The 288,358-nt window shown below is 37.9% G+C and overlaps 7 protein-coding genes, 1 long non-coding RNA gene and 1 other non-coding gene across 10 annotated transcripts; 5 read left to right on the top strand and 4 right to left on the bottom strand.

Moving 5' to 3' along the window:
- Positions 1-8,097: 8,097 nt before the first annotated feature.
- LOC105442296 (transmembrane protease serine 3-like) lies at positions 8,098-23,042 on the bottom strand. Its single transcript, XM_030996864.1, has 12 exons — positions 22,913-23,042; positions 21,635-21,742; positions 21,163-21,281; positions 20,106-20,340; positions 19,464-19,662; positions 17,540-17,811; positions 16,908-17,047; positions 15,623-15,776; positions 12,480-12,839; positions 11,915-12,286; positions 11,424-11,522; positions 8,098-10,648 (listed from the first exon to the last, which is right to left on the bottom strand). The coding sequence occupies exons 1-12, from the start codon at positions 22,989-22,991 to the stop codon at positions 10,644-10,646; spliced, it is 2,142 nt and encodes a 713-aa protein (XP_030852724.1). The 5' UTR covers positions 22,992-23,042; the 3' UTR covers positions 8,098-10,643.
- Positions 23,043-69,247: 46,205 nt separating this feature from the next.
- On the bottom strand, positions 69,248-113,028 carry LOC100890522. Its single transcript, XM_030996351.1, has 19 exons — positions 112,901-113,028; positions 111,825-111,984; positions 99,697-100,056; positions 99,145-99,528; positions 98,684-98,797; positions 95,984-96,103; positions 95,769-95,888; positions 94,531-94,890; positions 93,460-93,567; positions 92,988-93,106; positions 92,213-92,447; positions 91,561-91,765; positions 89,219-89,487; positions 82,526-82,665; positions 80,897-81,056; positions 75,944-76,303; positions 75,365-75,748; positions 74,899-75,012; positions 69,248-71,022 (listed from the first exon to the last, which is right to left on the bottom strand). The coding sequence occupies exons 1-19, from the start codon at positions 113,024-113,026 to the stop codon at positions 70,982-70,984; spliced, it is 3,879 nt and encodes a 1,292-aa protein (XP_030852211.1). The 5' UTR covers positions 113,027-113,028; the 3' UTR covers positions 69,248-70,981.
- LOC115928670 lies at positions 103,600-106,214 on the top strand. Its single transcript, XR_004066155.1, has 4 exons — positions 103,600-103,911; positions 105,073-105,169; positions 105,453-105,700; positions 106,038-106,214. It is a non-coding gene; the product is annotated as an uncharacterized LOC115928670 (long non-coding RNA).
- A 1,218-nt stretch (positions 113,029-114,246) lies between the features above and the next one.
- Positions 114,247-130,284, bottom strand: LOC115928530 (suppressor of tumorigenicity 14 protein homolog). Its single transcript, XM_030995825.1, has 8 exons — positions 130,141-130,284; positions 127,082-127,177; positions 118,875-119,234; positions 118,372-118,479; positions 117,884-118,002; positions 117,106-117,340; positions 116,505-116,703; positions 114,247-114,541 (listed from the first exon to the last, which is right to left on the bottom strand). The coding sequence occupies exons 1-8, from the start codon at positions 130,232-130,234 to the stop codon at positions 114,247-114,249; spliced, it is 1,506 nt and encodes a 501-aa protein (XP_030851685.1). The 5' UTR covers positions 130,235-130,284.
- Positions 130,285-138,908: 8,624 nt separating this feature from the next.
- Positions 138,909-183,141, top strand: LOC105438481 (KICSTOR complex protein SZT2; the record flags this gene model as incomplete). Its single annotated transcript, XM_030995824.1, has 32 exons — positions 138,909-139,156; positions 143,769-143,894; positions 145,057-145,236; positions 146,486-146,563; positions 147,203-147,295; positions 147,857-147,956; positions 149,021-149,269; positions 150,966-151,186; positions 153,803-153,902; positions 155,522-155,567; positions 156,063-156,220; positions 156,913-157,009; positions 157,889-158,023; positions 160,129-160,284; positions 160,760-160,825; positions 161,097-161,147; positions 161,762-161,914; positions 163,494-163,605; positions 164,264-164,460; positions 165,483-165,701; positions 166,533-166,611; positions 168,533-168,729; positions 169,808-169,973; positions 170,824-171,055; positions 172,558-172,995; positions 173,462-173,815; positions 174,298-174,548; positions 176,339-176,445; positions 177,141-177,450; positions 178,053-178,170; positions 180,440-180,499; positions 182,822-183,141. Coding segments are annotated over exons 1-32 (5,229 nt in total), but the record flags the coding sequence as incomplete, so codon positions are not given.
- On the top strand, positions 173,849-173,972 carry LOC115928919. The gene has a single exon (XR_004066290.1). It is a non-coding gene; the product is annotated as a U6atac minor spliceosomal RNA (small nuclear RNA).
- A 20-nt stretch (positions 183,142-183,161) lies between the features above and the next one.
- LOC575585 (KICSTOR complex protein SZT2) lies at positions 183,162-227,479 on the top strand. Its single transcript, XM_030995823.1, has 37 exons — positions 183,162-183,242; positions 184,388-184,634; positions 186,425-186,500; positions 187,719-187,904; positions 188,455-188,656; positions 189,221-189,363; positions 189,641-190,006; positions 190,377-190,677; positions 190,955-191,233; positions 192,076-192,211; positions 192,745-192,838; positions 193,913-194,042; positions 194,843-194,998; positions 196,148-196,247; positions 197,322-197,434; positions 198,267-198,373; positions 199,954-200,074; positions 200,577-200,701; positions 201,964-202,255; positions 202,786-202,944; positions 204,147-204,356; positions 205,531-205,604; positions 213,575-213,743; positions 214,592-214,761; positions 215,223-215,379; positions 215,859-216,013; positions 216,311-216,472; positions 217,079-217,352; positions 218,187-218,281; positions 219,449-219,708; positions 220,520-220,667; positions 221,313-221,387; positions 222,408-222,621; positions 223,445-223,884; positions 224,277-224,519; positions 225,275-225,538; positions 226,319-227,479. Exons 2-37 carry the CDS (start codon positions 184,465-184,467, stop codon positions 226,463-226,465), a joined length of 6,513 nt encoding a protein of 2,170 aa, XP_030851683.1. The 5' UTR covers positions 183,162-183,242; positions 184,388-184,464; the 3' UTR covers positions 226,466-227,479.
- Positions 227,480-235,574: 8,095 nt separating this feature from the next.
- On the bottom strand, positions 235,575-274,945 carry LOC115918958 (serine-rich adhesin for platelets-like). 2 transcript variants are annotated; one of them, XR_004066062.1, is made up of 6 exons: positions 274,725-274,944; positions 242,919-245,816; positions 240,970-241,135; positions 239,468-239,706; positions 238,158-238,216; positions 235,719-235,775 (listed from the first exon to the last, which is right to left on the bottom strand). XR_004066062.1 is itself a non-coding variant. In XM_030995644.1 (5 exons), exons 2-5 carry the CDS (start codon positions 245,733-245,735, stop codon positions 235,701-235,703), a joined length of 3,297 nt encoding a protein of 1,098 aa, XP_030851504.1. In that variant the 5' UTR covers positions 245,736-245,816; positions 274,725-274,945; the 3' UTR covers positions 235,575-235,700. The 2 variants fall into 2 exon arrangements, 1 of the variants encoding a protein (XP_030851504.1); XM_030995644.1 differs by lacking the exon at positions 238,158-238,216 and having other exon boundaries at positions 235,575-235,775; positions 274,725-274,945.
- A 4,326-nt stretch (positions 274,946-279,271) lies between these two features.
- LOC105438480 (activated RNA polymerase II transcriptional coactivator p15-like) lies at positions 279,272-279,730 on the top strand. Its single transcript, XM_030995822.1, has one exon. The coding sequence runs from the start codon at positions 279,272-279,274 to the stop codon at positions 279,728-279,730; it is 459 nt and encodes a 152-aa protein (XP_030851682.1).
- Positions 279,731-288,358: the final 8,628 nt, after the last annotated feature.

The following is a 288,358-nucleotide window of genomic DNA, read 5'->3' as shown; positions in this document are numbered from 1 at the left end:
CAAACTCCCAACGGGCGTTTTCGAAAGAACACCAAACGTCAGCCCGACATAATGATAGGCAAGCATACATACCGGATCCCAACACGTTCCTCCCTCTCAAAATATCACACCACCACCTGGCTTTAAAAAAAAATTGCTGGGTGAGCAGATCGGACCATTATCTAGATACTCGAATTGTTTTCACTTTACAGAAGAACAAAATTAAACATGTATCAGTAATTTACTAAGATATGTGAATTTTAGATTGCCTTATCGATAGCAACACATGAAAGTAGAGGGCCTTTTCAATTCTGACATGGCTTTGCATGAAAATTCGTGTAAGTTTACTCATAAACAAGTATTAATGTACTGACACTATAATGACACACTAAATGAGTAAAATTTACTTATCCAATTTTTTTTTTTTTTCTCTTGGTACTCACCATGTTAGTTCCCGTTGTAATGCAGATAAGTGAATTTTTACAATTGACACTATAATGACACACAAGTGAGTATTCTTCTACTATATTATATATTTTTGATTTTAGCAACGGTACCTTATGTTGATCACACAAAAATACTCGAGTGGAACAAAACAAAAATTGGAAGAAAAAACAAACAAATGAGACTTCATTAACTTATAGTAAACGAAGCAGTGTTAGAATAAGTGCTCACTTAACAATTAGAAGTACGTCTTTTTCCCCCTAAAAACGCAAACATCAAACAAACTTACGGGTATTCAAATAAAAAAGAAACAAACTCTTACTTACGTCTTCGCTCTTCCCACGTCAGCCATAGATTATAATCATGGAGTCTATTCTTCTGCATTGCAGTATATTGCATGTATATTGCATTGCTTGGCGCTAGCATGCGCGAGCTCACGCACGTGGCCGTCGTACTCAGATTCGTGGATAATTTTCTCCGACTCTAGGTCCTATACACACGAAATGAGTGAGATCACTCACTTGATAGTATTGGAATTTTTTGAAGAACGAGTCAATGAGTAAATATCCCACAGTTTAACGGAAACTGTAATGCGATAATGACTTGGTTTACTGACTAGGCAGTGAATTTACCAATTTAACATAATTTTCATCGAGAACTGAGAATGTTTATTCACTTTTTTTCTACACCAGTTGAGAATACTTGTTCAAGTGATTTTTGTTTATATATCATCGAGTAAAATGAAACTCACCAAGGCGGTAACAAATGTAATGCTTGGTCATGTACTCCAGTTTAGCAATTCACCCGACTATATGGCCCAAATTCACAAAGGAGGTTTGTCGACAAACCGAGGTTTATGTGCGTCATACGACGCGTTTCGACGCGTTTTTACAAACCTTGGTTTGTAAAAAAACAAAAGGAGGTTTGTCGAAACAAAAGGAGGTTTGTCGACGCTCCACGATTTGTCTGATTGTTCGGGAACGCATATGGATGGCGCCCCGCCGCTCGCTGACTTTATTCTTTCGAGTCTTGCGCAACTTTTAAAATATTTGTTTTAAAAATCGGACCTACGATTACAAGGTCACATGACCTTTTGTCTTTGTATGTCAGCCCGAAAATCGCTCATTTTCGTGATTTGTGTACAAAACATATGGAAAAGTCATTTGTCCTAAAAACAGATCAAACATGGGTTATTGGGTCTTGTTTAAAGTTTAAGTGGTTGTTTTGGGGAGTCAAAATAGTTGAATTTTGGTAAGAAATGAAATAAAACAACAAAAACAATAAAATACATAAGGTAAAAAAAACAATGAAATACATAAGAAATTATTAAAACAAGGGATAACATAAGGAATAAGCTGGCTCTTTCAATTTTTGTTGTCGTATTCTTATTCAGAATAGTCTAATGAATATATGTAGAGAAAAGGAATGCTTAAATATGAATAATATATGATTTATGGGTAAAAATGTAATTTGTATGACCTTATTTGCATAAATTACCATAAATATGCAAATGAGTGAATTTTTTCAATGAATTGAAATTATCATAGTATTCTATACATTTCACTTGACATGCGTGCAAATTTTCGCGGAGATCGGCCGCTTCACGGCCGAGATCTTATGGGGGGGGGGGGGGTAATGCCCCCCCGGCCATACTAAAACCTCAAATAGCCCGGCCTTTTTAGGGTTAAGGGTTTTACTCGAAACAGGGAGTTCTTGTTTGTTTGTGTATGGTGTGAAATATAATTTTTACTCTCGTGTTTTATTTGCACTTCTATGCCTCTGTAATATGTTTGTATTATTTATTGACTTTAATTTCAACAGTGAACCCGTGTAATATCTCTGGTCAACCATTCGGCCTTGAAAGTGGTGCTCTTCCCGATTCGGCTTTCTCCGAATCATCCTGCTACTCGGCGGCCTTCTGCAGCCGTTTTGGCCGCCTGAACGATGACACAGCCTGGATCGCATACTCGTCCGACCAATACCCCATGGATGCAGGTCCAATCTGAGTGCAGTTATATTGAAACGGTCGTATACTACTCAGGGTAGAAATAACGTTGGTGAGGGGTGACGTCATACACTTTTTCAGATAGATAAATAGATAAATGGTATTTATTGATTCATTTCCATGTATCGCAGTTACAAGCAACTGAATTGTGCATGAATAAAACATTGATGGTGAAGACAATTATACATTTCAAGTGATATCACAGTAAAAAGTAACTAAATTGTACATGAGTAAATTGCTGGAAAAAAAGGAAGTATACATTTCAAGATGTCACACTACAATCTACATAATTATTAAGAGCGTGTATATACTATATACAATTAATCTTATACATTATTTCAATTTAGAAATTTGAGTTAAAAAGAAAGAGAGATGGGAAAGCAGGAGAGAGAGAAAGAGAGATGGGAAAGCAGGAGAGAGAGAAAAAAGAGAGAAAGAGAGAGAGAAAGAGAAAGAGAGAAAGAGAGAGAGAGAGAGAGAGGGGGAGAAAGGGGACAGATGAACAGAGAGGGAAAACAATTATGTACATGTTGATAAAATACAAAGATACATTGCAAGACAAATATGAATATTATAAGGTGAACATTAGAGATATTAAAATATAGAACTCACCATGGATTACTCCAGAACTTAAAAAACTCATCATTATAAAACACAGGTTGTTCAAAAAGGCTAAAAGGTCAACATTGGACCTGGACTGGTGTCAGTATAAAGTTGTCCGTAATGATGTCAAGAAGCAGACCAGAAAGTTGTATTGGGAATATGTCAATAACATGTTTTCCTCTAATGATAACAGACGAAGATTTTGGTCATTTGTATCTAAAAAGAAGCAGAATGCTCCACCTCCCAAATTTCTTGTGAATAACAGTTCCCTCTCTCAACCGTCTTAAATATCAAATGCATTTAATGATATGTTCTCTCTTGTGTTTAACCCCTCTGAGTCAGTCAGTGATGAACCACCATCTGGTTCATAACCAATTCCACAGCTTTCCTCAATACAGGTACAGGTTCACCAGGTAGGCAACCGCCTCCTTCAGCTCTCAGCATCTAAAGCCCCAGGACCTGACGGGGTTCTTCCCGTTATACTGAAGAACTGTGCCCTAGAAATATCATATCCTCTCGTCCATCTCTTTAACATATCCCTTAATACAGGCAAATTACCAGATTCTTGGCGTCGGTCAAACATTACTCCTGTCTTTAAGAAGGGTGACAGATCAATCATGTCAAACTACAGACCAGTTGCCCTCACTTCTGTTATATGTAAGGTTCTTGAGCAAATTGTTTCTTCTTCCATTCTCAAACATGTACAAAACATTTGGTCTCCTCAATCCAAACCAACACGGTTTTACACAGAAACGCAGTTGCGTCACCCAGCTTATCAATGTCCTACAAGCTTGGTGTACAATTCTTGATAAAAATCGTCCTCCTCGTGTAGATGCAGCTTTCCTAGATATGTCCAAAGCATTTGATAAAATGCCTCATCACATCCTACTGTCTAAACTATCTGCACAGTTTAATGTCACAGGTACTCTCTGGAAATGGATTAAGTCCTTCCTCGTTGGACGATTACAGCGTGTAATTTTTCAGGGTTCCTCTTCTCCCTGGGTTGATGTGACTTCCGGAGTGCCCCAGGGTAGTTGTTTAGGCCCTCTCCTTTTCAACCTTTTCATCAATGATATTTCCCTCCCCCTTTCTTCTAAATCTGTTATGTTTGCTGACGACATTCTGATGTTTCGTACGGTGCAGTCACCCAATGATGAAGAGAGGTTTCAAACTGATTTGCAACTCCTACATGAATGGGCCGAGCAGAACCAAATGGCTTTCAATCCCTCCAAATGTAAAATACTCCATGTAACTAGGAGCAGGAATCTGCAACCCCCAATATACAAACTCAACACGTCTGACCTCTCACGTGCCCCTTCATATGTTTATCTAGGGGTCACAATTTGTGCTAATCTACAATGGAACACACATATTGATAATATCGTCAAAAGGGCCAACCGTCTCCTCGGGTTCATTAGAGTAGTGGCAGGTCAAGCTTCAACACAAGCCATTTTCTCTCTTTACAAAGCTCTCATTCTTCCAATATTAGAATACGGATGTCCAGCCTGGCATCCTCACACCCTCAAACAAGAGCAGCAATTAGAACGCGTTCAGCGCACAGCCACACGTATTGCCCTTAAACAACGGAGAGGCGACATGTCTTATGAAGATAGACTCACTACTCTTCACCGGTCAAGCTTATCTTCCTTCTTTCATTCACTTTCAAATGCCTCAGTGGTCTCACCCTTTGTGAGGCTCTTACTGAATCCACCCAGATCAATTCCAGGCGGCAAGAGGTACTTACATTCCGCCACCTTCCTTCTCGGAGACAGGCACTTTTTCTTTCTCCATCTCACCGCTTTCCAAGACTGTGGAACAACCTTCCCACAGAAATAAAAGATACTGCTGTACTTAATTCTATTCCATCCTTCCTTTCAACACTGAAACAATCTCTTCTCAGTGTTAATTGAACTCATTAAATTCAATGTAAAACAATGTATTGATAATTATTAATGGTAATATTTTTCATACTCGTGTCTGATTTCAAATTCTGTCCATTTCTCTCAAGCTGATCGTCACTTAAAAGCAACTGTTTTATTATTGTACTGTGCCTTTTTGGAAACCCTAAGATTAATTATACATCTTACCTAGATCATAACTGACTAATTTATTTATTTTGTCACTTTGAAATAATATCAATATTGCAAGCTCATTTCTTCGTTCCGTTCAGTACATATTAGGCTTCAGATTACAATGTTATTCATTTCATTTTGTAAGTTAGAAATTATTGTTAAGCATTTTATACTATTATGTAACTTTCCTCCCCAATAATAATCATATCAAATGTTTCTAATGTAAGCACCAAGTTATTGATTTGAAAATTTATATATTTATGTGATGAACGTAAAGACATAATGATGTAATGAAAGTAATCAAGGATATAATAGTAATTGCTCCAACTATTGTTATCCTGATATATATATATATATATATATTTATTTATTTTCTCATATTGTGAATTTTTATTCTGTTCTTTACTCTTAATTTTCCAGGATGCAGACTGTGGGGGGTGACATGCTTTCGAGTAATAGCAATTTAAATTGCTTTTGTCACCCCTGACCAGCAGATTGTATCCTTCTCTCTATCTCCTCTCCACTTTCATAAAGCTGTTTGAATGTATTATGAAATGTCTATGTATTATCTGATTGTTATACTCATTGTATGTTTTCCGATTGGTCAAATAAATAATAATAATAAAAAGATATAGATATGCATCGCATTCTTCATGTCATAACAAATACATTGACTAACTTGGTAAAAAAAGAACAAACCTCAAATTTATGAATTAATTATATACTAAGGAATATGAAATTATAATTTGTTTCAGAGTATATTAAATACAATCATAAAAAACTTTTGTGATACAAAACCCATGACAACATGGCTTGGACTGATTATTTGAACGTTTACTATGGATCAGTTGAAGTGAATGCAAAACTGCGGTTTCCTTATTTACATTTAAAACAAATTTAATCAGTGGTTTTTATGTTCAGAAATATACAGTGTAACTTCAAAAGAACTCCATGGGACTATGGAAAATTGATCGCTTTAATTGAACTTATTTGTGCCAGGGCTGACAAAAAAAAAAAAAAAAAAAAAAAAAACCCGGTATATATTATTAAGAAATAAAATCATTTGGAGTGTCTTGCCGAAGTAAAAGTTAATAAAACAATGTTTTGAAATAACGAGGTCCCACTGTTGTTTATATTACTGTTATTAATTTATTTTCTTTTTTTATATACAAAAAAAGATAATACAACCAAATAAAGATAGAGTTTTCCAGTGTGTGTAACAAAGAGGGAACTATATGGGTATGGACCTCTAACTGATGTCATAGGTAAGTGCAGAGTAGGACTGTTAATAAATGAGAAATTTTACCACTGGTAAAAAATGGCAAAAGTGACCTCTAATTGATGCCATATAAGTAGGTGGAGAGTAGGACTATTAGTCTAAATCAAAATACACGATAATTGTTATTTCGTTCAGAGGTCTAGGTACCATTTTCAAGAGACAGGAATTGTTTAAAATGATTTCTAACCCTGTTCAATTATCTGACCCCGCCCACTGTTCTCCAATCCATCCTTTCCTATATTTTGACCGTCTTTAATTCTACGATTCCGTTTTTTGGGTCTCTGACACTTCTTTCTCTCCCAATGTCGGTGCTTTACCGTCATGTCTGCAAATTATCACCCACCACCGCCCGTCCTCTGACTCTTTCTATCCCTTCCCATCCCTTTCTACCTCTCCGCCTTTCTCTCTCTCATGCTCTCTCATTTCAACGCCCCCTCTCTCTAACTCTCTGTCCCTCTTCCTCTATTTTAATTACTCTCTCTCTGTCTCCGTCCCTCTCTTCCATCTCAATCTCTCTCCATCCCTTTCCTCTATTTCAATTTCTCTATCTCTCTTTCTCTCCATCTCTCACCTCTCACCTATATCATCCATTTCTATCTTTCCGCCTTTCTCTCCCTCATGCTCTCTCAATTCAACGCCCCCCTCTCTCTCTAACGCTCTGTCCCTCTCCCGAGGTCAAGGTCTGGACATGCGATCGATAGACCATCCATCTTTTTCTGAATAATAATTGCATATCAATGCCACTCATTGTTTACTGTACAAAATCACAGTACTGATTAAAGGTGCAGCAAGTTAATTTGGGCTAAGTCATAATTATAATAAAGATATCAACTGCCTGTTGCTACGATAAGTATATGAGCTACATTTTATCTGTAATGCTGTGTTACAAAATAGATAAACTTATGCATCAAATGAAAAAGTGGGAATCGGACCCATCTTAACATCATCAGTCCAAGACGTATCATCTATTCACAGATCTCACATTCATGTAGATCTCTATGTTTATATCAGATGTCTTAATTTTAAAAAAGAGAATTGGATGTAATAAATTTATTATTTGAAAGAAAAGACAAGACACTTTTGGAGCAGAAGTGAGATTTTCAGAAGAAAATAATGAAGAAAAGAAGAAGAAGAGGACGAAAAAAAAAAGATGAGGAAGTAGACGAATAATAAGAAGAAGAGATAGAAGTAAAAGAAGAAGAAGAAGAAGAAAGAAAAAGAAGTAGGAGGAAAAGGAGAAGAAGAAGAAGAAGCAAGAACAACAATAAAAGCAAGTAGCAGCAACAGCAGCCGCATGTATTAGCAGTATAGTTTTAGTAATAACGCTGATGCAGATAATGCTGATAATGAATAAAATGATAATGATAATAATAATAGTAATAACAATGATACTAATAATAATGATGGTGATGATAATGATAATGATGATGATGATTGGCTTTAGTTTTATTGTAAGTCTTGAGGCTTACCTTAAGGATTTAGGTAAAACTGAGACCTATCGCCTGTAATGTAAACTGTACTTTTGAACGATTTGCATTTTCCCTATCCAACTAATATTATTATAGTTGAGCACACAAAGAATTATACATGAACATATCATATCGCCACTTCTTTTAAGTTGCCTCATTCAATATTATTTAAACTGTACAATATATCAAATCATTTCATACCAAAAATTTTGATATTGTAATCATGAAACAATGGACAAAACGCAATCAGCTGTTTATAATTGCTTTATTTTTTCCCAGAAAAGAAAAACAAGTAGTATTCAACAAGTACAATTGAAAAGGCATAATTATGTGGAATATCAATACAAAGACAAGACATTATTACGGAGTAATCACAACAATGATACCATTTCGTTTTATATGGCGAATATCACATTACAATATTCCGTTTATATGCGCTTCCAAGTGCTAAGAAAATTACCTTATAAAGTATCCCGGCATAAGCTACGCGACCGGTATAGGCTCACACTTATGTGTTCGAATAAAAGAATTTTACAAGTCAATACCCATTTATCATTTGACAAAATATAATAGAGTATAATCATAACAGTTAAATGTAAAATAAAGAAAGACGAGGAGACCTTGGTTGAAGCACAGCTTGTTATAAAGTTAAGGACCCCTCATATGATGTGACAAAGATTACTGATTCATGAATACAACAACATATATGGAATATATAATACTATTTACAAAATACTCTTAGAGAACAACTACCCATTTGCCATGGGTGTAGAGTGGCAAATGTAGATGTTATGTCCTGCCAAAGAGGACACAATGGAATATACTCAAGTTCAACCACTTACAAGAATCATGGTTTACTAGGGGGAGAGATGGCGCTCGATTTTCCGACGGCTCATTTTTCTGAAGGTTCGTAATTCCTAAGCTTCATAATTGGGAAATTAAACAAGGTTAATAATTCTGAAAATGAAATATATAGGGTTCATGATTCCAAATATTACATGTGGTTCTATACTTCTACCGCCTTTCCGGAATTATGAACCAGTCCTCCGGAATTGTGTGCCCCCTTCCATTTTTCGGAATTACGAAACTTTGGAGCAACGAACCTTGGGAATAACGAACCTTCAGAATTACAAACCTTCGGAATGAATTTTGAGGAATAACGAGCATTCTAAAATATGAAACTTCGTTAAAAAAAAAAAATCAAAAAACGACATATAATCGTTTTCCTTATACATATACCATGTTCATAGTATCAAGTATCAATTATCAAGTTTATTTGTCTTCCAGAAAAACACATGTGAAAAAATATAATAGAGTATAATCATAACAGTACAATGTAGAATAAAGATGGACGAGGAGACCTTGGTTGAAGCACAGCTTGTTATAAGTTAAGGCCCCCTCATGTGATGTGACATCGAGAGTAGAGTTAAATATGCTACAGTACACAACAAAAAAAGCTTGATAATACATTTATGTGTCATCGAAATACTTGTGATCGTTTTCCTTATACATGTACCATGTACATAGTAACGTCGAGAGAGGCAAGTATTGATCAAATGCCTAGTCCGAGGGTACATTGTACGCATCCGGCAAAGATTCGAACCCTCAACCCCCCCCCCCCCCCGATTCAAAGTCAAGGACTTGAACCATGAACCATACACATTAAAATTGTTAAAGGAGAGAGTGTACATTCGCCAAACTCTAATTTCAGATTACTCACCATAAATATGTTATAAAAATCAAATTTTCCCAATATTCATGAACATCACCTGACTTTAACATAAAAACAAAACAACGAGTGCAGCACGAATGTATTAGGCTACATAAAGTAATATTATTTTATAATGTTATAATTATTTCTCTATCACCACAAATATGAAAAATTTAAAGTATAATTTCTATATAAGAGAATACAAACAAACCAAAAGGAAGAGGAAATTTGACGTGTTTGGAAACCAGCAGAACTAAACAAAAAACAGTACACGGGCTTTTAGTAGGCCCCGGAATACATCATTATTTCATCTGATTTATTTCATCTATAAAAATGCACAGGTCAAGGTCATAAAAATGCACATATACCTTGTAAGGGATATGTAAAAAAAAAACATTTGGACTCTGATAGAAAATGTTGGTATTATCTTGTATATTTTCTATTAAATTCCAGATGTTTTGACATATTTACGTATTGTTGAGAGGACCAAACCCCATTACCGTAATAGAAAAAGCAATATGTTTTAATAATGTCAGTATTGAAGGGGAAAACAAACCTGACCAAGTTTCATCATTGTAGCTCATGTGAATTGGGTAAACTAGTTTGATATGTTCTATTCAATGTCTATTATAACAAACAGCGTGAAAAAAAAATATCATTCAAGTAATGGTTCAGTATTATGAGCCAATTAGAGATCTGCCACATTGTCACGTGGTAAATAAAGAGGTTTAATATACACATGTATCCCGTTTCCCGTATTCAATATCTTGTTCATGACTTTGAAGAACAAATCTCTCGAATAAAGTAAATGCAAGGGGCACGATATATACAACAAAAAAACGAAAGGGAGAAAGGGAAGGGAAAAGTGAAAAGTGAAAAGAAGTAAATAAAGTCTCCTGCCTCGTTCCCCCTCGTAGGTAGCCTCAACAATTTATACTTCATACATCTAATAAAATAACTGCCAATCCCAGTAATGCCAGAGGCCCCCGCTACACCACTGCCTTACTGAATTATTATATTCTTGTCTAGCTATCTCTTCGTGGTGCTATGTCTTGAGGGTATCGAGTCCATTTGTCTTGTCCTAACCTGAACGTTGGAGAAGAGAACAAGGTCACAATAAAGATATGTACAAAATATAAAACGGTGCTTTCCACGACTTGAAAATGAGTTAAGTGATTTAGTCATCCTTGCACAGTCAACGCTAGAAAAAATGGGACTTTGTGTGACATTTCTGTACAAAACGAAGAGAGTGTAACTCGGAAAACAGCACTTTGTTCAAAATCAAGAATGAAACATTTTTGCGCAGACCAATTTTCACGAGCTTTTCGAAATTAGCCAGTGCTCACTCAAGCATAAAATGTTGTCAATATTTTTAGTGCTGTCCGTTTGAAAAGACCCTCACCCATAATTAAGCATACACATCGCACACAAAATCGTAAAGTGCTCTTGCCAAAAAATGTTGGTCTTAATTTTGAAATAGGTACTTCTGCAAATTATTTATATATATATAAATATATATTTATATTCAGGGAAAAATTATGAGAGCTCGGTTAGCAAAGGTGTTGTGTTGTACTTGGTGTTTCCGGACTGTGAACCATAACGTACGGGCTTCGAATGCCTATTGCGGGGTAAATGTACTTAAGCAAGACATTTATCTACATTTGACCAAGGTGTAGAAAGGGAATACCTGGCAGGATTTATTCCTTGAATGCACCGAGTGCCTATGTTTGCCGGAGCTAAAGAGAGATAATAGCACCCAAAGAGTACCCCTTGAGGGCGCATAGAGAGATTATATCATTATGTGATACGCGATTTACAAGTAAGGAAAACTAATATTGTAAGTATGAGGGGGGAGACATACCTTTTTGACAGTAATCCCATTTGAAGCCTTCGGGACAGAAGCACTGTAAACTTCCATGGATGTCTGAAAATGTTCCTCCATTCTGGCAAGGGTTACTTTCTGGAAAGTAGCATTGTTCATTTAGCAAAAGTAATGAAAGTATTGATATTCTTTCACCTCAAAATGGCTAAAGTGTCTTAAGTTTTTTTGTAATTGGGTTGAGAAAAGCAAAAGAATAGCAAAATACATTGTCCATTTTACAACTTTAATAAGGTAATAAAGATCAATATATATTTCAAAATTTTGCAAACTGGTCGCGCAGAGGTATTATGTTTTAGTTGTTTTAGTCTCTTATGGTTAATATATCAACTGTCGTGCTTTTTTCTTCATAAAGGTTCCCTTTTAAAACTATTTCAAGTATTTTGAGGTTAAAAGAGTTTTCCATGTTTGTTTTTATAGATTAATGAATAAGTTTATTAATGTTTTGATGTTAGAAGAAATACACATCTCACCTTCAGTCCTTTCTGCTGTTAGATTCACCAAGAATCCACTTCCCTTAAGCGGACCGACCGCTCTACTGGAGTCCCCAGTATTCGACACAAATCTAAACCACATTTTTTGAGTGGGGGAGGTAATATCTTCAGGCAATTCACTTCCAGTCAACTCCACTAGGATTGTGAATTTTATAGGACTCGAGCCGTAGCCCACGGTAAGCGAAGAACCGTTGGTGAGGTTAAAGAAGTCGAAACGCGCCCTCACGCTGTGATCCTGAGGAGCCATTATCCGCCAAATCTCGTGCACGCTGTCGCTTGCAACAAGAGGAAAGTCTGGTGAGCGTAGCTGTTGGACCGTAGACTCGTTCACCAAGATTAGAGAATTGTCACCTGTTACAACAACAAAAAAGGATAACACTAAATGTGGCAGAAATACAGGCATGTTTTTTCCTATAAAAAAAGAAAAACGAGAATAAATTGAGAAATTGTATGTTTGATGTGAAATAATTTTATGATCATCTGATCATTCTGAAGATTATAAAATCCCTAGAATTTTACCATGACACGAAGACGATCTTATTACCTCTCGGATCCACAGCGTTCAGTGTTGCCATGAATCCAACGTCAGTACGTTTGTAATTACTGAAGAATTTGAGCCACATATGGCGGCCATGTGACGTCACAATCGACCTTAACCCATAGCCCGTGAGCCTCGCAAGCTCTGTGTAGGTCAGTGGCGTCAGTCCATCGCCCACAAACAAGGTGTCGAAGTCAAATTCGGTAGCGAAGTCGACGATGTCCAGCCTGACGCTGTGGTTAACAGGGGCCGATACCTGCCAGACGATGTTATCGCCGATGTTGTAGTCGGAAGGGTAGTTTGGAGAAGTGATGTTCACTGGGACGGCACGCTCAAGGGTGATTTCAGTAATACCCGGTGTTATTGCTGAAAGAAATATAAATGTAACCAGAATATTTATGATTTTTTTTGTTTAATCCAATGAATAACGCCAAAACATATTTTTGAGACCATAATTTCAAGACGGAATATTGAACCTTGAAGTATAATAATAATAAAAAATAATATAAATATATAACGCGCACGTATCCGAAACTTCCGATCAAGGCGCGACAACATATATAAGCAGATTACTCAAAACAGTTCAACAGATATTATTTCTACACGTAATTAAACTTAAATCTTAGATAAACAGGAATTCAAAAATTATATAAACATAAATTCAAGTATTGGATAAACATATATATATATATATATATATATCCATACAGTTCAACATAATATAGTTCTTTAGGTCATGAAACTTAAACATCAGATAAATAAATACGCTTTCAACTGTGATTTAAATTGTTCTGTGAATTCTAATTGTCTAAGATGAGAAGGAAGAGAGTTCCAGAGGTGCGGCTTTTGCGAAGGTCCTGTCTCCATACGTCACCGTTCTTGTCATTGGCACGACTAGTCTCGTAGCCTCTGAAGACCTAAGTGACCTCACTGACTGCGTTACTGATACCATCTCAGAGAGGTACTGGGGAGCCTGACCATGCAGAATTTTGAAGGTAGTCAAGCAAATCTTGAACACGATACTCCTCTTTACCGGTAGCCAGTGCAATTGACGAAGGATATGACTTATTCGAGCATACTTCCCTGTCTTAGTAAGAACACGGGCTGCGTTGTGGTGTACTCGCTGCAAACGAGAAAAGGCTGAGGAAGGGACACCGACCAGGAGGGCGTTACAGCAGTCCAATCTGGAAGTTACCAAGGCATGGATGATCTGTTCTTTAGTCTGCTTCGACATGTATTTACGGATTCTCCTGACATTCCGAAGGTGGAAATTTGAACTTCTGCAAATGACAGAAACATGCTTTTCCATATTGAACAGATGGTCAAAGACGACTCCCAAATTCCTAGCTGAACTTGATGGAGAGATAGTATGACCACCATTGTTCAGATTTCGAGGTTAAACAATTGAGTGATTGTGACGAGATCCAAGCACCAGCATTTGAGTCTTTTCTGGATTCAGTTTAAGGAAATTAGAACTCAACCATGCTTGTATGTCACTCATACATGATTCCATCTGATCGAAGTTAGCCGAAGCATCCCCTGGACGAAATGTGAGATAGAGTTGGGTGTCATCAGCGTAGAAATGAAACTAAACCTGATGGTAACAAGTGATGTATCCAAGTTGTAATATGTAGATAGTAAAGAGTAGCGGGCCTAAGACCGACCTCTGAGGTACCCCACACTTGAGAGGACAAGGTTCAGATATATTGTCACCAAAACGCACCACCTGAGATCGGCCAGAAAGGTATGATTCAATCCAACGCAAAGCTGAACCTTTTACACCAAGCCTTTCGGAAAGTCTTTTAAGTAAGACTTGATGATCGATGGTGTCGAACGCAGCGGATAAGTCCAACATTACAAGCAGCACCATTTGGTGCTTGTCGATAGCAGTGAGAATGTCGTTTGAAACTTTCAAAAGAGCACTTTCAACACTATGCCCGATCTTATACGCCGACTGCATGACTTCCATGAGGTGGTAGAATTCCATGTAGTCCACCAGCTGATGAAAACAACTCTCTCAAGAACTTTTGAAGCGAATGGCAGATTTGAAACAGGACTGTAGTTAGAAAGCTGTTCAGGATCTGAGCCAACCTTTTTCAGCAGGGGAATGACCACGGCATGCTTGAAGTCATCAGGTACTTCTGAGGCCTGAAGAGATGAATTCACTATGTTCATGATACCACAAACAAAAGTTGCTGATAGTTGTTTAATGATCCATGTTAGAACAGGATCCAACTGACAAGATTTGTTTGGAGTAGTACGTATTATCCTTATAATGTCTTCAATCTCAGCAGGCTCAAATGTTGATAGTTCAGAATCACAAGCCGATGCATTTCTCAGCCCGCGGTTTTCGGGCCGCTCTTGTCTACTCTCAATTGTCTCTCTTATTGACCGAATCTTATCCAAGAAGAATGCACTAAACTGATTAGCTAACTCCTCATCATCATCGTGAGAAGGAAGAGCAACAGACTTGGATGGACTCAACAGGTCATTAATCATCTGGAAGAGACGCTTGGGATCTTTTCCACACGCCGATAATTTGCTAGCTATGTATAACTACTGTGAACTTATAATCGGAAGAATTCGGACTCCTATCGAAGGGCAGGTTGATGTGCTGGCAAGAGGGCCACTTCACTTCACAGATGCTGCTCCCAAACTGTGGAATAACCTACCGATCACTTCGTAGCCACCAAACTGTCAATACCTTCAAAAATTATCTCAAAACTTTACTTTTCTGTTAACAATATAACTGTAAAGCGCATTTGAACACGTTTATGGAAAATGCTCTATATAGATTATTATTAATATTATCATTATTCACGGTCAAAGGGGCCAGTTGATCAAATACAATAATGGGAACCAAAAGGCTTCAGAAAGCTATAATTGGCCAGTCGCACATACATTCATTGGTTTAACCTTTAGCCGAAGTCCTCTCCATACAATCCCTAAATATTTCGAAGAATCAACTCCTCATCAATTTCAATGGCATGTAGAAAATCATTGGATTTTGTAATACGCCATTGTAATGCAAGCACATTTCAGTAGGTGGTGGACAAAGGCTTTTAAAATTGCCGTGTATTGTTGTTTATGTTGTTGTTGTTGTTGTTGAAAGTCTTCCGATCATGATTCTCCTGCACAGGTGTACTCACCTCCTGAAACCACAGCTGTAATAAATGACTGGAACTGTGAGATTCGGGTGTAGATGCTGTCCGAGAGTGATCCTGCGCATCCAAAGCTTGTTGATCCGACCAGATGCCATCGACCATCATCACCCTCACAGGTCAAAGGCCCACCTTTGTCTCCCTGATTTTTGTAGTAATAAACACGAGATAATACAATTGAATTGGATGACTTGCAAACTAAACAAATATCCTACATAGGCAGGCACGTAGCCACGGAGGGGGGGGGGGGCACGTGACCCCCCCCCCCCAAAAAAAAAAAAAAATCCAAGATCGGTTGAACTTTTTAGATCCCTTTTTTTACCTCGATCGATTACACGTATGTGCCCCCCCCCCCCAAAAAAAAAAAAAAAAAAAAAAATCAAACTCTGGCTACGGGCCTGTACATAGGACCACACACATTAGTGTAGCTTTCGAAAAAAAGTACATGTATTCGGAACCTGGCAGTTTGATATATATTAAAGGGGTATGTTAGTCAGTGTGTCCAAATTCTGAAACAAAGACAAAAAGGATATAAAATTGAAAATAACTAAGTAAAAAAAAAATACCACTGCAGTCAGTGTCACAGTTATGAGGGAAACGGGAGTACAGCCCAAATAATCGGTCTAATGAAAATAACAAATGATGGGAGAGCAGAAAAGCAACTTGGGTAAAAGGTAATGACTCAATCCTATGCCCTTATCTCCTTCCATGCTGTCGTAGTAGAGAGGTTTGATGGCTATACTGGAAATTCGAAGGTCATGGGTTTGACTCCTGGCACGGCACTGATGTCCTTTGACAAGGCATTAATCTACATCTGCCACTCCATACCCAGGATCAAATGTGGACACTGTAGGAGCACGAAGCCTGTGTGATAGTTATTTCGTTATGCCCTCACGGTGACCCTGTGGTAGGAATACTCCCCAAAGAGTGGAGATGCTGCATATTTTGCGTATGAATGAATTCATTGTCCGGGATGATAATATTTTTAAAGCGCTTAGACACGGTATTTTGTTTTAAGCACTATCCATGTATAAATCTAGATTTTTCATTATATTCATTTTTAGTAATACTAGTAGAAGTGTAAGTAGTAGCGGTATTAGTAGTAGTAGTAGTAGTAGTAGTAGTAGTAGTAGTAGAAGTAGTAGTAGCATTCTCTTTAATTCAAACCTCATAACAGTTGCCTATTGTGTCCGATACCCGCTCCCATGACACCTGTCCCCCCCCCCCCCCGCACACATGACTAAACTCAGGCTGCGCCATAGATAGCAGTTACCTGACAAGCATCAATTCCACCTGGCGCATATCTAGCACATATCTCTTCTTCTGCCAGAGACCCGTTGTAGAAAAGTTCAGAATTGCACCGGTCTTGGTCAAGAAGGGTCACCACTGCTTTTTTCAAGCTCTCTGCCAACGCTGCGAAATATTAAAGTAAATCATCGTTTACATCTTCTGTAAGCAAACGAATTTCAAATCTAATTATCATTAAACGTTTGAAACCATTTAAAGAGTTATAGAAAGGTAGAGTGGATTCAGCACTGCTATTTAGCATGATTTTTCATTTTTATTCCATCCAATAAATACATTAATTAATAATAATTAGGTGAATAAGGGTATCAAGTTAGGTGGATGAAATCATATTGGATATAAGTTTTCAGATCTACGTAAAGAAGAACTACTAAAGGGCATGTTCAAAGCTTCCCTGTTTGAAAGAGGCCTTTTGGATATAACATTTCTTTCAATCAGATAACCTAGAGAATTGATTGGCTAAAGGTTTATTCATTATTGTTTGTCTGTTTAGTAGCACTGTTAGGATTTTGTTTCATTACAGAGCAGTAGAGTAGCTGCGCTATATACATTAATGTAATTATTATAATCATTATCAAATATAAGTAAAGCAGTACATACGTCGGCTATACAATTTCAATGTTTCCCATCCAGCGACGAGGCAGCGACGATAGTCCTTGAGTTCATCCGAGGATTCCGAGAGACACGCGGGTCTAACGTAGTCACTGAATGTCACCGGTTCAGCAAGTCGTATCAGAGCGATGTCGTTGAAGAACCAATTGTTGTCGTACTCGGGATGGACGAAAATATCAGCCACCTCAACCGCTACCTCGTTGTCGGAGTCATCCGTCAAATGTGCGTTCCCAAAAACCACACGATCGACGTAGTATTCACTATAAATGATAGTGGATGTAAAATCACTGATTTTTACAAGGGCGAAATATAATCATGTATATCAAAAGGACATTTTAATGGAGCTGCATTTATTTGAGCATGATATATATTATATATTTACTGTAGTTTCATACATGTACATCATAATTTCATTATATATTACAAACATTGTATCTGCTATGTCTCACAGGGGAATTAACTAGCTCCTAATACATCGGACGTTATACCGTCATGTCAATGTAAGTCTCTAAATTAAACATAATTTTGTAACAGCACTGAAGTGCAATCCCGTCATCTGATAGTTATACTCGGAGGGGGTATAGTAACGCTGCCGTTCGTTCTTCCGTAACAAATCTGGTTCCCGATCGATAAGTTTAGTAATGTTTGACGGATTTTAATAAAATTTAATATGAAGGTACATGGTATCAAAACACAGCCTAAGTTCGAGTTCGGAGTATGTAGGTCAAAGGTCATAACTCATTAAATATGCGAATCTGATTTCCATTCGATAAGTTTAGTAATGTCTGACAGATTTTAAAGAAATTTGATATGAAGGTACATGGTTTCAAAACACAGCGTAAGTTATATTTCGGAGTATGTAAGTCAAATGTCATATAGCTCATTAAAAATGCGAATCTGGTTTCCGTTCGATAGCTTTAGTTATGTTTGACGGATTTTAATGAAATTTGATATGAAGGTACATGCATGAAAATACAGCCTAAGTTCGATTTCGGAGTATGTAGGTCAATGTTGAATGGTCATAACTCATTAAATATGCGAAAATACCTAATTATTATGCGAAAATGTGGTTAACTTCCTTTCCTAGTAATATAATATTATATTCTAATTAAAGGTAAAGACCAGTATTGGCAACGCCCCAATTTCAAAAAATGAAATGGAAGCTCTCATTACCAATCATGTGAAAGAATATGTTTTGACTAATACATGATGATAAAAAATTTGCCGGGAAACCGCCTACTAATTCATATATTTGGTAAACTTATTTCTCTCATGGTCTGGTGAGAGAGATAGGGTAGTCCCATATACATCTTTCTGTGTATAGTGCTTGTAACTTTACGAAGAATGGGCCAAATTTCTTATCATTTTGATGATTCCAGAACCTTGCAGATGCTAGATGCTAGATGATCAACCTTTTCTGATCGATTCCACAACGTTTCTTTCACAATGCAATCGCATGACCATTACTGGTCTTTACCTTTAAGGTAACTTGTTCTGACGTATTAGGCCATTATACCCTGCGAGTGAATGCTACGCTTTGGGTTTACTGGTTCTATTTATTTCATACATACATACAATTACTTTTCATATAGCGCAACGTTCAATAAAATGTTGCTTAATGCCTTTTACATGATATTGTAATTGGGTTGATCTGTTCTGAAGAACAGATATATAATTGGGTGTACAGTTATTGACTACTAGTGATAGACTACTTTATATATATATTTTCATGACTATGATTATTTAGACGAAAACTCAGTGCATACTTTGTTTAGTTATAGTACATGCACTCTTAAGGTAAACACGTTCGTTTCTATATAAATTAAACGAATTAAATATCCCTGTGAAGGTAAGGTGTCAATTTGCTTTCATTTCCACAGAGCAAACGATTTCATAGTGGCATCATACTTACACGCAGTGAGCGGCGGTAAGAACCCATTGAGAGTTAATCAGGGTAGACCCACACCAATGTCCTCCAAAATCCAATCCTTCGATGCGGAGTGAACCAATCCAAGGGAATTCCCCTTGGCGTGCGTTGGTACCACCAAGAACCCTGTTTTGGTCTGGTGCGTATGCAGGGCGTGTCCCGCATATGTTGGTATCGAAAATATCTGGGGGAGGGATAAAGTTGCAAGTCAGTGGCACAACGACGGGAATGGAAGGGACATCCACTCAATTTGAATAGCACCCCTTTGCCTCCCCCCAAAGCAAATGAAACTAAACAAAGCATACATCGAAAATAAAATGAAAAGAGGAGGGGAAAGGATGCCCACAGAAGATGATAGACCATCTTTGAATACCCTCCAATCCACGTATCATTTGGTTGCTGATTTTCATGTTTCTCTAAAAACCCACTTGGCAGTAAGATCAGTGCCGCAATCCCCATCTCATTAGCTGTACGCCACTGCCACATGTGATGAATTCAATAGAAAATGCTGATATCTTTTCTTCGGTTTTATGAACTATCATTTATAAACACTTAGTGCATCTTGTTAAGTTCAAGCATATTCTGAACTCGATATCATCTACATGAATATGTGTGCACCGTCTTTACCTCCCGCAGGGCCAAAACAGCTCCCATCTTCCTCCTGTTCATCGGTAAACAACGAGCAGTTGACGGGCCAAGGACGGTCGAGGAGTTGCTCAAAGGATGCCTTGCAGGCATCAGTGACTGCCAAACAGTCGGAGTAGCACACCCGATGGGTGGGGCCGTTATGGGTGCATTCCGGATAGTAAACGGAGCACATGAAAGGGAACAGGTGATCATGGCACGATGATATAGTAGTTCCCTAGGGTAGGTCATTAGAAAGTATAAACTTTGAGAATTTCACGTCATTGCAACGTAGTTTGTGTATGGTAATTCAACATCGTCAGTGTAGCCAGCAGCTCTTGCAAGTGGTAGGGGAGACCACGCAGGCGCAGATCCAGGGGAAGGGGGGGCCGAGCGGGCTTTACCCCCCCCCCGCCAAAATTAGTATCAAAGTATGCTCATCTGACCGTAATGAAATACCTAACACCCCTAAGCTTCCGGGGGCTCTGCCCCCTAGATCCACCTAGGGGCCTGAGGCGGGTCCCTATAAATAGATGATCATCTGACGATAATTTATTGCCTAAAACCCCTGAGCTTACTGGGGGTCCGCCCCCTGGACCCCAGGCCAATTAGTGACCTGCCAGTGTCACAAATAGGGTATGAAAGTATGCTCATCTGACCGTAATTATATGCCTAAAACCCACAAATATAACATAAATTATGTATTTTCAGACAAACAATAAATATTACATCAAAAAAAAAATCTCCAACATATTTTCAGTCGTTACGTCTCTAAAATATACATCCTTCTGTGTGATTGTCCTTGCTACCATGCATATCCCCTTGAATAGAATCACTTATACAAAATTATTGAATGCGTATTAACAAATACCAAATTCATTGGTTGATATGCAGGTCAATAATCGTAGTAAGGCAATGTTTTACTGAAGTTAAAACCAATTAATTAATCGTTCCTGGCATTATCTCTGAAAACCACCGACATTCTCGACAAACCCATCAATAATAAAGAATTAACTCAACATTTCTTTATAAAACAATTAAAATACGTTCCGCTGCTTACCATGTCTGTAAAGTTTCCCGCTGCAGCGTCTGCTGTCTCTGCGTTCCGATTCGGGAAAAAAGTCAAATTATAGGCCAGGCTCTGTCTACATATATCAAATTGAACTTGTTCGCAGTACGCTGGGTAGGAGAAAAATCAATCAATGAAGGGTAAACCAACAGCGATAACATGTCAGAGAAATCAGGAAAGCAGACAACATATAGACACATTAACAGCAAAAAAAGGGCAATCAAAATAGTTCCACCGCTGAAGGTCATTAAAGGCTTAATGTGTTTGGGGAACTGGTAAACAAAAACACAGGGGAAAAAAAACCTCTCTCTAAAGTAAAAATCCAGAAGTATAGAAACTCCCTCAATATAATTATAAAGATAGATAGGTGTGTAATACAATTGAAGGAAATGTAAATTTTATGTAACATTTATAACGATAGAAATTAATTGAGAAGCGAATGTAAACGTCAATAAAAACTTACGACAGTATTCCTCATCTGAGAAATCGAGACAGTCATTATATCCGTCACACCTTGCCGATTCGCTGATACACAGTCCACTCGAACATTGCATTTGACCGCTGCTGCATTCTGTCATGAAATATTTAAAGCAGCGAATTATAGATAGTCTCAACTCTAGTAAACAATTTGTTATCGTGTACTGTAACTGATAGATTTTGAATAGCAATATAATGTCTGGGCCCCGTCTTATAAAGAGTTGATATTAATCGCAACTTAGATGCGATTGATATCAATCGCAAGAATGTACATAAGAGATAGGAGACTCTAAACTTGCGATTGATGCGGATCAATCCCAACTCTTTATAAGACGGAGCCCTAATGGAATATTTTGAGTATAATTGAAATAATCACTCTGGACAGTAAATCAAATATTATAAGGCACGACCTCACTTTGATACAACATGCGGTTTTCGTTAGATGTCTTAAGAATATACGTTTAAGCATAACTGGCAAACCAATTATCGTAGGCCTACCTATCTTTAACAACCTCTGTCAGCGCAGTGTCTATTTGAATGGTTCTTAACTTATTTATCAGACGGGAAAGGAATATTTCTGAAATTACGTTTTATTACAGGCCTCTGTGTATTACACTTCACCAAAAACTATCTAGTGTTAGTGGAATATTTCCCCTCTTGCTTCATATGAAATTGAAGGATACTCTATATTTTTACTTTCATTTTTGATAATTTATTTCATCAAAGCATTCTAGGTAAAATATCATATAATTGACTTTTTGTGAGTGAGGGAAGTAACATTTTGATGCGTTAATAATCAGTGAAATGGTATTATGCATCCACTTACAGGAGTGGAGAATTTTCTTTCTTTTTGACTATTTAACATTATGATCAGCCAAATTAAATCGTCTTGCGTGCCCCGAGTGTCCCATGGGGTGCTAATAAGAAACATAACTAAGAAATAATAAGAAGAATAATAGCTACATTTATATTGAACACACATTCATCCCAGAGGAAGCTCAAGGAGCCTACAAAGTAAAATTATAACTCTTGTTTTAGCCCTGTTGCCCTAAGGGGTTAAAAGGATTCAAGGAATAAATTCCTACTGGGTTGCCATTTACTATGTCTGGAAGGATATTAACAAAGATAGATTAATGTCTTGCCAAAGGTCATTAGTGCCTCGGCGGGACTCGAAACGCAAACCATATCATCCACAGTCCGGTGACGTATCCACTAGGCCACGACACCTATTAAGGAGCAGAACCTATGTCTAATATGAACTTACCAGGGTTTAGTATAGCTGTGACACGAAGACTGAAGCCAATATCTCCCCTTGAGACATCCGTGGTAAACCTGACCCACATAGAGTGACTGGGTGTAGCGGGTTCACTGGAATAGTTATACCCAGTCAGTTTCCGAAGCTCCAAAGAACCAGGTTTATTGGGACCAGGCCCATAACCAATGTACAAGTAGTCGTAGTCCGTCTCTAGGGCCAGGTCTAGGATATGTATCTGGAGGATATGACCCACTGGAGCAGTGAGTACCCAAGTAAGGTCTAGGTTCGACTTGTAGTAGGATGGATAGCCGGGTGAAGATATGACGGTGGTTTCGTTCCATTCTAGTTCTATTACAGTGACGCTGGTATCTGTGCAATGAATTCATAATAATAATAATAATAATAATAATAATAATAATAATAATAATAATAATGATAATAATAATAATAATAATAATAATAATAATTATAATAATAATAATAATTGTAATAAAAATAATAACGATGAAAATAATAAAATAATAATGAAATGGTAATAAGAGTGATTTCAAAAGAGGTAATAATATCTTTAAACCAAAGAAGCCAAGGCATAAACGATGTTCTTCCTTAGAGCCCTGCAATTATTCTTATCCCAGCAATTGCCAGAATCGTGAAAGATTTTTCGAAGGAAAAGTAGAAGGTACCAGACTAAGGAAAACAGTAAGTAACTAGAAGGGGAATATCGCGACATGGTGTGCAATGACAATGCGAGAGTATACCAAGATAGCAGAAAAAATAAAAGCATATCTAAAGGAAATGAAACGGAGAGAGACATCTCTAAAAAAAACGTATTTAAAGAGGGTGGACCTAATTCGCAGATTCAAGAAGCATGAAAAGTCCTCCCAGTTCCATGTTTACCTAAAGATACGAAAAAGGTTTCTGTAGCTCTGTAACTTAAGTGAAACGCCTAATATTCTGTTTGCAATCCCGCTAATTAGGCAGAATTATCTCATGCATAAAGAACAGGAATATAAGAATTTACTAGATTCAATCGAATTCCTGCCCCCCCCCCCCCCATGACAAAAAACTGTAATAATATTTGTATTAAAGCCCCACTGCACTACTTGTAGCTACTTACTCCCTCTATATAGAAAACAATGCCTAAGCGGTGCCCGTTGGTCCCCCATGATCCCCTTTTCAAATGTTAATTGAGAGCTTAGTTGATGAGATAACAACCTGTCAGTGACCAAGTGGGAGCTCTAATCCCCCTGTCCAAACTAGTGCAGGTGGGATTTAAATGCCGTTTCATATCCTCATCCATGTACAAAATAATCAGAAATTAAAAAGTCTACCGAAATAGAGAACGGGGTATAAATAATATTTTCTTCCTGAATAACTTCCAATTGTTTTGTTTTACCTGAATGCTAAGAAAGTGTGTTTATGCTCGTAAGTAGGGAACCAGTGAAACGCCGAATTTAAGTCCTCTCCGAGCGACTTGCTAATGAGGATTAATACCTTACCGAAGAGCACTAGCGTCGACTTAGTTTCGAACCCGTGACCGCCAGGTGACGAGACCACTGCTCTACAACCGAACCATTATTAAGTACTACTCTTTTTTTAGCCGACAGACCAAATGTGTAGCACTCAAGTATATCAGATACCCAGTGTAATTTGTTCATCATTGTGTCTGTAAAATGTCGCCTGGCCCGAATGATCCCCAAGGGAGTTAAGTTTTTTTTTAAATGCAACGTTTGTGTGCAATTTTTATGTTGTAAAATATAATCATGTTCACATTTATATGAATTATGCTGGGTTTTTTTATCATAAACAATGAAAAGATACAAAGAAATTACTAGACTTTAATTCGTCACTTTGACGAATTAGGTGATACGTGTGTAACATAATGAAGAACGCATTTTCACGATTTCATCTTTCTTTATTAAATACTACTTCCATTATGGTATATCCATTAGTCAAGTTTCAACTGTGTAGAACAGAGGGAGACAGAGCAATATAATAAGAAGAAGGCAAGGCAAGAGAAAGAGAGAGAGAGAGAGAGGGAGAGGATAAAAGTGTAGAGAGGGAAAGAGAGATAGAGAGTGAGAGAGAGATGCAGAGACAGACCAAGTAAAGGAGAGGGGCAGAACATGAGGGGAGAAGGGAAACACAGCAAGAGAGAGGAGAGAGAGAGAGATGCAATTGAGAACAATGCCTTCCATATTTCTAACATAAATAAGCTCTTTTGAATACTGGTCATGAAAGTGTTGCCGATAATCAAAAAACGATTATGTTCATGAATACGATGATGACGATATTAAAATGATGACCATGATTGAAAGTGGCACAGCGCCCCCTTCATGTTTTCGATTGAGGATCGTTATATATGATAACTGTTAACTATTACCAGGGAGAGTGCCCTGCTATTACTAAACATTGCAGAGATATACTTATACCAATCATTGAAGTGATATTTCGACGCACTAAATACGCAACAATGACGTCAATAGAGCTGATTATGACTAATAAGGACTATATCTTAATTAAGTTTCATGCTGCTTATTGACCGTTCCGTATTGGAAAGAAAGATCTACCGTTTGAATAACGTTTTAACGCACTAAGGATGTGAATGCTTCCGTGTGCCATCTGTCAAGTCTTGAGATAACATGCAAATAAAGTTTTTAAGCCCCTTTTTTATCAATTAAACATGAACACAGTGATTTATTTAGTCCTGATTCAATATAAAATATGAGTAAGATATTTATATTTTACCCATCCATAAACCAACATCTATAAGATGTTAATTCTAGAAATGATTGTTAGTATGCATGGCAGTGAATGGCTAAACGATTGAAATTGCCTCAAATTTCCTTTGATTTGATTTGTATACATGTAATACACTAATAAATGAGACACTGGGATGATGCAGAGAGAAAGGGGGAGACTATACAGAAATAGAGAGGCAGATCGAGACAAAACAAGAGATAAAGAGGAAGGCAGCAAGGCATCTCACCCATCTCCTTTTTTCTCAATTCTCTTTTCCCTCTTTCTTCTTCTACTTTTACTTCTTCTAATAATTCCCCTTTTTTTACAGTTTGGATAAAACATAACCTTTTTCTTGTAGTAGCTATTACCTAGAGGAAAATATAAATGTGTACAATTTGTCATATAAGTATTCGCATAATAACTTCGCCTCTATCATTTGTAATTTGTATAATGTGTAATGCTTGAATATTGATATCGATACCTTAGGATAGTGTTACTATACCCTCTGTCTATCCTCTTACCATCTTACCATCAACTTTTCTTTTCTTTCTTTGCTTTACATCATCATGTTCTTCTTCACTTTGTGTATCTCCTTTTTATATCAAATGATTTCGGAAGATCAAAAATGAAATACAAATTTCGAAGTTGAATATTGTTTTTAACAATTTACTCATTCAGGTTCAATTCTTTAATTTCGATTTTATTTAATAAGAATGTTTGAATATATTGTATTTTAAATTTGTAAAACATTTCCTAATTCATCCGTTTATGCCGCAATGCATTGTTGTTCTTTTATTTTTATTCTCAATCAAACCATCATCAATTAAACTCAATACTAGGACACTGCTAACGTTAAAATTTCACAAATAGGACATACGTGACATCATAATTACTGCAAAGTTCTACGGAATTTGCAAATTCGACTTTCAATTGAAAATTGTGACATGATACCATCATCTGATCAAAAAACTAAAAGCACCGTTTTTATAGCCCATGGTCTCAGCTATAACATATCCCAACTTGGGAGAAAACAGAGCACACATAAGGTAGATAGTGCTCATAGATGAATGCCATGTAGATTCATGATGTGAACGAAATTCACCTTCCATAGACATAACACGCAAATGACGAAAATTCTGACATGTGGCCTTTAATTGAATTTTGTACTATGATGACCTCATTAAAATGAAACTTAGTGAAAAGTGATCTTGTAGAGAATTGCCTTATCTACAACATATCGACATTTCAAAGAGAATCGATGAATATTGAGAGAAATACACTACATTTTCCATAAATACAATGACGTCATAATATGCAATTTTGTATTTTTGACTTCCAAGGCCATTATGATGACGTTAAGATGTACTTAATGGCCAAATGAGATATGAAATCATACCTCCGACTCATACTCTATCTAAATATGAAAAAAAAATTGGCAATCCCTATTCATCCCAATGGACTTTTTATAGGCATGTTTCTGCCCATATATGCAATGTATTACAAAAATCGCGCGTACGGACGGTTATCTTGAACGGACGCTCATTCCGTTTTTAATAGTGATAAAGAGCTAAACATGGTATCAAATTTTCCGAAAAAATATGAGGAATATTCTGTCAAAAGTTTTTGCTGGGGGATTATTTTTCGTTCGGCCGTGACGAACGAAAACGTGCAAAAATGCGTGTTTTGCGTGATTTTTTATGAAATGCTTATAATGGCCTGAAACGTATGCAAAACAAATTTAAGACGATTTTGAGCAATTTAAAATTTTACGCGCGCATTAACGCGCGCGCCTACGCGTACGCGCATTTTTGCGCGCATTTATTGACCTCAAATTGACCCGACGGATATTGATCTTATTCATGATAAATATGAATGAAAAATAACTTTCCGTTATGAAGATATGATCATTAGTTGATTTTCACAAAATGGCGCCTGGATGACGTCACGATGACTTTGAGTCCTTGAAAAATCACGCAGTTCTAAGTTAGACTAAGATCTATCATCATTGAAAGTTTCATGACAATGGTTTTATTCAGTCTTGAGATATCCTGCGAACAAAATCGAGGAAGAATAATAGGAAGAAGAATAATAATAAAAATCTTGACGAAATCAATAGGTGATACGTAGACTTCGTTACGTATCACCTAACTAGACTTTAATTCGTCACTTAGACGAATTAGGTGATACGTATGATAATGGTTTACATAACGAATAATGCATTACACGATATATTATTTTGCTTCTCCCATTCATATGCTTCTCCCATTATGATCTATTCATATGTCAAGATTAAATTGTGTCTCCTTGATCATCATGGATCTAGGGAAGATAGATTGAAACAATATATGACCTTTGACCCTGTGCAGTAACCAGTTACACAATTGACTCTAATTTACATCATGAAGAACACCTTTTGACGATTTTATCTTATTCAAAGAAATGAAAATGTAATTGATAAATGATTAGCATCATTATGATAATGATGATCGTGATGATCATGATCATGATCATGAGCGCGATCATGACATCTTATTGAAAAAATGAGGGTTGATTTAGATAGCATATAGTCTCAGCTACAACATACTCAAAAATCAACAAAATCCAAGCCGAAATAACGGCGATATTGCTCGCAAAAGACAGGAATGTAGACTCCAGATTTGAGAAAAAGTCATTTCCCATAGGGATTACACGCAAAAAGTAATGGATTAAGTGAAAATAGGGTAATAATAAAGTAAAAAGGGTTATTTATGACATTATTTGCGAATCTACGTGTTTAAATAATCAAAGGAGATGGTACAGTGAAGGTCAAAAGGAAAAAAAAGTGAAAAAAAAAGTGTTGGAGACACCCGGACTCGAACCAGGGATCTCGAGGTTGGAAGTCAAGTGCGTTACCGATATACCAAAACATCTCCCATAGCGATTACACGTAAACAGGAAATGGAATTCAGAAATCCTACTTTGCAAGTGAAATATGAGCATGATCCCGGCATCTAATCGAAAAATAAAGGGCACACTTGTGATAGCTCATTGTCTCAGCTACAACATATCCGAAGCTCAGCGAAAACGAAGCTAAAACAACGGAGATTTTGCTCGCGAAAGACATGAGTGTAGAATCCAGTTTTGAGAAAAAGTCATGTCCCATAGAGAATACACGCAAAATGCGAAAAATTGACATGCCTCCTTTAATCGCAAAAATACACCATGATACTTTTGTCAAAAATAAAAATTGTGAATATTACATTTGTAGAAAATTGTCTCAGCTAGAACATATCAAAATTAAAAAGAAAATTGATCCATATTTACAGAGATACAATCAATTTTCCAAAAATATGCTGACGTCATAATATGCAAATTAAAATTTTGAGTTTGGAGGCCATTATGATGACGTCATGAGTTAATTGAGGATCAAATGAGACATGAAATCATATTTCCGACTCATAATCTATCCAAATATGACAAAATATTAGGAGTTTCTATCTATTCTAAAGAGTTACAATAAATTTTATATAGGCATGTTTTTGCCCATGTATTGTGGATAAAGATAACGCAAATCCGCGCGTGCTGTCAACTTTGACGGACGCTCATTGCGTTAATAAAAGATGAACAAAATATCAAAATGCTTGGAAAAATATACCAAATATGATGACAGAAAAAAATCGGCGATTCTATGTTGCAAAATGCCAGTATGCGTGAAAACGCGCGCGCATGCGCGTGTGCGTAATTTTTTTATCAAATGCTCCATATGGCCTGAAACGTATGCAAAAAAAATTTGGGATGATTTAGAGCATTTTTAATTTTTGCGCGCGCGTAAACGCGCGGACGAGCGCGCACGCGCGCGTTTACGCACGTTTATTGACCTCAACTTGACCGGACGGATATTGATCTTAATCATGATAAATATGAATGAAAAATTACTATTCGTTATAAAGATATGATCATTAGTTGATTTTCACAAAATGGCGCCTGGATGACGTCACGATGACTTTGAGTCTTTGAAAATTCACGCAGTTCTAAGTTAGACTAAGATCTATCATCATTGAAAGATTCATAACAATGGCTTCATTCAGTCTTGAGATATCCTGCGAACAAATTCGAGGAAGAATAATAATAAATAAATAAATAAATAATAATAAAAATCTTGACGAAATCAAAAGGTGATACGTCTACGTACGTATCACCTAATTAAGTTCAATCTATACCAAATCCACAATAGCGAAGAGCACGTCTCAATGTGCATGATATTAATCATTTCTACGAAGTACGCATTAATAACTTCAAATTAGCAATATTTATACATTTTTATGAAAGATTATCATCTATTTTAAATTCCTTGTTGCAATTTGTACTCTATCTAGTTTCAACTACATGACATTTTGTAAGTAAAATATGAATGAGTCCAATTAAGAAACATTTTGACGACGAAATACTTATTCATTCAGCTATTTAGCAAATCGTTTTCATTGGTCAGTTGAATTTAACTAATACTAGTATAAGAATTATCTTACATGCTTTTTCTGCAGATGTATACGGCAGAACAGAGACAGCCAATAACCCAAACACGATGAAAATTATCCCCATTTCTCTTCGTGAAACTTCTCCACCTATGAAAATAAAAGAATGTTTGATTATCGTGTAAATTTTCTATTGATTCATAGTACAGCGCGTCTCAGAAAAAACAAAACCGAGCATTATCGATGATTTATCATAACTTAGTCACATTTATAATTGATAAATGACACTTAGCTTAGATACTCCTCTTCTATTTGATGCAACTCATATGATGCATATTTCACGCATGAGTGATTAAAATCAATTCGAAGAGAGGAAAACAAAAAGTCATTTGGCGGACGGTATCTGAATTTCAAAGAGAAAATGACATTTCTAGAAAGTTTCTGCCCATTCATATGACACCTCAATCAGGAAAAATGAGCAAATAATGACAAATTATGTTTGTTTAGAGTAGTGCGAAGTAGTGTAGTGTATCAAACGAATTCGTTTTCACTGGCTGCCTGCCGTAGCAACAAGCAAAACGTACAAAAGACTTAACTACGTTTCGTTGACAATCAGCCATGCGTGCATTATTTCGTCTACGGCTGATCCGTTTGTTAATACGGCAGGCAGCCAGTGGAAACGAATTCGTTTAATAAACAATATGGAAATGCAAGCACTACTTTAAACAAACAGAACTTTGTTATTACTAGCTTATTTTTCCTGATTGAGGTGTCATATGAAAGGGCAGAAACCCAACTCTCTGGAAATGTGATTTTCTCTTCGAAATTCAGATACCGTCCACAAAATGGCTCTTTTTTTATATCACTCATGCGTGAAATGTGCATTATATGAGCTGCATCAAATGAAAGAGGAGGTTCTCAGATTTAAAAATATATGTCATTTATCAATTATTATTGTGATTAAGTTATGATAAATCATCGATAAAGCAAGGGCAGGCTGTAAAATGTTTATCGTATCATTGGAGAAGGTACTAATAATGTTATTAAATAAGTTGCCATAGAGGATAGTTCAGGAAAATCCAACTTTCGATTCATGTTCTCCACGCTTGGAAAAGTGCCCTTCTTGGAGTTGCACCCCAAATGGAGACCAACAAAAACTGACAACAACGAACAAAATATATAAAAAATAACGCTGCTTACCGCTAAATTACATACTAACTTTATTATATAAGAAAGGGGATACACAGAGTTTGAACAACTGGAGAATAATATTATTACTGAACACTGAATAAAAGATCTTAGCGAAGGTGTTATGTAAAAGACGCTTTCTGCGTTACTATTCATCCTTGTTGTTGAAGTAATGACCTTAAAAATTATGCAAAATAATGAAATACATGGTATCACGGTCGTCTCTGCAAGGTTTGGACAATTTGCCGGGCCAAGCTTAAAGATAAAGACCAGTATTGGAAACGCCCCAATTTAAAAAAAAATGAAATGGAAGCTCTTATTACCAATCATGTGAAAGAATATGTTTTTAATAATACATGATGATAAAAATGTTGACGGGAAACCGCCAACTAATTGATATATTTGGTAAATGTGTGTATCTCTCGCCTGTTGAGAGATACAAATGCACGTGTCGCGCACATGTGTGTAGTCCCATATACATCTTTCTGTGTACAGTAATTCTAACTTCATGAAGACTTGGCCAAATTTCTCATCATTTTGATGATTCCAGAACCTTGCAGTACATCCAAGCTAGATGATCAACCTTTTCTGATCGATTTCACAATGTTTCTTTCACAATGCAATCGCAAGACCATAACTGGTCTTTAGCTTTAAATGTTATGAAAACAAATTGAAATTCAGATACCGTCCGCCAAATGACTTTTTGGTTTCCTTTCTTTAAATTCATTTTAATCACTCACGCGTGAAATATGCATTATATGAGTTGCATCAAATGGAAGAGGGGGATCTAAGATTTACAAATACGTGTCATTTATCAATTATATTTGTGATTAAGTTATGATAAATCATCGATGATTCTCGGTTTCGTTTTTTTGGGACGCACTGTCTCCAATTGTCCAGGTTCAATAACAACGACACCTCAAATAGAATTTATAAAATAATTAAGAAGGAATTATAATCCACTCAGGTATTTAGGTACATACCTAACTGAAAATTTAAAAAAGAATGTGATCGATTGAACTGGTCAGTGAAACTTCAAAAAAGTTAAATCGATCCTAAATATCTGGAAGATAAGAAATGTAACCATTTATGGTAAAGTTGTTATAATTAAATCACTTATAATTTCACAATTTGTGTATGTTGCTTCATTATTACCCATTTTCTCAAAAAAATATTGTTGACTTGAACAAATTAATTCATAATTTCCTTTGGAATTCAAAAAGAGACAAGATAAAGAGATCAGTCTTCATAAATACAACTGAAAATGCAGGCGTAGGTATGAAAGACTTGGGTTCAAAGTTCCAATCCCTGCATTTACCATGGTTATCAATGTTCTTTGAAAATAACCAAAATACACCGTGGGAAATTATGTTTAAATTCTGGATTGAAAAATATGTCCGTTGTCATTGATTTTAAAATCAAACTGTTCTCGCAAAGATATTTTGATTTTATGTTCAAAACACAATCTACCTGAGTTTTATGTTAATTGCCTCGTATGCTGGAGTGAACTTAAATATATTGACATTTTGTATGTCTAGGATGTTAGAAATGAAAAGGAAATAATAATAATAAACGAAAAATGCCTGATTGATGGTGCAGATTCTTATTGTTCAAACACTAAAGATATAAACGTAATTATTACATATGCACAATATAAAATGTACTACTTTCAGAAAAAAACTTACAACAGTCTTGCAATATGGCATGTTTTTTTAAATAAACTGTGTTTGGATAACATTTCAGATGTTATATCAAATTCCCTTCAATTTTATACTCCTTGATTTTATCTGATTGTAAAGATTTCAAGATTTGAGGTGTAAAGTAAATGTATATCTTTGTTTGAATTATTTGTTGTTAAATATATTTTATACCCGAATAAATGCCTCTGAAGAGGATTTTTTTTCTTTTTAAAGTATTAGAAGAAAGGTTTTTTAGATAAATTAACTGATTTGTTTATATTCACTTGTAAGTCAAAGACCAAGTTAAGTTAAGGAACCCACAAGAAAAAGCAAAGCTTGTTGGTTCACATGGCTTGAGGCTCCAAGGGCCCTATCCATATTTCAAATGTACATTAAACAGGTTTATTACTCATAATAAAAAAATTAAAAAAGTGGTAAAAAATTAAAAATCATTTTTTTTTCTATTTTTTTTTTTTTACATCCTTTCAAATTTTTAGCACAAATAAGCCGAAGTTATGGATTTTAGAAAAAAGTGCAATTTTCCAACTTTACAGCCAAACTATACAAGCTTTAGCTTAAAGAAACCCAACTGTATGTCCAAACATGGCTTATTCACTTACCCATGACCAGAAAGGGGTCAGTACAGTCGAGCAAGAGCCTGCGAATACACGGATCTCGATGGGTGCACCAGCAACCGAGGTGGACATCCAACATGCAGAAGGAGAAACCGATCGAGTAAATCAGTTCTGCATAGCCACGACTGACTTCACACGGCTTGACAAACACGATTGGAAAGGACACACGCGCGCTCACACACGCACACACGCACACCACTCTAGTCTGCAAGCACAAACCCTGGTCAGTCGTAAAAGAGAGTCTGCACTATAAGACTACTATAGGCAATGTACTATAGCTGCTCCTAACACAACCAGTAGGTAGCGGGGCTAGGCTTCTCTCAAGGCACAATGATTTTTGATAAAGTGTCAAATTAGGGTCTGTGCTTGCAGACTAACACCACTCCCCCGGCCCCCTCACACAAACGCACACACACACACACACACACACACGCTCTCTCTCTCTCTCTCTCTCTCACTAAGATTTGTTTCCCTCAATGGAATGAACTACATCAGAGGCAGACCTAGCTGTAATAGAGTCTATATATATATATATATATATATATTTACGGGATTTTCCACGAAGCACGCTGACCAAGGAGCTGAGGTGTGCACTGGTTCCAGTGCTGCATGTCAATGCTTCAAGGCGAGGGGGTGGCGGTGGCGGGGGGGGGGGGGGTAATTAGGAGCGCGAGCATGCATTTTGAGGGGGTAGGAAATATGAATTATACTCACTAGAAGAAGAAGAAGAAGAAGAAGAAGAAGAAGAAAATAATAATAACGATAATAGTAATAACAGTAACAATATTAATAGTAATGATAATAATAATAATTATAATATTAACAATAATGATGATAATAACAATGATTATAATAATAAGAATACGAATTAGGTATTCCATAAGGAGGAGAAGAAGAAGAAAATATAGGTATGCCATTTCGACGGGGGGGGGGGGGCTAATTTCCCCTAGCTGTGCATTGCCCTGAACTGTTTGAGGTTGCGGGGGGGGGGGGGGGCAATCGCCTATAGTTGGTAGGCCTTTATTGCATGGCGCCGTATACGTTATATCCATAACAAGGGTGGCTTAATTTCTGTCTCAAACATTTTTTCTGGCCCGCATATATTATGTTTTATTTTGTTAGGTGCATTATAATTAGGGTCAATGTCGCAATTCATAAGGACCGCTATTCATAAGGTCCGCTATTCACGAGGTCTGTCATTCATAATTTGTGAAAAGGCTCATTTTTCATAAGGACCGCTATTTATCATCAGACCAGAGGGTCTTTGCCGCTACTATGTGAGCTATTCATAATACTAAATCGGGGTCGTTATTCATAAGGGTTGATATTCATAATAGAGAAGAGGGTCGTTATTCATAAAACGAGATGAGGGTCGCTATTCATATTAGGAGTAGAGGGTCGCTATTCATGACACGAAATGAGGGTCCCTATTCATAATACGAAATGAGGGTCGCTATTCGTCATAGGAGTAGGAGTAGAGAGTCGCTATTCATGATACGAAATGAAGGTCGCTATTCATAATACGAGATGAGGGTCGCTATTCATATTAGCAGTAGAGGGTCGCTATTTATGACACGAAATGAGGGTCGCTATTCATAATGTAGAATCATGAGGGTCGCTATTCATAAGGGTCTTTATTCATAATACGAAATGAGGGTCGCTATTCATAATACGAAATGAGGGTCAAGTTCATATTGTTTTATTTCCATATCTCGTATAAAAATACATTTAACAATACATTATACATATAAGCAAATATATAAATATAAATAATACACATAAAATGGAGGAGCAAGCAGAGGCCATTGGTCTTTCAAAGGCTGGGCTCCAGTGTCCTCAGATAATAATACAAAGTACAGAGAAAAGAAACAATGGGTAGTAAATAAATAAACAAATGAGTACAGGCTAATTAAATTAAACTTACGATAGGAATTCCTTCATTAAATAGTTCTTGTATTTACGTCGCGATTCATATTAGAAGTAGAGGGTCGCTATTCATGACACGTAATGAGGGTCGCTGTTCATAATGTGGAATCGTAAGGGTCGCTATTCATAAGGGTCATTATTCATAATACGAAATGAGGGTCCCTATTCATAATACGAAATGAGGGTCGCTATTATAATACAAAATGAGGGTCGCTATTCAAAATAGGAGTAGGAGTAGGTGGTCGCTTTTCATAATACGAAATGAGGGTCGCTATTCATAATACGAGGTGAGGGTCGCTATTCATATAAGGAGTAGAGGGTCACTATTCATGAAACGAAATGAGGGTCGCTATTCATAATGTGGAATCTTGAGGGTCGCTATTCATGAGGGTCATTATTCATAATACGAAATGAGGGTCCCTATTCATAATACGAAATGAGGGTCGCTATTAATAATACGAAATAAGGGTCGCTATTCATGATAGGAGTAGGGGGTCGCTATTCATAATACGAAATGAGGGTCGCTATTCATAATATGAGTAGAGGGTCGCTATTCATAATAGGAGTAGAGGGTCGTTATTCATAATACGATATGAGGGTCGCTATTCATAATAGGAGTAGAAGGTCGCTATTTATAACACGAATTGAGGGTCGCTATTCGTAATACGAAATGAGGGTCGATATTCATAATACAGAGTAAAGGTCTCAGTTCATAATACGGAGTGAGGGTCGCTATTCATAATACGAAATGAGGGCCGCTATTCATAATACCAGATAAGGGTCGTTATTCATAATGTGGAATCGTGAGGGTCGCTATTCATAAGGGTCATTATTCATAATATGAAATGAGGGTCCCTATTCATAATAGGGAATGAGGGTCGATATTAGTAATAGGAGTAGGAGTAGAGGGTCGCTATTCATGACACAAAATGAGGGTTGCCTTTCCTAATGTGGAATCGTAAGGGTCGCTATTCATGAGGGTCATTATTCATAATACGAAATGAGGGTCCCTATTCATAATACGAAATGAGGGTCGCTATTATAATAAGAAATGAGGGTCGCTTTTCAAAAAAGGAGTAGGAGTAGGTGGTCGCTTTTTATAATACGAAATGAGGGTCGCTATTCATAATACGAGATGAGGGTCGCTATTCATATTAGGAGTAGAGGGTCGCTATTCATGACACAAATTAAGGGTCGCTTTTCATAATGTGGAATCATGAGGGTCGTTATTCATAAGGATGATTATTCATAATATGAAATGAGGGTCCCAATTCATGACACGAAATGAGGGTCGCTATTCGTAATAGGAGTAGGAGTAGAGGGTCGCTATTCATGATACAAAATGAGGGTCGCTATTCATAATACGAGATGAGGGTTGCTATTCATATTAGGAGTAGAGGGTCGCTATTCATTACACGAAAGATGGTTTTTATTCATAATGTAGAATCATGCGATTCGATATTCATATTAGGAGTAGGGTCGCTATTCATGACACGAAATGAGGGTTGCCTTTCATAATGTGGAATCGTAAGGGTCGCTATTCATAAGGGTGATTATTCATAATATGAAATGAGGGTCCCAATTCATAATACGAAATGAGGGTCGCTATCATAATACGAAATGAGGGTCGCTATTCAAAAAAGGAGTAGGAGTAGGTGGTCGCTTTTCATAATACGAAATGAGGGTCGCTATTCATAAAACGAAATGAGGGTCGCCATTCATATTAGGAGTTGAGTGTCGCTATTCATGACACGAAATGAGGGTCGCTGTCCATAATTTGGAATCGTAAGGGTCGCTATTCACAAGGGTCATTATTCATAATACGGAATGAGGGTCCCTATTCATAATACGATATGAAGGTCGCTACTCATAATAAGAAATGAGGGTCGCTATTCATAATAGAAGTAGGGGTCGCTATTCATAATACGAAATGAGGGTCGCTATTAATAATGAAATGAGGGTCGCTATTCATAATAGGAGTAGAGGGTCGCTATTCATAACACGAATTGAGGGTTGTATTCGTAATACGAAATGAGGGTCGATATTCATATTATAGAGTTAGGGTCGCTATTCATTACACGGGATGAGGTTCGCTATTCATAATACGGGATTAGGGTTGCTATTTATAAAAAATGAACATGAAATAAGCAATAAACAAAATGTTAATAACAAAGCGAAAAATGGACAGGGGACACCCATGGCTGTGGCGTAGGCGTGAGGGGGGGGGGGAGGGGAAACATTGCCATGAATATTTGTAGATTACATTTATTGAAAAAATATTGAAAACATTTCTGAACCAGAAAAGAGACAGGCGTGTCCATCCCCATCAGTCCGACCATTCGGCCTACCCTCCCGGCACTATTCCCGTGGTGCATGTACATATTTCCGACAATTCACGTCCAAGTAGTTCATAGATGGCGTATCCTGTGTGTGTTTATATGAGGGTGCGGTTGGGGTGTAGCAGTGCCATCAAGGTGTTGATATAATTATCATGTCCCTTACCTTCAGCAAAGGAAGGAAGCGACAAAAGGGGGGGGGGCTGTAGGGACTAATATACAATATTCAAGCTTTTGATAAATATACAATATTGCACGATATTATTTTCTCCATATAAGTAAAGGAAGTAAGATTTTCAAGATTTTAAATCAAATAAGATACGATTTTGCGACCATACGGCATTATGCAAACGGTGGCGTTTTTAAAAGTAGGCCTATATTTTCTTTTTAGCTTTGATAATTATACAAATACATCCCCATGATCTTGTTATTTTTTTAGTCCATCATCTGCATTTTTACAGAGCTCGCTAAATGTTTGTTCTCAGTTTGGTATAGAAAATTGTGTTAAATGTAATGCGAAAAAGAATCAAGTTATGATTGTGAATTGTAAACAACATTGTAAGTTGGTATTTCCAGATTTTTATTTGTGCGGTGCTAAACTTGATGTTTCTAAAAAGGCTATTAAGTACCTAGGTCATTATTTAACGGAGGATCTGAGTGATGATAGAGATATATTTATTGACAGTTTCGTAAATTTTAAGCACAGGGTAACACATCGTGCAGAAAGTTTCATATGTGATATCTTAAAGTTAAGGTTGAATTAGTTTGAGCTAATTGTACACCGTTATATACTACACATCTTTTAAGTAGGTATAAAGCTGGTATAAAAAGAGCAGTAGGCCTATAAAGAAGCTCACGGTAGCCTATAATGATGCTATGAGGATGCTCTTACGAATACCTATATGTGAATATACCTGTATGTCAAGCTGTTGTAAGAAATATAATTTTCAAGTTTATTCAGATAATTGACTGACACTTCAGAAAATATGATTGTTAAAATGTTGGTCAACCCATTGCAAAGCTGTATAAGTTCACCTCAGATTTGTGGAAGTTCAGGGCCCTGTTTCATGAACTTGATATCAATAACAAGTTACAAGCTACTGTTATAAGCTACTGAAATTATGGCCGCATCTGAATGGCTGAGACCAAATTTGTCATAGAAATTTAGCATTTGTTATAGATAACGAGTTGTATGAAACGGGCCCCTGCTGTGGTTCAGTAGCTTGTTGCCCAGGGGTCTCGGTCAAATATAAATACTGTAAGCATGCGTGACCAAGAAAACGCGAATAAAGGGGTGTTTTTATGAGATTGTTAATTGGTTAAAAAACGTCAATTTTCAAGAAAACGGGTAGTTTTCAAAATACTGCTGTACGCGATTAGCGGTATTTTTCTAGATCCCGACTCCGAATTTAAAGCTGGCCTGGAAGCTGGTTATATATAACCTTCGGTAAAGTAAGCTTGCCAATGTCAAGAAACCACTACAATTTCCGTACCCGCATGTGAATAATTGCTTGTTTACGACGACCCCGAATTAATCATTTTTTTTCGAAGCCAAGGATATATGGTGGCTGTGCATTAAAATCCAATGCCATTTGGAAGTGGAAAGGTAGATGATATTGCTTCTATACTGGAATAGATGTTTACGCTGTGAATTCTACATCTGAAGCGCAATTGAATTTTGTATATTTTGTACATTGTCTACAACTTAAATGGTAATCCCTATCGCGCACTTCAAAATGCTCAAGGCCGGGGTTACACTTTTACAATACTTGTTTAGGAGTACACTTTTGTAAAATACCCGTTTAGGGTGTAAGTTCGGGGGGGGGGGGGACACGCGAAATCCTCATTTAGGGTGTATTTTGGCTTCAGACGAAATCCTCGTATAGAGGGTGTCTGTAAAACATATTTCTATATGACTCAGACCCCCGCACAGTTAAAAATTTTGTGAACAAGTTGTTTAAAAGTTTAAACAACCTCAGATTAACGGGTGGCCTGAACTGAGAGTTGTTGAAACTGTTAAGTATCTCGAGTTGTTTAAAGTTTAAACACTTAGTTGATCAACATTTTGAACATCTTGTTTAAAATCACAATTTAAACAACATGTTGTTTAAAGACGGTTGTTTAAAAAGGAGCTGTTGTTCAGTGGAGGTTGTTTACACCAACTGGGTTGTTTAAAAAGGAGCTGTTATTCATTGGGGATTGTTTACAACAAAAGGGTTGCATAATGGGGTATACTTTTGGGTTTGATACTCTAAATAAGTGCACCACTACTTCTGGGTCTCTATATAGGTATATGAAGATTATCAATATGGTAGGGTAATTCTGCAATTCATGAATTAGCGCCAAAACAGTGCCCATTTTGCATGAGCGCGCGTGCACGCACGTATAAACTGCATATATAGGGATGCATCCAATCTCTATGGCAAGGAATTAAGCACACGTTATAACCGAGTGCGCAATCAGTGCCGCACTGCATGACGCGACGATTTTATGTCTACCTATATTCTGACATTGTCGTACAATTACTGAAAATTTTAACTGTGAACTTACGCTATAAGTTAAAAACTTCAAATTGGTTATTAGAAAAGAGATTTCAATTAAGCCATTGAATCCCCAGAAACGCGCCGGTAGCTTGGTCGGCCATGATGTGAAATAAAGCTTTTAGCCAACGTGCACCTTACTGGCACGTGACACATGACGTAATATGTAAACAACACTGTCTAAGAGCTCTCGTATAGTAAATATAGCAGTTCTTTAAATTTTAAACAGCGAATGTTTAAAGAATTACTTTCGTTTCGAGCAACATTGTTTACAATTTGTTCAACTGTAGATTAAGATAGTGTATAACTGTAAGTGAATATCACTTTTTTTTAAGCAGCGTTTTCACTGTGTGTGGCTTGTTGTCACAGTCGGCAGAGGTTGTTTAAAGTAGTTTAGTTTTGTTTCTCTTGTATCTGTATGCATGTGTTTCCCTCTTATTTGTGTTCATTGTTTATATCCACAAATTTCATTTCATTTCATTTCGTTTTTTCCGTTTCCAACAACATAAATAAAACACAATGGATTCCATTGTACATAGTAAAACAATAAACTTTACTATATATTTGTAATTGGTCCACATTGTACAACAGACATATAAAACAGGTTGGTCATGAAGGGGACTGCTGAAAAGCTGGGCTTGTAGATTGCAGCCCCCTATAACTTATAGTTGCAAAAATAGTATATAAATATTAAAGGAACGCACAAATACATAAACCAAATAAACATAGCAAAGAAGGAGTGAAAGGGACAGAGAAAGAAGAGAGGCAAGGAACGAGAGAGGGCAGTATTCTTACCTATAACACACACAACACAACACGATCCGACTGGAATACGGATGTCAAGTACAAAATGAATAAAAAAATTAAAAAAATTATTGAGTGAAATAAATTTAATAAGGGAGAGCTAACGCTTGATAATCACGCAAAAAGATTTTTTTAATTTGAATTTAAAAGAATTTAAGCTGGGGGCATTCTTGATGCTAACATCAAGAATGGTCCAAAGCTCCGGGCCTGCTTAAGTAAATATGGATTTAGCAAGTAAAGTTCTAGTTAATGGAAGATGGAATTCCTCAGATTGGCGCGTAGGGTATTTGTGTAAAGTTATAATATTGATGAATATTAAATTGAAGACTGAGGGTAGCGTATTATTACTGGTACATAAACTGACCGAGGCTATAACGACATAAATCTTTTTTTTTTCAACACATTATTTTCAACAAATAAAACATTAGTGTGGGATCTCCAGGAAGTGTTACAAATAACGCTCGTAGCTTTTTTTTTTGTAGAAGTAGTATTCTATTAAGATAAGAATCGTTTGTATTACCCCCAAACAATAATACCATAATTTAAGTAGGGCAAAGTCAATGTCGAGTAAAGCATTAGCAGGGAGAAGGTTGGCAAAAAACTTAACCCTATTTACTATCACTTAACCTTATTTACAATCAAATAGCTGCATTACTATCCTGGCTGTGTATTAATTAATGTGCTATTGATTCTCAACATTTCGAACACCACTGTACAAAACTCAACTGATTTCAATTAAAATCGGTATTTTAGTGACAATTGATGACACTTAAATAGCAGTAAAATACAATTTTTTTTCAACTTACCGATGTTCAAAAGAATAATTAAAACATTTATATTGTTAGTCTACTGTCAAACTTGCCGATCAGCCACATCGGCATAATTGTGTGCATTTGTGTATTATAAGTGTATTGACTATTCATGTGTGCAAATGCTGAATATACAATGTGAGTCAAAAAAAAGTTTACACCTAGAAAATTGCGAATTATTTTAAAAATCATCTATGAACAGTAAATTATTATATATCTCATGAAAGAGTGTTCTATCCCAAATCATTAGATATCATTTTTGTGTAGTATGTGTTCACGCTTGGATGAACACATACTACACAAAAATGATATTGGCATTATTTGCGAGAGTGCAAAAATCGACTTGCGCCAAAGTTGCTTATGTGATGTTTAAATAAAACAGTTGGGGTTTGGGTTTCAAGTCGGTTTTTGCTGATCCAAATAAAATCACTTCCAAATGTAATCATGCCACACATATCAAATATCGAATATCAAATATCAACGAACCTGTGTGCGCGCTTGTGTGTGCGTGTGTGACTTTGCTTCTTCAAAAGCATTGGCAATGCATTTCATTTGATACATTCAATTCATTCTGTCACTCCGTTAATCCACACACAACACATGTTGTAGGCATCACTTTCATTGAACAATCCCTCTTGCAAACAAGTATCTATCATATATAGTCTTTCCATTTTTACGTATATTCCGATTATTAAAAATAATTGGATTAATATAACCCTTCAAATATCTTAAATTACTTATCTCTTGCCATGCTTGCAACATTTCCAAATAGTATGGTGGAATATCTCATTTAACATTTATTCATTATATTCATTTAACTTTGAAATATCATTAAAAAAGAAAGGGTCGTTTTGATTTATATCAGCCCTTAATGAATATTGTAATTTCTTTTTAAGATTTCCTCCTTATCTCTAGTAGTTTCCACATTTTCTTTATTTTCTTTATTTTCTTAATACACCTTCCTAATTACGCTTTTCCTTTCATTCGATATTTACAGCTGTTCAAAATATTGCGTATTATTTTCTCCATCTTCAAACCAAACTGCTCTTGATCTTATTTTGATGCCCTGTCGAGAAAATCGTGCAATTTCTTTAATTCATCCCTTTTATCCACAGTACAATTTACAATATATTTAGTGGGTCCCACTAACAGTTCGCCTTCTAAATCCTTAATTTGTTTCTCTAACACTTCTATTTCAACCCTCCTTACTTTTGCCTTTTTTCCGCGAGTATGTTAAAATGAATTCTCTCATTTTTCATCTTTAAAAAATCTCAAAATACTAATTTATTCAAAATCTGTAATGACCATTCATTTTTTAATTCCTGTATTTCCTTATTCATCCCTTCAACAAAGTCTTTATCCATACATAAACTACCATTACATTTTCAATATGGTTTCCCAAAAACAAACTTATCAACCAAATAATTATATTCTAGCCTAACACCAGAATGATCTGGCGTAATATATATGTCACAATCTCACACGTACCCACCAATTTTTCAACACTACAAGGTATAAACCAATAATCTAAACGACTTTGCATAAACGGCCACTTTTGTCGAAAAGTAAATGCTTTACATTCGGATTTATTTTTCTCCATATATCTTCTTAATCATATTTATTTAAAAATTCCTTAATTAAATCAATAACCCGAGATTTAACATGTGTTTTTGACCCCCCATAATCTAATTTCCATCCAATATACCATTGAAACCACCTCCTAATAAAACTAAATAGTCCCGATCACACTGATCAAAAATACTTTCATCTAACTTCTTCAAAAATTCAATTCGTAGAGTTTCTTTATCCCTAGTTGGAAAATAAACTTTACCCATTATCGTTTTAACCCTTTGTATTTCACCTTTAGAAATAATGTATCTCCCCTCTTCATCTACTTCAATTTTTTCTTCTTCAAAATATTAATGATTAGAAATTAAAATAAGAACCCCTTTACTATGGTCTGACCCATGACTAAAAAACATTGGCCCTCCCCAATTTTGTTTCCACCGCTCTTTTATCTCTACTGTAATATATGTTTCTTGTAAGAAAATTATACTATTCTTTTTACTTTTGCACCATTCAAAAATATTCAACATTTTTAACCTATATCTTGTTCCTCTAACATTTAATGTCATGAAAGATAATTTCACTGCCATGTTATTGTATGTGTCATTCAGGGGCGTAAATCCGTACCGAGGAGTGGGGGGGGGGGGGGTGATCGGCGATAGCCATCACATACTAGCTATACTCGCTATTCATATTAGGAGTAGAGGGTCGCTATTCATGACACGAAATGAGGGTCGCTATTCATAATGTAGAATCATGAGGGTCGCTATTCATAAGGGTCTTTATTCATAATACGAAATGAGGGTCAAGTTCATATTGTTTTATTTCCATATCTCGTATAAAAATACATTTAACAATACATTATACATATAAGCAAATATATAAATATAAATAATACACATAAAATGGAGGAGCCAGCAGAGGCCATTGGCCTTTCAAAGGCTGGGCTCCAGTGTCCTCAGATAATAATACAAAGTACAGAGAAAAGAAACAATGGGTAGTAAATAAATAAACAAATGAGTACAGGCTAATTAAATCAAATTTACGATAAGAATTCCTTCATTAAATAGTTCTTGTATTTACGTCGCGATTCATATTAGAAGTAGAGGGTCGCTATTCATGACACGTAATGAGGGTCGCTGTTCATAATGTGGAATCGTAAGGGTCGCTATTCATAAGGGTCATTATTCATAATACGAAATGAGGGTCCCTATTCATAATACGAAATGAGGGTCGCTATTATAATACAAAATGAGGGTCGCTATTCAAAATAGGAGTAGGAGTAGGTGGTCACTTTTCATAATACGAAATGAGGGTCGCTATTCATAATACGAGGTGAGGGTCGCTATTCATATAAGGAGTAGAGGGTCACTATTCATGAAACGAAATGAGGGTCGCTATTCATAATGTGGAATCTTGAGGGTCGCTATTCATGAGGGTCATTATTCATAATACGAAATGAGGGTCCCTATTCATAATACGAAATGAGGGTCGCTATTAATAATACGAAATAAGGGTCGCTATTCATGATAGGAGTAGGAGTAGGGGGTCGCTATTCATAATACGAAATGAGGGTCGCTATTCATAATATGAGTAGAGGGTCGCTATTCATAATAGGAGTAGAGGGTCGTTATTAATAATACGATATGAGGGTCGCTATTCATAATAGGAGTAGAAGGTCGCTATTCATAACACGAATTGAGGGTCGCTATTCGTATTACGAAATGAGGGTCGATATTCATAATACAGAGTAAAGGTCTCAGTTCATAATACGGAATGAGGGTCGCTATTCATAATACGAAATGAGTGCCGCTATTCATAATACCAGATAAGGGTCGTTATTCATAATGTGGAATCGTGAGGGTCGCTATTCATAGGGGTCATTATTCATAATATGAAATGAGGGTCCCTATTCATAATAGGGAATGAGGGTCGCTATTCGTAATAGGAGTAGGAGTAGAGGGTCGCTATTCATGACACAAAATGAGGGTTGCCTTTCCTAATGTGGAATCGTAAGGGTCGCTATTCATGAGGGTCATTATTCATAATACGAAATGAGGGTCCCTATTCATAACACGAAATGAGGGTCGCTATTATAATACGAAATGAGGGTCGCGATTCAAAAAAGGAGTAGGAGTAGGTGGTCGCTTTTCATAATACGAAATGAGGGTCGCTATTCATAATACGAGATGAGGGTCGCTATTCATATTAGGAGTAGAGGGTCGCTATTCATGACACAACTTAAGGGTCGCTTTTCATAATGTGGAATCATGAGGGTCGTTATTCATAAGGGTGATTATTCATAATATGAAATGAGGGTCCCAATTCATAACACGAAATGAGGGTCGCTATTCAAAAAAGGAGTAGGAGTAGGTGGTCGCTATTCATTACACGAATGATAGTTTTTATTCATAATGTAGAATCATGAGATTCGATATTCATATTAGGAGTAGGGTCGCTATTCATGACACGAAATGAGGGTTGCCTTTCCTAATGTGGAATCGTAAGGGTCGCTATTCATAAGGGTGATTATTCATAATATGAAATGAGGGTCCCAATTCATAACACGAAATGAGGGTCGCTTTTCGTAATAGGAGTAGGAGTAGAGGGTCGCTATTCATGATACAAAATGAGGGTCGCTATTCATAATACGAGATGAGGGTTGCTATTCATAGTAGGAGTAGAGGGTCGCTATTCATTACACGAATAATGTTTTTTATTCATAATGTAGAATCATGAGATTCGATATTCATATTAGGAGTAGGGTCGCTATTCATGACACGAAATGAGGGTTGCCTTTCATTAAGTGGAATCGTAAGGGTCGCTATTCATGAGGGTCATTATTCATAATACGAAATGAGGGTCCCTATTCATAATACGAAATGAGGGTCGCTATCATAATACGAAATGAGGGTCGCTATTCAAAAAAGGAGTAGGAGTAGGTGGTCGCTTTTCATAATACGAAATGAGGGTCGCTATTCATAAAACGAAATGAGGGTAGCCATTCATATTAGGAGTTGAGTGTCGCTATTCATGACACGAAATAAGGGTCGCTGTCCATAATTTGGAATCGTAAGGGTGGCTATTCATAAGGGTCATTATTCATAATACGGAATGAGGGTCCCTATTCATAATACGATATGAAGGTTGCTACTCATAATAAGAAATGAGGGTCGCTATTCATAATAGAAGTAGGGGTCGCTATTCATAATACGAAATGAGGGTCGCTATTCATAATGAAATGAGGGTCGCTATTCATAATAGGAGTAGAGGGTCGCTATTCATAACACGAATTGAGGGTTGTATTCGTAATACGAAATGAGGGTCGATATTCATATTATAGAGTTAGGGTCGCTATTCATAACACGGAATGAGGTTCGCTATTCATAATACGGGATTAGGGTTGCTATTTATAAAAAATGAACATGAAATAAGCAATAAACAAAATGTTAATAACAAAGCGAAAAATGGACAGGGCACACCATGGCTGTGGCGTAGGCGTGAGGGGGGGGGGGAGGGGAAACATTGCCATGAATATTTGTAGATTACATTTATTGAAAAAATATTGAAAACATTTCTGAACCAGAAAAGAGACAGGCGTGCCCACACCCATCAGTCCGACCATTCGGCCTACCCTCCCGGCACTATTCCCGTGGTGCATGTCCATATTTCCGACAATTCACGTCCAAGTAGTTCATAGATGGCGTATCCTGTGTGTGTTTATATGAGGGTGCGGTTGGGGTGTAGCAGTGCCATCAAGGTGTTGATATAATTATCATGTCCCTTACCTTCAGCAAAGGAAGGAAGCGACAAAGGGGGGGGGGGGGGGCTGTAGGGACTTATATACAATATTCAAGCTTTTGATAAATATACAATATTGCACGATATTATTTTCTCCATATAAGTAAAGGAAGTAAGATTTTCAAGATTTTAAATCAAATAAGATACGATTTTGCGACCATACGGCATTATGCAAACGGTGGCGTTTTTAAAAGTAGGCCTATATTTTCTTTTTAGCTTTGATAATTATACAAATACATCCCCATGATCTTGTTATTTTTTTAGTCCATCATCTGCATGTTTACAGAGCTCGCTAAATGATTGTTCTCAGTTTGGTATAGAAAATTGTGTTAAATGTAATGCGAAAAAGAATCAAGTTATGATTGTGAATTGTAAACAACATTGTAAGTTGGTATTTCCAGATTTTTATTTGTGCGGTGCTAAACTTGATGTTTCTAAAAAGGCTATTAAGTACCTAGGTCATTATTTAACGGAGGATCTGAGTGATGATAGAGATATATTTATTGACAGTTTCGTAAATTTTAAGCACAGGGTAACACATCGTGCAGAAAGTTTCATATGTGATATCTTAAAGTTAAGGTTGAATTAGTTTGAGCTAATTGTACACCGTTATATACTACACATCTTTTAAGTAGGTATAAAGCTGGTATAAAAAGAGCAGTAGGCCTATAAAGAAGCTCACGGTAACCTATAATGATGCTATGAGGATGCTCTTACGAATACCTATATGTGAATATACCTGTATGTCAAGCTGTTGTAAGAAATATAATTTTCAAGTTTATTCAGATAATTGACTGACACTTCAGAAAATATGATTGTTAAAATGTTGGTCAACCCATTGCAAAGCTGTACAAGGTTCACCTCAGATTTGTGGAAGTTCAGGGCCCTGTTTTATGAACTTGATATCAATAATAAGTTACAAGCTACTGTTATAAGCTACTGAAATCATGGCCGCATCTGAATGGCTGAGACCAAATTTGTCATAGAAATTTAGCATTTGTTATAGATAACAAGTTGTATGAAACGGGCCCCTGCTGTGGTTCAGTAGCTTGTTGCCCAGGGGTCTCGGTCAAATATAAATACTGTAAGCATGCGTGACCAAGAAAACGCGAATAAAGGGGTATTTTTATGAGATTGTTAATTGGTTAAAAAACGTCAATTTTCAAGAAAACGGGTAGTTTTCAAAATACTGCTGTACGCGATTAGCGGTATTTTTCTTAATCCCGACTCCGAATTTAAAACTGGCCTGGAAGCTGGTTATATATAACCTTCGGTAAAGTAAGCTTGCCAATGTCAAGAAACCACTACAATTTCCGTACCCGCATGTGAATAATTGCTTGTTTACGACGACCCCGAATTAATCTTTTTTTTTCGAAGCCAAGGATATATTGTGGCTGTGCATTAAAATCCAATGCCATTTGGAAGTGGAAAGGTAGATGATATTGCTTCTATACTGGAATAGATGTTTACGCTGTGAATTCTACATCTGAAGCGCAATTGAATTTTGTATATTTTGTACATTGTCTACAACTTAAATGGTAATCCCTATCGCGCACTTCAAAATGCTCAAGGCCGGGGTTACACTTTTACAATACTTGTTTAGGAGTACACTTTTGTAAAATACCCGTTTAGGGTGTAAGTTCGGGGGGGGGGGGGGACACGCGAAATCCTCATTTAGGGTGTATTTTGGCTTCAGACGAAATCCTCGTATAGAGGGTGTCTGTAAAACATATTTCTATATGACTCAGACCCCTGCACAGTTAAAAATTTTGTGAACAAGTTGTTTAAAAGTTTAAACAACCTCAGATTAACGGGTGGCCTGAACTGAGAGTTGTTGAAACTGTTAAGCATCTCGAGTTGTTTAAAGTTTAAACACTTAGTTGATCAACATTTTGAACATCTTGTTTAAAATCACAATTTAAACAACATGTTGTTTAAAGACGGTTGTTTAAAAAGGAGCTGTTGTTCAGTGGAGGTTGTTTACAACAACTGGGTTGTTTAAAAAGGAGCTGTTGTTCAGTGGGGATTGTTTACAACAAAAGGGTTGCATAATGTGGTATACTTTTGGGTTTGATACTCTAAATAAGTGCACCACTACTTCTGGGTCTCTATATAGGTATATGAAGACTATCAATATGGTAGGGTAATTCTGCAATTCATGAATTAGCGCCAAAACAGTGCCCATTTTGCATGAGCGCGCGTGCACGCACGTATAAACTGCATATATAGGGATGCATCCAATCTCTATGGCAAGGAATTAAGCACACGTTATAACCTAGTGCGCAATCAGTGCCGCACCGCATGACGCGACGATTTTATGTCTACCTATATTCTGACATTGGCGTACAATTACTGAAAATTTTAACTGTGAACTTACGCTATAAGTTAAAAACTTCAAATTGGTTATTAGAAAAGAGATTTCAATTAAGCCATTGAATCCCCAGAAACGCGCCGGTAGCTTGGTCGGCCATGATGTGAAATAAAGCTTTTAGCCAACGTGCACCTTACTGGCACGTGACACATGACGTAATATGTAAACAATACTGTCTAAAAGCTCTCGTATAGTAAATATAGCAGTTCTTTAAATTTTAAACAGCGAATGTTTAAAAAATTACTTTCGTTTTGAGCAACATTGTTTACAATTTGTTCAACTGTTGATTAAGATAGTGTACAACTGTAAGTGAGTATCACTTTTTTTTAAGCAGCGTTTTTACTGTGTGGGGCTTGTTGTCACAGTCGGCAGAGGTTATTTAAAGTAGTTTAGTTTTGTTTCTCTTGTATCTGTATGCATGTGTTTCCCTCTTATTTGTGTTCATTGTTTATATCCACAAATTTCATTTCATTTCATTTCGTTTTTTCCTTTTCCAACAACATAAATAAAGCACAATGGATTCCATTGTACATAGTAAAACAATGAAACTTTACTATATATTTGTAATTGGTCCACATTGTACAACAGACATATAAAACAGGTTGGTCATGAAGGGGACTGCTGAAAAGCTGGGCTTGTAGATTGCAGCCCCCTATAACTTATAGTTGCAAAAATAGTATCTCAATAATAAAGGAACGCACAAATACATAAACCAAATAAACATAACAAAGAAGGAGTGAAAGGGACATGGAAAGAAGAGAGACAAGGAACGAGAGAGGGCAGTATTCTTACCTATAACACACACAACACAACACGGGCCGACTGGAATACGGATGTCAAGTACAAAATGAATAAAAATAAAAAAATAAATATTTTATTGAGTGAAATAAATTTAATAAGGGAGAGCTAACGCTTGATAATCACGCAAAAAGATTTTTTAAATTTGAATTTAAAAGAATTTAAGCTGGGGGCATTCTTGATGCTAACATCAAGAATGGTCCAAAGCTCCGGGCCTGCTTAAGTAAATATGGATTTAGCAAGTAAAGTTCTAGTTAATGGAAGATGGAATTCCTCAGATTGGCGCGTAGGGTATTTGTGTAAAGTTATAATATTGATGAATATTAAATTGAAGACTGAGGGTAGCGTATTATTACTGGTACATAAACTGACCGAGGCTATAACGACATAAATCTTTTTTTTTCAACACATTATTTTCAACAAATAAAACATCAGTGTGGGATCTCCAGGAAGTGTTACAAATAACACTCATAGCTTTTTTTTTTGTAGAAGTAGTATTCTATTAAGATAAGAATCGTTTGTATTACCCCCAAACAATAATACCATAATTTAAGTAGGGCAAAGTCAATGTCGAGTAAAGCATTAGCAGGGAGAAGGTTGGCAAAAAACTTAACCCTATTTACTATCACTTAACCTTATTTACAATCAAATAGCTGCATTACTATCCTGGCTGTGTATTAATTAATGTGCTATTGATTCTCAACATTTCGAACACCACTGTACAAAACTCAACTGATTTCAATTAAAATCGGTATTTTAGTGACAATTGATGACACTTAAATAGCAGTAAAATACAATTTTTTTTCAACTTACCGATGTTCAAAAGAATAATTAAAACATTTATATTGTTAGTCTACTGTCAAACTTGCCGATCAGCCACATCGGCATAATTGTGTGCATTTGTGTATTATAAGTGTATTGACTATTCATGTGTGCAAATGCTGAATATACAATGTGAGTCAAAAAAAAGTTTACACCTAGAAAATTGCGAATTATTTTAAAAATCATCTATGAACAGTAAATTATTATATATCTCATGAAAGAGTGTTCTATCCCAAATCATTAGATATCATTTTTGTGTAGTATGTGTTCACGCTTGGATGAACACATACTACACAAAAATGATATTGGCATTATTTGCGAGAGTGCAAAAATCGACTTGCGCCAAAGTTGCTTATGTGATGTTTAAATAAAACAGTTGGGGTTTAGGTTTCAAGTCGGTTTTTGCTGATCCAAATAAAATCACTTCCAAATGTAATCATGCCAACACATATCAAATATCGAATATCAAATATCAACGAACCTGTGTGCGCGCTTGTGTGTGCGTGTGTGACTTTGCTTCTTCAAAAGCATTGGCAATGCATTTCATTTGATACATTCAATTCATTCTGTCACCCCGTTAATCCACACACAACACATGTTGTAGGCATCACTTTCATTGAACAATCCCTCTTGCAAACAAGTATCTATCATATATAGTCTTTCCATTTTTACATATATTCCGATTATTAAAAATAATTGGATTAATATAACCCTTCAAATATCTTAAATTACTTATCTCTTGCCATGCTTGCAACATTTCCAAATAGTATGGTGGAATATCTCATTTGACATTTATTCATTATATTCATTTAACTTTGAAATATCATTAAAAAAGAAAGGGTCGTTTTGATTTATATCAGCCCTTAATGAATATTGTAATTTCTTTTTAAGATTTCCTCCTTATCTCTAGTAGTTTCCACATTTTCTTTATTTTCTTTATTTTCTTAATACACCTTCCTAATTACGCTTTTCCTTTCATTCGATATTTAGAGCTGTTCAAAATATTGCGTATTATTTTCTCCATCTTCAAACCAAACTGCTCTTGATTTTATTTTGATGCCCTGTCGAGAAAATCGTGCAATTTCTTTAATTCATCCCTTTTATCCACAGTACAATTTACAATATATTTAGTGGGTCCCACTAACAGTTCGCCTTCTAAATCCTTAATTTGTTTCTCTAACAATCCAAAGACAAAGAAGAACATGAGAGAGGATGTGTGTGCTGAAAGCTGGATCAAAATCCATGTAATCCACCACTAGAACTTGGCTTTTTGGATACAAATTTGCTTTATTCTTCATTATTGACACCAGATGCAACTATATGGGCAATTATTTTGTTCATTCTATGTATTTTGGAGAGTTTTCTTGGAGAATACATTTTGATATGCAGGCATGCCACTGGAGTGAATACCATTTCAGTCCCACTTGTGCATTTCTATGCGAGCAGCAACTTCACTACTTTTTTAGTTTGGTGTTCTCAACAAACAAGATTGTGGACTGGACCTTACTACAAGATAACATCAATATCATCAGGAGTGATAAGTGTTGCTACTATCTTTGTTTCAATCAAAATCATGATTCATGCTGTTGGATGTTTTTGAGATTTTGAGTGCTCTTTCAGCCCTTGCTTTGACCTTGAAATTGAGTGAATAGGCCAGGTCTTGTATCTGTACAACATTACTTAACTGGACTGAGTGAACTTTGAATTTTGTCTGTACATAACTGTATTCAACGTGAGATGGCTACCCGCAAAGGAAACAAACCACCTTCTACTACTACTAGAATCAGACAAACTAGAGGAAGTGTGAACTTAGATGAAAAGCAGTCGACAAGCGCATCCAAATCAAAAGATGATAAATGCTGTGGCTCATGTAGACTGATCGTTTTGTCTGATGATTATGCCATTGAATGTGAGTTGTGTAATTTCTGGTTCCACTGCACATGTCAAAATGTCTCAAGCAAATTATATGATATAGTCAATGAGGAACCAGAATCTGTCCACTGGTATTGTCACATCTGCAACGGAACAGCACGGAGTATGCTAAATGCAATGGCACAGCTCCAGACCCAGCAAGCAAATTTACAGAAGGAGGTAGAAGACATGAAAAGGGTGATGCAGGATTACAGAGAAGAAAGTGTAGACACCTTCCATCAAATGACAACAAAGTTGGAGGAGGTGAAGAATGGTATGATCAATGCAGAAGGTGCAGCCAATTCTTTTCAGCCTGAAGCTGTTCACATTGAGCTAAACAAACTGGTGAAAGAGAAATTTGATGAAATGGAAGAAAAGGAAAAGAGAAAGGGCAACCTTATACTCTTTGGAATTCCGGAGTCTACCAGTATCGAATCTGGCACACGAAAGGCAGATGATGAGAAAAGGTTTCGAGATATGATCGGAAGTAAGCTTACCAATGATAAGATAGAGATCAAGGCATTGTATCGACTTGGGAAGAAAGACGGCGAAAGGCCAAGACCATTGAAAGCAGTTTTGAACAACCAGTCCATCAGAGATGAGGTATTAAAGACGTTTAGAGATGGAGGCTTGAATCTTATAGAATATCAGGAGAGATCGGTACAGATATCTAGAGATCGTACTAAGGCAGAAAGGGAAGAGTACAGGAAACTACGTGAAGAGTTGAAGTATCGATTGGAGAATGGAGAGAAAGACTTGGTCATTCGAAATGGAGTGATCAAGACGAAACAGTCTTTTCGCCACCCAGGCGAAGAGTCTGGATAGAAAACAGAATTCATCAAGTCACAAGGGCACCTACACAAGCACCACTAGCATCACCAGCACTGGCCACAACACCTTCTGCAGCAACATCACAGTCACAGGAGAAAGGTGCAAAAAACTTAAAGATAGTGAGGGGGGTTATCACAAAGGTGAAGCCTCCCACAGACCAAGGACCGTAACGAAGCAAACCATCACATGCACAAATGTACATAGAGCACCCTTAAAGCACTACACACATTTGGAAGAACCAAGAACTTTGATGGAAAGCCACCACGAAGAGGATCATCCAAATTATTCTGATATAACAGCACAAGAGACACATGGTAGCAAAGAAGCAGGTATAAATGTGTATAAACTGAGTACTAAGAGATCAGAATTAAGATGTAGTCTAGAGGAACCAACCACTTTGGAGGAAAGCCACCACAAAGAGGTCTCATCAAATGTTTTCAATACTAAACAAAAAGAACAATTAAGACGAAATGCAGGCCTGAAGAAATGCAACTCAAACAAAAGAAAAGGGAAAGTGAAAAACTACATAGATGAACAAGGACCTCTAACAGAAAGAAATGATGGAGGCACAACAAGTACCCACGATGACCTTAAGGATCAAGTGAAACAAGGAAAATTAAAGGATACTCACGCCAAATCCACAAATGCCAGGAAAAAGTTGATGTGCATCTTTACCAATGCACATCTTTACCAATGCACAAAGCATCACGAACAAAGTAAATGAACTGTCTGCCGTAATTGAAGCAGAAAAACCAGATCTGGTCAGTATAGTAGAAACCTGGTTGAATGACAAGACCACAAATGCAGAAATTCAAATGCCAGGATACCAAATCACAAGACTAGATAGACAAAGAGGAGCCCATGGAGGAATAATTTTATATGCAAGAGATGGCATTGAAGTACAACCGAGAGAGAGCCAAACACTAGCTGAATATGACGAAGCACTATGGTGCGATATCTCAAGTAAGGATGCAGCCCTTGACTTACTTTTGGGCATAGTGTATAAGAGCCCAAACAATTCAAACGACCAAAATGACTGTCTGAATCGAGTTTTGATGCAATTAAATGATGAACATAAAGATATAATGATTGTCGGCGACTTCAACTACAGAGACATTGATTGGGAAAACATGCAAGCTGCTTCAAGCAAATCAGGTGCATTTCTAGAAGTTATACAGGACAATCTATGGTGTCAGCATGTGACTCAACCTACAAGGCTTGATTCAATTCTGGATCTTGTCATCACATCAAATCCTGACATGATCGATGAAGTGGAGGTCCTCGCACATCTTGGAACCAGTGATCATAACATGTTAAGATGGGAAACCAACTACTATGTCCAACCATGTGTACCTCAACCTAAGAGAGACTACAAAAATGCTGACTTTGATCAAATCAGAACAGAACTAAAAGAAATAGATTGGATAAAGGAACTTGAAAACCAGACGACTGATCAAATATGGAACACAATTGAAAGAAAGTTGAAGCAGTTAATGCATGATCATGTACCATTAAAAAGGCAATCTAGAAAGAAGAAAGCTATCTGGCTCACAAAAGAACACAGAAAAGCATCCGTCGAAAGCATCGAGCTTGGAAAAGGTACAAATCAGATAAGACAACCAAGAACTTAGAGTACTACAAGAAATGCCAGAGGGACGCCAAACATGAAATAAAGACGGCAAAACGTGACTTCGAGAAGAAACTTGCTCAAAACATTAAAGAAGATTCGAAGAGCTTCTATGCATATGTTCGATCAAAACAAAAGGTCAGAGACACTGTAGGACCTCTTAAAAGAGAAAATGGAGAGTCAGTCCCATCAGGCCAACAAACGGCAAATATCTTAAATGAATACTTTGCAGCAGTCTTCACTGAAGAGGACCTAAATGTTCCAAATCCCCAGAATGTCTTCATAGGAACTAATGAAGAGATCCTTGCTGAGATAGAAATCACTGAAGATTGTGTGAAAAAGAAGCTTGAACACCTCGACCCATCCAAAGCAGCGGGTCCAGACGATATACCACCGGCTTTTCTAAGACCCCTGGCTGAAGAACTGAGTGTTCCATACACCATTTTGTTTGGAAAATCATTAAAGGAAGGACATGTACCAGAGGAATGGAGATCAGCCCATATAACTCCAATATTCAAGAAAGGGGCAAGATCTAAACCGGAGAACTACCGACCGATCAGCTTAACATCAGTCAGCTGTAAAGTACTAGAGAGCATTATCAAAGACAAAATAACTAACCACCTGAATAAATATGGTCTGATACAGGATACCCAGCATGGTTTTAGGAAAGGGAAATCTACAACTACCAACTTGCTAGAATACCTAGAAATCATCACCAAATCAGTAGACAATGGTACACCAGTAGATGTAGTATACCTTGACCTAGCAAAGGCCTTCGATACCGTCCCACACAAGAGACTAGTAACAAAGATCAAGGCCCATGGAATAGATGGTAACATATTACAGTGGATAACAGCCTGGCTCAACAGTCGCAAGCAGAAAGTCGTTACCCAGGGAGCCAAATCTAGCTGGAGACCTGTTACCAGCTCTGTAGTACAAGGATCAGTCCTGGGACCACTGTGCTTCTTGATATACATGAATGACCTCGAAATTGGGCTAACCGACAAATCAACAGTTAGCAAATTTGCTGATGACACCAAGCTAATCCATCCAGTGCAAATAGACAATGATAGAACAGACATGCAAAACTCCATCAACCACCTTCACAGATGGGCAAATACATGGCAGATGAGGTACAATGCAGACAAATGTGGAGTGATGCATTTTGGAACCCACAACCCACACTACACATACACGATGGGCAACTCCCAGCTGAAAGAAAGTACAGAAGAAAAAGATCTAGGGGTTCTAGTACACAAGTCCCTGAAAGTTGCCTCCCAGTGTGCTGCAGCAGCAAATAAAGGAAACAGGACACTAGGAATGATAAAACGCAACTTTACATTCAGGAGTAAGGAAGTGATCTTGAAACTATACAAGTCACTCGTCAGACCCCACCTAGATTACGCCATTCAGGCCTGGTGTCCTTACCTGGAAAAAGACAAAAAGAAGTTGGAAAAAGTTCAAGCAAGAGCCACAAAACTCATCCCAAGTATTCAACATCTACCATATGAAGAGAGACTAGCAAAACTGAAACTAACTACTTTGGAGAAAAGAAGAGAGAGAGGAGACCTACTGCAAACCTACAGGATAATGACGCAAATCGACAAATCCAACCCCGAGAATTATTTTCAGTTTGCTAACTATGAAAGAACAAGAGGCCATTCCATGAAGCTAGCCAAAACAAGAAGCCGCCTTGACATCAGGAAAAATTTCTATAGCCAGAGAGTTGTAAGCAATTGGAACAAGCTGCCACAAACTGCCATTGATGCTCCCACACTCCTAAGCTTCAAACAACAACTATCCAACCTGGGTTTTTAAATGGGTCCCATGGGACCCCCTTAACCCTGCCACACCACACTATCTACGGGATCTTTATCACCACGATGGCGAGGTGTGGACTTCAAGGTATAGTCAAGGTATATAACACTTCTATTTCAACCCTCCTTACTTTTGCCTTTTTTCCGCGAGTATGTTAAAATGAATTCTCTCATTTTTCATCTTTAAAAAATCTCAAAATACTAATTTATTCAAAATCTGTAATGACCATTCATTTTTTAATTCCTGTATTTCCTTATTCATCCCTTCAACAAAGTCTTTATCCATACATAAACTACCATTACATTTTCAATATGATTTCCCAAAAAAAAACGTATCAACCAAATAATTAAATTCTAGCCTAACACCAGAATGATCTGGCGTAATATATATGTCACAATCTCACACGTACCCACCAATTTTTCAACACTACAAGGTATAAACCAATAATCTAAACGACTTTGCATAAACGGCCACTTATGTCGAAAAGTAAATGCTTTACATTCGGATTTATTTTCTCCATATATCTTCTTAATCGTATTTATTTAAAAATTCCTTAATTAAATCAATAACCCGAGATTTAACATGTGTTTTTGACCCCACATAATCTAATTTCCATCCAATATACCATTGAAACCACCTCCGAATAAAACTAAATAGTCCCGATCACACTGATCAAAAATACTTTCATCTAACTTCTTCAAAAATTCAATTTGTAGAGTTTCTTTATCCCTAGTTGGAAAATAAACTTTAGCCATTATCGTTTTAACCCTTTGTATTTCACCTTTAGAAATAATGTATCTCCCCTCTTCATCTACTTCAATTTTTTCTTCTTCAAAATATTAATGATTAGAAATTAAAATAAGAACCCCTCTACTATGGTCTGACCCATGACTAAAAAACATTGGCCCTCCCCAATTTTGTTTCCACCGCTCTTTTATCTCTACTGTAATATATGTTTCTTGTAAGAAAATTATACTATTCTTTTTACTTTTGCACCATTCAAAATTATTCAACATTTTTAACCTATCTCTTGTTCCTCTAACATTTAATGTCATGAAAGATAATTTCACTGCCATGTTATTGTATGTGTCATTCAGGGGCGTAAATCCGTACCGAGGAGTGGGGGGGGGGTTGATCGGCGATAGCCATCACATACTAGCAGGAGCACACGCCCACACTAATTTACGCAAGCGCGCGCGATCGCGCACGCACAAACACACAACACACACACACACACACACACAACGCTCGCTCATTAGGGGTGTGTGGGTGATAGGCCTACCGCGCGAAGCTTAGACGTTTCCTTAAATTATTAGTAAAAGAAGACGATTTATTGTACCGTTCTCTACTGTTAACCCTTATCTGAATGAATCCACCCCCCTCCCGCGCGAAGCGCGAAAGCTTTGGCGTTTCATTAAATTATTATAAAAAGGAGACGATTTGCTGTACCGTTCTCGACTGTAAATCCTTGTCTGAATTCAGTTCCCCCCTCCCCCTTCCCGCGCGGAAGTTTTGGCGTTTCATTAAATTATTAGAGAAAGCAGACGATTGGGTGTACTGTTCTCGACTCTTAATTCCCGTCTGAATTCTGTTTCCCTTTCCCGCGCGAAGCTTGAAACGCTTAGACGTTTGATTTAATTATTATAGGAAGAAGACGATTCGTTGCACCGTTTTCGACTCTTAATAAGCCCCATTTATCTGAATTCAGTTTCCCCCTCTCGCGCGAAGCACGGAAACCTTGACGTTTCCTTAAACTATTAGAGAAAGCAGACGATTGAGTGTACTGTTTTCGACTGTAAATCCTTGTCTGAATTCAGATCCCCCCTCCCCCCCCCCCCCCCCCCCCCCCCCCCGCGCGGAAGTTTTGGCGTTTCATTAAATTATAAGAGAAAGTAGACGATTTGTTAAACCGTGCTCGACTCTTAATCTTTGTCTGAATTCGGTTTACCCCTCCCAGGCAAAGCGCGGAAGTTTTGACGTTTTATTAAATTATTAGAGAAAGCAGACGATCCGTTGTACCGTTTTCGACTCTTAATAAGCCCTATTTATCTGAATTCAGTTTCCCCCTCTCGCGCGAAACGCGGAAGCCTTGGCGTTTCCTTAAATAATTAGAGAAAGCAGACGATTGGGTGTACTGTTCTCGACTCTTAATTCTCGTCTGAATTCAGTTTCCCCTTCCCGCGCGAAGCGCGAAAAGCTTAGAGGTTTGATTTAATTATTATAGAAAGAAGACAATTCGTTGCACCGTTTCGACTCTTAATAAGCCCTATATATCTGAATTCAGTTTCCCCCTCTCGCGCGAAGCGCGGAAGCCTTGGCGTTTCCTTAAATTATTAGAGAAAGCAGACGATTGGGTGTACTGTTCTCGACTCTTAATTCTCGTCTGAATTCAGTTTCCCCTTCCCGCGCGAAGCGCGAAAAGCTTAGAGGTTTGATTTAATTATTATAGAAAGAAGACAATTCGTTGCACCGTTTTCGACTCTTAATAAGCCCTATTTATCTGAATTCAGTTTCCTCCTCTCGCGCGAAGCGCGGAAGCCTTGACGTTTCCTTAGATTATTAGAGAAAGCAGACGATTGGGTGTACTGTTCTCGACTCTTAATTCTCGTCTGAATTCAGTTTCCCCTTCCCGCGCGAACCGCGAAAAGCTTAGACGTTTGATTTAATTATTATAGAAAGAAGACGATTCGTTGCACCGTTTTCGACTCTTAATAAGCCATATTTATCTGAATTCAGTTTTCCCCTCTCGCGCGTAGCGCGGAAGCCTTGACGTTTCCTTATCGTGACATACTGTATACGTGTAGGCTATACATAAACAAAATAACTCATTTCTCATGCATTATGCTGCAATTGAAACAATCACATTTTTTTCTTCTTTTTCTTCTTCCTTTTTTTTCCTCTTTTTTTTTTGGTAATATCAGGGGGGGGATGATTGTACAGGTCATCCCCCCCTACTTCAAACCAGGGGGATGCAGCCCCCCATCCCCCCGGGATTTACGCCCCTGGTGTCATTGTATCCATAACCTTACATCCATAAACTCTAAAGAAACTTCCACATAATATATTTCCCTCGTGAGATAATGTATAGAGAAAACTATCTGCAGCCAAATATACATGTATAATTATCGTCGAACGAAATTTTTAAAAATGTAAGCAGACTCCACCCCGTACCACACAACCCACCGCATTCATACACCCAAGCATATTCACTACACACACAACATCCCCACACAGAACAACCCAAATCTGCTCTTCGGTATGTAAAACCGAGAGTAAGAGCCTCCCCCTTTCCCTGCCAGTTAACTAGACCAATGATAGAACTCCTTATCTTAATTCTAAACATTTCTTCTCGCACAAGTCGATGCGAAATAATTTGTATTGTTAAATAACCGTAATATACTTAAAGAAATATAATTACTTTATGCATCTGGCGAAAAGAAAAAAATAATAAGAAAAAAAGACAAACAAAGTTACTTTTTATCCCTTTAGAAATGCCTTAAATTGTGATACGGAACTCTCTGTTGTAACTAAGTTAAATGATTTGCTTAAAATGCATTGCAGTGAATTGACCGGCCCGCGCACCTGATCACAATAATATGCACCTTCTAATTAAAATAAACACACGATCCCAATAAACCAAATTCCCCTAAACACGACACCAGCTCGGCATCGCAATAAACTGTTCGTTCAAACCGAACCTCAAGCACTGTCAACCCCTCACTAAATAATACCCCGCCACCAGGCCTCAAAGACAAGTGTTTTGTTTGGGTGAGCAAAACGGTCAATACTCGAAAGATATTGATCTCATGAGAGAAAAGGCTGTCTCCACTTCATAAATAAATGTACAAATGTATGACAGAGCATGATGTACTTTACTAAGATAGAGTTTGTATAACAATGTTAACTATATGCATATACCTTTGAAAAGAGCTTTTTCGCTCCATATCTGATCTGATTTGAATTTGCATTTGATTCTGCAAAATCTAATTGACCTAAAATATATGGATTTACAACGGTCAAAGAAAAGACTACGTGAAAGAAAAGTCTCTTCTCTCTTCAAGGCGTGCCTTGACATTGTAATAACAATTTGCTATCATTTGCCAAGTTATAACATCTGCATAATATGCCTCAACAATGAATAAATAGACCGGCTCACGCACCTGATCATAATTTGTATGCACTCCCTACAAACTCCCAAGGGCGTTTCCGACAACTCGAAAGAACACCAAACATCAGTCTGACATAGAGATAGGCAAGCATGCATACTGGATCCCAACACGTTCCTCCCTCTCAAAATATCACACCACCACCTGGCTTTAAAAAAAGTTTTTGCTGGGTGAGCAGTTCGGACCATTATTTAGATACTTGAATTGTTTTCACTTTACAGAAAAAAAAAATTAAACATGTATCAGTAATTTACTAAGATATGTGAATTTTAGATTGCCTTATCGATAGCAATACATGAAAGTAGAGGGCCTTTTCAATTCTGACATGGCTTTGCATTTGCATTTGAATTTGTAATGCAATGTTTACCATGGTATTTCAATAGTACTTTGAAATAAAGCTCATTGTACTATAAATAGCCATCGTTACCCAAATACTATGACATTGTATAAAGGCGTTACAGTAGACATCGTAAAAGAAAGCGGACGTTCAAAATAGCATTCAAACATCTACCAACCTATTTGAATTTACATAGACTGTGTTTAAAAATAATGAAGTAGTCGATATACTGTATAAGCACCTCGTGAAGGAAATGTCTCTTCTCATTTAAGGCGTGCCTAGGATTGTAATACAATCCTGCTACCATATTCTACCATTATACCAAGTTATATAATTTGCATACCATGAGTTACGAGTGATGAACGAACAGGCCCTCTAACCAATCTTAATTGCATACCCTAAAAGAAAGGGCGTTTCCGACACCCGAATTAAAACCATTAACGCCAGTCCGAGAACCCTTTCAATTCAGACGTGGCCTTGCATTTAATTTTGTAATGCTATGTTAACAATGATTTATGAAAAGTACATTGCAATAAAGCTCATTGTAATACCAAGAGCCGTCGTCACCCAGATATTATGTTTTGCATAAATACGCGTTTAATACAACAAAGTACTTAAATATCGTGAAAGAGAACAGATCCCCAACAGACCATTCATACATTTACCCCTCTATCTGAATTTACATAGACTTGCGTTGCAAAATAATGAAATAGTCAATATACTGTATAAGCATGTTTTGAAGGAAATGTTTCTTCTCACTTCAGGCATGCATGCCTAGGGTTGTAACACACGCACGCACACGCACACAAACACAGACACACACGCACACACAAAAAAACACTGTTTTAATTTTTTTTTTTTTATAGTAATTTGTTTTATTCCTCCAAATGTGTAAACGAAAACATACAATTGAATGAAATAAACGTTTTAATTTTGTTTGTTTATACATAAACATAAATTTTAAAAAATAATAATTTGCAGTATACTTTATATAATTTAGCGCCAGAGTAAACATAATTCATATGTCAATTGTAAATGTTATTCACTTATAATTTTTAAAAAATCTGGAGGTTATTTAAAGCCTACCTGTACTAGTCTCGACTTTGTTTATATAGACAGTGTGTATTTTTATACTGTACATTGTAAACCCAAGCCCGCCCCCGCCCCTCTCCACCTGTCACTTTCACAAATATTAGGGTTAGCGTTAGGGTGAAGAGTATGTCAGAGTACTCTTGATCGTTCTTTGCGTCTAAAACGATGGTATCATCGTTTTACGGGCAATGGCGTCAAGGTGATACTTATGATGTATTTCATCAAGGAGACCGCACAAAAAAAATGGTGTACGTTTACACATAAACAAGTGTTAATGTACTGACAGTATAATGACACACTAAATGAGTAAAATTTACTCATCCAATTTAGTTTTTGTTTTCCCTTGGTACTCACTAAATGAGACTTCATTAACTTATAGTAAACGGAGCAGTGTTAGAATAAGTGCTCACTTAACAATTAGAAGTACGTCTTTTTTCCCCTAAAAAAGCAAATATCAAACAAACTTACGGGTATTCAAATAAAAACGAAACAAACTCTTACTTACGTCTTCGCTCTTCCCACGTCAGCCATAGATTATATAGAGTCTATTCTTCTGTATTGCAGCATATTGCATGTATATTGCATTGCTTGGCGCTAGCATGCGCGAGCTCACGCACGTGGCCGGCGTACTCAGATTCGTGGATAATTTTCTCCGACTCTAGATCCTATACACATTAAATGAGTGAGATCACTCACTTGATAGTATTGGAATTTATCGAAGAACGAGTCAATGAGTAAATATCCCACAGTTTAACCCTATATAGCCCGGGCTATTTTGAAACTGCATAGCCCGGGGGGGGGGGCTTCTAAGCCCCCCCCCCCCATGATCTCAGCCGTGAAACGACCGATCGCCGCGAAAATTTGCATACATGTCAAGTGAAGTGTATAGAATACTATGGTAATTTCAAGTTTTTGACAAATTTACTCATTTGCATATTTATGGCAATTTATGCAAATAAGGTCATCAAATTCACATGTTTGCTCATAAATCAGACACTATTCATACATGTATTTAAGCATTCTTTCTCACTACATATATTTGTTAGACCATTTGGAATAATAATACAACACAAAAAAATGAAAAATCAGGGTTAATCCTTATGTTATCTATTGTTTTGATAATTTCTTTGTTTTTTCAACTCATGTATTTTATTGTTTTTGGTGTTTTATTTAATTTCCAACTTTATTTCAACTATTTTGACCCCAAAATAAACACCTAAACTATAAACAAGACCAAATAACCAATGTTTTATCTCTTTATTTTGAAAAATGAGATTTCCATATGTTTTGTACACAAATCACAAAAATGAGCGATTTTCGGGCTGACATGCCAAGACAAAAGGACACGCGACTTTGTAATGATAGGTCTGATTTTCGAAAAATTTATTTCAAAAGATGCGCAAGACTCGAAAGAAAAAAGTCACAACATTTCAGTGCAAGATTTGCTTGCGTTAAAAAAAATTATCGCGAAAAAAATGTCGAGGGGGGTTCAAAAGCCCCCCCCCCCCCCGGGTTAAATAGGGTTAATGAAAACTCAGTGATGCGTTAATGACTTGGTTTACTGACTAGGCAGTAGATCTACTAATTTAACACAATTTTCATCGACAACTGAGAATGTTTACTCGTTTTTTTCTACACCAGTTGAGAATACTCGTTCAAGTGATTTTTGTTTATATATCATCGAGTAAAATTAAACATACCAAGGCGGCAAAAAATGTGATGCTTGGTCATGTAATCCAGTTCAGGTGTAAAAATCATATTTTCGAACTGCAATTCACCCGACTATATGAGTTTGTTAAGGGTTTTACTCGAAACAGGGAGTTCTTGTTTTTTGTGTGTATGGTGTGAAATATAATTTTTACTCTCGTGTTTTATTTGCACTTCTATGCCTCTGTAATATGTTTGTATTATTTCTTGACTTTAATTCCAACAGTGAACCCGTGTAATATATCTGGTCAACCACGCGGCCTTAAAAGTGATGCTCTTCCCGATTCGGCTTTCTCCGAATCATCCTGCTACTCGGCGGCCTTCTGCAGCCGTTTTGGCCGCCTGAACGATGACACAGCCTGGATCGCATACTCGTCCGACCAAAACCCATTGATGCAGGTCCAATTTGAGTGCAGTTATATTGTAACAGCCGTAACTACTCAGGGTAGAAATAACGTTGGTCAGTGGGTGAAGTCATACACTTTTTCGTCTAGTTTTGACAACATGGCTTGGACTGATTATTTGAACGTTTACTCTGAATCAGTTGAGGTGAATGCAAAACTGCGGTTCCTCATTTAAATGTTTAAAAAAACTTAATCAAATGATAGCCATGTGACTCACACGCTTGCAAGGCCGATAGTTGGACGCTCTTTCCGGGTCCATCCAAAGACCAATCACGGTCTCCTTTCTTGAGGATGGTACTATATGGGTATGGACCTCTAACTGATGTCATATGTAATGCTATGGTCACATTACCCAAAAGTAGACTGCTCGGCGGCCGAGCGGCGAGTTTTTAACCAATTCTGCCCGGCGGCTGCCCAGCCACCGAGCGGCTGCCGTCTAGGCACCGCTCGTTTTTAGGGCATCGCTCGGTCGCCGCTGAAGTTTTAGCGCGGAGTTAAAATTTGGGCGGCGCCTGCTCACTTTTCACTCGCCGCCCAAAATACGCTCGGTGCCTGGGCGGTCGCCGCCCGGGCACCGACCTAATCGCTGGGCGATGCCTAATTCCAGCAGCGACCGAGCAGGCTACTGATCGGTCGGTCGCTGCTCTGATTTGTGACCATAGCTTTAGTGCAGAGTAGGACTGTTAATAAATGAGAAAGTTTACCACTGGTAAAAATAGCAAAAGTGACCTCTAATTGATGCCATAAAGTAGGTGGAACGTAGGACTACTAGTCAAAATCAAAATATACGATAATTGTTATTTCGTTCAGAGGTCTAGGTACCATTTTCAAAAGACAGGAATTAAGGTAAATACACATTTTTAGAGATTGTTTAAAATAATTTCTAACCCTGTTCAAATATCTGACCCCGCCCACTGTTCTCTAACCCACCCCTTCCTATATTCTGACCCTCTTTAATTCTACGATTCTGTTTTTTGGTCTCCGACACTTCTTTCTCTCTCCATGTCTGTGCTTTCCCGTCATGTCTGCAAATTAACACCCACCGCCGCCCTTCCTCTCACTCTTTCTTTCCCCCTCCCATCCCTTTCTATCTTTCAGCCTTTCTCTCTCTCATGCTCTCTCCATTTAACGCCCCCCCCCCTCTCTCTCTCTCTCTCTCTCTAACTCTCTGTCCCTCTTCCTCTATTTCAATTTCTCTCTCTCTCTGTCTCCGTCCCTTCTTCCATCTCAATCTCTCTCCATCCCTTTTCTCTCCCCCTATGTCATCCATTTCTACCTTTCCGCCTTTCTCTCCCTCATGCTCTCTCCAGTCAACGCCCCCTCTCTCTCTAACTCTCTGCCCCTCTTCTTCTATTTCAATTTCTCTCTCTCTCTCTGTGTCCGTCCCTAACTTCCATCTCAATGTGTCACTCTCCGTGCCTTTCCTCTATTTCAATATCTCTCTCTATCTCTCTCTTTCTATCCATCCTTCACCTCTCCCTCTCCCTATCTTCATTTCTCTCTGTGAAGCATACTTTCTCCTTGATTTTAAACGTATAATAAATCACCCATGTACAAATCAAATCTTGTTAAAGCCTCTCTAAAGTGTTGGGAGCCCCCAAAAATTGATGGCAAAAATTATCTTCAATCGTATAATGAAGAAAGTGAAAGAGGATGTCATTTAACACTGACTTCTGCAAGAATTTTCAGGAAATTATCAAAATAGTTCATTACGAGTGATACCCCACCCCTTAAAGCAAAACAAGGCCCTAAAACAGGTGGATTCTTGAAAGTATAAACTTGTGAAATATTGTTTCTCCCGAGGTCAAGGTCTGGACATGCGATCGATAGACAATCCATCTTTTTCTGAATAGTAATTGAATATAAATGCCACTCATTGTTTACTGTACAAAATCACAGTACTGAATAAAGGTGCAGCAACTTAATTTGGGCTAAGTCATAATTATAATAAAGATATCAACTGCCTGTTGCTACGATAAATATATGAGCTACATTTTATTTGTAATGCTGTGTTACAAAATAGATAAACTTATGCATCAAATGAAAAAGTGGGAATCGGACCCATCTTTACATCATCAGTCCAAGACGTATCATCTATTCACAGATCTCACATACATGTAGATCTCTATGTTTATATCAGGTGTCTCAATTTTAAAACAGAGAATTTGATGTAATAAATTTATTATTTGAAAGAAAAGACAAGACACTTTTAGAGCAGAAGTGAGATTTTCAGAAGAAAATAATGAAGAAAAGAAGAAGAAGAGGACGAAAAAAAAAGAAGAAGATGAGGAAGTAGACGAATAAGAAGAAGAAAAGATAGAAGTAAAAGAACAAGAAGAAGAAGAAAGAAAAAAAGTAGGAGGAAAAGAACAAAAACAAGAACAAGCAAGATCAACAATAAAAGCAAGTACCAGCAACAGCAGCCGCATGTATTAGCAGTATAGTTTTAGTAATAACGCTGATGCAGATAATGCTGATAATGATTAAATGATAATTGCAATAATAATAGTAATAACAATGATACTAATAATAATGATGGTGATGATAATGATAATGATGATGATGATTGGCTTTAGTTTTACTTTAAGTCTTGAGGCTTACCTTAAGGATTTAGGTAGAACTGAGACTTATCGCCTGTAATGTAAACTGTACTTTTGAACGATTTGCATTTCCCCTATCCAACTAATATATTATAATTAAGCACACAAAGAATTATACATGAACATATCATATCGCCACTTCTTTACCCATTAAGTTGCCTCATTCAATATTATTTAAACTGTACAATATATCAAATCATTTCATACCAAAAATTGTGATATTGTAATCATAAAACAATGGACAAAACGCAATCAGCTGTTTATAATTGCTTTATTTTTTTCCCAGAAAAGAAAAACAAGTAGTATTCAACAAGTACAATTGAAAAGGCATAACTATGTGGAATATCAATACAAAGACAATACATTGTTACGTAGTAATAACAACAATGATACCATTCCGTTTTATATGGCGCATATCACATTACAATATTCCGTTTCTATGCGATTCCAAGTGCTAAGAAACTTACCTTGTAAAAGTATCCCGGCATTACCTACGCAACCGTTATAGGCTCACACTTATGTGTTCGAATAAAAGAATTTTACAAGTCAATACCCATTTATCATTTGACAAAATATAATAGAGTATAATCATAACAGTTAAATGTAAAATAACGAAAGACGAGGAGACCTTGGTTGAAGCACAGCTTGTTAATATGTTAAGGCCTCCTCATGTGATGTGACAAAGATAACTGATTCATGAATACAACAACAAATATGGAATATATAAAACTATTTACAAAACACTCTCAGAGAACAACTACCAACTTGCCATGGGTGTAGAGTGGCAAATGTAGACTTTATGTCCTGCCAAAGAGGACACAATGGAAGATACTCAAGTTCAACCACTTAAAAGAATCATGGTTTTCTATGGGGAGAGATGGCGCTCGATTTTCCGACGGCTCATTTTTCTGAAAGTTCGTAATTCCTAAGCTTCATAATTGGGAAATTAAACAAGGTTAATAATTCTGGAAATGAAAAATAAAGCGTTCATGATTCCAAATATTACATGTGGTTCTAAACTTCTATCGCCTTTCAGGAATTATGAACCAGTCCTCCGGAATTGTGTGCCCCCTTTCATTTTTCGGAATTACGAAACTTTGGAGCAACGAACCTTGGGAAAAACGAACCTTCGGAATGAATTTAAGGAATTATGAGAATTCTGAAATATGAACCTTCGTTACAAATATTTAAAAAACGACATGAAATCGTTTTTCTCATACATATACCATGTTCATAGTATCAAGTATCAAGTATCAAATTTATTTGTCTTCCAGAAAAACACATGTGAAAAAATATGATAGAGTATAATCATAACAGTACAATGTAGAATAAAGAAAGACGAGGAGGCCTTGGTTGAAGCACAGCTTGTTAATATGTTAAGGCCCCCTCATGTGATGTGACAAAGATAACTGATTCATGAATACAACAACAAATATGGTATATATAAAACCATTTACAAAATACTCTCAGAGAACAACTACCCAACGATGCATCGACCACAGCATGGATGACTACAACAAGCATACCCGAAGTTGCGCACATCCCCATCACACCGGGTGAGCTAACAAACTCAACGTATGTGCGAAAATATGTATCACTTGAGCAAAAATCAACCCGCCCATGAGAGGGTGATCTAATATGGACTAACCCAAGCTGACAACAAATCGAGACATCAATGAGTTATTGCTCTCTGAGTGCGGAGGTCAAGTAGGAATATATGGTATATGTACAGATTGGAAAGAAAAAGAAAAAAGGAAAAGGGATCAAGGGTATTATGTCAAAGTCAATAAACAACGAAAAATAGATCGAGAGTAGAGTTAAATATGCTACAGTACACACAAAATGAAGCTTGATAACACAATCATGTGTCATCGACATACTTGTGAATATGAGCCTTCGTTAAAAATAAAATAAAAAACGACATAATCGTTTTCCTTATACATGTACTATGTTCATAGTAACGTCGAGAGAGGCAAGTATTGATCAAATGCCTAGTCAAATGCCAGTGTACGCATCCGGCAAAGATTCGAACCCTCAACCTCCCGATTCAAAGTCAAGGACATGAACCATGAACCATACACATTAAAATTGTTAAAGGAGAAAGTGTACATTCACCACACTCTAATTTCAGATTACTCTCTATAAATAAGTTATACAAATCTAATTTTCCCAGTATTGATAAACATCACCTGACTTTAACATAAAAACAAAGCAACGAGTGCAGCACGAATGTATTAGACTACATATAGTAATTTTTTTTATTTTTTTATATATGTTATAATTATTTTTCTATCACCACAAATATGAAACATTTAAGATATAATTTCTATATTAGAGAATACAAACAAACAAAAAGGAAAGGGGGATTTGACGTGTTTGGAAACCAGCAGACCTACACACAAAAAAACAGTACAGGGGCGTTTAGTAGGCCCCGGAATACATCATTATTTCATCTGATTTATTTCATCTATAAAAATGCACATATACCTTGTAAGGGATATGTAAAAAAAAAAAAAAAAAAAACATTTGGACTTTGATAGAAAAAAAATCTGTATTATCTCGTATATTTCGGATTAAATTCCAGATGTTTTGACATATTTACGTACTGTTGAGAGGACCAAACCCCATTACCGTAATAGAAAAAGCAATACGTTGTAATAATGTCAGTATTGAAGGGAAAAACAAACCTGACCAAGTTTCATCATTGTAGCTCATGTGAATTGGATAAACTAGTTTGATATGTTCTATTCAATGTCTATCGAACAGCGTGAAAAAAAATTATCATTCAAGTTATGGTTCGGTATTTTGAGCCAATTAGAGATCTGCCACATTTTCACGTGGTAAATAGAGAGGTTTAATATACACATGTATCCCGTTTCCCGTATTCAATATCTTTTTCATGACTTTGAAGAACAAATCTCTCCAATGAAGTAGATGCAAGGGGCACGATGTATACAACGAACAAAACGTGCCTCGTTCCCCCTCGTTGGTAGCCTCGACAATTTATACTTCATCCATCTAATAAAATTACTGACAATCCCAGTAATGCCAGAGGCCCCCGCTACACCACTGCCTTACTGAATGATTATATTCTTGTCTAGCTATCTCTTCGTGGTGCTATGTCTTGAGGGTATCGAGTCCATTTGTATTGTCCTGACCTGAACGTTGGAGAAGAGAACAAGATTACATAAATATATGTACAAAGTATAAAACGGTGCTTTCCACGCCTTGGAAATGAGTTGAGTGAATTAGTCATGCTTGCACAGTCGATTTGAGAAAAAATGGAACTTTGTGTAACATTTCTGTACAAAACAATGAGAGTGTAACTCGGAAAACAGCAAATCAAGACGGAAACATTTTTGCGCAGACCAATTTTCACGAGCTTTTCGAAATTAGGCAGTGCTCACTCAGGCATAAAATTGTAGCAATACTTTTAGTGCTATCCGTTTGAAAAGACCCTCACCCATAATTAAGCATACACATCGCACACAAAATCGTATAGTGCTCTTGCAAAAAAAAAGTTGGTCTTAATTTTGAAATAGGTACTTCTGCAAATGATTTATATATATATATATATATATATATATATATATACATATATATGGGAGTGAATAAAATGGTCTAGGAACGTGAGACGTAGCTGTATTTTACGATTTTATTACGAGTTTTCGGCTTGTGAGGCCTTCTTCAGTACAGCTACGTCTCACGTTCCTAGACCATTTTCTTCACGCCTACATATTCCGGACCACCCGTTGTCATGTCAGAGTTGAGAATGGGAAGGCGTGTCTGTTTTTTTGTTATAAAGGTGAGAAACTCATGAGCCACTGAACACTGGCGTTCTGATGGGGGGGGGGTGTATTTTTTATTCGATACAAGTGATTTACAAATGTTGCTGAAATGACATGATTTTCCGGTACGTTTTTTTTCTCTATTTTTTTGTAAGTCATACCTTTTTATGCGTTTGTAGGAAAATTAGAATTCCCAAATTAACAGTCGGGCGAAAAATATGCTTATTTAGAAACCTTTATGTCAGGGTCTGCAAAACGGCCAGGCTCGGGGGCTCGAGCCCCTCTCACTTTTTGAAAAAGTTTGTTACAGAGAAAAAAAAAGAAAGAGAGAGAGAAAAAAATAAGTGACCTGCCAATGTTACAAATGAGGTATCGAAATATGCTCATCTGACCGTAATTAAATGCCTAAAACCCCAGAGCTTACGGGGGCTCCGCCCCGGACCCCACCAAGGGCCCTAAGGCAGTCCCCTGTATGCTCATCTGACCGTTATTAAATACTTATAAACCCCGAGCTTCCGGGGGCTCTGGACCCAACCAAGGGCCCTAAGACTGGACCCTGGATGCTCATCTGACAGTAATTAAATGCCTAAAACCCCAGAGCTTACGGAGGCTTGGCCCCCGGACCCAACAAAAGGCCCAAAGGCGGTCCCCTGTATGCTCATCTGACCGTTATTAAATACCTAAAACCCCTGAGCTTCCGGGGGCTGTGACCGCACCAAGGGCCCTAAGGCGGGGCTCTGGATGTTCATCTGACCGTAATTGAATGCCTAAAACCTCTGAGCTTCCGGGGGCTGTGCTCGCTGGACCACACCAAGGGCCCTAAGGCGGGGCTCTGGATGCTCATCTGACTGTAATTGAATGCCTAAAACCCCAGAGCTTTTAGGGGCTCCGCCCCCCGGACCCCACCAAGGGCCCCTGTATGCTCATCTTTATGCCTAAAACCCCTGAGCTTCCGGGGGCTGTGCTCGCTGGACCACACCAAGGGCCCTAAGGCGGGGCTCTGGATGCTTATCTGACTGTAATTGAATGCCTAAAACCCCAGAGCTTATGGGGGCTCCGCCCCAGGACCCCACCAAGGGCCCAAAGGCTGTCCCCTGTATGCTCATCTGACCGTTATTAAATACCTAAATCTCCTGAGCTTCCGGGGCTCTGCCCCCTGGACCCCACCAAGGGCCCTAAGGCGGGGCTCTGGATGCTTATCTGACCGTTATTGAATACCTAAAAAAAAAACGAACTTCTGGGGACTCTGTTCCCTGGATTCTTCGCCAATAAGCGGCCTGCCAGTGTCACAAATAAGGTATTTTAATATGCTTCTCTGACCATAATTTTAATGCCTAAAAACCCATGAGCTTCTGAGGGCTCAGCCCCTTGAACCCCTGCCGGGCCAGGCCATGAGCCCAACGCCATTTTACGCTCTACCTAATCGTGAATAATCCACTTTGAAATTCGTTCCGCGGGGCCTGCAGGTAACGTGTAAGAGTGGTGGTGATGCAGATTTTTCTTCTGCCCCTACCCCTTCCAAACGTTTTTGCTCGTTACGTCACTGCCCCTGGAAGGTGAGCCCCCTGGAATGTTTGCCCCCCCCCCCCCATCCCAAACTGTTTCCGGCGCGCCTGCCCATGCCTAATGGATTCTTCCAATGCCCATCTCAAAGATGCATAATCCACAAACACATAACAAACACTTCCAATTTCAGAAGCACAGTGACTAACCAAGACTACCCCATAACCTCACACATCACATGCAAATCCAGTTGGGTGATATATCTCATCAACTGCACTCAATGCAACAAACAATATGTTGACAAAACAGAAACTACACTATACACACGCTTCAACAACACACGATCCTAAATAAAGAACTCCCATTTGGAAACACAACAAAAAAATACTACCATACACAGTACAATTCTACCTTCCATCCCACTCACTAGACAATGTTCAAATCACCGGAATCGAATTAATCCACAACAAATCACGCCACACAATCCTCCACAGAGAATCTTTTTGGATATCAAAAATGAAAACCCTACACCCAGATGGGATCAATGTTGATCAATAAGTCAATTAACACACCGACATATCAGACGCACGTAAACTTTTGATCACATGATCAAAAAACTGCCTCAACACAGATTTTCGATCTTAATTTTAATTTTATTTTTAGTCTTTGATTCTCACGTTTTATCCTTGCATTTGTTATACAATGTAGAGTCAACATACTGCAACCCATCGGACTGCGTACACTCCAATACATTTGAATGATGCCTTCTATCCTCCTCCCTCTCCCCTCCCTAGACACAGATCATGACACCGGCTGTGTCATAGATCAGTAACATCCGTGTCACATATCAGTACACGTTCACATATATCACATCAACTGAATAAACACATCGACAGCCCAACACGCAAGGTAAACACTTTGAAATTGCATGATCATTTCTAAGTTTATTTCGTAAGTATTTCTCGTACTAATGTTTGCAATGTTCATGATGCTTGACTATGATTGAGTGATATTAAGTTTGTATGCCATGTATATTTGTTCATACAATGTATTTGTTTTTGTATGTGTTTCCACTTCAGAACCTGAAGAAGGCCTCACAAGCCGAAAGCTCGTAAAAAATTGTAAAGTACAGCTACGTCTTACGTTCCGAGACCATTTTATTCACGCCTACATAATTTCTGGAACACCCGCTGTCATGTCAGAGTTGAGAATTCTCGCACTTATATATATATATAGTTTTATCATAACTTAATCACAATTATAATTAATAAATGACACATATTTATAAAGCTTAGATCCTCTTCTTTCATTTCATGGAACATCTTTCACGCATGAGTGATTAAAATCAATTTGAAGAGAGGGAACCGAAAAGTAATTTGGCGGACAGTATCTGAATTTCAGGGAGAAAATCCCATTTTTAGAAAGTTCAATTGCTGCCATTTCATATGACACTTCAATCAGCAAAAATGAACAAGGAATAACAAAGTTCTGTTTGTTTAAAATGATGCTTGCATTTCCATAATTGTATTAAACAAATTCGTTTTCACTGGCTGCCTGCCGTAGCAACAAACGATATTGGCAAAAAACTTAACTCCGTTTCGTTGACGATCAGCCATAGACGAAAGAGGGGTGATAGTATCCAAAGAGTATCCCTTAAGAGCGCACAGGGAGGTTCTATTATTATGTGATACGCTATTTACAAGAACGGAAAATTAATATTATAAGTATAAGAGGGACACAAACCTGTTTGACAGTAATCCCCTTTGAAGCCTTCGGGACAGAAGCACTGGAAACCTCCATCGATGTCTGAACACGTGCCTCCATTATGACAAGGGTTACTCAGGCACTCGTTGATATCTGGAAAGTAGCATCGTTCATTTAGAGAAAGTAATGAAAATATTGATATTCTTTCACCTCAAAATGGCTATAATATTGTTATTAGTTTTGGGGGATTTGGTGGAGAAAAGCAACAAATTTGCAAAATACCTCGTGGATTTTATAACTTTCATGAAGTGATAAAGATCAATTTTGTTTTAATTGCTTATTTCGTTTGTTAATGAATTAACTCTCGTGCTTTTTCGTCAGAAAACTTCCCTTTTAAAACTATTTCAACGTATTTCGAGGTTAAAAGAGTTTTCCATGTTTGTTTTTATAGATTAATGAATAAGTTTATTGATGTTTTAAAGTTAGAAAAAGATACATATCTCACCTTCAGTCCTTTCTACTGTTAGATTCACCAAGAATCCTCTTCCCATAAACGAACCGACCACTCTTCGTTTCCTTCTACTGGAGTCCCCAGTATCCGACACAAATCTAAACCACAATTTTCGATTGGGGGAAGTAATATCTTCAGGCAATTCACTTCCAGTCAACTCCACTAGGATTGTGGTTATTAAAGGACTCGATCCGTAGCCCACGGTAAGCGAAGAACCGTTGGTGAGGTTAAAGAAGTCGAAACGCGCCCTCACGCTGTAATCCTGAGGAGCCATTATCCGCCAAATCTCGTGCACGCTGTCGCTTGCATCAAAAGGAAAGTCTGGTGAGCGGAGCTGTTGGACCGTAGACTCGTTCACCAAGATTAGAGGATTGTCATCTGTTACAACAACAAAAAAGGATAACACTAAATGTGGCAGAAATACAGGCTTGTCTTTTTCCTACAAAAAAAGACATACGAGAATATATTAGGAAATTGTTTGTTTGTTGTGAAATAATTTTAAGATCATCTGATCATTCTGAAGATTCTTAAATCCCTAGAATTTCACCATGACACAAAGTTGGTTCTTATTACCTCTCGGATCCACAGCGTTCAGTGTTGCCATGAACCCAACGTCTGTACGTTCGTAATTACTGGAGAATTTTAGCCACATATGGCGGCTATGTGACGTCACAATCGACCTTAACCCATAGCCCGTGAGCCTCGCAAGCTCTGTGTAACTCAGTGGCGTCAGTCCATCGCCCACGAACAAGCAGTCGATGTTCGATTCGATAGCGAAGTCGACGATGCCCAGCCTGACGCTGTGGTTGACAGGGGCTGATACCTTCCAGACGATGTTATCACCGACGTTGTAGTTGGAAGGGTAATTTGGAGAAGTGATGTTCACTGGGACGGCACGCTCAAGGGTGATTTCAGTAACACCCGGTGTTATTGCTGAAAGAAATATAAATGTAACCAGAATACTTGTGATTTTTGTTTTAATCCAATGAATAACGCCAAAACATATGTTTGAGACCACAATTTCAAGACGGAAAATTTAACCTTGAAGTATAACTACTGTGAACTTATAATCTGAAGAATTCAGACTCCTATCGAAGGGCAAGTTGATTTACTAGCCAGAGGGCCACTTCACTTCACAACTGCTGCTCCCAAACTGTCAATACATTCAAAAATTATCTCAAAACTCTTCTTTGCTGTTAGCAATATACGGCACGCTCAAGGGTGATTTCAGTAACACCCTGTGATTTTGCTGAAAGAAATATAAATGTAACCAGAATACTTATGATTTGTTTTTAATGCAATAAATAACGCCAAAACATATTTTTGAGACCACAATTTCAAGACGGAAAATGTAACCTTGAAGTATGTCTAATGTGAACTTTAATCGGAATAATTCAGACTCCTATCGAAGGGCAGGTTGATTTGCTGGCCAGAGGGCCACCTCACTTCACAACTGCTGCTCCTAATCTGTCAATACATTCACAAATTATCTGAAAACTCTCTTTTTCTGTTAGCAATATAACTGTAAAGCGCATTCGAACATGTATATGAAAAATGCGTTATATACTAAATTAATGCTAAATATATTACTCATTGCGGATGTAGTATCGAAAATAATATCGCTAGTGATATTCGTTTGTCTCGCAATGTGGTCAATAAGGAATCTAAAAGATCACGACGTTTCGTGCGCTATCTGCCACAATTCGTTAGGTGATAAAAACTAATGTAAGCAAGGGTCTTTTATACTTTAAGGGAGGACCGGCGGAGCGGTCTATAATTCGATCGATAATTGGATAATTTCAACAGAGACAACGGGATCGATATCCCCGAATTTTGGATGCGGACGATACGCCGCCATGACACTCACCGTCCTGCCGGCCAACACCGGTCGATTCCATTCAGCAGACGGGCCGAGCCAGCGGCCCGTTGATTGGTTGAACACCGTATGCGTCGGCCAATAGGCCTGGTGCATTAGCCGAACCAGTGGCCGAACCAGAGGCCTGGTGATTGGTCGATCACCGTGTGCGTCGACCAATAGGCATTGTGCGTTATTGTTCCAATTATCGATCGAATTATAGACCGCTCCGCCGGTCCTCCCGTAAAGTATAAAAGACCCTTGCTTACATTAGTTTTTATCACCTGACGAAGTGTTGCAGATAGCGCACGAAACGTCGTGATCTTTTAGATTCCTTATTGACCACATTGCGAGACAAACGAATATCACTAGCGATATTATTTTCGATATAAATACATTATTAGTATTAGTATTATTGTTATTATTATTATTATTTGTATTATTAGTAGTAGTATTATTCACGGTCAAAGGGGCCAGCTGGTTGATCAAATACAATAATGGGAAACAGAAGGCTTCAGAAAGCTACAATTGGCCTGTCGCACATACATTCCTTGGTTTAACCTTTAGCCAAAGTCCTCTCCATACAATCCAAAAATATTTCGAAGAATCAACAATATCATGTAGAAAATCATTTGATTACGTATTAAGTCATTAAAAGGCAAGCACATTTCAGTAGGTGGTGGACAAGGCTTTTGAAATTGCGTGTAATGTTTTGTTTGTTGCAACGACCTTCGTCATTGCCTTGTTTTCGTTCACATTCTGCCCCATTAATTGCAACTATGGCTTGGCAGACCCATACCTTTTTTGGGGGGATTTAGATACTTGAAGATATGCCCTTTCCAGCCATATACAAAATTATATACCCTATCACTGGCCAAATTTGATAAAATTGCCCTCCAAATTCGCCATTTTCAAGAAAATTCTAAAATAACTTCAACACATATATCCATATACGTAACAGCTGTCTACTAAGTTTTTTAAATTTTAATGCCATCTTCGCAAAGTTATCGCCAAAAATGATGAATTTACTATGCATTACGTAATAGCACGTTTCATGCGTGCAATACATTGAACGCAGATGACAATGGTGTCAAACTGACCGCAATGACGTGCCCTTTTGGATGATACCAAGTATGGTATATGTTCACACAGGAAATTGTGAATAAATCGCATTTGAACGATGGTCAATATACCAATTCTGCCGAGTTTCCGCCCGATTATAGCACGTTTCGGCTATGACGCATTTTATTCAGACTGCTTTTGGCCCCCAGAACGTTCTTTATTGCAATAACGAACATGCACCAAATCCCATTGCTTTTTGCACGCAGTGCTTGGGAGCCCTTTCTAGGTTCTTTCCCCTATATCCCAATTTCTTTCAAACTTCGTAGGCGTAGTCTTCCTTCTTCTTCATGTCGTCCGGAATCCTATTCGTTTTGCACGTAGAGCTTGTTATTCCTAGTTAGGTGCTTTCCTCATGTCCCTTTCCTTTCAAATTTCATAGGCATATTACTGTTTTCACACTGGCAATATTTTGCTTAACCCCGTACTATAGGTGGTGGGGGTTAAGGGGGTCTTAGCCCCACCTATAGTACGGGGTTAAGCCTATTCCACTTTCTGTTCAGACTGACTTTTACCAAAGTGGGCTAAAGTTGGCTAACCCCACCTATAGTACGGGGTAAACTAACCCTGCAAAATAGCAGGGCTAACTCCGCAATTGTGGTGCTAACTCCTGCTAACCCCGCAATTGCGGTGCCAAGCAAATGAATGAGAACAGAAACGAAAAATAGTACGGTACTACGCAATGGAGCGTATCGCAGCTGGCCAGATGCGAAGTATGTCCAATCATAACATTCACGATATCCGGGGTTAACGAATAGCAGTGAGAACAGCGCGACTTTTACTATTCCGGATTAGGCGCTAGTACGGGATTAAAAACAGCGTGTGTGAAAAGCCAAAAAAATAGTCCGGGGTTAAGGATAGTACGGGGCTAAGCAAAGTACGGGGTTAAGCAAAACCAGTGTGAAAAGAGTAATAGTCTCTAACATCTCATCAAGTCACTACATTCTTCGATTTCCGAAATCACTCATGCATAACCGTCCAGGCGCCATTTTGTCCGTTTCTGGTCCATTTTAAGGTCTTTCTATCGTCCTTCCTATCTCCACTATCCTAGATCCTACAAGCTTCTAACAAATTTCTCTAGATAGTCTAAGATATGTTCTTTAATCTGCGACGCATAACCTGCCCTGTAAAATGCTATCTTTGTACTCAAAATTCAAATCTGAAACTGACTCCGTCAAAAATCTCTCAAATTCTTGAAAAATTGACCCCTAATTTATCTAAAACTGCCATAACTTTCTCATATAAATTCTGTTTTGTATTTACATCTCACAGTATCTTTATATCATGATTGCACATAGCCACGCCAAATTTCACGCTCCAATGACTTTGCAAAACATAAATAGCGCCCTCTAAAGTTCTGGGAATTGGCTTTATTTCTGTGGCCGTATCTCCATTATGGCTTGGCAGACCCGTACCCTTTTATGGATTTAGATACTTGAAGTTATGCCCTTTCCAGCCAAATGCAAAATTATATACCCTAGCTAACACTGACCGACTTTACGAAAAAAATGCCCTCCAAATATGCAGTTTTCAAGAAAATTGCGAAATAACTTCACCTTGCTCTAAAATTACGATCCTTAGACCTACGTCAATGAAACTTTGCAGATACATGTATCTGTCTGCCAAGTTTGGTAAATTTGAATAACGTCAGCGCAAAGTTATCGCCAAAATTGATGAATTTACTATGCATGACGTAATAGCGCGTTTAATGCGCGCAGATGACAATGGTGTCAAACTGACCGCAATGAAGTGCCTTTTCAAATGATACCAAGAATGGTACATGTTCACACAGAAAATTTTGAGTAAATCGCATTTGAACAAGGGTCGCTGTACGAATTCCGCCAAGTTTCCGCCCGATTATAACATGTATCGGCTATGACGTCATTTTTTTCAGACTGCTTTTCGCCCCCTAAATGTTCTCTGTTTTCCTTGAAATTTTGCAGTGACATTCCGAGTTGCAACACGCAGGACACCGCAAAGCCGGATTTTTAAATTGGTCAAGGGGGCCATTTAAGACGCCATTTTGTCCTATAAATCTATTTTACTTCATGTGTTTCGATAGGATTATCATAGAAAAAAGGGAGAGTGGTTTACTATAACAACCATGAAATTCTCTTTCCAATGATACCAAATACGGCCCATAAAGAGACATAAAGAGAGAGAGAAAAAAAATTATTCAAGTCCGGTCATAATAAAGATCCTTTACGTTTTCCGCCAATGAATTACACGCATTGTCTATAGGGCAAATCGGGTTCACGCTTTTGGCCCCCAGAAGGATCTTTATTTTTCTTGAAATTTTACAAGCACATTCAAAGTGGCCAAGTGCAGAGCATCTCGAAGCCGGATTTTTTTAAATCGGTCAAGCATGACATTAAATGCTATCTCATACTCTGCGTAACAAGTCCGAAAGATGCTCTTTCGTTTGACACGTAGAAACATGGCGTCATTGCACGTATATCGTTCTGACACGATTGCATTTTTAGTTTCATGTTGTTGTTGTTGTTCTTGTTGAAAGTCTTCCCATCATATTTTCCCTGCACAAGGGTACTCACCTCCTGAAACCACAGCTGTAATAAATGACTGGAACTGTGAGATTCGGGTGTAGACGCCGGGCGAGAGTGATTTTGCGCATTCTCCTCCAAAGATTGTTGTTCCGACTAGATGCCACCGACCATCATCACCCTCACAGGTCAAAGGCCCGCCGCTGTCTCCCTGATTTTTGTAATAATAAACACGAGACAGTGAATTTAATTGGATTACTTGCAAACTAAATCAAATATGCTACGTAGGACCACACACATATGCAATTTTCGAAAAATTACATATATTTGAAACCTGGAAGTTTGATATTTTAAAGGGGTAGTTAAAGTGTGCCCAACTTCTGAAACTAGGACAAAAACGTTAAAAAATTGAAAATCACTGAGTGAAAAAGAACACCATTGCAGTCAGTGTCACAGTAATGATGGAAACGGGAGTACAGCCCAAATAATCGTTCTAATGAAAATAAAATATGATGGGAGAGTAGAAAAGCAACTTGGGTAAAAGGTAATGACTCAATCCTATGCACTTATCTCCTTTCATGCTGTCGTAGTAAAGAGGTTTGAGCGCTATACTGGAAATTCAAAGGTCATGGGTTTGGCTCCCGGCACGGCACTGATGTCCTTTGACAAGGCCTTAAAGGAGCTACACAAAGAACATTCACTAACAACTCGTAATTAGAACAAATGACATATGGATGGAAAGATTTTCTCTTGAAAAACACGAACAATTTGCTGAGAAATCATATAGATATCATGGAAAGGCGTAAAATGCAATTTTTCAAGACCCTCCTTAGACCCCCGAACGCCCCTGCAACGTAAGTCAAAAACACACAAGCGTAGCGAGCTCTGAATTGTGACGTCACACAGGACGAACAGCTCAGTGCCGTGTAGCAGTATGCAGCTAGCCAGCCGTGTCCCGTATGTGACGTCACAAATATTGACACTCTACAAAGAACCGCTGAAGGCAGAAAATCTGGATCTCCAAACTAACATTTTTTGAGAGTTGATTACTGCGGGCCCCAAACATATTTTGAAGAGAAGAGTTGTTGTATTTGATCGGCAAGGCTTCCCCTTCGCAATGATATGAGTTTTGCATCAATTCAAAACACTTTTGATTCTTCGTGTGGCTACTTTAATCTACATTTGCCACTCCATACCCAGGATTGAATGGAGACACTGTAGGAGCACGGATCCTGTGTGATAGTTATTGCGTTATGCCCTCACGGTGACCATGTGGTAGGAATACTCACCAGAGAGTGGAGATGCTGCACATTTTGCGTATAGATGAATCCGGTGTCCGGGATAACAATATCTTTAAAGCGCTTAGACACGGTATTTTGTCTTAAACACTATACATGTATAAATCTAGATCTTTTATTATTATTAGTAGTAGTAGTATTAGAAGTGTACGTAGTAGCAGTAGTTGTAGTAGTAGAAGCAGTAGTACATGTAGTAGTAGTAGTAGTAGTAGTAATAGTAGTAGTAGAAGTAGTAGTAGTAGTAGTAGTAGTAGTAGTAGCATTCTCTTTAATTCAAACCTCATAACAGTTGCCTATTGTGTCCGATACCGCCGCCCCATGACACCTGTGCCCCCCCCCCCAAACATGGATAAACTCAGGCAACGCCATAGATATCACTTACCTTACAAGCATCAATTCCACCTGGCGCATATCCAGCACATATCATTTCTTCTGCCACAGCCCCGTCGTAGGAAAGATTAGAATTGCACCAGTTTCGATCAAGAAGGTTCACCACTGCTTTTTTCATGCTCACCGTCAACGCTGCGAAAGATTAAGGAAAATCATCGTTTACATCTTCTGTAAGCAAACGAATTTCAAGTCAAATTATCATGAAATGTTTGAAACCATTTAAAGAGTTATGGAAAGGTAGAGTGGTTTCAACACTGCTACATAGCTTGATTTTTCATTTTTAACCATCCAATAAATACAATATTTAATGATATTTGGGTGAATAGGGGTATCAAGTTAGGTGGTTAGGTAGATCTACGTGAAGAAGAACTACTGAAGGGCATCTTCAAAGCTTCCCTATTTGAAAGAGGCCTTGTGGATATCACATTCCTTTCAATCAGATAACCTAGAGAATTGATTGGCTTACCCCTGTAGGAATTGAGAAACCTATATCAGCAACTAAGTAGTGAAGCACAGTAGTGTTGTTGATTCAATTTCAATTCAATTCAATTCAATTCAATGGTTTCATTCATTGTAAGTTAACAAAAATATATATATATATATATTCACAAATAAATACATAAACATACATCATGATTTAACCTGGGTATACGAATAAATACCTTAGACTTAAAAAGAATGAAAAGAATGAATTCATTTTCAATAATGGTTTATTATGTAATTTCAAAATACATGCATCATAATTGTCATTTTACATGAAAAGCAGCAGAAGCTGAATTATTCATGTTTACATGTTGACATAATAAAGTGATAAATCGCATTTTTAAATATTGACACGTTTAAAAGATTGTTAAAATAGATTCAAAATAACATTACACGTTAAGAATGACAAAATAAAGATTTATGCTCTCGTTTAGAATGAATACATTGGATTTTAAGACTAAAGACGACTGAGGTGAAGACTATTACTGTGTTTGAAATTAAACATGTAGTTAAAAAAGCGTTTAATTATGGTTAATTAGATTGAACAAATATGGTAAAGGGCTGTTCTTGAAGGGATTGGTTTTGCATTTGAAATTATGATATGTAGGAACCTGACGTAATGATATTATAATTTTTTTTTTTTTTAAGGTAGCCAGTTCTGGCATGCTGGGTGAATTGCTAAAGATTTTGTAAATTTTCTACAAAGTACTAGTCTTCTTTCCTCAAGTGTACTTAAATTGCATACTTGACATGCATGTGAATATGACATAAATTTAGAGCCTTAAGTAATTTTGCAACCCTCCGTTGCATTCGTTCGAGACTGTTTTTCTGTTCAGATGTAAGACCACTATGAAACACTGGGGCGCAATATTCTAATACTGGTCGTATATAGCCTGTGTAGATTAATACTAAATCCTTTAAAGGTAAATTAATTTTTTTAAGTTTCCTCAATATATAAGTTTTTCGATAACATCTTTTCATTAGCTTATCAATATACAAATTCCACTTTAGATCAGACTGGATGATCACTCCAAGAATTTTAGCACTATGCCTATTACACAACTCGGTCTGGTGGATTTTTCATGAAACTAACTTGGAGGGTAAAACACTTTGAAGGATTTAGTGACATATTATTCACAATAGACCAAGATTGCACAGAAATAAGTACTGATTGTAATTGTGAGACATCTGTAGATTTCCGATATTGTACTAACGAGAGGTCGTCGACATATTTAAAATACGGTATATAAAGTTGCTCACATAAATCGGTCACCATAATGAAAAAGAGAATTGGCCCAAGACGTGTACCATGGGGAACACCTGCATGATTGATTTCAACATTTGATAAAACACCGTTATATTTTATATTTTGTTTACGAAATTCTAAAAAACTGGCAATCCAATCTATTATCCAAGGCCTTATATCCATATGAATCATTTTTCTAATAAGAATATTGTGATCTATGCGATCAAATGCTTTACTAAAATCTGTACAAATAACAGTTGACAGAGATTTACTGTTTTCTGCATTTTTATATGGACTATGTAAAAGACCAACAATATAATGTGTAGTAGACAGACCAGGTCTATTGCCAAATTGGTGAGTGTCAATTTGTTTATCAATATCTTCTAATAACCATTTTTCTATAAAGGATTCTGCTACTTTGGAAATATGAAGTCAATGCAATTGGGCGAAGATCATTAATATGAGGAGGTTGGGATTTTGGAATCGGACATATTTCTGCAGTTTTCCATTGGGTTGGAACTTTTCCTTGTCTAAAAGATTGGTTTAGAATCTTCGTAAATGGTACACTCAATTCACATGCAAATTCCCGTATAATTCGTACTGGTATATCATTACTAACAGATGTTTTTTTTCAATTGTAATTTACGTAATTTACAATACACTTCCCAGTAACTGATTTCTGGGCTATTGCACTTTGAAGGTAAAAAACATGGTAAAGTCTCCCTATCTAAGGGAGAAAGATCAGAGGCAATAGACTCAAACAAATTACCAATTGCATTAGCAGCTTTTTTATAGCATTGAGGTTTTTGTGATTCAATACCAAGAATAGTAATTGGAATGGGGTTACATTTACCGTTTGTAAGTATTTTAAAATGTTTGTACCAAGCTGACGGATTATTCAACTTTTCTCTTTTTATACGAGAATTGTAATAATTCTTTTTAGCAACAGATATAGCTTCAGCAACTTTATTGCGTAAATGTTTCCAAAGATAATTATTTCCTTTCTTAGAATATGGGAAAACTTAAAAGAAAATTCCTAGGTCCTTGTATTAGGCTAGCCCTCCACGAGCATAATTTTCACAAGCTGAATAAATATGAAGGCAAAGAAGATCAAAATAATTAAACATATCAGAATCAACTTGCATACAGGATATCAGTTTAAAACAAAAAAACATACACATCATGTTTGAAAAGAGTGGCCGACAGTTTGAATCTCTTCCCGCTGCTCATATTCTTAGACGAAGTATTTTATTTTCAGTCGCCTCGATCTCTTGGCCCAGGCGTAGTGAATGGGTACTGGTGTAATGGAGTAATATATACTCTGACATGCACTCAGGGGCGTCGCTAGACCTTTTTCAGAGGGGGGGGGGGGGTGTAGAGGCCAACAATTACCGACAAAACTAGCCACCTATTACCGACAAAATTAAATGTCCAATATCTATAAATTCAACCCTATAAACCTGGGGCCGAAGGCTAAATTGTTTTTCCTATGGACTATCTATAGTACTTGCACATGCGCAAAATGGTCATTTTCCTCGACGACATAAATATACGAATTATTTCTTCAATATAGTCAGCATCATAGCTACATGTATATATTTTAATGCAGGCGCGGAGCTAGGATCTTATTTTAGGGAGGGGAGGTAGTGGGCAAGAGAATCACTTAAAAGCACGCTCATTAGGGGGGTGTGGGTGATGGGCCTCCCGCCCGAAGCGCGGAAGCTTAGACGTTTCCTTAAATTATTATGAAAAGAAGACGATTAATTGTACCGTTTTCGACTGTTAATCCTTGGCTGAATTAAGTTTCCTCCCCCCCCCCCCCTCCCGCGCGGAGCGCGAAAGCTATGACGTTTCATTAAATTATTACTAAAAAAAGACGATTTGCTGTACCGTTCTCGACTGTTTATCCTTGTCTGAATTCAGTTCCCCCCCCCCTCCCGCGCAAAGCGAGGAAGCTTTGACGTTTCATTAAATTATGAGAAAAAGCAGACGATTCGGTGTACTGTTCTTGACTCTTAATCCTTATCTATATGGAGCTTCCCCCTCCCGCGCGAAGCGCGGAAGTTTTATTAAGTTTCATTAAATTATTAGAGAAAGAAGACGATTCGTCGTACCGTTTTCGACTCTTAAAGAGAAGGTTGAGTTCTGAGAAGAGGTGAACAATAATTTGTGAGCGTTATCATTCTTATTATGCAAGTAAGGAAGAACATCAGGTAAGACCTGTTCCCTGAAAAGCATGGCTCCTCAAATGCCTTCATATGTCATGTAACATCGTAAAACTCGGGGCGTAGGTTTTTTACGCCACGTGTTCGTGTAGTCTCATATACATCTTTTTGTATACAGTGTTTGTAACTTTACCAAGACTTGACCAAATTTCTTATTATTTTGATGATTCCAAAACCTTGCAATACACACAAATTCTTAAGCCCCAGTCCCATATAAAGCCGGACCAGCACGGACGAGCACGGACCACTCCGGACCATCCCGGACCATGGTCTGGGGTGATCCGGGATGGTCCGGGATGTTTTGTTCAAAAAATCGCAACCGCCGACCGTCTCCCCGGACCCAACACGGTACCACTACGGACCGCCCCGGACGTCCGGGCATAGCCCCGGCAGCAGTACAGATCATTCCAGACCCAGCACGGAGCCGCCACGGACCGTCCCGGACCACCCCGGTGCCAACACGGTGCCAACACGGATGACACCGGACCATCCCGGTGCCAACACGAATCATCCCGGAACGCCCCGGATGGGGTCCGGGATGGTCCGGGATCATCCGTAGGGGCGCCGGGGTGATCCGGGGTCAATAACTCATCCCCGGACTGCCACGGATCAACACGGACCGCCCCGGCGCCACTACGGATGACCCCGGACCCAGCACGGTGGCTACACGGATCACCCCGGATCAAACTATTGTCCCGGACCGTCCCGGACCACCCCGGCAGTTTTTGACCGTCAAAAACATCCGGGGTCGACTCCCGGACCGCCCAGGACCATCCAGGACCATCCAGGACCATCCAGGACCACCCCGGTGCCAACACGGTGTCAACACGGACCGAATCCCGGATCACCCCGGATGGGGTCCGGGATGGTCCGGGACGGTCCGGGACGTATATGGGACTGTAGCTTTATATGCTAGATGATCAACCTTTTCTGGTCGATTCCACACCGTTTCTTTCACAATGCAATCGCATGACCAGAACTCAACTTCATCTTTAATAATAAGCCCTATTCATCTGAATTCAGTTTCCCCCTCTCGCGCGAAGCGCGAAAGCTTTGACGTTTCTTCATATTATTAGAGAAACAACACGATTCGTTGTATCGTTTGCGACTCGAAATGAGCCCTATTAAAATTTGTCTGAATTTGGTTTTCCCCTCTCGCGCGAAGCGCGGAAGCTTTGACGTTTCCTTAAATTATTAGAGCAAGAAGACGATTCGTCGTTGTACCGTTCTCGACTCGTCTAAATGAAATTTCCCCCTTCCGCGCGAAGCGCGGAATTTTTGGCATTTCATTACAATATAGAGAAAGGAAGACGATTCATCGTACCGTTTTCGACTCTTATTAAGCCCTATTCATCTGAATTCAGTTTCCCCCTCTCACACGAAGCGCGAAAGCTTTGACGTTTCCTCAAATTATTAGAGAAAGAACACGATTCGTTGTACCGTTTTCGACTCTAAATAAGTCCTATTAATTTTGTCTGAATTCAGTTTCCCCCCTCGCGCGAAGCGCGGAAGCTTTGACGTTTCCTTTTATTATTAGAGAAGGAAGACGGTTCGTTGTACCGTTCTCGACTCGTCTAAATGAAGTTTCCCCTTCCGCGCGAAACGGGGAATTTTTGGCGTTTCATCACAATATAGAGAAAGGGAGACGATTCGTCGTGCCGTTGTTGACTCTTAATCCTTGTTTGAATTAGTTTCCCCGAAAATTGTAAACCTCTGATTTCTTTAGCTGATATTATAGGAAAGTGAAACTTCGAGAAAATACAAGTATTGTAGTTGTAGTCACTCTCGAAGTCGTCACAGTGGATCAGAAGTCACAGTTCGTAGGGTGAGATGTATATTGTCGGTCGACCGACAATAATCATCTCTGCATTGATATAGTACACGAGGATCGAGCAAGAATACCGACAAAGCTGACCCGACACAGCAACATATTTACCCGTGTCTTTCTTGCTCCCTCGACGAGACGACTCCACCCAACAACCCCCTTCTCTCTTTTACTCCCACTCCTCATCTCTCAGACTCTTACCCCCCCCCCCCCTCTCTCTCTCTCTCTTCTCTCTTTCATCCCCCGTTTCTATTGTTTCCATTTCACTCTTTTTTCTTCTCTTTATCTTTTCTTTCTTTTCCTTTCTTTCCTCTCCTCCCTCTTTTTCTTTTTTCTCTTTCTTTCTTCACTTTTCTTTCCTTTCTTTTCCTTTCTTTCTTTCTTCACTTTTCTTTCCTTTTTTTTCCTCTCTTTTTTCTCTCTCTTTTTTCCCCTCTTTTTTTCCCCTCTCTTTTTTTCCCTCCCCCTTTTCTCTTTTTCCCGACGGCAGCGCAATTTTACCGACAATATCCTGATAGGTGGAGGGGTGTCGCACCCCCCCCTTACACACCCCCTCCCCCCCCCCCTGCACTGTAAGTTGATACCGGCACCCGTATGAAACTGAAAAAATCGTATTGCATTTAAGGACACACACTTCGTTTCATTCGAGAAATTCGCTTTACAAAATGGGCAATGTTCTTTCCTTATCATTATTATTATCATTATCAAACCCTCATCTGTTTCTGTCTTCAAAGTTTTGTTGAAGATGCACTTGTTTTCAGAATTGAAATGTTTATTCATTATCGTTTGTCTGTATAGTAGCACTTTTAGGAGTTTTGATTTATTACAGAGCAGTAGAGTGGCTGTGCTATATAAATTAATCTAATTATTATCATCATTATCAAATATAAGTAAAACAGTACATACGTGGGCCTTCCAGTGTAGTTCCCCATCCAGCGACGAGGCAGCGACGATAGTCCTTGAGTTCATTCGAGGATTCCGACAGACACGCGGGTGTAACGTAGTCACTGAATGTCACCGGTTCAGCAAGTCGTATCAGAGCGATGTCGTTGATGAGCGTAGAGATGTAGTACTCGGGATGGACAAAAATATCAGCCACCTCAACCGCTACCTCGTTGTCGGAGTCATCCGTCAAATGTGCGTTCCCAAAAACTACACGATCGACGTAGTAATCACTATAAGTGATAGTGGATGTAAAATCAGTGATTTTTACAAGGGCGAAATTTAATCATGTATATCAAAAGGACATCTCAATGGAGCTGCATTTATTTGAGCATGATATATATTAAATATTAACTGTAGTTTCATACATGAACATCAAGATTTCATTATATATTCCAAACGTTGTATTTGCTATGTCTCTCAGGGGTTTCATGAATTAACTAGCTCCTAATACATCGGACGTTATACGGTCTTGTAAATGTAAGTCTCTAAATTAAACATAATTCTGTTACGACATTGAAATGAAAACCCGAAATCTGACAGTTATCCCCTCGCCGACGAAGTCGGAGGGGATATAGTAACGCTGCTGTCCGTCCTTCCATCCTTCCGTAACAAATCTGGTTTCCGATCGATAACATTAGTAATTTTTGACGTATTTTAATGAAATTTGATATGAAGGTACATAATATTAAAACATAGCCTAAGAGTTCGATTACGGAGTATGTAAGTCAAAGGTCATAGCTCATTGAATATGCGAATCTTGTTTCCTTTCGATAACTTTGGTGATGGCCCGGTCACACACATAGACAACGCACGGCCGGTGCATTGAAAATCGGAAAACAAGTTGTGAGCCCGACTTTTGTCACGATTTGGGAGAAGCTAACAAGCTGACACCGAATGCGTAGCGTTTTGCTAGCGCACTGCGCGTATACAGGGCATGTGCTCCGCGTATTTCACGAAGTGACGGTAGTGAATGATAATCCCATACAATTTGCGTGCGGATTTTCCTCACTACCGTCACTTTGTGAAAACAGGAACGGTATGTCTGGCGTTGGTCTAGCGCGCTCCGTGCATGTCTGGCGTCTTTTGGCGTGTACATTCATGCATCGAGCTCCGCGCACACTTTTGAGCATGCTCAAAAATTCCCGACGCACACAGCAAATGACGACGAATGCATAGCGTTGGTCCAGCGTTGGTCCAGCGCGCTCGACGAACGAGTAACGAATGATGACATAAAACTAGCGAACGACAACGCACTGGCCAAAATTTCTAATTTCCAATGCGCTGGCCGTGCGTCCCCCAAGCGTCCCGTATGTGTGACCGGCCCTAATGTTTGACGGATTTTATCAAATTTGACGTGAATGTTCATGGTACCAAAACACAGCCGAAGAGTTCGATTTCGCAGTATGTAAGTCAAAGGTCATAGCTCATCAAATATGCGAATCAGGTTTCTGTTCGATAACTTTAGTAATGTTTGACGGATTTTAATCAAATTCGATATTCAATTAAATTCAATTTATTTATTCTTCTTCTTTCAATTTTTCATATTAACAATGATGGTACATTTTTACATATCCACATATTAATATACATATACATTTAGATCAATTTGCACAATGCAATACATTTATATTTTAAAAAAACATGAAATTGAAAGGGAAGGAAGGCCGACTAAAAAGCAGAGCTAGGCCTATATGACGGTAGGTGGTATCACAATACGGACTAAGATCGTTTTGGGAGTATGTAGGTCAAAGGTTATAATACTTTAAATATGCGAAAATACCTAATTATGTATGCGAAAATGTGGTTAACATCCTTGCCTAGTAATATAATAGTATAGTCTAATGGCGGTAACTTGTTCTGACGTATTAGGCCATTTATACCCTGCGAGGGAATATGCTACGCTTTAGCGTTGACTTGTTACATTTATTTCATACATACATACAATTGATTCTCATATAGCGCAAAGTTCAATAAAATATTGCTTAATGCCTTTTACATATTGTAATCGGATATATCCATTTAAAAGAACGGATATATAATTGGTTGTACAGATATTGACTACTAGCGATACTTTATATATATATATATATATATATATATATATATATATATATATTCATGAATATGATTATTTAGACGAAAACTCAGTGCATAATTTGTTTAGTTATAGTACATGCAATCTAGAGGTAAACACGTTCGCTACCATATAAATTGGTCTAAGTAAATATCCCTGTGAAGGTAAGGTGTCAATTTGCTTTCATTTCCAAAGAGCATACGAGTCTGATTAGTGGCATCATACTTACACGCAGTGAGCTGCGGTAAGAACCCATTGAGAGTTGATCAGGGTAGACCCACACCAATGTCCTCCAAATCCAAAATCCAATCCTTCGAGGCGGAGTGAACCAATCCAAGGGAATTCCACGGGGCGTGCGTTGATACCACCAACAACCCTGGATTGGTCGGGGGCGTATGCAGGGCGTGTCCCGCATATGTTGGTATCCAAAAGATCTGGGGGAGGGATAAAGTCGCAAGTCAGTGGCACGACGGGAAGGGAAAGGTCATCCACCCAATTTGAAGAGCACCCCTTTGCCTCCCCCCCCCCCCCAAAGCAAATGAAACAAAACAAAGCATAAATCGAAAATAAAATGAAAAGAGGAGGGAAAAGGATGCCCGAAGAAGATGATAAACCACCTTTGAATACGCTCGAATCCACCTCCTTTTTGGATACTGATTTTCATTTTTCTCTAAAAACCCACTTGGCAGTAAGATGAGCGCCGCCATCCCCATCTCATTAGTTGCACGCCACTGCCACATGTGATGAATTCAATAGAACATGCTGACATCTTTTCTTCGGTTTTATGAACTATCATTTATAAACACTTAGTGCATCTTATTAAGTCCAAGCATATTCTTAACTCAATATCATCTACATGAATATGGCTGCATGGTCTTTACCTCCCGCAGGGCCAAAACAGCTCCCATCTTCCTCCTGTTCATCGGTAAACATGGAACAGTTGACGGGCCAAGGGCGGTCGAGGAGTTGCTCAAAGGATGCCTTGCAGGCATCAGTGACTGCTAAACAGTCGGAGTAGCACACCCGATGGGTGGGGCCGTTATGGGTGCATTCCGGATAGTATACGGTGCACATGAAAGGGAACAGGTGATCATGGCACGATGATATAGTATCTGCCTATGGTAGGTCATTAGAAAGTATAAACTTTGAGGATTTCACGTCAGGATTTTAAAAGGAGGCAATTGCAACGTAGACGTGTATGGTACATCAACAACGTCAGTATAGCCAGCAGCTCTTGCAAGTGGTAGGGTGGGGGGGGGGGACCACGTGCCGACAAATATAACATAAATAATGTATTTTCAGACAAACAATAAATATTACATCAAAACAGATCTCCAACATATTTTCAGTCGTTACGTCTCTGAAAAATACATCCTTCCGTGTGATTATCCTTACTACCATGCAAATCCCCTCGCAAAGAATCACTTTTACAAAAAAGAATTATTGAATGCGTATAAACAAATACCAAATTCATTGGTTGATATACAGGTCAATAATCGTAGTAAGACAATGTTCTACTAAGGTTAACACTAATTAATTAATCGTTCCTGGCATTATCTATGAAAATCACCAATAATCTGGACAAACCGATCAGTAATAAAGAATCAACTCAACATTCATTTATAAAGCAATTAAAAAGACATTCCGCTGCTTTACCATGTCTTTAAAGCCTCCCGCTGCAGCGTCTGCTGTCTCTGCGTTCCGATTCGGGAAAAAAGTCAAATTGTAGGCCAGGCTCTGTCTACATATATCTAAATGAACTTGTTCGCAGTACGCTGGGTAGTAGAAAAATCGATCAATGAAGGGTCAAAAACAGCGATAACATGTCAGAGAAATCAGGAAAGCAGACAACATATATGACACATTAACAGCAACAAAAAGGGCAATCAAAATAATTCAACCGCTGAAGGTCCTGAAAGGCTTAATGTGTTTGGGGAACTGGTAAACAAAAACTCAGGGGAAAAAAACCTCTCTTTAAAGTAAAAATCCAGAAGTATAGAAACTCCCTCAATATAATCATAGAGATAGATAGGTGTGTAATACAATTGAAGGAAATGTAAATTTTATGTAACATTTATAACGATAGAAATTAATTGAGAAGCGAATGTAAACGTCAATAAAAACTTACGACAGTATTCCTCATCTGAGAAATCGAGACAGTCGTTATTTCCGTCACACCTTGCCGATTCGCTGATACACAGTCCACTCGAACATTGCATTTGACCGCTGCTGCATTCTGTCATGAAGTATTTAAAGCATCGAATTATAGATAGTCTCAATTTTAGTAAACAATACGTTATCGTGTACTTTAACTGATATATTTTGAAAAGCAATATAAGGTCTGGGCCCCGTCTTATAAAGAGTTGATATTAATCGCAACTTAGACGCGATTGATATCAATCGCAAGAATGTACATAAGAGATAGGAGACTCCAAACTTGCGATTGATGCGGATCAATCCCAACTCTTTATAAGACGGAGCCCTTATGGAATATTTTAAGTATAATTGAAATAATCACTCTGGACAATAAATCAAATATTATGAGGCACGACCTCACTTTGATACAACATGCAGTTTTCGTCAGATGTCTTAGGAATATACGTTTAAGCATAACTGGCAAACAAATTATCGTAGGCCTACCTATCTTTAACAACCTCTGTCAGCAGTAGGTAAAATATCATATGATTGACTTTTTGTGAGTGAGGGAAGTAAAATGTTGATGCGTTAATAATCAGTGATATGGTATTATGTATCCACTTACAGCAGTGGAGAATTTTCTTTCTTTTTGACTTTTTAAAATGATGATGAGCCGAATTAAATCGTCTTGCGTGCCCCGTGTGGCCCATGGGATGCTAATATGAAACATAACTAAAAAATAATAAGCAGAGTAATAGCTACATTTATATTGCACACACATTCATCCGAGAGGAAGCTCAAGGCGCCTACAAAGTAATATTATTACCCTGGCTTTAGCCCAGTTGCCCTAAGGCGTTAAAAGGATTCAAGGAATAAATTCCTACCGGGTTGCCATTTACTATATCTGGAAGGATATTAACAAAGGTAGATTAATGTCTTGCCAAAGGAAATTAGTGCCTCGGCGGGACTTGAAACGCAAACCATATAATCCACAGTCCGCTGACGTATCCACAAGACCACGACACCTCTTAAGACGCAGAGCCTATGGCTAATATGATCTTACCAGGGTTTAGTATAGCTGTGGCACGAAGACTGAAGCCAATATCACCCCTTGAGACATCCGTGGTAAACCTGACCCACATAGAGTGACCGGGTGTAGCGAGTGCACTGGAATAGTTATACCCGGTCAGTTTCTGAAGCACCCAAGAACCAGGTTCATTGGGACCAGGCCCAGAACCAATGTACAAGTAATCGTAGTCCGTCTCTAGGGCCAGGTGTAGGATCTGTATCTGGAGGATGTGACCCTCTGGAGCCGTGAGTACCCAAGTAAGGTCGAGGTTCGAGTCGTAGTAGGATGGATAGCCGGGTGAAGATATGACAGTGATTTCGTTCCATTCACTTTCTATCACAGAGATGCTGGTATCTGTGCAATGAATTCATAATAATAATAATCATAATAATAATAATTATAATAACAATGAAAATAATAAAATACAAATGACATGATAATAAAAGTGATTTTTAAAAAAAGTAGTAAAAACTTTTAACCAAGGAAGCCAAGGCATTAACGATGTTCTTCCTGAGAGCCCTGCAATTATTCTTGAAGAAACAAGTTCAGACAAGGTTGTATGACACATGCTCTTGTCCCAACTGCTCCTTGGTAATTTCATTCACTAACCGAGTTCCTTATTTTAACCCTAGAGCAATCACTGTACCTATTAAACCCTGACCCAACACCTCAACGCTTTAGGAAAGAAGCTGATACATTAAGCGTTACGTTAACCTTGGCATAACAAGTCATATGATACCATATTGAATTTCACAGTTCATATAGGGAGCCAGGCGCGTACGCAGGGGGGGGGGGGGTTGCCCCCCCCCCCTTTGGGTTTTTTATTATTATTTTTTAAATAAAAAATTGTGGTAATGGGTGACCCAAAAAAAAAATGAGCTCTTACCCCCCCCCCCCCCCCCCCCCCCCTTCCCCCGCTTATTCAAGCGGCTGGCTGAGTCGTTGCGAAATTTTCGGGACCAAAGAAAAATGTCCTCTTACCCCCACCTGGCTGAGTCGTTGCGGAATTTTCAAATTTTAAACTCCCCCTCCCTCGAAAAAATCCTGCGTCCGCGCCTGTAGGGAGCTAGCATAGATTTTCATTCTGTTATATTCGGTGATCAAAGCAGAGAACACCCCCGCTCCCACCCCCCCCCCCCCCCCCCCCCAAAAAAAAACGAAAAAAAAAAAAATCTGTCGAAATTTAGTACTATCATGCTTACATAATGCATGGAATATGCAAACGTACTTACCTAAGATAGTCTCGCAATACAATCCAGTGAAACCATTGGGGCATCGGCAAGTAAAAGTGTTTATTCCATCTTCGCAGGAGGCATTGTTTTGGCACGGATTGCTCTGACACTCATTCTCCTCTGCAGAAAAGACCGGGAGAAGAGATTGATTAAAAACACGATCACATGAGTTGATTTCAAGAATTAAGTATTTGCGTTTTAACAAACGTACTTACCTAAGATAGTCTCGCAATACAATCCAGTGAAACCATTGGGGCATCGGCAAGTAAAAGTGTTTATTCCATCTTCGCAGGAGGCATTGTTTTGGCACGGATTGCTCTGACACTCATTCTCCTCTGCAGAAAAGACCGGGAGAAGAGATTGATTAAAAACACGATCACATGAGTTGATTTCAAGAATTTAGTATTTACGTTTTAACAAGAAAGTCTTTGTGTTTAGCAAGAAATAAAACAAAAACCAACAACTAGACCTATAAAACTACCTATAGAATTTTTCAGTTTATCTTTATAGTATGACTATCTTATTCCTAGATGGGTCTTTATTATCCTCTTTTACACCAGAATTCTCGACATGCCCTGAACTCATAAATAATTTAATAGTGTACGAATTAAGCATACACATCTTACAAAAAATCGTATAGTGCTCCTGCCAAAAAATGTTGGTCTCAATTTTGAAATAGGTAATTCTGCAAATTATTTATATATATATATATATATATATATATATATATGGGAGTGAATAAAATGGTCTAGGAACGTGAGACGTAGCTGTATTTTACGATTTTATTACGAGTTTTCGGCTTGTGATGCCTTCTTCAGTACAGCTACGTCTCACGTTCCTAGACCTTTTACTTCACGCCTACATATTCCGGACCACCCGTTGTCATGTCAGAGTTGAGAATTCTCGCACTTTTATAAATATATATATATTGATTTTGTTTGCAGTGGAAAATGTGATTATTCGCCTGTATTTCATTAAAAAGAATCAGAAACTTAAATTTTGTATGAATCATAAGTACACGTGTAATGTCCTTTAACAATGGTATTCAGGGAAAAATTATGAGAGCCCGGAATAGCATAGGTGTTGTTTTGTACTACAATCACCCACCCTGGCAAACTCATGGAAACGGTACATAGACGACATCTTTTTTTTTTTGGACAGGCTCACCCAGAACATTATCCAAACTGCAAGAAAAAATGAACAATATACACCTATCAAATTCACATTCGAATCATCTAATGACAGGACTCACTTTCTCGACGTTTCACTCCAACAATCCAATAACCAAATAGAGACAGAACTATACATCAAACCTAAGGACTCACACACATACCTCCTGCCATCCTCCTGCCACCCTAGCCACTCCCTCAAAAGCATACCACACAGCCAAACACTACGAATTCGAAGAATATGCTCAAAACCTGATCGTGAAGATCACCACCTCAAACAGCTACAACAGAACTTTGAAGACCGAAATTACCGACCAGACATGGTTAGACAACAAATAGAAAGAGCTAAAGAAAAACCCAGAGAGGAACTACTTGAATACAAATCACGCTCTGAAAAACACAAGGACATAAAGAACTTCCATTCGCAACACAACAAAAAAAATACTACCATACACAGTACACTTCAACCTTTCATCTAGATCACTAGACAATGTTCAAATCACCGGAATCGAATTAATCCACAACAAATCACGCCACACAATCCTCCACGGAGAATCTTTTTGGATATGAAAACTTAAAACCCTACACCCAGATGGGATCAATGTTGATCAATAAGTCAATTAACACACCGACATATCAGACGCACGTAAACTTTTGATCACACGATCAAAAAAACTGCCTCAACACAGATTTTCGATCTTAATTTTAATTTTATTTTAAGTCTTTGATTCTCACGTTTTATCCTTGCAATCGTTATACAATGTAGAGTCAATATACCGCAACCAATCGGACTGCGTACACACCAATGCATTTGAATGATGCCTTCTATCCTCCTCCCTTCCCCCCCCCCCCCCTAGACACAGGTCATGACACCGGCTGTGTCATAGATCAGTAACATCCGTGCCAAAGGTCAGTAATCCACAATTGACCGCACATCCCTAATTACACGTTCACATATATCACATCAACTGAATAAACACACCGCCAGCCCAAAACACAAGCAAGGTAAAACACTTTGAAATTACATAATCATTTCTAAGTTTATTCCGAAAGTATTTCTCGTACTAATTTTTGCTATGTTCATGATGCTTGACTATGATTGAGTGATATTAAGTTTCTATGACGTATACATTTGTTCATACAATGCATTTGTTTTTGTATGTGTTTGCACTTCAGAACCTGAAGAAGGCCTCACAAGCCGAAAGCTCGTAATAAAATTGTAAAGTACAGCTGCGTCTCACGTTCCTAGACCATTTTCTTTTCACGCCTACATTATTTTAGATCCTCTTTCATTTGATGTAACTCATATAATGCATATTTCACGCATGAGTGATTAAAATCAATTTGAAGAGAGGGAACCAAAAAGTAATTTGGGGGACAGTATCTGAATTTCAGGGAGAAAAATCACATTCCAAGAAAGTTCAATTTCTGCCCTTTCATATGACACTTCAATCAGCAAAAATGAACAAGGAATAACAAAGTTATGTTTGTTTAAAATGATGCTTGCATTTCCATAATTTTATTAAAAGAATTCGTTTTCACTGGCTGCCTGTCGTAGCAACAAAAAGAATTGAAAAAAGACTTAACTTCGTTTCGTTGACGATCAGCCATAGACGAAACACTTCAAAAGGGGTGATAGTATCCAAAGAGTATCCCTTGAGAGCGCACAGGGAGGTTCTATTATTATGTGATACGCTATTTACAAGAACGGAAAATTAAAATTGTAAGTATAAGGGGGAGACAAACCTGTTTGACAGTAATCCCCTTTAAAGCCTTCGAGACAAAAGCACTGGAAACCGCCATCGATGTCTGAACACGTGCCTCCATTATGACAAGGGTTACTCAGGCACTCGTTGATATCTGGAAAGTAGCATTGTTCATTTAGTGAAAGTAATCGAAATATTGATATTGTTTCACCTCAACATGGCTATAATATTGTCATTAGTTTTGGGTGATTTGGTGGAGAAAAGCAACAAATTTGCAAAATACCTCGTGGATTTTATAACTTTCATGAAGTGATTAAGATCAATCGTGTTTTAGTTGTTTATCTTATTTGTTAATCAATTAACTGTCGTGCTTTTTTCGTCAGAAAACTTCCCTTTTAAAACTATTTCAACGTATTTCGAGGTTAAAAGAGTTTTCCATGTTTGTTTTTATATATTAATGAATAAGTTTATTAATGTTTTATTGTTAGAAAAAGAACTCACCTTCAGTCCTGTCTGCTGTTAGATTCACTAAGAATCCACTTCCCATAAGCGAACCGACCGCTCTTCGTTTCCTTCTACTGAAGTCCCCAGTATCCGACACAAATCTAAACCACAATTTTCGAGTGGGTGAGGTAATATCTTCAGGCAATTCACTTCCAGTCAACTCCACTAGAATTGTGGGTACTAAAGGACTCCAGCCGTAGCCCACGGTAAGCGAAGAACCGTCGGTGATGTTAAAGAAGTCGAAACGCGCCCTCACGCTGTAATCCTGAGGAGCCATTATCCGCCAAATCTCGTACACGCTGTCGCTTGCATCATGAGGAAAGTCTGGTGAGCGGAGCTGTTGGAGCGTAGATCCGTTCACCAAGATTAGAGGATTGTCATCTGTTACAACAAAAATAGGATAACACTAAATGTGGCAGAAATACAGGTATGTTTTTTCCTACAAAAAAAGACATACGAGAATATTAAGACATTTTAAGATCATCTGATCATTCTGAAGATTCTTAAATCCCTAGAATTTCACCATGACACAAAATCGAATCTTATTACCTCTCGGATCCACAGCGTTCAGTGTTGCCATGAATCCAACGTTAGTAAGTTCGTAATTACTGGAGAATTTGAGCCACATATGGCGGCCATGTGACGTCACAGTCGACCTTAACCCATAGCCCGTCAGCCTCGCAAGTTCTGTGTAACTCAGTGGCGTCAGTCCATCGCCCACAAACAAGAAGTCGAAGTTCGATTCGGTAGCGAAGTCGACGATGTCCAGCCTGACGCTGTGGTTGACAGGGGCTGATACCTTCCAGACGATGTTATCACCGATGTTGTAGTCGGAAGGGTAATTTGGAGAAGTGATGTTCACTGGGACGGCACGCTCAAGGGTGATTTCAGTAACACCCGGTGTTATTGCTGAAAGAAATATTAATATAACCAGAATACTTATGATTTTTTTGTTTAATCCGATGAATAACACCAAAACATATTTTTGAGGGTCAATATCGCTATTCATAAGGACCGCTATTCATAAGGTTCGCTATTCATAAGGTCCATTATTCATAAGGACCGCTATTCATAAGGTCCGCTTTTCATAATTGGAGAAAAGGGTCATTATTCATAAGGGTCATTGTTCACAAGGACCGCTATTCATAATCAAAGAAGAGGGTCGGTATTCATAATATTAGAAGAGGGTTGCTATTCATAATACGAAATCGGGGTCGTTATTCATAAGGGTCCTTATTCATAATATTACAAAAGGGTCGGTATACATAACACAGAAAGAGGGTCACTATTCATAATAAGAAATGAAGGTCGCTATTCATAATACGAAATGAGGGTTGCTATTCATAATGCAAAATGAGGGTCGCTATTCATAATAGGACAAGAGGGTCGCTATTCATAATAGGAGTAGATGTTCACTATTCATGATACGAAAAAGGTTCACTATGCATAATAAATATAGAGGGTCGCTATTCATAATAAGAAATGAGAAGAGAAACGATTTATTGTATCACTCTCGACTCTTAATCCTTGTCTGAATTCAGTTCCCCCCCCCCCCCTCGCTTTCACCTTTCATTAAGTATTAGAGAAAGAAGACGATCCGTTGTACCATTCTCGACCCTTTTTCCTTGTCTGAATTTGGTTCCCCCTCCCCCTCCGGCGCGAAGCGCGGAAGCTTTGATGTTTCATAAAATTATTAGAATAAGAAGAGGATTTGTTGTACCATTCTCGACTATTAATCCTTGTCTGAATTCTACCCCCCCCCCCCCTTACGCAAAGCGCGTAAGCTTTGATCTTTCATTGTTTAATGCAATTATTAGAGAAATAAGATGATTTGTTGTTCCATTCTCGACTTTTAATCCTTGTCTGAATTCAGTTTCCCCACCCCGCGCCTTACGTGGAAGCTTTGGTGTTTCATTAAATTATTAGAGGAAGAAGACGATTCGTTGTTCCATTCTCGACTCTGGCTACGCGCCTGCTTTAAAGGGAAAATGAAACAATCATTATTGTGATAGCACACAATAATGTTAGAAGAAATGAAAAAGAACAACAATTATTGCAACAACCATGGATAAATCACGGCCGGGAGCGTGGGTCGAGTGTCATATCATAGTTTTGTGTTATTGGGCGAGGGGGCGTAACGACCAAGCGAGATTTTGCAATGTTGAATGCTGACATTATGCACTCTAGGAAATCCCTAAGCCCAACATGTACGTTCTTTCCGCTTTAATTATATCTTTCTAGCTATATTTCTAAATTTCCTGGGGGACGTGTCCTCATATCGGGCCCAGGATTGCCGCCCTGTCCATGATTACTACCAACATGAGCTCAAATACAAGCTCAAGCGAGTTTATATGAGCTGAAGCCAAACGAAGGGCAAAATAAGAGTTGTGAAGCGGCCCCCTACCGTTAATTACAAAATTGACTTTGCAGGGCAGGGGCTGTTTTAACGTTTAAATTTGATTCCGTGGCTCGAAAATTACTGTCACTAAGCGCCATTTCCTTGTCTTTCCACCTTTTTTCACCCGACTCCCCACCCCCCCCCCCCCCCCCCACTCATTGTTATCTAGGGTAAGCGTACGCATTTCCCTCTCTTTGAAAGCACCCCTCTATCTCCGGTGTGTAAAGTCAGTATACGGGCCGGATTTTCTCTTTTCTCTTTTCTTGTCTCTTCTCCTTTCTTTTGTCTTCTCCTTTTTTCTTCTCTTCTTTTTAACCTCTGTTTTTGCGCCGCCAATAAGGGGGGGCGGCCGTTTCGGCACCGAGTATGCCTGTGGTGTCCAGTGGCGTTTCTGGCGTTTGTTCTCGTTTGGGGGGGGGGGGTAAGGGGGGCGCAAAAATGTATCTTTTACCCCTCTTTATTTTCTTTCTCTTCTCTTTTTTGCTGAGGGGAGGGGGAGGCAAGGGCATTTCGATCCAAACCTTGTTGGCGGAAAAATCGCAACTGACATCCCGTTTCTTTACTTTTCTTCTTTCTCTTTTTTCTTTCACCTTTTTCTCCTCTTTTTTATGGGGGAGGGGGTGGAGGCAAGCCCCCCCCCCCCCCCCGATTAGCTTCTTTTCCCCCATTTCTTTTCTTCTTCCTCTTCTTTCTTTCCTTTCTCTCCTCTTTACCTTTGCCTTCTTTTCCTTCTCTCTCTTTCTCTCTCCTTTTTTTTGGGGGGGGGGGAGGGGGGGCGGGGGGCATTGCATTTGCCACCTCGCCCCCTGGATCCGCGCCTGGATATACGGACGGTAAACGGTACGAAAAATGGCCGGTATAGGCAGGGGCGTCGCTAAAGGGGGGAGGGTGAGGGGTGCGACACCCCCCCCCCCCCACCTGTCGGGATATTGTCGGTAAAATTGCGCTGCTGTCGGGGGAAATGAGAAAAGGGGGAGGGGGAAATGAGGGAAAGGAAAAGATAGAAAACAAGAAAAGGAAAAGATAGGAAAAAAAGGAAAGAGAAAAAAGGGAGAAACCGAGAAAGAGAAAATAAAGAAAAGGACAAAAGGACAAAATGAGGAAAAGGAAAGGAAAGAAACGGGGGATGAAAAAGAGGAGAGAGAGAGGGGGGAAAGCCTGAGAGAAGAAGGGTGGGAGTAAGAGAGAGAGAGAGAGAGAGGGGGGCTTGGGGGTAGTTGCCCCCAGATTTGAAACGTGGTTTTTTTTTTTAAATCGATACCAGTGATTTACAAATGTTGCTGAAATAAAACGATTTTCCAAGTTTCCGAGATTTTGTTCACTTTTTTGTAAATCATACTTTTATATGCGTTTGTTGAAAAGTGACTAATTCCAAAATTTATACTCGGGCTGATATGCTACTTTAGTAGCTAACGTGTCATGGTGTGAACCCCCCCCCCCCCCCACACACACACACACACACACATACACCTTTTTGTAAAGGTATGTTAATGTGGAAATATAAAGAAAGAAAGAAAGGTGACCTGCCGGTTTCACAAATGAGGTATCAAAATATGCTCATCTGACCGTAATTAAATGCCTAAAACCCCCGAGCTTCCGGGGGTATGCAGACCCCACCAAAAGCCCTTTGGCGGGCCCCTGGAACCTCATCTGACCTTATTTTAATGCTTAAAACACCAAAGCTTCCTTGACCCTCACCGGGGCTTTGCCCCCGGACCCCACGCCAATTTAAACAATATTGCCCTACTTTTTCGCAGTGTATATGCTAATGGTCCTGTCAAACTCCGTTTGTTTTCGATGTTAGGAAAGTTTCAGGAGATCAAGTTTTTGGATAAATCAAGTAAGGTTAATTAATATGATTATTAGTATCCTGAGGCATGATAATTCATGGAAAACTGAAATCTTGAAACTCTTCATTGGCTGAAATTGAAAAGCTTCTGTGTGCCTGGATCTGACTAAGGCTATATAATTTGTAGTTCCATAAGTCCTACTAAAAGTTACTTTTTACACAAATATTATTTTCGTATAAACAATTCGTCCCTGTTTTCACGAAGTGACGGTAGTGAGGAAAATCGCACATATTTTCACTTTTGATTTTTTGGCATTTTTGGACATCATTCACTAATACCTTGAACCTCACAAAATTTCAGATCATAATAATGTCTAATTATGTCACTATGACGATGACGTAAACAAGAAAATACCTAGCAAAAGGATTTTCTGTTTTCACGAAGTGACGGCCAAGTACGCGCTTAACAGCCGTCAATTCGTGAAAACATCGTTTGCTCTTTTCCTGCTTTTAATATTTTCACGAAGTGACGGTAGTGAAAATTTCGCAGTTCGGAACAGTCACAGACCATGTAAAGGTGAGTTTTTAAATGTTTTTTAAAGGTAAATTAATGTGGTACACTCTTTTGATTCATTCTGATTCTTTGTAAGCCATAAATATGTCCATGAGCACAGAAATGTGTGAAAAATACACCGCCGTTCCACATATCGCCCCATATACTTATTTTCATGTAAGTGAATAAAGGAGTGATGTATCATGTGATCCAAAACTAAAAAGATCAACTTATATACATCTAGACTAAATAACTTAAGTGAAGAGTCTTTCTTATTTAGCTCCACACCAAATATTAATGCTATTAGGTTCTTTTAATATCTGCTTAAGTTATAATTTTGAACAAAGTTTTACAGAAAGAAAGTTAGATAGATTAGATCTAACAGGCCTAGAGTCTAGGCTAGACTCTAGTAGAGTAGAGCTTTACTTTTATTTTTTCAGTACTTTACTATTTAGCTAATTTGTTTTAGAGTCTAGAACTCTAGTTACTCTAGATCATCATTTTATAATTATCAGTTTATGTCAGCCACTTCTCATCAATCTAGAATCTAGACTAGAGGTGAGTAGATCAGGATCTAGACCAGACTGAGACCTTTCTTGTAAGGCGTGCCTGGGGTTAAAGAGACTTCAGGGCTCCAAGCCCAAGGCCAACATCAACATGGCCAAGGGCAAAGGGAGTTATGAAAATTATCATCATGCTGAGCTGAGATGACCTGGGATGTAGCTCCTCCTGGTTAACTGTTAGGGAATTCAATGATTTGCCTTACAAGCAAAGAAGGACATGAATGAACATTTAATTAAAAATTGGAAATTAGATACAGTCCTGCCCTGAAAATGAATAAATGGCACCATCCGAAAAAGGAATACTTTTGTTTTGAGACTGAAGTAATCATGAGTAGTCTACCTTTTGGGGAACAATGTCTACATGTTTAGCTTAGTTTCTCTCATTATCTGTACTCTGTGTCTGTTATATTCAAAGGCAGCACTTTAGTACCCTTGGTCCCTCACCCTATACAACAATTCTTTTAAACAATTGTTCTTGATACCAGCAAATGTTGCCCAACTCCACTTCGTATTTTAAAGAATTTTCCAAGCAAGCACCATACCAGATGATGTACATGTCTCACTACCAGTACCTACACTTCAGTGGTAATGACATTATGATGATGTTTTTGCTTTCACTTAGTTTCAGATGCAGTAGATACAATTTTCACTTGTATGAAGGAAGCACTGGGAAAGTACATCTACTTTTCAAGAATGCCACAGGCCAGAAACAAATCCAGGTGAGAATAGTTTCATGATCTGTTAAAGAAAATCACACTTTAGCAGCAAAGTACTAAGCACACTCACTGCGTATGTGCATTGGGGTGGTTATGTTTGGTAGGGACAATTGGAAAATTCTATTTTGGGGTAATAGGGGCAATTGAAAACTTCTGTTTGGGGTCAGTTATGCCTAGTAATTAATTTGATGTACAAAAGATAATATTGGATTCATTTCCTTACCTCTGCCTGCAAATAAATGAAAGAAAATAACTTGTAATTATTTCTTTCATTCTACAAAATTAGATTGGATACAGGGACCAACATGCTGGTAAGATGGGTCCTTGATACTTCACTGAACACAGAGCTGCAGAATGTGACCTGGCAAAGTGACCTAAGAGTGGGAGCGGTATGGAACCGTTGAAGCAATTCACCGAACACGTACAGTCAGAGCTGCATGTGTGACTTGGCATGGTGACCCTTAAAGTCTCCTGACGGCTCCGATTGCGATTCTGATGATGACCCATTGTCTATGCTTCTGAGCGAGTCAAAAGGTATCTTCTTTTCTTCTTGATTGTTACCCAATAGTTAAAATTTGAGATATTCTTAATTGCTTTTAATGCTTAGGTCCCTTAGTTAAGGGAATGAGTGGTCCTATCGAGGTCAGCATCTAATTTTTTTTTTCATCCTTAACAAAAATTGCCAATACTAAGGTGATACCAAATAAAGTATTTAATTCATTAAGAGCCTCTTTAAAAGTTGGTACCAAAACTACACAAAATAATTTCGCCCAATCATAATGCACTGTAAAGTTTCCCTTTCATAATTGAAATTCTGATAATGGTTTTCTATTGATTGTTCTTTCTCTTATTTCCTTTTGCTTTCACGCAGTCTAGATGAAGGATCTTCGCTGCTTCAACAACTATTGCTTGGATGACATACGTGTGAAGAAACTTGAAGAACTGTTGTTGAAGAGCATGCTTGAGAAACTAGAATCAATTACATGATCGTTTTGACAATGCTTCAATGTTTCAATACCTCAATCTCTCTTTTATACTGTTTTATTTTTTAACATTTTAAATATCATAAACAAAGCAAACTCCACTCATAATTGTAATTGTGTGTTGTAATCGCAATGAAATGGATTGATTATAGAATCAATGAATTGATTTAAAGCAAACTGGTAACATTGTCCATGATTTCTGAAACAATGAACTGAATAGTCGTACAGGTGTCAGTTTTCTGTTACAGTATTGCAATGAACTCCTGCACACATAAATCTTTATTATTCAAATGTATAGCTCAGAACAGCTATTCATCAGGTATACCTACCTCAATTAAATGCATATTAGAGTTTTCGATTCCAGTTCCATGAATCCTCATATCGTATCTTTGTATTGAGGAATTTGTTTATCTATTTTCTTTAAATGTTTGTATTCACAGGGGTTGATGCCTTCATTGGAACATGAATATAAGTTACATTTCCACAATTGATTTTTCTTTCAAAACACAATGTTACTAGTTCACATTTAAAGTTTTTATTTTTACTTCTATAGTCATTCTCATCATAATTGTATTTGGTACTTCAAACTATCTTATAATCATACAATATAATCATAATGTTGCTGTTTTGAATTTTATCTGTTTGATGAGAAATGAAATTGTTTAGTCAAATTGATATTTCCATGTTTATCATGCATTGTTCAGCTGATAATTGTTTAGTCAGAGATTACATGTTTGCCTGGGTGAAGACAACCTTTTAGCATTTGTAAACTTTGTAGCGTTTGAGACTGTGTACTAAATTTTATTGAAATACCCTAGAAAGAGATTGTGTAAACTGACTTGCTTCTGAAACTCTACTCACAAGATATTAATGAAAAACAGTAATGAACAAAAAAGTAATGATTATGATTATATTAGTCATATTTCCCATTAAAAAATAGTGCCATCTTTTTTTTCAAGAACTGCCTCGTTTTGTTACGATCAACATGTAAACCTTTCAGCCAGAACAGGATAACCATGGCATGCAAGAAAGAGACTATACCACATAGTACTGTTTTGAATACCTCTTTTGTCTTCAGGTAAAAAAATCTGTGCAGATGAACCTTTAAAAAAAAAGAGTTTATTTAGCAACCAGTATATTTCAGCATGCTAATGATATAAAATTTCTTATTCATTTTGTTTTGGAATGGTATTTTGAATATAGATTTATTTCTTTGTTGACTTAATCATACATGTAGTAGATGTATGTCAAGCATTTTGTATGTCACATGTGGCATTTATTTGCTTTGATTGCTGAATAAACATGATAACCAGGACATTATGAAGAATAAGTTAAAGACATTTTAGCATATTTAGTACTGTATAATGTGCTAAATAACCTTTGTATTCCGTGGCTGTATACCTGATGAGTCTTTTCCACAAATTTCTAAATGTACATTTCAAAATGCAATATAGTATTGATGATAATGTTTGGTATCAATTATTTAATATTTTTAATTTATTCTCCATTTGCCACTTGCTGTTCTGGTTCCAAATGTTTGAATTAAAACTACTCAGTCAAAATTCATTTTCTGTGTTTATATTGCAGAGTTGAGTAGTTAACTACAGATTATGGTCAATGATCAATACTGAATCTTTTTCCTTCATTCAAAAATATTTCTTAACATATTTGCTTTATTTCCTATATGAAAACATATATTTAGCTAGGCCCCTCCCTAAAATTTTAGAAATTCCTCATAGTAATAGAGTAGCAAAAGCCCTAATATCACCCGCATGATTTTCAACAAGAAATGGCAGAATTTGTGTGATATTAAGGGAGATGAAGGGGGTAAAGAGAGAGAGAGAGAGAGAGTGAGAGGGAGACTACTTGAACGTGTTCTTTAGTGCAATCTTTAGTTCCTACTACATACAATATACCTGATAATTAAACCTCAAAGAATATTAAATACATATCCATTTTTAGCTTAAGATTAAAGAGAATAGCTTATTAATCATTTTAAAAGCACTTTGTGCCAATATCCATCTGTGCTATTGATAGTTAATTTATTGTGAGCCGTAGCTTCGTGAACAAAAACTGACATCATACATCTAACATCATAATTATACAAAGAAGAAAAGGTGCTCTTATTTTATCCATACATCTATTAAACAAGTAATTTTACCGCATTTCAGTGTCTATCTCATGAAATTGCTTCACACAATAAAAATCCCATATGTTTTATACGCGCTCGGCTACGAGCCGTCACTTCGTGAAAACAAAATACAAGCGTTCTATGTGATTTGTGTTTTCACGAAATGACGGTTAAGTTAAAAGTTCATATAGAGACATTCGGTTTATTCTTATCAATAAAAAAAAAAAGCTACCAAACGAGGAAAATGTACTCTATCTCTCAGTTCGCATTATTTTATCACTACATCAATTAAACAAAACATAATGCTGTTTTTAGTGTCCATTTCGAGAATTCCATCCACAAGGGGAAAGTCCCATACGTTTTACGCGCGCGGCTACGTACCGTCACTTCGTGAAAACAAAATCAAAGCGTTCTATGCAATTTGTGTTTTCACGAAATGACGGATGTGTTAACAGTTCACACAGAGAAATGAAAAAGCAGCTACAGAAAGAGGAAAATGTACTCTTTCTCACAGTTCGAATTATTTTATCTGTACATCAATTAAACAAAACTTTTTGCCGTATTTAGTGTCCATTTCGAGAATTCCATCCACGAGAAAAAAATCCCATATGTTTTACGCGCGCGGCTACGTACCGTCACTTCGTGAAAACAAAATCACAGCGCGTCCTTGAATTTCGTGTTTTCACGAAGTGACGGTAATGTTTACAGCTCATTTCCTCAAAAAATATAAGAAATAATGAAAATATTTAAAGATAGAACTAAACATTGAGATATTTTCTATCCCAGGATATAAAATTTATTTGCCTTTGATAAATTAAAGAGGTTGAGATTATGGCTTGAACCTTTAAAAGCGATTTATGCAAAACTAACTTTCTTTTAGTTGCGCGCTCTACCGTCACTTCGTGAAAACAGGGACGAATTACTAGTTTCTTAAAATAGCAAATTAAGTCATTAAATGGCTATGATAATGAGCATGCTTGTTCTACTTAATGTGCCAGTGGCGTAGCCACGATAAGCTTAGTCGGGGGGCAGTGTGTTGGGGCAAGATTTCCCACGAGCGGGACAAATGACGATAGGATTATGTGTGTTTTCCTACTTGTTTTCACCGCTGTAGCGGGGGAAATATATTAGCTAGATTATGGGGATGTCTATAATTATCAAAGCTAAAAAGTAAAATAATTTTTAAAAATACATAATACAGGGGATGCAACCGTTCGCATAATGTCTTACGGTAAAAAAAAAATCGTATCTGATTCTGAATATCCAACTTCCTTACTTATATGGAAAATATGTCGTGCGACATTGTATATTTACGAAAAGCTTGAATATGGTATATAACTTAAGTCCCTACAACCCTCTCTCTGTCGCTCGAAGGCAACACTGATACAACCCCACGGCCCCCACCCTTAAACACACAGAGGCTACGCCATCTATGAACTACTTGGACGAGAATTGTCGCTAATATGTACATGTACCAAGGGAATACTGCCGGGAGGGTGGGCAGAATGGCGCAGCGGGGTCGGGCTTACTTGGGGGGGGGGGGGGGCTGGTGACCGGAATGTAAGACACGTTCATTATTGGGGCACGCCTTTTTTTCAGAAATGTGAGTTTTCAATAAATATTTTCTTCAAATGTTTGGGACCATGTGGCCTACCCCAACCCCGGCCTACGCCCCAGCCACTGCCTACGCTGTGGGGTGTCCTCTAACCAGCATGTCGCTTTCTTATTAACATTTAGTTTATTGCTTATGTCATGTTGACTTTTTCGGTATTATGAATAGAGACCCTCTCGTAGCATTATGAATAGCGCCCCTCTTCTCCTATGATGAATAGCGAACCTCATTTCGTATTATAAATAGCGACCATCTACTCCTATTATGAATAGCGACCCTCACTTCATATTATGAATAGCGATTCTCTACTTCTTTTATGAATTGCGACCCTCATTTCGTATTATGAATATCGACCTTCATTTCGTATTATGAATAGCAACCCTCTACTCCTTTTATGACTAGCGACCCTCATCTCGTATTATGAATAGCGACCCACATTTCTTATTATGAATAGCGACCCTCATTTCGTATTATGAATAGCAACCATCTACTCCTATTATGAATAGCGACCCTCATTTCTTTTTAGGAATATCGATCTTCATTTCGTATTATGGCAACCCTCTACTCCTATTATGAATAGCGACCCTCATTTCATATGATGAATAGCGACCCTCATTTCGTATTATGAATAGCGACCCTCTTCTCCTATTATGAATAGCGACTCTCTTCTCCTATTTTGAATAGCGACCCTCTTCTCCTATTATGAATAGAGACCCTCTTCTCCTTTTATATATAGCGACCCTCTTCTCCTATTATGAATAGACACCCTCATTTCGTATAATGAAAGCGACCCTCTTCTCCTTTTATGAAGAGCGAACCTCATTCCGTATTATGAATAGCGACCCTCTTCTCCTATTATGAATAGCGACCCTCTTCTCCTATTATGAATAGCGAACTTCATTTCGTATTATGAAGAGTGACCCTCTTCTCCTATTATGAATAGCGACCCTCATTTCTTTTTATGAATAGCGACCCTCTTCTCCTATTATGAATAGCGACCCTCTTCTCCTATTATGAACAGCGACCCTCTTATCCAATTATGAATAGCGAACCTCATTTCGTATTATGAATAGCGACCCTCTTCTCCTATTATGAATAGCGACCCTCTACTCCTATTATGAATAGCGACCCTCTTTTCCTATTATGAATAGCGACCCTCTTCTCCTATCATGAATAGCGAACCTCTTCTCCTATTATAAATAGCGACCCTCATTTCGTATTATGAATAGCGACCCATATTTCTTATTATGAATAGCGACCCTCATTTTGTATTATGAATAGCAACCCTCTTCTCCTGGACTCCTATGGAAGGGCAGGTAGATGTGCTTGCCAGAGGGCCACCTCACTTCACAACTGCTGCTCACTTACTGTGGAATAATTTAACCCACCGATATCTCTTCGTAACCGCCAATCTGTCAATACCTTCAAAAATTATCTCAAAACTCTCCTTTTCTGTTAGCAATATAACTGTTAAGCGCATTCGAACATTTATATGAAAAATGCGCTATATAAATACATTATTTATATTATTATTATTATTATTATTATTGTTATTATTATTATTATTATTATTATTATTATTATTATTATTATTGTTAGATTTATTAATATTATAATTATTATTATTATTCACGGTCAAAGGGGCCAGCTAGTTGATTATATACAATAATGGGAAACAGAAGGCTTCAGAAAGCTACAATTGGTCGCACATACATTCCTTGTTTTAACCTTTAGACAAAGTCCTTTCCATACAATCCCAAAATATTTCGAAGAAGCAACTCCTCAGCAGTTTCAATAGCATGTAGAAAATCATTGGATTACGTAATAACGTGGTGGACAAGGCTTTTGAAATTGCGTGTAATGTTTTGTTATGTTGTTGCTGTTCTTGTTAAAAGTCTTCCCAACATATTTTCCCTGTACACGGGTACTCACCTCCTGAAACCACAGCTGTAATAAATGACTGAAACTGTGAGATTCGAGTGAAGACGCCGGGCAAGAGTGATCCTGCGCATCCTCCTTCAAATATTGTTGTTCCGACCAGATGCCATCGACCATCATCACCCTCACAGGTCAAAGGACCGCCCCTGTCTCCCTGATGTTTGTAATGATAAACACGAGACAGTGAATTTAATTGGATGACTTTCAAACTAAATCAAGTATTCTACGTAGGACCACACACATGTGCAGTTTTCGAAAAGGTACATGTATTTGGAACTTAGAAGTTTGATATATAAAGGGGTAGTTAAAGTATGCCCAATTTCTGAAACAAAGACAAAAAAGTTAAAAAATTGAAAATTACTGAGTGAAAAAGAACACCCTTGCAGTCAGTGTCACAGTTATAAGGGAAACGGGAGTAAAGCCCAAATAATAGTTCTAATGAAAATAAAATATGATGGGAGAGCAGAAAAGCAACTTGGGTAAAAGGTAATGACTCAATCCTATGCCCTTATTTCCTTCCATGCCGTCGAGTAGAGAGGTTTGACCGCTATACTGGGAATTCGAAGGTCATGGGTTTGACTCCCGGTACAGTACTGATGTCCTTTGATAAGGCCTTAATCTACATTTGCCACTCCATACCCAGGATTGAATGTGGACACTGTAGAGCACGAAGCCTGTGTGATAGTTAATGTTTAATACCCTCACGGTGACCATGCGGTAGAAATACTCCCCAGAGACTGGAGATGCTGCACATTTTACGTATGAATGAATCCGGTGTCCGGGATAATAATATCTTTAAAGCGCTTAGAAACGGTATTTTGTCTTTAGCACTATACATGTATAAATCTAGATTTGTCATTATTATTAGTAATAGTATTAGAAGTATAAGAAGTAGCAGTAGTTGTAGTAGTAGAAGCAGTAGTACATGTAGTAGTAGTAGTAGTAGAAGTAGAAGTAGTAGTAGCATTCTCTTTAATTAAAACCTCATAACAGTTGCCTTTTGTGTCCGATAGCGCCGCCCCACGACACCTGTGCCCCCCCCCCCCCACATACCCATAGATAGCAGTTACCTGACAAGTATCAATTCCACCTGGTGCATATACAGCACATATCATTTCTTCTGCCAGAACCCCTTTGTAGGAAAGATTAGAATTGCACCAGTTCTGATCAGGAAGGTTCACCACTGCTTTTTTCATACTCAACGTCAACGCTGCGAAAGATTAAAGTAAATCATCGTTTACATCTTCTGTAAGAAAACGAATTTCAAGTAAAATTATCATCAAATTTTTGAAACCATTTAAAGAGTTATGGAAAGGTAGAGTGGTTTCAACACTGCTATTTAGCATGATTTTTCATTTTTTAACCATCCAATAAATACAGTATTTAATGATATTTGGGTAAATAGGGGTATCAAGTTAGGTGGATGAAATCATATTTGTTATGAATTTTGAGATCTACGTGAAGACGAACTACTGAAGGGCATCTTCAAAGCTTCCCTGTTTGAAAGAGGCCTTGTGGATATCACATTCCTTTCAATCAGATAACTTAGAGAATTTATTGGCTTACCCCTGTAGGAATTGAGCAACCTATATCAGCAACTAAATAGCGAAGCACAGTAGTGTTGTTGATTCAATTTCATTTCAATTCAATTGTTTCATTCATTGTAAGTATAAAATATATATATATATATATTCACAAATAAATACATAAAATACATCATGACTTAACCGGAGTAATGATATGAATAATACCTTAGTCTTAAACAGAATGAAAAGAAATGAATATGGGAAAACTTCCTAGGTCCTTGTATTAGGCAAGCCCTCCACGAGCATAATTTTCACAAGACTCGATAAATATGAAGGCAAAGAAGATCAAAATAATTAAACATATCAGAATCAACTTGCATACAGGAATCCAGTTTAAAACCAATAACATACACATCATGTTTGAAAAGACAGTCCGACAGTTTGAATTTCTTCCCGCTGCTCGTATTCTTAGACGAAGTATTTTATTTTCAGTCGCCTCTCTTGACCCAGGCGTGGTGAATGGGTACTGGTGTAATAGAGTAATATATACTCTGACTGACATGTACTGTAAGGTGATACCGGCACCCGTATAAAGCTGAAGAAATCGTATTGCATTTATGGACACACACACGCACACACGCACTTCCTTTCATTTGAAAGATTCGCTTTACAAAATGGGCAATGTTCTTTCCTTATCATTATTATAATCATTATCAAAGCCTCATCTGTTTCTGTCTTCAAAGTTTTTTTGAAGATGCACTTGTTTTCAGGATTAAAATGTTTATTCAATATTGTTTGTCTGTATAGTAGCACTGTTGGGAGTTTTGAATTCATTACAGAGCAGTAGAGTGGCTGCACTTTATAAATTAATCTAATTATTATCATCATTATCAAATATAAGTAAAACAGTACATACGTGGGCCTTGCAGTGTAGTTCCCCATCCAGCGACGAGGCAGCGACGATAGTCCTCGAGTTCATCCGGGGATTCCGACAGACACGCGGGTCTAACGTAGTCACTGAATGGCACCGGTTCAGCAAGTCGTATCAGAGCGATGTCGTTGATGTACAAATAGGTGTCGTACTCAGGATGTTCGAAAATATCAGCCACCTCAACCGCTACCTCGTTGTCGGAGTCATCCGTCAAATGTGCGTTCCCAAAAACTACACGATCGACGTAGTAAGGACTATAAATGATAGTAGATGTAAAATCAGTGATTTTCCAAGGGCGAAATATAATCATGTATATCAAAAGGACATCTCAATGGAGCTGCATTATTTGAGCATGATATATATTATATATTAACTGTAGTTTCATACATGTACATCAAGATTTCATTATATATAACAAACGTTGTATTTGCTTTGTCTCTCAGGGGTTTCATGAACTAACTAGCTCTAATACATCGTACGTTATACGGTCATGTAAATGTAATTCTCTAAATTAAACATAATTCTGTAAGGACATTAAAATGAAATCCCGTCATCTGACAGTTATTTATTATCCTCTCGCCGACGAAGTCGGAGGGGATACAGTAACGCTGCCGTCCGTCTTTCCATCCTTCCGTAACAAATCTAGTTTACGATCGATAACTTTAGTAACTTTTGACGTATTTTAATGTAATTTGATATGAAGGTACATGGTATCAAAATACAGCCTCAAATCGACTCGGAGTATGTAGGTCAAAGGTCATAGCTCATTAAAAATGCGAATCTGGTCTCCGTTCGATAACATTAGTAATGTTTGACGGATTTTAATCAAATTCGATATTCAATTAACTTAAATTCATTTATTTTTTCCTCTTTCCATTTTTCATATTTAAAATGATGTTACTTTTTACATATCGACATATTAATATACATCATATAGCTCCGTTTAGTCTGTTTTCACAACGCCCCCTATCGTCAGAGTCAGCAGCCTTAGATGTTAGACTATGGAATTTTACCCCCCAAAAATCGTTAACAATTTTTTTTTTTTTTTTTTTTAAACGAAAAGCACATCCACCCCGACGTGCGTTATCACTCGCTCTTTCATTGGACCCTTCATGTCCCATTGATTTTTGAAAGTTCACCCACCGTAATTTGATCAAAATAAGTTGCAAGCTCGTCATTGCCTATAATACACATGTGAAACAAGTCGAACTTTGGACTCAGTTTGCCAAGCGATTTTAAGATTATAGGTCAAGCACACGAATGATAGGAAGCATGAATTATCATAGATCACTTCTACTAGGTTCATTATGTCCATTTCATCCAACCCCCCACCGTCATTTTTTCCAATTTTATAAGTAAAAGCAAACATTTTGCCCAGTTAAGCAAAAACATGAATATTCATGAACGGTCAGACAATACAGCCTTTTAGTACGTAACGTATAGTGAATGGGAATGGGCGATGATCCGTCCAGGAGTTAGAGGTCAGTGGTTTGTGCTGGCAATGTTCCAGCGAGCAAAAATGAGACAACCGAAGCAATATGATACATTTAGATCAATTTGCACAATACAATACATTTATTTAAAAAAACATGAAATTTAAAGGGAAGGAGGGCCGACTAAAAAGCAGAGCTAGGCCTATATGAAGGTACGTGATATCAAAATACGGCCTGAGATCGTTTTTGGAGTATTCAGGTCAAAAGTGAAAGGTCATAACTCATTAAATATGCGAAAATGCCTAATTATATATGCGAAAATGTGGTTAACTTCCTTGCCCAGTAATATAATAATATAGTCTAATGGAGGTAACTTGTTCTGACGTATTAGGCCATTTATACCCTGCGAGGGGATATGCTACGCTTTGCGTTGACTTGTTCTACTTATTTCATACATACATACAATTCCTTCTCATATAGCGCAAAGTTCAATAAAATATTGCTTAATGCCTGTTACATGATATTGTAATTGGGTTGATCTGTTCAAAGGAACGGATATATAATTGGGTGTACAGATATATTGACTACTAGTGATACTTTATATGTATAATTTCATGACTATGATTATTTAGACGAAAACTCAGTGCATAATTTGTTTAGTTATAGTACATGCAATCTAGAGGTAAACACGTTCGCTTCTATATAAATTGTGAAGGTAAGTTGTCAATTTGCTTTCATTTCCACAGAGCAAACGAGTCTGATTTTATAGTGGCATCATACTTACACGCAGTGAGCGGCGGTAAGAACCCATAGAGAGTTGATCAGGGTAGACCCACACCAATGTCCTCCAAAATCCAATCCTTCGAGGCGGAGTGAACCAATCCAAGGGAATTCTCCTTGGCGTGCGTTGGTACCACCAAGAACCCTGTTTTGGTCTGATGCGTATGCAGGGCGTGTCCCGCATATGTTGGTACCGAAAATATCTGGGGGAGGGATAGAGTCGCAAGTCAGTGGCACGACGGGAAGGGAAGGGACATCCACCCAATTCGAATAGCACCCCTTTGCCTCCCCCAAAGCAAATGAAACAAAACAAAGCATAAATCAAAAAAATGATAGACCACCTTTGAATACGCTCGAATCCACCTCCTTTTTGGATGCTGATTTTCATTTTTCTCTAAAAACCCACTTGGCAGTAAGATCAGTGCCGCCATCCCCATCTCATTAGTTGCACGCCACTGCCACATGTGATGAATTCAATAGAACATGCTGACATCTTTTCTTCGGTTTTATGAACTATCATTTATAAACACTTAGTGCATCTTATTAAGTCCAGGCATATTCTTAACTCAATATCATCTACATGAATATGGCTGCATGGTCTTTACCTCCCGCAGGGCCAAAACAGCTCCCATCTTCCTCCTGTTCATCGGTAAACATGGAACAGTTGACGGGCCAAGGGCGGTCGAGGAGTTGCTCAAAGGATGCCTTGCAGGCATCAGTGACTGCTAAACAGTCGGAGTAGCACACCCGATGGGTGGGGCCGTTATGGGTGCATTCCGGATAGTATACGGTGCACATGAAAGGGAACAGGTGATCATGGCACGATGATATAGTATCTGCCTATGGTAGGTCATTAGAAAGTATAAACTTTGAGGATTTCACATCAGGATTTTAAAAGGAGGCAATTGCAACGTAGATGTGTATGGTACATCAACAACGTCAATATAGCCAGCAGCACTTGCAAGTGGTAGGGTGGGGGGGGGGTGGGACCACGTGCCGACAAATATAACATAAATAATGTATTTTCAGACAAACAATAAATATTACATCAAAACAGATCTCCAACATATTTTCAGTCGTTACGTCTCTGAAAAATACATCCTTCTGTGTGATTATCCTTACTACCATGCATATCCCCTCGCAAAGAATCACTTTTACAAAAAAGAATTATTGAATGCGTATAAACAAATACCAAATTCATTGGTTGATATACAGGTCAATAATCGTAGTAAGACAATGTTCTACTAAGGTTAACACTAATTAATTAATCGTTCCTGGCATTATCTATGAAAATCACCAACAATCTGGACAAACCGATCAGTAATAAAGAATCAACTCAACATTCCTTTATAAAGCAATTAAAAAGACATTCCGCTGCTTTACCATGTCTGTAAAGCCTCCCGCTGCAGCGTCTGCTGTCTCTGCGTTCCGATTCGGGAAAAAAGTCAAATTGTAGGCCAGGCTCTGTCTACATATATCTAAATGAACTTGTTCGCAGTACGCTGGGTAGTAGAAAAATCGATCAATGAAGGGTCAAAAACAGCGATAACATGTCAGAGAAATCAGGAAAGCAGACAACATAATATATGACACATTAACAGCAACAAAAAGGGCAATCAAAATAATTCAACCGCTGAAGGTCATGAAAGGCTTAATGTGTTTGGGGAACTGCTTAACAAAAACTCAGGGAAAAAAACTCTCTCTAAAGTAAAAATCCGGAAGTATAGAAACTCCCTCAATATACAGAAATAACATAGAAATTCATAGACAGGTGTGCAATACAATTTAAGGAAATGTAAATTTCATGTAACTACATGTATAACGATAGGAATTAATTGAGAAGCAAATGTAAACGTTAAATCAAAACTTACGACAGTATTCCTCATCTGAGAAATCGAGACAGTCGTTATTTCCGTCACACCTTGCCGATTCGCTGATACACAGTCCACTAGAACATTGCATTTGACCGCTGCTGCATTCTGTCATGAAGTATTTAAAGCATCGAATTATAGATAATCTCAATTCTAGTAAAACAATTTGTTATAATTTGTTATAATAACAATGTAAGAAGAATAATAGCTACATTTATATTGCACACACATTCATCCCAGAGGAAGCTCAAGGCGCCTACAAAGTAATATTATAACCCTGGCTTTAGCCTAGTTGCCCTATTCAAAGGCGTTCAAAGTATTCAAGGAATAAATTTCTACGGGGATGCCATTTACTATGTCTGGGAGGATATTAAAAAATGTATATTAACGTCTTGCCAAAGGACATTAGTGCCTTGCTGAGACTCGAAACGCAAACCCAGTGACGTATCCATAATACCACGACACCTCTTAAGAAGCAGAACCTATGGCTAATATTATCTTACCAGGGTTAAGTATAGCTGTGACACGAAGACTGAAGCCAAAATCATCCCTTGAGACATCCGTGGTAAATCTGGCCCACATAGAGTGACCGGGTGTAGCGGGTTCACTGGAATAGTTATACCCAGTCAGTTTCTGAAGCTCCCAAGAACCAGGTTCATTGGGACCAGGCCCAGAACCAATGTACAAGTAGTCGTAGTCCGTCTCTAGGGCCAGGTCCAGGATCTGAATCTGGAGGATGTGACCCACTGGAGCCGTGAGTACCCAAGTAAGGTCGAGGTTCGAGTCGTAGTAGAATGGATAGCCGGGTGAAGATATGACAGTGATTTCGTTCCTTTCAAGTTCTATTACAGTGATGCTGGTATCTGTGCAATGAATTCATAATAATAATAATAATAATAATGATAATGACAATAATAATAATAATAATAATAATAACTAGAAATTTAATTCGTCATTAGGTGGTCTGTCTTCAAGTCTAATGATCAAGCTCATCTTCAATTCAATTGTCCAATATAATGATGTCAATGTTAAATGATGTATTAAGATATGAATTGATGAATGAAGTACTGATGAAAGGATGAACTGATAGATTGAATTGATGTGAAATGAACTGAATTGATGAGCTAAACTGATTAACTGATGAACTGATAGATTGAACTGATGTGAAATGAACTGAATTGATGAGCTAAACTGATGAACAGATGAACTGATAGATTGAACTGTGACATGAACTGAAGTGATCACTTAACTGATGAACAAAATATCGAGAAATGATTATGATCATTGTGAAATTTAATGAAAAAAGAAATGATGTACATATGAAACAAAGCAATGGGAAATTAACTCCTTGATGATCATGATGATGAATGAATGATGATGATGATGATGTGATGATCATACTGATAATGATGATGATCATGATAATGTTGATGATAATGATGATCATGATGATGATGGTCATGATGATGATGATGGTGGTAATGATGATAACGATGATAATGACGATCATGATGATAATGATGATCATGAGCGTGATCCTGACATCTTAATGAAAACATGAGGGGTGATTTAGATAGCATATAGTCTCAGCTACAAGATACTCCAAAATCAACAAAATCCAAGCAGAAAGAACGGATATATTGCTCGCAAAAGATATGAATGTAGAATCCAGATTTGAGAAAAAGTCATCTCCCATAGGGATTACACGCAAAAAGTAATGGATCAAGTGGTAATAGGGTAATAATGAAGTAAATATGGTTGTTAATTCCATTATTTGCGATTCTACGTGTTTAAATATTCAAAGGAGATGGTACAGTGAAAGGTCAAAAGAAAAAAATGAAGAAAAAAATTGTTGGAGAAGCCCGGACTCGAACCAGGGGTGTCGAGGTCGGAAGTCAAGTGCGTTACCGATATACCAAAACATTTCCCATAGCGATTACATGTGAGCGGAAAATGGAATTATCAAATCACACATTGCAAGTAAAATATGAGCATGATCCCGGCATCTGAACGAAGAATTAAGGGCACACTTGTGATAGCTTTTTGTCTCAGCTACAAGATACCCGAAGCTCAGCGAAAACAAAGATAAAACGACGGAGATATTGCTCGTGAAAGACGGGAATGTAGAATCCAGTTTTGAGAAAAAGTCATGTCCCATAGAGAATACACGCAAAATGTGAAAAATTGACATGCCTCCTTTGAAAGAAATTTGATCAATATTTACAGAGATACAATCAATTTTCCAAAAATCTGCTGACGTCATAATATGCAAATTGAAATTTTGAGTTCGGAGGCCATTATGATGACGTCATGAGTTAATTGAGGGTCAAATGAGACATGAAATCATATATCCAACTCATGCTTTTTCCAACCATGATATAAAAGTTGGGAGTCAACACTATCTGAAGAGCTATTTTGATTTTTAAAATGGCATGTTTTTGATCAAATTTGCATTATATTTCTCATAGCAGCACGCGCGGATTTTGAACTTTGACGCGCGCTCACGGCCTTATGAAAGGTCAAGAGTGACTGAAATTAATGTAAATTGTCATTTACGGTAAAAGGAATCTAAATTATGTAAAAAATTTGAATTTTACATTTTCCGCGCGTTGTGAGCGCGCGCAACGCGCGCGGGGACACGTACGGACGGAAAATGTTGAAATGCTTAAAATGACCTGATTCGTACTCTTCATTAATAGTTAAGTGATTTTGAGCATTTTTAAATTTTGACGCACGTGTACGCGCGCGTCATGACCTTTATGTGACCTTTGATGACATGACCTGTTTACCCATGACCTGAACTATATGTAATATGAATATGAATGACTTTGCTGATGCAACATGAAGATATGATGGATAATGTGATTTCACAAAATGGCGCCTGCATGACGTCACGATGACCTGATGACCTTGAAAATGTTACTGGAACGTCTTATGGCAATGATCTATAACTTTGCTAAAATTGAACGAAATGGACCTAACTAATCTTGAGTTATCCTGTTAACAAAAAAGCGAATAAATAAATAAAAATAAAGAAAGAAAATTTGAACAAAAACAATAGGTGATCTTTCGATATCGACAGACCACGTAATAAAGAAAGAAAATTCTGACGAAAACAATAGGTGATCTGTCGAAAACGACAGACCACCTAATGAGAACTGACTTTTGGTCATGAAGATGTGAACATGAGTTTATTTTCAGAAAATTTCACAAAATGGCGCCTAGATGACGTCATCAGTCAAGGTCAAGGTTGAAAACCTAACCGTGCTTTGTCCATATGCCTATACATATGTGTGCCAAATTTCAATTTATTTGATTCAGCCATTTTTAAGTTATCTTGCTAACAAAAAAGTGGTAAGAATTAAGAAAAATAAACTAGATTTGTAATACTTGTTTGGAACAAGTATAGGTGGGCTGATCCAACAAAAATTTGAGACAAAATAAAGGGTACATTTGAGATAGCTTTTTGTCTCATCTACAACATACTCGAAGTTCAGCGTAAACGAAGCTAAAACGACAGAGATATTGCTCGCGAAAGACGGGAATGTAGAATCGAGTTTTGAGAAAAAGTCATGTCCAATAGAGAATACACGCAAAATGTAAAAAATTGACATGCCTCCTTTAACCGCAAAAATACGCCATGATGCCTTTGTCAAAATGAAGGATAGTTGCAACTGGATTTGTAGGAAATTGTCTCAGCTAGAACATATCAAAATTTGGAAGAAAATCGATTAATATTTACAGAGATACAATCAATTTTCCATAAATATGCTGACGTCATAATATGCAAATTGGAATTTTGTGTTCGGAGGCCATTATGATGACGTCATGAGTTAATTGAGGGTCCAATGAGACATGAAATAATATCTCCGAATCATACTCAATCAAAATATGAAAGAAAATTGGGGTCACCTTGCATCCTAAAGAGCTACAATGGATTTTGCATAGGCATGTTTTTGCCAATATATGCTATGTATTACAAGAGCTCGCGCGCACTGGAATTTTTGTTAAACGGTCGATCATTCCGTTATTAATATTCCATGTTGACCTACAGATACGAAAAAGGTTTCTGTAGCTCTGTAACTTAAGTGAAACGCCTAATATTCTGTTTGCAATCCCGCTATTTAGGCAAAATTATCTCATGCATAAAGAACAGGAATCTAAGGAATGACTAGATTCAATCGAATTCCTGCCCCCCCCCCCATGACAAACAACTGTAATAATATTTGTATTAAAGCCCTACTGCACTACTTGTAGCTACTTACTCCCTCTATATAGAAAAAAATGCCTAAGCGGTGCCCGTTGGTCCCCCACGATCCCCTTTTTTAAATGTTAATAGGCCGGTTTCGTAATATATTCACAGACCTTTAATTCGCATTACGTAATCGGAGGGTCGGACAAACAATGAACTCGCAGTGCGTAGCAGCCTACACTTTGTGTTCGTTCAATACATGACTGTGTTCGCTAGGTGTGATTGCATCGTTTATTTTCGCTATTTTGAGAGAGAGAGAGAAGAAAAAGGAGGCAGATTCAAACTTGAATAATAAATAGCTTTGAGATGTGAATTTGTTCTTCATACATTCGATCTTTAGAATCGCTGAATCTTAGGCAAGAATAATAGGAAAGCATTGCTGTTACAGAACTAGCGATTCCCATCTTGTTCGGTCAAGTCCCCGGTACAGGCAGCACACGACACCCCCTCAAAAAGAAGAAAAATGAGGTCGATGATACATGCGATATTGGCTCGAAAGCCAGTGATGAAACAGAGAGCAAGGAACCAAAATATCAGTTAGCCGATATCGGTAATTTCCATTCAATTTTGCATTTACCTTAGCTTGAAACTGAGCAAGGGTGTCGATTTGTATCCGTGGTTGGGGGGGGTGATAGGTGCCAAAATAAGTTCGGCAATGAATCAAAGCAACACACAGGTATAAGACCCCCTCCCCAAGCACGTAGCTAGCATTTCATTTTAGGGGGGGCGGTAGTGAGAACGCAAAACGTGCGAATCACTTACAGAGCGCGCAAAGCGCGCTCCCTAGGGGGTTGGGTGCAGGGAGGGGGGGGGGAGTTTCATTAAATTATTAGAAAAAGGAGACGATTCGTGGCTCGACTCTTAATCCTTGTTTGAATCAAGTTTCCCTTCCTCCATATGGAAACGTTTGCTTCTGTTTGTCTCATAAAAGAATTTGACCACAAACTGACTCCCACACGGTGTTGAGTGCTCAGGGGTCACAGGCCACTGGCTTCATCGGGCAGGTAGTTCCATTATGTGAATGGGTAAATTAACTATTACAAAATGAGGGGACACATCACATTGTACAATAGGGACACACATTGTTTTTATTGTGCAGAACATGCTCTTTTATTGACTTACTTATTGCATGAAACTATAAAACCAAAATGCATTTTGTATTCTAACAATTGGAGTACAAAGAATAATAACAGGTGAATGAAATGCATTACACATCACAAACACCTGGGGAGGAAGCATTCATAAATTTGAATACATAATTATAGTTGATAAACGACTCCGATGAAACTATAAAACCAAAATGAAATTTGCGTTCTGGCAATTGGAGTACAAAGAATGATAGCAGGTGAATAAAATGCTTCAACAGCAACACAAACACCTGGGAAGCTAGGAAGCATCCATAAATTTGAATAATTTAGTTGATAAACGACTCCGCATGCATGTGATTCATGTGAACGTTTGTTGGAGCAGAAAGCAGTGGATTCTTAACATCACGAACCCATTTAACAGAAGGTCGGAACGTAAATTAAATTTGGCGCGGTTGGAAATGCATCTTTCTACCCTGCGACTTTAATGGTACGATCCAGTAAATCAAAACAGTAAAATGGCTCTTATTTTAAAATTACTCATTAAATAAAACCCAAAACTTCAGTGATATCTGAAAAAATATGTTATATCTTACTAATAATTAAAAAAGATGTATAAACATTGTGAAAGTGTCGCATTTTACGATAAAAGACACCGATTTAGCGAAGATGACCTCATTAGTGCGCTTGCATCAGGGAATTCAAGGTCAAAAGGTCAATTCAGACGCTGATAAGTTATTGGTCGAGCCTTTTTGTTTCCTTTATTCCAACATAATTATACAATCAATCAAAACAAGTTTAATACCAGAAGAAAGCTAACGATTAGTATTTTCATTAACCGCTTGCCCCAAAGTCGCTTGACCACAGTGTAATGAGTGAGAGCTTGCGAGAGCGGCCAAAGTGTGATTGAAACTCGCTATTCGTTATTCTCCAACGCAAAAAGAGACGATATTGTGCTGGATAAATGTATTTTTTCCGACGAAAGTACAGAAAATTTGCATATGGTCTTTTTATATTATACTTTATGAAATGTTACCCGAGTGACTTCCGGGCGCCCCAATGCTGGAAAGAAACGCACATTTTAGAAAACTTCACTTTTTCATGGAAAAATGCTTATTTGTTCTATGCACGCAAGTCAGATTGAGCGGATGATACAACGTTTCCATATGGCGCGTAGCGCGGAAGCTCTGAGGTTTCATTAGATTATTAAAGAAAGAAAACGATTCGTTGTACCATTCTCGATTCTTAATCCTTGTCCGAATTCTGTTTTCCCCCCCTCCCGCGCGAAGCGCGGATGCTTTGACGTTTCATTACATTATTAGAGAAAGAAGACAGTCTGTTGTACCGTTCTCGACTCTAAATCCTTGTCTGAATTCAGTTTCCCCGCTCCCGCGCGAAGTGCGGAAGCTTTGACGTTTCATTAGATTATTAAAGAAAGAAAACGATTCGTTGTACCATTCTCGACTCTTAATCCTTGTCTAAATTCTGTTTCCCCCCCCCCCCTCCCGCGCAAAGCGCGGAAGCTTTGAAGTTTCATTAAATTATTAGAGAAAGAAGACGATCTGTTGTACCGTTCTCGACTCTAAATCCTTGTCTGAATTCAGTTTCCCCGCTCCCGCGCGAAGCGCGGAAGCTTTGACGTTTCATTTAATTATTAGATAAAGAAGACGATTCGTTGTACCGTTCTCGACTCTTAATCCTTTTTCTTCCTACGTCCTCTTTCTTTATTATTTCTCTTTTTTCTTCTTTTTGCCGGCGTTTTTTTTTGGGGGGGGGCGACCGCCCCCACCGCCCTACCTGGCTATGCGCCTGCCCCTCCCTTCCAAGTTATCAACTTTTTCAAGTCGCCCTCAATAAAGATAACATTTCAGAGAATATAAGAGTGAGAAAAAAATTAATAACATGCTAAATGTTAGTCCTGACTCTTGCCTGCGGTGTAGGCCTACCAGACTGATATTATCTATTTTTAAACGAAATGTAGACATAACCACACAAAAAATCCAATGGTGATGGATATCAAGTTCTGAAAGTATTATGGTACCAGTGGGCAAATGCATCAATAAGTAACCGGGAAAGGTTCATGTAGACAAAAAATTCTTTATTTCCTGGTGATAGAAACATACATTTTATGAATATTGAATAGACTCATCAATTCCTGATGAAGCCGTATTAGCGAGAATTCAATTTATTCTTGTCTCATATACGGTTGTCTCATATACGGTTGTCTCATTTACTTCGTTTTCTATTTATATATGTATGTATTATGAAAATGAGATAGCAAAATGTGTATATTGATGGTCATCTTGCGATAAATAACCATTAACTACTCTCATCATTAATCTCTTAATTTTTTCATTTTTTGGATGGTGAATTATTGGGGGGGGGGGGGGGTGATTGTACAGGCCCCCCCCCCCCCCCCCCCGACCTGAAATATTTCCCCCCCCCCCCCCCCATCCCCCCGGGATCGATACCCATGAAACTGAGTAAAAATTTGGACGTAGAAATGAAAGAAGTGATGAACTATTTTCCACTCGTTCGCACACACAATCACCTATGCTCGCGGAAGAACGTGCGTGCGCGCGTACCACGTGTTCATGTTCGTGTAGGCGCGATTCACATTTTCATAATGAAAACAAATTTACGGATTAAAAAATGTTTGTGAAACGCCTCGATACGAATTATAATAATAAAAGTAATTATAAAAAAAACACTTATGATGGCAAGGAAGAATCAGGATGATGAATAATTTTATTGTTTAAAATAAGATTAGGAATTAAGTTTGATTATCATTAAAAAATTAATAGTATTATAATTATGCCGGACCTTATTCAAGAAGCAATTATTATTATTTTAAAGAAACGTTTTAAAAATAAATTTGTTATTACATTTCTATTACTTTTTGTTTGTTTAATATTTATATTTTTTTTCTTTTTGTTCAAGTTGGTATGTTCTGTCTTTTTTCCGGGCTTGGTTACAGTAACCGCGCATTACGTAACCGCCGAAACTGGCCTGAGAGCTTATTAGTTGATGAGATAACCACCTGTCAGTGACCAAGTGGGAGCTATAATCCTTCCTGTCCAAACTAGTGCAGGTGCGATTTAAATGCCGTTTCATATCCTCATCCATGTACAAAACAATCAGAAATTGAAAAGTCTACCGAAATAAAGGACGGGGTATAAATAATTTTTTCTTCCTGAATAACTTTCAATTGTTTTGTTTTAACTGAATGCTTAGAAAGTATGTGTATGCTTGTAAGTAGGGAACCAGGGAAACGCCGACTTTAAATCCTCTCCGAGGGACTTGCTAATGAGGATTAATACAGTTTTCCTTGGTCAGTTGAATTGGAATAATACTAGTATAAGAATTATCTTACCTGTTTTTTCTGCAGATGTATACGGCAGAACAGAGACAGCCAATAACCCAAACACGATGAACATTATCCCCATTTCTCTTCGTGAAACTTCTCCACCTATGAAAATTTAAAAAGAATGTTTGATTATCGTGTAAATTTTCTATTGATTCATAGTACAGTGCGTCTCAGAAAAAACAAAACCGAGCATTATCGATGATTTATCAGAACTAAGTCACATTTATAATTGATAAATGACACATATTTGGAAAGCTTAGATACTCCTCTTCAATTTGATGCAACTCATATGATGCATATTTCACGCATGAGTGATTAAAATCAATTTGAAGAGAGGAAACCAAACAATCATTTGGCGGACGGTATCTGAATTTCAAAGAGAAAATGACATTTCTAGAAAGTTGAGTTTCTGTCCTTTCAAATGACACCTCAATCAGGAAAAATGAGCAAATAATGACAAATTATGTTTGTTTAGAGTAGTGCGAAGTAGTGTAGTGTATCAAACGAATTCGTTTTCACTGGCTGCCTGCCGTAGCAACAAGCAAAATGTACAAAAGACTTAACTACGTTTCGTTGACAATCAGCCATGCATGCATTCTTTCGTCTACGGCTGATCCGTTTGTTGATACGGCAGGCAGCCAGTGAAAACGAATTCGTTTAATAAACTTATGGAAATGCAAGCACTACTTTAAACAAACAGAACTTTGTTATTACTAGCTTATTTTTCCTGATTGAGGTGTCATATGAAAGGGCAGAAACCCAACTCTCTAGAAATGTGATTTTCTCTTCAAAATTCAGATATAGTCCACAAAATGGCTTCTTTTTTTATATCACTCATGCGTGAAATGTGCATTATATGAGCTGCATTAAATGAAAGAGGAGGATCTCAGATTTGAAAATATAAGTCATTTATCAACTATAAATGTGATTAAGTTATGATAAATCATCGATAGAGCAAGGGCAGGCTGTAAAATGTTTATCGTATCAATGGAGAAGGTACTAATAATGTCATTAAATAAGTTGCCATAGAGGATAGTTCAGGAAAATCCAACTTTCGATTCACGTTCTCCACGATTGGAAAAGTGCCCTTCTTGGAGTTGCCCCCCAAATGGAGACCAACAAAAACTGACGACAACGAAAAAAAATATAAAAGATAACGCTGCTTACCGCTTAATTACATACTAACTTTATTATATAAGAAAGGGGATAAACAGAGTTGGAACAACTGGAGACTAATATTATTACTGAACATTGACTAAAAGATCTTAGCGAAGGTGTTGTGTAAAAGACGCTTTCTGCGTTACTATTCGTCCTTGTTGTTGAAGTAATGGCCTTAAAAATTATGCAAAATAATGAAATACATGGTATCACGGTCGTCTCTGCTAGGTTTGGACAATTTGCCGGGCCAAGCTTAAATGTTATGAAAACAAATTGAAATTATAATGATTATACCGATTAAAAAGATACCGTCCGCCAAATGACTTTTTGGTTTTTGCATCAAATGGAAGAGGGGGATCCAAGATTTACAAATACGTGTCATTTATCAATTATATTTGTGATTAAGTTATGATAAATCGTCGATAATTCTCGGTTTCGTTTTTTCTGGGACGCACTGTCTCCAGTTGTCCACATTCAATAACAAAGACACCTCAAATAGCATTTATAAAAGAATTATGAAGGAATTATAATCCACTCAGGTATTTAGGTATATACCTAACTAGAAATTAAAAAAAGAATTTGATCGATTGAACTGGTCAGTGAAACTCGAAAAGGTTAAATCGATCCCAAATATCCGGAAGATAAGAAATGTAACCATTTATGGTAAAGTTGTTATAATTGAATCACTTATAATTTCACAATTTGTGTATGTTGCTTCAGTATTACCCATTTTCTCAAAAAATAATTGTTGACTTGAACAAATTGATTTATAATTTCCTTTGGAATTCAAAAAGAGACAAGATAAAGAGATCAGTCTTAATAAATACAACTGAAAATGCAGGCCTAGGTATGAAAGACTTGGGTTCCAAGTTCCAATCCCTGCATTTAGCATTGTTATCAATGTTCTTTGAAAATAACCAAGATACACCGTGGAAATTTATGTTTAAATTCTGGATTGAAAAGATATGTCCGTTGTCATTGATTTTAAAATCAAACTGTTCTCGCAAAGATATTTTGATTTTATGTTCAAAACACAATCTACCTGAGTTTTATGTTAATTGTCTCGTATACTGGAGTGAACTTAAATATATTGACATTTTGTATGTCGAAGATGTTAGAAATGAAATAAAAATGAAGATAATAAACGAAAAATACCTGATTGATGGTGCAGATTCTAATTGTTCAAACACTAAAGATATAAACGTAATTATTACATAAGCACAATATAAAATGTACTACTTTCAGAAAAAAACTTACAACAGTCTTGCAATATGGCATTTTTTTAAAAATAAACTGTGTTTGGATAATATTTCAGATGTTATATCAAATTCCCTTCAACATTATACTCCTTGATTTTATCTGATTGTAAAGATTTCAAGATTTGAGGTGTAAAGTAAATGTATATCTTTGTTTTAATTATTTGTTGTTAAATATATTTTATACCCGAATAAATGCCTCTGAAGAGGATTTTTTTTTCTTTTTAAAGTATTAGAAGAAAGGTTTTTTAGATAAATCAACTGATTTGTTTATATTCACTTGTAAGTCAAAGACCAAGTTAAGTTAAGGAACCCACAAGAAAAAGCAAAGCTTGTTGGTTCACATGGCTTGAGGCTCCAAGGGCCCTTTCCAAATTTCAAATGTACATTAAACGGGTTTATTACTCATAATACAAAAATTAAAAAAGTGGTAAAAAAAAAAAAGATTTTTTTTTTTGTTTTTGTTTTTTGTTTTGTTTTGTTTTGTTTTGTTTTTTGTTTTTTTACATCCTTTCAAATTTTTAGTAAAAAAAATGTGCCAAAGTTGGTGATTTTAGAAAAAAGTGCGATTTTCCAACTTAACCGCCAAACTATACAAGCTTTAGCTTAAAGAAACCCAACTGTATGTCCAACCATGGCTTATTCACTTACCCATAACCAGAAAGGGGTCAGTACAGTCGAGCAAGAGCCTGCAAATACACGAATCTCGATGGGTGCACCAGCAACCGAGGTGGACATCCAACATGTAGAAGGAGAAACAGATCGAGTAAATCCGTTCTGCATAGCCACGACTGACTTCACACGGCTGGGTAAACACGATTGGAAAGGACACACACACACACACGCGCGCGTGCGCTCACACACGCACACACGCACACCACTCTAGTCTGCAAGCACAAACCCTGGTCAGTCGTAAAAGAGAGTCTGCACTATAAGACTACCATAGGCCATGTACTATAGCTGCTCCTGACACAACCAGTAGGTAGCTGGGCTAGGCTTCTCTCAAGGCACAACGATTTTTGATAAAGTGTCAAATTAGGGTCTGTGCTTGCAGACTAATACCACTCCCCCGCCCCCCTCACACAAACGCACACTCTCTCTCTCTCACTAAGATTTGTTTCCCTCATGGGAATGAACTACATCAGAGGCGGACCTAGCTGTAGTAGAGTCTATAATTACGGAATTTTCCACGAAGCGCGCTGAACAAGGAGCTGAGGTGTGCACTGGTTTCAGTGCTGCATGTCAATTCTTCAAGGGGAGGGGGTGGCGGGGGGTTAATTAGGAGCGCGAGCATGCATTTTGAGGGGGTAGGAAATATGAATTATACTCACTAGACGAAGAAGAATAAAAAATAAAACGATAATAGTAATAACAGTAATAATAGTAATAATATTAATAGTAATGATAACAATAATTATAATAATAATAATATTAACAATAATGATGATAATAACAATGATAATAATGAGAAGAATAAGAATTAAGAATTCCATGAGGAGAAGAAGAAGAAAATATAGGTATGCCATTTCGACGGGGGGGGGGGGGGGCTAATTGCCCCTAGCTGATGCATTGCCCTGAACAGTTTGAGGCTTGCGGGGGGGGGGGGGGGGGCAATCGCCTATAGTTGGTAGGCCTTTATTGCATGGCGCCGTATACGTTTTATCCATAATAAGGGTGGCTTAATATGAGTAGGTGGTCGCTTTTCATAATGCGAAATGACGGTCGCTATCATAATACGAAATGAGGGTCGCTATTATAATACGAAATGAGGGTCGCTATTCAAAATAGGAGTATGAGTAGGTGGTCGCTTTTCATAACACGAAATGAGGGTCGCTATTATAATACGAAATGAGGGTTGCTATTCAAAATAGGAGTATGAGTAGAGAGTCTCTATTCATAATACGAGAAGAGGTACGCTGTTCATAATACGATATGAGGGTCGTTATTCATAATAAGAAATGAGGGTCGCTATTCATAATAGGAGTAGGGGTCGCTATTCATAATACGGAATGAGGGTCGCTATTCATAATATGAAATGAGGGCCACTATTCATGATACGAAATTAGGGTTGCTATTCATAAAATAGAGTTAGGGTCACTATTCATAACACGGAATGAGGTTCGCTATTCATAATACAGGATAAGGGTTGCTATTTATAAAAAATGAATATGAAATAAGCAATAAACAAAATGTTAATAAGAAAGCGAAAATGGACAGGAGACACCCCCACGGCTGTGGCGTAGGCGGGAGGGGGGGCTACATTGCCCCGAATATTTGTAGAAAACATTTATTGAAAAAATATTGCAAACATTTCGGAACCAAAAAAAGAGAAAGGCGTGCCCACCCCCATCAGTCCGACCATTTGGCCTACCCTTCCTGCAGTATTTCCGTGGTACAAGTACATATTACCGACAATTCACGTCCAAGTAGTTCATAGATGGCGTTTCCTGTGTGTGTTTCTCGGGGGGTGCGGTTGGGGTGTAGCAGTGCCATCAAGGGGTTGATATAATTATCATGTCCCTTACCTTCAGCAAAGGAAGGAAGCGACAAAAGGGGGCTGTAGGGACTTAAGTTATATACAAAATTCAAGTTTTTGGTAAATATACAATATTGCACGATTTTGTTTTCTCCATATAAGTAAAGGAAGTAAGATTTTCAAGATTTTAAGTCAAATAAGATACGATTTTGCGACCATACGGCATTATGCAAACGGTGGCGTTTTTAAAAGTAGGCCTATATTTTCTTTTAGCTTTGATAATTATATAAATACATCCCCATAATCTAGTTAATATATTCCCCCCGCTCCAGTGGTGACCAAAAAAAGGAAAACATAACACACACATAAGCCTATCGTAATTTGTCCCTCTTTTAGGAAATCTTGCCACCCTCAACTTGGGGGGGGGGGGGCTGGAGGATGTAATGATTCAAAATGTATTGATTTAAATTCTCAATTTTGTTTATGTGCCTTTTTCTCCTTTTCCGTAGCAACAAGCTGAATCGACAAAAGACTTAACTCCGTTCCGTTGACAATCAGCTATGCATGAAGTCTTTCGTCTACGGCTGATTGTCAATGAAACGGAGTTAACTCTAAGAAGGCCGGGGGGAGGGCATTATGTTCCCCCCCCCCCCCTCCGCGATTTTTCCGATTGTTCGGGAACGCATATGGATGGCGCCCCGCCGCTCGCTGACTTTTTTTTTCGAGTCTTGCGCAACTTTTAAAAGAATTTATTTGAAAATCGGACCTGCGGTTACAAGGTCACGTGACCTTTTGTCTTTGCATGTTAGCCCGAAAATCGCTCCCTTTCGTGATTTGTGTACAAAACATATGGAAAAGTCATTTTTCCTAAAAACAGATCAAACATGGGTTATTGGGTCTTGTTTAAAGTTTAGGTGGTTGTTTTGGGAGTCAAAAAAGTTGAATTGTAGTAAGAAATGAAATAAAACAACATAAACAATTAAATACATAAGTTAAACAAACAATGAAATAGGCCTACATGAGAAATTATCGAAACAAGGGATAACATTAAGAATAAGCTGGCTCTTCCAAAAAATTTTGTCGTATTATTATTCAGAATGGTCTAATAAATATGCAAATGAGTGAATTTTTCAAAAAATTGAAATTATCATATTATTCTATACACTTCACTTGACATGCGTGCAAATTTTCGCGGCGATCGGCCGCTTTGCGGCCGAGATCTTAAAGGGCCATAATGCCCCCCCCCCGGCCGTACTAATACCTCAAATAGTCCCACCTTTTTAGGGTTAAGTCTTTTGTTAATTATGTTTGTTGCTACGGTAGGTAGCCAGTGAAAACGAATTCGTTTAATAACTTTTTGGAAATGCAAGCACTACTTCAAACCAACAGAACTTTGTCATTCCTTGCTCATTCTTCCTGACTGAGGTGTCATATGAAAGGGCAGAAACTCAACTTTCTAGAAATGTGATTTTCTCTTTGAAATTCAGATACCGTCCGCCAAATGACTTTTTGGTTACTTCTCTTCAACTTCATTGTAATCACTCATGCGTGAAACATACACTATACGAGTTGCATCAAATGAAAGAAGAGGATCTAAGCTTTCCAAATATGTGTCATTTATCAATTATAATTGTGATCAAGTTATGATAAAACATCGATAATTCTCGGTTTCGTTTCTTCTGGGACGCACTGTATAATTTGTAGGTCCAAAAGTCCTACTAAAAGCAGCTACTTTCTACAAAAACATATTATGAACAGCGACCCTCATTTCGTATTATGAATAGCGAACCTCTACTCATATTATGAATAGCAATCCTCATTTCTTATTACGAATAGCGAACCCCTACCCCTATTATGAATAGCGACACTCTACTCCTATTACGAATAGCGACCCTCATTTCGTGTTATGAATAGTGACCCTATTATGAATAGTGACCCTCTATTCCTACTATGAATAGTGACCCTCATTTCCTATTATGAATAGCGACCCTCTACTCCCATTATCAATAGCGACCCTTACTCTATATTATGAATAGCGACCCTCATTTCGTATAATAATAATAATAATAATAATAATAACCTTTTAGTCCACTCCAAATTTTATTAAACCGAAAATGGAAATTCTTTTTACCCAATTGATCGTGAGCCCGGCAGCCACTGAGTACAAGAAGCGACACTCATTTAGTATTATGAATAGCGGTCCTTATGAGTAGTGACCCCTAATGTAAATTATGAATAGCGACCCTCTACTCGTATTATAAATAGCGACCCCAATTTCGTATTATGAATAGCGGTCCTTATGACACTCAATATGAATTATGAATAGCGACCCTCATCTCACGTTATGAATAGCGGTCCTTATGATTAACGGTCCTTACGAATAACGAATAGCAAATAGACCCCGGTGAGATGGGGGTAACTGTCTCTCTGGCAGATTTCATGTTGGTAATGGTTTTTTGCAAGGAGGTATATTTGTCTCCATACTTATTTAATTTGTATTTGGATGATTTATCTGTAAAATTGAATAACTGTGGTACTGGCTGTTCTGTTGGTAGTACCAAAGTTAATCATTTTGATGATCTTGTTATTTTTAATCCATCATCTGCATGTTTAGAGAGCTCGCTAAATGTTTGTTCTCAGTTTGGTATAGAAAATTATGTTAAATGTAGTGCGAAAAGAATCACGTTATGATTGTGAATTGTAAAGAACATTGTAAGTTGATATTTCAAGATTTTTATTTGTGTGGGGCTAAACTTAATTGTAAAGAGGCTAAGTACGTAGGTCATTATTCAACTGAGGATCTTTGTGATGATAGAGATATTTATAGACAGTTTCGTAAACATTATGCACAGGGTAACACATCGTGCAGAGAGTTTCATATGTGCTATCGTAAAGTCAAGGTTGAATTAGTTCGAGCTTATTGTACACCGTTATATACTACACATCTTTTGAGTACTAGGTATAAAGCTGGTATAAAAAAAGCAGTAGGCCTATAAAGAAGCTCACGGTAGACTATAATGATGCTATGAGGATGCTCTTACGAATACATAATATGTGAATATACCTGTATGTCAAGCTGTTGTAAGAAATTTAATTTTCAAGTTTATTCAGAGAATTGACTGACACTTCAGAAATTATGATTGTTAAAATGTTGCTAATTAACCCATTGCAAAGCAGTACAAGGTTCACCTCAGATTTGTGGAAGTTCAGGGCCCTGTTTCATAAAACTTGATATCAATAACAAGTTACAAGCTACTGTTATAAGCTACTGAAATCATGACCGCATCTGATTGGCTGAGACCAAATTTGTCTTAGAAATTTAGCATTTGTTATAGATCCCAAGTTTTATGAAACGGGCCCCTGCAGTGGTTCAGTAGCTTGTTGCCCAGGGGTCTCAGTCAAATATAAATACTGTAAGCATGCGTGATAAAGAAAATGCGTATTAAGAGGTGTTTATATGATTGTTAATTGGTTAAAAAACGTCAATTTTCAAGAAAAAGGGTAGTTTTCAAAATACTGCTGTACGCGTTTAGGGGTATTTTTCTAGAGCCCGACTCCGAATTTAAAGCTGCATGGTCTGGAAGCTGGTTATCTACAACCTACGGTAACGTAAGCTTGCCAAGGTAAAGAAACCACTATAATTTCCGTACCAGCATGTGAATGGCTTGTTTACGACCGGGGTTTTACGACGACCCCGAAATGTAATCATTTTTTTTTCGAAGCCAAGGACATTATGGTGGCTGTGCATTAAATCGAATGCCATGGAAGTTGAAGGTAGATGATATTGCTTCTAAACTGGAATAGATATTTACATTGTGAATTTTACATCTGAAGCGAAATTTGATTTTTGTATATTTTATACATTGTCTACAACTAAAATGGTAATCCCTATCGCGCACTTCAAAATGCTCAAGGCCGGGGTTACACTTTTACAATACTTGTTTAGGAGTACACTTTTGTGAAATACCCGTTTAGGGTGTAAGTTCGGGGGGGGGGGGACGAGAAATCCTCTTTTAGGGTGTATTTTGGCTTCTGAGGTATAGAGGGTGTTGAAAACATATTTCTATATGACTGAGATCCCTGGGGCTTGTTGTCACAGTCGGCAGAGGTTGTTTAAAGTAGTTTAGTTTAGTTTCTCTTGTATCTATGTATGTGTTCCCCTCTTATTTTTGTTCATTGTTTATATCCACACATAGCTGCATTACTATCCTGGCTGTGTATTAATTATTGTGCTATTGATTCTCAACATTTCAAACACCACTGTACAAAACTCAACTGATTTCACTCAAAATCGGTACTTTAGTGACATTGATGACACCTAAATAGCAGTAAAATACAAAAAAAAAAATAAACTTACCGATGTTAGAAAGAATAATTAAAAAATTTAAATTGTAAGTCTACTGTCAAACTTGCCTATCAACCACATCGGCATGACTGTGTGCATTTGTGTATTTAAGTTTATTGACTATTCATGTGTGCAAATGCTGACTATAACACGTAGCGCAGCGCTATAAGCATTGACTCTCTATGCTTTGCTGGATTGGTTTATTCTACAAGTAAATTTGTCAGTTTTGTTATGTTCCCCCCTTATTCTTTTTCATTGTTAATATCTACATGTAAAATATATTGGCCTCTGCTCTTGCAGCTGAGTCTGGAATAAAGTCTTGAAATTAATTGATAATCATGAAACATGCATGCGCATGAAGTGCTAATAAATGCGCATACATTTCGTTATCTAGATCAAAAGGCAAAAGTGATAACTTTATTTATCTGGACACACAACCCCCATCATAATGCCCTTAACTTGTACATCTTTGTCTTTGTTTGTCTTTCTGCTGTTCAATAAACCAATTAATTAATCTCCCAGGACACTTAAGGACAGGGACAAGCTACCTCAGAACATCGTCGAACTGTCTTCTTTGGATCAGTTCAAGTTGGCTCTTGGATACCTTGAATACCAAAGCTTCTGGAAGAAATTAGCCGTCTCCAGCTGCCAAGCTCCAGGTCTAACTTCAAAGGGGCGGGGGTGGGGATTGTCCCAGCTTCTGGGTCTTGCACCATAGAGTGGTGAAGTGTGACGTCATCAAAAAATCTATTTTTAGAATTTCTCAATTTTTTCTTCATATTCCGAAAGAACATAAAAAATAATGTCCAAATGTCGAATACCAATAGAATATGTTAAGTATTGGCTGAGATATGACCATCTGAATGAATATATAGGAACTCAGTGTTATATGCTCTGGCTCCTTACCATTAGGAGCCAGAGCAAATAACACTGAGCTCCTGTGGGGAGTATATTTATTCAGGTTGCAGATATATACTACCAACTCAGGGAGGGAGTTCCAGTCGTTGAGGACCCTCCCAGGTCGAAATTCCAATAGGATCCGATCCTATTGGACTTCATTGGTTTTCTATTGGTCCTATCGGCTATTGGTTTCTATTGGTCTTATTGGTCCTATTGGTTTCTATGTCCTATCGGTACTATTGGTCCTATTGGTTTCTATTGGTCTTATTGGTTTCTATTGGTCCTATACTATAAGATAAGATAAGATAAGATAAGATTTTATTCGTCTTTCTTTCAAATGACATACAGAGCATAACATTGGATCATAACACATTTACAAAGCAAAATAACAAATTATGATAATGATAAAAAACATAGCTAACTAAAAGAAAGACGAGGAGACCCTGGTAAAAGCAGAGCTTGTAATTATTAGGGTCCCCTCTGAGCCGGATAAAACATGATGAATAGATATTTGTGACTACCTAAGAATACAATAGGGAAAAGGGGGTATAACAAAACAAGAAGTGTACACACACACAACAACAACAACAAAAAGAGAGACTAGACTAGACAAGACGGGAGAAAAGAGAAAATATGAGAAATAATAGAAGAATACAGCACATCGACAATAGGCACAGCACACAACGGGCACAAGACAACAGGGGGAGGGAATAAGAGGTTGACAATCTGAAAATATTCAGTTAGACACATATTAATATCAAGAAGAAAATTTACATTTATAGTAATACATAATATATCTTGGCACCATAATAACTACAAAAATGAACTACTCTATGAGTCACAGTATTTATCGAGAAGATAAACCTTAAGTTTACACTTAAATAAAGAGAGACTAAGAGATTGCTTAACGCTAGAGCCTAGAGAGTTCCAAAATTTAGGTCCAGTAAAAACCAAAGTATTAAAAGTTGGTATTGGTTTCTATTTCTATTGGTTTCTATGGGTGCTATTGGTTTCTATTGGTTTCTGGTGGTTTGAATGGTCTCTATTGGATTCAATTCTATGGGTCCAACAGAAACCAATAGACTCCAACAGAAACCATTAGAGACCAATAGAATTTTTCTAATGGTCTCTATTGGTCTCTATGGGATTTTCGACCTGGGCTTGAATCAATTTAGTTCCCTTTTCAGGAACTGTACCGCATAGAATAGAGCTGTATATGACAACTCTATATGCTTTACCCTCATGTGGATGCAGGCGTACGTTGATGATTACCATAGAAGTAGAAGTAAACAGATGCATACTCGAGGTTTTATTTAGCGATATCGTCATGACGTCTCCCAAATTTACAGTTAGGCAAACAAATATGCAAGAAGCCTTCATGTCAGGGCCTGCAAAACGGTAGGGCTCGAGCCCCCCCCCCCCCCCTCACTTTTTTGCAAAAGTATGTTAAAGAGAAAAAGAAAGAAAGAGAGAAAGAAAGAATGAGTGACCAGCCAGTGTCACAAATGAGGTATAAAAATATGCTCTTCTGACCGTAATTTAATACCTAAAACCCCTGAGCTTCCGGGGTCTCCGCACCCTGGACCTCACCAAGGGCCCTAAGACGGGTCCCTGAATGATCATCTGACCATAATTAAATGCCTTAAAAGCTGAGTTTCATGGGACACAGCCCCCTCGACCCTACTTCAATTAGTGACCTGCCAGGTTTTGAGGTTTGATTTAGCGATATCGTCATGACGTCATCATAGTGTGTAAACCCTGGATCGACATCGCCATCGAGCTCACTTCGCCGAGGTGGAAGAAGAACTTTTAAGAACGCTGATGCCTGTCCATATTGAGTTTAATTATGCTATGGTGATATTCAATGAAGGAATTGCGACGACGTGATGGCTTCCATAGGGAATCATGATCAAGATAAGGGAAATGGTGGTGACGTCGAGCAAGTGGTAAGTGCGTGTAAAATAGTACTAGTAGTCCCATGCATGGAAAAGCACGTTGCACTTGGAGGTTACTTTAGTGTTTGTGCAAAAATAGTGCAAGTTCAAGTTGCAATAACACATAGCTGCATTACTATCCTGGCCATGTATTAAAAGCTGTTCTATTGATTCTCAACATTTCTGTACAAAACTCAACTGATTTCACTCGAAATCGGTACTTCAATGACAATTGATGACACCTTAATAGGGAGGCCAATGCCCAAATTTAACTTTTTAATTACTAGAGTAAAGGAGCCGGTAATCGGCCAGCTCCAGTTTTCGGCCGATTGGTTGGATGCAAGGTAAAATCCCTCTAAAATACATCGCATAATAGCATAACACATATCCCACACATACCATACCATGCCAGTGTCACTGAAGAACCACATTTGCAATGAAAAATATATCCTAAAATATCACATTTTAGCGATGTATTCGGCGGTCCCGCTACCCGAATCTGAAAAATTGAGTATCTTACGCGTGTCTGTAAGAAATATGGGTACCATAAAATGAGCTTTATTTCAAGTATTTTTCAGATTTAGAGCCCGATTTTGTGCTAGTCGCAAGCTCAAAAGTATCTCATCGCATGTATTAAATCAATGCAGCCGCACACCGCAACGCACACACGATATCTCTGTCTAATTCAGATTCCAATATCTGATCACCGCAGTACTAGTTTTTGGCCTGGCAAGCTCCGGGGAGCTCCGGCGTGGGATATCTGCTCCGCCCGCTAGTGCTATAGATCAGCGCGGAAACGCACGGCGCGTGCGCACGCTTCCTATTGACTTTGTACATGCGGCCGAAAACTGGTACGCTATGCCGAAAATTGACTCCGAAACAGTGAAAATTGAAATGAATATTGTCATGGCAATTCGTGATTTTTTTCTAGGATTCTTGTTTTGTTTAAATAATAATAATATTTGCTTCATGATTTGAAAAAAATGATAATAAATAGGAAGTAAAGGGTCCAAAATATAGGATTTTGTCTTAAGTGGCCGAAAACCGGCTCCTTTACTCTAATTTGTTTATAATAAAACAAAGATTAAAAGAAAGTATTTTCTTTCACTAAGAAAATTCACCTACCTGCCGACTCCAGTTCCATCAAATAGTAGATATCCAGCTCTTTTTATCCAGCTTCCTTCTATGCCTATCCGTACGTAAGAGCCTTGAAACAATTATATTTCATGTCGCAAAATTACGTTCATAATTAGACAGGCCCGAGGGGATTGGGCGTGTCATTGCCCGGACAACAAGTTTAAAACTTCGCGCGAAATTCCATTCATCATCAGCGGCTAGCCTTGAATCAGTCACACACACCGACACAGCTAGGTAATTGCATGGCAAGCCGCAGTCCTGAAATCGAGCCATGGAGGGACAAAACATGAACTGACAGAAAAAATAATTTTAGAAAAGAATTAAAATTAATAAGTAGGCCTACCTTAAGGTGATATTCCAAATCCAATAGTATTTCCTCATGAGTAAAGATCAATCTGATACTGCATTATCAACGATCGAGAAGTTACGAGGTCCAATTAACATCCATCTTGCAGCGAACACAATACGGAGTACAATAGGACAGCAGCATGCATAGCGCATATCCATGCAACGTACGTGTACTAATATTTCTCTCTCTCTCTCCATTTCGCTATACGTAACATGCTTTCATTTCAATTCTCAATTGGAGTATAGACTGCTCACGTAGACTTTTTTTTACTGAAATATCTTTTTTTAACACTTCTCATACATTAATGCACGACACTCGTATCTAGTGCTGTGAGAATAAGGTAATAGGGTCTATAAATAAGACTACGCTTTGCGCACGATCTGACCGGAGCTCAGACATATGTCGCAATACCCTTTATTTTTGGCGCGAACAATGACGTCACTGTTCACAGTTTTCCTTCTCATGTTGAGATGGATATAGCTATAGGGCTCAATCCAACGCAAGATTGACAGAAACATCGTACTCTATCTACTTTTGAATGTTCAGTTTGTAAAAATCTGTATTTAAAAAGATATAATCTTTTTTCTTTATATTTTCTAGTTGTTAGAAGTGGCAATTGTGAACATCTGAAATGTTGATCTCTATCAAAAGTTCTTTACTCAAAACGGATCCCATATTTTTAGGGTCTACCTTCTGCCAATGAGAAGGTTTTTAGTGAGCAAACCTCTACGCCCTCTAGGATTTTCTTAGTCGGTTGTGCGCGCCCGTCAATGTCTTCTGCTAGAACAATTATTGGATTAAAATACGTCAAAATCTGCTAGATCGTCAATAAATGGTGAAAGACTGTTACAGATTCTTGATTATAGATATGTTGTGAAATGTATAATTGTATTTTCTTTTCTTATTTTCATCAATTTTTATTTTTACATAATTTATTTCCCTCTGCTAATTTTTTGAAGTGGGCGACGAGCGCACAAATCGTAGGTGTAGAAGCCTTACGCCCGGGCATTGGCCTCCCTAACCTAAATAGATCTAGATCTAGCAGTAGAGTAAGACCACTCCAGCAAAGCATAGAGAGTCAATGCTAATTCGTATTGAGTAAGACCGCCAAACTTCTGACACAGTGACACTTAACCCTTACTGTACTGGGCTATTTTGAGCACCCGCTGACTGGGGGGGGGCCTGGGAGGCCCCCCCCTATGATCTCGGCCGTCGATTGTCCGATGAACATGAAAATTTGCATGTTTGTAGATATTTACGTAAGGAACAAGATAGTATAATTAGTTTTTTCCGAATATGCAAATTTTTGTCGTTAGCCTAATTAATTATGCAAAAATGCTAATTTTATGCATTTTACAGAAAACGTGTCAAACTCCACTTTTTGGATGTTGAAACTCATTATTCATATGAAACTTCTTTTCTAAGACAAAAAAGTTAATTTAATGTAATTAATAATGATAATTTATGCAAATTTTGATGCAATTTTTTTTTTTTTTTTTTTTTTGATGACATGCGCATACTAATTGTTATGTAACGCCTTACAGGTATATCCGATTTCGACGAAAATGGTATCAAAATGTGCGTAAGACTTGAGGGAAAAAAGTCATGAAACGACAATTCAAAATTCCAAGCGGTTGCGGCGCAAACTCCGAAAATGTCGAGGGGGGGGCCTCCCAGGCCCCCCCCCAGTACAGTAAGGGTTAAGACAAAATGGGGGAAAACATTAAATTCTTTTTTTAATTACTGAAAGATCAAATATACTATTATTGTGTCATGTAAAGAAAATTAGTAAAAGGAAATGGAAAACTAGAGTTATTTACTTACCCGCCGAACCTGTTTTCATGCCAAGCTTCGGATGCATTTGCCAAGCTTTGGACGTTCATGTGTAACGCACGAATAGCGCACATATATAGCACGTATAGCGCACGTAAGTGTGCATTCATCGGAGGTTTGGAAACAGGATCAAAATCGTACGACGGGGGTAAGTTTGACTGCGTTGATGTCATGAAAAAAGTATTATTTTCTTGTTTGGGGTAGATTTAAGTTAGGTAGAACTATCAGAAAGGTGTTTTTCACAACACTCATACAATATTTTGGTGCTAAAATCTTACGAAAGCGCCATTTTTTCGTAGTCAAAATGACACTCAATGTTGCCTGTCCGAAGCTTGGAAGAGCGCCATCTTCTGGTAGGGGAATCTATCTAGTACCCCTAGGTCCATGGTAACGGCCGCCATTAGAAAATTTTCGCGATAGAGTGGAAAAGTATCTCCTAAGCTCCCATAATTTTGGCAGAAACCACCTGAAATATGCCAAGGATTTGTTTATAATCGATATATTGGAGGCTCTACACCTTAACTCCCCTGTTAAGGGACTGTAGAAATCTAGGTAACCTGAAATGTGTCTCTGAATTCGATGTTTTTTGTGAGTTTTGCAGACGGCAACCTGCCCTAACTTTCTGTACTAACAATATAGGTTAGTAGTAGTATCAAATGCATGCAAGTTAACCGCCTGAGCTAGGCTCATATTTTGCGTTGGAGCCGTTAAAGTAATTTTTGTCCGAAGCTTGGCAACGTCCGAAGTTTGGCGGTCTTGCTCTAAAATACAATTTTTTCAACTTATTGACATTATTGTTAGAAAGAATAATTTAAAAATTCAAATTGTAAACTAATTCTAATGTCAAACTTGCCGATCAGCCACATCGGCATGATTGTTTGCATTTGTGTATTATAAGTCGGCATGATTGTTTGCATTTGTGTATTATAAGTGTATTGACTATTCATGTGTGCAAATGCTGACTATAACACGTAGCGCAGCGCTATAAGCATTGACTCTCTATGCTTTGCTGGAGTGGTTTATTCTACAAGTAAATTTGTAAGTTTTTTATGTTCATGAAGAAATCATGCATAGTCAACCAATGGTCCATACAAAATTGTCTTCCTGTATGTAGGAACTTATGCAAATTGGCAACCCCCGCCCACCCCCCCCCCCCCCCCACAACAACAAAAAATAAAAAATACACAGTTTCGCAGTGAGAAAGTACTTTAATTAAATTCACGATCAATGAGTTATCCCCCAAAAATTTATGAAAATAAATGCTTATATGGTTTTCTTGTTTTCATTTTCTTTTATGTGTGACAGGTGCTCGATGCAGCACAAGTGTACCTTCTCATGAAGGAAGAGTATCGCATCTCAAGGAATATCAGAGCATCATGGTTTCTCAAGAACATCAACAATATCATTTCAGTCAAGGAAGAACAGGAATTGGTAAAGTTTCATGAGTGTTCGTACTTCACAATCAGTCTCCTAATATCTCTGATGCAACCTCTTACAAGCGTAGAGTAGTTTGCAGGCACAAACCCTTGCAAGTTGTATTGCATAACAGAGGGTCTGCACTAGAAGACTATGCAGAGACCACACTCAAAGGCCCGAATTCACAAAGCAAGGTTTGAGCTCAGACCAAGGTTTGAGCTCAAACCTCCCTTTGTTTCGCCAAACCTCCTTTTGTTCTTTACAAACCAGGTTTGTAAAAAACGCGTAAAATGCGTCATATGACGTACGAAAACCAAGGTTTGTCGACAAACTTCCTTTGTGAATTCGGGCCAATAAGTCCAAGCTAAAGTCGATCTTAGTCTTTGTGAAACACTCCCCTGTACTGTAGGTGCAATGACACAGCCAGAGACTTAGAGTCTGTGCCTGCAGACTAAGAGTGGAGCATGCTAGGCTTCATGTTTCAGTAATCCCCATAATCAACATCTGGACACAGTTGACAAGGATAACTGTGTTTGCAATTATATATATATGTACTTGTAGCGGAAGGCGACGATAGAGATTGTGTGGTAGTACCAATTTCTAAAAAAGAAAGAAATGTGATAAAAAAACATGATTTGACGAAGAGGTTCAACATTATGTTGATTTTTAGCTTTGTTTCATGCAGGAGACTGACATCTGTTGACCTTTAGTTACAATTGGTTTTCACATAGTCCTCAGAAATGGCAACAACCTATCATTTTACAATTCTTTGAAGCTCCCCCCCCCCCCCAATTTGACTATACATGTATGTTAACAACATTTGCTTGTGTGACTTTCTTTACTAACTTTCAAGCGATGCTCTCAAGGGGAATTAGAAATCCTGTTTGTCATACCCTAAGATCAAACATTGAGTCAGAAGATGACAGGGAAACAGAGAGTACTGAAGTTTGAACTACTGATAATAATAGCCCTCAGAAATTGCAACAAGTAATTTTAAAACTCTTTGAAGCTCTCCCACAATTTTTACAATTTATAGCTCTTATTTTGGTGGAAAGCGCTTTATAAGCACCTATCATTTTACCATTCTTTGAAGCTCCCCCTCCCCCCCCCCCTACAATTTTTATTATTCATGTAAGCTTACAACATTTGTTTGTGACTGTCTTTACTAATTTTCCAGCGATGTTCCCAAGAGGAACTAGAAATCCTGTCCATCATACCAAAAGATCCGCCATCGAGTCAGAAGACAACGGAAAAACAGACCCAGTACCGTCTCTTGCCGACGTGCCATGTGACCTTCTTTGCCCGTCGCTACAGGCTGGTTGTTGTGCTAGATCTCAGCCCTTCCATGACAGCTGTGGTTTGTATTAAATCAGGGCCCTGTTTCATAAAGCTTGATATCAAGAACACGTTACAAGCTACTGTTATAAGCTACTGAAATTATAGCATCTGATTGGCTGAGAGCAAATTTGTCATAGAAATTTAGCATTTGTTATAGATATCAAGTTTTAGAAAACGGGCCCCAGTTTGATAGATCCATCTGCCCGACCATGTCGTGAAACATCAAGTGTCAAGTTAGGAGATGACCACCCTTTCCTTCACCATGCTTTTCCCCCATGGATTTTATTCTGAATTATTGGGTATAGTATTCAACAGATGTAAACTGAACAGCAACCTCTTACCCCTGGTTTCAAATAGTTATATAGTTGACATAAATTAAATGAAATTTTTCATCAGGCAGATGATCCGATTTGAATAAAACTAGTTTCTAGCTTGATACAAAATACACAGATTGTTATACAGTCAAACCTGCTTTAGTGACCACCTGTCTACAAAGGCCACATTTGTTGTTTCCCTTAATTGAAAATGGTTTCTCATTGAATCATGTACTAAAGGAACCGGTTTACAAAGACCACCTGTCTACAAAGGCCACTTTTTGTGTTTCCCTTGGGTGATCGCTATAGACAGGTTTGACTGTAGTTCAGACTGCAAAGTTAAGATTTAATTTAATATGAAAACTGATCATATTAGCATTTGATTTGACTATGTTAAAGATGAAGTTGAGTTCTGGTCATGCAATTGCATTGTGAAAGAAATGGTGTAGAATCGACCAGAAAAGGTTGATCATCTAGCATATAAGAATTTGTGTGTATTGCAAGGTTCTGGAATCATCAAAATGATAAGAAATTTGGCCAAGTCTTGGTAAAGTTTCAAACACTGTACACAGAGAGATGTATATGGGACTACATGAACACGTGGCGTAAAAATTCTACCCCCCAAGTTTTACGATGTTACATGACATATTTAGAATATAAAGGCATTTGAAGAGCCATGCTTTTTAGGGAACATGTCTTATCCGATGTTCTTCCACACTTGCATAATAAGAATGATAACGCTCACAAATTATTTTTCACCTCTTCCCAGAAATCAACCTTCTCTTTAATGATCCTAATGCCACTGTAAACGCTCTTTCAGATATGCCGCGTGTACATGAAGGGCAACAATGCTCAACAGAAGTCCTATGCTTATTTACTATGCTCCGTGTTATAAGATATTGAATTGTGAAGCGTATTATGCATTTGGCTTTCTCTTTTACACTTGAAATGCAGGATATTCAGTCAGGGAGCATCCACATTGCAGAGATTCACACTGCGTTGACAAACTTTCTGAAGGGCATCACAAAGCCTGTGAGTATATGCACGTTTGACTTATTCATGTGCTCCATCAAGAAACCTACTGGTAGTCGTTTTTTTCACACTCATCGCCGGGTTTGATTTGTGGTGCGGGAGGCATTACGTGTTTGGGTTGTCAGTCGGTATACCGCTTTTCGTGGCCGCGATAACTTGAGAACCATCAAAAGGGTCTTTGCCAGACTTTGATAGAGTATGTATGATCATACAAGAATGAACTCATTCGATTTGGGGTGAAAGAGGTCTATAAAGGTCACACGGTCTTAAAAGTGTTTAATAATATTAGAAAATATCTAAAAATCAGGCAATGTCTCTGAACACAATATATTTACAGGTAGCGATTTTACTGAAAACATTGGAAAGAAAAGCGGTGATAATGAGCCTCTAAACATGTTGCCAACTTAAAGATGTCAGACTTATTTTTCTGTTTAAAATTGCTGGCGTTAAACGCAATGCGATAATGGAACAAAAAAGAACACAATATGTGCAGAAATCTTTGCACTTTCTCTTGATGCATCGATCTGGTATAGTTCTTAGGGCTCTGAAACATTAGTGACCGAGCCAGACCACAAACAAATTGAGGAATGCTTGTACCGAAAGCGTTTTTAATAATACTGTATGACTTTTCTGTTTCAGTTCTGTGTTCCAGGAAGTAGCATCTTGCTTGCCCCCAGTTTGTATGTGACAGTCATTGCCTACACACCACTAGCTCACCTCACAACACAGCAGGTAAGAATGAGCAGACAGTGAGAATTGCACTTTCAAGGTATTCAAAATAAGTTGGGGTGGATTGGTTTGTGATAGATAGACAAGAAAATACAATATGTTTTCAGGGATTTATTTTTTGCTCTCGATTCATTTCAGTCTTCGAAGAGGACTTAAAACCGCCGGTCCCCTGGTTGCTTACTTACAAGCATACACATGCTTTCTTAGCAGTCAGGTAAAACAAACAAACAAACAAGATGCTTGCTGCTAAGACAATGCCAACAGTGGAAGTGAAGAGAGGTGCACAATCTAAATCACTTTTGTACAGGTTTTAACTTGCAAATTTGGTTTGTTACATTGCCCGCTTATACATGTATAACAAAAACATGTGGAATAACAGGATATGTGAAAGTCTCCACATATGCACACACTATCAGTGCATGTATCTTCATCACCTTGAAGCAGCACTTACACTGGAAAAAGAAGAAGAACAACAAATTGTTGAGTGTCACGTGACACCCTTTTATCCAATGGGATACTCGCTAACAAATATCGTGATTTCTTCTTTTGCTGTTGTGTATACAGGTGCTGGTTCAGGGGTGCTTGCTGACCCCAGAGAATTTGGATGTTTTCTTGCAGAGCATTCTTACACAACTTGAAGACTTTGAAAACAAGATATATAACAGTAAGTAAATGAAACCTGTATATAAAGACCGCTCAATCAACATGAAAAGTGGTCTTTATATACTTGTTCCTTCACTACAGGTTTAAATGACAAACCATATTCAAGGGAAATCAAAATTGTAGTTTTTCTATACAGGTAGATGCTAAAGCAAGTTCGACTGTAATAGTCAAGTGTACCTACCAATCACCTACAAAAATCATTTGTGTACCGCAGCTAGAAATGTATAAAGTCAACCTCAAACCATTTCACCCTTTACTCTATGGACTCAGGAGTATGAACAAATTATAGAACAACATAACATAGCTTGCACCGAATCCAAGTTTGACTTGCGTTCTGTGTGTTCCCTTTTTTATGCGAGCCTGTATGGGTGCTTTAAGAAGTCTACTCGCAAGTGGGTTTTATGTTAATTGAGAGTGTTTTTCAACTTGGAAATTCTCTTCACGACAAATATGAAACTTAAAGCTCACATTTTCTATATAGTATTACAACGTGGAACTACTACGCACCAAACAAAATATTTGTAGGTGATTGGTACACTTTTAAGTAGCAGAACTGATATGAATACCATTATCAGCAATGCTTATCTGAAGATGTTCATACGGCATAATGAAACATGTACATGTATTCAAAAGATAAAGTAGGATACCTATCATGTGATCACATTGTTAAAGGAACTGTCTGGAAGCAATTTTGAATGGTTGATTATGTAGCATATAAGAATTAATGTCTACTGTGATATTTTGGAGTGATCAAAATGGAAAAAAAGGAAGATTTTATATTGGTGAAAGTCACATGCACTGCACATAAATATGTGTATATGGGACCACACCCACACATGGCATAACAATTTGTCCAAAAATTTAAGTTTTGGGTTGTTTTTTTTTTGGGGGGGGGAGGGGGGAGGGGTCATATTTCAAATATGAGGGTTATTGAAGAGCAATTATTTAAGGAACAATTCTCATTCAGATATTCTTCCAAACTGACATAAAAAGGATGCGAGAGCTCGCGAATGATTTTTTCCTTTTCACCGGAACTCTCAACCTTCTTTTTTAAAACTTGTCCAGGTACCATGCGCTCTCGGAACCCATCGGCCTCGGGTCTCGACGGCGTGGACGGCTGGTTGACCAACGGCCTGGATATTGTGGTCGGGGGTGACTGGAGGGACAGCCAGGGGGGCCCTACCAGCCCCACCACCAACAGCTACCATCAGCCCCCTACCAAGGTAGAGATGGCCAACCCTGAGGCAACATTTGTCAACATGCTGTGGTGTGGAGTACTTGCCCTGCAGCTGCTACCGGAGAATACAAGTGCAGGTATGTAAAAAGAATCATGTAGAGGTGTCGTAGTCGAGTGGTTTAAGCGCTTGGCTTGAAATCCAACGGTCGCGGGTTTGATCCCCGTCATTGCAAGGTATTTATCTACATTGCCACTCCATACCCAGGAGAGAAATGGGACCTGGGGGGTGTTTCACAAAGATCCTAAGTTGAACTTATCTCTAAGTTGGACTTAACAATTATGGAAAGCCTTTAGCATCTATGAAAATATTTTGTAAAAGTTATTTAAAAAGGCATGAAATGTGGATTTAAATCATTCATATTTTCTATTATCATCTTTATCAAGGAGATTTCATGTTCTTGATGTGGAATTTATATAAAAAAAGTCCAAAATACCTGAATTTTCACTTTTGAATATATTTTATTTCAAGGCTACAAATGGCTCTCCATAACTTTTAAGTTCAACTTAGAGTTAAGTTCGACTTAGAATCTTTGTGAAACACCCCCCTGGTAATATGACAAAAGCCTTTGTGTTAGTAATTGCCATACTATCATTCTTCCCATAAGCAAGGTGAAGGAGATGATGTGAGTTGGTTCAGTAGTCAGCCCTCTGTCTATAAACTGACTCTGACTCTGAAGGGCCCTGGTTCAACACCAAGTCAAGTATTTTGTATGGCAAGATTTACTATGGGCCGTTCCTCGGACATAATAATCGTAAACCATAATAGTTAATTTGGATTCCAGATATTTTTAACATCTGCTGTTGACTACTGCACCAACTTCAGCTGCAGAAGAAGATGTAATTGAGAGTATCTATGAAGATGTACAGCAGACCATAGACAATATTCCTAGACAAGATATTTTGATATTATCAGGAGACGTCAATGCCAAAGTCTGTAACCCAAGCACAAACAAACAGGTAATAGAATTCTGCCAAGACAATGAATGTGTGATTTTCAACACCTTGTTTAAACAACATCCAAGACATCTGTACACCTGGATTAGGGGGGCGTTTCACAAAACTTTTTATCAGTGACAAATGATCAGTTTATGTTATAAGCTACTGAAAACCTTGCTTCTGGATGGTGAAACGGGCCCCTGGATGGAGAGGTCTCATCACATGGGTCACAACGGGTCAGCCATAACCTATAGGTCAACAACGACAACGTTTCATAACAAAGATTGAGGAAGGTATTCCTCAATTTATGCAGGCTAGCTAGTTGACTAATGAGTGTTGACTATAGGGGATAATCAAACCTTGCCACATTTGCTTCAGGGTTAGGTCTGATAATAAGTAGTGGATTGGTAATGTTATACCAAAAAAAAATCAATCTTAGTGGTACTGGTTAATGTGGAATTTGTCTCGAAAATAAGTTAGCATTTTTATGGTTCGTTTTTCCAGTTTTATAGAAGGCATTATGGATTATTAATTTTGTGGAGGTTTGGCAGCATCATGATATCAAATATGCTAGTTAAAGAACATCGGCTAAAATGTGCTAAAAAAAACACCTAGTCATCATCCAAGTTGAATTCTGTCCATCAAAGGCACTTTGGTTGTGGGAGATTAGAATCCAGGTGGCATATTCATGAAACCGTCATAAGTACAAGATTGCAGACATTTCATTGAAACCCTTGTATTAAATTTAACACACGTTCAATGGGATGTCGGTTTTATTGAAACGATGCCCTGATTGTTTTCCTAAAACATTGTGTCTGGTTTGGACTACTCTTGCAGGCATCGTAGTGATCAGTGATGGAGTTGGTGCAGTCCCAGATGCCCTGACCCTAAGTAACCTCCTAGGGAACCTACGAACCAGCACCACGGCCTGCTCCTTCATCCAGCTGGGCAAAGGGTTCTATCCCCACGCAGGCTTTGGTTACGTCCCCCACACAGAAATCATGCAGTTCATCGCTACGGCAACCTTTGGGGCCTTCCTCTCCAGATGCCCCAGTTTGGTAATTAACCTTTTTAATTCATTGTTTCTGCTGGTTATCAAGATTTAAATTGACATGAAAGTATCAGTGTTTCCTAATTGACAGAAGTGTATAGTGTTTCCTTTTTTTCCTTTTTTCCCCAACTTATTTTTATCATGATTTTTTTTTCTTTAAAAAATGGACAGTCCCTGAGATTGATGTAAATCCGGTTAAAAATGGGGGGGGGGGGGCATGAGGGGTGAGGTCTCGTTTTTTCATGACTTGCTTGAACGCCTTACGCAAGCACGGGTTTATAAAACTTTTTTTTAAAACTCAACTTTCACTAAAACCTTTTTTTTTTTTTTGCGCTATAAGAGAGTTAAGAACACATTCCGGTGTTCTTAACAGAGGAGAGGAGCTAATAGGTGACGCAGTTAGCTTTAGAAAAACTCTCATAACCCTATGACGAGAACATGACAAGGCAGGTTGGGTCGCCTTCAAATAAACCTCGTCCTGCACCGGGCAGCAGTGATGCAGTACCTGTAGTTGGCGGAGGATCCAAATCTTGGACAACGGTGGCTATGGGGAGCAGAGGGAAGTTTGGCAGCAATGCTTCTGGCTTCTGTACTGCGATGGAAAGATCTGGCCGCCCACCATTATTAATTGGTCACGTTTGTCATCATGAGAGTACAAAATTAACAAATCAAGTGGGTAGCGGAAGGTGGAACCTGCAGGCCGGAAGATACATGTACGTCAAGAGCTACTGCGGAAGAGAGAGGTACTGCTCGTAGTACGCTTGCGGGTGATGACGGATCAGGATCAAAGCCTCTTGTAGGAAGTTCTGTTCATGAAGGTCCCATGATGGAAAGGAACAGCACCCCTCTAAGGAAACCAATCAATGTAGCCACGTGGAACGTGCGTGGTATGTCAGATGGGAGAAGCAAGTGCTGCAAGGAGCAGTCGAAGGAAAACGGGGTAGATGTCGTCCACCAATATCTTGGACTGATGATATCAAGAAAGTGTCTGGACAAGGAATGAAGGGTGCAACACAAATGGCAGGTGAAAGAGTTGCATGGCATACTCTCGTGAAGGCCACAGCAGCGCTTTACAGTTGCCACCTGAAGTTGATGATGATGATGAAGAGAGTTGACATCAAATTAAATTCACAATTCTTATTTTTTTTATTTATTATTTATTAATTTATTTATTTCGTTTTATTTCAACAGGGTAGCCCCATCAGTAGTTAAAATACTGTTATACTTGGGGGCCCTGCATAACATAAAATACATATAAAGACATACATATACGTGAAAACATCATTACATGGTCAAATGTAAATTTAAACTCAGCAAGTAAACAAAAAATCCCCCAAATCAAGTCCTCAAGAAAATCATACATAAACAAATTTTGAAGAAGAAAAAATATTATATTGTAGTGACAGTGTGTCTAAACATAATTATTTGTAATTAAAGAATTACAGTGATCTGCATTTGGTAATTACTAAATATTCAAGTTTGTGATAGAGGCTACATATTTGCGTGTACTATGTTTTGGGTTATATTTACATATTTCTCAAATAACTTATGCAAAAGGACTGCTTGGTTTAGGCATTTCGTACCTCACTTGGGAGGTTGTTCCAGATCATTGCACCTTCAAAAGAAAAGGCCCTTCTACCATTTTCAGTTTTAACTTTGGGGATGACTAATCCATGAGTATCAGCGATTCTAGTGCTATAACGATGTGTTGCTGCAGACTGAGTAAACATATCTTGAAGATATGAGGGGGAAATACCTTTTACAATATCAAACATAAGTTTACATATCTGGAATTGCCAACGTTTTTCCTTGTTCATCCACTTGAGTCTTGAGAACATTTCTGAACTCGGTGTAAGTACATTAATTTGGAGAACAATCCTAGCCATCTGTTTATGCAACTTAATCAGTGTATCCCGAGGACCTTGATTACAATTTGACCATGAGGTGCAACAATAATAAAAAAATATGGTAATACCAGTGCATTTGATAATAACTTGGCACTGTCTATCGTTAGAAATTTTCTGACACGTCTCAACAGTGCCAACCTTGAAGCAATTTTGCTGGAAGTATGCTTCATGTGTTCATTCCAGTTAAGGTGCTGGTCCAACCACACCCCAAGATATTTCACATTTTCTACATGTCTAATTTGCAGACCATCTATCTTTATGTCCATTGGTGCCTCGATATGTCGTAGTTTTTTGGGCGTCCCTACAAATAAGAAGTTGATCTTGTCCGTATTAAAGGATAGTTTATTATGGTAAAGCCATGATTTAACCCTGTCTAGATTACTATTCAATGTACTCTCTATGTCCTTTGGGTTTAAGGCACTGAACATAATCGCTGTATCATCGGCATACAATATCACCTTACTATGTTCAACGCTATTGGGCAGATCATTTAATAAAGAGGGTGAACAGCAGGGGTCCGAGTATAGAACCTTGAGGTACTCCTGACTGGAGAACCTGTAAATCAGATCTTGCCCTTTGCACCAGTGTACACTGATAGCGACCTTTAAGTACAATGACTGTTCAATATTTGTACCTCCTGTAGAAATATATTGAAGATATTAAGGTATTGAACTCATAAGTTTTAACATGACTTCAATATTTGTTTAATTTCGTAGGAATCTCATGAAGACCATCTGATGAATCAGTACCATAGAGCTTTCCTGTCATGGAGCTTCCAGAAAGGATTGGATGGCATCAAGATTGACCTTATCAAAGGTAAATTGAGGACTACATTTTTATCTTACTGAATTGCTATCTCCATATAAACCAAATAGAATGCTAGGTTCCAGTTCCAAGTCTCTGCTTTGTCTTCCACAAACCCTGACAAAGTCTTACAGGAAAGGTGTTTTTCATATGCAGCCGCTTTTTTGTGGAACAAGTTGCCTGAAGAAATGAAAAGCATAGGATCCTATAAAACCTTATCAATTTTCTGAAGACATATCTCTTCACCAGTTCATAAATAATCAGAATCATGAACCCAGTGCAATGTTTTTTCTTTTTCTTAAATTGATTAAATTGAGACATGCAATTTGCCTTTGTGTTATGCGCTATATTAAAAAGTTTAATTATTATTATTATTATTACATATCCTGCATAGCTCCCAACTATTCCTATTTTGGACGAATGATTCCTTATTTTCTACCTTCAAACTCGTGTTAGGAACCTGACCTTCCTCTTTGTTTTATGAAAACATCAGGGGGGGGGGTGTTTCACAAAGATTCTAAGTTGAACTTATCTTTAAGTTGTACTTAACAATTATGGAAAGCTGTTAGCATCTATGAAATTATTTTTTTTAAAGTTATTTTAAAAGGCATAACATTTTGTTTGAAATCATTCATATTTTCTATTATCAAGGAGATTTCATGTTCTTGATGTGGCAATTATAAAAAGTCTAAACTACCTCAATGTTCGCTTTTGAATATATTTTTTTATAGGCTACAAATGGCTCTCCATAATGTTTAAGTCCAACTTAGAGTTAAGTTTGACTTAGGATCTTTGTGAAACGCCCCCCTGTATAAAAGCACGTCAAATACACTGTTTTCCTACTTTGGGCTCAGGATATTCCTCTTTTTTTTTGCTGTGGATGTTGGCAGGTATACATGGGATCTGGGAAATCGCTAATGATTAAAAGCTGACATCCATAGAAGCAAGTGAAACTTAAATGTGCAACGAAACAAGTTATCAGAAAGATTTTTGGTAATAAAGTTGATGAAAATTGTGCTAGTTCCTCCAAAAATATGCAGTGTGTGCGCACAATATAAATTTATGTATTCAGTGAATGCGATTTCAATTAAGTTGTCGTTATCTATCAATGTTTTTTAATCTATTTAACCTATGTACTACATGAAAGGATATTCAGAATTATTCTTTTCCTGTTTCTCTCAAAATGGAATTCCTTTTTTGTCAAAGAAGCCTCATAGATATATCAAAATTATCTAAATAGTATGTCAATGAAAAGGTGTAGTTGTAATTATAATTGCCCCTCTTGTACATGTAGTTGCCTGTACATGTTCCCTATTTTTACTTTATTGTACAGTAAAACATGCATATAAAGACCACTCAAGGGAGACCAGAAAACTTGTATTTCTAGGCAGTTGGTCTCTTTGTCTCTGTTGTGAATATATCACTGAGAGATATATTCCAGGGGAACGGAAAAAGCTGTCTCTATAGACAGGTGGTTGCTTAAGGATTTTCTACAGTCACACCTGCTTTAGCAACCACCTGTATAGAAAAAAAAATCACCTGTCTATAAAGACCACTTTTCATGTTTCCCTTGAGCAGTCTTTATTTAAAGGTTTCACTGTACATGTATATCTCTCTCTTGTCGCTATCAGGTCGTCAGCATCAAGTCATCTCATCAGAATCAGGATGGCCTGAAAGGTACATATAACAATATTTTTTAAAACCACAATCGATAATATTGTGTCGAGAAACTTTTAAAATGGATGCTATTTTAATATTGTCTAGTGGATCATTTATATTCACATGTACATGTAGTTATTTTATTTTTTTCATGTTTTTTCATCGTACTTTTATCTCACTAAAATGCCTATTGATAAACAACAGTATCCACCGATTGCAGTTTATTTTCAACCCTTCCTGCCATCATTTCCTCTAATCAGGAAAAGCCATACAGCTACACACTACACATAGAGTGTGGCAGATGAGGCTTCTGAAACGTGTAATGTTACCCTGTCTCACCCCTTCCCTATAGCATCCTGCCATCATTTGCAGTCAACAAGCAGGGTTGTGCACCCTTCCCCTTATCAGGAAAAACCATACAAACTACAGACTACACACAGTGCATGGCAATGCGTTTTATGTCTCTCTAATTTTTTTAATTTGAATGTTATCCTTTCTCAACTTTTCTCACAGCATCTTGCCATCATTTGCAGTCAACAAGCAGGGATTATGCACCATTCCTCTGATCAGGAAGAAGCATACTAACTACAGACTTCACACAGAGCTTGGCAATGTGCTTTCTATTCGTCTCAGGGAAGGATACACCATCAAGGATGCCTGCATAACCAAGAGTAAGTCTTGTTCTTATGTCTTTCTTTATAATTTTTTTTTTTTTTTTTTTTTTTTTTGGGGGGGGGGGGGTGTCAACACTCTTCTTGCACATAACATTGTGTACCTTCATGTTTGCTCACGAGCGAATAAAGCTCTACATGCATTCTGTTTTGAATTGTTCAAAAGGCGATTATCACTCTTGTCATCACATTCATCAACCCTTATGTGCACACTGAGTAACAGGAATGATACCAGCATTAATCCCACTTGCATCCTACATGTATGTCAGAGAAAGAAATCTAAGTGCAAAATATCTCCTAAATGGCTTGTAAAGAATGCCCATTTTGCTGTCTAGAACATTCTCATACATTCAGCAATCTCAATTTTCACCCATTTTTCTTTAACTATCCTTTTATATCAAATTGTCTAAATTGCCCTTTTGAAATTACATGTAGTCTTTGTCACACAATGCAGATGAATTCAGCTCAATAAAATCCTTTTGTTTCAGTGTACAGTCAAACCTATCTAAAGCAACTGCCCAAGGGAAACACAAAAAGTGGCCTTTGTAGACAGGTGGTCTTTGTAGACAGGTTCCTTTAGTACATGCTTCAATGGGAAACCTATTTCAAGGAAAACCACAAATGTGGTCTTTGCAGACAGGTGGTTACTAAAGCAGGTTGACTGTATTATCAATCGATATGATTACCTATAGATGGTTCCTGTATTGAGGTGCGTCTAGCGCTGCCCTGGAAGTACAATGCGAGGATAGAGTATATAGCTACAGCTCCATGGCCCCTTGAGTCCAGCAGGTATGTACCAGTTTGTTAGTTTTAGAGCCTAAGGAAATTCCATTGTTAAAACAATGATTTATGTAGGCATGCTTACAATTGTGAGGTTTATAGGGTACAATTTATCTCTGTATACCATGTATTTTCCATCAATCCTGTAAAAAAATATAGTGATCTCGGTTATGGATGATGCATTAAAGTACCTTAAAATGTTTCCAAAGGTTACTATAATGTGGCAATGCTTATTAATGAACATAAGTGTCAAAACATGGATTAAAAACCTGTACCAGCTGATTGGTAATGTATCTGGCTATCTGCCCCCTTTCCACTGCCCCTCCCCCCCCCCCCTCCCCTCCCACTATGACTCCTGACTAATACCCCTGAACTGCCACCCTACAGACAACTACCCCCTTGGACAATTACCCCACCTCAGACATGTATCATATGGTAGACTAGTAGACATTGGGTTTATCTCTTTAGGGGATATATTTCTGAAGTGATGTAGTTGTCTGGGGGTGGCGTGGGTGGGGGGCTGTTTTTGTAGAAGACTGCAACGCCATTTTGGATATCGCTTTTCTATTTGGTTATTTTTCCTATTCTGGTCTTATCAATCAACCTAGTCTTATTAATCAATTTTAATATTTATAGGTATTCAATTTATTGATAATAATTGTATATAACTTTTCCAGATTTCTAACAATGCATTTTATCTTCATAATTTTATTGATGATTGTACTAAAAAAACAAAATTATCAATTGTACAAATTGCTTTGTTGTTTAAACTTTAATGTTAATTTTCATTTTGTATATACTGTATACATGTGCAATTCAGCTTATTGCTGCGAACCGTGTTGTTTATTTAATAAACCATTTTTTAATTGAAATTAAATTGAATTCCAGACATGTGACAGACATAGAGATCATCATGGAGGGTAGCTACGAGTTCCTCCATGACATCACATGCCCCATGAAGAAGGGACCTCAGAACCATTACAGGACAAAGGTGGTCAAGAACTTCTGGCAAACATTGCAGAGGTGAGTGTTAAATGGAGGATGGGAAAGGGGTTTATCGCCCTTTGGTTTACAATCGATCGTCTATTACCCAATCGATCTATTCCCTTTATGGCCTACACCCAGCCTGTCTGCTATTCACATGGTCTAATAATAATTATCTATGATTGAATAATTATTAGACGATGTGTATAGTAGACAAACTGAGATTTAGACTAAGTAACAGACCTGATAAAAACCTGATTAAAGGTAATACAAAGTTTTGGTATGGGGTCATGAATTTGGTTCAAATGGACATATTGGAAGCATATGCGATCCTACAATATTCAGTGATCGTTGTCGCGGTTGAAATAGAGTCTAAAGTTATGAAATTGTAAAAAATAAGCTCTTTATGTTGTATAGCTCCCTCTCAAGGTCAAGATATTAATTAAGCTATAAACAATGTTTCTTGACTAAAATCGACCGATTAGCTATTCGCGTTGGGAAATTATATATCACAACTACATATTCTGAAATTTTCATGGTCACAGCTACTATTGTATGGCCGGAGGCGCTATTTGAAATTTATCAAAATTTACCGGGAGCACCGGTAAATTCTTATATTCAATTTTTCTCAAAAGCAGAAGTGTTGTAGAGGCTACATTTTCTAGTGCTTATAACACATCCACAGGGGCATCCAAATATATCAAAAATGTAAAGAATCACTATCCACTCAATTTTCAAAATTTCCCAAAACTTTGTATTACCTTTAAATCGGTTTCCCGATTTTTTTTTTTTCCTGATTTTTTTTTTTTTTTTACCAGATTCTTTTCTTCTTTTCCCTCGATTTTCCCCTGGATGCCATTTTCCCCCTGAATGCTCTTTTCTTTTTTTTTTACTCAAGGGGGGCGTGGTAGGGGGGAAAAAAAACCTATTTTTTTTTAGTGCTCACTATCACCCCTGAAGTAAGCAATAGACCAAATGGTTTATAGACTAATTGTTTTTTAGACCATATGGAAATTAGACCAAATGACTATTATTAGCTAAAATGGTCATTAGACCAAATGAAAAGTAGACAAAGTTATTATTATACCAGGTGGATAGTAGATGGGCTTGTAATGTTTGTGGATTCCACAGTGCCATCAGAATTTCACCGTGGAGCCATGCAAGAAAACGCTAGCGGTTTTAATCATGTCATCATCGTTATTACGATGGACCGGCAATGAATGTACATCTCTCTCTCTAAGTACCATATTGTTTGACTTTGGGGATCATGCTGTTCCACAACCCTCGGCTCCTAGCCTTCTGTATTAATACCACTCCCAGTTCTTTCACTCCTCTCTCTTCTAACAATTTATGCAGACTCTCAATCCAAAGTATTGTAACGGACCAGCCCGGTACAGGTAGTTATCTTGCAGAAAACGTAGAGGGCAGTAAGATTTTGGGGCGTAAGGGCTCAGAGCGCGATTACGGACGCACCATGCGTAAAGCAGCTCTCAGAGCGTCTCAGATGCTATAAATTGCAGTAACCAGCTTATATTCTGTCACTTCGACGCTGGCTCTCGTCTTGGTCAGATAGCGAACTCTCCGCTTTGCTCCAGCTGAGCTAAAGTAAGGAAAAGGACTGGAAGCGAGAAATAGAGTTCCTACAAAAGGCAATCCCTGCCTTTACTACTTGTTGAGATTAATACAGGTAATTGGTGTCGGTGTTAACTATGATAACGTGTTGGAGAAGTTGACTTATGTTTGTATTAATAAAGTATACAGTTAAACAATCCATCGTTTCATAACGTGTAATAAGTTGAGTCTCCATAGACTGATGTAATATAATCCTCTCATAGAGAATACACGTCCAGCTATCCAAAACACCTCTCATCTCCACACTCATATACTTTGGGAAAACGGAGCCACGTCAGGGCCTCTAAACTACAAGCCAAATAGAAACCGCTCGCATTATTCAGGATGGCAAATTCTTCGTCAGATGACGGTGATAGAGGCAAGGGACAGGCCAGCCCTCCAGCATCCAGGACCCGTTCTAGGATGGAGGGCCGTAACAGTATCCTCCTTCTTCCCCTACTCCTTCCCACAATGAATGTATAAATAAGTGAGTTGATTTGACGTCTTCTTTTCCCCCCATTGTACACCTCTAGTTTGAGAGAGACTGACCTGCTGCTAGTACACCTGCAGTCCTTTGCAGCTAACCCCATCTACTACACACTGCCTGAAGGTACGAAGGGAGGGATGCCCCTCTTCTACATGCCCCCCAACTCCACCTCGCCTGTCCTCGCTCAACAGTCGCATCTAAAGTGAGTCATTATTTCAATAAAATTAATTATTTCAACAGTCTCACCCAAATAAGTTATTATTTTAATAATTTTTAAATTGAAAATCATTATTACAACAGTCTCATCTAAAGCGAGTCATAATTTCAGCAATTTTTTAAAGTAAAAAATTTATTATCACAATAGTTGCTTCCAAAGTAAGTCATTATTTCAACATTTTTTAACTACAACATCAGATAATAATTGCATCTTTATACAATTTACTATATAAAAACATAATGAGAAAAGTCACTCAAAAGATTGGCAGCAAACTATAATCAGAAATAGAGAAATATGTATCAGTACTTTCATTGTTTCAATACTAGTACTTTATCCTACATACACTGGAAAATACGTTAGTTCCACGCTGGGATGCGAACGCTCATTCCTTTGATTGAGAATGAACCACTACCAGGGCAGCTCCACTTTAGATATCTTTTGTATTTGATTTCTTCTGCAGGCATTCAGGATTGGACCAGTTTGCTGATTTCTGGAAACGTATTGCTCTCATGGACTCCAAGAGATGGTAGGGATTTTAAACCAAGTCCAATGTCCTTGACCATGTACCCTATATTGTGATATCTCTCTGTTACTATTTGTACCAATGTCTATTTTGACATAAATGCTGCTATTATTAATATCTTCCATAAGTTTGTATAATAGTGATTATTAGTACAGTTGCATTGAAAGAAAAGTATGATTTTGTAAGGGCCAGCATTAAAGGTTGGTTTGAGTGTGCAAGCCAGGGGGACATGATAGTTTGATGGCAATATGTTTTGATTGTTTTCATTCTACAGGCAGAGATGGCTCCACACCCATCGCATTGCATTGCTCCTGCTACCAGACTTGTGAGTATATTGAAAGAAATCTTGTATTTTTATTCCTATGGAGTTGACATTGTTATGTTACGATTATTAAATGTTTTCGAATTGGTTATACCTGTAAATACAACAATATACTGTACATGTACCTATAAGAAATGAATTTCTCATCCCCTCTTTCAACCTCTTTTTCGTTCATTTGCTCCCTCTTTCTTTCCTACCTCTTCCTCCTCCCCTCATGATAACAAAACCTTTTCACTTCATCTTTAGTTCTTGGATACCTGTTCCATCACCTCTGCCGGTAAGGCTAAAGCATATGCAGTAATAATAATAGTATTATTGAATATCTTCATAATGCACATATCCACCACACCTGGTGCGCAAGGCTAGGCTACCGATTTTGGTGCTCACAGCATTCAAGGCATTCCTTCCAACCGGTCCCCATTTTACTCCTGGGTGAAGAATGGCAAATGTAGATTATAGGCTTGCTTACTGACATTAGTGCCACGGGGGGGGGGGGGGGGACTCTAACCGCAAACTATGTGATCCCTAGTCTGGTGACGTATCTACTAGACCACGTTGACACCTCTACAGTATATTCATAGGATTCTTTTCTTATATTTTACGTATCTTTCTCTTAGGCCGCTACCGAAGCATCTGCACCTACCCAACTCGAGCGGGCGCTACGCCACCATCCAGTATCGGGTTGCCCTCAAAGAGGTCAACAACCTTCTTAAGAAGAGGAGTACATTCATCATGTTAGACAACCATAGCTACATCAATCTCAACTTCACGTGAGTTATTGAATTTAGTTTGAATTTAATTCAGACTTTCATGTTAGACAACCATAGCTACACCAATCTCAACTTCACATGAGTTATTGAATTTAGTTTGAATTTAATTCAGACTTTCATGTTAGACAACCACAGCTACATCAATCTCAACTTCACGTGAGTTATTGAATTTATTTTGAATGAATTGAGACTGTTCTGTTTTTTTTTAACTGCACATAGATTAGATCTTCCACAGCACTGTACACATATCTGCACAACTTTAAAAGTATGAAGATACACCAACAAAATGGTGGCCTGTACTTCAAGCGAAGAAGAAGAAGAAGAAGGAGGAGATTTTACTATTTGTCTAGAATCCACTTGCATGGTATTATATCAAATTGTTTCTAGTGAAATTAGTTTACCAGTTTAGTTTAGATCATTTATGACCCTTTAGATTGACTGCTGAGATTTGAGATATTTTGTTGTTTCTTTTTTCTATTTATAACAGCATTTAGGATAATTTATTTCCAATTTAAAAATACCGAAAGAACAACTACAACAAACAAACAAACGAAAGCATACAAAGGCGTATCACATTATAATGACATTTAACATCTTATAACGCATAGAAAGAAAATACAGTGCTGTGCCACATGAATAAAGTAAGATACGTGTTATAGTGAGCTACAAGAGATGCTGCTAACAGAAGTGGTTATTACAGGTCCATTTTGTGAAGTATACCGTCTGAACTGTGTCTGTATTCCATAGTATGGCATGTGTTTGAGAAGTCACGTTGTGTGCCTTTAAATATGTCTAAAAAGATGCATTTACAGACTAGAGTGTTTTCTATCTATCTACATGTATCTATCTATCAGGCTATAATAAAAATAATAATAATACATTATATTTCTATAGCGCTAATTACAATGTTTCTAAGCGCCTTACAAAGTTGGCAATACTTAGATAATAATACATTCAATATCATATTTACAAACTATAATTAATATATACTAATCAACCTACAATTAATTCAAAATACATAAGCACAGATACATCTAGTCAATACATATAAATACAATAGAATACATTTAATTTTAGGGCAAAACATTACAAATTCAAATTAAGGCAATTACATTACATCTACCATGAATAACACATTAAAGCTACAGACTAACAGAGGATTAACAGGGAGAATTAAAAAGGAATGTCTTTAGGGAGGATTTTAAAGAATCTAACGGAGGAGCATCCCGAATCTCAAGAGGAAGTCTGTTCCAAAGCCTCGGAGCAGCTACGCTGAAGGCACGGTCTCCATATAGTTCATCCAGACGTTGGACAAAGCCCTCCTCATAACATTTCCATTCTCTTCTGTCTCTAGCTATCCTAGTCCAAGCGGCCGTTCCCATGTATGATGTTAGGTCATCTCTCCATCTTCTCTTCTGGCTTCCTCTTCTTCTCTTTCCCATCCTTGGTTGCCATTCTGTTAAACGATTTGTCCATCTATTGTCCTGAAGTCTTGCTACATGCCCAGCCCATCTCCACTTTGATTCTCTGACTTTCTAGAGTGTTTTATTCTTATTCAAATATGTTTGCTATCTTACAGTGAGTCCGGAGGGCCACCTACGTCGTTCTACGTCATCAGGGTTTCCCTCAAGACACCCATCGTCCTCAGACTGGCATTCCTTGGAGGGACACCGGGCCATGAGAGGAACAAGGTCAGTAATTCTCAATAATGTTTGTTTAGAAAGAGAGAGAGAGAAATGGGTACATAAGTAGTGTACCAGATTGGTAGAGAGAGAGAGACACACACACACAAATGGATACATTTGTATGTTTCTGTGAGTCCAGAGGGCCATCCACCTCGGTCATCAAGGTTCCCACCAAGGCACCCATAATACTTCCATGGTTATTGTTTGTTTAGAGAGAGAAATAGGTACATGAGTAGTGTATCAGTTTGGTAGTTGTAGAGAGAGAGAGAGAGAGAGAAATAGATGTTTCTGTGAGTCCAGAGGGCCATCCACCCTGTGCTATGTCATCAAGGTATCCACCAAGACACCCATAATCCAGAGCTGCCAACCAGTACGATTTTATCGTATTTTGTACGTTTTTTAGAAGTAAATACGACACTGTGTTTTTTCTCAATGAAATATGATTTTTTTTTTTTAATAATAAATTTTAAAAAAATGCAATTTGGGGATGTTCCTAAAAATAACAAAGCATGTTCACAGTGAGAAAGTGTACTTATCGATAAGAAATGGGATTTTTATTTTTAAAATAGGATTTGTTTTGGGGGAAAAGAATAGGATTTTGTTCAGTTGAGAAATACTTCAAGAGAAAACCACTCAGAAACATGTGTGTTAATAATCCTTGCAGGTTGTGAGAGGGTTAAAGAATGACCTGCTAGCCTTGAGGATGCCCAGGAAGAAGACTGCCCAGTATGGCTATGACAAGGAGCACGGCACCAAGGCCATGGCTCCCCTCAAGGACACTGACTCAGACGGGCCTCCTGGACATGGCGATGATTCCTGCGTCGTTCTGCTCTCTAGACCCATCGAGATGATCCTCATGAGGTAAAGCTCTATTGCGTGTGTGTGTGTGTGTTTGGGTTTTTACAGACGTGTATCAATCAGATATGATTATTTACGTCTGGGGACCGACATTTAACGTCGCCATCCGAAAGACGTGACTCGGTTTCGAAACCTGCGTCCTCGGTTAAATCAGTTTGTAACTTCCACTGTTAGCTGGATTACAGGCGCACGCCACAATGCCTAGGTAAAGCTCTGTTGACAAGACTGATCGTCTTGTTTGGAGGTAGAAAGGTTGTGACTTTGTGTGAAACCTCAACCCATGACATATCTTTTATAAATAAGTTGCTCTGAGAGAGATTGATTGTATTCTTGCCCTTTAATCTACAAGAGGGCAATTCCACGGTAACGGAAGGACACTCAGACAAGATTTTTGAACTTCAGGTTCATACTAAAAGAAATGTTTTATTAGTATGTATTAAACTATGGGGAACAAAATGTGTTTCAGTCAAGTGGAAAGCTTCATCAACTTCACAAAGTTTGGATAAACACTAATTAACTGGAAAAACCATGTCCATTTTTATGTCCTTCCGTTACCGAGATAATTAATATGCACATTCTTAAACTACTTAACTATAATGACAATTTTTTGGGGGAGAATTAAAGGCACTTATATAGGTATTATATCTGTACTGTTTCACATCTTATACTAATAAAACAGTTCTTTTAGTATGAACCTGAAGTTCAAAAATCTTGTCTGAGTGTCCTTCCGTTACCGTGGAATTGCCCAAGATTAAGAGAGGTATATTGCAAGATTTTCTAAGCATAATGTACAGTCTCTTAGCACAATATTGGCATCTCCATTTCTCGATAACATGACATACTATGCAAATTCGTTTATCAATTAAATTTGTTCAAATTAAAAGTCAAATCTTTAAACATTCCCACACTAATTCTTTGAGCTGAGGTTTCCTTTAACGACCTATATGTAAGTACTGCTAGTACAGGTTTGTAGAGGTTATAATGTTTACCAAGCTTCATATTCGCACCATCACTCTTTATCCCAGATATGAGAAAATGCCATCGGACTTCACTGACCTGAAGACATCCATCGAGGTGACGTCCACGTCTGTGCCTGTCTACATGAACAGCAAAGCTCCCTGTAGCAACCTGAACCGACTTGCATGCTATCTCCACCATCGACGCTGGATCTGGGAAGCTCAGAGTGACAGTGGGATCCAGATCGCTACCAAGGCTGTGGCCAACATCCTGGACGTCCTTACCAAGTGAGTGAAGGTCTTGTAGTGTTTGAGAGTCCTGGATGATTCTAAGGTTTTGAAGAGTCCAGAGACTCTTGGGTGGTTGTAAGGTTTGATGCTGGACCTGGGAAGCTCAGAGTGACAGTGGGATCCAGATCGCTACCAAGGCTGTGGCCAACATCCTGGACGTCCTTACCAAGTGAGTGAAGGTCTTGTAAAGTTTGAGAGTCCTTAAAGTCCTGGATGATTCTAAGGTTTTGGAGAGTCCAGAGATTCTTGGATGGTTGTAACAACTGTTCCGTATTTGCCGTATATGTTTTGTTTTTTGCTTTGAATACGGCAGTACGTTTTTTGAATGTTTAGTTACCTTTAACAACAAAAAAAATTATTGATGTTTTTCTTAATTACCCATTATGGGCTTTGTGTCGTATGTGCATTATGCACCTATTTCCTCAAACGATGCACGCAGAACAGTGATACGGGGCCCCAAACTTTGCAAGTTGCTAACAACCCACGTGTACTGAATGCACGTTGTACCGCTGCCGCCTATTTCTTTGAAGCTGCTCGATTGGGTGATTTTTTCCAAAAATACCGTTTTTTCCTTTTAAGAATATTTGTTGTTGTTGATGAAGGTTGGCATCTCTGTTGTAAGGTTTGTAGTCATTGAGAGTCTAGGGACTCATGAATAATTGTATTATCATTTACCAATACCTTTAGTATGTGCTACATGATCAACCTTTCCGATGGCTTCCGCACACTTTCTTTTACGATGCAATCGCCCAACCAGAACTCCAATTTATCTCTGAATATCTCAATTCAAAAGACATCTACAATGTCTCCTTTGTTCATCCTTGGCAGATTGCGGTTGCAGCAGGGATTCCATGTGGCTTACTCAACCAGTGGAATACTCAGCTTTATCATGGAGCTCAAGATGAAGGTAAGGCTGCTTTGACCAGCCATCTTTAGTTGATTATTAAACTGAAAATATGCTCATCATCATCATTCACTCGTTGACTCAGATTTCATGTAGGTGTGATAAGATATTAAAGGGAAAGTCCACCCCAAAAATAAGTTTGTTTCGATAGAGGCAGAATAATAAGAAAATCAGGTGAGTGAAAGTTTGAGCAAATTCTGAATGAAAATAAGAAAGTTATGAATTATTGAAGTTGTGATCAATCAAATACAAATTGGCAACTCTGTGACTTATCATACGAGCTCTCCTTCATTTGCTTTGTGCATAATATTCCATAAAATCATGTTTTCTTCGTTATTGATGACGGAATATATCTTTGTTCCTTGCAGGGGGAGTATAGAAACATATTTGCAATTATTATATTTAGGGTGCATGTATGGTTGAAATTTTTCTTGATGGAAAATGAAAATTTTAGATTTTTTTAGTACTGAGCAAATGGAAGTTGAGCTCGCATGATACGTCACAGAGTTGCCAATTTGTATTTGATTGATCACAACTTCAATAATTCATAACTTTCTTATTTTCATTCAGAATTTGCTCAAACTTTCACTCACCTGATTTTCTTATTATTCTGCCTCTATCGAAACAAACTTATTTTTGGGGTGGACTTTCCCTTTAACCTTTCAATGATAATAATATTAACGGTGCTTATAAAGCGCTTACCACCTAAGTCTCTAAGTGCTATAACAAACAAAATACAAGGATAAATAATTACATATTAAACAAAACAAAAAGAAAATGCAAATAAACCTACAAATTACAATACATATGAAATATACATGTACATCAATAAGAACAGAGTAAGTTAATCATCAAAAGCAGTTTTGAATAAATGTGTCTTAAGACAAGTCTCAAATCGTTTAACAGTCTGACAGTTTCGGACATTTAAAGGTAGTTTGTTCCAAAGTTAAGCAGGAGCTTGCAGAAAGAGCAATGACCGTAAGAAAAAGTTACACCCGAAGGAGACACGAGGTTTAATTGTGAAGATGACTGTAAATTGATAATGATGGAACAATTCTTTTACTGATAAACTGTATATGCATGATGTTGATGATCCAGGTATGCATCCAGGGTACATCATGGATTTAGGTTAAATCTAGGATGAGGAATGCAAGTCGTTGGGTCAAAGGTCAGAGGAAGGTATTTAACCAGTGTTCAATGAAAATCGTCTATGGAGCAATTGTTGACTTTAAAGGGACTTGGTATCATTGTTTAGATGAGAGATAGTGGTGCTAAGGTAGTGACTTCAATACTAGATGTACAATGAAAGATAATCTGAAAATTTGAGTGAAAACGGACCATTATTCATCGTACAAATTGGGAAAAAATGATCTGATCGATTTCTTAATTCTCCCAACTATATTATTGCAATTTAATTACATTTTAAGTGAATGGAAATCTCACAAAGCAATAAAATGGCTCTACATTCCATTCCAGACTTTTAAGTGTTGACAGAATTTTTCTTTTTTTCATGGAAAAAACGGTTGGGAAAATTCGAAAATGGTTGGGAGAATTTACTGTTAATCACTGTTAGAGGGTGTCGTACATCGACGCCTTCAAAGAAAACCATAGATATCTTTGTGGTTTGAGAATTTTTTCAGGATTTTTTGCATGTCAGAGGGTTAGTACAGTACAAGGAATATAGTAAGTAATTTTTTTCATCAACCTTCAACAATGTTACCAAGTCACTTTAAAGACCATATCATCATCAGCGTTTAAAGTCCATTTGTCCCATTTTGTGGGGTTGGACATTTCATTTCCTTAATGGCTGCTTTCCAAGCTTTCCTGTCGGGGGGATACATATGACTGATAAATGAAATAATTTGTATTTATTATTAAACATCTCATATTTTGACTGTTTTTTTTTCTTCACTACGGTATTCAGAATCCTCTGGGCAGCATCGTGGAGACAATGGGGCCTTCCAAACCCTCGGACCAAGAAGGCACGGATGAAGCCACTGAGAGCGACCAGGGCACGGAGCAGAAGTTATCCTCCAACGGTCAAGAGGTCTTCCCATGTCTGCTCCAGTACATCGTCTTCCCTCCGCACTCGGCCACAGCCAAGAGGGATCGGACTACATCGTGAGTACCGTCTGTTGTGAACTTTATACCATATGATAATGATGGTTATTTTCTCAAGTCAAAGAAGCAATCAGGATCAAATCTTCATGCCTGATAATTCAATCATCAAACAGCAGATTCTGGTGCAGTTTTCTCAAGTAAAAAAAAATGCACAAGGCTGCATAAAAACAGCAGTCACATATAAAGTGACAAAATCAAAGTTGGGAATTTTGTCAATATTAGAGACTTGTAATCTCTGCAGTCAGGTACAGGTGTATTTCTTATGTAAACCCTCTACATACCCCCAAATTGTTTTTGTGTTTTTTATCCCTCCCCCTCTCATTTCAAATATATCACAACTTGGCAATTAGGAATGTTGTTATTATGATATTAATGTTTGTATTATTATTACAATTGAGTAGGTCATTCACATTGTGTAGCCAGATAATTCCTTTTTACCTAGTCATCCAATTTCAGCAAAACCTTGATTTGAATTATGAATTGGTGTGCAGAAATTCTTTTGATATACAAAATTGCTTTTGATGATTAAAGGTAAAGACCAGTTATGGTCATGCGATTGCATTGTGAAAGAAACGTTGTGGAATCGATCAGAAAAAGTTGATCATCTAGCATCTAGCATCTGCAAGGTTCTGGAATCATCAAAATGATAAGAAATTTGGCCCATTCTTCGTAAAGTTACAAGCACTATACACAGAAAGATGTATATGGGACTACCCTATATCTCTCACAGACCGTGAGAGAAACAAATTTACCAAATATATGAATTAGTAGGCGGTTTCCCGGCAAATTTGTTATCATCATGTATTAGTCAAAACATATTCTTTCACATGATTGGTAATGAGAGCTTCTATTTCATTTTTCGAAATTGGGGCGTTTCCAATACTGGTCTTTACCTTTAACTTACTCTGTTCACGTTGATGTGAATTTCATATGTATTGTAATTTGTAGGTTTATTTTTTGTTTTGTTTAATATGCAATTGTTTATCAGTCTATTTTGTTTATTATAGCGCTTAGAGACTTTGGTGGTAAGCGCTTTATAAGCAACGTTTTTATTATTATTATTTTTATTTTAATGCAGAGTTGGAGACGAGGAGGATGGTGACGATCAGGACACATCTGAAGCTGATGGAAGACTGCAGCTTGTGACTGAGTGCTGGATAGAGCCTCAGAGTGGTACCATCATCGATCCTCCAAAGCAGTGTCAATTCTTGGACGGCCTCACCTACCAAACTATCCCAAGAGTGGTATGACTATGCAATTCAGTTTAATTCAATTCCATCAAGGTTGATTATAACATAACTTGCAGTCACAGACTGAATTACCGCATTTTTTACAGTGCAAGTATGTACCTGCCAACCCTCCCGATTAATCCGGAATATCCTGTTTTTCTGGATTTTTAGGACCCCAAAATCCGGAATCTCCCGGATTTTCACAATTTCGATTTTTTTTTTTTTTTTTTTTTTTTTTTTTTTTTTTTTTTTTTGGGGGGGGGGGGGGGGGGGGTGGTGCTTAAGCCAAATTAAGCTTGTTTTATCATATGCTGCGATGTGAGAGTTCACATATTGCGTGCGTTGAAGGGCTGCCTGATTGAGCAGCGAATTTGTATTCGCTTTTTTGCACAGATTTACCACGTATTGCCAGTTACACTGCCGCTGCAATGCGCGAACGCCTGTTAAGGGTACAGATTTCTTATTTTTGAAGACATACTGTGCTAAAAATTCTTAATTCTCATTTTCAAATGTCGGCAGGTATGCAAGTAAAATTATATATACAAATTGCAACAAGAAGAAAACATGTAGAACTGAATGTTTAAGATACATAAATTAGATTAAAATGCTTAGAAGTTTAACAAATGTAGATAAATGTTCCAGGAGAATAGAAGGGCCAATAGATGAATACAGTCAAACCTGTCTTAGTGGGCCACCTCTCCTTAAAGGCCACATGTCTATAGTGGCCATGCATTTTGATTCCCTCAAGAGAGAAATGTGTTTTGTAGAAACCTGTCTAAGATGGCCACATGTGTACAATGGCCTTAATAGACAGGTTTGACTACAACTATTAATAGATTAACGCTTTTTATGGACCCCCATGTAGATGTTTCCGATGGACCAGCGGATCATCTCCGTCCTCCTCAACTTTGAGCACCTGCACGTCATGTGCTCTTCCGCCATCGACGGAGACATGGCCACCATGTCCAAGGAGGAGCTTTCCTTTGAAGGGGTTGCGCTCGGCGAGACCATTCAGCGGTTGCCCTATGCGCTGGACGTGATGACGCTCCTACCCATGTGTCAGCAGGCTCATGTACTGTGCTCAACCTTCATCACAGGTGAGCTTAAAGGCAGTGGTTCGACGGTCAGTTTCCATGTGCAGAAGGTCATAATTTGCTGACACCAGACTTGGGGAATACCATTAAAGGGTGTACAAGACTGTACACAGCAAACCTATAGCCCATTCAACCATGTAAAAATGTAAATGATCAAAGTTCTGAATAGTCGTACATGTATCATTGATAAATTCAAAATTTGGGGATGGCAAGCTTCCTTGTCGGAGGAAGAAAAGTCGGAGGAAAAGCTTAAAACAACTCCAAATCACAGTGAGTCGGACCAGTCTTGCGATTGTCTACGATTCTGCCTTTTTATTCCGAATGAAAGGCTTGAAATGCAATAAAATGTTGATTACTAGTATTCTAATCAATATTCATAACCCCAGTCCAGAAGATTACGTCTGATGGAGTTTCAACATTTCAATGCAACTGCAATTTTTTTCGAAAATCGTATCGGAGTGTGCTTTGGCTTTTAAGTTCTTGAGTCCTGGTGACGATCAAAAAAAGAATATATTCTAAAGAAATGCAGTACAATAATCAAAAAATATTTAGGTGTGTCTGCTAAGGCAAGGCGTTAAAAATAAATATACCAGCCAGCGGCAGCTAACTGCAGTTGTGCGTCCTGGCTGCATTTTTTAAATTAGCTCAGCCGGCTACCGCTGGCGGTAGGAAATGGCATTCAAAAGCATGCGCCGGCTACCGCCTTTCGAATGGAAACCGAGCCTCAGATCCCAGCCTGGCGCAAGCCGGCTGGGCTAATAAAAGAAAAATAATTGCCCCAGCCAGGCTTCGGCCGTAATTGCAGCCTCGATGCGCCAATACGTGAGGCGGCAGCCTGCTGGTATCAATATTTTTGACGCCTCGCCCAAATCGTTCTGAAAAAAAATGTGTGATTGCTGAGGAATAAGTAAAATGCAGGAAGAGTACAACTATTGGAAACAACATGTGATACAGTAAGACATGAAAGATGGCAGAAAAAACAGTTTTGTCTGGTGCATCTCATTTAGATAATATATTTATTCCAAGGATTCTTCATCTCAACGGATATGTTTTCTTATGTGCACATCATTTGTCTCATAGAATAAATGTCAATTGTATCTAAAAATTTACTGTGCAGTATGAATGTAAAAAAGTCTCTATAACTTGCAGGTGAGGTACAAGAATGGGTAATTGCTGAAAGAAATTCCTAGCATGTAACAGTACCTTAACCAGGCAGCAAGGCTTTAAAGTCTAGAAGCACAAAGAGAAAATATTGCGAATGTGGTATTTGCTGTACAAGAATGGAGTGTTATCATGTTACAGTCAAACCTGCTCTAGTGACCACCTGTATAGAAAAACCACCTGTCTGAATAGACCACATTTTTTGCTTCCCTTGAATATGGTTTCTCATCGAAACCTGTCCTAAAGGAAACTGTACATAAAGACCACCTGCCTTTTCATGTAACCCTTGAGTGTTCATTATATTAAGGCTTCACCATACAAATATCTACTGTTTGATGTTTTAGGTGCAGATGGGACAGAGAACACCAGGTCCAGGCCCCGCCTCGGGTACCCCAAACCCAATGACACCCTCTTCACCCTCCTCACTGACTCTATGAAATCCATGACGGACTTCAAGCTGGACCTCTCTGACAAGGAGAGTCTGCTCTTTGCCCAGTCTGTCCTTGATCGAAGCAAAGACGACGATGCGCCCCGTCCCTTCGGACTCGCCTCCTCGGACATCTCCAGTCTCCTGTCAGAACTCGCAGACAGCGCTGCGGAAGGCTTAGAGAAGACGCCTGTTCCGCAGAACAGGACGAGTACTCCGTTGATGGAGGAGAACCGGGAGAAGAAGGTGCCGCAGTGGACGCTGTACGTGAAAAGTGTTGGGAAGGATCATCTGATCTTGGTATTCATGCCAGCTTCCTATCAGGACTTAGAGCTGCTCAGTGCAACAAAGGATGGTGAGTGCTCTTGATACTTGGCCACTGATTCATACATGTATCGTATCTGGTGAATAAGATTGTCTTGGGGGAGGGGGGGGGGAATGGTTCAGGGTAGAATTGTCCACTATTTATATTTGGGTATCCTCAGATTTGATTGGCATTGATATTCTAATGTTTTTTTCTTGCTGGCACTTTTCTACATGCAAATACTGACTCCTGTACATTTCACTTTAACTTTGGCTCTGTGATTCATTTCTTTTGATCAAATTGACTTGTTTTGGCTCTCGTTGTATTCTTGTGGTTTTATTAATTATGAAGGGCATTTTCTTTAAATATTCAATTAATTTGTAATGTACACATATTTTGTTTGACAAAGGTGTAGTTGTACATGTAGGTTGAATATACTAGTAAATGTTTCACATTTCAAGAACAGATAACTAAAGTGCCCTCCAAGTTTATAATGCAACCCCAAATTTTCATCTAGATCCTGAAGCGGATTTATCCATGGCACCTGAATCGGATCAAGCGAAACCATCCCGTGAGTCCCGTCGCAGCAAGAATCTGGATGAGACAGACAGCGAGGATGAGTGTCCGGCTAGAAAAACAGTGCCACCTGGAGTTGAGAAGAAAACAAATACGAGCCTCCCCCTTCCCATCTTCGTCTACGATTGTTCCCTGGCGGCCCTGACCAATTTTGTGCTGGGTCGCCTGGATGAGAGTTCAGTGACGAATGTCTTCAAGGATCTGACCTTTGTGTCAATGGATGCGGGTACCCAGGTCCCAACCACGCCAAGGAACATCCCTAGACACAGGACAAGAGGATTCAGTGAGCAGAATGGTGAGAGATTAGGCATATAATCGATTATTATAATTAACTGTAGAAAGGAGAGAAAGTTAACACTCCCCTTGATGAAGACGGAATTCACCTTCGGGTGACAACACACAATTGGTTATGGCATTGCCACTTACTTTGTGGCATCTAACCACGTTTTTATCCCAATAAAGTAAGATATTGATCTTTCTTTCCAAAAAATAAAAAATAAAAAATTTGATGGAAAATGAAAAAAATTTACCCAAGGCACAGCACCTAGCATAGCAATGAATAATTGAATCATGAATTATGAAATGTCATCATCAAAGAAATGAAAAGAGGCCTGGGAAAATGCAATATACAACCACCATTGCAAAATTCTCTGTATGGACCCTTTGAGCACAGCTTCTGTTACATCATACAGGTGTGCACGTACATGTACATGCTCCTGTGTGCAGGATGTGATGTCCCTAATCTTTCTTCAAACATATTTTATTTTATCTCTGAAGACTCGTTCTCTCCGCCCTCTGCTGATCGGAGAGGGAGCAAGGCCATGGAGTGGTTCTGCGGTAGTCTTGCCAACAAGGTCCACCAGGCCTTTGTCATCGGCCTCTTCAAGAGCCTTCAGTACGGTAAATGGGTTGACTGTCATGATGTCCAGTCGGCCATCGAACAGGTGTGCGAGGAGTCACTCTATGAAATTGACATCACTGAATTTGTTCAAGTAGTCTGCGGTCATGTCTACGGCGTGCGAGCCAAAGTAAGCGATAGGATATTAATGATGTAGAGTTGTAGCACAAGAAAATCTTGATAGAGCTTGATGCCGTAATGTGTCGTCAGCCATTGGGGTTGTGTGAGGGGAGTGTATCTCATTTTATCAAGTTTGTTTCGGTGATTTTGTTATCATATAAATGGCTTGTGAGCAAACATGAAAAATAAGATAAGATTCTTGATAGAGCTTATCAGTTTATTCAAGAGCCTTTAGTATGCTCAGTGGATGTTTTGTTGTTGTTGTTATAATATACTTTATAAAGAATCTTTAAAAGATATTCAGAATTCATACGAAGATTGGGTATGCATTATGCATTCTAATTTAACCATTGATATGTACATAACATTTCAACAACAACTGTACAGCAACATAAAAATAAAAAAAACTCTTGTTTACCCAGTCTAAAGCCCCAGTCCCATATAAAGCCGGACCAGCACGGACGAGCACGGACCACTCCGGACCATCCCGGACCATGGTCTGGGGTGATCCGGGATGGTCCGGGATGTTTTGTTAAAAAAAGTGTGATGCTTTTAAGCTACAGTCCCATATACGTCCCGGACCGTCCCGGACCATCCCGGACTCCATCCGGGGTGATCCGGGATTCGGTCCGTGTTGACACCGTGTTGGCACCGGGGTGGTCCTGGATGGTCCTGGATGGTCCTGGGCGGTCAATAACTCACTCCCGGACTGCCACGGATCAACACGGACCGCCCCGGCGCCACTACGGATGACCCCGGACCCAGCACGGTGGCTACACGGATCACCCCGGATCAAACTATTGTCCCGGACCGTCCCGGACCACCCCGGCAGTTTTTGACCGTCAAAAACATCCGGGGTCGACTCCCGGACCGCCCAGGACCATCCAGGACCATCCAGGACCACCCCGGTGCCAACACGGTGTCAACACGGACCGAATCCCGGATCACCCCGGATGGGGTCCGGGATGGTCCGGGACGGTCCGGGACGTATATGGGACTGTAGCTTAACCTCATTAGTATTAATACTGTTTTCCCTGAGGGCCCTGCAATCATATTATTCTTATTTTATTCTTATTATGATCAACATTTTTACCTACTTGTTCTCTTCTTCCTTCCTTTCCTCCTCTTCCTTCCACCCCCTCCTCTTTCTTTCCCCCCCTCCTCCTCCCCCCTCCCCCCCCCCCCCTCCTCCCCCCCCCCCCCCCCTCCTCCTCCTCTTCCTTGTCCCTCCTCTTCCTTCCCTCTTCCTCTTCTTCCTTCCCTCCTCCTCTTCCTTCCCTTCTCCTCTTCCTTCCCTCCTCCTCTTCCTTCCCTCTTCCTCTTCTTCCTTCCCTCCTCCTCTTCCTTTCCTCTTCCTCTTCTTTCTTCCCTCCTCCTCTTCCTTCCCTCCTCCTCCTCCTTCCCTCCTCCTCTTCCTTCCCCCTCCTTCTCTTCCTGCTCCCTCCTCTTCCTTCCCTCTTCCTCTTCCTCCCCCCTCATCCTCTTCCTTCCCTCTTCCTCTTCCTCCCCTCTTCCTCTTCCTCCCCCCTCCTCCTCTTCCTTTCCTCCTCCTCTTCCTTCCCTCCTCCTCTTCCTTCCCTCTTCCTCTTCCTTCCCTCCTCCTCTTCCTTCCCGCCTCCTCTTCCTTCCCTCCTCCTCTTCCTTCCCTCCTTCTCTTCCTTCCCTCCTTCTCTTCCTTCCCTCCTCCTCTTCCTTCCCTCCTCCTCTTCCTTCCTTCCCTCCTCCTCTTTCTTCCTCCTCCTCCCCCTCTTCCTTCCCCTTCTCCTCTTCTATCTGTCTTTCTCTGATCTCTGTTCCTAGGTTGATGCAGAGCAACAGGTCGCTGATAAGCTCCAGAAGAGAATCAAGTTTGCCGACATGGATGAGGAGGACACGGCTGAGAAACCTGCTCCGGAGAAAACTCCAAAGTAAGATTTTGTCTGGTTTGAAAGTTCCTGTATCACATCCAAAAGGAAAAATAACCTGTAACAGTTTTGATTTCTAGAGTTCAGACATCTTCCGTAGACTGAAGTAAGCCGCCTATTTCCCTTTTGGATGTCATGCAAGAACTTTCACACGATTATGACGACCATCCTGATAAAACTCTTTCACAAGATTTTGTCTGTTTTAGAGTTACCAGGATGTTAATATTTTGGCTTTCGGCAGAGCTTGCATTTTATCCAAGTGACCAGTGTTCTTAGTAAAATGTTCCTCAATAGATCTGGTAGGTATTGATTGAATTAGCCTACCATTCTCCAAGGGGTGAGGATTTTGGGATTAACTAAAGCATTTTTTTTTGCAGTTGAAGAGCCTAGTGTTGAAAAATCTATTCCCCTGTTAAGGAGAATTTACCTTTGGTGCAGTGTGTTGCTTTCTTTGCTAGCCACAGGTGAGAACACTGCATGTGTGACATTTTTATAGTTTTTAGCATGATTTTTTAGAGCATTGTTTCTCCCCCGCTTATCAACACATCTCATGTCTGAAGACATTTTTCAAGGGATTGGATTTTAATTATCAATTTTATTCAAGGATATGTGTAGTTCCTCTTTTTATTAACCTTTTCAAATTTGGAAGAATTGATTTATAGTCTTATTTACTTGATTTCTGTCTCTTCTTTCATCAGCCAAGAGATCAAGTCCAGCATCGCCGGCCGCAAGAAACCTCCCGGCGTCATGGTCCCTCTTGAGCTCCTGACCTCCTCACCCAACCGGCAGTGTGAGGTCAGCAAGGGCCTCCATGCCATGGTTCGAGAGCGCTTCACCCAGGTCATGGGGAACCACTTCAAACCGGTTCCATCCAACCGTGACATCTGGTTCTACCGTCTAGGAGGAGAGGAGGAAGAGGAGGAGGAGAATGATGAGGAGAAGGAGGGAGAAGGGATAGGGGATGATGATGGTGGGAACGAGCATGGAGATGATGAAGATGATGATCAGGTAACTGAAAGGGAACTACATCGTGTTAAACCTGATGCCCACGGGAACAGAGTATAAAGCCAGTGGGAATAATAGCAAGGAATACAGACATACTGCTTGACTTTTTCCAAAAAACATCTGAAACATACCTCTACAATCCTTAATTTGTTCTAAGCCTTGTATCCTTTAGAAAAGGTGCTGTATGAATCCAGCTATTATTATCATTATTATTACTCCTCAAACTTTTCGTCTTTCTCTCATCTGAGTTAATCACAAAAATGAATAGAAAGCAATCAAACAATATAAACGGGAAAAAAGTAAGCAGCTGTGATTGGCTGCCAGAAAGTAGCTGTCATGTCAGGCATTTAATTGAAACTGGCTGTTGCCTGTTTGACTAAGAGAATTCATTAGTTAACGCGTTAATGAGGTTGAGACTCTTCAATCTTTGGTGACAATAATCCTAAAACTGATATAAAACCAGATTGCAACCCTAACCCTAACGTCTAATAGGCATTTAAGAACCAATCTTGAAATTGGCTACCAAATAGATAAGTGTGCTTGAACCTCAAAGCTAATAAAATAACCAAACCAAATCCATGTAATATTCGGCTTACCTTACGTAGGTGTTTGCGGAAGGAGTGTACCGTGGGAGTGATGATATTGAGTCGGAAGGTTTGAAGCCGAGTCCTCGATTCTCTGGATCTCAGACACCAGAAGTCTTTTCATCAGAGAACCCCAGTGGTAAGTCTTTAAAGGCTGTCTATACTAGTTTGGCTAGGAGGGATTATACCACCCAGAATGGTCACTGACAGGTGGCTATCTCATCAACTTAGCTCTCAATTAACATTATAAAAAGACGATCATGGGGGACCAATGGTCACTGATTAGGCATTGTTTGCTATATAGAGGGAGCAAGTAGTACAGTGGGGCTTTAACATGTGCTTTCAGGGACTGAGATAGACAAAGAGATAGATAGTTAGACTGATATAGATCAATAGATATGATAGAGACAGATAGGGTGTATATAAACAATTCATTGTAAAGGTTTGAAGCCAAGTCCTATGGATCTCGTACACCAGAAGTCTTTTCTTCAGCCAACCCTAGTGGCAAGTCATTGACTGCTGCTTTTGTTGACTGGTAAAGATCAGGGATAGGGATGTGGAAGATGCTCTTAGATACATGTAGATACATTCATAGGGAGAAAGAGATACGGATGTAGATAAATAGTCGAATGGAATAGATAGATGGAGAGTTAATTTCATGTACATGTAGATGGATGGATATATACATGTATATAGATGGGTTGGTGCCTAATAATGGCATGATAGTTATAAAAGCAGATCAATACAAGGTGATTATATTCAACAGGTGTGTCTGCATTTAGTGGAGGGTTTCAGGGGGTTCTGTCATTCAGTTGGTTTAATTCTTTGCTTGGGGAAAATGTCCATATTTGGTGATCAATTTTATCTTCCTTGGGCTGCATCCATTGTAATTTGGGTTGTGACTGGGAGCATGTTCTTCAAAAGAGAGAGGACAGAGACGGGCTTTTGCAAAGCTGCCAACTAGTACGGATTTCATGTAATTGGTACGAAAATCAATGATCATTACGGCAGTACGGAATGCTGTCTAAAGTTAGGGATTACAAATCCCCCCCCCCCCCCCCCATTTGATGACCTGAAATCAATATTTATCAACTTTGTGTGAGTACAATCGCCAAAAATTTCAGATAATCATCACGCACGCGTCTGCGCAGTGTAGGCGTGCAGTTTTTTTAAGATTCATAGCTCCACATAGAAAATTACTGATTTATACCCTAAGTTACTGATTTTAAGCCTTGTGATTACTGATTTTCTGTTCTGGAGGTTAGCAGCTCTGCTTTTGTGTTTCTGCTCTGAGAAATTGTTCAGATTGAGTTGAATGTGATTTTGATATGTATGGGCTTGTTCAGATACAGCGTGGCAAACCGCCGCAACATAGCTGCTGCGTTTTGTTTTAATACACATGTAGATGGAAGGTGATTATATTCAACAGATTATCTGCATTTCTGGATGGATGGTTTTATAGGGTCCTTCCGTTGGGTTGTTTGCTTGCTTTGGGAAAATGTCTATATTTGGTCATTTATGTAATAAATAAATTGTGAGATTGAATGCCAACTGCCCTCAACAAAGGACTTGGGCTTATTTACTGAGCGCTGTGTTTAAGATACACATGTACAGAAACGTGAAGCGTATTTTACTTACGATGCCACGGATTTGCTGTGTCATATCCGAACTTGCCTTCAGGTTTTAAGATTTTCATAGGAATATAGAAGTGCTCTCAGATACGAGTTGCTCTTTTGTTGTTTCAATTTTGTTTCATTTTTTGATTTAATATTTTAGGATGTTCCACTGTAATTTATGTGCCTTTCTTACCTGTGCAGGGCCAGCTAAAATTAAAATTAGAAATTACAATTAGAATTAAAATTGTATTCAACCTGTACAACGCCCGGAGTGTCTAGTATTGTGCATAGTAAATACAAGATCAGACTAGACTGGACAGCTAAGATGCGCACAAACATTATTGTGGAACGTCTTGAACATGGTGGTTCATACAAGGTGGATGTGTAAGATTGTAAGATTATTGTGCTCACTTTTCCTTTAGGTTTACTATGTCAAAAGAAAGTTGTTTCAGTATCAAAAGGTTTTTAATTTTTTTTTAAGGACAGTGTTCAGTATTCACCACATTAATCTAACCAAAGAAAATAAAAATTGTTTATAGTAATAACGGATAATATATAATAGAAAGGGCAAAGCTTTGAATTACTTTATGCAAGGTATGTTTTTTAATTGAATTTTTGTGCTTGAATATTTGGTATACATTAATTTTTTCAAGAATACAAAGTTGGTTTTGTGCTTCAAATAGACATTCAAACACTTTTAATTTTTACTCTGAAATGTATGAACCATTTCTTCTTTCTGATATGTTATCTGTTGTTTTCTTTATTCTTTCTTATAATCCTAATGTCTTGTAGCCCAGCAGGTGTCGAAACCAACTAAACCTAACAACGAAACTGTTTCTACTCCTCGAAAGAGTAAATTTGACTGTTTTAATCCCAAAATCACACGCCTGCAACCCTGTATTGATTGCCAGCCCTTATGCACTGTACATGTCATTTACATACAGATATCCAACATACATTTTTTTGTGGCTTGTTTCATTATATTTACTCAAACCTGTGAGTTGGTACCAAAGTACACATGTGAGCAAGTTAATGTAAGTTAAACTAGTGGCCAGCACTGTGCCTTTGCCTACTAAACCACTCTGATACACCCTTATTTGAAAAATACTGTTTTGTTAAAGGTTGGTCCCCAGATGTAATAGGATGATAATAAAATAGTCATATTTGTATAGCACTTAATACTACATTTCTAAGCATTTTACATTGAAATTATTATTACCCCAGTCATTGGATTCAATTGCTACAATGTATCTGCACCTTGATAGTGCACACGCTCTGCTTCCTGCGAAACAGATGAGATTTGATTGAAACATTTTCTTTATAACCAAATTACACATGCATTACAAAATGTACTGTCTGGTACATTGTACATGTATTAGATACAATGTGCAGTGATTGTGAATCTGATGTCATTAAAAAAAATGAGATTTAAAAATAAAATGAAAGCAATAATGTAAGCAATTTCAGATGTGGTATACTACCCTCAGGTTTGAAACTTGATTTTCTGCATTCCTCATGAATGTTCCTATTATACTACTACTCATCTACTCATCACAACACACACAGGCATGCATCATAGAATATTAAAGTGTGAATTCATTACATCATGAATATATTAAGAATGAATATATTAAAACTTACTCCTAACATCAACATGAGTTAAAATTAGCAACATTTCATCTTTCAAGAAAAAAAAGAAGATAACAAAAAGAGGAGAGAAGATGGTGAACATCAATTAGTTTATCCCTGAGTTGTACCTAAATATGTCAGTGAACATGTACACAGAACGGAATACTATTACCTGAATTATTGTATCTGTGAATTTTACCCATGGAGTATGTGAAAAAATATTGACCTCATATGGAATATAATTATAGTCAAAAGATTTTTATCCAAGTGTTTGTAACTAACACTCATATCCATGTAACATAGTATGTTTCTTTATGATTTCTAAGTTGTGCATGAAGCATGCAGTGTTGAGGAATGCCAAATTTGTATTTTCCCTTTTGTTTTCTTCAAATTCTATTTCCTCATTGAATATTTAATCTTATAGACATTGAAACGCTTGATCAATTGTGTCATGTTTTCTTACTGCTGATTCACTTTTACCTTGCTTTCAATGTTAATCAGTGAGACACATTAGTCTCAATCATATATATATATATCCTATCATTTGTGTGTAGGAACACTGTTACTCTCCTTTCATAGGCCTTCATAAGGATTTGCCCAAATGGAAAGAGCTTAAAAATGCAGAAAGCGTTTATTAGTATTATCATTTTATTTTATTTATTTATTTATCTATTTTTTTTTTCTTTTTTTCCTTTTTTTGTTACTTATTTTTTTTTTTTTTTTTTTTTTTTTTTTTTTTGGGGGGGGGGGGGGGGGGGGGGGGTTAATCTAAATCTAAATCTAACTGTTAATGATCATGTTGTTGTTTTGGCTATCCACCCCCATACATTCAGTGTATTATTTGCCACTGTTTATCCTTAAATATCTACAATTTGGCATGTGGATTGTCATCTGTTATGTGAACTTTTAGAAGAAAAAAAAATTTCACATCATATTCTTAGCTTTTCCAATGGATTTAGAGATAGAGATGATGAATGCTTTCTAGTACAGTTGTATATGCAATATAACATTGAACAGATGCTTCTTAAAACTATGGATCAGGAATTGCAGAAAAAGTAATAAGAGGACTATGTAATTCATTTATGAGCTCAATTCGTTCAAATTATTATGATGGAGACTCTTGCAGCTATTAAATGATAAGATGGAGGATGAAGCTATTAAATGATAAGATGGAGGATGTACATGTACATGTATGATTCATTTCTTACATTTTTAGAAGAGTAAAACCAGGAAGATACAAGTTAAATGTGTATTCACTTTAAATGAGGGGTCCGGTCACTCCGGTGAAGCCTTGCAAGATTAGACTGTTAACAGAATGTAAGTACAGTCAAACCTGTCTATAGCGACCGCCCAAGGGAAACACAAATAGTGGTCTTTGTAGATAGGTTACTTTAGTTCATGTTTCAATGAGAAATCATTTTCAAGGATAACAAAGTAATGTGGTCTTTGTAGACAGGTGGTCACTAAAGCAGGTTTGACTGTAATTTAAATGATTATTATGTATTCTACTGTTATTTCCTTTTCATCTCGCCTTTGGCATTGCAGAGGTCAACTCGTTGGCAGACGGGACCGAAGACGACGACAACTTGGACGACTACGGGGACGAGATGGACCATGACCGTGATCGCCTTGACAGCAACAGCCTCATCAACTCCATCAGCTATGTGTACCAGAAGGAGAGGAGCTACGATCCCGTGCCCGATGCCAACAGTCGGAGGGGCAGCTCGGAGGAATCGGTGATGGGCAGCGAGGAGGAGGAGCTGTCACCCCTCTTTGTCATATTGGTATGCTCCGTCAAGCTCAAGTCTAATGTGGGCCACCGCAACGTCAGGACCATACCAACTTGTTTAGGTGAGTCCATGTGGCCATTAATTTTTGTCACACCTCTTTGTCATATTGGTATGCTCCGTCAAGCTCAAGTCTAATGTGGGCCACCGCAACGTCAGGACCATACCAACTTGTTTAGGTGAGTCCATGTGGCCATTAATTTTTGTCACACCTCTTTGTCATATTGGTATGCTCCGTCAAGCTCAAGACTTATGTGAGCCACCGCAATGTCAGGACCATACCAACTTGTTTAGGTGAGTCCATTATTTTTTTGAGAGAGAAAATTACCCCTCTTCTTCATATTGGTATGCTTCATCAAGCTCACAACTAATGTGGACCATACCAACTTGTTTAGGTGAGTCCGTCGGTGTGGCCATTTTTTTTTTGAGATAGAAAATTGTTGGACACTGCACAGAAGCATAATTTCGGTGTCCATCTTTGGACTCCTTTTGCCCCAAAATGCTGTTGATTTACTGATGTTATGCATATACAGTCAAACGTGTCTACAGCGTCCGCCCAAGGGAAACACAAAAGGGGTCTCTGTAGACAGGTTCCTTTAGTACATGTTTCAAAGAGAAATTATTTCAAGAGAGACGAAAAATGTGCTTGTTGTATACAGGTGGTCACTAAAGCAGGCTTGACTGTATGTTGATTGTTGGATTTTCTGTAAGGAGTGCATACAAACTAGGAGTCCTACAGTTGCATGTGTATCTGTTAGCTTGGATCCAAAAGTGTTTTTGTAACCCTTTAATCAGAAATTACTTTTTAAAGGATTTACCATGCATTCACTCTACATGTACCTCTGAAACAGATTTATCCTAAGTTCACCTTATCATACATGTATATGTATATATATATATATATATACACGTTATTATGTAGAGATGACCCGAAGACTGCATACCGGTACCTTGCGTTCAAGACTCACTAAGTTGTCATATCAATACTGAACATTGTACATTGTTGATAGTACATGTATGTACATCAATTGTGCTCATGGACAGATTAATTTGGCAAAGTTTCATTGCGTCTCACGTATATTTCAATGAGGATTTACCTTGGCAAAAATGAAATATTCTTATGGTCAAAATTTTAAAAATTTCAGAACATTGATACGCTTAACCCATTGCTTACTGGAACCTGGTGGTCCATGTGTAAAGCCTATGGGAATAAGATAATTCAGTAGTCAACAGCTTAACATCAAGTACGTGTACCTGCTGATTTTTAAAGATACAAGGTTACGACAACTACTGCAATAAAACTGTTCTTGATCTATACATGTAGGTAACCTTATCAGCTGCCTTGAATCCCAGCCCGCCGAGGAGATCAACCTCAATGACCTCTCCGTGACCCTTGACCTCATGTGCCTGTCGCTGCCCTCCGACCTGGACGATCAACCGGCGATCGGGGACATGGACGACGAGGACACGTACCGAGGAGTCTCGTTCACGGAGCACTCCCCTCCGGCGTCGCCACACCCTGACCATCGGCTCCTCAGGGCCAATACGCTCTCCACTTCGGATGCAGGAGAGTGAGTGAAACCGTCCCCACAAACTACCTGTATAGATATACAGGGGGGTGTTTCACAAAGATCCTACGTTGAACTTATCTCTAAGTTGGACTCAACAATTATGGAAAGCCGTTAGCATCTGTGAAAATATTTTGTAAGAGTTATTTCAAAAGGCAAAAAATGTTGATTCAAATCATTCATACTTTCTATTATCATGCAATATTTTATGTTCTTGATGTGGAATTTATGAAAAGTCTAAAATACTTGAATTTTTGCATTTGAATATATATTATTTTAAGGCTACAAATGGCTCTCCATAATTTTTAAGTCCAACCTAAAGTTAAGTTTGACTTAGAATCTTTGTAAAACACCTCCCTGTTTATTCATTTTTTCTCAAAGCATAAAACGATATAAGCAAATGTACAATATGATGGATACATACATTTGAAAAACAAAGGTACACAATAAAAAGCAAGATAAAATAGTACTGGTTTTTTAATGAATTGAATGTGCGTCCATCTATCAAGAAATAAAATTAACCTGTCTTGTTCCGTATAGATTGTTTGTTCAACTTCATAATGATATTTTAATTTCATTTGTAAAGACTGAAATTATATAGATCCCTTTAAAGTAGATATTCATTGATTTTAAAAACTAACTTTATTTTCATTATTGCAAAGTTGAAACTTTGATTCGACAAGGTTATCAAAATTCAATGCTTGGAAACATTCGAAGTAATGATTATTACATTGTATAAACTACAAAACGCTTAAATACAGCCCCGGCATAGCACCTGAAGAGCTCTCCAAACGCTGCTGAAATGTGTGAGATCACAGTATGGACATGATTTGCACAAGCAGACAATGTCCCATGACATCTCACACATTTTCAGTGCCTGTGTTTCATCTTCTCTGGAGTTCTCTCTCTTACTTCAATACCGTCAGGCTAAATGTATAATCTATTGCTTCACTCTAAACCCCACGCATGGTTTTATTTTGATGACAAATGCAGCGATACATAAATAAAGGAATCTGTCGCTTGTAAACAAAATAAGACGCCATTGTATATTCAGCTGCACACACTGTGGTATGTTCGGCGTTTCAAGAGGGAACAAATGCCGTCCTTTATATCATTCCGGGGGGGGGGGGGGGGGTTTCAATTTGAAAGTCTGGTTTCTTTGATTGTTAATTAACCCCTATCCTGTGTATTTACAAGCAAAAGATTTTAGTTATCAGAAACAGGTCATATCCCCTTTTGAATGGTTTGATATGCCATTACATTTATATACACTAAACTCATTATAATTTGACAAATAATAGCTTTGCAATTATGTTCATTCTTTATGGGATGTCGTCTGCTTGGGCAGTATTGGTCCATATAGTGACGTCATTAAAACATCGTTATTTTTCTGGCGAATCTCTCGTATATCCCAGCTGCTATGGAGGTGGTTGTATTTGTATTTTTATAAATCACCCGATATGTAGTTGACCTGAAACTTGTACGATGGCCATCTGTTAGCTTATTAGTTTCTAGTGATACATTAATTGACATACTTGTGATTTTCTTTGAATTGCACCTTTAAACATTTAGTTTAAAATATACAATATTTTGCATGTCATATACCAAAATCAAAAGAGGAACACTTTTTTTGTTATTTCTCTCTGTTCTAATATTTGTACCATACCTTTCATTTTTGTTCAATTTCTTCATACCTTTATTACATTTCTATGTTTATTGGTTGTTTATTTATGTTCTTGTTGTCATTTTTGTCCAATTGTGGAAAGAATAAATTGATATTTTTTCTCTTGCAGGCTAAACAGTGACATGATGAACAATGACATGATACCTGTTGGCCAAAGGAAGGCCATTGATGAAACAGAAAAAGAGGTGAAGTACATGTATATTCAGTGGTTGATTGCTGAAAAGTTATGCACTTTGAGCCATTTCGCCAATGGATAACGTGAGGAAGAAGGAATGATCTCTTTTCTATTCAATTCTGGTTTATTGTAAATAAAGACATCCTGAATAAAAAGTCTGGAGACTCATACAATTCAGTTTTAAAATTACATGTACATACAAGAATATAAGAAATCAATACTGTAAGCAATCTTCATATTAATTACTGATTCTAATTAACTGAACAACCAGTATCAAATAATCGTAAAATATTATGTGTTGTAATTATTCAGCTATAAAATTTAACTAGTTAACGATGTTCTCACCATTTTTCGAATTGTTATATTCATACACTTGCATATTAATAAGTAATCACTTTTTGAACCTAGTTAACATTTCTTTTAGAAAATAATTATATATGGATGATTATCACAAGAAATATAATGAATCAAAATATTACAATTATGATTACTTACAAAGTAGTCCTGTCAGTATACTGTGAAATCTAATTTAATCTGGTTAATTGGCATGACAATAAACTGATCACATCTCGATCCAGACACCTCAACATAATATGGTCACAATATGGGGTAAACATATCCACTTGAACTCCATTTGAGGCTGCCTTCATTATGAGCCTTGCCTTATCTTTTGATAATATTTTTTCATTTCAATACTAAAATTGTCATCCACTCTCACTTCTACACAGCAGACTTACATGTACAGTTAGCAACTAAATTATTCATACCCCTTAACAAGTTTTGTTATTTTCTTAAGTGAGTGAAAATCAATTTTGTCCCGATTTATGTTTTTTGAGAATGTGACATGAAAAAGTCTACATCTAACAGTATTAAACAAATGCCCTGATTCACCCAGACCACCTTTCATTTTTGAGCAGCGAAAAACATTTAAAAAAGATCAAATTTACAAGGGGTATATATAATTTAGTTATTAACTTAACTGTATGCAATGCCATATAATTCAAAATGTAAACCAGTTCATGAAGAGGAAGGGTCATGGTCTAAGATGGGGAACTCTAAAGATGCATGTCAAGAACAGCCATACCCTATTGATGGTAGGATTAATTGCTACATGAGCAGCAACGAGAGATTGGTACATGCATGGAAAGGCTGAATTTGACTTCACCTAAAAAATAACTTTGTAGCATGATGGTCAATCTTTTCTCACAAGTCTCTCTTCTACTCACAGGTGAAGTGGCTGTTGAGGGACGAGATTGTGTCGGCCATGTTGCACATCAAGCGTGTGACCGTAGCAACCCTCGAGATGGTTGCCCAGCACGTCGAAGACTCTCGGGACAAGCCCAACTGCAAAGCGGAGGAGCTGGCCCTCCAATTTGTGTTTGGACCAGAGCACAGCCTGGCAAAATTCACCAGTGTAAGTTTTTTGGGAGGTGTATGTCATGACAGAGGATAATACATGTATATTGCCTTCTTTCTAGTCTTCTAGTCTTCTAGTCTCCTTCCTCTTTTTCGTTTTGAGCTTTGTATACTGATGTAAAAAATTATTTTGAAAAGATTACAGCAAAGATTCACCACTAGACTGTTACATTGCATCAAGCTATCTGTTTCTTGGAAACAGTAGGTTGGCTCCGCTCTTCAAGGAAATAAAAAGTATTAAGTAAGGATTTTATACTCAAGCAAGAATCTAGTGCATCAAAGATTCACCATGTACCCTATTTGAAGACCTGAAGATAGGATATGAAGGTGCAGTTCTTGCATAATTCTTGCATAATGACTCTCCACCCAGGTGAAGTAAATGGGTACCGGTAGGAAGAAATTCCTGGAATGCTTGAGTGCCTTATAATGCAGCTCAGCTACAGTCAGGTTAATAATATGATACTTTGTATTAAGCGTAGTAGAGAATAATCATATAGTAGCCGCACCATATAAATGTCCATATATAATTTTCATTATGTATGATACAGGAGTTTGAGAGGCTGAGCATCCCCAGGCATCAGTTCTGCAAGGTCCAGGACTACTGGTACCTGGCCCTGGACCAGCTTCATGCAGAGACCCTTAGGAAAGGCCAGGCTCTGAAGACAGCCCTGGAGTCCTATAACAACCAGCTTCAGCAGCTAGGCCAGGACCAGACGGGAAAGGGGGATGGGTCCAGCAAGGATGACCAAGGTAAGATCTTCTGAGTAGTTAATTGAAATGATTAGGGAAAGATAATGTAGATTCAAGGGTGTTGTAAGCTTGTGCTGTAGTTGAATTGATTCGCTTGTGAAAGTTGTACTTCATTCAATAAACACTGAACTTTGACTTGGGAATAGATAGCAGAGAGCTAAGAAATGCTGCGTCTTATATTTAGATGTATGTGTAATCAATTGTCACAAACAATTTAGTTATGATTTACTTTATCATAATCTTTTAGCGAACTTATTCCAAGACATTAACTTTTTTTAAAGAAATAATTTGATGATGTGTGGTTTTACGAGCTTCATGTCTTTTCTGGATGTTGGCCCATCGGCAATGATTGCATAGTTGCAACTATTCCTATTTTGGAGGAATGATTTCTACTTCGTGGTCCTCGTTATGAATCCTAGAATTATTTTTTTGTGTAAAAACTAAACAAAATGACTGTATTTCTAAATTTTGCCTCGATGAATTCCTAATTTTTGCTTTGAAAGGTTGGCAGGTACATATATGCCATTTTAGTCAACATTTCCCTCTCATCTCTTTGACATGCAGGTTTGATCATACCAACGACCACCATCATCTACACGCCTCCATCCCCTGAGAAGCATGCGGTCAAGAGGACCGGAAGTAAAGAGGGTCAAGGAGAGGTCAAAGGTGAAGTGATGCCCTCTGTAGAGGCTAACGATGACCCTCAGGTAAACAGACTGGAGGGTTCTTGTCTTTATTGACAGAATTTTGTATAGAAGCCATGGTAGTTGAGAGGCTAGTGATTGTATTAGTCATTTATATAGGCCTCGTGTTGTGCTATTGACTTTGTTGACACTGTTATGACCTATTGTTCATGCAGGGCTACATGGATAAAGTAATCACTTACCTATTGCCAATGTTTTCTTTTGCAAAGAAACATGAACTTTTAGTATTTTTCTTTCATTACCAGTAATGAATTGTAATATTTCTCCTTTTAATTTTAAGGTCAAAGCTCCCCAAAACGCGGATGAAGGCTCAAAATCGGGCACCCTAGCCGACATCGAAGTGGGTGTCGATGTCACACAGGAGATCGAAGACGTGGAGGACGAAGCGACGCTGGAAGGCACGACAATCATCGAGGACGACACCGAAATCCACACCAAGGTCGAGAAGGAAGAGGAGGCGAACGCAACCGGTGCAACGGTCGAGGATGTTGCTAAGCAACGAGATGGAGAGGCTGCTGAGGAAGAGAGAGGGGATGAGGGAGGGATGGAGAAAGAGTCCAAGGAAGAGGAAGAAGAAGAGGAGTCAGAGGTCAGAGCTAGACACGCTGAGGACAACATCTCAAGAAGCAGCGGCAGCTCTATACAGGTGATTATGTCAAAGACCCCCGATGGCTCCCCGCACATAAATCTCACCGCTTCGCTCAGAGACAGAGAGCATGTGTGTAGACGTTAGCGTATAAACACAGGCCTCATAGGTTTACTCACGTGTAGTGCAGGTTGCCGTTGTTGGAATTTACTTCCCATGGTGGTATCTACATTTTTTCCAACTCTCATTCATTTAATATTTCACTTTAGGAGGAAAAAACTTCACAGTGCTTAGTGTAATATTTCTAGTATCTTCCTACCTATCAACTAAAATCCAAGAAAAATGACAAAAACTTTTGCGGGCCTACCACTGTACATGACCTTTAATAATTCTGAAATGATAATCACAATTTCTGCTATTCCATTTTCAGGTCCTTTCAGAAGAGACTTTACAAGAAGATGCCACCAACCTGCTCATCAGTGAAGCCTCCATCCAGCTGGGCATGGATGAAACCGATAACGTGGGCTTCCAGCGTTACCATGGTAACGGCAGGGAAGGCATCAATGGCGAGGAAGAGGAGGCAGGGGTGTACAGTGGGGAGGGGTCTGAAGGAGAGAGCACCCTACGGAGGGCGAGTACCAGCTTCGAGGTGCTGACGAGGATAGGGGACGATGATTCCGTCATCGGAGAGACTGAGATTGAATTGGATACCCCTACCTGTACATTACCAGGTGAGACATTAATCTGCAAATGCCACTCTCCACCGAGTTGAAGTAAATGGGTACCTGGTAGGAAGAATTTCCTTGAATTACCAAAATGAGCACTTAAGGGAACCACAGAGCAATCATCGCACACAGGCTTTATGTGCAGTGAAAGTAATTTGGAAATTATCAAAATCCATTCGTAAGGAGTATGTTTTATTAGTGTACAATTAACAGTCATGCCCCCACTTTTTATTTGTACTGCAGTCTTTAGACAACAATTTTCTTTTTCTTTTAATATGAACAGCTACTCCTGAACACCAGCTAGACTCCGCTTCGACTGCTACAGCTTCAGGCCCGGAGGACCCCTCATCTCCGGTGACACACCTCCCGAACCCCTCCTCCCCTCCCCACACCTCCTCCGCCCCCAGCTCTCCTCCCAGGGCTAGGGTGGGGTCAGGGGCGGGGCACAGTAAGCGCCCTACCCATAGCAGACAGGGGAGCGGGGGCGTGTCCAGTGGACCCTCAAGTCTCTTCCAGAGCTATGTGAGTCATAGCGGCAGTGCTGGGGACAACGATGAAGAAGGTATTGAATTGAATTGAATTAGAATTTATTAACAAAATAACACAATGTTACAAATGTACTCAATTCTTCCTCTGATGTTCATTATCTTTCTTTTGAAAGAAAGTATCAGTGACTTTTTACTCATGAGACATTTTCAAGGTGGTTCAGTATGCTATATAAAATAGAAAGGTAATGTCTTTACTTGTAGAACAATCAGAGATCAGTGATTATTTTTATCCTAACATTAATTTTATCTCACTGCTATAAAGCAAGTCTATGATTTTGCCAGACATAAGCGCTATACAAGAACCCGCTATTATTATTATTGCTCTCATTCTCATCATTGTCATCATCATCATCATCATCATTGTCATCATCATCATCATCATCATTGTCATCATCATCATCATCATCACCACGATCATCATCATCACTATCATCATCACCACCATCATCGTCATCATCATCACCATCATCACCATCATCATCATCATCACCATCATCACCATCACCATCATCACCATCACCAACATCACCATCATCATCATCACCATCATCACCATCGTCATCATCGTCATCATTGTCATCATCTTCATCATCACCATCATTAACATCACCACCATCCCACCACCATCATCATCATCATAATCACCATCATCACCATCATCACCATCATCATCATCATCACCATCATCACCATCATCATCATCATCATCACCATCACCATCATCACCATCATCACCATCACCATCATCACCATCATCACCATCATCACCATCATCACCATCACCATCATCACCATCACCATCATCATCATCATCATCATCATTAAAACCTTATTCTGTCCTTTCCCATTCTCTTAGGTTATGATGCCAGTTCAAGTGACATAGACCATGAGGAATCTCACTTGTTTGTAGACGTCTTCAACCATTCCATGCCAGGATTCTGGCTCATTCTCAAGCTCTGTCGGGACAAAGTCAATCTCTTCTTCCACACAAGGTAATGTCTCAAATCTTTGTGAGTTGCATATTAGGCAACCTCGTGAAGATCCGTATTTACTATTTGTTTATTGATTGATTGATTGGTAATTTTATAAGTATGTGAAACCTGATTTGACCCAATTTATGGTTCTTGAGAATGCTGCGTATTAAAACTTACATCTAAAAGCATTCAACCAGTCTACCTTTCATTAAGTGCATTAAACACTAAAAACATCATATTTACAAGGATTGTGGGTTTGAATCCCTTGCACAGCACCAATATTATTAGCCCTTGGAGTAGCAACGGCTTGATTGGCTACTAATTGTAGTGACATCATACCCGTCGCCAGAGTGGCCATAGACAATTTGGTTTTTTCTATTTCATGAAATCTTACTTCTAAGACCTACATGTACATGTATTAGCTACTGTCCTTGCAAATCTGATTAAATGACAGCCAACAAAACCAAGTATTGGGTAAGAAAAGACACTTTAAGAGTGTTAGTCAGACAGGGGTATCATTATTTGGAGATTTTGTTATTTTTTTTTTTTAGAGAGAGGAATGAGAGCGGGAAGCTGATAGAACAGAAGGATATCTATCTGCAGGTTTCAGAGGCCATCAGGAACACCTGTCGTCTAGTCAACCAGGTATTACATTGTGCAACCTTTCTGCAGAATATTTGATACAATATCTGTCTTTTTTCCTTGGCATCCAATATGTTTCCTCACCATAGTTTCTGATTTACTTTTGAATTATGCATATCTAACCGCCCCCCCCCCCCCCCCCCCCCCCCACCCAAAAAAAGGAATAGTTAAAATTGATTACAACTTTTTGAAGATAAATATCCTATTACTATCAAGCAAATCCAAGCTATTCTATTGGATATGTTACTGACCACATCACAGATTTTAGGTTACCTCATCATTTTATTAAGGTAATAGCTCTACCAGAGCTTAAGTTACACCAATTATGAAATGAAGAAGACAAAAGTTATGTCAATTTATGGTATAAAATCTTCAACAATTTGTTTACATACACATGTACATGTACTGGACATCAGTACCTTAGATCTGCTCTCTTGTAAAAGTAGGTGTATACTTGTGAATAACTGTGAAAGTTAATCACAGATGTTTGTGTCAGTTTTGATGTTTACTGATTTATACTGTAATAATCTGAGGTATTTATTTGTCCATTGTATCTTTATCCTGGGTTTTTTCTGTACATGAATAAGTATATGTATATATAACTTTTTCGTCTTCTACTATCCTGTGTATTCAGGCAGTAGCCTAGGCTTGAATGTTCCTTTTTACATGCTTTCTCTTGTTACAGTCAAACCTGCTTTAGTGAATACCTGTCTACACCAAGCACATTTTGTATTTCCCTTGAAAATGTTTTTTCATTGAAACATGTACTAAAGGAACCTGTCTACAAAGGCCACTTTTGTGTTTCCCTTGGGTGGTCGTTATAGACAGGTTTGACTGTATGTGGTTTAAAAAATACAGAGTATAAATTTAAAAAATTATTAAAAATCCTTTATCACAGAGGTTACTCCTTCAAGAGCTAGATAACAACAAGATGTGTAGTAATCTGTTGGTTGACTATCCTGTGTATTCAGGCAGTAGCCTAGGCTTCAATATTCCTTTTTACATGCTTTCTCTTGTTATTTTCAATAAATAAAGTATGGGATTTTTTTAATTTTTTAAATTCCCTTATTACTACAGAGGTTACTCCTTCAAGAGCTCGATAACAATAAGACATGTAGTACTCTGTTGGTTGCCGAGAGTGATGAAGACATCTGGAAGCAGGAAGACAGCGAGCCTCCGTCAGCCAGAAGAAATTCTTCAGACGAAGGTAAAGAAAGGATGAAAATGTTGATTATGGAGATGGTTCTGAGATACTGATGATGGTAATATCGATGGAGGTGAAAATGATTTTGCTTTTACCAGACCTGATAATTACCTGATTTAAATTGGTTTAGGTTTCCAGATTTTCCTGATTTTACCCCTATTTTCCTGATTTTACCCCTATTTTCCCTAGTTTTTCCCAATTTTCTTACTCAAAAGGGGGGAATGTTAAATCCTGACTTTTGATGATGATGATGATGATGATAATGATAGATGATGATGATAATGATTGATGATGATTGATGATGACGATGAAGATGACGATGATGATAATGATTGATGATGATTGATGATGACGATGATGGTGGTGATGATGATGACGACAATGAAGATGATTATATTGATGATGTTGATGATGGGGATAATGATGTTTGATGCTGGTAATGATTATGTTTACCATGATGATGGTTAAGTTGATGAAGAGTGTGATGGTAGCGGTGGTGGTAATGATAAGATGTTGATGGTGATGGGTGATGATGGCCATGACAGTGATGATGGCGATAATTACAATGATGCTACTGATGATGGTCATGATGATTCTGAATATGGTGGTTGTGATAGTGCTAATGATGATGATATAGATGACAATGTTGATAGTGGTAATGAAAATGAAAATTATTTTATATTGGATGTGTTTATGGTGGTAATGCTAATGATGAAATGATGCCAAGAGATTTAAAACAAAGACAGTTAACAATCATGTATACGTCATTGAGTTCAATCAAAATGTGATTGTATTCATTTCAGATGAAGATGACAATCGTCAAGGAGGCAAGGGGGACTACCTGGCAGCGCAGCTATGGTTCAACCAAGGCCACTTTGCATGTGACCTCGTCTTGAGTCAGGATCTCCCTGTACATTCAAGACTCAAACCCTCCCATAGACCTAACGTACCATCTAGGGGTAAGATCACCCACATCTATAGGCCTGCCCTCATCAGCTCGAGTTTGCAAAATAACCTGCTATTTTAACTATTCCGATCACAAATTAGTTACAATTAGCTGGATATTTGGACGAGAAAATATCCCAAGAAATCTTGTTCTTGTTTCCAAAATATCCCGCTATTTAGAAAATAGCGGGCTAATGTGCGCTCGACCGAGCTAGTTTGTGATGAGCGAATCAGTCTGGTGAAGAAGGATAGTATCTTGAGTCTGAAAATAGCGGATTTATTTGGCAAACTTGAGCTGATGAAGACAGGTCTTATGTAACCTAATAAGAAAAGCAATTCCTACAGGAGTGATGGGTCCCATTTTACTTTTCAAATCAGAAAAACAGCTGTATTTCATTATAGGTATATATTTCTGATAAAACCTGGTGATGGGTTCGATCACTGGCATGGCATTTAGGTCCTAAAGCAAGGCATTTTGATTACATTACTTCTCTCCGCCCAGGTGTCATATGGGTACTTGTTAGGATATGAAAGTCATTGTAGTTTGCTCAGCATTGTCAGCGTCTGTAAAAATGACGCCTGGCTAGAATGCTCCCCAGGGAGTGTAGAATGAACATACAATGTATTCTGGCAAGCCAGGATCAGTGACTGGGGTAATGATATATTTGTTAAGCGTTTGGAGACATCATCCATGTATGGAGCTTAAAAAAAACAGACTATTGTTATTTGAAAACGAATAAATTCAAGAAAAAACGCCAGTTTTGCGAAAATTTGTTTTGCATTGTCAACATACTGCCAATATTAAGAATGATTGTAATGCTTCCACAGTGCAAATTATATTCAGATACCAATGTTTTTCTTTGGCCCAGGTGAGGTAAATGGGTACCTGGTAGAAATTAATCCCTTGCAAAGTTAGAGCGCTGTAATGGCAGCTAGGCTAAAGCCCAGGTAATAATAAATGCGCCTCAAAATAGAATTTCTAGATAGACAGCGCTATAGAAATGCCTATTATTATTATTATTATTTGTTTGTTTGTATGAGGGGGGAAATCTAAAATTCAGGCTAAATGTAGGATCATTGCATTGAATTTCCATTAATTTGAACACATTTTTTTTTTTTTTACATTCATGTACTGAGAGAAAGTTTCTTTTTTTATATGTTAGGTTTACAGGCACTCAAGACAGCCCTGGCTGCCTTTGCTGTCCATGACCGTAAGAACCTGTTTGTCTATCGAGAGAGTTCAGGGGAGGTCTTCTATCTCAGGTAACCAAACAGTACTGAAGCAGCTGTAATTTTGACATACCTGCGCTGTGAGGGTCATTAAAATGTACCCATCATTTACAAACAAATTTGTGTTCAGGCAGAATGTATTAAAATCATCCACAAAATTCTCCCATCTTTCTATGGGCTATAACAGATAAGGTGTATGAAGTAAAACAAGAAACCCGGATTATATTTTTAATGTGAAAGCATATGCTACTCTCATGTTGCTTGTATGTTTGATTGATAGTTTATTTAAACTTTCCAAATATCTTTGCAGAAGTAATATTTCCAGTTTATATTTTGAGTATAATATTACAATATAGATCAACTAATATACATAGCAGTTTTTTTATGCCTCCGTTACGAAGTAGCCGGAGGCATTATGTTTTTGGGTTGTCCGTCCGTCCTTACGTACGTCTGTACGTCTGTACGTACGTACGTCCCGTTCTTGTGATCGCGTTATCTGAAGAACCGATCGATGGATTCCTGCCAAAATTAGGTCATGTATGTTACTTGCAGAGCCAATGAACTGAGTAGATTCTTGGTTCATAAGGTCAAAGGTCAAAGATCATGGGCTCATTAGGTATGCAAAAACAGCTCGTGAACGCATTCTCATTAGAACTGACAGATGGATTACTATTTAACTCAGGACATCTTGCAGAGCCAATGAACTGAGTAGATTTTAGGGTCATGAGGTCAAAGATCAAAGGGTCATATATGTGTATGAGAAATTGCTTGTAATCACGATATTCTGAGAACCTGTCAATGGATTACAATTGAACTTGAATCCGAAAAATTTCTTCTGTTTTGGTTTGTAAAATTGCTCTATGACGGAGGCATCATTTTCGACTGCACGCAGTCGAATTCCATCTAGTTTTTTCATGGTACACTGCAACTGTTTAGTTCAAGGTACATGTACATGTGATGTGAAGAATTATCTCCTGATTTCATTTGCACAGTTCATGTACAGTGTAGATGTATACTTTAATAGGTTTTAAAGCTCTGTGTTCTAATTATAATTATAATCCTTTACCTAACACATGCGGACTGGATTTTCATTTGGTATTCTTTCAGGTTATACGAGTCTACGGTAGTGAGTGGTCACCAGCACACATCTCGACTGTGCTCCATCGCCGAGTCTAACCACACGTCTTCCCAACCCAACTCACTGCCTGCCTCTCAGTCAGGTTGGTAGAAATAATAATAATGAGGGTTTCTCGAAGTTATGATTCATCTATTAAAGCCCCACTGTACTACTTGACGCTACTCTATATAGAAAACTTCTCTAATCGGTGCCTGTTGGTTCCCCACGATCCTCTTTTTCTTATGTTAATTGAGAGCTGAGTTAATGAGATAGCCACCTGTCAGTGACCTCGCTGTGTGGTCTAATCCCTTCTGGACAAACTAGTACAGATGGCCTTTAAACAATGAATATTGACCACATATTGATCAAATATTAGGCACAAGACATTAGCCCTTTATTAACAAACAGCTAGTACATTTCTTACAACTCTTCTCCTTCTTATCTTTTGAGAAACATGTTAGTAACTGATCCACTTGTGAAGGACATCTAGAGAAATTGCAATGAAGTGAACATTATTTCTTATATTTGTCATTCTTATTAATCACTTCTGTTATTAATTCAGCATGAAATTTGAAACTCATGAGAACTGAAAAGCCTCATGAAGAGATAAAAGGGAATTTCACTTGAGTTGACATCTGATGTTTTGCCACAATTTTATCTTACGTTTCTCTAAAGATGGAGGAGAGTTCTAAGAAATATACAAGCTGTTTATTAATGACGAAGGGCTAACGTCCCCACCCCCCCCCCCAAGATTTGGTTAATATGTGGTGAATATTCATTGTTTCCTAGATGAATCAGAACTGCATACAAACCCTCCATGGTGTTTCTGTTGTTCTATTACCATGCACTAGGAACTGCTACTAATTATCTTATCTTTCATTATTTTGAGTTTGACATGATATCTATATTTGACCCATTTCTCTCCCCATCTTTAGTCTCGAGAGCAACCTCCAACCAGTCTCTGAATACCATCGGCGGTCCTATCAACCTAGAGGAGGATGCGGTTTCTATGGCAACAACATCAACAGGTGCTCCATCTATGGTAAGATATCAGTCATTGTTTTCTTGTGTTCATGAACAATTGAATGTGTGAATTATGGTTGTGTATATAAGTATATGTTGTATAGGGTTTGTAGGATAGAGTAAACATTAAAGTGATTCAGTAACATTGCCTCAGATTCTGAAGAAAAAAACTGTCACTCAAAGATTTTTACTTTTTTGAGGCACTTCATGATCATTTTGAAGCGCAATTTTTGTAGGGCTTAGATATTACACCATATCACAGACACTGATAACACATACATGAGGTCCATGCATCTCAGATTTAACATTTTTAAACGATGCCTTTAAGAGAGAATACACATATTTATTTTTTATTCATTTTAACATGTACGTGTATGTTTGAAGTAACTGTATTTGGCATTAAGAATGATATTACAGCCAAACCTGCTTTTGCGACAACCTGTATGGAAAGACCACCTGTCTGTAAGGAGACACTTTTCGTTTCCCTTGAATCTGGTTTCTCATTGATACTTGTACTAAAGAAACCTGTACATTAAGACCACCTGCCTATAAAGACCACATTTTTCATTGTTCTTGAATATGGTTTCTCTTTGCAACCTGTACTGAAGGAACCTGTAGATAGAGACCACCTGCCTATAAGGACCGCTTTTCTTGTTTCCCTTAAGCGGTCTTTGTATGCAGGTTTCACTGTACTATTATTATTGGATTCTTTTAACATGCACTTGAGGCTTCACTATTAACCTGGCCCTAGATACATGTACAAGTGGGCTATTGAATTTCTTTCATCCTTCTTCCTCTATTAGTCTTAATAAAGGGCTATGCAGCCTATCACCAAGATCGTTATTTAGATTACCAGTTATGTACACAGGCACACTAGATTTTAGTGCTCCCAGGATTTGAGGAACTTGATCCGAACATGTTCCCATTTAAAACCTGGGTGGAGAGTGGAAAATGTAGATTAGATGTCTCGGCATTGAATCAAATTGGGAAGGTTGTCTAATTCTGGTTCATTGCGCACATTATTACATGTTTTTTAATAGCATACACACACTAGTACATGTATCTAATGCATACATGTTGAAAATTGTTTATTGTTTTAGATTCAGTTACAGTCAAACCTGTTTATCAAGGCCAACCAAGGGAAACAGAAAAAGTGGCCAATTTTCACAGGTGGTCTTTCTAGACAGGTTCTGCAACACACATTTCTTTCTCGAGGGAGACAAAATACATAACCATTATAGAATGGTGGCCTTTATAGAGGGGTGGCCACTAAGGCAGATTTTACTGTACCGGGTAGTTGTTTTTATAGGCTTTGGAATAGATAATACTTTTACATAAAAAACTTGAAAAGGCCACAATACAAATGTTTAACATCATTATTATCATTATTACCAAGGAATCAGTGAAAAAATACATGGGGGCTCAGGGCGAAATAGTCCCCGAAATGCCCAAAAAGCTCCCCAAAATCAGAAAAGAGCCCCCTTAAATATGTATAGAGTTCAATGCTTCAATGCAAAACAAATTTTAGAATGTTATTTTCATGCAGGCAAGGTTGAAAAGTAGCCCCCGAAAAATAAATATTATTTTTTTCCCTGCAAGGAATCTCTCCGTGATTCTGGAGTTGATGTTCAGTCTATTACATCGGCAGCCTCTAAAGCATCCACCATACAGGGAGCACAGCACATCATCAGCATTCAAGTGCATGGCGTCACAAAAGCAGGTACAGTCCTCATCCTCATCTTACAGATGAAAGTCAGTTGAATCGTACAGCTACATGTACGTTCTCAAAACTCTGGCTTACTTGTTACTCCTAGGGTTAAAAGAAAGTGGGGGGAGCTGGGCCTTCATTATGGAATACTCTACCTCAATGGATTAAACATAGCAGTTCTGCTGAAGTGTTAAAAAACAATCTTACAAAATATCTGTATAATTTAGCTTATAATTGATTACCATAACCTTTCATGTCTGTACCTTTCATATTGCACTTTTGTATATATTTATCATGTATTTCATCTTTTGCACAAGCTGCGCCTTGAGCATTTGACTGTCAAGTGGATTTGGCGCCTTATAAATCTTATGTATTATTATTATTAATATTATAATCAAGTCCATTCGTTTACGTGCAGTTGTCCAAAAGAAGTCGTAGATGGCGTTAACCACCATTGCCATGCTGCACCCCCTTTAATTATCAATGATTATCTGCGTGTACCCTGTCACTTCAGGTCCCGAGATTCAGCATGATCTAGTGGATCTACTCAACAAGAAGTTAGAGTCGGCTACCCTAGATGTGATCGCCGATATGCTGGCTAGGAACCCACTCTGTAAACTCACTCCTAATGATGTACAGGTATGTTCGTAGTTCGGTCTTACAATGCAGTGTTGTTCACTTTCTTTCATATTCATTGATTGTATTCATCAATACCTATTCCAGATTGCTTACAATTAGTCACTGCTTTTTTGTCTTTCCCAGTTAGAATCATGAACAGACATTTTTGGTAGTTATTCAGTCTCATCAGCGTTTTTGATTAGGCAACTAGATATTGGTGCTTTATAAATTCCTTGGTTGGATTGGATTGGATTGGATTGAAGATTTTATTGTTTCCTCACAAGAATCTTTGGTGTGTACTAATTGTCTAAATTTGTATCAAAATCCAGCCCTGTATTCTATCATTTGAGTTCATCTTCCGTTCAGAAGCAGTCGGGAAGTGGAGGTGTACATGTAGGATCAAAGGAATTAAAGAAGAATTGAGAGAAAAGAAGAAAAAGAGAAGGGGGGGGGCAAGAGAGGATGACAGTTTTTGTTATAAGCTACTAAAATCCTTGTTTCTGATCGGTTATCATCAGATTTGTCACTGATTTTTGTCATTTGTCAATGAAAAAAGGCTTTGTGAACGGGCCCCTGATGGAGTATTGCTGGCTCTGATGTCTTTTCCAGACACATATTAGTTTGTTTCTTTCTGCCGCTGCTTTTGCTTTATCTACAGTACATCCAGCAGAAGTGCAAGGTACCAACTGAATCCATCCCGTTCACAGTCCCCATTTGGGCCCGTTCAGTACCTCTACTTGTTAATCTGTTGACTACTGAATTCATTCATTGTCATAGGCTTGATACACAGGGGCCACTCGGTTCCTGTAGGCAATGGATTAAATGAAATAATGTAAAACAATGCAAAAAAAAATCCTTTCAGTCCACTACCATGATAGTGCTTGTACATGTATGTGTGATGAGTTACGTTGTTAAGTAACGTTGTAATGGTTCCTTTTAATCTTCAGTTCATTTAACCGAAGAGCACAGTTCACAGTCCCCATGTGGGCCGTTAAGTACCTCTACTTCTTAAATGAAATGATGTTAACGATGCCAAATACTCCTTTTCAGTCCGCTACCATTAAAGTTGTTGTATGTGTGATAAGTAACGTTGTAATGGTTCCTTTTAATCTGCAGTTCATTCAACCAAAGAGCAAGCCTCCGACTGAATCCTTCCAGTTCACGGTGCCTATGTGGGCCGTTCAATACCTCTACCTCTTAAATGAAATTCAATGCCAAATACTCCTTTTTAGACCACTTCCATTGTAATGAGAAATGTTGTAATGGTTCCTATTAATCTGCAGTTCATTCAACCGAAGAGCAAGCCTCCGACCGAGTCCTTCCAGTTCACGGTGCCCATGTGGGCTGTTCAATACCTCTACTCCGTCCGCTACTACCTGCGCCAGAATCTTCTTCAGAACCCCTTCCTCCACCCTCCCAAGTACATCGACTCCAAGCCGGACCACCACTTCCAGGACTGTAACTCCTGGAAGGCCGGCAGGGCAGGATCAGGACCAGGACCAGGAGCTGTCCTGGAACCGTCAGAGATGGATGTCTTCCTCTACAACAGACCTCACAAGGCTGAAGGAGGCACAGGCAAGTTAGGCAGGGTTCCCTCTATTAGACGTTAAAAAAAAGCACTTTTAGTTCACAAACGTTGCTAACTGTTGTGCGTTTTACCTTCCAAGTGCGTCTGTTGGTGCCACTTCATTTAGCTAAGCTTTGTCAGTTTCCTACTTGTAGACTACCGGTAGTTGTTGTGGGTGTGCACTTAGGATCCTTATGAAGAAAACATTGGACATTTACAAATGCTTATACACATGTAATTGCTTAAAGTGTGCATGAACATATCTCTGAATTATTGAGAGAAAAAACGTTTGGAGCAAAATGACTTTGTTATAAGAGTGAATTCCTTAATCTTTATTTTCTTGTTGTTGTATGAAGCACACATTGAAATGAGGCCATAATGGTATTGAATACTTCTATTATGAGAAGTATTACACACAGTATTTGCTGTTCATGATTATTTTGGCATTTGTATTACCTTGGATTATTGTTATGTCACAGCCCAATTAAAATTAAAAAATTCAACCTTTAAGAAACATATGACCCCTCTCATGTTGCAGGTACTGCCTGTGTAGCTACCAGCTTGGTGGATGGGTGTGGCAACCCAGTGGTACTGGTAGACTGCCCCACCCCTTCCACATCCTCACAACTCTCCCACGATGACTTTGAGAACCTCATCAATACACAGATCTACCAACCAGTACAGACCAAGAAACCAGGTAATGATGATGATGATGATGATAATAATAATAATAATATTTTTTTCTTATATAGTGTTTTTACAGAATACTGATCAAAACGCTGATACAAGAAATATAAAAATATATATTTGGAACGATTCGGGTTTCATTCAGACTAGCAGGATGATGTGGATCAAAACTACGGTAAAATGGTGTATCATCTGCATGCAGATGATTTCGAAGACCATGGCGTTTGATGATATCTTCAACAGTTCTGATGTACATTGTGAAGAGTTGAGGCTAGATTACAGAGCCCTGAGGAACACCATATCTCAGAATATGAGAATCAGATGATGATGATGATGATGGGGATGATGATGATGAGGAGGAGGATGATGATGATGATGGGGATGATGATGAGGAGGAGGAGGATGATGATGATGATGATGGGGATGATGATGATGATGAGGAGGATGATGATGATGATGATGATGCTGATGGGGATGATGATGATGATGATGATGGGGATGATGATGATGAGGAGGAGGATGATGATGATGGGGATGATGATGATGATTATGATGATGATGATGGGGATGATGATGAGGAGGAGGATGATAATGATGAGGATGATGATGGTGGTGGTGGTGGTGGTGATGATGTTGATGTTGATGCCTGTGATAATGATTAGGAGGAGGAGAAAGACTGATAGGATGATAGGGTGTGGCAAACCATTCAAACTGGTAGACTGGCCTAAACCTTCTTCATCCTCTCAGCTTTCCTAGGCAAAGGTCAAGAATGTTATCAACCTCCGAATTAATCCGATTGTGATGGTGATTACTAATCTTGACGTTTAAAAGAAAACTCCTCATTTTACATCTACAACCATAACTTTCTTATCCCATGTGTTTATTGCATTTGACTCTTTCTTTTTTGCAGAAAAAGAGTTCTGGAATGGATAGATATTACAAATACAGTGTCCAACTTTTAAAGTACTCCATTGTTATCAACAAGTCCAAACATGACTTCCACAAATATTTATCATTATTATTATGAATATTCAGTATTTGTCATTACCTGTGCCTGGGAGGGGAAAAGGGAACTGAATCACTGTAACCCTTGGATCTCTCCTCCCGGTATGAGTGATTGGGGATTTGCAGGTGGGCTACTACACAGGGCTTCCCCTATACTTGTACCAATAATGTAGTGGGTTTATACTCTGAATTGGACTCTTTATATAGGACCAACAGCTCTGATCCAGTTCTTTATCTGGAGGCGTGGCAGTGTGGACCTCGCCCAGCAGCTCCAGCAGGCAGTGGAACACGCCCTCTGTGACACCCTGACAGAGTACTGTGTCCTGACTGCACCCATGGGACACATCCCCGGCGATCAGCTTAGGCCCAGAAGGGAACATCAGATGACATCTCCGCCTTTGTCCCCGACTCTGATTGGTGAGTACCGGTAATGATGATGATGGGGGTTTATGGTAAAGATGATATTGATGACAGTGATGTTTAATGATGATGAAGATGATGATAATGGTGATGCTGAGGATGATGATGAAGACAGTGATGATGGATGTCTTTGGAAACATGATGATGGTGGTGATGATGGAGTACTGCGTCCTGACCGCACCCATGGGTCACATCCCCGGTGATCAGCTTAGGCCGAGAAGGGAACATCAGATGACCTCTCCGCCTTTGTCCCCAACTCTGATTGGTGAGTAATGATGATGGGTGGTTAATATAATAAAGATGATAATGATGATAGTGAAATTTATGATGAGGATGAATATTAGGATCCTGATTACTACAATGATGAAGGATGTGGTAATGATCATGATGATGGTGTCTGGTAATGATAATGCTAAGGATGATTTTGTTGACAGTATTGATGATGTACATAATTTGAAACATGATGATGATAATGGTGGTGATACATCCCAGCCCAGAAAGGTTCAAGGGAAAGTCAGATGAATCACCACCTTTGTCACCTACCCTGATAGGTGATTGATCATGATCAGGATGATGGTGATCATAGAGGATGAGAGGATGATGGTTATACAGTCAAACCTGCTTTAGTGACCACCTGTCTACAAAGACCTCAATTTTTTCCCCCTTGAAAATGGTTTCTTATTGATACGTATTAAGGAACCTGTCTACAAAGACCACCTGTCTACAAAGACCACCTGTCTACAAAGACCACCCGTCTACAAAGACCACTTGTGTTTCCCTTAGGCGGCCGCTATAGACAGATTTGACTGTAATTTATAATGATGAGGATTGTTATGATGATGTTGATCTTTGTATTGCTTCTGCTGATGATAACAACCATGATGATGATGATGATGATTGATATTAATGGTGATACTGATATCGTTGATGTTGATGATGTTGATGTTGGTATTTTGATGTTGATAATGATCATGCATACATTTTGACTAACCTGTCATGATACATAGGTTTGCTGTTGATCACAATTTTTCACAACTCCGTTCATCAAAATAATGATTTGAATTCATCACCAATTCACTTTAGTCATACATGTATATGTGTATGTGTTTCCCAGCACCAATGTTAACAATTCAGTGCTAATTCATCTGGTATGGTGTTTTGTGTTATATAGTTCGCCCTGATCCAAACCGACACATGTCCAGTGAGTCAAGGAAGAAGCCTATGAGCTCACCAGTCAATATGAAGGTAAGAACACCAATCATTATTACACCAGGGGGATTCAGTGCTTGTCTCAAATGATTGTGTAGAGCGCTATGAGTTAATTGACGCCTGTAACACAAATTTTCATTGATTAATCATTATTACACCAGGATAATTCAGTGCTTGTGTCAAATGATGGTGTAGATTGCTATGAGTTAACTGACGCCTGTAACACAAACCTTCATTGATTTTAACACCAGTAAGAAAACCTTGACTTTGCACAAGCTTTACATTGAGCAACACTAATGTACAGGTAACTCTGCATAAGTCGTATACTGTATGTTGGGACTCCCCAAAAAATAGTTTGACTTAAGCACAAGTTTTGCATTGTTTTGTCAACAAAATTAATTTCACTTTTTGGAAGATTTGACTTGGGCGAGTTTGCAGAGTTAACAGTATTTGATGTTGTTGATGATGTTGAGTGTATTGGATGATCTTGGTTTCAAGTTATCACAAACACCAGATGCAAACACCCACCCACATACATTGCAGAAATTATTCATCACACTTTTCACATCAAATTTAGTTTAATAGTTAAAGGATAAATCCAACCTTATTAGACAGTTATTCTAAAAAGAAAGCAGAAAGTTCAGAGCAGCATAGATTTCGATCTCATTTTTAGACATTACTAAATCTCTTACTATTGGTCCGATTTGTCAAACTTTGCCATTCTGTTTCTCTTAATTTCTGGTTTTGTATAAATAAACTTATTAGTTAGGTTGGATTGCCCTTTGGGGGGTTACACCATATGGATGTCTATATTTCATAAGCACTTCAATGTTCATTTCAACACTTTGTGAGATTGGTAAGGAACTGAAATTAATATCCATTTTGACAAAATTTTGAATTATGAAGTGATAACCTTTATTTGGCCTCATATTGCCTTCTTTCCAAGCTTTTAGCATAGGTCAATTCAAAGCGCACAGAATTTCAATATTGAAAAAGAAAATATAACAGATATTTTAATGAGAATGTACAAATTAATAGAACAATATCTAAACTAATAAAACTTTCACACCAGTTAAGTTATCCATCAACCACTCATCAAATTTAGAATACATTTTAGTTTGAATAGCTTCGTTACAGCATGACCAATAGTTGATCTTATATGTCATTCCATAACTAAGTGCATAAAATCCAATATTTCATAAATTTGATAAATGAAACATGAATGGTGTGAAAGTACCTCATATTAATTAGTTGATATATCATTATTTGTAGATTTTTATTACGATTTCTATGATATTCTGTATTAAAAAATAGAAAATTGAAGAATGCGGCTTAGTTGCAACTTCTCTCTTCTTTCCTATGCATGGAATATATAGAGTAGTATCTGTATTCTGCAAACATGAATAATGCAGTACTTAGTGCATCATGAATGACTGCTGCTTTGAAAATCATTGGATTTACAATTACACAATTATTTTATTGCAAACATGTATATTCTTAATACATGTATGTTTATAATTTTGTATGTATTATGCATCGACCATAAGACCCAGCTAGTTACATTTTCTTATCCTTAATAGTTCACAGATTTGATATGGAATACTATACATGTAGTTCATTCTTGATTGGTGATGCATTTATTACTCTCTTCATCTCCAGATACAGTTGATATGATAATCTTTCCCTATGTGTACTGTATGAATATATGTTAGAATGATCTGATATGAGTTGATGGATTTGATTTTCAGCGATCTATGTCGGTTGGGGAGAGTCCCCAGTTCTTTGGAACCGATATAAAACTCCTTCTCAAGAGAATGCAAAAGGTACAAGGAATGTAATTCTTTTATCAGCATTTCAGCAAGTTTTCCTAAACATTATTCTTTTTCTTTTTTTTGACAGGTGGTATTATCGTGGTACAGGGTATATTGGACAAAAATGTGATGTGATAAGAAACAAAAGGAAAATGAATTTTATCGATGAGAACTAGTAGATCGCAGTATTCATAAGAAGTCCTTTGCTTATAATTTCTACTCATTAATCAATGATTGAGAATCATGTTTGAATTGATTGGCTTTACCTCATGCCTTGTGAATATGGAAATTAACATTTATTATATAATGAATGTGAATAATACCCCCCCCCCCTTGAAAATGATATTAGTTGCCACATTGACTAATATATTTCAATCGTAGATTCCTAATATCCCCAGCTCTGCTAAAAAATATTTGTTTAAACCTCAGCCAGTGCACATATTTTACTGGTAGAAAAAAAAGCAATACAAAACTAAAGTGCAACTTATGGATAACACATTTTTGCCTAGTACTAATGATAATACCACTTTGTTACAAATTTGAGAATTGCTGCTAGTCTCATTAACAGCTTGCATGTATCACTATTAACACATACTGCAGGAAATATTATACTAAACCAGTTTCAATATGGTTTCTGGTGACTGGCAAATGAGTCTATCACGTACAAGCACATTCAAGCTACAGCTAGCTGTGTATAATTCGCCTATCGCTTTGGAGCTGAGTATTGCATACACATATTGATAATATTGACAACACGCTGTTGATATATCATTTTTGAAAAATTCTGCTTCTACATTATGAATTTCAAATCATTTGCAATTTGCAGAGCAGCATTCATTGCAAAATATGTTGAGATTTTTCATCAATTTTTTTATCATTGTTTTATAGTTTACCACATATGTGAGAGAGTTACACGTACAATATGCTGATGAAAATGTCACTACTATTGTCTAGCAGACTTCAGAGAGGGTTTTCATCGTTTTTCAAAGGATTTTTTACTTTCTCTTTTTTTATAGATTTCAGAAGGATTACTGTTGAAAACTCTTCAATAATTCCATGATAAAGCAAATGAAAGTTGTAAAGACAAAAGAAAATTTAGACTTTTTAAAAAAGTTTTTGCCGTTTAACTTAGTTTAACCTTTATCGGTCCATTTAAAATTGCAGTTACACATGTACATGTACATGTATTGTATACACTTTTCAAATACAATCGTTTCAACAGCATTTGATATAAAGATGTGTGTAAAAAGGAAATCTAGTATTGTTATTTTTGTAAAGATTTTCATTCGTAGTTAATGATTTTTGTCCTACTTTGTTTCTGTAGGAGTATTTAATCTAATATTTATCATTTATTTTACATTATAATTTAATATTTATCATTTATTTTACGTTATAATTTATTATTTATAATTATTACCGTTGTAAATAAAAGTTGGGTTGTAAATTTTAGATTTTTTTTACACATTGATGATCATAGGTTAGATACATGTATCTTACGTTAATTGATAATATTGGTTGATACGAATATCAATGATTGATTAAATGAAATTATTGATTATTTTTAACAGGTTTTTCCTTTTAAACTTACTATACATGTAAATCAAATAATTGTATTTCAGGTGCTTCAGTATAATTCACTTCATGTTCTGTAAAATGTCTAATATTCATGCACTTTGCCAGCAGCTTTTTGATCACCAACATACATGTGTTTTCTTTTTCCTTCTTATTTAAGATGAGAGATTCAACAATTTTGGGCTCTATCTTATAAAAAGTCGCAATCAAGCTGTATTGATCATAATTCATCTAGTCAATGCGATGACCCAATCACCTAATTTTGTATATGACTTGTGACTTAAGTTAAAATTCAAGTTGAAATTAAGTCACCTTTTTATTCGAATTCATCTACATTTCGTCGTCAAATCACACTCTAAAGTTAACTTATGATTTTGTCAATGCTGTTTTGTATAGAATTTGTCACTTTTTTGCATGTGATAATTTTTTTGAGTAACACCTGCATGAAAAAGTTTTCACTGTTTTTATTTCAAGAAATTGTCATGAATTTTATTTCAAGTCCCATGCTCTTGCATATCATCATTTATCTCTTCTTGTTACATGTACAGTTACATGTAACAACTGAATAATTCATACCCCTTGTAAAAAAAATAATTTGAATCTCTTATTTTTTATTCCGGAACTCAAGGTAGACTGGTTGAGTTCGGGCCTTTTTTAAAAATACTTAAAATGTGAGCTTGGTCATGTTGCATTCATAAGAAACATAAACCAGGATGAATTAACTTTTCACATACTTAAAAAATTACAAAACTTGGTATTCAAAGGGTATGAATAATTTAGTTGTTAACTGTACTTATGTATTGTTTATTTGCCACCATGGCACTCATAATGGATGTGCATGCAGTGTCATCATAAAAAAGAAAAGAAAAAAATACATTGTATCGTACCATGCCTGAAAGTTCAACTTACTTCCCATGCGATTGTTTATCATGCTTATTATTTGAACTATTAAATACATGTAGGTAGCCAATTACGAAATAAATGTTGGCGGTTTAATCAATGATTTTGGCATCAAATCTTAAAATGCTACTTTTAATTTGATGATTAATTTTTTAAACATTAAAAAAGACGGCATAAAATAGCATTCATTAGCATCTTTATTTGTTGTATCTCGGATTACTTGATCCATGTCATGAAACTGAATTATTTTGCAAATTAAGAATGTATTGTAAATGTGTATCATGATATTTTAGTCATGCATGAAAGCGTTAACATGCTTCCCATCCAATTTGTTTTGATTTGAATGCTAGTTTTAAGTTGTAGTTGTTTGATCAAGTAAAACAAACGGTTCTTATTGTAGAGGAACGATACATCAGAAATATTTCTGGGCAACGTCACTTGTGCGATGAAAAGATTCCATGTACCCGTAGTTTGAAAAGAGAAACATAGCTATCCTTCATCCTTCATTTGCTGGAAAACAAAATTAAACAGAAAAACAGCATTACTTCGGAAAATGTTATTATTTGGTTCAAAAAGTGTGCTTATTTGCCAAACTATTTGTTATTACATCCTTGTGCATGGACATGTTTGCAATTTTTGAAATAGAGAATTATACCGTTTTCATTACCATGTAAAATTTGATTTAACAAGTTATTACTTCCCCACCCCACCCACCTGGAAAATAGAAAATAAATGATTTTATTATTATCCCTGGTAGCAGCCTGATCTGGGACCTGTTTCACAAAGCCTTTTTTCAAAGACAAATGACAAATATCAGTGACAAATCTGCTGGTACCCAATCAGAAGCAAGGATTTCAGTAGCTTATAACAGCAACTCATTTTTCACTGTTAACAAGTTTTGTGAAACACCCCCAAGTTTAATACTGCTTTTCTTGAGGACCCTGCAAATGCATACAGCTGATTTTCTTTTTGTTTGTTTTTGTGAACCATAACCCCCAGCAAAGAAAAAAAAGAAGAAAAGCAGGAAACACGTTATGGAATTGTAGTTATTGTTAGTAATGGATCTGCTATTTACAGCGGTCTCAGTCAGTGACTCCTGGTCTGATCGCCAGCGGAAACGCTCCATCTGCAGAGTGCTCCCCTTCCACTGGCCCCCTGGGGCGGGCACGGCGCCTGGCAGAGGGGACATCGCCCCAGCATTCTCCGGCCTCCTCTCGACCTCACACGCCCACCAAACACAAGTTTATCAGAGAGTTTAGTCCAAAGGTATATTGCAAATGAACCTCGTTACAAAAAAGGCCGTTTCAAATTTTTTTCATGTTCATGAATTTGTACTGAGATAGTGGTTTCATATCTGTAGTAGATGAAAATTATTATTTTTTGTTTTAATCAAAAGGCTTTTATTATTTTTATGTTTTACTGCTTTATATACGTAAATGTACATGTAGCCAGTGACTTCATACCTGTAGTTTGATTACCATAAATACATACATGTATTATGACTTTAACTTCAATCTAGGCCATCGATAAGCCCCCTCAGAGATAGTATCTGCGCATTGCCAGATATCGGTCATTTGTACGAAACTGTAAAACCCATTGAGACGACTGCTGGATACGTGCTCTTGAAAGTTATACAATCAATATTCATTAATGCACCGGCGGGACAATGTACATGAATGATACACAGGTGGACGTATTATTTTCAAGAGGGCAAACAAAACAAAAGCACCTCCATCACTTTGGCAGTGATGATTCCAAAGTGCACAAAGTGGGACGTCTCCATGTGTAAAAGATCCGTGGATATCTAGGGGTCATTTGCGCAAGTGCCATCTCTGAAGTGGGCTATTGTATATTTATCTGTTCCTCATGTACTCAGCAAGTGCCTTCATATATTGGTTAGATGTAATGTAAATTATGAGTCTAGTCCTCAAATGACCCTTATTCCTTTACATGTATGTGGCTTCATGTACATCATTTTGATTAGATGTAAATTGTGAGTTCAGTACCAAAGGCCTTTAATTATATTCGTGTGGAATTCCACAGTAACTTAGTATTTTAATATCTACAGTAGATATATATTGTTAGGTAACTAAGCTCCACAGTAGAACCTAACTAAATAGGGATAACTGTAAATAGTAGAGGTGTTATCGTCTAGTGGATACCTGTTTGAATAATGGATCACATGGATGCGGTTTTGAGTCCCGCTGCAGAACTAATGTCCTTTGGCAAGACATTGATCTACATTTGCCACTCTCCACCTAGATGTTAATTATGTACTGGTAGGAAGGAATGCCTAAAATGTTTTAGCACCGAAGTTGGTTGATATCAAGTCTGTATTGGTTAGATACTTGTTTTTAAAAATTCCTTTTTTTGTTAATATAGAATTATTATAGAATAGAATTATATCTTTTCTTTGACGATTTTTATTGTACATTGTATATATATATATAATATATATATGTGTGTGTAATTATGATGACACAGCAGGCACATTCATACATTTATGTACACGTACATCATACCCAATGTGTACATGTATAATTTACTACAGGGAATGTTTAGAATTCTTTGCATTTGTTTCCTTTTTTTGGTTTTTTCTAATTTCCCTTGTTTTCCCCATTTTTTCTTTATTTTTTCTTTGGTTATTTATTTGAAAGTTGCCATAATATTTTCTCCCCTTTTCTTGAGATATAGTGCACTTAGTTGGTGATGGTCTTGACTTAGTCTAGTTCAAGTTCTCCCGGCTTTTTTGCTTGATGCATACTTGTACTTAAAAATATAGTAGCATTTATGTATAGGCAATACCTATAGGGGATACTTTCACTAATATGCTTTGGTAGTTGTTATCGCCTGGTTGTTTATGCTTTTTTGCCCAAGCCGAGTTGTGGGACTAATTGCGTATCCCAGAATGTGTTCTCCCTGCATTTATATTTTCATTTATATTTTTATATACGTACATGTTTTTTAACATGTACATGTATTGGCTTTATCTTGTACACTGTTATTGCTAATGTTATTTCCTGTTCATACCAGTTTCATTTTAAAACTCCCTTGCGATTTTGTGGTAAAGTTTTACTTTTTAAGGATTTTTTTTTTAATTCAAGGAATTAAAATTGATTTGATTTTAATTTAACTTAAATAAGAATTTGTTGAAGGGTTACTCGCGATTTGCTTTTTATTGCATCATATTTACATGTCCCAACAACGTTAAATGTTCTTTTGGTCAATTCTGTGTATTTCATTGTAATGTGCACACATTCTTAGTATTGGAATCAAAATTACATACAGAAATTACTGATTTGCTGATACAATCCTGAATTTTGTTAGCAGCAGTAATAGATAGGGCTCAAAACTAACAGATGCCCAAGATACATGGGTGCCCAAAATATAACTCAGGAACCCCCTAAATGTCAAGAATTTATATAGGGCCCATGAGTATAGAATTTGAAAGTGTTGAATCCAGACCCCCTTTCAAAAAAACTAGTCTGGAGCCCTGACTATTATTATTATTTCTTTATTGCAACCAAAAATTGAGGTTGGATTTCAGATAAAAAATATAGAAATAATGTCCGATATATATTGAAAAGGTGGACTACCGGTAGTTGAATTAGACTACCAGGTAGATCAATGTGTTGCTTATACATGTACATGAATACACATGAGAAAGACCTGTTTAAATCCATAAAAAGATGACTAAATTACAAATCCCTGAAATTAATCTAGGAGACCACCGTGGAAGGCAAGGCAAGCTGGCAGATCATCGAGATGGAGCGGAGACAGGAGGAGGAGGCGAGGGAGCGTAGCCGGGAGGCCGAGGAGGGGAAGAGAGGCATCCTGCATCCCATGTACTCTGGTCTCGCTCTCCGGTGGTTCCCGTTCATGGAGGAATTGGGTAAGATCTCCTTTTTCTTTACTTTTCATTTCTTAAATTTTGTTGCGCATTTGTCACGTTGGTACCCGACACAGAATGGCAACCAAGGATGGGAAGGAGAAGAAGAGGAAGGCAGAAGAGAGATGACCTAACATCATACATGGGAACGGCCGCTTGGACTAGGAAAGCTAGAGACCGAAGAGAATGAAAATGTTATGAGGAGGGCTTTTTCCAACGTCTGGATGAAATTTAGCCTGATAGATAGATAGATACCCGCTCTGAGTAAACTACTTGGTTTTGCAAACGGTATTTCATTGTTTTTTTATTGTTTTCGTGATTTGTTTCTATTTCTATATTTTGTTTTATTATTCTGTGTGTATATCATAATGTGTATAATATAATTTCTGCTTTTTAAAATGAATTGGAAATTGAATTGAATTGCATATAGAGGGCAATGATAGCATTAGAAATAAGTATAAATCAATTTTATTCAGCCAATCGTGAAAAACAATTTACAATCACATTGGTACTGGTACAATTATAACATGATGACAGGCTATGGACCCCTGAGAAGCAAAGCTTGTAAATGGGTACCGGTATGTGGAGGTGTTAGCACAAAAAACAATTTCAAGTTTATGACAAAGTGAAATCGAAAATTTGCAGAACTACATGTAGATCGTTGATATACCGCATTTTACCTCAAAATTAAAAAGATAATGTCATTCTTGTGAAATAAGAAGGGATTTACACTGGTGAGATCCCCTGCCCTCTGAAATTCATTTGGGCACGCTACCCCCCCCCCCCCCCCCCTTTGAAGTAAAAAAATCCCAGATTTTGTTATTCTGGATATCCCTCCATCCTTTTTGTAGATGCGCCCTCTGTCAAGGTTCTGAGCGCCAGACTATCCTGTCGCTTCAGTCTGGGGACATTCCTGCAGGAGTTCCTTGACAAACTTGGTAAGGTGTGTACAGACTGCACCCACAAGCTCTACCAAGCCAGCGGCCAGGAGTTCAAGTCTTATGACCCTCCACCCAGTAAGGTGAGAAATAAAACCCTGTTTACTTATGATAAAATTTGATATTTTGAGGTTTTACATATTTATATTTAATTTACGGTCATAAAACAATAATCAAGGGTTTCTAGCAGAAAAAACAAATATTTCAGTTATATTGCACCAATATTTATTGAATAGCAAAATATTGTTTGATGTCATGAAATTAAAAAATAATAGAAGCAGTAACATCATCAAAATGGCAATACTTACAAATTCTGTACACAGTTTTTATTTGAAACTAGCAATATAATATTATTTCTACCTGTGTATTTTCATTTGTGAAGGAATTCTTTTTTCTTTCTTTTTCAATAACGATACTGAAATAAAATTAAACTGTAAATATCAGGGAGAAGAATAAAAGTGAGGAAATGATGTTATACTCTTTTACAACTGTTCCTAGAGTGTTCCCTCTTTATTATTTCCTGACATGTTTCTTCAACACACAGATCCAGGAGTCTGATGTGCTCAACTACGGCCAGTCTTTACCAGGAGGTGAAGAGACGTTCATTCTGATTGGACGTAATGTCCACCAATGGCGTTACAGCTTAGACTCCAGTTCGCTTGACGAACCTCTTCAACCCCCGAACCTCACCAACCCTAAGAGTGAGACTTTTATTTCTTTGATTTGTAAACTTCCTTCTTAGTTATGCTTTATTAATCCAAGTATTTTACGTGTGGAAAAATAGAGGCAATATCAGAGTAAAATGTTTACTTCTAAAATGACAGCAATGCTCCCTTTTCCATGCTTAGGAAGAAAAAATCCAGTGAAAATGATTGAGAAATGTTGAGAATGGGTGATGGAGAGATATATGTCTTAATAAACACTCCATTAAGAAATCTAGGGTTATATCATTTTATAATTAAAGATAAAATTTATTCTGTAAATGAGTGATGATATTAGATTTAAATACAGCATATACTTTCAAGTATTAAACATTCACATGATCTATATTGCAAGTTTGTTTTAATTACACATAGATAAACTACAACAAGTGCAAAATATTGATTTTCGAATACTTATGACAACCATCTGACTAAACTTGGTGGTCAGTATAATCATTTTCGATTATCTTTGCTTACAGGTCAAAAGAGTTTCCAGCAGTTTGACCCCCTGGATATATTGTCCTTGGGCAGCAGTGAGCGCAGTGGACTACCTGGTCTGAAGCATCCTCCTCAGTCCATGAGACTAGTCGTACCCAGACAGAGGCTTCTTCTCTTGCATGCCACTAACAAACAGGTCAGTAAGTCTTCAGGTCTTCATCAAATGTAATAGGGTTTATTCACGCCACAATGTGCATCATCTCCACTCCCTGGAAGTTTCCCTACCATATGGTCAACATGAGGGCACATAGGCTTTCATCATCCTATTGTGTATGAAGTGTAACATCTAGATTAATGCCTTGCCAAAGGACATTAATGCTTTGCCAGGTATATAACCCATGACCTTTGAATTTCAAGTCAAATGCCTAAACCACTCGAAAACAACACCTCCAACAAAATACATACAACGTTCTCATCTTTTTAATCATCACAGTTGAAGGTGTTCATCTACAACTGGTCCAACGACAAGCTGAGCTCCGTGGACAAGCTCTTCCAACGCCTGGTCATGTGGCACAACACGAGGGCGCACTTCCTCGACTGCTTGGTCAGTCAGAAGATGGGACTCTACCATCACTGTCACTTTGGCTCCAATCAGGTGAGATTCAGCATCCTACACCAAAATAAATTGTCTTTAATAATAATAATAATAATAATAATAATAATAGCCTAATAGTCCACTCCAAATTTTATTAAACCGAAACGGAAATTCTTTTTGCCCAATTGATCGTGACCCCGGCAGCCACTGAGCAGCGCCAGATCGACGTTGCTCTATTCCCTTATTGTTGAACGCCAAACAAGGTAGCAACAACTCCCATCTTTTAACGTCTTTTGGTATGACGCGGCCGGGGTTCGAACCCGCTCTACTGACTGAGCCAACACTCATTGATAATGGATAAAATCATAGCAGTTTGAGATAGAGATTGGCTGTTGATTTTGGGGAAAACTTTATCAAATTTTAGATTTGTGTTGTTTTTTGGGGGGAGAGAAGGAACGGGGGTGTCATGTCATTGTTAAGGAAAGTACTTGTAAATCTCATCTGTGACTATACATCTGATGTAGCGAAGAAGAAGAAGAGTCCAATTCTCAAGCATAGAAGGAGAACAATAATCATTTGTAATGGAGATCAATAAACATTGATAAGCATCATAATAACGTCAGTGAATCAATTGAACAAACATGTATGTCCTTGTACTCTTTACAGGGTGATAACCCTTTCTCCCGTTCTTTGGAGCCCATCGAGTCGCTCGTGAAGCAGCCCACCCTGCCCTCCAGGGACTTCTCCACCCGCTCCCTCCCTGCCACATCGCGCCCCTCCCACCTGCGCAGGCTGCACCCTGCTCTGCCCCCGTTTGACCAGACGCTCCAGAACACCAGGATCAAGCGCCCTCTCCAGGGCTCGCCGCACAAACTGCTCCACGATCCGGTGTCGAGGAACGCGGCTCAGTTTGGAGAGATGTGCAGGAACACACGCAAGGGTAAGCATACCTGCCAACCCTTACGATAATCTGGAATATTCTGATTTTCTGGATTTTAGGACCTGAAAATTGGGAATATTCTTATTTTACAAAATTTGGGTGTGTGCTAAAGCCAAATTATGCTTGTTTTATCATGTGCCGCTATATGAGATTTCACGTATTTGGTTGCATTGAATGGCTGCATGATCGAGTAGCGAATTTGTCAGTTACGGCAGGTACAAACGTATGAGTAAGCCATTCAAGCGCCTTTCCTTTCTTTGCGTCATAGAGAATTTGTCAGTGCTAAGTCATAGGTTCTATAAATCTATGCTAAAGAAACACAGTTATGTATCGTACACAATTATGAACGATAGGCTACAAGGACAACATGGCCCTGGTACATAAAACCTGTAATTAATCACAAATGCTAAATTTCTATGACAAATTTGCCCTCAGTCAAACAAATAACAGTTATTGTGACTCCTTATTGATGACAAGTTTAATTGAACAGGGCCCAGTTCAGTGCCCTGTCCAGGTTGACCAGGAGGGTTTTGTGTATCCTTTTGGTCCAAATTCAGTGAAATCTGGTCTTTCACTACCCTGGGTGTTTTTTGTTTTATTTTTATTTTTTTTTTATTTTTTTTTTTGGGGGGGGGGGCAAGTGTGCCCATACTTCAAATGCTTCTCATTTGTTCAAGTTGAAAAGAAAATACACAATACTGGAATACATATATAATATTAAAAGCTTGATGAGACCGTACATTTTTGCATCTAACTGTTGTGAATTGTATGACACACATGTACAGCACCTTGTTTATTGATTGTAATAATATGATATTTTTTCTTTTTTTACAGAACTGGAGGTGCAGAAGGACTTAGAGACCCTGTACAAGACATGGGAGATCCTTAAGAGAGGCCCTCGGTCGAGACAGCCGGTCTGTAAGATCAGTGTAAGTTTGTTGAAGATGAGCATACATGTATCTTTAATATCACACCTTCAAATTGGCATTGATTACGCAGTAGTGTGGAAAGCTTTAATCTGTGAGGTGTAGTGCGCTCATTCACAACAACGTCATTAGTTATTGAACAAGACAACGTTACAACATTTGTTTTAAGCAATGTTGCAGCATGGCTGATAGATATTAATTTTGTATAGCGTAAAAACTCTTATATAATTCAGAATGTAAATGAAAATAATGAAGAGTTTCTAATGCTAAAATGCTTTTTTATAAAAAAAATTGCGGCAAATAGCACAGGAGGAATTGAAATTCTAAAAGAAGCAGGGGAATTTGCATTATTTTCCTTATTGGACTGATATATTTGTGAATACGTAACTGACTAAAGCCCTACAGTACATTTGGTCATGAGACTCATTTATGATACTGCACTTTAGGGTGCACACTCTCCACTCCTCTGGGAACAATCCAGGCAGTCACATTCATGTTCACATCCTGCCAACCATGCCTATTTTGGAGAAATGCTTCCTGCTTTTGGGTTATCAAGCTACCGTTATGATCCCCAGATTCCTCTCTTTTTTCTGAAATATTCTGTGTGAAAAGTATACAAAATAGACTGTATTCCTAATTTTGCCTTCAGAGAGTCCTAATTTTTGCTGTGAAAGGTTAGCAGGTATGCAGTAATCATTTAACACCTGGGTGGAGAGAAGCAAAGTAGGTGAAATGCCTTGCCCAAGGACATAAGTGCTGTGCAGGGGTTTGAACCCACAATCTATGCACTCCCAGCGTCTTTTGGGACGTTGCAAGAAAGTTGCAATCAATTGCAAATCTCAAAAATCAAGCGTAAGTCTTACGATTAATTGCAAATTTGGAATTTATCGCAACTCAACTTTCTTGCAACGCCCCATTAGTAAGAGAGAGCGAGAGAGGGGGGGAGGGGAGAGTTAACTTAATTTAATTGTTAAGAACTTTAATCCTAACAAAATCCTATGAAATTTAGGAGACTAGTGGGGCATTGCTAGAAAGTTGCAATCGATTGCAAATATCAGTTGCAAATTTTGCAAATTGCAATCAATCGCAACTTTCTTGCAACGCCCCATATGAAAACTTATATGTAAATAACAAAAACTCCAAATGTAACATTCATCCAAATCTGTACAGGACTTGATGCTGGACCTGCTCAAACAGCGGTCAAGGCTCGTCCACTACTGTGCCACGCCCCTCCTGCTTGACCCCCACTGGAGGGACCACATGAAGTGCAACATGAGGGGCGGGGCCCAGGAAGACCACCCGGACAAACCTACCAATGAAGCTCCCTGGCACAATGACCTCAAGAACAACATGGTGTCCCAGTATAAGGACTTCCTCAAGTGGCAAGGCTTCATCAGTGTGCATACTTCACCAACGCATAGTCGACAAGTGTGAGTTGGGATGTTTAGAAGGATGGTTTTGTTGAATCACATGAATGTCTCTGGTTGGTTGCTGAAATGTAGACAAAAACTTGAACAAGAACACAATGCTAACCCAATATAAGAAATGTTTGAAGTGGGTAGGGTTCATGGGTGTGCATACGTCATCCAGGCATGCTAGCCATGGGTGACTTGGGCTTGTGATTGAAAAGATAGTTTGGTATAACAATACTAGGGCCTACTGGTTGTGCGTATTATAGCCAACACAAAAATACAAAAGCCAATATTGGCATTGGCTGGAATAAAACGTTTAAGACACTATCTCGTTTTTCAACGGCTGATTCAAAATAACCAAATATTTGTGGGGCACCACAAATATTAGAAATGGTTATATTTATGGATGATTTTATCATTTAAATTGTCTATTCTTTCAAAATTGACACTCAGTTTTGCATTATCTCACAAAAAAATTATTTTGAGCAGCGTCCTCTGCAACAAAACTCAACTACCCCTTTAAATATGTTAGGGGGCTGATTATGTGATGAATTCAGATTACATCATTTTTGCGTTGTACTCTTTCCATTTGTTCTCAATAGACCCATTATTAGAAATGGTTATATTTATGGATGATTTTATCATTTAAATTGTCTATTCTTTCAAAATTGACACTCAGTTTTTCATTATCTCACAAAAAAATTATTTTGAGCAGCGTCCTCTGCAACAAAACTCAACTACCCCTTTAAATATGTTAGGGGGCTGATTATGTGATGAATTCAGATTACATCATTTTTGCGTTGTACTCTTTCCATTTTGTTCTCAATAGACCCAAGCTTCTGCATAGTCGAGGTAGCTCTGAACAGCAGCACGCCAGACGTCTCAGCGGCCTGAAACGCCCCAGTGAGACCGGAGTAGAAGGTCACCTTCAGATCACCTCGCCAGGGGGTGTCATTCTTATTGAGCTCTCCTTCAAGGTGTGTTAACCTTGACCTTGACTCAAGGTCATGTCAGGATAGTGTAAACACATCTACGGTGAAGAAGAAAAAAAAAATTACTTTGAAAAAAACAAAAACCATGTTGAAAAGTAAGACATTTGATTGAATTGTTGGTTTTACCTGACTGCTAAGAAAGCATGTGTATGCGTGTAAGCAAGCAATCAGGGGACTGATGGCTTTAAGTATATACATGTATGTATTTGTCACAATAATCATGTGTACAATTTATTTGTGATTATGTACCGTATTTGCTGGCGTAAAGGTAAAATCAATGAAAATCTGCTAAATTACACTCATTTTTGAGGTAAATACAACTTTAAACATACAATGTAGTTTTTCCTTAAAATTTTATCTGAATATTCATGAATTTAGAATCAGTTCATAGAAAAAATAGTTTTCTATCAGAAAATCACACTGATTTTATTTCCCTGTTTCCCCGTTCTTTTTCCTTCTGTTTCTTTTTTTTTTTCGCCTACCAAATGTCAAATCATGGGTGCGGCCTTAATGCCAGCAAATATGATACTTGTATATTTACTGTAGTCAGCTATCCAGAGTTTTGGGGAAAATATTTTAATATTTATACTCATATGACTGATGCTTTGCTCCTTTTTTGTTGTCTCTTAGCACATCTATTTCTGTGTGAAGCTGTATGCCTTTGAGAGCTCCAGACTACCAGCAGGAAAGACCATCAACAAAGAGGTAGGTCAAAGGTGAAGTAGATAGATCCCAAGGGGAGTGTTTCACAAAGACCAAGATCGACTTTAAATTTAAGTTGGCCTTGACTATGGCAGGCCATTCGAGCCTCTGGTTGCTCTCACCATTATGATCTTTAGATAATATTTTTTCCTTCAATAATGTAAATTCTGTAGATTTGTGACCATGACTTGTACGTCCATTGAGAGACCGATGCCAGTAAATGGTGAAAGCAAACAGTGGCATGAACGGCCTGCCATAGTTAAGTCCAACTTAAAGTCGATCTTAGGCTTTGTGGAAACACCCCTTAGGTGGTGTAAGACTTGTTCAAAATCAATTTTCCGACAGGCAGTGGAATGCAGTGATGTTGGAAGCTTCAATATGTCAATTATTGTTACTAGTTTGTGTTTTTGGATACTGCCTAATATTTTTTCTCGATAATTACTACCCTCACACTTTTTAGTTATTGGATATTAGAAGGACACTTTGGCAGCTACACTGTACACATGGCACAAAAGCACCACACAAAGTTGAAAATTCACTTTTTAAGAGGCTGCTACTGAACTGGAAGAAGAAGAAGAACATGTATATCCCATCTAACAGATACTTTTATGTCTATGCTACATGTACATGTATTATCATCATGCCTCCCCTACCAAAAATGCTATTCCCTAGGAATTTTCTTATTAAATTGTCTATGGGTCTGTTGTTCTCTCTGTCTCACCTTTATTACAACAATAACTGTTGAACGGATATCGATTGAATTTGTTTAATCGTGAAAATACACGTTTTAAGAGGCCGGTACTGAACTGGAAGAAGAAGAAGAACATGTGTATCCCATCTAACAAGACTTTTATTTCTATGCTATTATCGTTATGCCTCCCCCACCAAAAATACTACCGGTATCCCCTAGGAATTTATCCTATTTAATTATCTGTGGGTCTGTTGTTCTCTCTGTCTCACTTGTATTACCACAATAACTGTTGAACAGATATCGATTGAATATGTTAAATCGTGTCCTTTCAGTTGGCGACCCTCTTCACCGACGACTGCGACAAGTACAAGGATCTGATCCACCTTCACTCGTCCGCCTACGACTTCCACCTGCGCACCATCCAGTCCTACCTGTTCAATCCCGACATGGGATTCCAGTCCCATTATCACGTCTCCAGCTTCCTGGGGAGTTTCATGAAGTACTACTCGATGCCCCCACACTTCAGACAGAACTACATCAAGAAAGGTAGGACGATTACAGTGGTGGCAAGATATCACTTTCTTTTAAAGCCTGTCTATACTAGTTTGGCCAGGGGGATTAGACCTCCCTGCAAGGTCACTGACAGGTGGTTATCTTATCAAATCAGCTCTCAATAAACATAAGAAAAAGGGGATCATGGGGGACCAACAGGCACCGATCAGGCATTGTTTGCTATATAGAGGGCGTAAGTAGCTATAAGTAGTTGTTGCAGGTGTACATTTCAATCAAGGCATGGAATTCCAGTTCCAACATTACATGCATGTTTGTAGCTTCCTGGGGAGTGTTACAAAGTACTACTCCATGCCCCCACACTTCAGACAGAACTACATCAAGAAAGGTGAGACGATAAACAGTGGTGGCAAGATCATATTTGCCTGAAGAGGATGTGCCCCTTCTTTGGCCTTGAAGCAATACATGTGAGATAGAAAATAAGAGTAATGCAGTTCGCAACCGACTTAGAGTGTTTTTAATAATGACAGTTAAATTTGAGTTTTAGTAATAGAATTTGATTTTCTAGAGTTATTCTGATGTGTTTAACAGGCCATGTAGTTCAAGTACCAGTCATGGCACTAATGTTGTTTAGTATGCATGACATTTATCTTCATTTGTCACTCTCTACTCGGGTGTTGTTAACTCCTTTCATGCTTAAGGCACCACACAGTAACTTAAAGTGAACCAAAAGTAGGACTTTGTAGGCACCTTCAGCATGTCCCAGGATGGGGATGTACGATGTACATTATATATTTACATGTAGCTATTATCATTTTTGTAATCATGTAGTATTCAATTCTTCTTTTTTTCTTCAAAGACACCATCCAGTTCCTGAGCCTGAACACACCCGCCCCTCAGCTGTACGAGTACCTCGTCAACCACCCACCCCCCAGCTGGCGAAAGCTAGTCATGGTCCACCCCTCCTCCACTGCCACGCCCGAATGTGCGGGAGGACCACCCAGCGACAGACAGGAGCTGCACCACGCCCTGTGCCGCATCCACGGCACCGTCCATCCCCTCTTTCAGGATCGCCAGAGCAACCGCTTCCCAGATGACATCAGCGTGGTGGTGGCGTGGGACGAGGCCGAGTACCGCTGCCAGACGAGGCCCAACTCACCGGCCGTGGGAGGAGCCACAGGGTCGCTGTCGTCGGGCGAGGGTATGGCTGTTTACCACAAGAACATGCTGCAGCTAGAGTTCTACGTCATCGTGACCAATCGCAAGGATATCTATCCACAGAAGACCGTGAAGCCTGTAGTAAGGACCAATGTTCAACTTTTTGTGCTTTTACAGTATTTATAAAGGTGCATAGGGAGAAAGGGAATGTAAGACAACATTTCTGGAAAGAAAAAAAAAGATGTTCTATAAGCTTGAATGCTGTAGGACAGTGTAATACATAAATATACCTCTTGTGAGAAATCCTTTGTTACTGTAACTTTCACTTTATTTAAGCTTTATACTTGGGAAAAGAAATCTCTTTTTTTTCCTTCATTTTTGTCATGTTGTCATGATGCTGATGGTTGATAAAAAATAATTTCAATAATTGTTGTTATTGTCATTTAATTGAAATATTGTCTGTTCCAGTGCTATCATAAATTCCCCTAAATTACCCCCTCTCATTGATATCATCCCGGCCTCCTATCCGACAGAGAACAGACGACCCCTTCCTGCCCAAATCGGCGTTCCTCCAGCGCTGCAGGCTGGGGGAGACGGAGGCCTTTGCGGAGCGGGAGCGCATCTTGGCCATGCTGACCAGTGCTGATATCAACTGCAGGAGGGACTCTCTCTGGGACCAGCTCATGATGTGGGACATGGAAGACATGGACGCCGTGGCAACCACCTCCACCAAGAAGGGCAAGAAGAGGGACAGTGCAGAGGAGGACGATTCACAGGTGAGGAGGATCGACGGACTATACAAAGTGTTGTGTTTCTTCTTGTGGAAATTACTGCAAAGCATTTTAGCGATGAAATGTAGCAAGAGATGTTTTACGAAAAACATTGAAATAGGCCCCATTAAAAATTGTAGATTTTTACATGTAGAACTATCAAACCCTTTGTTGTTTCTGTCATGAAATTTTTTTTCTTCACAATTTTATGAAATTTGCCTGTTACCCTTTTTCGACAAGCTGGGGTAAAGTTTATTCTAATATGATGAAAAATACCTGAAAATAGGCCCAATTTAAATTGTTTTGGATTCTTACTCAAAAGAGGAACCCCTTGCAGTTTTCTTTAAAGAAGTTTTTTTTCTCTTCTCCAAATGAACTACATGTATCCCTCACAGTTTGTGTAAAATTGTGTTTTTCAAATTTTCTTGAAATTTGCCAAGGTTCCCTTTTTCTACAAGCTGGGGTCACATTTACACTAAATGCTGGTTTGATGAAGAAGAAAAAAAACATAAAACTTGCCCCATTAGAAATTTGCTCTGATAAAAGAAAACTTGGACAAGCTTCAGTCCCTTTTTTCCTAGTTTGATTGAGAAAAAAATATTAAATTGATCCGATTGAATTTTGTTGTTCTTTGGCTTAAAAATAATGAACTAACTTCTTCCAGTCTTTTCTAAGACATATTGTATGGGCAAGACTCTTGAAAACACCATTGATGTGTAAAATAAAGTAAAAATCTGTTCTTCATAACCCTTTGTGACCAGACCGCCATGTCCTATCCAGAGTTCAAGGTCCTCCTAGGGTGCGTCCACCACACCCCTCTCACCAACCTGGACCCCTCCCTCAAGCCCCTCCTCACCAACAGCCCGAGCTGGTACACGGAGCTGTTCCGCGCCCTGAGGGCCAGTCGTTACCCCATCATCACCCGGTACGTCACCAGTGAGGATGGCAGGGTCAAGCATCTGGTGCTCCTCCTGGCAGACTCTTGTAACCAGGTGGTTCTTTTCACCATCGACGAGAACACAGCGGTGAGAATCTTCTCTTGTCGTAACAATGAATCAAAAATGAAGATGAGTTCTGGTTGTTGGATTGCATTGTGAAAGAAACTGTGGAATCGATTGGAAAGGGTTGATCATGTAGCATATGATTATAAGTATTGTTGTATACTGTGAGGTTTTTGAATCATCAAAATGATCAGAAGTTGGCCCAGTCTTCCCCCAAAAAACAACCATGCCCTGTACATATCCATAGTATAGTCTTATAAACACAGAAATGTGTATATAGGACTACACAAACATGTGGCATGAAAGTGTGCTCCATACTCTTCTTTGATACTCTTCCACACTATAAACAAAAAGGAATGAAATAGCTCACAAATAAATCCTTGTCTTTTCCCGAACTTAACAGTTTCTTTAATTATTTTTATTTGCATCATTGCATGCAAATTTATTTCTCTCAGTAATTGCAAGATGCTGTCAAATTAATCTGAAGCTTGTTTGTATTTGTGAATTAGGATGATTTGGATGAAACTTGTAAAACCTGTATTCAGTTGGCATTTCCTTGACAAGGCAACGAGTCATTCTTCCATACCAGTACTCATTTGATGTTCTCTTGCTCGTTATTTGGCTTTCTTTTCTCTGTCTCTTTTCATTCTACTACTATTATCTTTTTCTCTCAACATATTTTCTGCCATCTGTTTCTGCCTCCCTGTCTCTCTTTCACTCTCTGTTCCCTCTCTTACTTTCTCCTCGTTTTACTTCCTTCTTTGTACCTTTTCACTTTTGTTTTCTCTGTATATATTTCATTAGGAGTTGGAGATGATCAGCAAGGAACGTCCCGCCATGGTACCCGACAGTGACGGCAACATGACGATCATCTTGGACATTGAGATTCAGAAGTGCATTGAGAACATCATCAACGCCATTGGCTTTCATCTGTGGACAACAGTCTTCTGAGTGAGTTGATGATGGTGATGGCAACATGACGATCATCTTGGACATTGAGAACATTATCAACGCCATTGGCTTTCATCTTTGGATAATGGTCTTCTGAGGAGCAAGTTGTACCAGATGATGATGGCCACTTGACGATCATCTTGGACATTGAGACTCAGAAGTACATTGAGAACATCATCAATGCCATTGGCATCAGTTTCATCTTTGGACAACAGTCTTCTGAGTGAGTCTGTTCTTGGGCATTGAGTGTCAGAAGCATATAGAGGACATTATCAATGGCAACAGGACGATAATCTTGGACATTGAGAACATCATCAATGCCATTGGCTTTAGTTTCATCTTTGGACAACAGTCTTCTGAGTGAGTCGGTTCTTGGGCATTGAGCGTCAGAAGCATAATAGAGGCTATTATCAGCAACATCCGTCGCTGGAAGAGACCTTGTCCATCATCCGTGGACAACTTCCTTCTGAGCTGGATGGATGCTGAACACCAAGGCTTTGAAGCATACAGAGAATGTCATCGGTGGGTTCAACCTCTGGACAAAAGAGTTAGGTGGCAATAGGACAATCATCCTCTCTGCCGAGACTCGGAAACTACCAAAGAACATCTTCACTGTCTTGTGAGGTATTGTCAGATTGCTACACGACAATCACCTTTGGACAAAGAGTCTCAGGAGCTCAGAGAGCATCGTCAGTGCAATATTTTGTTTTCTTCTCTGGATAAAATTCTTCTGAGTAAGTCAAGAGGCCTGATACTGGGTCCAGAGGCATAAAGAGGGTGTAACCAAGACCCTGTTCTGTTTCATGTGGTAATGCATTTCTAATGCTCCTATCAAGGACTTTCAGTATATCCTTGCACATTAACAAATAGTCGTAGCCAGGGCGCATTGGTGTATTAAAGGGCAGTTATTTTCTTGCCAAAGGGAAGCAAGGGCCTAGCCCGACAAATTATTGAATTTGATCAAGCCTATGAGAACATTTGCCTCTAAGGTTCCTTTTCTTCCCTCTTTATTGTGGCATAGATTTTTATGCCTCCGCCACCGAAGGTGGTGCCGGAGGCATCATGTTTTCGGGTTGTCCGTCCGTACGTCCGTACGTCCGTACGTCCGTACGTCCGTCCGTACGTCCGTACGTCCGTCCCGTTTGACCGTTATCACAATATCTCAAGAACCATTTAAGATTTAAACTTAAGACTCGGGAATAGTATTTATCACCATAGGAAGACGATCTGATTAGATTTTGGAGTACGTAGGTCAAAGGTCGCAGGTCACAGAGGTCAACTTATGAAATTCCTTGTATTGAGTTTGTTAGCGCGATATCTCAAGAACCATTCGAGATTTAAACTTCAAACTTAAGGATAGTATGTATCACCATAGGAAGACGATCTGATTAGATTTTGGAGCACGTATGTCAAAGGTCAAGGGTCACAGAGGTCAACTTATGAAATTCCATACATTGAGATTGTTATCATGATATCTCAAGAACCACTGGAGATTTAAACTTCAAACTTAGTGATAGTGTGTATCACTATAGGAAAACAATCTGATTACATTTTGGAGCACGTAGGTCAAAGGTCATGGGTCATAGAGGTCAACTTATGAAATTCCATACATTGAGATTGTTATCATGATATCTCAAGAACCACTGGAGATGTAAAAACTTCAAACTTAAGGATAGTATGTATCACCATAGGAAGACGATCTGATTAGATTTTGGAGCACGTAGGTCAAAGGTCAAGGGTCACAGAGGTCAACTTATGAAATTCCATACATTGAGATTGTTATCATAATATCTCAAGAACCACTGGAGATTTAAACTTCAAACTTAATGATAGTGTGTATCACCATAGGAAGACAATCTGATTAGATTTTGGAGCACGTAGGTCAAAGGTCAAGGGTCACAGAGGTCAACTTATGAAATTCCATACATTGAGATCGTTATCGCGATATCTCAAGAACCACTGGAGAATTTTCACTTCAAACTTAATGATAGTATGTATCACCATATCATAATATCTCAAGAACCACTGGAGATTTAAACTTCAAACTTAATGATAGTGTGTATCACCATAGGAAGACAATCTGATTAGATTTTGGAGCACGTAGGTCAAAGGTCAAGGGTCACAGAGGTCAACTTATGAAATTCCATACATTGAGATTGTTATCATGATATCTCAAGAACCACTGGAGATTTAAACTCCAAACTTGTTTAAATTGCTCTATGGCGGAGGCATCATTTTTGACTGCGCGCAGTCAAAATTCCATCTAGTTCTTTCTTGTTGAAGGAATTTAATTTGCAGTTACTGATAAGAAAAGGCATTGAAATTATACAGCATTAAAATGTTGATGATAATATAAGCTAGATATATTGTTCCCATATCTATCCCTGAGGATGCTCAAGGCGAAGTGGTCGGTGATGCTTTGACTGATAAATATATTTTATTTCTTGCCTATTTGCTTGAACATCTCTAGTAGCCATTTTTTAAACTTCTGAATTGGCAAATAGGTAGATCATTCTATTGATTAAATCTAGAATTACCAAAATATTAAGATCTGCAGGTCTTTCAGATCTTCGCGATGAAATTTTTATTTTTTGTAATTGAAAAAAATTCTGTTTTGTATCAATGATACATGTATGTTGTTTTATATTGTAAGTACTGTATATTTGTTGCAATAAGTCTAAGCGATGAAATGATTGAAATCGGTTATTAAGTTTGTGTGTGAAAACTGCCAGATGAGACGTTAAAATTTGAGTACTGTGTGTATATTGATGATACCATTTTGCCATATTTCATGTCTTCCTGTACTTCTTCAAAGAAGGTTTTCGGATTTTTTTGTTGTAATGCCTCCGCCAACAAAGTTGGGACTGAGGAATTATGTTTTCAGCTTGTCCGCCTTGGCTTTTTGTTACCCCGATAACAAAACAGATTTTAATCAAACTTAGATCAAGTACATGTATGTACAGTGTATGAGCATGCAAGGATGAACTCAAAGGTTTTGATTTTAAGAGGTCAAAAGTCAGGACCATTAAAATGTTGATGTATACCAGATATAGTGTCACAATAAATTGTATAAACAAAGTAATTGAAATCAAACTTGGCTGAAGTGTGTATAAACATTAAAAGGCGAATTCATTGATCGACTCTTGGGGCGAGATGTACCGGTATTGTTACTGTGATAACGTAAAATTAAAACCATTGAAGTAATTTTAACAAAACAGGTCATGAAATCATTAAGAATTCCAGAAAATATCATATCACTATGATGACTGTGCAAGAGTAAAAAGATTAAATGAAAAGAGGTCAGATGTTAAAGGTCACAACAATTGTTGTACGTGGCGGCGTAAAGGAATGTTTAAGAGCTGTCTTGGCTGTCCATACTTTTGTTACCATGACAACTAAAGAACCATCGAACAGATTCTAACCGAACCTGCATGAAAGTAGGTCCACGAGGGCTTAGACGTGTAACAGCGACAGGTGTGAATTATTGTTGTACAGGCTTGATAATCATAAAGTTCATTATGCATTCTCAACCTAAATTATTAATAAATTAAGTCATAAAATGTGTTTAAAAGTGCTTCAAAATGCGGCTCAGATTGCACCAGAGTGGATCTTAGAGCCGTTCGCATACATCAGTTCATACTTCTTCCATGCTCCAATTTTACATGTTTGAATTTTAGTTTGAGGACCGACCAGGGGGGTGTTTCACAAAGATATCTCTTGAAGTTATCTCTAAGTTGTACTGAACAATTATGGAAAGCTGTTAGCATCTTTGAAAATATTTTGTAAACGTTATTTTAAGAGGCATAAAATGTTGATTCAAATCATTCATATTTTGTATTATCAAGGAGATTTCATGTTCTTGATGTGGAATATATGAAAAGTCTAAAATGATTGAATTTTTGCTTTTGAATATATTTTATCATAAGGCTACAAATGGCTCTCCATAATGTGCAAGTCTAACTTAGAGATAAGTTTGACTGAGGATCTTTGTGAAACACCCCCCTTATATACGACCATACATGAGGTTAAGGTCAAATATCTCATGACTGCAATAAACTGGAAGATCATTGAAGCAACTTGGGTAGTTTAGCACATTGCAGTGACACAAAAAGACGCGTCCAGAACGCAAAATGCATAATTGTTGGAAATCATCAATTTTATCACATAGAGGTAAAAGCACATCGTTAGGATATGGAGCTAGTAAATACATGGATGATTAGGCTTACTGTTAACCTAAATTTCATTCAGATATGTCACAAACAGGAATTTTTTTAATTCACAAATATCACCAACTATTTTGCCTTTTGCATTGTAGACAGGTTCTTTTCATGTCACTACATTTCACTATTAAGGCTACCTTAGATTTAATTTGCCTGGTATATTTTAGGGGTGAGATATGAAAGGATTTATATCATGAGAGAGATGTAGTTGTGTATTAAATATCCCATACTGCATTATTTAAGTTGGTTTAAGTATAAGAAAACTTCCTTTTTTTAATTAGATTTTGCTCAAATTTTCACAGTTCTGCTATTTTCTGCTTCTTTTAAAGTTAATATCAGGCTGGATTTGCATTTTATGTTCCCTCAATGCACTCTGTTACTTGTATTTAACTTTAGAAATGAACCTATTCATATATTTGATATGAATAGATTGTGGTTTATACATTATGAACAAGCTTCTGATTATATAGGACAATTGGGGAAACCATTTCCGAAGCATATTTTTTTAACTGAAAGTGTTTTTTGCTATATTGAAAATTATTGGAAATGATGAAATAAAATGAAATATATTCTGAACTGATTTTTGTTACGATGTTAACTGTTACAGTAAAATTGTATGTTTACGCATATCATTTGCATAATGTTCAAAGAAAATCACAAGTATGGCCAAAAATGCATCACTACCAGGGGGGTATTTCACAAATATTCTTAAGTCGAACTTATCTCTAAGTTGGACTTGAATATTATGGAGAGCCATTTGTAGCCTTATGATGAAATTCATTCAAAACAAAATTCAAAATTCAAATATTTTAGACTTTTCATAAATTCCACATCAAGAACATGAAATCTCCCAAGTCCAACTTAGAGATAAGTTCAACTTAGGATCTTTGTGAAACACCCCCCAGGAAGCTTACAGATGACAATCATACAAATTTTAGGTCAAATGAACACAAATAATAGCACCTCTTGGGATCTGGGTATATGTACATGTATAAAGCTTGTCGCCAGAAAAATTTAGCGATGTTTTGATGACGTCACAAGGACCAATCCTGCATGACCAGACTACATCCTGTCATCCTACAAACGAATAAACATATTTTCAGTGCAATTATTTTCAATATAATAAAGAGTCTATTGATTTTAAACGAACTTATTTCACACCATTTTAAAAGGGAAGTGATGCTGAATGACAAGCCATGGTATAGTGAAAACATAAAACCATGTCCAAAATTTAGAACGAGGCAGCAGATCAAACAGTGAGAATGATGCTGGTGAAGTTAGAGAAATAAGATGATGAAACAGGCACTGAAAATGTGTGCATTGTTATGGGACATTGTCTGCTTAAGCTTACTTGGTCCCTTACATGACATCACAAACCTCGGCAGTGTTTCTGAGAGCTCTTCAAGTGCAAAAGTGGGGCTGTACGTTATAGAACCAACAGCGCAGCTAGGGAAGCAGCGAGTTACGGGACCAGATGGGATTTTGTGGAAGTGATTCTAGAACAGTGTGGCTTTAAATCTTTTCTAAATAAAAACACCGGTACAACAAGTATATCTTATTTCTCTGTGACAATATATATTTTGTGAGAACTCACATTTGATACAGTAACCAAGCAGGATATAAATTTAATGCAAACAACAAAAAAACAAACATTGTACAGGAAAGAATTTTCATCACATCACATCAAAACACAAATTTTCACGACTACAATGGAATACAAACAGATAATGGTTTTTCTATACAATCCCTTCTTCTAATTACAGGTGATTTGTTTCAAATTGCAATCACTGGGATTACAAGATAAATTTTGTTTACGATAATATAATTTGATATAAAACATTCTTTTGAGTAATTTAATTCAATTGGCAATCATTGTGATAGGTCATTTATTAATGTTATGTATGTTCTTGGCTTTTTTTCAAAGAAACACATCATTACAATAAAGTTTTAAGATTCAAAGACAATTTTTTAATAGAAATTCATTGCATGTAAGAGAGTTACTGGCAAGCGTCCTTGGGTATTTTTGTGTTTGTGACTTTCATAATAAATTCATATCATTAAAAAAGAAAATATTGGATTTCACAGCTCTCATAACCCTTCATCATCAAAGAAAGGGTTTAGTGAGAGAGGAAAAACACCTTGATACCATGCATATACATGTACATGTCAAAGCATGGAACTTTAGTCATTAAATTGACATAATTATGATTTCCAACGAAAAAAGAAAAAAGAATGGCATTTAGTCTCAACGGCACTCTATACATGTATATGAATGAAATGAGAAATTACAATTGGCAATCTCAAGCTATATAAGTCTTCAATGCATGTAACATCATTCATTTGAAAAAGAAGAGGGGATTCTTCAATTTCATTTACATTTGCAGTGATTTTTCTACAGTGGAATTACACGTTTGTACATATTTGTGCAGCCATGCAAATACTGTTTTTCTACAAGTAGCACAGTGTACAAAAATATACAAGTATTTCTTGAGATTTTGAACGCATCATTAAGAATTCAATGATGGCTGAAACTGACATGTACTTCACACTTATCGTATAACAACTGTACGAATGCACACATTTGAAATTAAACACATCAGATACATGTACATCTGTCAAACATCTCTATTTCTATTAACTTCAGAAAGAAAATTATCAAAACCAGATCGCTTTTTATACATCAAACACAAATACAATGTTCACTTTTTAACATATTACAGAAGCAACATGCACATGATATATCCATAATCTTTTCAGCAACCAAAAGGTTGAAATAATAATTTTAAAATTAAATATTTAGAAAATATTGTTTCAATATTCCATACAATCTAACATGATTCAAAATCAATCTTGCAAATCTGTCTCCTTATATTATCATATATCTCATTCATGATAATATATACCTTTTGATACAAGTACATACAGTATAGACTAAATTACAAACATTGGCATATCTACAAAAGTATTATACAGATATTTCTTTGGAAAATATACAATTGTAGCATTACAAGATATTTATTTACAAATATGAATCAAATGTTAGATTTGAAACCCCCAAAATACATTTCCTACTGGACCTTATTTAGAAACCATCCCATCTTGCATTCAATAGGATAATAAAACATTTCAACTATGCAGATTAAATATTTTGTTCAAGGAAATCCCACAAATGTCCCATTTTTGTCCACTATCCATGGACTTCAGTCTCATTTGTGTACATAAATTCGGTATCACAGGAGTTTAGGCTCGGGGCCCATGTAAATTTGATTAATGCTAGTCTTTCTTCATAGCACTTCTACATGTAGAATAGAATGCCAGTGTGTTGACATCATTCATATATAACGTAGTTTATAACGTTGTTTTGTCCGTTGAGAGCCAGAAGACCACATTTCTATGCAAACAAAAAAAATAAAGCATACCTTAAAAATAACTTAAAGGTAAAGACCAGTATTGGAAACGCTCCAATTTCAAAAAATGAAATGGAAGCTCTCATTACCAATCATGTGGAAGAATATGTTTTGACTAATACATGATGATAAAAAATTTGCCGGGAAACCGCCTACTAATTTATATATTTGGTAAATTTGTTTCTCTCATGGTCTGTGAGAGATATAGGGTAGTCCCATATACATCTTTCTGTGTATAGTGCTTGTAACTTTACGAAAAATGGGCCAAATTTCTTATCATTTTTAAGATTCCAGAACCTTGCAGATGCTAGATGCTAGATGATCAACCTTTTCTGATCGATTCCACAACGTTTCTTTCACAATGCAATCGCATGACCATAACTGGTCTTTACCTTTAAAAATATGCCATACATGTAACGCCTTCTGGCTCTCAACAAACTACTCTCTTTTTTTTTCTAGCTTTGGAAAATATACACATCAAAAGTCTTAGAGCCAGAAAGACAATGAAGTCATTTCAAACTTACACCTTTCTGTCTGTGGATGAGTTACGCAATCGATTAGCCACAGAGATGCATTTCAGCTTGAAAAAAAAAGGTTTCACATCTAAAGAGTTTACATCATGGCATGATTTTTAATAATAAAACTTACAACGTGAAGATACATGCATATATCACAGTATATGTACAGTATCTGTTGCCTTTTGTTTTAAAGCTCTTTGAGATTTTTTTGATTTTTTTATTTGAAATACTGCTCAATAAAACTTGTTGGCATTTAACTCAAAGAAATATATACCCAGAAACAAGCAAGATAAACAACAACATTCTTTGATCAAACTGTACAGCTGCAGGTGCTGAGTGATCTTTCTGTCCTTTCTGTACAAACGGACGCACACCAATACTGATGATGATACAATACAACAGTTACAGAGGATGACATGAGCACACTGCATGCTCCGGTAGAGAAATAATTTGGTCCTGAGTTTCGATGAATCGGGATTGAGATGTCGGAAAATGAAATATACTGCAGCAGTTCTAGCTCTATGATGGGTGCACTGAGGAAGCACATGCTAAACAGGTTTGACGGTTTGGACTTATGGAAGAGAAATGTCGGCGGAAATTAAGTCACAGAGCAGCTGCTGCAACATCGCTCAATGCGCTATGATATCATGCAATCAATGTGAAGCAGGCGATAATGTTCTCTTTTAGCAGCACATTAAGGAGACGTCAGACGCTATCTCCTGCAGGCCTCTGTCGATACATAACTCAATATTCATCTCCTGCGGGGAGTGCCTCTATCAGTCCCACGCATTCATTTCTCTGTCAGCTCTGCTCCATGTGCATGGTGAGACTCTTAATGCGCGATTAGCGTATACTGTACATGGGGGGAAGGGCGCACGCCTACCCCACATCGCCACCACCAACTCCTTTATCTTGTCATTGCATCTATCCTCAGTCCCACCTGTATTATAATAATGTCTTCTTCTTTTTTTTTTAAAGGACAGCTAATGCCTCTCACAAGCGGGTGGAGCACACATTTGAAGTGATATAGCACGAATAGCCCCCTCGTGTAGCGTTACTGTTACAGTGACATAACGATGCGCAGAATAATTCACTTCCACTTGTGTTCCCAATGCCCAGCGAGGGCCAGCTTCTTCTTGTTCGTATGGGGAGCGTAATTCAGATCCTGCGTAGATACAACACGGAAGAAAAGAAAGAAGTACAAAATTAAGAACTATTCATATCTTCATGGATGAAAAGATAACAAATAATGATATACTTTAAATGAATGATATCAGTGTATATTAATCTGAGCTTGCACTGAGCTTTGATTCTTTGAACAATGGAATTGACATTGAACAAAAATTAAAAAAATAAATGGATAAATAAATCTGTCAGTAATTCTGCTAAACCTATAAAAAAAAGGATGTATTTACAAATTTTGGTTGCATTAGAAGTATTTTTTGCAGCAACAATAAATTTCTTTTTTTAAATCTCCTCTCACAAGGTGGCACTTACTATAACGAGTCATAGCATATTAAGAGGAATAGTTGTGACACACGCACTCATGTCAAATCATGGAGTTCCGAATAGTTCACTCGCATATAGATATTGTATGTCTTTTACGCATGTGACAACTATCTCCCTCAATACACTATTCATAAAAAGTATCATTAAATTGATGAAGATAAACTGCCAGTTGAGGTTTGCAATGGTAATACTGATTGCAGTACAACATAAAATGTATCTGGATCACAATGTATTAATACACAATAATAGCAAATTGAATGTTATGTAATGATTGACAACACTATACATTTATGAATAAATAAATAAATAAATTGAAAAAAATAAACAGTATTATGGCATGCATCACAAACAGACAACTTTATCATATGACACATTTTATTGTATACAATTGGATTTATATCCTTAATTTGACTATTTTTTTCATGCATCTAGTAAACAGTGGGACAATTTTCATAGGCTTGCGGGTGCACCATGTGAGAGAGAGGGAGGATTGAGGAGTCCTGAAAAGGACTCTCTGTAATCTTTCTTGAGGGTGTGTAGTCCTGGAAAGGACTGTTGGTGTAGTCTTGAAAAAGACTGTTGGTTATCATTCTTAGATTATAGTTCTAAGGAGAACTATAGCGCTTGGAGAGGATGGGTGGTGGGAGTGGCTCGACGTTTCATATTGTAATGATTGTTTAAAAGCATGACCGCAGCTTCATGTAGTTTATCAAATTGATGAGTTTACTATCTTCAGGCAGTTGGTTCACAATTCCTGTTGAACAGTCTAAACAGTATAAAATCTAAAGATAAAAATCTGTTCCATTGCGTAATGCATATATTCATTCATTATTTAAGGTTACCATATATTTATTCATTATTTAAGGTTACTGAACAACCCCCACTTTACAGTTATAAGGAAAAATAAAACATGAATATACACAGAATGGCATGCATGTATAGGCGGCAACATCGAAACACAGTATCGCACAAGTTGAAACAAAAAGGCAAATAAAAGAGATTCTTGGGAGGGATACAAAGACTTATCAATGGCGACAAATAATGAATTATTTCTGCATGCAGACCACAACAAAAAGGAAAGGTAGAAATAATAAACACATATACCGTTACACCGATGTTCATCAAATGTCTGGTGAGTGTACCGTGTAGATGTATATGGATGTATTGATATGTTAAATACATGAAATATAATGTAATTTCTTCACTTTGGAAAGAACAAGATCAATATTCATTTCAAACATTTTTATTTCTATTCGATCCTGATGGTTCGAACCAATACTGGTAATCATTTGGAAACTGAGAGAAAATCTATCCCATTAATACTTAGAATTCTGAAGTTAAAATCTATCCACAACTCAATTCTTACCACTTCGCCTTTGCATTTGAAAACGGACCTCTATTCAATAGATATTTATAAATCTGGAGATAAATGCACAGCTTGCGCAATGTAAAATGGATAGAATGTCCTCAATGACATCACAAATAAATATTCTAGTGAAAATGTATGCTTTATATGCATACAGATACATGTAGGTTCCCCCTTTTATAATAATTTATGTCCAGTTAAAAATGTTCAAATTTTCAGGAATTGTTATGACAAATCATGTTAAGATGTTGGATGAGGTGAATGTTAATATTGTCACATATAAAGCTACGTGTACATGAATGGCACAATGATCGTCCCCCACGGACCTACAACACAGTCACTAGAATTCTCACTATACTGTATCTTCCTCCTTTGAAGCCAAGATGGCAGCCATTTTGAATAACTGATATATCATCAACAAAAATTGTCACGTGTATGACATGAGTGTGTTATAAACAGAAATAGGATGTGCGCAAAGTGAAATTCAGATATGGTTTGCAAATTTGATCTTTTTTAGGATGATATTGACTTGCGTAAATATTTGCAATTAACATGTATTATTCCAAATGGCTGCCTCAAAGGCAGTTCTCATCACTACTTTAAAAAATACAAATGAGCCTTCTAGTCATGCTATATATCTGTGGGTTACGTGAGCACGATTGATGTACGTGCCTTGGTCCTTGCTTGGAACTAATGCTGTTCATTGTAAAATCCTTCATCTGTTTGCTTTACTGCAGGGATAAAAGAATGTGCATAATACTTTCAAAGGTCATGTCCAAGTTATCGTGGAACGTAATTCTTCATGCAGCTAGAAAAAACAAACTTGAAATATATGGTGTCCCTCAGGGATGTTTCTAATCACTTTAGGTACCATCATATTCTTTATTTTCAAAGGTGTGTGTATATCCTGGACGTTCTTGTACAAAAAGTTGCATTTACACACAATTAAAATAAATACAAATGCTAGTCCAAAACATGCGATCTTGATTGATTGAAGATCTAATTGCATGGAATGTATTTAAAAGTTGCATTTAATCGCAAGTGTTTATGCAAGAAGCCCCAGATACGTGTATGTCACTTGAAACTGTACCTGTCCTAGAATGGATCTTAGGGTATAAAACGTAGAGTTGTGCAATCCAGTCCAAGACCACAAATCTAATTCTTGACAAAATGTATCACTATTGAGCCAATGTTTAATGCAATGACTTTGATGATTTTACTTCTACTAAATGTATTTTAGGATTTTGCTGCTAAATGGTTTTTCCCAGAGTGCAAATGCAATTCTTATGTAATGCATGAATTTATTTAAAAAAATATAATGAACAAAAAAGAAATACACCAGTCAGCTATCTGAATTCATCACAAAAAGTAAATTTTAAGTCCTTCTACAAAATGTAGTTCATGCCATAGCTGACGTAGCCTCGACTTCTACATTAGCAAGATCAGCTGATAACTCAACTATTCATACCGGCCATTACCAAGTTTTGTGATTTTTCAAGAATGTAAAGAATGGATTTGTCCCAAATTTATGTTTCTTATGAATGTTACATATTAAAGCTTGCATCTAAAAGTATTCAACCAGTCCACCTTTCATTCTTGGGTTACGAAGGGAGGGGGGGCATCAAATTTACATGGGGGGGGGGGAATAATTAAGTTGTTAACTGTACATGTCAATCAAGAGACCCATTATGGGATGTCGGTGTCCATTCTGATAGAGAAAAGCCTATTCCCTTTTGGGTCTTCAAGCAAAATACTTGTCAATGATAGGCCGACAGATTTTCTTTGCAAGCCTCCAGCCAAATGACTCAGACCAAAGCATCTGTTTTTAAACTCTCTAATTTATTCCAGATCAAAACCCCAGACTGCCACTTTATTTGAGTATATGTATGCAATATGTGTGTTGTAACAATAGTTGACTGTGACAATCCGCTGTTTGTTCCACTCGTCAACTAAGGATAGCAGAGAGTTAAAGATGCACCCACCTTATAAACCTGCTTGGCTGAGGAACCTGATACTGATGTTGAAGTTTTCCTGGGCGACGAATTGGGCGAAGAGGTGGTCGATGACGCGGGGGAGGAGTCGGGCTGGGCCTCGTCGCCGACGGACTTGGAAGTGCTCATCTTCCGGGTTTTTTGCTCTTTGCGGAACGCCTCCTCCTTCTCACGCTGAGCTGCAATCTCCAGCTCCATCAACGAGCGTCTTGGTTTCTTCTCTAGTTTTACTGCAAGGGGAGGGGGAGGGGGGATCAATTTGACAAAAAAAGCATTTTAACCCAATGACTACTTGAACAACATGGCTCTTGCATAAAAGCCTAAGGGTATGAGAGAATAACAGTTGATGGATTAACAATGTACAGACGTAAAGCTGGAAAAGATTCAATTTGAAAGTCATCTAGGACTTGAGACTATAATTGTGTTCATCGTACATCTACAAGACAAGAAGGTCAATCAAGTCATTCTTTTTAAACAGACGTGGTTGTAAAAAGAATAACATCAATAATATTACTGGATACTTGTATAGCACTCATGTCCAACAAGAAAGATACTCAGGGAGCTCTAATATTTACCTTGACTGGTTTTGGTGCTCAAAGAAATGTAATATATTTTGTTTAAAGTAAGATCATCGTAACTTTAAACTTTATTTACATGAACATGTGCTTGAAGGAGTAAAAGGCCTTTTTTGTTCTGACTCAATATGCAGAGTAATGACTTGAACTGACATGTAAGCATGTAGTATTCCTAAAAGTTGAAAATTTGTGGAATAAACTTTGGAAAGATAAACAAAATACTGACAAATATATTTTAAAAATGGGACTCCCCAATTTTCAGATATGAACAGATTATGATATGGATCAACCTGAGGATTCTAGAAAATTCAAGAGCCTGAAAATATCAAACTGTTGAAAAGCCGACTTATCCACATTTATGAGATCAGAATTGACCAAAAGATGATCATATAAGGAATAAATGATCATATAAGGAATAAATGATCATATAAGGAATAAATGATCATATAAGGAATAAATGATCATATAAGGAATAAATGATCATATAAGGAATAAATGATCATATAAGGAATAAATGATCATATAAGGAATAAATGATCATATAAGGAAGAAATGATCATATAAGGAAGAAATGATCATATAAGGAAGAAATGATCATATAAGGAAAAAATGATCATGTAAGAAATAAATGATCATGTGAGGAATAAATGATCATGTAAGGAATAAATGATCATATAAGGAAAAATTATCATATAAGGATAAAAATGATCATATAAGAAATAAATGATCATATAAGGAAAAAATGATCATGTAAGGAATAAATGATTATATAAGGAATAGATGATCATATAAGGAAGAAATGATCAGAATTGACAAAAAATGATCATATAAGGAAAAGATGATCATGTAAGGAATAAATGATCATATAAGGAATAAAGGTTCATATAAGGAATAAATAAGCAGAAAATAAAAACTAACCAATCTTCTTCTTCTCCAGATTCTGTGAGAGTTTGATTCCCTGCTGGACGATGCTGGCCTTCCTGGGTTTGTCTCCCGTCGGTGAGGTCGTCTTGTTACCGTCCACCATGATCACATCAGGGACGTCTCCTACGCTGTTTGTCGGCGAGACACCTGAAGACTCGGCCTGTTGAATGATGTTAAAGGCATCGTTAATATCTTGATAATTAGACAGGCGATCAGCTTGTAAAAGTCATGGGGTTCCTGACTGATTTAAAATTAGCTTTGCAGCATGAGCTAAATCCAGGGTTTGTTATAGAATCTGAGACAAAGTTACCGGATCCCTTTAAGTACATTGCACTTGAGAAAAGACAACTTCACTTCACAATGCCAAAGTTTTATACTATAAAGCTATGACACTAAATGGTCACAAACTGTTCATGTTGTCTTTGTTCATTGCAAGAGATTTTCCCGAATGGCAAAAATCATCATGAAGCTGTGATTAATTCACCTTGCAAATCTGGACCACTTTACAATATTTTGTGTATTCATGAACCTCGTCCCGTCATCTACATCTATCTGTAAATTAAACAACAAGCTCTGATAAATGTAAAAACATTGCTCCCTGGTAATTTATCAAGTAACTTGTGTTTTTACGATTCTTTTTTTGCACCCAAAAAGCTCCCTTGACAGCCGACCAGGGTAGCCTTTTCAAGTCATGTTCATTCACAAACATTTATGTTCCCTGCTTTTTAAGTCATGTTCATTCACAAACATTTATGTTCCCTGCTTTTTAAGTCATGTTCATTCACAAACATTTATGTTCCCTGCTTTTTAAGGAATGTAAATATATTGTACAAAAAGTGAAATATATTCAAAGAAAGCCCCATTTTCAAAGAAAATAAAAATTGATTTCACTATAGCTCAAAATAGCAGCAAGGCATGCAAGTGGAAAGGAGATGGGGGAAGTGTGGTTGGATATGGGAGTAGGATGAAATGCATAGGGATAGTGTTGCCTAGTTTTGCGGCAGGGTAGGAGAGAAATTGAGGATTCAGTTTTCATTTCCCGTTCCCACTTGTGATACGATCCCAAGCTTGAGAGGCCCTTCATCTGGCCACCTGTCGGTAAGCAGCTTTATTAATAGCAAGATAAAATAGATTCATGACACAACATGCTCTTGCTACAATTGCTTTGTGGTCTGTTTAATAATTCTTTAAGCTACCTAAATTCCTTACTTTTAACCCTGAACTCAACTCTGTAAAGGCTGCTAACAGTAACCCATTGATGATTAAGTATACATTATGATAGCAAAACCATTACCCTTGCATTGTTAAAGGAAGTATGGAAACTTTAAAATAAACTAACAATATATTTTGTTTGCCCACATATTTGTGGAAAAATCGATCGGCACCACCAGTTTTGATCATGCAGAATTTCTGAAAACTTTTGAAAAAAGAAAGAAGAAAAATTACAAAGGGAACCTCAAAGAGAAAGGTGACTAAGATAGATAAGATAAGGGAAAGACTTTTGGATTGAGAAATAAAAACAAAGAATAATCAACCAGAAAGAAAATGTAATTATGTTCTCACCTCACTTTTCGTTGGAAATATACTTTTTAATTTGACATTCTTCCATTCTGGTATGTTTGTGAGTGGCTAATCGGGTCAATGGATGTAATACATACAATACAAGCATGAAAAATTAACAACAGAGTGCAGAGTACAAGTGTATGTTTGTTAGTGATTAATGACAATGTGATTGTTTTGAAAATCCCATTTATATCATTACATTTATGCTGAAAAGTATCAAGGGATAAACAATGCTAACAAATTGAACACTCAAATGAAAACATGCAGCATATATGAACATCAATATTTTTCACAGGCATGGATAAAGGACATTATGTACCAGTATATAGAGAAATACAGGCAAGAAACACAAATTACAAAGACAGGAGATTGTACTGTACCTGTTTGTCATAGTTTTCCATTCTTCTTGGGAAGGTAGCGCTTTTGGAGAACTTCCCATCAGCCTTGGATCCCTTGAGTGCCTTCTGGTACTCCTTGTAGTTGATCGAGCTGGCCTCTGGGTCAGTGGGTGACAGCGACATCTTCAGCTCGGGTGTCTTTCCCAAGGACTTTCCAGTCTTGACCTTCAGGATGTCATCCCCAGCGGGGGTCGACGGTGTGGAACGACCCGACGTATACCCACTGCTCTGACTTGGTGACGATCTCCCATCGTCCGAGTCTCTTCTCAGCTCGGTATCGCGGACAATGTCCACAAGCTGGTCATCCTGACTCTCTGACGTCTCCGACTGCTGACTCTCATCTCTTGAGGAGGTGGATTCCGATCGCAGACGATCCCTTTCTTTTGAAATCTCCAGGGTACGTTCTTTCTGTAGGCGAATGTCCCTCTCGATCAAACTTTCCCTCTTGGTAGAACCATCATCGGATGTTCCATCGTAGGAGTAAGTTGTGCTGCCTTCAATGCTGTCATCTAGGTTGTCTAGGCCATCAACAGACTTGTTGATACCCTTTGAGTGGGATGGTCTAGCCCTCTCTCCTTGGGACACTGGCCGACTCTTGGTCTGTAGGGAACGTCTGCGTTGCTCTACTTCAGCAGCCTTCTGCTCCCAGAGAGAGCGAACAGATTTCATGTTCAGCTTGGGCGCTACTATTTCTGAATCTGGATGGGCATGACTAGAGATCTTTCCTCCCGACTGGACAACATCTGGCATTTTGGGTCCACTCTGCGATGACTGGCTTCCTTCAGATTCAGCCTCTGACGTAGAGTCCTCACGAGCTCTGTACTTTCCTGAAAAAGTATCAAATCTATTCTTCTTTCGTTCCTCATATCTCTTTAAGCTGGCAGCCTGCGACTGATCAAGGACAACGGAAGACTTGTCCACTGACTTCTGGAACTCAACTTGGCCCTTCCATGTTTGTCTGGAGACCTTCCTTACTCGTGTTGATGCCAGGACATCGTCCTTCCCCATGCTCTTCTTTTTGGGCTCCTCCTCCTCTGGGTCTTTGGCAAACATGGATTCGATTTCTTCAGGAGTTGTGCCATCCAAGACGATAGGATCTTTTCCGACACCTTTGTGAGCATAGACAGGTGCCATGGGACCAGACTCTACCTTGGTCTCCTCCGATGGGACAACATAGTCATGATCTACCATGTCTATTGACGCAGTTGCTGCTTTCGGCGATGATGGTTTGGACAGTGTTTCAATAAGAGGAAGCTCAATGGTACCCAGTTCATTGATGACTGGACTGTCGTCCTTACTCAAATCTGGTCCAGCCACTGTAGGAAGCTCTTCTGCACCCTTGTTAAAGCTGGAGTAATCTCCAGATAGAGACATGGGTGATGTGGGTGACTTGCGTTGGTATGATGTGCTGATCTTTGGAAGGACACTCACCCTAGGTAGGGTATTGGACATGAAGGGCTTTGGACCTGAAGTGTTGGAGCCAAAGAAGCTTGGACGGGCTTGTGAGAGGTCTTTCCTGACATCCCTTGGTCTGGGAACAGACATCTTGCGTTGTCGACCCTCGCTCGACTCCATGCTCTTGGTGACATCGACCTCTGGTTTGCTCTCTACAGAAATATTGTAGTCGGGTGTTTTCCTGGGCTCTTCAGTCTTATCAAATGTTGCTGATGCCTCTACAGCAGGACTGTACTTAAAATCTGCACCTTGAGTGTCCTTAAAACTTGCAGCTGGACTGTCCGTATTATCTGTTGCTTGACTGTCTTTAACGACATCCTCCACTTCCGCTGCTACCTCCACTACACCCACAGGAACAGCAGTGTGGATTCCTACTTCTCTATCGTCACCATTATGATCTTTTGCAAGTCCATTGATGTCAGCATGTTCACTGGCCGGAGCTTTGATGCTGACTGAGTAGTCCTCTTTTTCAGCTGGCTCATCGACAACAACATCAACCTTCTCCGGCCCCATCTCCAGGGACAGAACATTGTCTGACTCAACTGTTGTCTCAGGGGCTTCGAATGCGGGCTCACTCACTTGAACCTCCACAACATTTTCAATTTGACTTTCACTTTCCTGCTCCTCCGCTTGGCTAGACACTTCATTCATTGAACTGATCAAGATCTTCTCGACGAATTTGGCCACTTCACCCTCGTCTATTTCTTCTTCCTGCCCTGCAGCAAGGGAAGAAGGGGCATCAATGTCTGTGGGTGGTGGGGTGGGAGCCGAGTCCTGCTTCTTCTTCTGCTCCTCCTCCACTACTTCCTCCCAGTTGAGGGAAATATCACTTTTCCTGGGCATATCAGGAAAGGGTAAATCCAGCTCAGACGTATCCGCCTCATTGTCCAAAGTCCCCTCAGGTTCCAAGGTGACCTCAGGATTTGACCTCTCTGCATCTACATCTGTGATTTTTATGACAGGTTCTTCTTCTCTTGCGTCTGCCGTAAATATAGGTTCATAATCGTGCTCCTCCTCCTCCTCCTCCTCCTCCTCCTCTTCAACGTGGAGGTCATCTCCAAAAATATCTTCCACTTCTTCTTTCGCTTTGCTCACCTTTTCATTTTCAATAACATTGGTGTCAATCACATGATTGTCGTTCTGAAAAATATCTTCCACCTCGGCAAATTCTTTCTTTGTAATTGCATCCTCTTCTTCCATCATCCGCTCGTTGTTCTCAAACTCATCGTCCGTCTGCGTGATCTCCGCGCTCCCGTTTACGTCGAAGATGTCGTCGTGCTCCGCGACGTCCAGGGTGTCGGTCCCGTTGGTGTATACTTCCGGCTCGGCAGCGGCTCCCTCCATGATTGCAGATGTGCTGGCGCCCTCTTGGTTGCTACCTGGCGATGCTGCTTTGTCCTCCTCAAATTTGGGGATGATTGGTAACTGGATACAAGGATTTAAAAAAGAAAGAAAATACTTGATTACATGATTCAATTTACTTTGTCATTATCGTGTTTAATGAGCAAAATAATCCATTAAAATCCTTGCATTTACAATTAGAAAATGTGCTGTCTATATATCAAGAATTAAAATACAATCATGGGACCATTCCTTTTTTTAGTGTCTTTCAATAAAAGAAACAAATCATAATGCATTCCGTTTTATCTCTGATAACATTTATGATCATTACTGACACTTATCTCACATGAAGACCGTTCCTGACCTTCTCCGACCTTCTATGACCTCAAAACTAGAGTATGCCACCAAGGAAGAAAGACCAGGCACAGGTTACCAAGACGATGCTAACAAACACAGGGCACATTTCATAGGAAACGGCATCCCCACGAGGAATGATTCATGATGAAACAAGATGCTAGGTATGTGACGAACTGCAACATACAAGGAACCATTACCAGGCCTGCCTCTATTTGCTCCCGTTTTCATAAGCCTAAGCTTTCAAAACAACCCACTGATTCCGATGCAGGTATATTGGCCAAAACACAAGTAGCTTCAGATACTTTTGAATTGTGAGAAGACACAAGTATTTCATGGTTGTACTTCGGATTTTAGCTCGAGCTATCATCCCAAGCAAACTAGGCCTTGTTCATGAAATAGGAAATTTGCTGGTGAAGACACAATTAAACTGTGACATGCTCTGCAGCTCAAGCTAATTCCTTGAGTGATTGCAAATCACTTGACTTGATTTAATGGAGACAGGGAACTTAAAACTCAGGCTATTATTTCAAGAAGCGCTGATGAGCTGTCTAATATCTAAAGCTCAAGCTTACTGGGCTAACGAGGAGGTACCAGCCATTGTGAAGTTCCTGTTAACTCATTCTTTTTAGAGTAAAATGTTAGCACTTCAAAAGCCCCTCCTTATTAAAGTAGAAGAAACTAGAAAACAGAGACTGGAGTCATCTAGGCCAGGGTGAAGAGGATGTATGAAATCCTAGGAGGACCTGGGACAGGAACTCCGAGATGAAAACCTGAAAACCACAAATATCAAGGGAGGCTCGCTCCATTCTGCCTAGCAAACAGACATTTTTTATGAATTTAAAATCTGGAAGCATCTCTACTCGATAAAGTCATCCTCCCTCGGGCTACCTGCCCCTGGGGTTTCCTGTTCAAGAACTTATTTCCTTCCAGAAAAACCTAGAGGGTGACAACTTTCGAAAAACCAGGCCTCAGGACATTACAACATGAAAGACGTCAAGAGAGTCCAGGGAATCGGTACAATTTCCTGGACTTGGGGGGCAAACTGGCACCATGCAGGAGACTGGACCTACAGGGAAACATCATTAGCAATTAAGGGGGAAGTTCACCCTGGTATTAGTAGTAGAAGCTGAATAACGAGAGGAACAGGTCAGTGAAAGTTTGAGCCAATTCCAATTAAAAATAAGAAAGTTATGAATTTCCAAGTTGAGTTCAATGAAACACAAATTGGCAACTCCATGACGTATCTTGCAAGCTCCCCTCCCATTTGCTCTGTATTAAAACAAAAAAAATGTTTATTTTCCGTCAAGAAAAGGTCAATCATACATGCACCCTAGATATAATTATTGGGAATATGTTTCTATTCAAACCCTTTATGGAAAAGAAATCTATTCCATCATTAATAATGAAGAAAACAAAAGTTTATGAAGTTGTATGTACAAAGCAAATTGGAGAGGCTCGAGCCTGTAATTACATCACAGCATTGCCAGTTTGTGTTTGATTGATTGAAACTTCAAAAATGGGTAACTTTCTTAACTTCAATCGAACTTTGCTCAAACTTTCACTCACATGCTCCTATGTTTCTAAGAAAAGCTTGTAAGCTTAATACAATCACTTTCTATATCTGTGACCACTTTTTTTTTTTAAAGACACCTACAGATGTGTCAATATTTAGGTATTTATAACTTTAAATGAACAAGAACTCCTTATTTTCAACCAGACCAAAGTCATTACTAAATCTATTCTTAGTCAGTCATGATCTTATTTATTCACAAACCCACATACTATGTCAATATTCTCACAAACTTCACCCGTTTGACAAAAAATGTGAATTGTCAGTGATTCACAGGCTATTCCATTTATACTGACGGAAATTGACCGGACATTCGGAAATAGATCCAAGCAGCTTGCTTTTTTCCCTTCTCATTGTATTAATGTAATCAAGTACTATTGCAGAAAAAAGGCCAGCTACTCTAGTTCACATAACCCTGTGCCAAGAAAATAGTAATGACATTGTCAAAAATAGCCATAATTTTGCAAGTGATTGGGAAGTGAACTTGTGAATGCAAGTGACGATATGTAGGGTGAGGTTAACTGATTATTGTCTCGAAGTACTATGAGCATTTAGACTAAGAGGCTTAATATTCTCCATCATTTGTGCAATTTATGTTTACAATGTTTAAAAACCTTGTTTTATATTTTTACTAATTCTGGTTATATCTAATCTAGAATGCAATTAAGTATGTTAGAAAGTTTAATGGCAACTGATTATCATAGTATTGTCAAGATTCATCGAAGTTGGATTCATCTAAGTTGGGCTTGTCAGTTAAACCTTGATTCAATGTTTAATTTTGGAAATGGTTGTTAAAAAGTCATCACAGCTTGTATCTTAATAGTGCAATTATCTACAAAGTAAAGCATCTAATTCCTTTTTCCCCACATAATTCCACCACAAACTCTGCTGACTGAAATCACATCATGTCATTTTGAATCTTAAAATGGTGCTTTTCTACAAGAATGTTTGAAGTTTCTAAACCACAAGATGGCACAAGATGGCACAAGGAAATGAAGCAGAAACCTAGCTAACATTCATCACCTTATTAGAGAAACCCACAAGTAATGTTTTCAAAGACACTTTGCTACAGCCTGACCTGGATGGAACCATGATTCAAACATCTAAAACTGGATGTTGTAACCATGGCAACAGAGTCAAGTGCAAAAATGATGTTTATATATAGAGGTTACTAGACATCTCCTTGCTTTATATATCCAGGGGTGATAGTGAGCACTAAAAAAAAAATAGGTTTTTTGTTTTCCCCTCAACCACGCCCCCCTTGAGTAAAAAAAAAAAAAAAGGCGATTCGCGGGGAAAAAACGGCATCTAACAACATTCCCCCCTTTCGAGTAAGAAAATTGGGAGAAAAAAATAGGGCAAAATAAGGAAGAATAGAGAAAATAAGGGGGGAATCAGGAAAATCAGGATAAAAAAGGGAAGAAAAAAAAAAATCTGGTAAAAATCGGGAAAAATCAAAAAAATCGGGAAACCGATTTAAATCGGGTTTTTATCAGGCCTGTATATCAAACTATATTGTAGAAATGAATCTTATTCTACTGCTGGCTATTAGAGATGATCAACCCTTACAGCTATCTAATAATAACTGACCTGCAAATTTTGTCCGATAGTGCTATGGCGAATACGACAAGAGTCAACAAAAATGACTGTATTCTCCTCAGTAGGAGTCACTTAGTTCACATCAGATTAAGATGATAATACACTTTAACAAACTGGTAAAGACATAGAAACCAACTTAAAAAGTTTAATGATCAATTATGAGAGGAATATTGTTTTCTTCAAGAAAAATATTAGATATTGAAGGTATTTTAATAACAGGTATGACCATTGCACTCCTTTGCAAATGGAATTAAAGATAAAAGGATCTTTCTATTTAATCAAAATTAAATTCAATCATTATTTTTTGATTAATTCCCAGTATTGTGAGGTAGAATGAGAATGATTTTGTCAAACTGCCTGAGTGCATTGCATGTCCCGAGTAGAGATTACATTCCCATTTCTATCACAATGTGAGGATGATTAAGATGGGAGAGAGAGATTGATCTCATTACATGCATCAGGCTTAATCTTTGTGTGTCATTTATCCATATGATCTAGGGGATTATGCAAGGTAACTTTGGCTGTGTTCACACGGGGCCATTGTGATTTAAACTTTGAGTTGGACAAACCTCAAAGTCAGAAACAACGAACCACTAACCACGCCAAGGGTTCACATGGGACCGAAACAACAGTATTCACACCCCCTGTCCACACACAACATTTTCCGTGATTAGCTATACCGTTTCGCGATAGTGATACCATTTCGCGATAGTTTTACGATGAAATTGTGCGTGTGGACGCTCACTAACGATACGTCGTTTAACGAAACTAGTCTAACGAAACGCAGGTTTGGGCATCGTTTCGAACTGAAACTCAATAAAGAATCACGCCTAATCACGAATGTGTTGTGTGTGGACAGGGGGAGTGTAACTAGTGTAACTAACTGGGCGGGGCTTAACGTGACCTCGAGCGAAAGGAGACCAGACTGTAGAGTTTCAGGATTACTTTCTTCCGTTTATGGACATCCTTGAATTTATACGATGATTATTTATATGATGTTTCTTGTGTGTGGACACTTTGAAATGTATACTATGATTCTTTATACGACGTTTCGTTATAGAGTTTCGGGATAAATTGTTTTGTGTGTGGACACGCTGACAGTTAAATGCAATCCAGGGAAAGCATGCACCCTTAACTTGAGTGAGGACCCCCTGCTGCCCTCAGCTACCGTGCTAACCTTAAAGCCACACCGCACTAGTTTGGCCAGGAGGGATTAGACCTCCCTGCAAGGTCACTGACAGGTGGTTATCTCATCAAATCAGCTCTCAATTAACATAAGAAAAAGAGGATCATAAGGGATCAACAGGCACTGATTAGGCATTGGTTGCTATATAGAGGGCGCTAGTAGCTATACGTAGTGCAGTTGGGCTTTAAGACCTGTTGTGATTTGTAACTTCGAGTTAACCTGAAGTTTAGTAACCATGACTGCGTCCATCCCCACGGTCCCCAACTACAAGATAACCACGACCTTAATTGACTGCTGTGTGAACCTTGCCTTTCTTGCACTCATACCGTACATGATTAATCATGGAGTCAGGTGTGAATTGCAATCAAGTTGTCAGCTTTGATTTGATTTGTTCAAATGGAGTGACAAAAAGCAGGAAAACATCTCCACATTCAAAGGGTTTTAAGCCACGGATGACAAGTTCATCATTGCTTTTGAACGAAATTTCAATCAGACAGTGATGAGATCGTAATTTTTTTTTGTTTTTATGCCACGTTTCAATCATACATAAAGTGCTGTAAAATGGATTACTTTGATGAGTAATCATTCTTTCAAGTGAGTAAATTTTCCCTCTCTTTTCAGGCAAATGTTTATGACTCTAACAATTATGCAGTAAGCCACTCTGACACTCATAAACTCAAAAGATCTATCTGCAAATCTGCATTAACAGTTTAACTCATCCCTATGAAAGAGCAATACATGTAATACAGGGTCTTATGTGTGTGATGATGATAACACTATAAGTACCGTCATCTGCTCGCAAGACGGCCGTTTCTGCCACTGACATTACATAGCTCTTACAGCCTTCTTCACGCACCAGGGGGGGGGGGGTTTCACAAAGCATTTTTTCAATGACAAATCACAAAAATCAGTAACAAATCTGCTGATAACCAATCAGAAGCAAGGCTTTCAGTAGCTTATAACACAAATTGTTATTTGTCACTGATGACAAGTTTTGTGAAATGCCCCCCAGATGAATTTACTCTGTACTATCTCGTAGCAACAGGCAGCAAGACTGAGGAATGTTGCAGAGAGCGGGATTGGAAAAAAGGATTGGAAATATCCTTGCGTTCAGGCTATCAGCATTCAACGTATAAAGAAACGTTGTGTAGCAAAATGCCTGCCTGATCATCGTTTTGACTGATCGAAAGCTCAATAAAGAATCAACTGACAACGTCAAAATTGGTTTTATATGATGTTGATTTCTCGTCTGTATGCTCTTTTTGTAAAATATACAATGATTCTTTGTACGTCATTTGTTACTACGAGTTTTGTTTAAATTTCTTTAAGTCTGGACAGGTTATATATGTCTACACTTGACTGATCGAGAAGGGTTAAATATGGGAAGGAGTTAAAGATCTTCATTAATTCTTACAGGGAGTGGTACCAAATAAGTTAGTGCCAATTAGTAATCAAAGTTTGTGTAATCAGGATTGGAGCAAGTCATGGCATGGTGTTTATATAATCCAAGGTGTTTTACGTGCAGACATAATCGTTTCTTTACTTCTTAGTTTTCCAAAGCTCTTTCACAACTTTCCAGAGGTAAACTGCTCAGTCTTTCTACTATCTATGTAGTTTTATCAGCATTTGACAGTATCAAAAAAAGGTTGCTGACAAGCCACTGCTGCATAACATCTCTATATCGATGATCTGCAACTTGGCAACAATAAAAGTCAAAAAGAAAAAAGCTGAAAGAAAGCCCTCTAGGGATGAGTCAATACCTGGATTTCTGGGTTACCACTCATAATCTGAGGTAAACCACTGTGGTTTCCATGCTTGCTGTCAGAGCTCTGTCATTGTGTGGGGTGCCAATGACTAAGATATATATATACTGACTTTTGCTTCACCTAAAATCCCAGTCCTCTTGTAGAGCCCTGCCCTTATACAATCTTTTACCTCACCGTAATCCGCAGTTAAACATTTCATAAGTTTTTGAACTTCTTTTAAAATCCTGAATTCAAAATAAATTCAAGGACCAGTGCCACACCCCTATCCATGTCTTTCTCCTATTCTACCCCCCCCCCCCCCCCCTAGGAAGCACCCCTAGATAGGTCAAAGACCTGATGACTCGTAGGTGCACCCCTCCTACCTTCTCATCTCCTTCATGGAACCACTGCACCCCCACGTAGGTCACAGACCTTCTGCAACTCCCCCTACTTCCAGGCCAGACACCCTTGACATTGCCCTAATATTAATGAGGATCAGTACGTACCCCCTGTGTTCCTTTTATGATGGTGTCTAGATCAGATAAGAAACCGATAGTCTTTTACACCTTGCCAGACAGTAGGATATGGCCAAATATATATATCCCACCTTCCCCCCAACCCCCAACCCCCTACGGAAGTATACAAGTTGCAGTCTACTACAAAATAAATCAAACATTATGATGAAATGATACATATGACTAATAGTAATAGTAATACCTTTCATAAAATAAAACTGAAACAGGTGCTGTGATGGGCCCCAGGGAGTATTCGTTGGGTGGAAAGACCTATAAAACAAGAAGGGGTAAATCCATAAATGACTTGCACTAAGTGCTGGTTTTTACTTTTATCCTTTGTAATAAATTGATTTATAAAGGTATTGGTGATCATGTTACTGGTGTATTTTTGTGAGATGAGATAAAAAAAAAAAATAGTTAAATAGATCGAAATATTCATTAAAAGACAAATTAGCCCAACGATAGACAGCAAAAAAAGAAAGAAGAGAAAAACACTAGTAGTTGAGCTGGGATAGAAAAGAAATTAAAAAAAGAAATTAAAAAAAGAAGGTGAGGAGGAAGAAAATGGAAAACTACTATCAGATAGAGAGTGAGAGAAAAAAAAGATAGTGAGAGAAAAATAGAGAAAGAGAGAGAAGAAAGAGAGGGAGAGAGGGAAAGAGAGAGAGAGAGAAAGAGAGAGAAAAAAAAGAGAAAGAGAGAAAGATTAAGAGAAAAAAAGAAAGAGGGAGAGAGAGAAAGAGAGAGAAAAAAAAGAGAGAAAGAGAAAGAGAGAAAGAGAGAGAAAGCGAAAGAGAAAAAGAGAGAGAGAAAGAAAGGGAAAGAGAGAGAAAGAAAGGGAAAGAGAGAGAGAGAGAAAGAAAGGGAAAGAGAGAGAGAGAGAAAGGGAGAATGAGAGAGAAAGAAAGAGAAAGAGAGATTAAGTCCTCTACGAGCCAGAAGGGCTCATATCAATCATTTCAACTCTTTATGTTGCAGAGGTTAATGTCTTCCTGGCTCTCAAAAAGCAATGACGTGTGCAAGAAAAATTAGGAGATTACACGTTTAACATAAATGCTTCATTTTCATGTGACCAACATAATTTTTTTACAGGTTTTTTTCATATGAGGAAGTGGTTACTTTCATAAAGTTTGAGACAACGGCAATAAAATCGTGGCTGATGGGGATGAAATATTATTAGAAAATTACCACCTTCCTTCTAAAAATAGCATAAAGTGTTTACTTTCAAACCATAATTCAAACACCTTGCTAACGAGGACCTAGTTTTAATTCACCCACCAATAAAACTCCAGTTTATTACACAACTATGCCATTTTAATTGATCCTATTATACATACTTTCTCAAATACCAACTCCAAGTCCATAACAGTGGCACGAATCATAGACCACTATTATGAATAATTCAAATGGCCCAACATTAATTACAGTGCCAAGACTCAAATGTGAAGTATGCCACTTCTTTTCAGTTACATGAACACCTCCACCTATTAAATAGTTATCACACACAATACCCCCCCTTTTCATTTCATTTACACCTAGACCGCATACCCATTCAAATGCCAAATCATTCATTTCTATCCCAGACCAAGATTGCTTGTTGAACAAAATAGTTTCTGCTATAACAAAACAAAAAAAAGAAAACCTCAAACCAAATATTATAAAGCAAACCACATCAATTTGTTCGTACTCCAATGCCACTGACGGATTGATCTAATTGTCCATTTAGCCTAGAAATCAAATACCGTGTCACAATTGCAGAAAATCAAACACTTCCGATTTCCACCTCCACATCTCCTCATAACGTCCATTGCATTATCCCCATTCCGATGGTTCGCTTGTTCAAATAGGGGTTTGCCAATTTCGAAAGCTCGGCAATTGCCAAGGACGTCACAAGGATATGGCGTCAACGAACACCCAACGGCCAAACCACAATTTTGTTCTTAACAGTGGCAGGAGGAAGCAACGCCACATCCCTGAGTCCCGGTAAGAGGCGATTCCATGGAAACTAAAGATACATTGACGGAGTTTGCTAGAAGTTAGGGAAGTGTTCAATGCCTCCACTCTCGGATGAAAAACAAAGAAAATATTTTCATCCGAGATGATCATTTTAAGGGAAAAAGATTTAGAAAAGTTCATACATTAAAAATAAAAAAAGGATAATACCGGTACATTACAAAAAGAAGAATTGAATGATAAATGCTGGAAATCTCATCTTAACTTTTTTCTTCTTCTATTTGTTTATCTTAATTTCAATTTTTTTTTTAATTTGGGGGGGGGGGGGGGTAAATAGTAAGGTGATAGATTTACAAAATTTCTGGTTCATAAAATCTTGTAATTCAGTTTAGGTACAACACAAAGAATTGGTGATGCTGTGAGAAGAAGGAACCTTCAATTATCTTTTTGAGCACATAGCTTTAGAAATGGATGAACTAGGGCCAAATATATACAATGATCAAGGAGGTTTTTACATATTTAAAGGGAGGAGAGCATTCTGCATCAACAGGAAGGAAGGAACCCATGATCTATGTAATAAAGTCAGATCAAAATAGAGTAAGATACATTTTTTTGTAAATACCTGACAAATGTCAAATAAGCTTTAAAGTGTGAAAAGCTGCAAGATTGTAGGTAGTCAACATGCATTATCATGGTGATTATAGCATCGGAGTGATACAATGCAGCGTCAGACTCTGTGTCTCCAGGAAATATTACGAAAAATAGTACATATATGGATAAATATTCACCCCCCCCCCCCCCCCCTCTCCTCCCCACCTCCATGTTAGTATGATCGGTGTCTGTATGTTTCCCTCTATCTCTCTCGCTCTTGGATCTGTCTGTTTGGTATTGTCTCTTTATGAAATTATATCCTAGGATAAATAACTGTACCCTCTTTCTCATCTCTCTCTCTCTAATTCCATATAACTCATTATTTAAAATTAAACAAAAGAACAAAGTGCATGCTGTCCCACAGGTGTATTTCTTTAAACTTTTAATAAGGCACATATTTGAAGTTAGAATTAAGAGATCAGTGCTCTTTAGTGTTCTTGGATACACGAAATAGAGTTAATACTACTATCAAACATTTCTGCCCCCGGGTAACCCCACAGCTCTATCACACTCACCGACAGCAACAGTCATTACTAATACTCCAGAAGAATAATATTGGTCCTAGATGGCCCCTCATTGCTGACCAACTGTGGTCAGAGGATATATAGTCCAAACATGACGCCTACATCATCAGTTATTCAGTTGTGATATGTCGCACCTGAATCATATTATATGGATAGCTATGTCACAGGAAATGACCAATATTACTTACAGGAAATCACCAAATTTATGAAATTTCTGGCACAAATTTCTGGAGTTGGTCCCCTTGGACTTGACCTCCTTCCAAGTGACCTCTAGCTTTGACCAATCTTAGAGTTCATAACAAGTAATATGATACATGTTTTAGGACTAATATGTTGGGACAATTTTATGACTAATGAGGTTTGAGGTATTTTGAATTTCATTATAATAGCTTTGATGATATCATCCCTGTTTATTAAATAATATTTGAAACAAATATTCCTTTAGATAATGACTGTAAATCAAAGACAAGTGCCAGTATATAATGTTGAGAGCCAGAAGGGTATTAACTCTATGCAAAAATATTTTGGTTAAAATGTACCACTGACCTGAAAAAAATAATCTGTGTATAGGTAGAATGTATAATATCAAACTCTTAAAAAATCTACCAGGCATTCTATAGATAAACAGTTTAATAAGGAGTATGACAAAATAAAGGACGACATAGAATCCTGCATGTAGGATATGTGCACAGAACCCAAGTCTGACATCGGTTCTGTGCGCTCCCTTTTCTATGCGAGTGCATACAAGTGCGTTATTCTGGTCTACTCAACAAGATGTCTTTACAGCTCACTGGGAGTGTATTTAAACCATTATATCTCTTTGTAGAGACTAAAGTTAGTTAGACTAAAGTGTAGCAACCTGGAACCCCTTTCATGAAGAGGAAAACATGTTTTGGTGATTGGTGATATACTTTACATTGAGTTAACACTCCTCTAGCCCCTCAGCAATCGGCCCTAGGTAAAGTTTCTCAATGAAAAACAAAACAAATATCTCACGACAACGGGAGGAATATATGCTTGTAAAAATGAAAACAAACAAATCCTATTTCTTAATGACAGATTGGATCGGCCAAACACTAATCCTAGGATTAAGGAGGAAAATGCTTCAGTTAATCCCTGCCTTACCCATTGACAGATAACTATCATGGCACGATATGCAGTTAGAGTTGAAGTGCTCTCTTAAAACGGAATCAAATCCGAAAAGGGAAGACATGAAAAAGAATCTTGAAGGAAACACATCTGCCTTAGATTTCATCACCTCCAACGAGGCCAAACATAATCACCCGTTACTGACGGACCCCTACGCTTTGTGTCTCCGCCACCGCGAGTTCTCAGATTTTACCTCCTAAGCCATAAGATCCGCATATCAAGATCCACATTTCTAGATCCTACGCCCCTATGCAGTTTTTTGTGAGTAAGGATGACTTTGGATAAAGCTTCAACTAAAAATAACAAAATGGATTTAAAGTGAGGGAGGATATCGATAATTAACGAGAGAAGGGTATCTTTTTGAGAAATCATGTTGTGTTCGAGGTTACATGAATGTGCTCGGGAAGGGCAAAGTCAGCGGCTTAATGTGTCTACTGAGCGTGTACCCATGTCTCCTAGCTAATATCTTTATACCGCTCAGTAAAGAGAGTCTTTTTTAATTTCCTTCTTTATTTCCACTGGTATTAACTTAAGGTGAGGCACTCCTGATGTTGGCTGAGAATAGAAAATAGAACAGGAAAAAGGACAAATGAAAATAGGGAATGAGAAATCAATTTCTCTATCCCACAATGCCATCTTTACATGATCTCGAAAGATATTACTCTAAATTAATCTATCTTCTTTAGGAAGCAGGCATTCATCATTGTCTCTGATTATGGATACTGTATGCTGAGAATGGATGCTAAACTAAAAAAATATATATTTTCCAAGAATAATCACTTTTAGTAAGTAAGCACATGATACCGCTGCAATGAATTCACGGACAAATATCTTCTGTTATATACTTTCTACAAACAAATCACGGAACTCCAAAGTGTAAACAATTTGTAGTCTATAGTTCAATAGACCATTTTCGTAATGTAATGAAATTTAATGCATAAGTCTTTGTGAAGTGTCTCAATACCTGGTAAGAATAATAGTATTTCAATAGACATAATCCAAACTGCATACATTAGTTATTGCCAGGTTGGACAAACATTATGGCTTGACCTACCTAGCAACACTTGATATATGCAGTTTGCATTCTGACTATTGACTTACTATTATTCTTATCAGGTGAATAAAATAAGTTGTATTGAGGCACTTCACAAAGACTTATGCATTAAATTTGGTTACATTATGAAAATGGTCTATTAACGGAGGCGAGGCAAGGGGTTAAAGCCCCCCCCCCCCCCCCTCTACCCTACCCTGTAGCCATCTGTACTGTCTCAATAGAGACACTTCGAATGTCAAGGTCTGAGTCGAAGTCAGACAACTTGTTTCTAAATCCGTTGTGGGCCCACTCTTCCTCATTAACAAAAGCATTAGTCAAGCTTTAAACAGTGAATCATTAACTGTCATTCCATATTACACAACTCATAGACGACAGTGTGAAAACAAAGTACACGCACCCTTTATAGTTGTACTATGAAAGTTCATGAACAGCAATTAAAAAATAGATAGCACTCAAGGACCTATAAAGAAATCTCAAAATGTTAAATAAAATTAGAATAGTTTTTGCCACTTAGTTAAAGTTTTTCAGTTTATAAAAAAAGTACCTTTAATTTAACAGTTAGTGATTTTAATGTATCAACAGTAAATGTTTTATATATACATATATACGGCAACAGATGCAAGTAGAAAGAGATGGCTTTTTTATACTACAAAAACAAAAGGGAAATTAGGCAGGGAGAGGCAGCAAAAGAGAAAAAAAAGGTTGGGCAAAATGTTTGGAACACTCATTAAAAACGTGAAACGGGATGCTTGGAAACCATGATTAAGAGCCCAAACAAGGATCCACATTTTTTATTGACAAAGTAAAATTAAGCTCATCTCAAAAATAGCTTTAGCAACTTCCGCAGCACCTAATTGAGACAATTTCCTTTGTCATCGAACAGTCAGTTATGCCGAATGTCATAACCAGACACATACAATGCTCGGTATGCCAACAATTTGTGCAGGGGGCGTCCGTTTCGTAATTCAATCCCTGATGGTAAAATAACTCAATAATTACTTTGCTGGAATGCAAATAATTTTAATCCACTTGCAGCTAATTGTGCACTGCGGTAAACGATCACACCTTGCAATGCCATGCATGGATATTGGAATCCTCTTTCACTTTTTACGATCTGCACTTTTATTTCCTCTTATTTGAAATGCTCATTATTGTTGTTTACACATACTTCAGGCATAAATAAGGTATGCTGTACCTGTTGAAATGTGGACAATGTTGGGGTTGAAATTATTACTTTTTTTGTGGGGAGAAAAATATGAAGGGTGTTCCCAGAATTTGTTCATCGATCCTGTTTCACTTTTGAAATTTAACCAAAGAAATGCCTGATTTTAGCATGAATTTACTTCCAATATCAAAATGTAAATATTTAAATTTTAAGATTCATTAAGATCCTACTTGGCAGCTGGTTCTCTAATGCCGATGGTAAATGAATAAACTAAGCATTTTAAAGTACCCCTTTGTAAGCTCAAAACTGCCCAAATTTCTGGTCTATTATCAGTTTCCTTTGACACAAGCATTATGATGGGTGATACCAAAGAACAAATTGATATTACTATTAGCGAAGATAAACAATTGAAAATATGAAGAGTAATACATATTTGTAAACTTACATGTAGTGGCATCTTAATATGGGTTAAAGCATACTTGATTGCTATAGTAATGAATAAACAACAAATCGCAACAAAAAATGCATTGTAACGAGCAGAAATGAAAGAGATAGAAGAAAAAATGTCCTCCAATGGCATGTAATCTTTATAACACATGTCTGTACGCTCTTCATGCTTGCATCCATTCGGCCGATCGTTATCTTCATGATCGCTGGCGTCATCAGACATGACGCTCATTCATCAAGCGAACCGGCGCAGGAAACGCGCTAGATGAAAAGAGCATGCGTTCACCTTGACTTTTAATAATTTGCCCAAAACCTTTCCTTACCGGCGAGCAAACTCCTGGGATTGTTTTCAAGCTTCATTAAAGCGGCCGAGCAGAGTGTCCATTACAAAGGTAAAAAACCAAGAAGAAATTCTAAAAGACGCACACCCAACCCTCTCCACCATTGCTTTCAAACATTCATATAAAATGTTTTCACTTAAATCATTAAGTGATGATGAAAAAGGGCAAAAGGAGAAGATTTACATGTACATATTCTACCAAAAGAGTAATACACCTTGTACCATCTGTCTATATACTTTTTACACAATAGAACAGAACTATATTCACTCTGTGACACTGACTCAGACTATGATTGTGACTAAATAGTAGCCATCACAACAAGGTCCATAACAATCTCTATTTCTCACTGCCTCAACCCTTTCCTAATATTCTTACACTTTTCCCACTTTTCAATTCTTTGCCTATCTCTTCCTCTTTATATCTACCTTTAATTATAATTGAAGCCAACAATAAATCTAAAGCATTAACTTTCTCTCTTCCTCTCCCTCTCCCCCTCTCTCTAACTCACTCATTCTCACTTACATTGAACTAATTTCCTTGATTGTTATGTTGATAGATATCTCTTTCTCTCTCTCTCTCTCTCTCTCTCTCTCTCTCTTTCTCTCCTTCCCATCCTGGTATCTGTCTCCTTCCTTAATTCTTTGTCCCTTTCCCTATACATATCTCACTTTATCTCACTTTCTCTCCCTAGCTCCGTTGCACTCTTCCCAACCCTGCATGCAGTCATTGCTCCATGCCATGTGTTGATGCACACCACCAGACAGATGCATCTTTTTCTTATCATTTCATTGTCTGGGCTTAATTAGAGTTTGAGGTAATATTGTTGTAAGAAGGATTGCACTCAATACAGTCACCTACACAGTATACAAATATATTTTTGTGCAGGAGCATTACTATGGAGAGCACACTAAATGCTAGTTATAATCATTTTTTTTTTTTTTAAGTACATTGTTTATTTCTCCATCTTCTTTCGCGTCTTTGAATAATTGTGCAGACTGTTTTCAGCCTCAATATTTGTAACTGAGCGATCTACTAGTTCAAAGATACATGTACCTCGAGGATATATCCTGAAATATACTTTCTTGACCTCGTGACCTTTACAAAATTTTACAGCAGGCTAACTACCATTTGAAGCGTGAAATTAAGAACGTCTTGGAAATTTTTGTCCAACTATTTCCTCAACTTTTTCACACTTCCGACGTTTCCTTGAAATGACACCTCCCCCCCCCCCCCCCCCCCAACATTTGGGCTGACCAAATTCAAAGGATTAAAGTCAAAATCCTTTTAAATCTTTCCTTCCTAACGCTTAAGATTAAGATGGTATTTAAGATTTTAAAAACTATGATTTGATTTCAGCCCTTTTCAAGACTTGACTTGCTCATATTGAATTCATTGATTCTTTGAAGCACAATTTGCACCTAATTTTCATTCGCACAAACCCAGTCTCAAAAAGCCTTTTTGTTTCTGCAAGAATTACACACTCCTTGAATGAATGTACACAGTGATTCACCTCTGTCACCAAATGTAGTTCAAAATTATGCAACCCAATGACATTAATAAATAAATTACGTTGATAGACAAAGAGTAATTACAAATAAGAACCCTTATTATTTCCTTCACTTCACAATTTTCTTTCCCGAATCTGTTTCAAATCTTTTCACCGACCTCAAAGTTAGCCTCATCCCTCAAAAATTAAATCAATTCAATTAATATGTGATTCACTTTTACTTAAATTGAAACAAACTGTAAAATCTCCTAAATTGAATATGTCCAAAATTCCAAAACTGATGCCCTAAAAAATTTTAATATAACACTGTATGATTCATACAAAATCGAGTAGTGGTTGCTTACGTGTATGTATATATGTGGGACCTTGGACGCCCCTTGGGATTTGTGGAGTCGTAAAGTAGGAACATACAAGTTAATTATGAATCATTTGTAGCAACAATCTCCTTTTAGACTTGGCCTCCGGTAGATTTGGCAGCTGTACACCCAGCTCCTTACCCTAAAAACAACCACTGAGAGTCGGAAGGATTTTAGGATTGTGAAAATGAAAGTTTACATGCACAGACCCTTGTCAGTCGTAGTGCATCATAGGGTCTAAACTGCAAGACTATGAAGATGTTACGGTCCACTGCTCGCCACAGGGCCCTGTAGTGTAGGAACTCCTGACAGAGCAGTAGACCAGTAAACCAGTTTACTAATATATTCAAATTTATGGGGGACCTTGTGACGAGGTATAACCTGCTATTAATGAATGAACTATAATACTTGGAATCCAGTCTGCATACATTACTTGTTGCTTTGTGGGGCAAGCCTCAGACAAGCTTACAAGTTGTCAAGAACAACATTTTTTTTAACAGTACCTATGCATAACTTTTGTAATATGTTTGTATACCGTACCAGTTTATTTGCCACAGTCAGACACTGACAGAATTAGGCTAAGCTCAAGGCTTCATGGCATTGTGTTGAAGTGTCAAAATAGAGTCAGTGCCTGCAGAGTGCAGACTAGAAAAATGAAATTAGTTTTAAATTCTCTTCTTGCTGTGAAGAGATGATTTCTATGACATTCATCTTTCTACATGAAGGTTGTTTGGTTCCAAAAATGAAATTGAACACGTTACCCAGAGATTTGAAGGGTTATATAAAGCGGAACAGGAAGGAATGAAGTTTGCCCCTGATCTGTTTGACATTTTGGATGGTCAACATCGGTGCCCAAGAGAGACTGGACGCTACTGGAACTGACCAATGGTTCCGATAACCAAGCCTATACTCCCCTGCCCTCAAAAAGGAAGTGTCCTGTGTTTGAGATCAATACTGGGCTCCAGAGGGGATAGAGAATATTAAAGTTTGAAGGACTATTTTTCAGCCAAATTGGACCTGGCGATTTTGGCTGATGCATTCAGGAAAATGGGTAAAATTGTATAATCAAGGGCTTCATGCATATTTCAGAATGCAGATTTAGTATTAAAATGGACCTCAAACTGTTTTTAAAGTAGAAAGGAGAATTGAGGAAAAGGGTACTGATAATAATCAAATACAGATGGGATTGAGAGATATATTATTTTAAAAAAAGGGAAATAATAAGAAAGAAGCCCATATGGCTATATTTATATTATATTCACTTGGGACAAAGAAGAAAAGAGAGAAAGAGAGAAAGAGAGAAAGAGGGAGAGACAGACAGATAGAGAGGAGGAGGCAGAAAACAGTCAAGAGTAAGAGAATTGCATTTTAGGAGAAAATAAAAAAAATTATTGAAAAACAGTAATGAAAAGTAAATAACGAGACAAAGAAAGGGGGAGAGAGAGGAAAAAAGAGACTCAAAGAAAAATAGAACATATAAAGAACGGGAATACAATGGGAAGAGGAAGACCACAAAAAGCCAGTGCTCCATTACTACTTGAACTTATCCTTATCAATACCCTGTACACCCAACAGGAAAGAAATCTCTTGAGCTGAGATAGGGGGTATTGTATTTCATCTTTATGGTGAGAAAATCTCTCTCTAAGGGGGATCGGATTTAAGGGTGTCGACATCTAGAAGGGTGCTGTGATAGCACTCCAGATGGGATAAGTGATTTGCAAACAGAGTAATACATCATGTCAGGGTATCACACCCTCCCCTAGCAAGCAAGTCATACAAAGAGAGAGAGAGAGAGCTAAAAACAAATATGAAATTGCAAGTATAATATGTCCAACATCTTGAAAATCTTATTGAAGTAAATATTTTTTCTTGAATATAACGATTAAATGACCTTCTGGGTCTCAACAAATTACATTTATTTTAAAGCTTCTAAGTATTTGGATTAAATGTTATGTTCATATCAGCTAATGCTAATAGTCACATTTTTCTAGAGGATTAAATTATTACAAAAAGGAAAACTACCCCCCTATCTGATCAAATTTGAGTGCAAATACAAATCTGGGGATGCAAGATATCTGAGTAAATATATGAAGGTTCAACTGAGAGAAATTGAGCTTTAGTTATTCCCAAAGTATTATACAAAATGTTAGCCTTTTCAGTTTATCTAGATATAGAGTCTGTTTTGTTGATCCTCCATGCGCTATGTCAGCATCTACTGTAGATCACTATCGGAATATGACTAAATAAAAGTTCTTTAGAAGATTTCGTTAAATACTATAATACAAAGATATCACATAGATGGTAATGTATCTGCAAGTAGACGTTATATTCCCATGCAAACATGTGTAATGACCATGTAATGATTAATGAGGAATTGGGGATAATTGAATTACGATCTCGTTTAATTTGAAATCCAGACCAGTTTTCTATTCAATCATGCTGTGACATATGCTACAACGTAGCAATCCATCTATTCCTGGCAAAACAGAGAGAGCAAGAATTTATGTTTTCTAATGATGAGCAAACCATCTGGGTATAGTAACATCAGTGACAATCTCCATTAGTCTCATGGAGAGAGAGAGAGACAGAGAGAGACAGAGTAAGAGGTTATAAGAAGAACATTCTTTTTACATGACAGGAAAAGAGAGGAACAGATAGATTTTGAAGGGAGAATTAGCCACATGTTCATTCGATTGACTCACAAGACTATTCTTATCCAGTAGCGAAGGCTACATGACTTTACACTGCAACAGTCTGGCCTACTTTTCTCAGTCTTTTAAACTTAACAAGAGGAAGAAAGCCATGTCATTAATAAACTGTAAGATAAAAAAGCAGAGATTCCTAGACACAAGCTAAGAAGTTTGTGAAAGCAAATATGATAGCAGTAAAAGTACTCTGTGAAAGATAAGATATCCAGAAATTAAAAGTAAAAATGGATTACTTTATCGGTTGGTATCACCCAAAAGCAGATAAAATCAAATAAAACCATACGCATAACTAAACTGTGCCTACATAAATACTTCAATAACAGACTTCTTCTTTATACAATTTCTATTTCCATGCGTCCTTTAAAAAAAAAAAAATCATTCTATATACGGTTTCCATAACCCCCCCCCCCCCAAAAAAAAAATATATATATATATAGTTTACCATTTCTCTTCCATCCATTATATAAAGCTTTTACTGAAACCTTTTTATGCTGATAAAATAACATTGGATTTAATCCCAAAGGACTCAGAAATATTGAAAAAGCCAAACAGCATTACAAGTACAGTACCTGGGGAATTTTTGCAATACATTATGATGCATAACAATGGCTGAAGTGCTGACTCTATAATGCAAGCAGATTGATGGTGTTTTCATTTTGGATTTTCTTGAAAGGCTTTCACAAAAATTTCACAAAAAGAAGTGACACCTGAGGATGAAAAGGGGTAATTCATCAAATTCTTCTCCAGAGGTTAGATGAAGATCACATAATCCCTGATCATTCATTTTACTACATAATTTACTGTATAAAGAATGAAATACTCAAACCTCAGAGCTTCAGCTTTACAATGGATGAGCAAGAATTTACAATTAAGGGAAAAATACCCCAAAAGAAAATATATTATTCCCCTATTCTTTGTCATATTTAAAATATGAAGGCATTTGAAGAGCCATGCTTTTCAGGGACGTTTTTTCTCTGATGTTCTTCAACACTTGCAAAATAACAATAAAAACGCTCACAAATCATTTTTCACCTCTCTTCCCAGAACTCAACCTTCTCTTTAAACTGAAAGAGAAGGTTAAGTTTTGGTAAAGTTGAGCTCTCTCATTCTTTTTCTTTAATGTCACTTTGGAAGAAAAACCATTATAAAAATGTCCTCTGAGATCACGTTCAAACTACAGCAATAAATAACAAACATGTTTGGACCAAACAGTCACGTCACATATCTTTGTAGTCCCATACACCCATTTCTGTGTACAGTGCATGTGCTTTTCATCAAGACTATTACTGTGTCCTACATAATCAACCTTTCTAAATTGCTACCATGTCCTTTTACAATCTATTTCGTCCTTGTTTTCACGAAGTGACGGTAGTGAGGACAATCGTAACGCAAAGTGAATGCAATTTTTTTTCACTACCGTCACTTTGTGAAAACAGCGACGATTTGTATATGACCAGGGGAGTGTTTCACAATGACTAAGATTGACTTTAAGTTGAACTTTACTATGGCAGGCCATTCATACCACTGGTTGCATACTCTCACCATTATGATCTTTAGATAATATTTTTTCCTTCAATAATGAACTACACTGTACATGTACATGTAACAACAAGTGTAAATTCTGTAGATTTGTGACCATGATTATGTAAGTCCCTCAAGCCTTTTTTCAAGGAATATTTACCATCTTTATGATATAAACAAACCATTATCAGAGAAGCTGTAGGTCGTTAGGCCTATACATAAACATTAAACAAAAAATACAAAGTCCTTCTGACATTTAAACGAGGATACAGAAGAAAGATACAACTTTAAAAGCAAGGTTATACCTAGCTAACATTCCTCTACAGATAATTGGTATGAAGGCTCTGATATTGAGGTTAGCTATCGTGATTCCAACTCGGATTAGGATTATAATCAAAATGGTAAGTATTTGAAGGACCAGACAATTATGCAAACAAAAGTATCAAAATCTGTGTCCATGCATTAAAAAAGAACACCAGTCAATTGTCAAAACAAGTTGCAACATAACCTGCTTAGTGTCAAATCCTATCCTGGGAGTGAAGAATTGAAGGTTAGGACAAGAATTACAGCTAGTACAATATATATTTAGTAAACGACTGGTGGCAAAATTCTGTGGTAGAACACTAGAATTTTAAGCCAATGATTGGTCCGTTCAGAGCCAGAAGGATGTAGGTCTAAATGTAAGTTAGATGCCGATAGTTATTGACCTTCTTGCTCTCAGCACACTATATTGTACTTTTTAAATATTCACCAACAAATTTAGAAGATTTTACAGGAACTCCTTTCACATGTTCAAGCTGAATTTGAATTTAAGTTGAAATTAATTTTGAATTGTGAACATGTATATCTTAACATACTTGTATCAAAATAAATGCATGGTGACCAAAATAGATGTTATTCTCAAAATGTCATTTTGCCATTCACAAAATCTTCTTCTTTTTGTTTACTACAACCTGAAACAGTTCCTGTAAAATTGAGGGTTACATACAACTTTGAAACTGTAAAGAAAGAGAAGAAGCACTGGCAACAAATTAAAAATTTCCTTAAATAGTTTTTTGGCTGTCATCCATGACATTTAATCAGCACTCCTGCCAAGAAAATAATTATGCAGACATGTTTTCAAAAGATCACCCTACTAATTTAACCCAGAGTATTTCTGACTATATCACTAAGATGATCTGGATATATGTTTAAAAATACGAGGGAGGGTTGAACGGCCTTGATGAACGAGACTGATGGACGTAGCAAACAGCAGGTTATAAACAAGAACTGTATGCTTCTTTCTTAATTGAGATTCGAAACGTAAATAGTATTTTGGATGTTTATTCAATTAGACATGTTGCTATTCATAATGCTCAGCTAAATAGCATATAGTGCAACACTAAAATAATTTCAGTACGAAACATCAAGAGCATATTCACTTTGATTCAGAAATGCAACTATTACACTTCTACATTTCTACGACAAACACTTATTTTTGTCAGTTCACTTTTTCAAGGGTTGTTTACAAATTATATTATCTTTTTATTTTGTATGTTATTATTTGTATACATTACGATTGTCACTTTCGTTCCTTAATATATATCTAAAACTAATAAACATTCACAATTAGTCAAAGGCATTTGTGATTTATATGTAAAATAATTGTTTGTCACAGAAAAATCATTGAATGTAAAGGTATTACATGACCAGTACCATTATGGCATTTTTCTAGAGCATGTATACCCTGGCTCTGGATTTGTATTTGTGTTCTTGAAAGAAAGAGCTGTTTAAATCATGCAAAGCAGGTCATGATTATTTTTCCTATTCCTCAAATAGTCTCTCGGAGGAGAAGAAATAACAAACCCAATTAAATGCAATGAGTTACAGATCCAGATTTTGCCACATATGCTTCAAAAGAAGCAGTAACTCGAGCGATCTTTCATCACTTTCTTTAATAACTTTTGGAAATGTATGCTATGCCAAATCATGGAGCAGAAGGAAAGGGTGTTTTAAAATATGACATGACACATCAAAAACCTTCAGACCTTAAGCCCTTCACACCATCCCAACCATGGTGATATAGCAAAAGTAGGGGAAACCCCTCGCAACAGTAATGAAGGGATTAATCAAGGGCCGACAAGGTCGCGAATCGATACCACGGCTTCGATCTTGGGAACGTGCAGGGTGGAAATGATTTTTAAAAACTTCCAGATGCCTGAAGCTTTGGAGGGTTTTTAAAGAATCACTATGTTATTCCTTGTGTCGTATCTGTCAGCGGCCTCGAGAGAGCGGTTAGGATGTCTTGTAAACATTCGTCACTTCCACCCTATAAAGTTTAACATCTCTCCTACCTACACCGAAAGTTCAGGGTGTAGTCATCGACATCTTTGAGGAAAAATTGTTTATTTTGAATATGTTACAAAATGATCGTACTACGCCTTGTACGGAACAGCACCTCATCAAGTACAATGTATATTGACTGCCTTTGCATGTATCTATTATGCATGTAAATACAGCAAATTCCCTTGATATGGGCAACAAAGGTTTTGAGTTTAATATTTTAATTTAAGTCTTTAAAATTGAAACTGATATGATGAAATCTCCATTTAAGTGAAGAAGGGCTCACATTTAAAAAAAAAGAATAAAATTAAAATGTGAACTGAGGAACCCCAACTGAAATTTAGAAAGAAAGAATTTACACTACAATAAATTAAAGACGTCTTTTAAACTCCAAGTATAAAGGCTTCTGGATGGTATGAAAAAGCATGCCCAAAGTAATACCCAACTAGAGACATAACCTAAACCCTTAAACCTAACCATTTATTGAAATAAAAACCCAGAGCAAATGTCAGTTCTCCTTTGAAAAAAAGAAAGATAACAGCTTTAATATTGTTACCTTGTGGAAAGCAGTCAATTCTTCATTCAGGCTTACAAAGTAAATATTTCTCAGCTGTTCACAGCGCCTCCTACACCAGCAGGTGGGGATGCCCCTCCTAAGAGCAGGCATCTTGGAACCGTAGCCTTTGGCAATGTCCACAAGAAGAAAGATTCAGTTCTTGCAATGACAAGCTGACAGAAGCGTCTCTATCTGAGGCAACCACTTCAAAGTGGCAACAAGAATAACCAAGTCCGTGCGAGGACTATAATACAGTTTGACCGCCGGTCCACCCGTAGAGTATAAAACACGCTTGCTTACAATATATTTTATCACCTGACAAAGTGTTGCAGTGGCGCACGAAACTTTGTGATCTTTAGATCCCTTGTTGACCATAAATTGCAAGACAAACGAATGCCACTAGCGATATTATTTTCGATAATAATACAGTTAGTTCTAGTTGAGGAAATCAACATCAGCAGCAGCAGAAGCAACAGGTCCAGAACTATGGGTCTTTTTTAAAAACAAGCCTTCAGGAAAAGCTATAAAACTTGATGGAACAATTGCCGCTATTTTCCCTCAGGAGTCAGTAGCCATCCCCTTGCCAAGTAAGTGCCCCAGAAGTGGATACTCTATTCAATCTTATCCATCCTCATCATCAGATGCAGGCCTACGGTTAGCGGAGATGACAGGCGAGAGGCGGTTGCCTGGAGGAGTTGGGGGGCACCAGGACAGGATGCCATACTGGCAGAATGTCCAAGGACGTCCAAGGGTGTCCAAGGGTGTCTAGAGTGTCCGAGAAAGCCTACATCTTCACTTTAGAAGATTCCAACAAGGTTTCTTCACAGCACATGCATGCCTCTCAGATCAAGGATCTCAGAAGGTACGTGAGGCGATAAGCGTACGAGCGCCCATCTTCCACAGAACTGACCCGTTCCTTGATGTTCTTGATCAACGATGTAACCGCAATTATCGCAATCATGTTGAATACTAGTCATGTCACCGCCCAGCTGAGCATTTAAATAATGCAATAAGAAGTGGTCTGATCTAATTGCTGCGATCACTTCCAGACTAGCAGCTGCTGCCACTTAAAATGGGAAACAAACCAGAAACTAATTTCCTTTTATAGACATACCAAGCAATATTTTTGTTGGAAACTATATGCAAAAGAAGTTTCATGTCTCAAAACATTTCGTATTCGATTACAGTCTCGTCGAGGAAACCCCAATTTAGGGTTCATTTAATTACATGCCAAGGAAATGCAAGTGTATGCATGCCAAACGTAGGAGAAATTGGATAGCTGTATTGGAACCTGTTAAGTCTTGTAACTTGCAAAATGGAACGTCATCCAATTACTCAAATATACTCAGAGCAAGAGAGACATTAATTAATTTACTCTTACATGTACATAAATTTTTAATGCCCTTCTAGACCTAAGATGGTGATTAATCAGATTTGATCGAGAGGAAAGGAGTTGAACGAAGATCATTGAAGGTGGGAATCTGCAGTCCAATCAATTCTTCTTATTGCTCCGATGTTTCAAAGATGTACATGAAGTCATGTGCCCCTTACATGGAAATGAATGGGTGGGTGTGAGGAGGATAATTTTACAAGAAGATATCAAATTCAAGCACCCTACCCATATCATATGAATCTCCTGCACTCCTCCATAATTAGCATCTATAAAAGGGATATTTTGTGGGGCTTCCTCTTAAAATGTTTATCAGTTCTAAAAATACAGCAGCAACACCCTTCAAATTCTTGTTTTCCTTCATTTTTTTTCAAATACTGCCTAACATATTTTTTGACCTTGTATAGGCATAAGATGGCTTCAGAACTAACAAAGTTTTTCATTAAAATAATCAAGATATGTTTTATAAAATAAAAACAGACTGACCATTTATATCCTCAGCAGTCAGAGGCCATCAAGTTAAAGAGTCGTGTGGGTAATTATTCTTGTATGTATTACATTCCTCTATTTTAAGAACTTTGGAAGGTAAAGATAAAATCGTGCAAGTTCTGTACAATGCAATAAACATGATAACCCTGTATAAATCATTTTCTATAAATTGGCTCATTTGCTCATAATTTGTGACCATCTTAAATCAAAATAGAGTCCAGCAGAAAAAAAAGCCACCGACTGAATTATATCAATTGTTTATATTACTATATTATAACTCAATTACCTTCCAGATTTGTTTTCATTTATGTTTTGTTGTTGAACGTACGATTCATTCAGGTCAAAGGAAAACAATTTATAACTACAAAGTGAAAATATAATTTATTTATTTTTAATAAAAAAAAATCATAAGTCATGTTTAAATGTAGAGGAGTAAATATGAAATATACTGAAATGAAATTAAAAAACCATGATAAGCCTTTTTAATCAATATCGACAGACCCCCTGCAAGCCCCCAAATTGAAACTGTCACTCGCTGGCGTTGATAGGGGGAAGCTCTCCCTCGTTGATCAAGGAAGGAAATGTTCAAAGAGCAGGGGAAGTGTAGAGGGGGCAACAAGGCGATCGGAAAATGAGCCAAGGGGAGGCAAGAAGCAAGGTCGAGTTTTCAATATTCATTTTTTTGATATATGATATCAAAAAGAACTAGATGGAATTTTGACTGCGCGCAGTCAAAAATGATGCCTCCGCCATAGAGCAATTTAAACAAGTTTGGAGTTTAAATCTCCAGTGGTTCTTGAGATATCATGATAACAATCTCAATGTATGGAATTTCATAAGTTGACCTCTGTGACCCTTGACCTTTGACCTACGTGCTCCAAAATCTAATCAGATTGTCTTCCTATGGTGATACACACTATCATTAAGTTTGAAGTTTAAATCTCCAGTGGTTCTTGAGATATTATGATATGGTGATACATACTATCATTAAGTTTGAAGTGAAAATTCTCCAGTGGTTCTTGAGATATCGCGATAACGATCTCAATGTATGGAATTTCATAAGTTGACCTCTGTGACCCTTGACCTTTGACCTACGTGCTCCAAAATCTAATCAGATTGTCCTCCAATGGTGATACACACTATCATTAAGTTTGAAGTTTAAATCTCCAGTGGTTCTTGAGATATTATGATAACAATCTCAATGTATGGAATTTCATAAGTTGACCTCTGTGACCCTTGACCTTTGACCTACGTGCTCCAAAATCTAATCAGATCGTCTTCCTATGGTGATACATACTATCCTTAAGTTTGAAGTTTTTACATCTCCAGTGGTTCTTGAGATATCATGATAACAATCTCAATGTATGGAATTTCATAAGTTGACCTCTATGACCCTTGACCTTTGACCTACGTGCTCCAAAATGTAATCAGATCGTCTTCCTATGGTGATACATACTATCCTTAAGTTTGAAGTTTAAATCTCAAATGGTTCTTGAGATATCGCGCTAACAAACTCAATACAAGGAATTTCATAAGTTGACCTCTGTGACCTGTGACCTTTGACCTACGTACTCCAAAATCTAATCAGATCGTTTTTCTATGGTGATAAATACTATTCCCGAGTCTTAAGTTTAAATCTTAAATGGTTCTTGAGATATTGTGATAACGGTCAAACGGGACGGACGGACGGACGTACGGACGGACGGACGTACGGACGGACGTACGGACGGACGGACGTACGGACGGACGTACGGACGGACAACCCGAAAACATGATGCCTCCGGCACCACCTTCGGTGGCGGAGGCATAAAAATATCAAAGGTAGATATCAAAGATATGCACAGGCATATTTATTGCCAAACAGCAATCTTTCACTTCAGTTTAATAATATTAGGAGACAAAACTGAGGAATTTCAATATTTAAAATTGTTGATCTCAATATATTTTAAATATGAGGGCAAATCTGTAAACCTTTCCCTTATTTTGGAGTTTTAATGGTCTCCTTTTTCTCGAGTATTTGGTGTGGTATGCAAATTGGCAATATAGGAAAATAATGATAGCTATTGTGGAATTATGGGGGGAAGCAAGTTTCAATTAGAAAACAAAAACTAGAAAAAGGGTTTTCTGAAGTAAACATGAAGGGCGATAACCGACATTCATGATGAAATTATGTGAGGAATGCATGAAGTTTCAATTAAATCTACATTTGGCCTTCACTTAATTTTACACCTACTTAACACATTGTTATCTAAATCAATCTTAAAGCAAAGAAATACTCCCTTGTCAACCAGCCCCCCCCCCCCCTTTCTCTCTCTCTCTCTCTCTCTCTCCCTCTCTCTCTTTCTCTCCCTGTTATTTCCATCTCATTTCCTTGTTTTGTCCTTACTAGATTCCTTTCTCTATCTCTCTCTCTTATTCTCTCTGTATCTTTCATAGTCTTTTGAAAGCTATAAGGGTATTAACTACATGTAATATACCTTTACACAAAGTTTACTCCCTTCTGGCTTTAAAAAGACAAATTTGTTTCCCTCCTCTCTCTCTCTCTCTCTCTCTCTCTCTCTCTCTCTTTTCCCCTCTCTCCCATTTATTTCCTTGTAATTTACTCTACTAAGTGGCCTTTTTCCTATCATGATTTGGACATAATACTTCCATGTAATCCATATACCTTCCTTATCCTGCAGACTTTTTAATACTAAGGCTTCTTATATTCTTATCCTTCCATCGAGGCCTTTCCAGGCTTGCTATAATCTCTCAAATCCTCTCGTTTCCCAGTAGGGAGCTAATCGGCTTCAGGTCCAAAACTTAGGACTCTATAGTCTAGATGGTCCAGGTCTAAAAAATTGAGCTCAAACATTTCCTAAATGACTATGTATTAACAAACATGTACATATCTCATCAGGTCCACAATCTAAGACCAGAGTCTGGTCTAAGTCCAGTGAATGGAGCATATAGACTTATCCCCTGAATGACACACACATATATCTCACAATATCAATAATCAAATGGTTAAAAGATCAGTAATTTAGACCATTCTCAATCTGAGTTTTTGAATCAGTTATTACATATCTCTATGTCAAATCAAAGGGCTCATATGAATGAAATTTGCCTGTGTTTTGATTATCCAACGGGCTACAGAGCAGGATGAAAGGGGGTCCTACTAAGTAAATAGGCCTATTCAAAAGGCACTAAATGCATTTCAAATAATGCACACGATTCTGCGGTCTGCTAAATTATATAGGGCATTTTAAAAGTGATAAATATTGGTTTGTAGGACCTTCAAGGCCTTTTATGGAGTACAAAACAAGTTTAAAAGCTTCTAATAGTGGTCATCCATTGTGATCTAGCGCAAGCTTGAAGTCCCGTTTCACACTGATAAGAATGTACATCTTTTGTGGTTCATGAGTTCACCTTGAGACTGTTTAGGAATATTTCGTCACTAATATTAGGAATCAACATCTATCCTGCATCTACGTCCGTCCACAAAAAGCAACGATTCTTGACCGCCTTTCAATACAATTTGACATGTTTCTTTGATTGTCCAAGGAAGAAGAGTAAAACAATAATGAATCTGAAATGTAAGTCACATTTTTTGTAATTACCTGCACTCTTTAACATTACAATGAAAATCAAGCTTCTTACTTCTCCTTAAATTAAGATAGATGGAATTAAAGTAATTGTGTGTGTCAAAAACTGAATAGAAGTATCAAAAAACAATGGTTAAAACTGATTAATAGACAGCTAGTTTTATTCTCAGTAATAAAACTGATCCTGATATGAAATTAGTATTGCTCCCACTATTTTCGGCCTCTATCAAATGGTTTTAGGAAGAGTCGTCAAATTACCTGTACAGATGGAAAGTTAGTAACAAAACAAGCAAGCCTTCTTACCTACAAAAATTATAGCAATATATCCACAGTAAAAGGTCTATGATGATAGATATATTCCAGATTTAAAAACCTCCTGTGAACGCTGATCGAGCACAGACCTTTGTGTATCATGAGAGTCCCTGCCGGAGAGAGAGAAGCACTAACTTCACGCTTTGGAACCACATGTACAAATCAACAAGCACTGTGCTCTAAAAAAGCCTTTATAGCCCTAATGCTAGTATTATTACCGTGTTTACTACTCTTTGGGACTTTGTATGCTTTTGGCCGCTTCAACGGACACGCACAAAACTTCTCCAACAGAATCCATAGAAAACAGACACAATGGGGAGAAGCATCGCATTCCTGGAGACAGTTTGATATCTAGCCCCCCCCCCCCCCACAGCTTTTCTTTTCAACTTTATCTGCTCAGCTCTTTCTTTCTATTTTGCTAAATGACAGCTTCAGAGATTTCTCACGCTTGTGTTCAATGGTTTCAAATATTGAAAATATGCACAAACTTTTCAAATCTTTTCATAATGCTCAGGCTTTTTTAAGAATACTTAAAGCAGAAAGTTTAGGCCCACTTCCATATTCTAGCTGTTGTAACAATATTATTCTTTCTATTTGTCAAACAGACTTTTATACAACTCTATTTTCTCTTTCTACATTAATATGAGCATATTCATCTTTCAAAAGGTATATATACCATTTTTTTAATGAAATCTTCACATTTTGGTGGTATCTTTTTCCACCTTAATTTTCACCAATTATTTATTTATACAGTCAAACGTGCTTTAGTGACCACCTTGTCTACATTTGTTGAATCATGTACTAAAGAAACCTGTCTACAAAGACCACCTGTCTACAAAGGCCACTTTTTGTGTTTCCCTTGGGTGGTCGCTAACAGGTTTGACTGTATCTCCCTCCCTCCTGCCCCCCCCCCCTCTCTCTCTCTCTCTCTCTCTCTCTCCCACCCCCCCCCCCCCCTATGTCTGACCACTTGAAATGATACCTATCACTGCTTTGTTCACCGTAAGTTGGAATATAATGAAAACTACGCAAGAATTCTTGCTTCCTTGTAATCTGCTTGCAGGTACTGAAGTAGGGTCTTTTGTTGGGAAATCTTCTTGGAAAATGGTGAATTCTTTACATCAAAATGTCTTGTCAGATAAACAACAACTACATCAGGTTAGCTTCTTTCATATTATATTTCTTCACTTTCTTCACCCATTAATGTACCCCCACTAAACACATGACTGAGCTGATCATCTCTTGTGATATAATCCGAGAACTGTGTGGCATGCAATAAAGTTACCATCCTGTTATGTTGGGTTAAATGCAATCTACAATCAAGGATATTTGATTCTTCATGTGCACATCCTAGTGATGAGCACTAAGAAGCATTACGAAGCAAATACAAACAAACGCAAAACAACCGTCATAACTGTTATTGTTTACAAATTACTGGTTAATACCATAAATGGTAAAATCTGTGAATGAACAATGGAATTACACATTCATCAGAATGTCAAATATGAGAGAAAAACACAAAAGGCCTTGACCACGAACAGGACGGAAGGGGTTGCCCTCTTTGGGGAGTGACGAACAGGGACACCCACGACAATCGTACCTACACCTTTATGATTACAAATGACACTTTTATGATGTCATAACTACGGTATACTCATGGTTCATTGTGTTCTGACAGCCTATTTTTGGACGCCTTTATTTTGCCCGACACATAACCCGAGAAAAATTCCATTGAATACTGTTTACCTTACGAACAAATATGGTAAAAAGGATCACCAAAAGTGCAAATCACTGCATAAGAAAGACTGATTGCATATCTGTCTCTGTCTTGTCACTATAACCACGCAACCACCGTGAGTAAATAGATTCCACGATTGGATTGAAGAATTGGAGTATCTGCTTCTTCGGGCGGAATATGATCTTGACAGCATGACAAACGCTACAAAGTATTTCGTCGCCTTCCGAGCAGCTATTATCCCCAATAAATCAACTAAATGCTAATGTAATACACCAAAGAAAAGGATTTGGGAAAATACTGCCAGATTGGAAGGAAATTTGACAATACAGCTTATACAAATATCTGCACTTTCTGTAAAAACTGAACAGTGGTTTTCTAAAATGTCAATATTGAACCAATCCAGGAATGCCAGGTATTTTTTTTCAAGGACTTAGGATAAGTTCTGGCTGACACTGAATGATAGTGAAAAGCTCTGATAAGTGACACTTTTGTAATCTTGTTTGTCTGAGTGGTAATCTTTCGTAAAGAAAAGGAGACAACTTTGATGCCAATTTGAGAGCTGTGGGAGGCACACAAGAAAAGGCACTTTTTACGCAATCTCTTATAATCACCGACAAACTAAAACAGTAAATGAAACAACTGTTGAATGGAGTATCAGTATTTACTTTTTAAGCATTTCTCTGTAAAGATGTTGGTCTTCGAGTCTTTCATATTATTTTTTGCTACAGAAAAAAAGTTCAAACATCTTCCCTTCAAATAAAAGACAACATTTGAAAATGAAGGTGTATAGTAATTCTCCATAGATAAAATGCAAGAACAAGGCTCGCTGTATCCAATTGGGATCGTTGTAAAATCAGCCAATATTCTGTAAAGAATGTACTTCAAAAATTGATCTCAACATTACTTCTAAATTTCAGAACTCTAACTGTAACTATTGTTTCCCCATTTCACGTTTGGTAACAAAGTAAACAAGCCAGCATCATGGCAAAAACCCATGCCACTGATATCTATGCCTGGTAACATTTTATTAATGCTTTCCAAAGATGTTTTATACTTTACTTACCTATTTTGTGTCAGGACAGCAAGAGACCAGATCAAGGCAAACACCAGGTTAAATGCACAAAGGAAAAAGAAAGAGAGAAGGGAACAACACAATTAATAAAATGCTATATATTTCATGAGCAAAAGAGTACAGAAACTGATGTATTGGATGTATTTGAACCCTTTACCTTATAATCCACAAAATTAGTGACTCATCTTGTAGACCAGAATATCTCTACATGCACAGGATCGCAACAACTCTACTTGGTTTATTTAAATGTAGCTGCAGCAAAAAAGGTATTCAACTTATTGAAAACGCACACAAATATGAAGATACTTGTATCAAAGAAGTTGATATCTCTAATGTGTGCAGAGTTTACTTATTTCCCAGCCTTAAGTAGATGAACATTAAAGGCAAAGCAGCCATACAATAATAAATATCATCATGGATAGCCAAGAAATTTGTCCAGAATTAGAATCTATGTCAATTAAAGAAAAACATAAAGCCATAAAGCATCAGCAGGATTGTAAATTAGTTTCCTAAGAATGATAAATATCAACTTAATGATAAGATATTTTCCCTGCCTTTTATATTGTTGGGTTTTCAAGCATCTGTTGTTGTTTTTTTCTGTGACAATATCCTGAAAACATGTTTTTGCTGTCTGTATGAATAAACATTACAAACACTTCAACAACATGATTGATTAAGATGCTTTCAAAAGTAGCAATGGCCCTGGACATCTGTAACAAATAAAATTAAAGGTACTTTCAAAAGAATTGTGTAAGTCTGAAACATCATATTCAATGCATGTCTTCCTCTCTCGGATAAGAATCTTTACACAGAAAAAAGAGGAGAAAGTTGGGTGGAAAGCAACAATAACAGAAATGTAAAAACAAAGACTGAAATGGCATGATGGAATATAAATGAGATCATAACAGATATAACTGACAGAGCAAGATAATTCCATATTGCACATACAGTGGCTTAGGGTGGAGTCCAGGGGCACAGACATGGGGGGGGGGGTTCTCTTATCTTATTTCACAGATGAAATGTGAAATTAACAATACCCCTGATAAGGAAGAAGGTGTGGAAGGGAAAAGTAAAATCTTATATTTTCATGTGACTACCCCCCAGTAGTATGTATGTACGTATAGTCCCAAAACATGATTTATGGTATTATCGATTAATCGATTACTATGAAATCAATAATCAATAAATATGAGATATGGATCGATAATTATGGATCAATAAAATCGATAATTGATAAATATGAAATATGGATTAATTAAATATGTATTAATTAAATATGGATGATGAAATATAAAATATGGATCGCTGAACAAATAGAAAAATAGAAACAAAAATGAATAACGAGGAGGTTGTAGGTTTGTATGACGTCACGCAGTGACGTAGTGTACGACGAGGGGGGGTTGTCTCGTGTTTTACAATGGAGTGGAACCTGGGAAGGTATGACGCAAGGGTTGAAGGACGTGTAGAGACACATACGGTATGACGTAAGGTTTGAAGGGCAGGTAGAGACGTGACTGTGGATAAACATGATGTCATAGTCTGAATAAAAGAGAACGCATCATCTATTAAATATAGAATAACCACGTCATGGTACCGTAATAGGCACGCTAAAAAAATGTATAAAATACCGTGGACGTGTCCAAAAGAAAATAGTATATTCAATCGTACATCACCGTCAGCAACATGTACAGTTACTACAAACATAATACAAAGACGACTAACGAAGACATGGAAGATGTACCTCGTGAGAATGAAGATTCTGGGTATACATCGCCCGAACACTTATTCATAGACGAAGGCTTGTCAAATCTACAGCCAGAAAAAATGAACGAACAAGGCAGACAAGTGGGAGAGAAAACCATCAAGCCACTGAAGGGACGTCAGATGGACAGCTACGAGAAGGATGTGGATGGAGGTGGTACAGGCGTGACAACAAACATGGCCCGCGATGTGAAAGCCACAACCGTTGCCAAGTTACCAATCAGCATGAAGGATGGACGCGCCAAGTACGTGGCCGTGCGAAAATTCAGAGGTCAAGTCTATGTCGACGTTCGAGATTACTACGAGTCAAATGGGCAGTACTTTCCGACTAAAAAAGGTATCACCTTATCTGCGAGGGAATTCAAAGCAGTCCTGATGATTTCTAAGAACATCAACCGTGCAATCTACAGTGGAGAAAACCAGTAGTCGCATCGAGACAACAAAAAAACCCTTGGATATGTAACGGAATGAATATGATTTGAAAAAATGATAATAAAGTTGTCACCATTTTACAGTAAAATCCAACGTGTTTATTCTACTTTGTTGCGTTTGTTGTCTTGACGTCAAGGGTAGTGAACCTGTAAGAGACAAAAGGCGAGAGAGAGCGAAAGAGAGATTGACGCTTGATTGTTTGTGACGTGTGTAAGATTAAAAGTGTGTAAACCATTGAGGGAATAGATGAAGAAAGGGAGAGAGAGAGAGAGAGAGAGAGAGAATGCCTGAGATTAAAACTTTTGCTAAGAGGGGGGGTTACGACAGTACCTTCCAGAAGAGGAGGATTATAAGACAAAGACTTTTGTTCAGGTATTAACGGATAAGATTGAGAAAAGTAAAATGCAATTACGACGACCCGTTACAGGTATCAGGTTCACGCACAGCTTCTAGGGGCCGTCTTTGTTTGTCCACCCGCTTTGTACATAATACCCGTTGTTATAATTAAAACTTTTTCTAAGAGGGGGGTTACGACAGTACCTTCCAGAAGAGGAGGATTATAAGACAAAGACTTTTGTTCAGGTATTAACGGATAAGGTTGGAAGAAAAAGAAAAAAAAAAAGTGAAATGCAATTAAGACGACCCATGACAGGTGTCAGGTTCACGCGCAACTTCTAGGGCCGTATCCTCTTAACGTCCAAGACCAATTATCCTTAATGAGCACGTTTGAAGTTGAGCCGTTATTCCTTAATACAGGACGAGGGGCTTGTAGAGACTAGTTCTATTGTTTTCAAAAGACTTTTGTTCGGATATTAACGGATAAGATTGAAAAAAGTGAAATGCAATTACGGCGACCCGTTGTTTTCAAAGACTTTTGTTCTGGTATTAACGGATAAGATTGGAAAAAGTTAAATGCAATTAAGACGACCCGTGACAGGGGTCGTATCCTCTTAACGCCCAAGTGCAATTATCCTTAATGAGTACGTTTGAAGTTGAGCCGTTATTATACTAAATACAGGCGAGGGGGTCATGTAGAGACTAGTTCTATTGTGTTTTGTTATTTTATTCTATTTTATTTTTTAATTATTTGTATCCTCTTAACGTCCAAGACCCAATTATCCTTACCAGAAACAGATGTTAGCGTCACAGGATTTGAAGTCGTCTTAATCGTGAAATCCATTGTGTGGGGGTCTATATATAATTGTGAGTTATTTTTTTATCACACTTGTTTATATCATAACTTGAATCTACAAATAATCATGGACGTCTTTCCTACCGAAACCGATATTCTCAATGACGGCCTAGGTGTTTCACCTCGATTTTACAGACAGGGGAAAGCTCCAAAGGAGGTATTCCGTACTGTACTTTCCGCTGCAAGAGGATTGCAGATGCTTGTGATACTGTTACACCGGGAGATGTTCTATTTACATTTAAGAACATTTAATAGATTTGGCGCAAATATTGTAATAGGCGGATCATCGGTTTTCTTGGGAGAACAAGACATGTTTTCTTTCCTGTCGCGTCTAGATGATATTGATGAACAGCTACACGAATACGATGGCAATGGGGGTAGTTACACTATTGAAGTTCCTGTTTTCGATGATGAGCGCCCAAACCGTTATAAAAATTTATCAACCAATTATGAAGACACATCCCTGTACATAGAAACCGGTGTCCTAAGAGGAAAACAGTTCGTGGACGTACGACAGGTCCTTAAAGACCAGGATAGAGGTTTCAATACTGATACAAGTTTCAATACTCCGATGATAATCTTTGTTTCGCAAAAGCACTCGTGATTGCCATGTTACACTCTAAAAATGACAAAAGATATAGAACATGGACCAAAAATAAACAAGACCGCGCGCCAACCAAACAGTTTATGAGAATGGCTCGCGGCCTTCACGCTCGAGCGAAGGTTGAAGAGGGTATTGTTGACTCACGCCAGTACGCTGCTTTTCAAGCTGAGATAGCTCCAGAGTACAGGCTTATGGTATACAGAGGTAGACGTAAGGAGGCATTGATATATGCAGGACCTCCGGAAGGTAAAGCCGTCTACCTGTACCTGTCTGGGTCCCATTATAACGTGATAACCAATCCCTCTGCTTTTCTGTGTGTTTCTCAGTTGTGTGAGGACTGTCACGAAACGTACAACGATCCCCTCACGCATAAGTGTTGTTGTAAATGCCCAGATTGTTATGCAACAGATTGTGATAGCGGTACGTTTCGTGAGAGTAAGCCCTCTACCATAGTATGTAAAAAGTGTCGAATGACATTTCTAACGGAACGTTGTTTTCAGCTACACAGTGTAACCCTGCATAAAAAACTCACAGCCTGCCAAAGAAAATACAAATGTGACAAATGCGAAAAAGTGCTCGACATCGATGTAATAGGGTGTGATCCCGCTAATCATAAATGTTCGAATATATTTTGTAGAACCTGTAAAGAGGTTGTCGACGGCAGGGATCATGCGTGCTACATGAAGGTAACATCCAATAGCCCTTACTACGAGGTTAAGAGTGCCGATGAAACCTCAAAAACCGTTAAACCGTCCACAAATCTCCCACAAACCAACCACCACGGTCAAGCAACTCCTCGGGAAAATGAAGGAGTACAAAAACAACAAAAGAAATGTACGCAATACGCGAAAGAAAAGAAAACAAAACCTGAAAATTGTACAAAGTACATCTTCTTTGATTTTGAATGTACTCAGGACACGGGTGTTCACGAACCCAATTTTGTGCATGCATCGTGGGAATGTGAATCGTGTATGGACAAGGACAATTCAGTGTGTAAGCGCTGCGGTCCTCCACATGCGAGACATATCACGTTTGAGGGGGAGAATACCCTATCAAACTTTGCCGCGTGGCTTTTTAGCGAAAAGCATAACAATTCAATCGCGTTGGCCCATAACAGTAAGGCCTATGATTCTTATTTTCTGCTCAACCACCTGGTTGCGGAAGGTATCATACCTCAAGTTGTTTTAAACGGAGGTAAAATCATAAGCCTTAGAACTTCAGACCCATGTGTAGTTGTCAAGGATTCTCTGAACTTTTTTCAGATGGCACTCGCCAAACTCCCTAAAACTTTCGGGTTGACAGAATTGAAGAAAGGATATTTCCCACATCTGTTCAACACGAGAGCGAATGCAAATTATATCGGACCCCTACCTGACAAAAGATGGTACGGGTACGAAAGTATGATGAAAAGCGCTCAAATTGAATTTCTGTCGTGGCATGGTAAACTTTGTAGCGAAAACTATGTTTTCGATATGAAAACAGAGTTGAAGGAATACTGCATCAGCGATGTTGAAATATTACATCAAAGTTGTAAAGTATTCCGTAAACACTTTAAGACCATCACCGCAACACCCACGAACAAAGGAGGTATAGATCCTTTCCTTAAATCCCTTACTTTACCTAGCGCGTGCAATCTTTTGTTCAGGACTAACTATCTGAAGCCTGATACAATAGCCTTAATACCCCAAGACGGTTACACAGGGTCTAAACAGCAATCGGCCAAAGCTGGCGCGTGGCTGCATTATAAATCCCTCAAAAAGGGTATAGCTATTCAGCACGCCTTCAATGGTGGAGAGCGCATGGTACACGGTAGATTTGTGGACGGTTATGCCACCGTAGGTGAGAAGAAACATGTATGGGAGTTTCTAGGATGTTACTTTCATGGTTGTCAGACATGCTGGGCGCCGGATCTCGTCAATCAAAAATTAAACCAAAAGATGGGTGTGTTGTACAACAATACGATGCACCGAATCCGCCTCCTAAAACAGGCGGGTTACAAGGTCCACGTCATTTGGGAACACGACTGGGACCGTAAAAAAAAGAGTGACAAAGTTAGGGATTTGCTACCGAATGTCGAGCATTTTAGCGCTGGGTTACGTCATCCTTTGAACCCTAGAGATTCCTTTTTTGGGGGGAGGACGGATGGTTGCCGTCTCTTTTACGAAGCTGGGCCCCGTGAAAAGATACGTTACTATGACTTCACAAGTTTGTATCCTTTCATAAACAAATTTTCAAAATATCCCGTTGGACATCCTCGTATCATTTTGTCCGATTTCCCACCTCTCGAGGACATATTTGGCTTGATCAAATGCAAAATTACCCCTCCCGAGAATTTATTCCACCCTGTATTGCCATTCAGGTCAGAGGGGAAATTGACCTTTCCCCTCTGCCGTACCTGTGCCGAGACAATGAACAGTGGAACGTGTAAGCACGAGGATGTTGAACGGGAGTTAGACGGTGTTTGGGTTAGTGAAGAAATCAAAAAGGCTGTTGAGAAGGGTTACACTAACGTTAGAATGCAGGAAGTTTGGCACTTTGAGAGCTCAACCGTGTACGACAAGTCTACTAGAGAAGGGGGTTTATTTTCTCCCTACATCGACTCCTTCATTAAAGTTAAACAGGAGTCATCGGGTTACCCCGCGCATGCGCAGTCAGATGCAGCAAAACAAAAGTACATCGACGATTATTTCGAACACGAGGGTATCAATCTTGACCCTTTTCTAATTTGTAAAAATCCTGGTTTGCGCGCTATTGCTAAAGCAATCGTCAATGTACTGTGGGGAAAATTTGCGGAGCGCCCAAATTTGCGTAAAACGGTGTATGTTAAAACCACCGATGAAATTCTCACCTATCTAAGGGACCAATCGATAATCGTAGAAGACTTGATCGTACACAATGAGTATATGGTAGAGTTACACTACACACAAGCGGAGGGATTTGTTGACCATAATGTCAATACCAACATTATATTGGCCAGCTTTACAACGGCGTTAGCGCGCTTGAAATTGTATAGCGTGTTGGAAAAGCTGGACGATAGGGTTTTATATATGGACACAGACAGCGTGGTGTTCAAGACGGACCCTGAACACGCCCATCTAGACCCTGTCACCGGGGATTTTCTTGGTGATCTAACCGATGAGATCGACGCCACTGGCGAGGATTTTATACAATCATGGCTATGCGGTGGTCCAAAGAATTACAGCTACAGGACTTCCAAAGGGATAACTGTATGCAAAGTAAGAGGTTTCACTCTGAATGCAATGAACTCTTTGGTCATTAACCATGACACATTGAACGAACTCCTTCAGAGTGAACAAGGGACCACACGTACAATTCACGAATCAAAAATAATCAGGGATGTGAAAGCCAAGACAATCCATACGGTGAAGAGGTCTAAGAATTACAGGGTTGTGTTCACGAAGAGGGTCCGTCTTGAAGATGGCAAAACTTTACCGTACGGCCATGTTGATATACCTCCTCTACCTACCGTATAAATAGAGTTGACATGCCCTTTTCAAGCGCTGGTTTTCATTTAAGAATATCCATTTCTAAGCGTCGTGTATTTGACATAGTATACCTCTCTCTCTCTCTCTCTCTCTCTCTCTCATGTTACGCCTTTTCTTGTCTTTGTTAAAAGACGTTTATTTTCTAATTACATTTTTTCTTGACTATATAGTACCCAAGATGGATGCAGCATACGTTAATGATTTGCATGCCCTGTTTAGAAGAACACGTAGAAGCCAAGGCTCCCTTTGGAGCGTGGGTGTTTTTATACTTTTGATCGCAACGTTATTTTTCAGTTTTTATCTGGAAGCAACTATTTTAGAAAGTGTCGAGGGCCAGGATACAGTTTCAAATAATACCTTTTTAAACGGTTCTAAACTGTATGAAAACGTCAGTGTACTTGTAGACTGGTGACATAAAAGAACCCAGTACGTTAATTATCCCTCTCACGACCTCTACGTTGTAGCGTTAAAGTAGTAACTAATAAGTTGTATTGTATATTCATGCGCATATACCCACATCTCTTGTTTGCGATAAGAAATATTCACGTTCACTTATCTCGTTCTGCATTTTTTTTTTGTTCATGATTTTATATCTGTGTGTTTGTTTGTTTTTTCTTCATTTTAAATCTTCATTGTATATACATGTATTTGCCTCCTTCTAACATGGACGTTCGTTTAAAACATAGCTTTTCATGCATGGTCGTTGGACCTAGTTTTGTTGGAAAAACTGAATTTGTAAAACGTCTTTTAAAAAATGCATCCACCATGATAGATAAACCACCGCACAAAGTGGTTTGGTTTTATAGTGAATTTCAACCCTCCTACCTGGAAATGAGTAAATCTATTCCAAATATTCAATTTCATGAAAACCTCCCCGCTGATTTTAATAGTCTGACCGATAGCGAACGTCCTACGTTATTTGTTATAGATGATTTGATGGATGTGGCTGGCGACGATAAAAGGGTTGCAGCTTTATTTACGAAGGGGTGCCATCATAGGAATGTAAGCGTAATTTATATCACGCAAAATCTGTTTCACCGTGGGAAGGAATCAAGGACCATTTCATTAAATACACAATATTATTGTTTATTCAAGAATTGTAGAGATAAATTACAGGTTACATGTCTTGGGAGGCAGATGTATCCGGGGCGGCAAAAATTCTTCAGGGAAGCCTACGAGGACGCTACCAAAGAGAAATGGGGTTACCTGTTTGTGGATCTGAGAGCCGACACTCCGGAGGAGGTACGATTGAGAACTCATATATTCCCGGGAGAAACCCAAGTTGCCTACGTACCTCGGGTATAAAATCGCACCTTACGCTACAAACAGCTTTATTTATTCAACATGTCTCGACGGATCAAGACCCATGCGGCGCTGTTAAAGACTCTGGCACATTGTACAGCTAACCAGCGTACACAACTCATCAAAAGCGCGGACAAGGGGTTTATAGATGCCATTTGTGAATGTGTGCTCAACGTGATACGTGGTAACGTTAAAATATCAGGAACTCAGAAACGAACATTGGGTAAACATAAACTCAAGTTAAGAAAACTGTCAAACCGTCAAACACCGTTGAAAGAAAGAAAGAAAATTTTGAATCAACGCGGAGGTTTTCTTGGATTGCTTGCAAGGATAATAGCACCTGTACTCGGAGGTATCACATCGTTGCTGTCTGGCGGTAAATGAACTATAATCAATCCGATATGGAGCACACGCAGAAAATGGTTCTTGTTCCACAGACGATGCTCAACACGCTACAGAACAATTCAACTACAACATCGTCTGAACAGCAGGTCAATAATCTGGACAATCAAATTCGTGCTATTTTAGAACGCGGTGACATGGACGAACATACAAAAGCCCAGTTATATTCGCAACACTTACATCATTATCTCGAAGCCAATGATGCATTGAAGAAACCGTTAGCCCTAGAGCTTATTGACAATACAATTTCAACCTCCGATAGTACCTCTTCACCGAAGGGCTTGGACGCTGTTTCGCACGACACGCCTCACGAGACAACAATAGACCGTGATATATTGGACCATGTACCAAAAACATTTGCAAAGAGAACCAGTCAATTGCTGCAAAAGTTGAAGAACGATAAAAACATCGATTGGACTGAAAACGGTGAGCTTATCATAAATAACAAAACTATTACTGGAAGTAACATTTGCGACGTCATGTATGACATATTCAGGGAACGTCGTGGCTATACCCCAACTGGCAGTGACCAGTTTATCAGTGTATTGGCGAATATGAACATTCCAGAGACTTTTATTAGCAACCCACGACGACGTAGCGATCTACAACGGTGGAAACGAAGCGGTAACCCCGGATCCAAATCTACCCCGACAGCGCCATGGGAATCCCCCCTCTCCGATGTACAGCACTCGACACCTCCCAAAACAAAAACTAAACGTGTAAAAGTAAACAGAAATGGTCCTAAAACCTACCAGTGGGATCCCTATTAATAAACGGGTGTAAACACTATGTCTTATTTATTTTCTCTCTTTTTTTTAATTTTGTTTTCTTTTTTTTCTTTTTTTTTTTTTTTCTTTTTTTTTTTCCTTTTTTTTCTTGTCTTTTAGTAGCGTTTATAATAATTTTTTATTTTGTTATTTCATAATGAATTGTATAAAGTTTAGGTTGTGTAAAATAATATTGTTTATACGACTAGAAACGTATACTAAAAAAGTATGTTTTATGTTCGTTAAACTGACGAATCGGTGGAATGGCGAATCGGTAGAACGACGTTTATCCTACTGTTTCTACTATAACTAGTTTGTTGCTGTTGTTTTTTTTATTTTATTCATTATTTAAATCTTGTTTATTATTTTTCTTGCTTGCTGTGTACCGTGTACATATTCGATGGTTATACCATTTTCATACTTAAGATAGGGACAGCTTACAAACACAACCGTCATGACACTATGCAAGTTGTAACCTGACTTGATGTATATATTGTATATAGTCTACATGCATTGTATGTTTTGTAGTGCTATTCAGTTTGAAAATATAAGACGTGACAACGTAAGAACGACACACTGAAACAAAATGATTTCTTTACGAAATTTTATTCAATAAACAACACACTTTTTAAAATATTTTTAATACATTTTACAACTGGTTCTCTCGTGTATTCATTCTTCATGTATTCTTTTATATTTTAAGAGAAGACGTAACGTGTACTATCAGAAAGAGGGGCAGAGGAAGAGAGAATGGGTGTGAAAGATGAGAGACATATAAAGAACTTTTTTTATTATTATTATTTTATTTTTATTTTTTATTTTTTGACAGAGGAAAAAAAAGATGTAGAA

Source organism: Strongylocentrotus purpuratus, unplaced genomic scaffold, assembly GCF_000002235.5.
Source record: "Strongylocentrotus purpuratus isolate Spur 01 unplaced genomic scaffold, Spur_5.0 spur5_scaffold_3, whole genome shotgun sequence".
Classification (NCBI taxonomy): domain Eukaryota; kingdom Metazoa; phylum Echinodermata; class Echinoidea; order Camarodonta; family Strongylocentrotidae; genus Strongylocentrotus; species Strongylocentrotus purpuratus.
This window is presented reverse-complemented; position numbering and strand designations above follow the sequence as displayed.

Bases quoted from the DNA above. Each gene is read 5' to 3' on its own strand.
- LOC575585 (XM_030995823.1), top strand. From the start codon at position 184,465: ATGTGCCTGTCGCTGCCCTCCGACCTGGACGATCAACCGGCGATCGGG. The intron at 189,364-189,640 runs GTAAACAGACTG...TTTAATTTTAAG, and splicing joins AGGCTAACGATGACCCTCAG to GTCAAAGCTCCCCAAAACGC. The intron at 216,014-216,310 runs GTCAGTAAGTCT...TAATCATCACAG, and splicing joins TGCATGCCACTAACAAACAG to TTGAAGGTGTTCATCTACAA.
- LOC100890522 (XM_030996351.1), bottom strand. From the start codon at position 113,026: ATGAAAAAAGCAGTGGTGAACCTTCCTGATCAGAACTGGTGCAATTCT. The intron at 95,889-95,983 runs GTAAGTACGTTT...TCTTTTCTGCAG, and splicing joins GTATTGCGAGACTATCTTAG to AGGAGAATGAGTGTCAGAGC. The intron at 71,023-74,898 runs GTTTGTGTCCCT...TCCAACGTTCAG, and splicing joins AGGGGATTACTGTCAAACAG to GTCAGGACAATACAAATGGA.
- LOC115918958 (XM_030995644.1), bottom strand. From the start codon at position 245,735: ATGGAGGGAGCCGCTGCCGAGCCGGAAGTATACACCAACGGGACCGAC. The intron at 241,136-242,918 runs GTACAGTACAAT...ATCATTCAACAG, and splicing joins TGGAAAACTATGACAAACAG to GCCGAGTCTTCAGGTGTCTC. The intron at 239,707-240,969 runs GTTAGTTTTTAT...CTCCCCTTGCAG, and splicing joins TCTGGAGAAGAAGAAGATTG to TAAAACTAGAGAAGAAACCA.
- LOC115928530 (XM_030995825.1), bottom strand. From the start codon at position 130,234: ATGTTGGATGTCCACCTCGGTTGCTGGTGCACCCATCGAGATTCGTGT. The intron at 127,178-130,140 runs GTAAGTGAATAA...AAATTTTCATAG, and splicing joins TGACCCCTTTCTGGTTATGG to GTGGAGAAGTTTCACGAAGA. The intron at 114,542-116,504 runs GTAAGTATGATG...TATCATTTATAG, and splicing joins CTTACCGCCGCTCACTGCGT to TCCTTACTACGTCGATCGTG.
- LOC105438480 (XM_030995822.1), top strand. From the start codon at position 279,272: ATGGAAGATGTACCTCGTGAGAATGAAGATTCTGGGTATACATCGCCC.
- LOC105442296 (XM_030996864.1), bottom strand. From the start codon at position 22,991: ATGTGGGTCAGGTTTACCACGGATGTCTCAAGGGGAGATATTGGCTTC. The intron at 21,282-21,634 runs GTAAGTTTTTAT...TCTCCTACCCAG, and splicing joins CTCAGATGAGGAATACTGTC to CGTACTGCGAACAAGTTCAA. The intron at 12,840-15,622 runs GTGAGTACACCT...TATTTCTTTCAG, and splicing joins TACAGCTGTGGTTTCAGGAG to CAATAACACCGGGTATTACT.